Source organism: Talpa occidentalis, unplaced genomic scaffold (assembly GCF_014898055.3).
Source record: "Talpa occidentalis isolate TD23 unplaced genomic scaffold, MPIMG_talOcc4v2.1 talOcc4.7, whole genome shotgun sequence".
Classification (NCBI taxonomy): Eukaryota; Metazoa; Chordata; class Mammalia; order Eulipotyphla; family Talpidae; genus Talpa; species Talpa occidentalis.
In genome coordinates, this window is record NW_023605083.1 from 77940824 (window position 1) to 78229181 (window position 288358).

A 288358-nucleotide genomic window follows, 5' to 3' on the forward strand; every position below is an offset into this window, starting at 1 on the left:
TGTTTAGTTACATAAAATATAAAAAACATAAACCTGGCCTTTTTCCTAGTAATGTACAGCAAATAAGATCCAATATGGATAATTTCGTTAAGGTATCTTATGCCCGTTGACATGAAAACAATACATATTTTTGCAGAACTACAGTAGAAAGTGACCTGCTATTCCTTTGAGCACTTTTCTCTACCATGTTCCAAGTAGGAATAAAGTGGCTTATCAGGCATATGGAAAATACAGTAAGATGTGCAAAAGCCTTTAAGAATTGTGAGACCTGGTTTGCAAATAATGTAACACATCCATGGTCATGGGATGCAGTGTTGCAGGTAATTATATTTTTTTTTTTTTTATAGAGGCATGCTTTATTTATTTATTTATTTATTTTGTTTGTTTGTTTGTTTTGTTTATACATGCACTGGGTACAGTCAGAAGCGCGGGAGGGTGAGAGAATTCACCAGAGCCAGAGCGGGGAGCAGAGCAGGCAGAAGGACCGAAGTACACTGCTGAGGGGAGCAGCGGGCGGCAGGAGAGGTCTGCGCGCCATGTGGGACCCTCCTCCGGAGGCTGGGAGCAGCCGGGGATCGAACCGGTACCGCAGAGGTTGCGGGCAGCTTCGCAACCGAGTGCTCAACCGCTGCGCCACCGGGGAGGCCCGCAGGTAATTATATTTTATGTGCAGGTTTTCAAAATGTTGATTTCATTTCTTGTTTTTCTTTTGAATTCACTCTTAATTTCCTGCTTACCATGTAAGTTCAGAAGGAATTCTAATACACTGGATAATCAGATCTTTCTCAAAAACTTCCAAGTTACAGGAAGGATCTGTTCTTACAGTCAAGGTAAGGAGGGAGTGCATATTACTGGCTTCTATTTACTTTGCTGGGGTCAACAGCATTCTTACAAAAAGATGTTAGATGGACATCATGGGCAGTTCCTGGATTCTGAATGCCCACATGCAGCATTCCCTGAGTTCCTTGAGAAAGAAAAGCTGTTTTGAAGCCTAACCAAAGTTTTCTCTGTGGTCTTCATAAAAGTAATTCCGAGTTGGAAGGCCTTGTCACCGTCCCACCCCTAATGGAATGTTGATGTGTTGTGCAAGGTAGGGATCTAGCTTAGATCCTGCGAGGTGAACCATTAGGAAATAAGAATGTTGAGAAGAATTGTGACCTTCATGGAGTCCCTTAGTATGGGGCACTAAGGTAACTGATGGAAAAGAAACTATTTTTTCCTTTCACATTAGGAGTACTGGTCACTACCCTGGGGAGGTAGGGGAAGAGCAGATTTGACTACAGCATTGCTTCTGTCCATTGCATTGTTTACAGCCCACCACCCCCACATAGCCTTGTGCCAGAATTCTTAGGAGATGGGAACTGTGAGGAAAGTTTTCCAAAACAAATTTCTAAAACTTTGGCTGCCAAGGCAGCATTGACTAGGGTGCAAAGATGGAGCACTGGGTTTCTCATTATTCCTGGAGCCCTCACAGAAGAAAGTGGGAGAGAAGCAGAATTCCAGGGAGGGAAAAGTTGCCACGTTTTGACATTATTAGAAATGTTGCTTCCGTGATTTCACTGACTCACCTCTACTGTCCTTATGTTAGGGGGAAAGGATGTCCTAAAGCTAATTCCATACAGGCTTTGTGGACTCCACCCCCACCCCAAGCCAAAGCCAAAGACACTGGGAACTCCAAATCCCATCACCACCAAAGGGAAGGTGGCTGGGACCTGAGGGTGGGGTTAAGCAGCCAGGTTGATATAAAGTCAGACACGTGGGCTTTGGAGTGGGTCCCCCATTTTGGCTCTCAGCCAGCTAGCAGTGTCCGGCCAGCTCTGAGAGTGACTTTGGGTTTACAGGTCCGCAGATCGGGTAGGATGCATTAAAGACTTTATTTCCCTATTTTCTCCCTGAGTTGTACATTTTCCTTATTTCCTTTTCCCTTGTAAATAAACCTTTTATTAACCTTTTGTGTGTGCCTGTAGTGGAGTATTAATAAGCCCCTTTTAAGCGCGTGGGTGAGGACCCACAGCCAGGTGACCCATTCAATATCGGGGCTGTCCTATAACTGCTGGCGCCCAACATGGTTTCCAAGCTTTACCCGTGGTTGACCAGCCCAAAGTAATTTTTCTTGCGTTGGTCACCATAAAGCACAGGACTCGCAGTGAAAATCTTTGTTTCACATCTTGAAAAGTCTTTTTTTTTTTCCCATGCATACGGCTCTTGTGGGTGTGGTTTTGATCCAAACGTGGCCTCAACCATGAACTTCAGCAATTTTATCCCTAACTTGAGTTCTTTCAGTTTTTTTCCGGCCTTGAATTTAAGTAGCCTTTTTCGCTAAATATTACCACCAGTTTGATAAGTGTAAATAATTGGATTAAACTTAGTGTATGGCACATGATTTTACTTCTGTATACATATGGCTGTCCTATAACACTTAGTGTTAATATGAGTTATGAGAGACAGAACCAACATGGCGGTGGGGAAACACCGCGAGTAAGACCTCCCATAAAAAAAGTGAATAGGGAGGAGAAGCAGCAGGTCCTTGCAAGAACGGGGACATGGGAGATAAAAGGGCAACTCTGGCAAACTGCCTGAAGAAGAAAGTTGCCATAAAAGAGGGCTAGAAGGGAGGAAAGCCAAGAACTCTGCTACCCTCCCACTCCCACAGATTCGGCACTCTCCGACCAACAGAAAGAAGGAAAGCAACAACAACAACAACAAAACAAATAAAACAACCAACAAGAACAAACTACACAACAAGCAGGACTGTGAGTGGAAAGGAACCATTTCAGACACCGCACCCTGTGAACTGGAACTGTGGAGAACTGGTCAGGAATCGCCGTGGAGGTGAGCGAATGGCTCCAGGTGCCATTAGAGGAGAACAAAGACTCCTGGAGACCTACAAATAGCTCAAGGCCAGCCGGTAAGCTTTTGTGGAAAAGCAGCACGCTAGAACATCATTCACTGATCGTGGACCTGGCTGCCCAGGTCCCCGCACCTGCAACCTAGGCTTGCAGGTAGAAATGCGGGAACTCTCACTGAGGTGAATGTCCCTCACTGAGTAATCAGAAACCAGGGGACTCGGGAGCGGGGTGCAAAAGGTGCCATTTCTGCGGACATTGAACTAGCCTACAGCCCACGTCCTGGATCTGAGGGCTTTGGAACTGAGACCCGGGGCACAAATTTGGGGTGTGGGATCCCCACAACAGTGGGGAACAGAGCAGACACAGCACCCCCACACCGTTGAGGTGCTTCATGCCACTCCCACTCTGTTCCCCCGACCCATGGGGAAAAAAAACAGTTCTGGAAGGACACTAATAAAGACCTCTGGCACTACCCAGTGGTGACCAGGAAAAAAAATCACTAAATCCTGATAGTTGGAAACCAGGGATCCCAAAAACACCCTTAGGCTCTGAGAGATGGTTGGCCACACAAAGGGGGGTAAGGAGGGAAATAAGGCATGGAGCAAGACCCCATCCTGGAACTGAGAGCCAGGCACAGGATCCAGGGTGTGGGACTTGCCATAGCAGCAGGCACTGCACAGGGTGACAGCCAACATTTTGGATCGGATAGCCCTGGAACTGAGACCTAGAGTGCAGAATTCAGGGCGCGAAAACCATACAACTGCGGGCACAGCACCAGGTGAACACGGGGCAGACACAGCACCTAGCTTGAATAACAGCCCCTATGTTGAGGTGCTCCCCTCCACCCCACCTCCGCTACTCAGAGAACTACTGGGAAAAAGCCCAGGTCAGCAAGTACTGGTCTCTGGTGCCACGTTGTGCCAGAACAAAATCACCAACAAGCTGTTGGAACTGAGTACATACAGAGGCAGGGAACTGTAAGGGACAGTGCCCAGCAACACAGCATCAACACCCTGGTGGAGTTTTGGCCTACCAGTGCTGGTCTCAGTCTGGTAAGCATTTTCCGACACCCCTAAAGCAACACTCTGAAGAGATGCCTGCCAACACCAGTGGCACAACGTCCCAACACATAGAACTAATTAGAAAGCAAACAACAGGCAGAAGAAAAAATATAAATAACCAAGCAAGACCGCAGGAGGACACACCACAAAAAGAAATACAGTCACCAGAGCTCAACAATGATGTGGAAGAACTTCTCGGCCTATCAGATAGAGAATTAATAATCATCATGATTAAAAAGCAGAAAAAATGAAAAAGAAAAAATGAATTGAGACAAATAATCACTGAACTGAAGAATGAAATTGAGACCTTAAGAAAGGAAAGAAAAGAAACACACAGGAGATTAAAAGACTACTAGAGGAGATAACTCTGGGGAAAAGCAATGAAAGCAGAATCAATGAAATGGAAGAACGGATCAGTACTATCGAAGATACAGAAATAAAAAGAGCCAAAAGAGAAAAGGAGAGAGAAGTGCAAATGAAGCAGTATGAGGAGACTCTTAGATAATTATCAGACTCCATGAAGAGAGGAAATGTAAGAGTTATAGGCATTCCAGAAGGTGAGGAGAGAGACAAAGGAACTGAGAAATTATTCAATGAGTTAATTGAAGAAAACTTCCCAAGCATGAAAAAGGAGATGAATATAGACATACAAGAAGTGAAAAGAACTCCCAATTACCACAATGAAAAGAAAACTACAGCAAGACACATAATAGTAAAGCTTCCAAGAGTGCAAGACAAGGACAAAATAATGAAACTGGCAAGGGGGAAGAAAAAGATAACTTATAAGGGAAAACCAATCAGGTTAACTACAGACTTCTCCGAAGAAACATTACAGGCAAGGAAATAATGGAATAACATATTCAGCAAACTTCAAGACAACAAATGCCAAACAAGAATACTTTACCCTGCAAAACTCTCCTTCCTCTACGAGGAAAAAATATGGACCTTCTCAGACAAACAGAAACTCCAGAAATTCTTACAACTAAACCCCCACTCCAAAAAATTCTACAAGAAGTCCTAAAGCCAAAACCAACAGAGGAATGAACAAGAAGAGCAGAATAAAGCAAGGAATAAAATCACAAAAAAGACAAACAAAATGGCAAACACAGATGCCAACATATCAATATTAACTCAAAATATAAATGGATTAACCTCATCAATAAAAAGACACAGAGTAGCAGGCTGGATTAAAAAAACAAAATCCAACCTTCTCCTGTCTCCAGGAAACACATTTAACCACAAAGGATAAGCACAGACCAAAAGTAAAAGGTTGGAAAACACTCCTACAAGCAAATGGACCAAAAAAGAAGGCAGAAACAGCCATACTTCTATCAGATGAAATAGACTTCAAATAGAAAAAGGTAAAAAGAGACATAGACAGATACTACATTATGATCAAGGGGAAATACATCAGAAAGAGATAACACTCATCAACATATATTCACCAAATGAAGGAGCACCAAAATATATTAGACAATTATTATCAGCTCTGAAAACAGACATTAAAGAAAATACATATAGAGTGGGAGACTTCAACACCCCACTCTCACCAATGGACAGATCAACAAGACAAAAAATAAACAGACACTAGAGCCCTAAATAAAGACATAGAATTCATGGACTTAACAGATATCTATAGGACACTGCACCCAAAAAAATCCGAGTATACATTTTTCTCAAGTGCGCATGGATTATTCTCCAGAACTGATCACATACTGGGCCACAAGACAAACATTAACAGATACATGAAGACTGAAATCATTCCAACTATCTTCTCTGATCATAAAGGCATCAAGATAGAAATAAATCATGAAAAGAAAAGAAGGAACCCTCCCACTTCATGGAGATTGAAATCCACACTACTGGAAGACCACTGGATTAATGAGGGGATCAAAGAAAAAATTAAAAAAAATACTTTGAGTTGAACAGCAAAGAAGACACCACTTTCTGGAATGTATGGGATGCAGCAAAAGCAATAATAAAAGGAAAATATGTAGCAATACAGGCTCACATCAACAAACAAGAAAGAAGTCAAAGAAACAACCTAATCTCACATCTCAAAGAGTTAGAAAAAGAACAATAAAAAAACCCTAAGCCAGTAGAAGAAAGGAAATAATAAAAATCAAAGCAGAAATTAATGAATTGGAAATTAAAAAAAAAATCCAAAAGATCAATGAAACCAAAAGCTGGTTCTTTGAAAAAAATAAACAAAATAGACAAACCTCTAGTCAGGCTCACAAAGAAAAAAAGAGAGAAAACACAGAGAAACAGGATTATAAATGAAAGAGGACAATCACAACAGACTCAGTAGAAATCAAGAGAATAATCAAAGATTACTATGAACAAATTCTATGAAATTTGTTACTATGAAACAAATTCAACAACCTAGAAGAGATGGACAAATTCCTAGAACTATATAATCATCCAAAGCTGGAAAAAGAAGAAATAGAACAACTAAACAGACCAATTACAAGCAGTGAAATTGAGGCAGTAATCAAAGCACTCCCCAAAAACAAAGCCCAGGCCCAGACAGCTTCACAAATGAATTCTACCAAACATTCAGCAGTGACTTAGTGCCTATCCTACACAAACTCTTTCAAAAAATTGAAAAAGAAGGAATACTACCAAATACGTTCTATGAAGCCAACATTACATTACTACCAAAACCAAACAAAGACAGCACAAAAAAAAAAAAAAAGAAAATTACAGGCCAATCCCCCTAATGAACACTGATGCAAAAATCCTCAACAAAATCCTTGGCAACAGAATCCAACAATGCATCAAAGGGATAGTACACCACGATCAAGTGGGATTCATCCCAGGGGCACAAGGATGGTTCAACATATGAAAATTGATAAGCATAATCCAACACATCAACAAAAAGAAAAACAAAAACCATATGATCATATAAATAGATGCCGAGAAAGTATTCAACAAAGTCCAATATCCATTTATGATGAAGGCCCTTGAAATTCTCAGGATAGAAGGAACATACTTTAACATGATAAAAACAATATACAACAAACACACTGCCAACATTATTCTCAATGGTGAAAAGCTGAAGGCCTTTCCTTTAAGATCAGGAACAAGACAAGGATGCCCTCTCTCACCACTGCTTTTCAATATAATACTGGAGGTCCTAGCTAGGGCAATATGACAAGAGAAAGACATACAAGGAATCCAGATAGGGAAAGAAGTAAAACTATCACTATTTGCAGATGATATGATAATATACATAGAGAACCCCAAAAACTCCACAGAAAAACTACTCAAAATAATCAACCAGTTCAGTAAAGTAGCAGGATATGAAATCAATGCACAAAAATCAGTAGGCTTCCTGTACAAATCTGAAGAAGAAGAAATCAAGAAAACCATCCCTTTTATAATTCAAACAAAAAAAAATAAAATACTTGGGAATAAACCTAACAAAAGAGGTGAAAGACCTATACAAAGAAAATTATAAAACACTGTTAAAAGAAATTGAAGAAGACACAAAGAAATGGAAAGCCATCCCCTGCTCATGGATTGGAAGAATCAACATTATTAAAATGGTCATCCTCCCAAAAGCAATATACAGATTCAATGTTATTCCAATGAAAATCCCAATAACATTCTTCAAAGAAATAGAACAAATACTGATGACATTCATATGGAACCACAAAAAACCATGAATAGCTAAAGCCCTACTGATGAAAACAAAGGAGAAAGGAGGTATCACACTTCCAAACTTCAAGCTATACTACAAAGCCATAATAGTTAAAACATTTTGGTATTGGAACAAAAACAGACACACAGACCAATGGTACTGAATAGAGAGCCCAGAAATTAAGCTGCATGTATATGAACAACCAATCTTTGACAAAGGAGCAAAGAATATGCCATGGAACATGGACAGTTTGTTCAATAAATGGTGTTATGAAAACTGACCTCCACATGCCAAAAAAAAAAAAAGAAACTAGACTGTCCCGACCCGCGGGATTCGTAGGCACGAAAAGAGAAGGGCTGAGGATTGAAATGAGGGGCTTGAGACAACTTGACGCTAGCGTTTACTTCTTTATTTTTCCTTTTCCTTTCTTTTACTTTTCCCTGTCTTTCTACCTTCCCTGACCTTCTCTCTGCTCCTCTCGCAATAACCTCTCTCGCAATAACCTCCTGACCTTCTCGTGGTTCTCTTCTTATATCCTGGTAGCTCCTCCCATCGTACCTCCCAGTCTCATTTGATTAATAGGAAACACCTGTGGTTTCTCAGCAGGCAAAACGGTAAAGCGAAAACTAATTAATAGCACGTGTGTTGCGCAACACGGCGCATGCTCCAGGTGGCTCCGGACACTAGACCACTACCTCTCACCATGCACAAAAATTAACTCAAAATACATAAAAGAACTGGACATATGACTTGGAACCATAAAACATATAGAAGAAAGTACAGGTAAAACACTACAAGACATACATCTCAAATACATCTTTAAAGACTCATCACCCAAAGCAGTAATAAGAAAGACAAAGATAAACACCTGGGATTACATCAAACTGAAATGCTTCTGTACAGCAAAGGAGACATTACCCAAAACAGAGAGACACCTCACAGGTTGGGAAAAAAATCTTTGCACTCCATCCAACTGATAAGGGACTGATCACAATGATATACAAAGAACTCACACGGCTCAACAAAAACAAAATAAACAATCCAGTCAAGAAATGGGCAGAAGAACTCAAAAGACAATTCTCCAAAAAGGAAATGCAAATGGCCAACAGGCATATGAAAAAATGTTCAACATCCCTTATAAACAGGGAAATGCAAATCAAAACCACACTGAGATTCCACCTTACACCAGTAAGAATGGCACATATCAAAAACACAACAACAACAAATGTTGGCGAGGATGCAGTGAAAAAGGAACTCTCCTACATTGTTGGTGGGAGTGCAAACTGGTCCCACCACTATTGAAAGCTGTCTGGATGTTCCTCAGTCTACTAAAAATGGAGCTACCATACAATCCGGCAATTCCACTCCTAGGGATCTGTCCAAAGGACACAAAAACAGTGATTCAAAAGAGCACCTGTGCATCTATGTTTATTGCAGCACTATTTACAATAGGTAAAACCTGGAAACAACCGAAATGCCCAAAAATAGATGACTGGATCAATAAGATTTGGTATATATACACAATGGAATATTATTTAGCAATCAAAAAAGATAAACTCATGTCATTTGCAGCAACATGGATGGAGCTAGAAAGAATTATGCTCAGTGAAATAGGCCAGAAGGAAAAAGAAAAATTGGATGGTTTCACTTATAACAGGAATATAGGGGAACCAAATAAAACATCAGTGTAAAAAAATAATAACAGTACAAAACACAACAAAGCAAAAACAGACAATTATAAACCAAGAGACATACTGTAGAGGAGTGGGGTGAGAGAGAGGGAGGGAGGAGCACAGGGGACTGTGGTGATGGTGCATGGGTGCCTTGGGGAAGGAGATTCAATGGGGACTCAGTCTGAGGGGGTGGGGGTAAGCGAATATTGTCTAAAAGTAAAAAATGATGAATGTTAAAATAAAAAAAAAGAAAAAAAAATATGAGTTATGAGATGGTTAAGCAGGGTCCCCTAGGGCACCTGCAACAGATGGTTCCAAAGGCAGTTATGTTTTGGAAAGGTGGGTATAGGTGAGTAAAGTGATATCATATTGCAGGTTGTCTTTTTTTTTAAGATTTTTTTAAAGATTTATTTATTTATACAAGAACCGGGGTACAGGCCAGATGCACAGGAGGGTGAGAGGATTCACTGGAGACAGCGGGGAACAGAACAGGTGGCTTTACTGAAATACACAGCTAAGGGGAGTAGCAGGTGAGACAAGAGAGGTCTGCTGTGTCATATGTGTTAGCATCCTGTCTGGGATTGAACTGAGACCATAGCAGAGAGAGGGTGATTGCACTGAGACTTAACCCATAAGCCACAGGGAGGCCTAAGAAATTTCCTTACAGAGTCCCTTTATGGTAACTATTAGAAGAGAATATTTTCTGTATTTTAGCTCTTTCTGAATTCTGGCTGATCAGTGTCTTATAGAAACAGTGCTCAGTGCTCTGCTTGACCCCTTCCCACGAGGGTCACATCTATGTGCAGTGACATGACTGGAATAGAGACTGAGCCAATTTAAAGTCATTCTACTCAACATGGTCTTGTAGAGTTTTTATTTTACCATCAGTAGCAGTTTTATTTTTCCTTCCACACTGAAAAGTCCTGAGCATAGATGTGAACTTTCCTGGTCACCCAAAAAACTCCATGGAAAAATAGCCCTTAGCCATTGTGATGAGGAAAGAGGTGAGGGACTCAGTGCTTGAAACCCAGTAGTGAGTCTCTTTCTATTTTCATCACAACAGCTAGACCTCAATTCCTAGATGTCTGCTCATTGTGTGGGCTCCAATACAACAAGCCACTTAGATGCTGCTGGAGTTGCTGTCTGGTGAGTAACACTGTGCTGTGTTTGAACTCATTGTCTCCTGTAGGAAAAGGAAGAATTGATTGAAGTGTGTGTAGTAGGAGTTGGCAGGCAGGGGCACCTGTGGCAAATCAGAGCTCACATCAGCATCTGGCAAAGTAGTCGCTTGCCCAGTGTGAGCCGTGAGAAACTCCCACCCTCAAAGCCCACCTGCTCCACTGTTCCCTGACTCACTATAGGAAAGCCTGGAAGTGTAGCCAGCTGCAATCAGCCATCTGGCAGAATCACACCCAGGTGGGAACTGCAGAAATCCCTACCCTTCAATTCCTGTGCCCCCAATGCCTTGGGAGTAGCGACTAGAATTCCTGCCTGTCATCTGATATCATGAGGAAAGGAAATAAAAGAATCATAAAAATCTCAGATGGTGAAGAGAGAGACAGAGGAACTGAGAGACTCAAGGAAATAAAATGGAAGAGAACTCCCCAAATACGAAGAAAGAAATGAAAATACACATATAGGAAGCTAAAAGTACACCAGATTACCATGATGAAAGGGAAGCCACAGCAAGACACACAATAGCAAAGCTCCAAAAGTCCAAGATAAAAAAGAAGAAACAGAAATAGAAACAAGATAACTTAAAAAGGAAAACCAATTAGGTTGACGGACTTCCCTGAAGAAACACTATGGTCAAGAAGAGACTGGATTGATGTATTCAACAAATCCTAAGACAAAAAAAATGTTAACCAAGAATACTTTATCCACCAAAGTTCTCCTTCCTCTATGAGAGAATAATAAAGAATTTAATGGACAAACAACACCTTCAGAAACTTGCTGCTATTAAACCCACACTCCCAGAAATATTACAAGAAGCCTTAAAATCTAAATAATGCAGGATTGAACAGGAAGAACAAAGCAAGGTAATGAACAAAACCACAAAATGATGAAAAAATGGCCATTGCAGACTAAATGTAAATGGACTCCACTCACCACTAAAAAGACAGAATAGCAGGCTGGACCAGAAGAGGAGAATCCAACCTTCTGCTGTTTCCAGGAATCATACCTAGGCTCTAATGATGAACACAGATTGAAAGTAAAGCATTGGGGAAATATTCTACATGTAAATGGCACCCAAATGAAGATAAGGATAGCCATTCTTATATCAGATAAAATAGACTTCAAAGTGAAAAAAGTGGGACACATATCTGGTCACTATATAATGATCAAGGGAAAGCACACCAAGAAGACTTAACATTCATCAATATATACTTACTAAATGATGGTAAAACAAAATACATTAGACTATTAACTGTCATTTCTGAAAACAGACATTTGAGAAAATACATATGTGACAGGAAACTTCAACACCTGACTCTCACCACGGGACAGATAAATGAGACAAAATATATACAAGGACACAATAGCCCTAAATAAAGATCTGGACCACAGGGGCCAAACAGACATTATAGTACACTGGATCCACAAAAATATGAATACACCTTTTTCTCAAGCAACACCTGGATCTTTCTCCAGGATCAACCACTTATTGGGCAGAAGACAAACAACAAATGCATGAAGACTGAAATCATACCAAGGATCTTCTCTGACCATAAAGACATCAAACTACAAATTAACCATGAAAAGAAAGCAAGGAATGCTCCCATTTCATGGAGATTGAATCCCACATTGCTGGAAGATCAGTGGATTAATGAGAAAATCAAAGAAGAAATTAAAAAATACCTTGAGATTAGTGACAATGAGAACACAACTTTCAAGAATGTGTGGGACACAGCAAAACCAGTAATAAGGGGGAAAGGGATATCAATACAAACCCATATCAAGTAACAAAAATGAACACAATGAAATAACTTTATCTAACATCTCAAAGAACTAGAAAAAGTACAACAACAAGCCAGTAGAAGAATGGAAATAGCAAAAATCAAGCAGAAATAAATAGAAATTAAAACACAATCTAAAAGAACAATGAGGGCCTCCCCTGGTGGAGCAGGCAGTTGAGCGCCGTTCTGTGAATCTGTCCACAGCCTCTGCAGCGCCAGTTCGATCCCGGCCAGCTGGCGAGGGTTCCACATGGCCAGCAGACCTCTCCTGTTGTACACGCTGCTCCCCTGAGCAGTGTATTTTGTCAGTCTGCCTCTTCTGTTCCCCACTCTGTTTCTGGTGAATCCTCTCACCCTCCTGCGCATCTGGCCTGCACCCCAGTTCTTGTATAAAATAAAAAATAAAAAAAAAACTTAAAAAAAATCAGTGAAACAAAAAGCTTATTCTTTGAAAAAAGTAAATGAAGTAGACAAACCTGTATTCAGACTCAGAAAGAAGTAAAGGGAGAAAATTCAAATAAATAGTAACATAAATGAAAGAGGGCAAGTTACAACAAACACAGCAGAAATCCAGAGGGTAATCAGATATTGCTCTGAAAATTTATATGCAACAGGTTCCACAATCTAGAAGAAATGGACAAATTCCTACAACTAACAGTCATCCAAAGCTGGATAAAGAAGAAATAGGAAAGCTAAACAAACCAGTTACAAGCAGCAAAATCAACAGCAATACAAACCCTCCTCAAAGACAAAAATAGCCAAGGCCAGATGGTTTGACAAATGAGTTCTAACAAACTTTTTTTTTTAATTTATTTATTCATGCATACAAGAACTGGGGCACAGGCCACATGTGAGGGTGTGTGATAGGATTCAGCAGAGACAGAGCAGGGAATAGAACAGGAAGACTGTTTGACATACACTGCTGAGGGGAGCAGCAAGCAACAGGAGAGGTTTACCAGGTCATGTGGCCAGCCAGGATTGAACCTGTACTGCAGAGGCTTGCAGACATCTCCACAGTGCTATGCTCAACTGCATAGCAGTAGGGCCAAGGAGGCCCTACTAAATTTTCAAAGATGAACTTATCCCTGCCTTACAAAAAGTCTTTCAAAATATTGAAAAAGAAAAAATAATACCAAATAAATTTTATGGTCAACATTACACCAAACTGAAATCAAACCAAGATAATAACAATAACAAAAAGGACACTGCAGAACAATCTCCCCAATGAACAAAGATGGAAAAATGTTCAATAAAATCCTAGCAAATTGAATCCAACAGTGAATCAGAAGGATAAAACACCATGACCAAGTGGAATTTATCCCAGGATCACAAGGATAATTCAACATCTGAAAATCAGGGCCTCCTTGGTGGCATAAGGGGTTAAGTGTAGTGCTGTGAAGCTGTCTGCAGCTTCTGCAGCACAAGATCGATATCCAGCAGGCCAGGGAGCAGACCTCTCCTGACCGGCCTGCTGCTCCCCTCAGCAGTGTACTTCAGTCTGTCTGCCTGTTCTGTTCCCCGCTCTATCTCTAGCGACTCCTCTCACCTCCCACAACTCTGGGCTGTACCCCAGTTCTTCTTTGCATAAATAAATGAATCTTAAAAAAATAAAAATAAGAAAAAAATCTGAAAATTAAATAATGTAATTCACCACATCAAAAAAAATAAAAATAAAAATCATATGCTCCCCTCAGTAGACACATGAGAAGCTCACTATTTGCAGGTCATATGATAATGATAATTTATAGAGAGAACCTTAAAATCTCTACAGAAAAACTTAAAAGCAGTTTAGTAAAGTAGCAGGTTACAAAATCAACACAAAGATCTTATGTACAATGAGTCTGAAGAAGAAAAATTTAAAAAAACCATCCCTTTTAAAATTATACCCCAACATATCAAAAATACCTGGGAATAAACTTAAAAAAGAAAGTGAACCACCTTTACAAACAAAATTATAAAACCTTGTTGAAAGAAATAGAAGACACAAAGAAATGGAATATTCCCTGTTGGGTTTGAAGAATTCACATTATCAAAATGGCCATCTACCAAAGGCAATTTACAGATTCAACACAATTGCAATGACATTCTTCCAAGAAATAGAGCAAATATTCCTAAATTCATATGCAATCACAAAAAATTCCAATAGCAAAAGCTCTTTTGATTAAGAAATAGGGGGAGTGTAGGTATTGCACTCCCAGACTTCAATCTATATTACAAAGCTATAATAATTAAAACTGCATGGTACAGACTGAAAAATGGAAATGAATTGACAATGCAGAGGTAAAGACACAGATCTACGGTTAAAAATCTATGACTAAGCAACAAAGAATATGCAATGAAACAAAGACAGTCTCTTCAATAAATGATGCTGGGAAAACTACTACATGCAAAAGAATGAAACTAGTTGACTACCTCACACCATACACAAACAACTCAAAATGGATAAGAGATTTGAACATAAGATCAGAACCATAAAATGTGTAGAAAAAACATGGGTAAATTCTCCATTACATACATCTCAGAAACATCTTTGAGGACTCATCTCCAGAAGTAAAGAAAATGAAGGAAAGATAAGCAGCTGGGAATACATCAAACTAAAAAGCTTCTGTCCAGCAAAAGAGACAATAACCAAAACATAGAGACACCCTACTGATTGGGAGAAAATATGTGCACTCCATACAAGTATGATTTGGAATGTCCTGTTGACCTTTGTCCTGGGTTGTCTGATTAGCCCCCTTTGGAATTTGTTGCCCTTATCTCTGGAGCCTTCCTTAACTCTCCTGAAGTCCCTGTACTGTCCTAGAGGCTGCCTAATTATCCTTAACTTGCCCTAGGAGTCAATACCAAACAGGAATAGTCTAATTTTGGATAGCAGATGAAACCTATACCCCCCACCCCTAAATTCTCTTCATCTATTTCCATTTGATAAGAAAAATCAAAAGGTGGGTTTCTCTAGGATACTGTAGTCCACATTCTTTTTATTGTTTGGAAGTCCTAACACTCACCACAGTCAAATGATTTTTTCCTCTTTGGGGAAAAAAGGGAAGTAACATGCCTATAATTAAATGTTTTCAATTAAGTTCAAGATGTGACTATCTTTTTCAGAATTCCTGAGGAATTCTTTGGCCAAAATGTGTACTGACTGATTGTTTTTGTTCAAAAAAACAGGAACATTAATTGTACCTTGTTGAATTCCACTCAAATGATAGCAAAGAATGATGGCTAAATGCTATAATTGGAAATCATCTCTGCTTCTGGAGAGGTTGAAAAGGGCTTCTATTTCTCATTTTTCCAAACAGTGTGGATGTGAGCAAAACCCTTTGTATCTTAACCAATCCAAAGTTTGTTGGGTGATGGAAGTCCAAATTTGCTCTGATATACTATGAAAAATAATCTCATGAGAAAAGAAGAAAAAAACCAGTGTTGTCATATATTAATTATGTCTAACATTACTTTAAATAAAAAATTTAACTGAAAAAATACATATTTTTATTGATTAGTGTGTCACTTGGTTCTAAAGTTTCTGCATGTCATATAGCTAACACACAAAAGCCCTGAGAGAGAAAAACACTGGACATAACCCAAAGAAAGTAGGTTATTTTTTGAAAAAAAGATAGGTAGGTTATAGAAATTCTGGCCTACACACAGCTTTACTTTCTTTCTTGCCTTTCTGTGCCCTGAACATGTCTCCTCTCTTGGGCATAAGGTTCTCTAGGGTTGCATTTAGGTGCTAAAAACATGTAGTGCACACCAGCTTGCATGCATCTAGCAAACAAACTGTGTTAGATTATTTTAATCTAATATTTTTCTCCATTATTTATTTATAGTAAATGATGTATTAGCTTTTTAGGCAGGAATACCTAGAAATACGTGGAAAACCAGAGAAACTGACCTGTAATCAATATGGTCTAATGCATTTGGTGAATTGCTGTCATGATAGCCCACCACTTATCTAGAATATAATCTTTACATATTTAACCTTTCCATACTGGACCAAAATGAGCCTGCTAGGCTCAATTAGAGAAATGTGGATTGGTGTTACATTGACAATTGTGGGGTTTTTTTAAAGATTAATTTATTTATGCATACAAGAACTGGGGTACAGGCCAGAGGTGTGGAGGGTGAGAGGATTCACCAGAGACAGAGTGGGGAGCCGAACAGGCAGACTGACAGCCCCAGCAAATGTTATGGGTCTAGGTTCTCCTGCAGTAGCCCAGCCATCTGTTGGCAACCCAAAGAAACAGGACTCTATGGGTTTGACATTGTCAGATTCCACAGCTGGCTCCAAGCTGTGTAAACGCCAAGCAGACTTTGATTACCAATCCAAGTGTCTCCACTGGCACAGCCACTATCACTAATTCTGGAATCGCCACTAGTGTTTCTAACACTGGAGACAATAGCTTACACTATGCCACCATGAGCCCAGACCCACTTGGGGTGATGGGACATGTGACCCCTGTGCCCAGTGGAGCTCTGGGGATAGTATATCCAACACATGCCCCACTCCTTCTCCGACATCGAGAATGCCCAACGGTAGAGGAAGAAAAAGAAGGGCCTCCAGCCCTCCTCCCACTCCTCCTCGTATTGCTCAGGATCCATCTCACTTGAGTCCAACACCTGTGGTAGGACAACACAGAGATGTGTCTGCATTGGCTTTGGGGCCTCCTTAAATCCGAGCATCTGGGGTCCAACTGTGATGCAAAACACAAGTATCATGACAGGAAATAACAACCCCGTTCCTATAGCTGGAAAAAACATTACCACAGACTTGTCTGCTTCTACTTATGATTGGTACGTGGAACTGTATTTACCTAAATATGAGTGGCACACAAGGAAATAACAGGACTATGCCCATATTTGGACACCTCAGTGATCCCAATTTCCATAAGAACATCTTGGGCCCTGCTGGACAAAGAATATTTCCTGTACCTGGAGCAACTCTCACCACAAAGAAAACATAGGGGACAAGAGGCAAGTCTGCTAATAACTCTGATGATCACAACTGGGGCTCACCTAGCCATACTGCACCCACTGTGGTCTCAAATGCCAGCCCCACTCCAAAGCGTAAACACGCTGCTACTTGCACCTATGTCCCCCACACATGGAACCCATCTTTCCAATGCTCTGTTGGGGACATAGTACTCCCACAATTGCAGGGCCTGGTGTTCCTAATTTCCATTAGTGGGGCCCACCTGGACCAACCACAGTTAGCACAACTGGAGGCGATAATATCTTAGCTGTTGTGGGTGTGCCCTATGTCACCACCTCTCATCAGAATACTGGGTACCCACCTACCCAAGCCATAGGTAATACTGTGGGGGATAGCTCCACATCTGCTGCAACTGGATATGCTTATGGCTCACCATTCGTACAAAGCCCCTGGGACCCTGCAGGTCAAGGGACAAGTGGTGGGACAGGGTGAAGTGGCAGGGGATTTTAGGAAAAATACTCTCAAAACACTTGGACCACTTGTGACCATGGCGAGGCCACCAGTGTTTGGAGGTACCTGCTCAGAGCAACTCTGCCGGTTTTCTGAATGTAACCAATGGCATCCTTGCCTGTCAATCACTCCCTTAACCTTCCTTCCTGAGGGTTCACCTCACAGGGCCTGAGCTGGATCCCTCACCATATAGGACACATCAACATTAGGGGTGGGGTGGGGACAAGGCTTTCCAACTCAGAATTTCTTTTATGAAGACCACAGGGAAAACTTTCGATTGAGCTTCAATACAGCCCTTCTTTCCCTAGAAACTCAGGAAATCCTACAAGTGGGCATTCAGAATCCAGGAACTGTCCATGGTGTCCCTCTAACATCTCTTTGTAAGAATGCTGTTCACCCCCAGCAAAGTAAGTAGAAGCAAAAAATATGCACTTTCCCCTCACCTTGACTGTAAGAGCAGATCCTTCCTGTAACTTGGAAGTTTTCGAGAAAGATCTGATTATCCAGAGTATTAGAATTCCTTCTGAAATTACATGGTAAGCAGGAACTTAAGAGTGAATTAAAAGAAAAACAAGAAATGAAATCAACATTTTGAAAACTTGCACATAAAATGTATTTACCTGCAATACTGCTTCCCATGACCATGCATGAGTGACATTATTTGCAAACCAGGTCTCACAATTCTTAAAGGTTTTTGCAAATTTTACTGCATTTTCTGTATGGCTGATAAGCCACTTTAATCCTTCTTGGAACATGGTAGAGAAAAGCGCTCAAAGGAATAGCAGGTCACTTCTACTGTAGTTCCCCTTAGTGCCTTCCTGGGCACATGCAAGCCTAGCGTGTGTGCATAGTTGGGTCGGATATCTGCAATGTAACTTGGCTAATATTGTTATACAGCTTGCTTTTTTCCTATTATTTCTGTTTTGGGGTTTTGGTGCTCTAAATCTTATAATTTTAATAACTATAATGATATTTCTTGCAATAATTTGTTTTATGTATGCATATATATATATATATATATATTTCTTGTTCCATTTCATTTAAATATATTGCTAATGGTGAACACACTTTTCTCCACTGAGCTGCTATAAGCATCCTGTGTGCATGTCTCTCTCTGCACATTGGAGCACTCCCACAAGTCTTCTCACAGTGGAATTTTAGTGAGGGAAGATTCATGTTAATGTTCCAGTTGCTGCCATAATGCTCTCCAGTATGGTGCCAGGATTTGGGAAGGTTTTAAAGTACACCACACTTTAGCTTGTAGTGGAGCTTATTCAAATTTTAAAACTTTTTTACCAATTTAATGGCAGTAATGTGATAGCTCACCGAGTTATTGTTTTCAGGTTGCTGGTTATTCATGAGTTTGAGCAGCCTTTTATGTTTATTGGTATTTGTTATCCTGATTCACCAGTTCATATTTTTTTTTCCATCTTCCTCTTGGTTATTTCACATTTTCTTGTGGATTTATTGGAAGTTTTTACAGGTTCTTATATATTTTCCTGTTTCCTAGATGACTCCTTGTTTCCCAGTTTTGGTCTAGATTTCTGTGTTAGCTTTTCTCAAACCTACCTATTGAATTTTATATAACGTATCATTCTGCCCTTAGTGCCTCTAGGTTTGTATTCTGCTTAGAAAATCCCAGCTGTGTGTTCTTCCCATAGTTTAGTTTGTCACTGAAAGTTAGCTTTTTTTCTTTTTTTTAAGATTTATTTATTTATACAAGCACTGGGTACAGTCAGAAGTGCGGGAGGGTGAGAGAATTCACCAGAGCTAGAGCAGGGAGCAGAGCAGGCAGAAGGACCGAAGTACACTGCTAAGGGGAGCAGCGGTCGGCAGGAGAGGTCTGTGTGCCATGTGGGACCCTCACCTGGCGGCCGGGGATTGAACCAGCACTGCAAGGCTGTGGGCAGCTTCGCAACCCAGCACTCAACCGCTGCACCACAGGGGAAGTCCGAAAGTTAGCATTTTAACGGCTCTGAAAAGTGTATTTTTGTGTGATAAGAGAAGGGCCTTAATTATTCTAAAGTGAAAAAGATTTTTCCAATGCCCTTTTTTTTTTAGTAATCTTGACATTCCCCAGACCAGTGAGTCCTCCCTCACCACCATAGGCTTAGGAAACAGCAACATTTAAAGAAAGGACCGATAATGAAAGCTTTTCCCAGGTTATTTTATTATCAATATATAAGGTTGGATGTTGAACACAATGATGTTACAAGAGGACCTGCATTATTGTGAAATTCACCAGCACTGGGCATTTTATTTCTGCATGGAGTTGATGTCATGTACCCAATGGGGTCAGTGCTCTGCCCACAGCCCCTGGGATTCAGTGCTGTGCTTGTGCACACTGCCTCTCCTGGTGCTTTCCTTCCAAACAGCCAACACCAGGTTTTTCAGTGGACGTCCTTCAGGCTGCCAGAACCCATGATTTCTGTTCCTGTGGAGAATTGGAAGGGTTTAAGGAATTATGCTTTCCCTGGCAACCCTTGAGTGGGCTGATTGAGTTTTGCAAAGGTTATGAGGTTGAAGAATTGTCAGAACCTTTCTGAAAATGAGGCAGGAGAAGAGTGAGCAGAGAGAGGGGAGCAGCACGAGAGGTTAGGTGGAAGGGAACCAGTCTGATGGGATGTGGGACACCATGAGGACTGTGAATATAGCTAGTGGGCTGTTGGAGAGTTAAGTGCTAGACCTCATCCAAATAGTTTAGCAACATCTTGGATTTCTTTTGGTCCCTGTGCATCCACTTACATCCTCTCCTTAAGATAATACATGAGTCACCAAATAAAATATTCCATGAAGATTCTAGGACTAGCAATCATCTCCAACATTTACTGTTCTTGACAGTGTTGCGTTTCTATTACTCCTTCATTACTGGTTTTGCCTATTTCTAAAATATATGTGCCCTGAGGAATGGACTTTGACTTACTTGCATTACTGTTTGATTCCCAGATCCTAAAACAGTGTTCTGATATACCAGGTGCTCAGTAACTGTGTATCAAATAAATGAATGGCTGACTTGCTCATCCCTCTTCATTCATTATCACCCCAGAGGGTCAGTTCAACACACACACACACACACACACACACACACACACACAGCTTCCTATATTTATTTATGTCCAGTTTTACTCATTTCTTGCCAAAATTCCTTGGGCATCTTTTGTCCCTGAAAAGGCAGCTAAGCTAATGCTCTGATGTACAGACACTAAAGAAGACATTTTTATATTTTTTTTAATTAATAAATTTTATTTTTATATTCCCCATACAATTGCAATCCCCCCATTCTGACCCCAATCCCTCCCCTCCCACCCCCCACCCCCCCAAAGTGTCTCTGGTTCATAGTTTTTGTTGATTTTGATTTTCACTTTCTTATAGTTATTCATTTTCCTGGTCCCTTATTTAAGTTTTCTAGATTCCTGCTATGAGTGAGACCATCCGGTATTTTTCTTTTTCTTTTTGGCTTATTTCACTGAGCATGATCCCTTCCAGCGCCATCCATGTTGCTGCAAATTGCATGTGTTTATCTTTTTTGAATGCTGAGTAATATTCCATGGTGTATATGTGCCACATCTTCTTGATCCAGTCATCTATTTTTGGGCATTTGGGCTGTTTCCAAAGCTTAGCTATTGTAAATAGTGCTGCTATAAACATAGGGGTGCAGGTGTTCTTTGGAATTGATGTTTCTGTGTCCTTTGGGTAAATACCTAGGAGTGGAATTGCTGGATCCTGTGGAAGCTCTATGTTTAGTAGGTCCAGAAATCTCCACACAGCTCTCCATAGTGGTTGGACCAGTTTGCACTCCCACCAACAGTGCAGAAGAGTTCCTTTTTCTCCACAACCTCGCCAACATTTGTTGTTGCTAGTTTTTTTAATATGTGCCATTCTCACTGGTGTAAGATGGTATCTCATGGTAGTTTTGATTTGCATTTCCCTGATTGCAAGTGATGTTGAACATTTTTTCATATGCCTGTTGGCCATTCGCATTTCCTCTTCAGAGAAGTTTCTTTTTAGCTCCTCTGTCCATTTTTTGACTGGATTATTTTCTTTGTTGTTGTTGAGTCTCATCAGCTCTTTGCAGATTTTTGTGATCAGTCCTTTATCATTAGTGTTGTGTGCAAAAATTTTCTCCCAGTTGGTGGGGTTTCTCTTTGTTTTTGTTATTGTCTCTTTTGTCCCAGCATATCGTCCTCCCACCTTGCCCCACATCCTCTGCTACATCCACACTTGTCCTCTCGCAGTTCCCTAAAAGGCATTCGCATAATATGCAGTTCTCTCCAACTGGATCAATCTTCTCTCTGTTCCTTGATAGCACCTACCAGGGCTAAGGCCTTAGGAGTATCAGTGCGATCTAAGATTTGAGATCTATCTCCAGCCCAAGAGAATTTTCTGAGGACTGGGGTTTGTTTTCTTACCATTTTATCTTCCCCTTTTTCCCTGGCACATATTTTAAATGAATGAATAAGGAAATGAATGCTACAAAAGGAAATTTTATAAGATAGGGTGAGTGTATTCATAAATATGAATGTAGATGCTTTGAAAAAATGTAGAAATTTACGTAGCAAGTTTTACATTATCACTTCTCATGGGAAGTGAAGTGAAAACAGGGATATAGGTAAACAAAGACTTTTGTATTTTGTCTTTCTCTGTTTAAATATTCCGTGATACTTTTACAAAACGAATGCATCAGATATTATTTATAGAACAGACACATAACCAGACTTCTTGTTCCTGACCCAGCATGTAAGGAGATTAGGAGCCACTGTTCCACCAAAAGGACATACGTAACAAATTGAGAAATCAGCCACTCTCCTTGGGTCCCTCAGGTAAGTGAGGTCACAGGACAAAACACTGCCCCATAACTAGAGACAGACAGACTGCTGAGAATCACAGCTGAGAATCACAGCAGCTAGAACAAGGAAAATCCTTCTATGGAACCAGTGCTGGGCTTGGAAAGCCTGTCATTGATGAATTACGACATGCAGCATGGATGAGTGTGAAGGTCAAAAACTCTAGGGCGACCTAGTAACTGGGTGTCCCCATGTTTCGTGAATTTCATCTCCATGGAATCCACCAGGATTTCCCAGTAAAGACTGGACAAAGTTCCTTGTGCTTCTGGCAGGAGGAGGGGGAAAGAACTGACTTTGAAATACCAGGGTACTCTGTTCCTCTTATCAAGTCCTACACTCAGGGAAACTCATTAACCAGAGCTTCGTCCACTAGAGGTCAATCGAAACCTAACCCAGCTGGGGAAGTGAAGTATTCATCTGCAGCCCCTGTGGCCATCCTGCCCCACCTGAGGGTGGGGGCTGAGCAGCACTGGTAAAGTTCACAGTGCATGAGCTCAGGCTCACAGGAATACAGGATGCCGCCCCTCTCCCACACCTCACCAAGACATTACCAAGGGCTTCTTTCCTGGGCCCTTTACCCTGTGTGTCCTGTCTGCCTACCGAGCAAGACTACCTACCAAGAGAAAAGACTCCCTAGAAGACAATATAACACAGCTTGAAGAGACAGTGTTAGCATCAGAACCAGCCTCAGATCTGTCAGAAATGCTACAATTATGAAATCCTGGAATTTAAAACAACTCAGATCCCTGAGCTTGAAAACATGACAATGGGAAACTTTAAAACTGAAACACAAAGAGAAAGAGAGATTGGAAAACAGAAACAGAAAAGTAGATTGGCTTGCAATGACTGGGGGACAAACACCAGCATGTATCATTCACGATGGCATTCTCCGATGGAGAATAAAGAAAGAACAACAACAACAACAACAAAAAAAAAAAAAATGATTGAAGCAATAATGACTGAAAACTTCCTCCAAATTAGTGTCAGACACCAAGCCACAGACCCAATCAACTCAGAGAACATCACCCAGGATAAAAAACAAAACAAAAATAAAACCAAAGAAACAAAAATCCTATGCTTACACAACTGGCAGATATACTTTCAATCTTCAGAAAATCAAAGATGAAATTTTGAAAGAAATCAGAAGAAAAAACAACTTCCTTCCTTACTCACAGAAGAACAAAGACAAGAATTTTATCTGATGTCCCTAAAAACTATGAAAGGAAGAAGAGAATGGCATGACATGTTTCAAGTGGTAAGAGAAAAATGCTCTGAGCAATTCTTCTCAAGGTAAAGGAGAAATAAAAGGTTTTCTCAGACAACCAAAAATGGAGGGAAATTGTTGTGCATCTATCTGCCACCCACAAAATGTTCAAAGAAATTCTTCAAGGAGAAGGATAAAGACACAGTTCTGAAACCCATGTCTCCTCCAATAACGACAGGAATTCACAGAGGATGAGAAGTTGAAAGTGGAAATAAAAGCTCTTTGAACTGACTAGCAGGTAACAGTTTGTTGAAAATAATAGCATCATCTCTCTAGTGTTCTCTCTGGGCTTCTCCCTCACTCCCCTGCCATGTCCTCGTCTTCTCGGAGTGGTGTGTATGTTGTAGAGACTATGTATGCATGGATATATACATGTGTGTATAGACTAAACTCAAGTATGGATGTATGTATTATACAGGTTTATGTTTGCATATGGACTAAACAGGCTCTTAACCATACAGTCCAGCTATTGTGCTCCTTGATGTTCACTCAATGAATGGAAAAGTTACCACCACACAAAATCTGCTCGTGGATGATTTTAGCAGCTTCCTTCATAACTGCCCAAACTTGGAAGCAACCCAGTTGGTGACGGAGAAACCAACTGTGCTACATCCACACAGCAATTCAGTATTCAGCACAAAAAGATATGCACCAACCAGTCATCAAAAACGTGACAGAATCCTAAGTGCATATTACTATGTGAAAGCCAATCTCAAATGCTACTGTTGAAAACAAATCCCTGCAATAGGTGGAGAGTTCAGATTTCAGAAGAAAGCACAGTGTTACTTAGGGAGAAACAAGTTATAGTCAAGATATATATTTTTCTTTTGGGTAGAAAAATAGCAGTTTCTTCACATGATGATTATCTTTGTGATGTTATCAAGCCAATAATTCAGTTGCTTTCCTTTGAGGGAACTTGCTGGAAATAGACACAGTCACTAGATTGAACTGAGTATGCCCTGAAGGGGATATGAAATTCGGTTTTTTTCCACCCTTCCCCCCCCCACCTCTAGCCTGTATGACTATGACCGCCACCTGTGGTCTTGCACTCCTCCTAGGTTTTGTGGATGCTCTGGCTGAGGGGACATATTGGCCCATGATTATGGACACCGTGGTTCAGACAGCACAGGGCATGTGCCTGTGTATATGGGAATGCCTGGGCCTACAAGGGAGTATATAAGGGCAGCTCCCTCTGAGGTTTGATGTGAGTCCAGTCTACTACTGTGAGAACACTGGGAGGTGACAGGACACTGAGAAGGAGAATGCCAGAGAGAGGCCAGAAAGAAAGAGAGACTTATGTTGGGTAGTGGTATGACAGAAAGATTCGTGGGGTGGGGTGACTGGGGGCTTGGTTGTCTCTTGGCGCCTCTGCTTTCCTATCCCCGCTGCATTGGCAGGCCCTCATTTTCCCTACCTGGACCCCCAGCCTCCTCACACCATCTGCCTTGCCCCCTGGGCCTGGTTTGCCCAACACTCCCACCCCCAATTTCATGTTGAAGTCCTAGCCTCTCGGGTGTCAGAATGTGGGTGTATTTGCAGATGGTCTTTCAGAAGTGATTAAGTTAATTTGGAGTCACAAGGTGAGTCCTCATCTAACTTGAAGGGTGTATAAAGAACTGACTTCTAAGGATATAAGAACGGGCGATGAGGACACACACACACACACCATATGAGGACTGAGAGAGATGGCTGTGTACAACCAGCAGGAAGACCTCAATGCAAGCCAGTCCTGCTTGATCCCAGACTCACACCCTCCAGAACTGGGAGAAAATGTAGTTCTGTGTCTAGGCGGCCCCGTCTGTGATCCCTGTGTGGCAGCACAAGCTGTGGGAAAGAATAAGGAAACCCAGGATATTGTCAGGCTTCAGGCTGTGCTGCATCCCTGGGTAGGTGAGCCCACTCACACTGCATCAGAAACTCCAGGAGCCCACGGCAGCATGTGTGCTGGAACAGCTGCTGGGGTTCTGATGCTCAAGTTAGGGATCCACCATGGCCTCAGGGCCACCCTGCCCATTGTCTAACACCAGGGGAGGACTTGGGGTATGTGAGGGAGGGGCGTGTGGGTCTCCAGAATCGGAACAACTGAAGGACTCTGGGTTGAATGCTGCTGGCATCTTGGCCAACGTGTGAACACCTGTGGGACCTGTGTGTAGCTCTTGTCTCTGACCTGAGAACCCGGTGCTGTGGCCAAGACTGGCTGAGTCATACCCCACCCCACGTCACACCCACACTGAGTCTTCGTGGGTCTAATACTGGAGACATGACCTGTCTCTGGGGATCTGATTGGGGTTCCAGATTATTACAGAGGTGGGGTGTCATGTTGCTTAGTGTTCATTTATAAAACTGCTCTAACACACTTTTGCTCTTCATTCCTTCTGTTTTCCTCCCTGTTCACCCTTTCTTGGTTTCTTTTCGAGTGTTTGAATTGTTTTTATACCTCCATTCCAGGTTATCTTTCAAGTTTTATTTTCACAGTATCTCATTTTTTTTTGATTATTCTTGTTATTATAACATATATTTAGCATTTATATGTATTTAAAATTTAATAATTTATCACTACAAAGTGAATGTAGTCTATCACCATGTAAGACCATTCAATTCTTCTGAGCAACACTGTCCTCTATATTACCTCTCCATTCTTTCAAAACCTGTAAGACAATGTTATAAGCTTGATTTTAATTGTCTAATGTGACAAACTCTTAGTTTTCTTTCATCTGAGATTATGTCTATATTGCCTCATTCCTGCAGGATGTGTTAACTGATAGGGATTTCTGTGTGGAAATATGAACTTCTTTTTTCCAGCATAAAATATATTCCAGTCTTCTGAGAGCTTTGATTGTTAATGAGATACATGTTTATATTCAAATCACTGTTCCTCTATCAAAATGCCTTATTCCCCTTACATCTGTTTTTTTTTTTTTTCCCATGGAGGTAACATTTCCTTGGTTTACATCATTGTTTGTATATGAGAACTCTAGCATCTTCCCCTGCAGGTGCTGGTATAGAAATATCTTTCTGAGGTATGTCATGGAGTGTTTTGCCTAAGTTTTTCTTCATGCATTTCATGGCTTCAGGTGTGTGGCTATTCATGGTCTCGGTTTGGGACTGTCATGGGTCCATGACTGATGATGCCATGGTTCTCAATTTGGATCACTGCCAGGTCCAGGAACGGTATCTCAACCTCTGAGGTCTGTACTGTACCTTGGGAACAGACATTGTGATGGTAAAACAACTTTAATATATTCATATGCTCACATGAGTAGAAACCATTCTCTGTGTGGCATGCATTTATTCTGGGAAGAATGCTGTGCCATTGAAAAAGCTGGGAGAAGCAAGCTTTTTAAGGATATAGTTCCTTGGACAGTGCGGGTGTTGGCCCAAAGCCCCAGGCACACTGGACCTGTGCTGGCAGGGTATGACTGGGACTGGGGCTTCCTGGGTGGCACTACCCTATTTTTGCTCCAACCCCTCCTGTTAGGGCAGCTGTGACCCTGAGACAATGAATGTGAGAAAGGAGGCACATGTAGTGTTCCCTTGGCCATGCAGGCTGTGTTCTGTCTGCCCAGTGGATCCCAGAGTCCTGTCCAAGAGCAGCATGGGTCCAAGTTCATAGGGACGAGAGTAAAAGCAAGATGTGCAATAAGTTTCTCATAAAACCAAATTTGTCTGTTTAAAACCAAATTTGTCTGTCCTAAGTGTTGAGGTTATGCCCTTATGTTTTGCATTAAAATTCTCTTTGTTTTAAGAAATCAAAGTTAAAAAGACAGTTTAAATTTTCATTTTCATTTTCTTTTAAATATGTTTATGTCTTTATTTGAGCAACCCTTCTACCCACTCCTGAAACAGCACAACCTAATTTTTGGTGTATCAAGTGTTCTGCATGTCCACTGGTCCAATCAACATTAAGTGTAGGTCATTGCTCTAGTTACATCCAACCCCCTTGTGCTGGCAGTAAAGCTGATTTGGGTGGAGGCTGAGAGCTTCGGGCTTGTATCTGGGTGTTGAACAGAGGAGATGCCCTGGATCCCTCCGTATTCATGGGTGGAATGACAGTGATCTCCTCTGGACTTCAGCAGAGCAGTTCTGGGAGGCTCTGCAGGGTTTCTTGGGAAGAGGGGCAGTGGGGCTCCTCTGTTTAGTTCTCGTGTGTGGCGCTGACTCTGGGTACCCACCTGTGCACTTACATGACCAAAGGGTCCTCACGGAATGGAAAAGGGTTTGAGGTTTCTTCCAACCACTGAGACTGAGGAGAGCACCGGTGCAGCCAGGGGAGTGCCCAGGTGGTGGTGGTGGCAATGCTGGCACCTGCACTAAGGCTTTAGGAAAAGGTGCTGGTAAGACCAGTGACATGCTGAGACCAGTAAACGCCACATATTTCCAAGAAAACACAGAATACAGAATTACAAACCCTCCAGAAATGATGAGCCTTGACCCGAGGTTTTTTGTATATGGAGGTACCTGGCAGCAATAATTAGCAAAAGAGGTTTTATAAGCATCTAAGGCTCAGCATTTCCCGAGGTACATTGTACCCTGGTTTACATCATAGAAACATAAAATCTTATACAAATGAAAGTGTCTTTTGTTTCTTACAAGCTGAGCACTCAATGTTTTTTTCAGTGTATTTCTGGAGAGTAAAGACCACAGATGATTACTCCTTTGCTTCCAGATAAATTCCCTCTACAACCCCTTTCCATAGGGACTTTATGTTGGGGGACTTTTGGGGGAAAAGCAGGGAACCCTCCCCTTTCTGCCTTTCTGCCTAAATTGTGGGCATGAAGACGTCTCTTCACATCAGGGCCTGGAGCACCCCTGCATCCATCACAGAGGAGACAATTCTGAAGCCGACACAAGAGACATTTTAGGAGCTTGTGCTCAGCAGAACACACCTCAGGGGTCTGACACACATGTCATGGGCAGCAATTCACTGATAACAAATAGGGGTTGAGGCCAAAACCAGGGATCACCTTTACTAAAGAGCCAGACATCATGCTGAGCATCTCACACGAATGAGGTGAATTATGCGTGTCCTCGGCATATAATGTGGAAAGCATCAGAGAGGTAGGGTGAGAAGGAGTCAAGATTCAAACCTGTGTGGTCCTTGGCTCTGATTTTCTTGATTTGTGCACCTTGGGGTGTGGGTGTCCTGCAAACAAGCCCTCAACCCCTGTCACGACAGTGAGTACCTGCCTGCACATAGATGGCCTGCACGGTTCAGCGTGTTGTTCATACACAGCACAGCTCATTGTGTCCCTGTGCCCTTCCCCAGCTGGGCTGGCTTCACACACTGGGCTTGTCAGGGAAGTGCCGCAGGAGCTGGCGGATTGTGGTTGGCAGTCCCCAAGTGTCCCCAAGTGTTCAAAGAGGGTATAAGAAGGGATTCCTATTTGACTGGGGGAAGGTTGAAATATTCCTTCTTGGGGAGGAAAATGAAATGCTTTTCAATAAAGCTGGAATTTGTGTTTCTTCTTAAAAAGAGAGGAAAGTGCAAAGCATACTTTCCTCACAGGTGTTCTTGTGGTTAAACCTCAGTCAAGGATATTGCCATGATCCCTGCCTCAGAAGCTACAGTACCACATTTCTCAGGCTATGGTGATGGGCTGCTTAGTGTTTAATAAATATTTCTGTTCCCTCTGAGGTGCTGAAGCATCAGTGCCTGACAAACTTTCAGATGCAGTGTATTTCAGTAAATCTGCTTGTTCTGTTTCCACTCTGTCTCTGGGGAATCCCCTTACCTCTGTATCTCTGGCCTACACCCCAGTTCTTCTGCACAAAACATAAAATAATAATAAACAATTTCATATAGGGAAACTTGGACTTGTATGTCATCTCAGAATGATCGTTCCTCCACCCTTTCTACTCCTCCCTTCCTTATACCTGCCCACCAGCCCCTAGGATCAAAGTTGGAATGGATTTTTATTTCCTAATAAGAATATTTCAGCTTTCACATGGTGAAATATTTTTCATTGCATCCATTGAACTGACTTGAGATGCACACTAGGCTAGGATATCTTGAGAACATACATTTGCAAAATGAAGAATTAAGGCACAATCTACTCATGTGTTCACATATCATGTATTTATGTATATCCAAACCAGAAGTTACTTTATTGCACAGTTATGTTTGTTTCATTAATTTTATTTCCTTTGGTTACAGTTCATTTTAGTGAATAGCCACTATTTTTCCATAGAGAAAAATTAAGGAAAGTAATTAGGTTTAAAAAGTAAGGCATTTTATTTTAGTGCCAATTAAAATAACAAGCGTATAAAGGAATTAGAATATTACCCTGGCATCCAAAAGATTAGATTCTATCTAGAGATTGTGGAACATGAATTTCATAGCCAATCCTAAATGAGTCATATAGGTTCACATTTCATGACAATATATTTATTGTCACCCTTAATATTCAACTAAAAATATTTTTATTATTTGATTTTCATATATTTTTTAAAGATTTATTGTATTTATACAAGAACCGGGGTACAGGCCAGATGCGCAGAAGGGTGAGAAGAGTCACTAGAGACAGAGCGGGGAACAGAACAGGCAGACTGACTGAAATACACTGCTGAGTGGAGCAGCAGGCGAGACAGGGGAGGGCTGCTTGCCATGTGGGTTGCTCCAAGGTGGGTGGGGATCGAACAGGCACTGCAAAGGCCGCAGACAGTTTCACAGCACTGCGCTCAACCACCTGTGCCATGAGGGAGGCCCTGATTTTTATAATTATTAAAAGATGTCTTAGTAAAAAGCTATCTAAGAACTCAACTTATAACAGAGACTTCGAATAGCTGATGCATTATTATAATCATTTTCATTTCAATTTATTGTCTCTTTTGCATGTACAGGTTTCCCTGCTATCTGCAAATGAAGTTTCTATTGGATTTGGTTTAGAAAATTATTTCTGGGGTCTGGGAATATTGAAAAACCACTCCCTACAGATACTACCAAATACATTTTATGAAGCCAACATTACACTTATAACAAAACCAAACAAGGACAACACAAAAAAAGAAAACTACAGGCTAATCTCTCTAATGAACACTGATTCAAAAATCCTCAATAAAATCTTAGCCAACAGAATCCAACAATGCATCAAAAGATAATTTATCGGGCCTCCCCGGTGGCGCAGCGATTGAGCGCTGGGTTGCTAAGCTGCCCGCGGCCTCAGCGGCGCCGGTTCGATCCCCGGCTGCTCCCCGGCCACCGGAGGAGGTCCCGCATGGCGCGCAGACCTCTCCTGCCACCCGCTGCTCCCCTCAGCAGTGTACTTCGGTCCTTCTGACTGCTCTGCTCCCCGCTCTGGCTCTGGTGAATTCTCTCACCCTCCCGCGCTTCTGACTGTACCCACTGCTTGTATAAACAAAACAAACAAACAAACAAACAAATAAAACATGCCTCTATAAAAAAAATTAAAAATTAAAAAAATTTTAAAAAATTAAAAAAAAAGATAATTTATCATGCCCATGTAAGATTTATTCCAGGGACACAAGGATGGTTAAACATCCAAAAATCAATTAATTTAATCCAACACATCAACAAAAAAAAAAATAAAATGATATGATCATATCAACAGATGCTGAGAAATCATTCGACAAATTTCATCATCCACTTATGATGAATGCCCTCGAAATTCTCAGGATAAAAGGAACATACCTTAACATAGTAAAGGCCATATATGACAAACCCATAGATAATATCATTCTTGGGCCTCCTCGGTGGCACAGCAGTTGAGCGCTGCAAAGCTGGCCACAGCCTCTGTAGTGCCAGTTCAATGCCGGCTGCCGGGTGAGGGTCCCACATGGTGCACAGACCTCTCCTGCCACCCGCTGTTCCCCTCAGCAGTGTACTTCATCAGTCTGCTTGTTCTGCTCTGCCTCTAGTGAATTCTCTCACCCTCCTGCACTTCTGATTGTACCCAGTGCTTGTATAAATAAATAAATCTTTAAATAAATATATAAAAGAGAATGTCTGATGTTGATTATATTTAGAAAAAGATCATTCTCAATGGTGAAAAACTGAAAGTCTTTCCCTTTAAATGGAACAAAACAAGAATGTCCACTCTCACCAATGATTTTTAATATAATACTGGAAATTCTAGAAGGAGAAATAAGAGAAAGACTTACAAGGAATCCAAATAGGGAAAGAAGAAGTAAAACTATCACTACTGTGGGTGATAAAATACATAGAGAACCCCAAAAACTCCACGAAAAAATAATCAAAATAATTTAGTAAAGTAGCAGGATACTAAATCTACACAGAAAAATCAGTAGTTTTCCTATATGCAAACATTCAATCTGAAGAAGAAATTTTAAAATATTCCCTTTTAAAAGGAATGCAAAAAAAAAATCAAATACTTGGGAATAAGCCTAACAAAATAGGTAAAGGACCTACACAAAGAAAACTATAAAACACTGTTAAAAGAAATAGAAGAAGACACAAAGAAATGGAAAGACATCCCCTGCTCATGGACTGGAAGAATAATCATTATTAAAATGGCCATCCTACCAACAGCAATATACAGATTCAATGCTATTCCAGTAAAAATTTCAATGTCATTCTTCAAAGAAATAGAACAATTATTGATGAAATTCATATGGAATCACCAAAAACCCCAAATAGCCAAAGCTTCCATATGATCCAGCAATTCCACTCCTAGGTATTTACTCAAAGGACATGGAAACATCAATTCCAAAGAGCACCTGCACCCCTATGTTTATAGCAGCACTATTTACAATAGCTAAGCTTTGGAAACAACCCAAATGCCCAAAAATAGATGACTGGATCAAGAAGATGTGGTACATATACACCATGGAATATTACTCAGCAATCAAAAAAGATAAACACATGCAATTTGCTGCAACATGGATGGCACTGGAAGGGATCATGCTCAGTGAAATAAGCCAGAAAGAAAAAGAAAAATACCAGATGGTCTCACTCAAAGCAGGAATCTAGAAAACTTAAATAAGGGACCAGGAAAATGAATAACTATAAGAAAGTGAAAATCAAAATCAACAAAAAACTATGAACCAGAGACACTCTATGTGGGGTGGAGGCGGGAGGGGAGGTATTGGGGTCAAAATAAGGGGATTGCAATTTTATGGGGAATATAAAAATAAAATTTATTAAAAAAAATATTAGAAGAAGACACAAAGAAATGGAAAGATATCCCCTGCTCATGGATTGGAAGAATTAACATTATCAAAATGGCCAACCTACCAACAGCAATCTACAGATTCAGTGCTATTCCAATAGAAATTTCAATGACATCTTCAAAGAAATAGAACAAATATTGATGAAATTCATATGGCGATACAAAAAAAAACCTCCTCCAAAAGCCAAAGCTCTCCTGACTGAAATAAGGCAAATGGAGGTATCACAATCCTGGACTTCAAACTTTACTACAAAGCAGAATAACTAAAACTGCATGGTAATGGAACAAAAACAGGCACACAGACCAATGGAATCATATAGAAAATCTAGAAATAAACCCACAGATGGACAAGTAATCTTTGACAAAGAAGCAAAAATTATCAATGGAAGAAAGATAGTTTGTTCAATAATGGTGCTGGGAAAACTGGACTGCCACATGCAAAATTATGAAGCTAGACTACTACCTCATACTAGTCACAAAAACCAACTCAAAGTAAATGAAAGAATTAGACATAAGACCTAAACCATAAAGTATGTAGAAGAAAATATAGGCTAAATACATTACATACATCCCAGTAACATCTGTAAAGACACATCACCTAAAGCAAAGAAAGTCAAGGAAAACATAAACAGCTGGGACTGTATCAAATTAAAGAGCTCTGTTCAGCAAAAGAGACATTAACCAAAACAAAGAGACCCCCTGCTGATTGGGAGAAAATTTTTGCACTTCAAACAACTAAGAAGAGACTGATCACGGAAGATCTACAAAAACTCACATGACTCAACAAAAACAAAGTAAACAATCCAGTCAAAAAATTGACGGAAGAACTTAAAAGACACTTCTCCAAAGAGGAACTGCAAATGGTCAACAGGCATATGAAAAATTGTTCAACATCCTTCATCATCAGGGAAATGCAAATTAAAACCACAAAGAGACACCACCTTACACCAGTAGGAATGGCACATATTAATAAAACTAGCAACTGCAAATGCTGGCGAGGATGGTGTGAAAAAAAAGAACGCTTCTACATTGCTGGTGGGAATACCATCTGGTCCAACCACTATGGAAAGCTGTATGGAGGTTCCTCAGACTATTGAAAATGGAGCTACCATAGGACCCAGCAATTCCACTCCTAGGGATCTACCCCTATTGCACCACCATTTATAATAGGTAAGACTTGGAATCAACCCAAATGCCCCAAAATAGACGACTGGATCAAGAAGAAGATATATATATATATATATATATACACACACACACACACAATGGACTACAATTCAGCAATTTAAAAAGTATAAACAAATGCCATTCACAGCAACATGGATGGTGCTTGAAGGGATTATGCTCAATGAAATAAGTCCGAAGAAAAAAGAAAAATGCTGGATGATTTCACTTATAGGAGGAATATATGGAATCAAGGGGAAAAAATAACAACAACAAAAACCCCATAACACAACAAAACAAAAATAAACAGACAAATATAAATCAGAGACATTCTTCAGGGGAGGGGGAAGGAAAGTATTCAAAATGAGGGTGGGATGAGCACAAGTGACTATAAAGATGGTGCACGGGTGAATTGGTGGTGGAAATTCTATGGGGACTACACCTGTGAAAAGAAAGCAACATTGTAAAAAAAATAATAAATAAATAAACAGGTTAATAAAAAATAAAGAAAGAAAAAAGAAAAAATAACTTTCCCTACAAAATAGCCTTGTCAGATTCCCAAAATAACCTACCAAATCCTTGCAACTAGAACCTGTCCACTGCCGAGGGCCAGCCTTCAGCAAAATGTCGTGTCAGGGGTTCCCGAAAGGATGAGATGGCCTCGGTGACACGAAAAGGGAAGGGGATGAGGTAGTGAGGAGACACTAACACTCAGTAAGGTGCAAGTATCTTCTGCCTAGGGATTCAGCAGGTTCTTTATTTATACATTTTTAGCAAGCAGTGAGATTACATTATCATATGCATAGAAACAAAGCAGAAACAATCAGTGCATCCCTTAGACTTTTTGTTGCTATGTGCCTTCTGCAAGAAAGCAACCTTCAAGGTAAATGGATAAAAAACTAAGCCTTACACTAAAACTCATTGTTTCAGTTAGATAGAAAACTCATTGTTTCAGATAGACATTTACCTAAAACAGCTGATAGCCGCCAGTACACCTCTATCAGCTAAAGTCTAAGCATCAAAAGACTCTTCTATTCATATGGCCTTTAGCCAGAAACTAGTTGCTTTCTGGTTATTAGCTAACAGGATGTTCTACCTAGAAACTTCTTAACACAATTAACTTCATTTAAAAACTTTCCTAAGAAACTCCTAAAAAGCAAAGGAAGGACTTACTAAAATTATTGTGATGTATTGCTTGTCAGGCATGTACAATAAATTGTCTTCCATTGTCAAGTGGGCCAAATTGTTTAATAACTAATTTCTAAACAGATAATTTTCCGTGCCATTTACTTACAGTATGCTAATATGTATAATTTATTGCCTAATGTACTTTCTGATAAATTTTTCTCTTTTTATGACCAAGAACAAAAAACAAAGGGATGTTAGATCTTCATCCCCACAGTGTGAGGCCCTTTAGCTTCAGCCCCATGGTGTGAGGCCCTTTTTCTTAGCCGCTTGCCAGTATCTTATCTGGCTAGGGCAACAAGGCCCCCTGCAGCAGTCCACTATCACGTAGTTGGGTAATCAGCATAAAAGTAATAAGAGACTAATGGTGCAGTGGAGGGCAGAAATGCCTGATTTTTTTTTAAATGTTTATTTATTTATTTATACAAGCACCAGGTACAGTCAGAGGTGCAGGAGGGTGAGAGAATTCACCAGAGCCAGAGCGGGGAGTAGAACAGGCAGAGTGAGGAAGTACACTGCTGAGGGGAGCAGAGGGCGCGGCAAGAGAGGTCAGCACACCATGTGGGAGCCTCGCCCCTGGTGGCCGAAGATCGAACTGGTGCTGCAGAGGCTGCGGGCAGCTTCACAACACAGCGCTCAACCGCTGCGTCACTGGGGAGGCCCAGAAATGCCTGATTTTTTAAACTCATTTGCCCTACATGAACTCATTTGCCCTACATAAACTCATTTGCCCTACATCTGGTATTTGTCTGTCTCCTCTGCCTTATTTAACTTAGCATAATCCTGTCAGCTCCCTGTGTGCTGCTGCAAATGGTAGGATTTTATCTTATTTGGTTGCTGAGTAGTGTTCTGTTGTGTACATATATCACATCTAGATGGATTCATTTGGTCTTGGGCAAGTAGGCTGTTTCCGTAGGTTGGCTATTGTAAGCAGTGCTACAATCAGCATGGGAGAGCCATTTCCCTTAACATTAGTGTGTTTGAATTCTTCAGATTGATAACTAGGAGTTGAATGACTGGGCCTTATGGCAAATCCATTTTTAATTGTTGGAGAAACCAGCATACTACCTTTCATGGGGGCTGGACAGTCTATCTTCCAGCACTGGTATAGGAGGGTTCCCTTTCCTGCACACTCACACCAGCACTTATTTCTGCTCTTTTCAATCCAGGCCATACACCTAGGCAAGACATGGTACCTTGTTGTGGTCTTGATTTGAATTTTCTTAATGATAAATAATGATGAACATTTTATCATATGTCCATTTGCTGTTTTTAAGACATTTTTGGAGAAATCACTAACTCTTCTGCCCATTTTTGATTGGGTTATGGTTTTCTCTACATTGTTTTTATGTATATGAGTTCTTTGTAGATCCTTGATCTCAGCCCCCTGTCAGATATGTGCTGTGCAGCATTTCCTCCTACTCAGTAGGGTGTTTTTTGTGTTAGTAATAGTTACTTTTGCAGTACAGAAACTTTTTAGTGTCATGTTCTCCCTGTTGTTTATATTCTCTTGTTTTCCTTGCTGTTGGATTCAAATCCACAAAAACTTCACTGAAGTGTATGTTATAAGTGTTTTGCCTGTTTTTCTTCCATGTATTTAATGGTTTCGGGTCCTACATCCAAGTCTTTTATCCATTTTGAATTTATTTTTGTGTATGATATGAGAGAATAGTCTAGTTTCATTCATTTGCACATGACAGTTCAGTTTTCCCAGCCCCATACGCTGAAGACACTTCCCTTGTTGTGGTCTAATGTGACTGGACATCTGGAATGTCTGTCCATGGGGTGGTGGACTCCTCTGGTTACTACAAGTGTGGACACCAGTGCCTCGGAGGCCTCAGGAAGACAACTTACACCTGTGCAGGAGATGCAACACCTCAGGGACATGGTTAGACAGACTGATCCTCCTGTTCCAGGAATGACTGTGACTCCACCCTCTTGAGAGGTGCTGCAGCCATTATGAAATCCCGGATCACCTGGATCTGGATTATCTCCAGTGGGGTGAGCATGACAAAGTGTTGCTATAGCTATCAGGTGTACTTTCAGAATTGTCTTTCTGTGGGAGGTTGTTACAAAGTAAAAGTGTAAAAAACTGGCAAGAATATGATTCTCTGTGTAGGGTAACAGCCCTTAAGGATTCGCCTGTATGTTGAACAATAATTCCCCTCTCATTTTCCTTTGCATTTTTTCTTAACTGGGAAAGATCCTAATCCCTCGGAATAGTACAGGGTCAGCACATGATTGTCACCCTTCAGACTGTGTTCTAGAATGCCGGGTTTATGGAAATCAGCGTGAGCACTACTTTATTTTTTTTTAATTAATAATAAATTTTATTTTTATATTCCCAAACAATTTCAACCCCCCATTCTGACCCCAGTCCCTCCCCTCCCGCCCCCCACCCCCAAAAAGTGTCTCTGGTTCATAGTTTTTTGTTGATTTTGATTTTCACTTTCTTACAGTTATTCATTTTCCTGGTCCCTTATTTAAGTTTTCTAGATTCCTGCTATGAGTGAGACCATCCGGTATTTTTCTTTTTCTTTCTGGCTTATTTCGCTGAGCATGATCCCTTCCAGCGCCATCCATGTTGCTGCAAATTGCATGTGTTTATCTTTTTTGAATGCTGAGTAATACTCCATGGTGTATGTGTACCACATCTTCTTGATCCAGTCATCTATTTTTGGGCATTTGGGTTGTTTCCAAAGCTTAGCTATTGTAAATAGTGCTGCTATAAACATAGGGGTGCAGGTGCTCTTTGGAATTGATGTTTCTGTGTCCTTTGGGTAAATACCTAGGAGTGGAATTGCTGGATCATATGGAAGCTCTATGTTTAGTAGGTCCAGAAATCTCCACACAGCTCTCCATAGTGTTTGGACCAGTAAATTAAATCATTCTCAAACCAGAACTGGAACATATGCGGAATGTCATGTAGGGAGCTTTTACCTACAAGTTAAAAGTCACTTCATTTTCAGATGTTATAAGGTGAAAAATGTAAAAAAAAATCTGCTTTTAATTATTTTCTCCACTATCTTGCTTTTGACATCCATTTCTATTAGGTTAATATGAATGATAAAGTATTTATGCAATTTCAGTAACAAATCTCAGCAATTTAATAAGGTGGCTATAAAATCTGGAAATATTAACAATGTGTTTTGCATAAATTGGATTTCCTCATTTGTTTCTCCTGGGGTGAAGGAGCAATTTATTTTTTATTATTTTGTTTAAGATTTTTTTAAAGATTTATTTATTTATTTATTTATTTATTTATTTTTATTTTTTTTTATTTATACAAGCACTGGGTATTGTCAGAAGCGCGGGAGGATGAGAGAATTCACCAGAGCCAGAGTAGGGAGCAGAACAGGCAGAAGGACCGAAGCACACTGCTGAGGGGAGCAGCGGGCGGCAGGAGAGGTCTGCGCACCATGTGGGACCCTCCTCCTGTGGCAGGGGAGCAGCCGGGGATCGAACCAGTGCTACAGAGGCTGCGGGCAGCTTCGCAACCCAGCGCTCAACCGCTGCGCCACCGGGGAGGCCCAGCAATTTATTTTTAATGGTCATGTGTTTTGTTTGTTTTTTTTCTTTCTTTTTTTAAATTTTATTTTATATGTTTTTACATCATTTCTCATTTTTCACAATATGTGTCTTTTCATATTGGTTATATTCCCCATAAAATTCCCACCTCCCTTACTTTGACCCTAATCCCTCTTACCCCTCATCCCCATAGTATATCTCTGGTTTAGAGTTGCTTGTTGCTTGTTGATTTTGATTTTTACTTTATTATAATTAGTCTTTTTCCTGGTCCCTCATTTAGGTTTTCTAAATTCTTGCTATGAGTGAGACCATCCAGTGTTTTTCCTTTTCTTTCTGGCTTATTTCGCTGAGCTTGATCTCATCCAGCTCCATCCATGTTGCTGCAAATTGCATGACTATGTTTTTTGATAGCTCAGTAACATTTCATTGTGTATATGTACCACATCTTCTTGATCCTGTCATCTATTTTTGGCTATTTTGGTTGTTTCCATAGCTTAGCTATTGTAAATAGTGCTGCTATAAATATAGGGGTACAGGTTCCCTTTTGATTTAATATTTCTGTGTCCGTTGGGTAAATACCTAGGAGTGGAATTGCTGGATCATATGGAAGTTCTATCTTTAGCAGGCTGAGGAATCTCCACACAGCTCTCCATAGTGGTTGGACCAGTTTGCACTCCCACCAGCAGTGCAGGAGAGTTCCTTTTTCTCCGCAACCTCGCCAACATTTGTTGTAGCTAGTTTTTTAATATGTGCCAATCTCACTGGTGTAAGATGGTATCTCATGGTAGTTTTGATTTGCATTTCCCTGATTACAAGTGATGCTGAACATTTTTTCATATGCCTGTTGGCCATTTGCTTTTCCTCTTTGGAGAAGTTCCTTTGTAGCTCTTCTGCCCATTTTTTGACTGGATTATTTTCTTTGTTTTAGTTGAGTCTCTTCAGCTCTTTTTAGATTTTTGGGACTACATCAAATTAAAGAGCTTCTGTTCAGCAAAAGAGACAGTAACCCAAACAAAGAGACACCCCACCAACTGGGAGAAAATTTTTGCACACAACACTAATGATAAAGGACTGATCACAAAAAAACTACGAAGGAGCAATTTTTTGTCTTGGAAACCGGACACACAAATTGTCTGGGGCACATGTGATGTGCATCCATAATGGCTGATGGCGACCTGGGTTCAAATTGCAGGTTTGTTGCAGTTCTGCAGGGCTGACTGAACTGGAGGGGTGAGTGAGGGGGCACTTTCACACATCATGACAACAAATAACACCCAACATTTGTCTGGTTTTGGACTTTAGGGCACACTGAAGACCTTTATTTCAAAAGATTAAATAAGGATCATTTCCTTTAATCCCAATAAAATAGTCAACTTGACTAATACATCCCACTCTTTGTACAGCATTTTCCTTTGTGGTTGAATTAACCTTATTTATAACATTGTATGGGTTTCAGGTGTGCGGATGTGTATATCAACATCACATATACTGTAAATCATTTCCTCGAGGAAACTTTTCCCTAATTGCTTCTATTTTGTCCTCTTCAAAACTTAAGGTGATCAGAGGAGGCTTGCTCTCAAGATGTTCAGAGCTAGCCTCCCAAAAAGACCACGTTTTTAAGCAGATGGTTGCCAAATAAGGTCAATGGAGACCTAAAAGCATAAGTGAACAAGGTACCACCTCATTGACTACCAAGAAGAATGAAAATTTGGGGTGTTACCCAGGCTAAAGGTTCACTCCAGAAATAACATTTCTATCAGAGAAATCTTTCTCCATATCAGGGCAAAGTGTAATCAGAGAGCACAGGTTGATGTCAGATGTCAGATGTGTTCACCCTCTCGTTCCATGAAGTCCTGGGTTCCCACCCCTTTCCTTAGCTCAGGATGTCTACCCTCCAATTCCACAATGAAAACAGAGTCCTTTTCTCTGTGTAGATCACCCAAATGTATACAATTAAATGGATCCTTTCCTTAGCTCATTGGTCCGATGTTGTTTTCATGACTTGTTCAGCCCAAAAAGAACCTAGAAAAGAAAAGGAAATCACCCCCACTTCACAAAACGTATCTGCATGGGTCGCAGTGTAAAATAATGCAATGCACTAGACTACTGGAGGATGCCCATGACCATCGTCCATCATTTATGATTCAATGGCATCAGAAGGGAGTAGGCAGAGAAATAGTCACAAATTTGCATATCATGAGAATCAAGGAAGGGAGTTTTGTGTGGAGCAAATAGGCCAAAAGTACCCTCACGTCAGCTCTGTTCCTGCTAGAGAAAGGACAGTTGCCTGCCTTCCCAGTGGATAATCTGAGAGACCTACCCTAGACACGTGCTTGATAGGTGCTGTTCAAATGATTTTAGCAAGGCAAGGAAAAGGAATTGCTTATAAGCAGGAGAGACTCCAGATGCCTTTTGCTGCTCATTTTATTCCTAGAGCTTATTTCCTGCAACAGGCATTACGTTATCATCTAAAGAAAGGGGTGAGCTCCCTTGAGGTTAAATCTGGGCCCCCTTGAAAAAAATATGACTTTGACCCCATTTGGATGATAGTGAAAACTGGACAAATGCATTATTTTCTCTACTTAGTGTTGGCAGAATTTGACTCATGTTGAAATATGTGATTCTCTAAAGTGTGGGTCAAGATCAGCCTAATGAGAAACTGTGGAAGAAAAGGTTTTCACAAGAATACACATTGGATACATAATGCTTAGGCTCAGACACAATGCATGACAAAAGGACAACAACTGGTGTACCCCAAGCAGGGAGTGCCAGGTGGAGCAACACTTATGCGGTCTAAGTGTCTTGAGGTCTCTGGGCAGGGGACACGGGGTCCCTGATCCTCCTCCTGAGCTGGCAGCTGGCTGAGTCCACCCTCTGTGAAGGACCTGCCAATGGAGGATGCTCAGGCACCCAGAGAAGGTTCATGAGGTTGCGCCAGGTCTGTGAGCAGGCTCTGGGTGGAGGGCTGCATGTGGGAGCCTCTGCCTGGGGTCTCCGTGCAGGCCTGGGACAGGGCTTGGTGTATGTCTGCAAGGGTCTGTGTGTGGGTGTCTGCCCAGGAGGGGCCCAGCACAGGCTTCAGGGAGAGACTGGCCAGAGCTGGTCTGTGTCCTATCTGCCCAGTACCGTGGGTCCAGATCCCACTTGAGGGTCACTGACAGGTGCTGGGGGCAGGCTGATCCCCCTAATGGGATGAGGAAACTCTTGGAGGGGACCCCAAGTGAGGAGTGATGCCCACGCTGGGCCTACTGCCCCATGCATGTGACACTGCAGGAATGTTCTATGTGTTTTTAGCATCCAGGCTCAGGGGCAGTTAGGAGGCAGCTGGGCCAGTGTAGCAGCAGCTCAGAGTCACCCTCACCAGCGCCCATTTGGACAGGTGCCTCAGGCCTGTTGTGACAGGTCCTGTCCGAGGGTCTCTTTCTACATGAGTCCCAGAGAGACATGCCATGAAAGGCCATCCCCTCAGCCACTGAGGCCTCTCCTGTCCTCTGGGAGCCGTCCTTGGTGGGGAGTGAGACCCGTGAGTCCTTCCTGAGCTCCCCAGTCCCTTTCAGATTTCCTAGATGTCCTTGAGAGGGTGTGACCCTTCCCTGCTTGAGCGCTCTGATCCTCTGGGAACCTCACCTCCTCTGAGGAGCTGCAGGTGGCTCGTCGGATCTGGGCTCTGGTGTTGGGCTGTCTGGGGAACCTGGGGGGCCATGCTGGTTGCTGACCCCTAATGACTCTTTCTAACTCTGCTTGTAGCAGGCAGTGGGATGACAACTGGGTCTTGCAACAAGTTCTCTCTCTTCCCATTGTTTTTATCAGTAGGATGATGTGAAATCCTAGGGTGCACCGAGGGCCCAAGATGAGGACAGGCAAGCCCCACAGTGGTCAGGTTCCCTCCACGGTGCCATCCCACCCAAGTCAGAGCAGACACTAAGAAGAGGGAACACTGCATCTCAGGGGTCCAAAAGTGTATTGTGATAAATTTTGGGATGTTAAAACAACTTTAATATACAGATGTGCTCACATGTGTAACCACTGTACTTCTGGGGGAAGCATTTTCATTGGGAAAGCTGGGAGAAATGTGATGTTGATGGACATAGTGCCTTGGGCAGTGGGGGTGGTGGCACAAGGCCCTGGCACCCTGGAGCTGTGCTGGCAGCGTCTGCTGGGGGCCTGGGTCCCTGCATGGTACCTCCATTTTCTGCTCCACTCACCAATCTTAGGGCATCTGTGGCCTGAGTGTTGTCCACTGTTGCCATGCTCTGGGAGGAGTCAGGTGAGGTGCGACCCTCACTCTCCTCCCTGGGTCCTCTGTGGCCATTACTGAACTCGGGCTTGCCTCTCGGCAGCCTCCCTCAACCCCTAGGTCATTCCGTCTGCGCCAGAGCCTGCCCACCCCGGTATGTGAAGGCCTGAGAAAGGACCATTCTTTCCTGCCCAGTAGCAGGGGCCGCTGAGACCCCGTGGCCACCACCAAGGGTCCCTGCCCGAGCCTTCTGGGAGGCCTCACCGGCAGGTGACGGGGCTGGGAGGGAGCCACCCAGGTGGGGGTGAGGACTGACATGTATTATCAAGTTCTCCCTCGGTGGGTGGGACTCCCAAGGGCCTGACCAACTTGCCTTTCGAGCCAGCCCCCAATACACAGGAGTCTGGCAGGGAAAAGCCAGATTGCGGAAAGGGTGAGGGTCGAAAACTTTCCACCTGAAAAGACTGAGGAACTTGAGTATTTTGAGGGCAAATACCACCCGTGCCTCACCCAAAGCCTGCTGGTATGTTCTTACAGGAGAGTTCGGGTGAGTGGGCAAATCACAGACCAACCCTGGAGGCGTTCTTGTTACATACCTCCCCAGTGAGGAGACCAAGGTCCGCCCAAGCCCCTTGCTCCTTACAAGCCCCGGACTCTCTGGGCAGGTACAAGGCATGGCTGGTCCCCAGCTTGGAGAGATGACCACCCCGGGGGACCTGACCTTCTGGAATCTGCCTGAACTTCCTGACCAAACGGGCTTGGAGGGGTCTTCTGGGGGCACCTGGGCAAGGGCCTCATTACCCTTCTTTTGACAATGACCGTCAGGCTTGGGATTCCCAAAAGTCCTGGGAGCTTTAGGGGGTTACTTTGCTGGTGGATTCTATGATGTTTTTATGCACAGGAGCTGAAGTCCCGATTTCTAGCTGCTTCTGCAAGTGGTGACATTGCACGTTTGAATTGCCATTGGTATGAAGAAGGGTGAAATATTACGGGCAGCAAGGCTAGATACCCCACAGTAGCCACTCTGGGCTGGTTGTGAAGTTGGTAGGATTGGAGAGGAGGGTGTGGGGAGGGCCTGGGTCTCCACATGAGCCTGAGGTGCAGCCTATGATTGGGTTCCAGAAAGAGTTAAGTGTTGGGGTTAGAACACAGGGAACAGGAGCAAGGGCGGGGGCAGTGAAATATCTGAAGCTCCTCCTGTTTCTTCTTTAATTTGCACAGGTAAAACATTAGGGTGTTGTCCCACCAGGACAGAGGAAAGGTACTCTGGGGATCCAGAGACCCTGACAGGGGATTTGAGGGACTCATGGTGTAGATCCAGGAGATGCCAAAGGAGCTGACCACATTTCCTCTGTAAGGGCCCCCAAAATCTCAGGACACGACTTTCTAGCACCCAGCAGCTGCTCTGATCTCTCTTTCATGCTCCAGAATGGTGGGCCACTTATGACATCCTTTATGTCATCCAGTGACTGGAATATATTCCCCCCAAAATTTAGGTGACTGTCTGACTCCTCTGCCTCTTTTCTCACCTTCCAAACTTTCACCTGCACTCTCTTGTGAATTAGCACCTCCAACTTCTGAAGGTCAGGGCTGATGAATGTGGCACTACCAGCCTCCACCTGGTGGTTTCTAGTGTCTCCCCAGAATGTGGCCCCTGGTGGGGGGCTGTGAAGGCACCCTCTCAGGGACTCAGGATGTGATGAGTCTGAAAGTCTCAAGGCTTTGACAGCCCTCGAATCCCACCAGGACAGGGATAAATGAGGACGGGTTGAGCGTCCTAAGCCTGTGATGGTTCGCACGGGAGAAGGTGGCCAAGGGGCGTGTGGACAAATGTATGGGGCAGTGCCCATTGGCAGTGCCACTGAGTCACAAGGAGGAAGAGTCAGGCTGGAGTCTGGAGATGGGCAGCCATCAGAGGCCATCAGAGATGGAGGCCAAGCCTCTGAACCAGGGGACACTGAGGAGTGAGGTGAAGAAGCAGGTGGATGGGGCCAAAGGCTCTCCAGGGTAAGGGGAGTGTCTGATGGCTCTGAGGCAGTCAGGTATGACTCTGAACTATCAGAGACTGATGAAAACATGGATCCTGGTGAGTGGGTGGAGGCCAGAGGTAAGGAGTGCTTGGTCGGAGAAGCAGGCAGGGATACAGCAGGAGTAGCATCTTCCACACACTTCCCTCGAGGATTGTGGGTTCTGGCAGGTCCTGCATTCCACACATCACCCAAGGGGTCTTCACATAAGGGGTGATGGCTGCTGCCATTTTCAGGATGAATCCTGAGGTGGCTGCACAAGACAGGAGGCACAAGCTGTGGCCAAGAGCAGAGGGACCGCGAGGCCCAGACAGGATAGGCAGGTAGGCAGCCCCAACTAAGGCTCCCCCTGCTGCCCCTGGATGACCTCACAATGCCACTGCTCTGGCATCCCTGGGTTTTAACTGTACTCTTTCCCCAGAGTTCACTGTTTCATATTAACCCCAGAAGGCTGTCACCCTGGGTCCCACCCAGGCCTCTGGGAGAAAGCAGGAGAGAAGGAAGGATTCTTTACCGTTGCAGAAGTAAAATAGGCTCTCGAGCCTCTTCCAGTTCTTGTAGGAAATCTTGGCAAGCTGGAAATCAGGACAACAGGTCCCATGGTGAAGGCAAGCACCCAGAGACCTGACAGGAAGCTGAGGATCTATCCCACTAGGAGATCTTGGGGGGATTTGAGTCTAGAGTCCAAGGCCACCTGATGCCTGACACTCAAGTCACGTTTCAGGTTGGGGCGCCCTGTCATTTACAAGGTCATTGCAACCCTGAGGCCTCCCAGAGGAATCTGAGCAGGTTAAACTACTTGTCTCCAGCTGGACCTGGAGGACCTGCGTCCCTGGGCACCCATTGCTGGTCCACTCCTGCCATGTGTCCCTGCCTGCAGCACACATTTCCTAGCCTGTCTCGGCCTGGAACCTGGGATCTATCAGGGCTCCATCTCATCCCAGGAGCCTCCCTCATGGTTCTTTACTTAACGGATGATCTCTAGCATCCTTGGAACTGCGAGCCAGGACTCGGAGTCAGGAGAAATGGGGTGACACTCAGTCAGGCTGACCTACAGCCACTCACCTTTCAAAACTCGATGTTTCTTTCTGCTTCTATCCCTCCCTTTCAGCTCCTTTTGATGCTGAGAAATGAGAATAAAAGAGAGATGGGATCCATCTCTCACCGTCCTCTCTAGCTGCAGACAGTCAGTACACATGAACGTGACTTTCCACATTGCTTCTCCCTCTCCTCATTTCTAAAGTGTTCCTTCGTGAAAGATAAAAGGATCTTCTGTGTCAGACCCACCGTAGGTCTCTCCTGCTCTACCCAAGAAACACAAATCCTCAGACCTCCAGGTGCTGAGCTCCCTCAGGTCAGGTAGGACCTACTTCCTCAGACCAGTGCTCTACTCTGGCCTGCTCAGAGGCTCTAGGGTCTCTGCATGCCCCCTACCCCCATCAACCTCAGCTGAGGAGAAGCTGGCCCCACATACTGGCCACAACAAGGCACCTGGGGGACAGTGCTCGGGAGCCTGACCACCCCCAGAGGTCACTCCACTGAGGCACCCCATCCCTGGGCGCCATTTGGGACTTTGCCCCGGAATCTCTACTGACCTGGTCCCATGGTCTGACATCTTCAGAGAGAAATCCTAGTGCCCACTCACACCCCTTCTGGCCTGGCTTGTCACCAGGATCACGAGGATCTGTTCTTTCCTGAGAAAAGATGATCAGTTCTCTCCCTTCCCAGGAGTCTCTCACATGACTGTGGACAGAAAAGAGAATCCTGTGGCACTGGGTCGGACCCAAGGGCTTCTTACCTTCCTGGAGTTTCTGTCCCTCTGAGGTGGTGGTAAGGATGGAGTACGGCGGAGGCAGGCAAGTAGCAGGAAGTAGAGCCCCCACCCACACAGGAAGATGAAGATGGTATCCGTCACCCAGCCACTGCAGCTGGAGCTCAGCCCACAAGCCACAGCGCTCTTCAGAGACAAGAGATAATTCTCCATGTTCTGAATTGCACAGCTGCTCTTGAGCAACTGAGCCCTGGGGGTGCACTTGGGGACTAAAAACCCAGGCCCTCATCACAGAGCTGGGACCTTGTCACAAAGGCTCCTGAGGACAAGGGGCTGAGAGTCAGAGGAGGAGGTGAAATCCCAGCCCCTCCCTTGGTTTGCTCCACCCTCTGCTGACCCTTCAGTGCAGCCCCTCACCCTGTTGAGAGTCCGTGGTCACCTCACTAGTAATTCCACCTGGAGCTCAGTTGTTCCTGGATCCTTTGCCATCGCTGCTTGAGCTTCAGCAATTTTATGTCTTTGGAAAATCTGGGGTTGCTCCTGGAAGTTTTACTTATGTCTCAGGGATTATACTCTCAGGATACTGTCTTAACTTTCCCCCATAATACATTTCATTGTCCCTCATAATGTCCTTTAATTGACACAAACACAGAATATACATTTCCTTTTTATTTATTTGTGAAATTTGAGAAAAAAATGTAAACTTTTATTATAGTGACTCTCCACTCTCTTTAACTAGAGAATAATTGAATAATTGCCCAAAACTTAGAAAGCTAAATACATAAAAAATTGAAATATTCAAACCTTTTCTCTCTCTCTCTCTCTCTCTCTATATATATATATATATATATTCATAATTTTCTAGAATTTTTGCTTCTGAAATTAATAAAAGTTAAACTGAAAATATTTCCAACACTCTGTACTCATAGACATATGTGGTTCCCCACCACACACACTCAAATACACATAATCCTCTAAAACATCCTGCATTTTCAAATAAGAATCAAGCATTTCAGTTCAAAAGGCCTCCACTTGTAAGTGGGACTGCAAGCAGCTCTTTGAATATCTCATCCTTCCCACCAAAGTTCCTGATTAGAAGTTTGATCATTTTTATTGTGGTCCCTCTGGATATGAAGAACTGTTTTACTCTTGCTATTTAAAAACTAACCCTTTGTTTTCCCACAGTTTGACTCTGAGACAAAAGGTAGATTTCTTTGTTTTTATCTTGCTAGAGGTAAACATTGTCTGTGGATTAATCATTTTCATCACATTTGTTAAGTTTCCAGCCAGTAATTCTATAGGTTTTGTTCTTTCTTTTCCTTCCTTTCTTTCTAACACTCTCATTCATATGCGTGGTGTGCCTAAGGCTGTCTCACAGGACAGTTTTCTTCAAACTCTTTTCTCTTTGTTCTTCAGAATGCTTAATTTCTATTACTCCACCTTCAAATCTGATGATTCTTTTTTCTGCATCTCAATGTGCTGTTGAACCCCTCCAACCAGTTTTTCATCTCTGTTGTTGTCATGTTCATTTCCAGATTCCCCCGCCACCCCTTCAATTCACACATGCCCACACCTTACCTCTCCAATTCTCCCATACCCTCCTCTCTCTCTCCTGCTCACTCAGGTAACCATTAGCTTCATCTTGATAAGTTCAAGATTTGTTCCAACTCTTCAGTACAAAACAAGTGTTTTGTGTATTTATATTCCACAGATAAGTGAAAGTATTTGATATCTGCCTTTCACTGTTTAACTTGTTTTACTCAACATAATCCCCTCAAGGTCCACTGATTTTTTTATCTTCAAATGCAAACATTTCATACTTTAAAGAAGATCTAACCTCAACCCTTCAAAAAATCATTGAACAATAAGGAAATTTCCATATCACATTTTATAAGGCCAACATTAGCTTGGTCTCAAAACCAAACAATGACAGTACAAATGGAAAACAGGTCAATATCTCTGATGAACACAGATGCAAAAGTCCCCGAGAGAATCTTGGGGGATTAATCCAGCAAAACATTAATTGAATCATTCATCATGACCAAGTAGATTTAACTTGGTTAAATCTTGATTAACAGAGATACAAAGTTGTTTCACATACATTATGCAAGCAATGACATTCACCACATCAACAAGAAAGAAAATTCAGATGGTCATTTCAATAGACACTAGAAAGCATTTCACAATTTCCACACCCATTTGTCAGTAAGTTTCTAATAAATTAAGAAGAAAAGGGGCATATCTCATCATAATAAATGCCATATAGAGAAACACACAACTTAGTGTTAAAAAACTGAAAGATTTGGGGTCTCCCTGGTGGTTCAGGGGTTAAAGACACAGCATATCAAGCTATCTCAGCCACTGAAACATGAGATTGATCCCAGGCTAGGGAACTAACCCACATGGTGCAGCAGACCTTTCCTATCTTGCCTGCTGCAACCCTCAGCAGTGTATTTTATTTTATTTTTTTTTAGAAAAATCACTTTATTTTTATTTTATATATTTTTACATCATTTTTCATTTTTGTACAATGTATGCATTTTCATCTTGGTTATAGTTTCTGTAAAATTTGCACCACCCTTGTTTTGATCCTACTCCCTTCTTCCCTGCCCCCACAGTGTGTCTCTGGTTTATAGTTGCTTGTTGATTTTGATTTTAACTTTATTATAATTAGTCTTTTTCCTGATCCCTTATTTGGGTTTTTTAAATTCCTGCTATGAGTGAGATCATCTGGTATTTCTCTTTTCTTTCTAGCTTATTTCACTGAGCATGTTCCCTTCCAGCTCAATCCATGTTGCTGCAAATGGCATGAGTTTATCTTTTTGATTACTCAGAAGTGTATTTTAGTAGATTGACCTGTTCTTCTCCCCACTCAGTCTCTGGTGAATCATCTCACCCACCACTCCACAGGCCTACAACCAGATCTTGTACGCATAAATAAATTTAAAAATACTGAAAGGTTTTCCCTAAGAATAGGAACAGGACAGGTATGCCGGGATATCTTCAGTGATATTCAACAAAGCATTGGCAGTCCAAGTCAGCGCAGTCAATCAATGGTTGGAAATAAAAGGAATCCAAATGAGAAAAGAAGTGAAACCAACAATATTTGCAGTCCTAAGATGCTCAGCATGTCCTTTTAGTCCCTGACTGCTTGGCATTCAAGGATTGCCAAAGCCTTGAGCTTGTCAGCATGGTCACATCCTGGGTCCCTTTGACAGCCCCTTCCCAGCCCCCCACCAGGTACACCATTCTGAGTAGACACTAGAAAACAACGACAGGTGGAGGCTGGTAGCCCCAGGTCAGCCAAAGGCAATGGAAGGAGACTGGGATGATACCGGTGCCCACCTGCCTGGCCTGCTTGGGCCTCCTGATCCCTCTGCTCTTGGCCATTGCTTGGGCCTCCTGTCTTGTGCAGCCACCTGAGGATGCTCCCTGAAAAGGGAAGCTGCCATCAGCCCTTAAGTCACGACCCCCTGAGCAACGTGTGGAAAGCAGCATCTGCCAGAGCCCACCAGCCTCCAGGGAAGTGTGTGGAAGTTGCTACTCCTGCCATGTCCCTGTCAACTTCTCCAACCAAGCACCCCTTATCTCTCGCCTCCACCCACTCACCAGGACCCATGTTTTCCTCAATTTCTGTTAGTGCAGAGTCATACCTGACTGCCTCTGAGCCATCAGACACTCCTCTTCCCCTGGAGAGCCTTTGCCCCCATTCACCTGCTCCTTCACCTCACTCCTCAGTATCCCCCAGTTCAGAGGACTAGCCTCCATGTCTGATGGCCTCTGCTGGCCACCCATCTCCAGGCTCCAAGCTGACTCTTCCTCAGTGTGACTTGCTGTCACTGCAAATGGGCACTGCCCTATACTCTTCTCCCCATATCCCTTGGACACAGTCTCCCATCTAAACCATCTCAGGCCCAGGATGCTCAACCCGTCCTTTTACATCCGTGTCCTGGTGGGATTCCAGAGTTTCCAAGGCCTTGAGCCTCTCAGAGTGGTCACATTCTGAGTCCCGGAGAGGGGACTTTCCAAGCACCCAACCAGTGGCCCCATTATGGGACAATACTAGAAACCACCAGGTGGAGGCTGGTAGCCCGACTTTCATCAGCCCTGACCCCCGGAAGCTACTGGACATGCTAATCCACATGAGAGTACAGCTGAAAGGAGAGAGAAGAAGCAGAAGGGTCAGACAGTCACCTAAATTCTTTGGGGAATATGCTCAAGTCGCTGGATGACACAGAGGATATCATGGGTGGCCCACCATTCTGGAGCATGAAAGACAGATCAGAGCAGCTGCTGGGTGCTAGAAAGCTGCCATGTTTTGAGATTTTGGGGGGCCACTTACAGAAAACCTTGGGATCTATGAATCTGCACAGTGAGTCCCTAATGGATTCGTCATGGTCTCTGGATCCCCAGAACAACTTCCCTCCATCCTGTTGGGACAAGTGTTTAATGTCTTACCTGGGCAAATTCATGAAGTAGAAGTAGCTTCACATCACTCTCTGGCCCAGCCCTTAGTCCAGTCCCCTGTGGCCCAACCCCAACACTAAACTCCTTCTGGAGCCCAATAATGGGCTGGATATAAGGCTCAGGTTGAAACTCAGCCCCACTTCTAATGCTCCTTTCCATTCCCACCAACTTCACGACCAATCTAGAGGGGCTGCTGTAGGGTATCTAGCCCTGTGGCTCAGAACAGATCATGATCCTTCATGCCAATGACAATACAAAACCTGCACTGTCACCTCTAGCAGAAGCTGCTAGGAAGCAGGAATTCAGCCTCTGTGCATAAATAATTGCAAGAAGCCACCAGCAAAGTAACCCCCAACATCTCCCAGCATTTTGGGGACTCCCAAGCTTGAAGGTCATTGTTAAAAAGAAAGATGAGTGCCTCCCCGGTGGTGCAGCAGTTGAGTGCTGGGTTGTGACGCTGCCCGCAGCCTCCACGGCGCCGGTTCGATCCCCGGCCACCTGGCGAGGGTCCCACATGGCGCACAGACTTCTCCTGCAGCCCACTACTCCCCTCAGCAGTGTACTTCGTCAGTCTGCCTGCTCTGCTCCGAGTGCCAGAGTCACTCTGGCTCTGGTGAATTCTCTAGGCCTCTCATGCTTCTGACTGTACCCAGTGCTTGTATAAATAAATAAATAAATCTTTAAAAAAAAAAAAAAAAAAAAAGAATGAGGCCCTTAAACAGTTGCCTGCAGATAACGCAAAAATCATCCTGCGAGCCCATTTCGTCAGGAAATTCTGGCAGTTTCAAAAGGGTCAGATCCCCCTCAATGGTCATTTCTCCAGGCTGGTGACCAACATGCCTTTTACCTTCCCAGACAGTCCACCCTCCCAAGGAGCCTGGACATGAGTCTCCTCCACCAGCGAGTTACACAACTGCCTGCCTGCAGCTGTCTGTGCACGGCCGGCTCACTGATATGAGCAGGAAGCACATACAAGAAGGGTTTGTGTGAGGCCCAGGAGGCACTGGCCCCTCAAAACTGAAGTTGCTAATCTCTTCAAGTTGAAAAAGTTTCCAGCCTCACCCCATCCACAGTCTGTCTTTTCTAGCTTAGCCTTCTGTGTATCAGGATGGGCTCCAAAGGCAAGTTAATCAAGCCCTGGTATTGAACCCCACACCATTTGGAGCAGAGCTTGATAATAAAATATCAGTTCCAACCTCGCTGAGGTGCCTTTCTTCCCAGTCTCCTTTCCTGCCAAGGAGGACTCCCAGAAAGCCCAGGCAGGGACCCCATGTGGTGATGACCACGGCACCTCAGAGACCTCATGTTATCATATGCAGCAGAGGGTCTGGCCTTCTTGGGCAGTGGAGCAGGGATGATCCTAAGTGCAGTCCCATCTGACTGTGGAACACAGCAAACAGAGTGGGAGGTGGGTGATGGAAGCAAAGTGGTTCTGAGTTGTTCATAGTTAGTGCAGTGAGGGAGGCGGCTGGCACATCATTGCATTCTACAAGCAGAGAAGGGGAGAGACATTGGGGGCCCATAACACCACAGACCCTTTAAGGTCCCCACAGACTACCACCAGCATCCAGAGCAGACTTGCCTCCTACAGCTCTCAAAATAGGTCAAGTTCCCAGAGAAGCAGAGCCCTAAAGCAGGGAAGTTTGATGTCCCTCTCAACAGACCTCTGGAAAATCTGAAGGGGGACAGGGGAGCACAGAAGGTACTCACAGCCTCATGCTTTCACTTAACACCAAAGACAGCTCCCTGGAGACAAGTTGAGACCTCATGTGTTGAGTTAATTTCTCAGAAAGTGGCAGAGGCCCAAATAGCACCATGACAGATTCCCACAGTGACCACCAACAGACTCAAAGGGAATCCTGCCAGAGATCTCTGACTCAGGTGTGCAGGTGCCTCTGACACAGTCCAACACTGAGACCCCTAAAGGCTCACACAGAGAACTCCCAAACAGAGCTTGCATGCAGAGACCTCACGGGTCACCGCTAAGTGCCTGAGTGTCCTCCATGTCTGGTCCTACACAGAGGTTGGACTTAGACAGCAAGCACAAGAAGAAGAGTATCAGTGACTGTGCACCCCTGAGACTCAGAACATGGCAACAATGGACCTGACATTAGGGCCCCAATGTGCAGAGCTCAGAGAACATGGGGGGGATGTGGACATCAAAGAGGTCCCTGCCTAGGAGGTCACCATTAAATCCAGTCACTTCAGAAATAACCCGGGGAGTCACATCCATAGCATGAATATGGACCTTAAGAGATCAAAACCTCCATGATCCAGGAAGAGCCCCACACCAGTCTATTACAGCAGATGCAGGAGAATGACACTCAGAACCTGTCTTGGGAAGGTTGAGCACCAGACGCTGACAGTGTCCCAGAGCCAGTCTCCAGGATGCCTTCTTGCTGTGCTCCTTCAAGACTGTGACGTGCTTCTTGAATTACACCAAGCTGATGTGTTCAGTGCAACAGACCCTTTGCCTTCCTCAGGATCAACCAACGTCCAGAGGGCGACCAGTGGAGACAGGCCAGCTTCTCAGGGGATCGATGACTTCTCATCCAAAGGAGACAGAAGCCAGGGGCGGCTTGAGCCCCAGTGCCTGTGGTAGCAGAAAAGGAGCCGAGGTCAGACATGTGCCCCTACTCATGAGGGGATAAGTTGCAAGAGGTCCAAACACAGACAACAAAATGAAAAAAAAAATTGCAGGACAGAAACCTTCTAAAGCAGTGAGATGAGTCATTCTTCACTGGGAAAGAATCAGAGTCCCCAGCAAGCAAGCCCTTCCATCTCCTGCAGATGAAAGGCAGACACCTCAAGAACATCAGGAAAAAAAAGAAGAAATTTTCTTCAGTGGATTTTCCTTCGCCAAAACAAAGGTCCAGAAAATGCCCAGCAATATCATAAGCATCAAACCACCACTGCCTAGAGCAGAGACCAGTGAGAAGCAGCTGCTTTATGGGTGACAGGGACATTGATGCTCAGGCACTCATCAGGCTTCTTGGGCATATCCTAGAGGGGAAAATGGCCCTTCACCAAGGTCATCCTGATTCTGGCAAAGGGAGACTCCAGGACACAGGGGGTGGACATTCTCACTACCACATGTTTCTGTTGTTTCAAGAGCAAAGGAGAATTATGAGTAACAGCCCCTAAGGTTACCGAGTCAGATCTCAAGGCCAGAGTACTTGTAACAAATGGGAAGACCCAGAAAAAGAGTCTTGCCACTGAGGCAGTCCAGGCCTCCAGTCAGAACCTTCCAGACAGGTCTAGGGTCCTATGGGACTCAGGCCACCACCCTCAGTGTTCATGGCACTATCTTCTTCATAATCACGCTTCTCCCACCTTTCCTTGGAGGACCACTTCCCTTTTCAGCCTGCAGAAACTATGATTTGGGCCTCCCTGGTGGCACAGCGGTTGAGCGCTGGGTTGCGAAGCTGCCCGCAGCCTCTGCCCGCTACTCCCCTCAGCAGTGTACTTCGGTCCTTCTGCCTGCTCTGCTCCCCGCTCTGGCTCTGGTGAATTCTCTCACCCTCCCACGCTTCTGACTGTACCCAGTGCTTGTATAAATAAATAAATCAATCTAAAAAAAAATTTAAAAAAAAAGAAACTATGATTTTTTGTCATGTGAGCATATCTTCTAATATCAATGTCATTTTTCTGTCACATAATTGATTTTCAAAGGAAATTTTTTTCTCATGTTAAGTGGTAGTGTCTTCTGTTACTGGGGAGGGGAAGTAGTTACGGTTCACTCTTCTGGTGGCTTGCGCTGACATCAAGACAGAACTTGCCAGGATGAGCAAGACTTCTTAAGAAACACGCCAGAGAATGTGTCCTCCATGTTTTCCTTCTTTCTGCTTGAACTAGTGCTGCTGTATGGGAGGAGTATGCAGAAGTTGAAATTCCTCATACCTCAACAGCTGTGGGAGATGTTTTCTCTGTGTCAGCAAATGTGACATCTCTGACCCATATCTCTGTGGAAATAGATGACACCTGAATGGGGTCCCTTCTCTCCTGATGAAATGGACAGAGGTTATGAGCGTGGGTGTAATGGGAGTGATGAGAGGTGCTGAGGACCGTGTCCATCTGCCCCAGAGGAGAGACAGGCCCTCCTGGTCAATGGAGCAGAGGTGAGACTATGTACAGTCCCCAGAAGACTGTGGAAAACTGTGAACAGAGTGGGAGGCAGTGGAAGGAAGCAAGGTTGCTCAGGTTTGCCAGGAAGTAGTCCAATGACCCAATCTGGGTATCTCACTGCATTCTACTAGCAAAGTGTGGTGGAGACATTAAGTGACCAGCAACTCCACATGGCCCCCTATAGTCACCACACAGGTATCCACCAGCATCCAGAGCAGACTTGCCAACTGCAGCTCCTCAGAGAAGGTTAAGTTCCCCAAGAAACAAAGCCCTCAAACAGGGAAGCTTGATGACCCTCTCAAAGGATCTCGAAAAAGGCGGAATGGGACTTTGCAACTCATAGGGACTCTCAGCCTCCTGGTTTTCACTTGCAACCAAGGACAGATCCCAGGCAACCAGGTGAGAATTCTGAAGTTGAGAAACTTGCTTGATCTGAATTCATCCCACCACGAGGGTAGTTTCTTGTTTGTGTCTTCTTTTATTTTATTTAACAGGTTTAAATACATTTCAATATGCAATTCCATTTCTTCCTTCATTAAGTTTATTCCCAGGCATTTCATTTGTTTTGTTGTGAATGTAAATGCAACTGCATTCCTTATTTCCCTTTCCTCTGATACATTTTTTGCTTACTGAAATACAACTGATTTTTGTTTGGTTTTGTATCCTGCAACTTTAATATACTCATTCATCTGAAAATCTTGTGTAGAGCTTTTTTTCCAAAGTATATTAGCATATCTTGAATTTTGAAAGTTACACTTCTTTTCCTATATGGTTCTCTTTATGTCTTTTTCTTGTCTATTATTTCAGCTAGAACTTCCAAACCCTTGAATAACAAGGATTCTAGTGGACACCCTCTTTATCCTATCTTGGTGGCAATGGATTTTATTTAATGACCACGAGGACAATTCATCACTGTGTGAAAACTGTTATCAGTAGTTGTGCACCAAACAGAGATTCACCCAAATTTATAAAGCAACATGAATAGATCTAAACAACACATTGACAGTAACACAATACAGAGCATCTCAACCTACCAATTCACACCAATGACTTCATAACCAAGACAGAAAATGAACAAAGGAACAACAGCCTTCATCAAGTAATGGATCTGATGCACATAACAGACATGTACAGTTTTCATTCCAAAAAAAATGGAACACATATACTTCTCAAGTGCACACGGGACATTCTCAGGGATTGATCATATGTTTGGACACAAAATTTATCTCACAAACATATGGAACTTAAACTTACATCATGGGGCCTCCCCGGTGGCGCAGCGGTTTAGCGTTGGGTTGCAAAGATGCCCACAGCCTCAGCAGCACCGGTTCAATCCCCGGCCACTGGATGAGGGTCCCACATGGCGCGCAGACCTCTCCTGCCACCCGCTGCTCCCCTCAGCAGTGTACTTTGTACTTCGTCAGTCTGCTTGCTTTGCTCTCCACTCTGACTCTGGTGAATTCTCTCACCCTCCCACGCTTCTGACTGTACCCAGTGCTTGTATAAATAAATAAATAAATCTTAAAAAAAAAAAAACTTACATCATGTATCCTTTTGATCACACAAGGATAAAGAACCACAATAGGAAACAACTACTTAGTGAAATATGGAAATACCCAAACATGGAGGGGTAAAACAAAATGCTTTTGAGTAATGTTTGGGTCAATGATGAAATCAAAGAACTTAACAATTATTTTGAGACCAATGAATATGGAAAAACAAGTTCTAGGTCCTCCTAATCAATAAAAAACATCTCGAATAAAAAACTTCATTTGAGGTCCTCCCCAGTGGCACACCGATTGAGCGCTGGGTTGCGAAGCTGCCCGCAGCCTCTGCAGCACCGGTTCGACGCCCGGCCGGCCGCCCAGTGAGGGTTCCACATGGCCCACAGACCTCTCCTGCCACCCACTGCTCCCCTCTGGTGAATTCTCTCACCCTCCCACGCTTCTGACTGTATCCAGTGCTTGTACAAATTAATGAATAAATCTTTAAAAAAATAAAAGTTAAATAAAAAAATGAAAAAAACAAACAAACAACAACAACAACAACAACAAAAAGCCCTCAGTTGATGAAGGAACTAGGATGACAATCAAATGAAAGTAAAAATCAGTGGAAATGAGTAAATAACAAAAATTAGAGCAGAATTAAATGAGATAGAAACCAAAATAGTATTGCAAATTATCTATGAAATGAAAAACTGGTACTTTGAAAGTATAAGCAAAATGATTAAACTCTTGATACACTATAAAACAAGAGTATAAACCAAATAAAAGAATAAGATAGGAAAGAGGGCAAACAATAACACAAAGTATCTTAAGAGGTAATTCGAAATTGCCCATGCAAGCAAATTGGATCGATGTTTAGAAAAACAACTTTCAAAACTCAACTAAAATAAAACACAGCTTGAAAAGAATATGTGCAAGCCAAGAAATCAAAGAGTAATCAAAAGTCTCCTCAAGAATAAAAGCCCATTAGAGAGGGCATCACTTGATAAGTCTCTCAATCTCTTAAAGAAAACCCAATACATACCCTCAAACTCTTCTAAAAGAATTGAAGAGTGAGTTATATGCCATATTATAAGACCAAAATTAGCTTAATCTCACAACCAAACAAGGTTAGTGCAAGAAAGGTAGACTGTGGAACAACATCTCTCATAAACACAGATGCAAAAATACACAAGAAAATCTTGGGAGATCAAATTCAGCAATATAATGTATATAAATTGTATAAAATACATAAACTTAATATATGTAGTAAGAGATTCATCCACCATACCAAGCAGGTTTAACTCCTGAGATGTGAAGTTGTTTGAAAATACACCAATCAATGCCATTCATCACCACAACAAAAAGAGAGATAAAAATCATATGGTCAAGATTCCACACCCACTTATGATAACAACTTTCAATATGTTGGGGATAACAGGAGCATATCTCATCAAAGTCCATACAGACAAATCCACAGATAACATCAGATCAATGGTGAAAAACTGAAAGGGTAGCCCCTCAGATCAGGAGCAGGACAAAGATGTTCACTCTCATCCCTGCTGCTCACCAAAGTATTGGCCGTCCTAGCCAGAGCAACTAGGCAAGAGAAAGACACAAAAGGAATACAAATTGCGAAAGAATAGAAACTATCACTATTTACAGATGACATGATGATATCCATAGAAAATTCAGACTCCACCAAGAGGTATTGGAAATAGTGCAGTAACATTAATGTACTATTTTCCATATGGAGTAACATTGATGTGCTATTTTTTTATGTGCAAGCTATTTTCTACATGCACTTTTCATATATGCAAACATTAATGTGCTATTTTTTAATATTCTATATAGAGAATAGGGAAATGAAAAAAATAATCCCATTTCCAATCCTCATCTGTTTCTACCAGTGCCTGCATGGGAGACCCCACAGCCCAGAGGAGCCCAAAGTAGGTGCCAAGCACACTGTGCACTTGCTACTGTGAGACAGATGTCAGCGTCTACTCAGTATCCTCAGGTATTCAAGGACAACAGATCTGTGAAAGCAAAAAGAGAGCTGCCTCCACACCGCTATGTGTTAAGCTTTAAAAACTGTCAACAGATTTTTATGTTCCAAACTTTTCAAGTAAGGGCAGGTGACAACTGACATTTGCTCTATGTCTGCTGACACAGAATTATTATAAAATTATGTTCAGATATTATGCTTGCAGATGCATATATGTGAGGATCAATATTTTTAAAACTAAAATATTAGGAATGATCAGCACATTAAATAACTGGGTTACATATCTGCTTCAAGGCAAATAATCTTCTCAAAAGATTCTGAAATACCAAGGAGAAAAACAGAGATGGCACAGTCTTATGGCACTGCTGCCAGAAGAGTCCTACGGTATGCTCATTACACATGGTATTTATTTTTAAAATGGTGGTGGCAAAGAACTGATGGTCCAATTTAGGGCATCCCCAATCAGGGTTCAAGTATCCATTGGCATATAAAAGAAACCAGTAAGACATCCCTTTACTTGGCTCTACCCAGATTTCCAAAACTTAACTGCCCTAAGATCCATCTGCTGCAGGTGCCCTAGGGGCCCCTCTTAACCACCTCATCACTGATATTAACATAAGGACAGCAGCTGCCAGTCAGTGAAACCAGGGAAGCAACTGCCAAGTTTCTCTGGAATTCTGCTCCTCTCCCACTTTCTCCTGTGAATGCTCCAGGAGCAACAAGAAACCCAGTGCTCCATCTTTGCACCCAGTCTATGTTGCCTTGGCAGCCAAAGTTTTACAAGTTTGATTTGGAAAACGTCCCTCCCAGTCGCCATCTCCTAAGCATTCTGGCCCTGGTCATAGGGGCTGGACTATAAACAACCCAATGGGCAGAAGCAACTCTGCAGTCAAACCTGCTCTTCCCCTCTCTCCCAGGCTACAGTGACTAGTGCTCCCAGAGTGAGTGGAAGGAAAGTGACCCCTGTTAAGACACTCCACCTTCACAGTTCCTATGCCAATCAATGCCATCACCATCACAACAAAAAGAGGGCCTGAGCTGCATCTCTCACCATACAGGACACATCAGCATCCCATTAGGGGTGGGGGAAGGGACAAGGTTTTCCAACTCTGAATTTTCTTTATGAAGCCCGAAGGGAAAATATCATTTGGGCTTCAGAAACAGCTGTGCTTGACCCCAAGCAACTCAGGGAATCCTGCATGTGGCTAATCAGAATCCAGCAGTCTCCATGCTTTTGTGAGAATGCTTTTCACACCTAGCAGTAGGTAGAGGCCAGTAATAAGCTTTATCTCTGGGTACTGACTTAATCCCTGGCTTCCCCTATTTTACCTTCCCTGATAATTCAGTCCCTTGAGATTACACAAAATATTTTAGCTTATATATTTAAGACACCACATGCTATTTTTGAAAGATATAGAAAACATAATCATACACTGAATAATAATTTTTAGAAATATTTCAATTTTTAATTTCTTACCTATATTTAACCTTTATTTTGCATAGAAGAACTGGGGTGTAGACCAGAGGTGCGGGGTGGGGAGGCGCTGGTGAGAAGATTCACCAGAGACAAGGTCGGAAGCAGAACAGATTTGCCAAAATATACTTGCAAGGGGAGCCTCGGGTGAGACAGAGAGGTCTGTGACCATACGTTGTTTAGCTCCCTGTCCGGGCATGGAAATCAAGCCATATCAGTGATAGTGCTGAGACTGAACCACTCACTGGGCCACCAGTGAGGACCCAATTTCTCACCTGGACTGTAAGGTCTGATGGCTCCTGTAACTTGTTAGTTTTAGAGAAGTTTGATTATCCAGAGTATTTAAAAAATCTTCCAAAATAAGACGGGTAAGCAGGAGCCTAAAGTGAGTTTGAAAGAAAAACCAAGAAATGAAATCAACATTCTGAATATCTGAATATAAAATGTAATGACCTGCAACAATGCCTCCCAGGACCTTTAACCTATTTATGAATTCTTAACCTTTCTTTGAAGGACTATAGTTTTTGCTCATTCCTTTTTTCCATTTCTAAGAGTAAATTTATCCTACACATGAAGAATCTCCAGTAAGGCAGTTTAAAAATCCTTAGTAATTTTTTTTTTAATCTGGTGAATAATTGGTTAGACAACAGCAACTATCAGATCGTTTATGTAACTTCAATAAATGTGTATTGGTGGGAAATAGCTGTAAATAACATTTCACAGCTTCACAAGCCTTCTACTACCCCAATCTACCATGATGATGTGCATAGCTGTAAAGCAGTTCCCACAACGCTTGAAGACTTTTGCACATCATACTGTATTTTCTATATCCCTGACAAGTCACTTGAAATCCTTCATGGAACATGGTAGAGAAAAGTGCTCAAAAGTACAGCAGATTTCTTTCCTACCAGAGTTCCCCAAAAGTATGGAGTGTTTGCCTGCCAACAGGCATAAGGTAACTTAATGAAAATAACCATGTTAGATCTTCTCAGCCGAACATTTGCAGGATAAAGACCAGGCTGACTTTTGTTTTATATTTTGTATAACTAACCACACTGAGTGTATGTGGAAGCTTCCAGATATCAACTAACTCAGACAGCTGATTAACAGGGTGATGTAGAGGAAGAGTTTATTATTGCCAATTATTTAAAAGATGTATTTAGAAACATAAATATGAATTTTTAAACATTAGAAAGTGATGATGTTTTACCAGTTTGTTTTTTTATTCAATGATGTCATTTTACTTATTTTTATACCTGCTAGTTAAGTACAGTATGACAAAGGACAGAACTTTAATATCTTTTTTTCTTTTTTTTTAAATAATAAATTTTATTTTTATATTCCCCATACAATTTCAACCTCCCATTCTGAACCCAATCCCTCCCCTCCCACCCCCCACCCCCCAAAAAGTGTCTCTGGTTCATAGTTTTTTGTTGATTTTGATTTTCAATTTCTTATAGTTATTCATTTTCCTGGTCCCTTATTTAAGTTTTCTAGATTCCTGCTATGAGTGAGAACATCCGGTATTTTTCTTTTTCTTTCTGGCTTACTTCGCTGAGCAAGATCCCTTCCAGCGCCATCCATGTTGCTGCAAATTGCATGTGTTTATCTTTTTTGAATGCTGAGTAATATTCCATGGTGTATATGTACCACATCTTCTTGATCCAGTCATCTATTTTTGGGCATTAAACAGCTGGGACTACATCAAATTAAAGAGCTTCTGCACAGCAAAAGAGACAATAACAAAAACAAAGAGAAACCCCACCAACTGGGGGAACATTTTTGCACACAACACTAATGATAAAGGACTGATCACAAAAATCTGCAAAGAGCCGATGAGACTCAACAACAACAAAGAAAATAATCCAGTCAAAAAATGGGCAGAAGAGCTAAAAAGAAACTTCTCTGAAGAGGAAATGCAAATGGCCAACAGGCATATGAAAAAATGTTCACCATCACTTGTAATCAGGGAAATGCAAATCAAAACTACCATGAGATCCCATCTTACACCAGTGAGAATGGCACATATTAAAAAAACTAGCAACAACAAATGTTGGCGAGGGTGTGGAGAAAAAGGAACTCTTCTGCACTGCTGGTGGGAGTGCAAACTGGTCCAACCACTATGGAGAGCTGTGTGGAGATTTCTGGACCTACTAAACATAGAGTTTCCATATGATCCAGCAATTCCACTCCTAGGTATTTACCCAAAGGACACAGAAACTAATTCCAAAGAATATCTGCACCCCTATGTTTATAGCAGCACTGTTTACAATAGAACTTTAATTCCTTTACAGTAAAAGCTGTCAAGATTCCCCTCTATTTCTTACTTCCTTTACTTCCATTTTAAAATGTTTCATTATACCTTAAATTGTAATATATAGTTGTTGAATTATCAAACACATAATGTACAAAATATCTAAGATTATAGCAAACGTGAGAACAGTCTCTCCACACACACTTCTTTCACAGACCTCCTAAGACTACAGTTTATATCCTAAGAGTTCTGTGAGGAACTCGGCAAAGCTTTCATCTGTGTTAACAAAAATGGAAATAAAGTTGATTCACTGTAGTCTAAAAAAAATTGGTAATGTTTAACAAGGAAACTGCTGACAAATCTGTATGTAAACTTTCAAGGCAATGCACTAATAAGTTTAAACCACATATATATTAATTATATAGACACATTTCTTTCCTTTTTGGGTATACAACATGAGTACTCAAATTATAAACACAAGGTGAATAAGGAAGACACCATAAATCTCTTTAAAATGACTTACAATATGCTGACCCCTCCTAAATATAATTTATTTTAAAAATGAGGAGTCTGGTCTAAATATCATTTTGGTACACTCAATAATTACACCGCAGTGCGCAAACATCCATTGCACAAAACATTACCCTAAAAGTTAAGATGCTGTCTAATGAAATAACAAAAATCACAACTGTCACTTCTGTTCCCCCTGGGAAATATTACAAATACAAGAACGTTTCTCAAGTCTCCCTCATGGTCATTTTTAAGGTATGAGAAGTCACATAATCAAATGTACTCTTCAGAGAGGCAACGAGTGACAATAGAAACTGTTACTTTCCAAAGAAGACTTCAATTTGAGTAGCTCTTGTCTTAGTCACTACAATTACCCTAAGACTGGAAGTGCACCGCACATTTGTTTCCCACACCAGTTTTCAAGAAGACCTAATGCATCTGGCATTGGAAGACACCATTCTCACGCCAGCCACAAACAGCAATTTTTAATTTGTAAAAAGCTATTGAAAGAAAACAGAAATTCACTTGCAATTTAAGTAAGCTCTATCTGCATGCGGTGTTCTGCCTGTTCTCTTCACCATCCCTACTATCTAACCTGTGCTCTCCAGTACCATGACCACCAGTTATCAAGTGGTCTGTTTAGGTAAACATGAAATTGAGTTTATTTAATTTAGACTTGTGTCATTCCAAGTGTCTGATAGTCACATATGATTAGTGGGTAGAGTACTGATCAGAGAAAATGCAGACACTTAGATTAGGACAGGGAAGCACAGCCAGCAGTCAAATGATGAACATTCCTGAAGACTGACACTTGACTGCACAACATCTTACATATCTGAAATAGAGAGCTTTTCAAAAAAAACCTCCTACCTCCTCTTCCTAAAAAATCTCAAACAGTCGTACCTCTACAATTTAGAAAATGGGTCCTACAGAGAAGAATGCCAATTTCATAGTCCTTACATCCTAAACCATTACCACACCTGAGAAGAGGCAAACTGCAGCGTAGTGTAACTCTTTCCCCTATTACCTCCCGCACAGACCCATGGACCAGAGTCCCTAGAAAGTCCCTGGACTGACCTGTCCCGTCTATTCCCACCACCGTTTGACCTTCAGCTCCAACTCTGGAGTCCGATGACCAAGCTCCTTCCCCTGCGCCCTCCCAGGGTCCCTCCCCGCGCCCAGACAGCACCCGGGGGCTCAGCTCCCCAGAGCTCAAACTGCCGCCCTAGGGTCTGGCTCCTGCCCCGCCCCCTACACTGGGCCACTGGGACCGTTGAAAGGGGCGGGGGGGCAGAGCCTCCCAGAGAAGGTCGCCAAGGGTGGGCAGAAGCCTGCCCCGCCCCAGCCTCAAACCCTCACAGCCCATCCCACCTTCCCAGCGCTGGGAGTTTACTCAGACCCACCAGCTCACCTCTTAGTGCTGGCCCCATCCCCAGGAGCACCAGATACCCCGCCGCCTTAGCTAAAATCTTAGGAGTATCAGTGCGATTCATGCAATAAGGTCTGTCCCAGCGCAACACAACCTCCTGAGGCCTGGGCTGGTGTTCTTACTGTTTTAAATTCCTCGTTGTTCCTGTAACTTATTTTTGAATGAATGAAAAACTAAAGGAATGTTCACATAAACGGAATTTTTATGAGATGAGATTGTGTGCGTGTGCATAAAAGTGAATGTAAATGTTTTGAAAAAAGTCTAGAAATACACCGAGTTTTACATGTTCATGTCCAATGGGAAGGGAAGTGTAAACAGGGATGTGGGTAAAAACAGACTTTTTTATATTTTCTCTCTCTGTTCAACTATCCTTGACTCTATTACAAAACGAATGCATTCAGATATTATTTATGCAACAGACACATAACCAGACTTCTCATTTCTGGCCCAGCATGTGAGGAGCTTAGAAGTCACTCTTCCAGCATAACGACAAGCTGAACGAAATGAGACATCAGCCACTCTCCTTGGGTCCATCAGGTAAGTGAGGTCACAGGACAAACCACTGCCCGAAACTTGGGACAGACAGGCCTCTGGAGAGAATCCCAGCTACTAGAACAGAAACTCATGAGCAGTGCCAGGGCAGAAAGCCTATCACTGATGAATTACAGGACGTGCAGCGTGGTTGAGCGTGAAGGTCAAAAACTCCAGCACACAGAGTCACTGGGCACCCCTGTTTTTTGTGAATATCATCTCCATGGACTCCACCAGGACTTCACAGTAAAGATTGGAGAATAGTTCCCTGTGCTTCTGGCAGTGGGGGTAGAAAAAGAACTGACTTTGAAATACCAGGGTACTCTGATCTTCTTATCAAAACCTACAATCAATGGAAACTAGTTGACCAGAGCTTCACCTGCTAGAGGTAACCGAACCTAACCCAGCTGGGGAAGTGAACTATTCATCTCTACCACGTATGGCCATCCTGCCCACCTGAGGGTGGGGGCTGAGCAGCACTGGTAAAGTTCACAGTGCACAGTCTCAGGCTCACAGGAATATGGATGCCTCCCCTCTCCCACACCTCACCACGACATTACCAAGGGCTTCTTTCCTATGTGTCCTGTCTGCCTACCGAGCCTAAAGGCCCTTTACCCTGTGTGTCCTGTCTGCCTACCGAGCAAAACTACCTACCAAGAGAAAAGACTTACCAGAAGACAACATAACATATCTTAATGAGACAGTGTAATCATCAGCACCAGGCTCAGATTTGTCAGAAATGTTAGAGTTATGAAATCCTGGAATTTAAAGCAACTAAAAGTAATATGCTGAGAAATTAATGGAAAAAATGGAAAATATGCAAGCACAGCTGGGCTTTGTAAACAGAGAAATGGAAATTCTCACAATCAAAGGGAAATGCCAGTGTGCTCCTATCCATGCAGGCTGTGTTCGCTCTACCCAGTGGATTCCATATGTGTGCTATGAGCAGCAAAGGTCTATTTACATAGGGACAAAAAAATGCATGACATGCAATAAGTTTCTCATAAACCAGAATTGGTCTGTTAGAAAGGTCTGTCCTCATGGCCTCTGTGGTGGGGTAAAGGGTTAAGTCTCAGCACAATGAAGCTATGGGCAGCCACTGAAGCAGGAGTTCGATCCCTGGCCAGGGAGCTAACCCACATGGCACAGAAGAACTCTCCTGTCTCGCCCACTGCTCCCCTCAACAGTGTATTTCAGTCAACATATGGGTTCGGCTCCCCACTCTGTCTCTGGTGAATCCCCTCATCACCCACACCTCTGGCCAATACCCCAGTTCATGGATACAAAGAGACCCCAATGGTCACTACATTATGATCAAGGGGAAATACTTCAAGAAGAAATAACACTCATTAACATATACTCACCAAACGAAGGAGCACCAAAATATATCAGACAACTGTTGTCCTCTCTGAAAACAGACATCAGAGAAAAAACATACATAGTGGGAGACTTCAACACACCACTATCAACAATGGATACATCAACAAGACAAAAAATAAGTAAAGAAACTAAAGCTCTAAATAAGGACCTAGAGCATTTGGGCTTAACAGACATCTATAGAACACTAAACCCAAAAAAAACACAGTACACATTTTTCTCAAGTGCACACTGATCATTCTCCAGGATCGATCACATACTGGGGCACAAGGCAAACATCAACAGATACACCAAGATTGAAATCATACCAGCCATCTTTTCTGACCATGAAGGCATCAAACTAGAAATAAACCATAAAAAGAAGGCAAGGAACTTTCGTACCTCATGGAGATTAAAAACCACACTACTGGACTAATAAGGAGATCAAAGAAGAAATTAAAAAATTCTTTGAATTGAATGACAAGGACGACACCAATATCCTAAATGTATGGGATGCAGCAAAAGCAGTAATAAGAGGAAAATATATAGCAATAGAAGCTCACATCAAGAAACAAGAAAGAACTCAAAGAAACAACCTAATCTCGAAGCTCAAAGATATAGAAAAAGAACAACAAAAAAACCCCAAAACCAGTAGAACAAAAGAAATAATAAAAACCAAAGCAGAAATAAATGAAATTGAAACTAAAAAAACAATCCAAAAGATCAATGAAACCAAGAGCTGGTTTTTTGAAAAAATAAATAAAATAGACAAACCCCTAGCCAGGCTCACAAAGGAAAAAAGGGAGAAAGCACAAATAAACAGGATCACAAATGAAAGAGGAGAAATCACAACGGACACAGCAGAAATCAAAAGAATAATCAGTAACTACTATGAACAGTTATATGGAAACAAGTTCAACAATCTAGAGGAGATGGACAAATTCCTACAACTCTACAATCACTAAAAGCTAGATAAAGAAGAAATAGAACACCTAAACAGACCAATTACAAGCAGCAAAATTGAAATGGTAATCAAAAACCTCCCCAAAAACAAAAGCCCAGGACCTGATGGATTTACAAATGAATTCTACCAAACATTCAGAGACGAATTAGTGCCTATCCTTCACAAACTCTTCCAAAAAATTGAGAAGGAAGGGACAATACCAAACACGTTCTATGAAGCCAACATTACACTAATACCAAAACCGAACAAGGACAACACAAAAAAGGAAAACTACAGGCCAATCTCCCTAATGAACACTAATGCAAAAATCCTCAATAAAATTTTAGCTATCAGAATCCAACAATGTATCTATAAGATAATTCACCACGACCAAGTAGGATTCATTCCAGGGACACAAGGATGATTTAACATCCGAAAATCAATCAACGTTATCCAACACATCAACAAAAAGAAATACAGAAACCATATTATAATATCAATAGATGCTGAGATAGCTTTTGACAAAGTGCAACACCCATTCATGATAAAAGCCCTTGAAATTCTTGGGATACAAGGAACATACCTCAACATCATAAAGGCCATCTATGACAAGCCAACAGCCAGTATCATTCTCAATGGTGAAAAGCTGAAAGCAATTCCATTAAGATCTGGAACAAGACAAGGATGTCCACTCTTACCACTGCTTTTCAATATAATACTGGAAGTCCTAGCCAGAGCAATAAGACAAGAGAAAGACATCCAAGGAATCCAAATAGGAAAAGAAGAAGTCAAACTATCACTATTTGCAGATGATATGATAATATACATAGAGAACCCCAAAAACTCCACAGAAAAACTAACTCAACTAATCAATCAGTTCAGTAAAGTGGCAGGATACAAAATCAACACGCAAAAGTCAGTAGCCTTCCTATACACAAACAATAAATCTGAAGAAGATGAAATTAAAAAAAAAATCCCTTTTATTATTGAAACAAAAAAAATCAAATATTTGGGAATAAATCTAACAAAAGAGGTAAAGGACCTATACAAAGAAAACTATAAAACACTGTTAAAAGAAATAGAAGAAGACAAAAAGAAATGGAAAGACATCCCCTGCTCATGGATTGGAAGAATAAACATTATTAAAATGGCCATCTTACCAAAAGCAATATACAGTTTCAATGCTATTCCAATCAAAATTTCAATGTTATTCTTCAAAGAAATAGAACAATTATTGATGAAATTCATATGGAATCACAAAAAACCCCGAATAGCCAAAGCTCTCCTAAAAAAAAAAAAAGAGAATGGAGGCATCATACTCCCAGACTTCAAACTATACTACAAAGCCATAATCATCAAAACTGCATGGTATTGGAACAAGAACAGACATACAGACCAATGGAATCAAATAGAAAATCCAGAAATAAACCCACAGATTTATGGTCAACTAATCTTTGACAAAGGAGCAAAGACTATGCATTGGAGCAAAGAAAGTTTGTTCAATAAATGGTGCTGGGAAAACTGGGTTGCTACATGCAAAAGAATGAAGCTTGACCACTACCTCACACCATACACAAAAATCAACTCAAAATGGATTAAAGAACTAGACATAAGACCTGAAACCATAAAATACATAGAAGGAAATATAGGCGAAACACTACGTGATTTGCACATCAAAGACATCTTTACAGACACATCACCCAAAGCAGTGATAGTGAAGGCAAAGATAAACAGCTGGGACTACATCAAATTAAAGAGCTTCTGCACAGCAAAAGAGACAATAACAAAAACAAAGAGAAACCCCACCAACTGGGAGAACATTTTTGCACACAACTCTAATGATAAAGGACTGATCACAAAAATCTGCAAAGAGCTGATGAGACTCGACAACAGCAAAGAAAATAATCCAGTCAAAAAATGGGCAGAAGAGCTAAAAAGAAACTTCTCTGAAGAGGAAATGCAAATGGCCAACAGGCATATGAAAAAATGTTCACCATCACTTGTCATCAGGGAAATGCAAATCAAAACTACCATGAGATACCATCTTACACCAGTGAGAATGGCACATATTAAAAAAACTAGCAACAACAAATGTTGGTGAGGGTGTGGAGAAAAAGGAATTCTCCTGCACTGTTGGTGGGAATGCAAACTGTTCCAACCACTATGGAGAGCTGTGTGGAGATTTCTGGACCTACTAAACATAGAGCTTCCACAGGATCCAGCAACTCCACTCCTAGGTATTTACCCAAAGGACACAGAAACATCAATTCCACCTGCACCCCTATGTTTATAGCAGCACTGTTTACAATAGTGAAGCTTTGGAAACAACCCAAATGCCCAAAAATAGATGACTGGATCAAGAAGATGTGGTACATATACACCATGGAATATTACTCAGCATTCAAAAAAGATAAACACATGCAATTTGCAGCAACATGGATGGAGCTGGAAGGGATCATGCTCAGCGAAATAAGCCAAAAAGAAAAAGAAAAATATGGGATGGTCTCACTCATAGCAGGAATATAGAAAACTTAAATAAGGGACCAGGAAAATGAATAACTATAAGAAAGTGAAAATCAAAATCAACAAAAAACTATGAACCAGAGACACTTTTTGGGGGGTGAGGGGCAGGAGGGGAAGGATTGGGGTTAGAATGGGGGGATTGCAATTGTATGGGGGAATATAAAAATAAAATTTATTATTTATTTTTTTTTTATATTCCCCCATACAATTGCAAACCCAATCACAAAAAAATAAATAAAATAAATATTTAAAAACAAACAAAATTCTGTCCTAAATTTTGAGATTATGCCCTTAAACTTTGCCTTAAAATTCTCTTTCTTTTAAGGAATCAAGGTTATAAAGACACTTTAAAATTTAATTGTCCTTTTATTTTAAATACTTTTATGTATTTGATTGACCTCTCTTTCCTTGAAATCCCAGGCTCCCACCCCATTCCTTAGCTCAAGATGTCTAGCCTCGTTTCCATACTTAAAACAGACTCCTTCTCTCTGTGAAGATCAGCCAAATGTATGCAAATAAATGAATCCTTTTCTCCTGCTCATCTATCTGATGTTGTTTTCACTACACTGTTTAGCCCAAGAAGAACCTATAAAGTAAATGGGAAATCCCCCCCACCTACAAAACTTACCTGCATGTGTTGCAGTGTAAAATAAATAATACAATGCACTAGACTACTAGGGGACATTCTGCAGGGGTCCGGGGAGGGAAGGGATTATGGTGATGGTGCAAGTGTGAACTGGTGGTGGAAATTCTATGGGGACTACACCTGAGAAAAGAAAGCAAACATTGTAAAAAAATAAATAAATAAATAAATATTTTTTTTTTAAAAGAGAGGGGTGCCCCTCTGCCCCCCCAACCCTTCTGGCATTTTATTGTGGTCTCTTCTTCTCATAGCTGTCCTGCTGCTGTCCACCACTGTAACGTCAGGAAGGGCACACAGCACGTTTTCTATGATTGGAGCAGATGGGTAAGGAGAGTCCTGGAGCCCTTGATGGCTTTTTCAGGGTTTTATTGGGATTTTGCTAGGTACATGACAGGTAGGCATGCTGGGGCCTCCCGGCCCCCCAGCGGGCCTCCTGGCCCCAGGCAATTCTTTTCTTTTGCCAGGCTCTCTGGCACTCAAGCTCTCTTCTCTCTTTCTGTTTCTCTCTTCTCTGCTTCTCTTGGCGAATATAAATATTGCAGCCATGGCCCACAAGAGTAAACAATACAACTGAAAATAACAATGTAACAAAATGCAGGGGTCATCATCAGGCATGCCATCCTAACAGCCTGAGGGCAGAAAAGCCTGAAAATCATTTACCCTACAACTGCTCTCTGCCACACTGATGTGCTCAGGCTCAAGTGTGCCACTTACGCATGCCCACCCCATATTCCAGGTGTCTACCATCTGACGTACCCCACAAACAATAAAAAAAAAAGAAAGAAAAATGAAAGGTATGGAGTGAAGATAACTTAAGATGAGCAATATGTGCACTGTTAAGAAACACAGAAAAGGATTTGAGATAGAAAAAAAAAAAAAAAGCAGAAAATTTATTCAAAAGATAGAGCTTGGAAATGTTCCTGACCTGGGGAGAGGAACAAACTTCGGTACCCAGTAAGCTCTGAATGTTCAAATGAGGGTGAATCCAAAGAGACACACAGCAAGACACATTACAATAAAAATTTCAAAAGATTAATGAAAATTTGGTGTAAGGTAAGGTAAACAGGCTTTTCCACCCTCCCGCCATTAGGCATAATGATAGAGCCTTGCGGTCCTGAAAGCATGCCTAATAGCAGGCACCTGGGTAGGGTGTGGGCCTAGGTAGATGGGATTCACCTGGGCCAAGGCCAGGGATTATAAGGGTGGCACAGAGGAGTGCAGTGTGGTGGTGCAGTGCAGAGGACGGAGGAGTGCAGTGGAGTGGACGGAGGCGCGTGGAGGAGAGTGGTGGAGCACGACAGAGTACGGCAAAGACGAACAGCAGAGAGCCTGAAGACAACATGGCTGCTAGAACCGGGAAAGAACCTACCCAGTATGGGTTGGTTGCGTTACATTTGGCGTAGACGGCAGGACGGCAGGTTCAAAGCAGGACGGCTCTATGCAGACGGAAATGGAATCCTTTGGAACCTGGGGAGGGATTGCCGGGTGGCCAGCCACGAGCAGATGGTACTCAGTGGCCAGCCTCCTCTCCCGGTGGGCAGCTCCCCAGGAATGGCCAGAGGTAGCTGGATCCCCGGGGCAGTTGGAACAGGCCCTGTATGAAATAGAAGAGACCCTGCATGGATACAGTGTCCGTGAGGCGGCAGGGGCCATGGGATGGGTGTTTCTTACAGCTCGGCGAGAGTCTAGGCAGAAAGAGCGATCCAGAATCCAGCAAGTATGTGATGAGATGCGGGAAGAGATGCGGATACTGCAACAATGCTTGAGGATTCTGGAGGAAGAAGTTTGGAGAAACCAACCCAGCATTCCAGAGATGCCAGACTCCTTAACAGGAGAGGGAGACTGGCCCTTTGCCCGAGTCATAGCCAGTGGTGACAAACCACCAACCTGCGACTCTGGAGATGCCAGACTCCTCTGGAGAGGAGGAGAAAGCTGGTCCCATGCTCTGGGGCCCGCCCAGTGGTGACTCAGAAAATGAAGTGACAGCGACCCATGGACCCAGGGGGTCAGGCTGCTGGACCACCACAAATAACAGAATTTACTACCTACTGACCACACATCCAGGCAGAACTGGTGGACTTAGGCAAACAGTTCTGCCAGAAACCAGGGGAACCCTTGGCAGCCTGGCTGCTACGTTTGTGGGACCTGGGGGTGGATGGGATTATTTGCACAGCACGAGAGAGGGAAAGACTGGCCTCCATGACTTTATACCCATCCTTGAGGCAGAGGTTGCAGAACAGCTGGCGGTATGGCCAGGGCGATCACACCCTCCTGGAATGGATAATGATTGTCATACAGACAGTATGGGCTGATGCAGGAGATGTGCCAGAGACTGTGAGCAGATGGCAGAGGTACGCCGAGCTGGTACAGGTACTTCGGGAATTGGGAATGTGGCAGGCCATGTTTAATGTGAACACTCGAGGTCCTGACGAGCATTTCACAGCAGGGATGAGAGACTTGGTATTAAAGAGTGCCGCCTCATCCTCATTTGGATCCCTCGTGGCAGTTCTAGCACACTACGTGAGACATCAAATACACGACATCACAACAAAGATAGCCAGCTTGGACGAAGTTGAGAGCTGGCACTCTCAAACTCAGAAAGGAATACAGGTAGTTGTTGAACAGTCAAAAGGAATGCCAAGGAGGGCAAGGAAGCCTCTTGGTATCAAAGAACCTGTTAAAGTTACCCGTAACCAAATGTGGACAGATTCAGTGAGAGCAGGTGTAGATCGCACTAAAATACACGGGAAGCCCAATGCATATTTGTTAGAATTATGGAAGCAGCTACAAAAGGACCAGAGGTTCACGCCCATGAGAAGGACTGCTGCTCAGGGGAAGCCTGGAAGCTCCAGGCCTCAGGCCCAAGCCCTGTGCGTGGAAGACCACTTGCTGCCAACCCCATCCTAGGGCAATGGCTTGATCGCTTCAAATAAGAAGAATTAAACTTAGTTATATTGTGTTATATACTGTTTGCTTTTGTGGGCTATGGCTGCAGTGTTCATATTGCCAAGAGAAACAGAGACTTGTATATAGACTGTATATGTACATGTAGACTTGTATATGGACTGATATAGACTGTATGGCAGAAAACCCTGAGGGGGTGGATTGTAAGGTAAGGTATAAAGTATCAGGCTTTTATACCCTCTTGCCATTAGGCATAATGATAGAGTCTTGTGGTCCTGAATGCATGCCTAATGGCGGGCACCTGGAGTAGGGTGTGGGCATATGTAGATAGGATTCACCTGGGCCAAAGCCAGGGCCAAGGCCAGGGTGGCACAGCAGAGTGCAGTGTGGTGGTGTGGTGCGGAGGAAAGAGGAATGCACCAGAGAGTGGTGGAGTGCAGTGGAGTAAGAAACGATGAACAGCGGAGAACATGAAGACAACATGGCTGCTAGAACCGGTAAAGAATCTACCCGGTATGGGCTAGTTGCATTACAGGAGGCAATCTTAAGAGCAGCATGCAGTAAAGCAGCAAGAATAAAGAAACATATTAAATTAAGGGAAAACCACGTATTATCAGTACATTCTTTTTAGCTGAAACTTTAGAGATGAGAAGAGAGTGATGCATTCAAAAGAAAAACAATAGCAAGCAAGAATTCTGTACCCAGAAAAGTTGCTTTTCGGAATTAAAGGAGTGATAAAAAATTTTGAAGGAAATGTTGACAGAGTTCATCACCTTTTCACTACGTTTATAAGAAATATTAAAGGGTGTTAGTTCTTTAAGTGAAAAGGGAAAGACACTAATTAGTAATAGGAAAACATATTGAATAAAACTTATTGGTATAGATAAATGTGCACCTAAAGTTAGGATACTCTAATGTTGTAGTAGATAAATCACTTATTATTCCAGTATGAAGGTAAAAACGTGACCATAATAAAAATAAATAACTACAACTCTTTAAAAATAAGAAATAAAGAAAACCATATTTGTTAATAAATGTATGATTATAGTAACTCAACAAAAAAACTAAAGCACTAAATTATAAAAGGGAACCAATGGAAATTCTGGAACTGAAAATTCCAAACCTGAAATGAAAAACTGGTTAGAGGGGTTCAACAGCACATTTGAGATGCAAAAGAAGGAATCAGTAGACTTGAAGATGGATTAATAGATGGAGAGTTTGAATAAAATTGACCTCTGAAACATCATTCAGCACACCAACCCATGTTGAATGAGTATCTCAGAAAGGAAAGGAAAGAAAAATATGTATAGAAATAATGGCTGAAACTTGACTTGATGAAAAGTATTAGTCTACAGAGAAAATAGTAACCTCCAATAAAACAGATCAATACTTTGATTCCTATTCAAACAGTGGGAATACCAAGGGGAAGTCCTGAAAGTCGCAAGAGAAATAGTGTTCTTATGCACAAGGGAACCACAATAAATATAGACAATCTTCTAATTAGAAACTTGACTGGGGGCTGTGGGATGGTATTTTCAAAGAGCTGATAGAGGAAAATTGTCAACCAAGGATTCCAAGTCTGGCATATCTCTCCTTCAAAAATGAAGGCAAAATATATCCCCAGATAAACACTAAATTACCTGACTGAAGACCAACAAAAATAATACAAAGAAGCATTTTGAACTGAAATACCTGATTCTTAGATTTGAAAATACTAGATTTGTTAAAAGATGTGTGTGTGTGTTTGGGTGTGTGTTAACGCACAATGTTCCATGTTTTCAGGAAAACTTTTAAATATATCAAAAACAAAAATTCTAGAAGTACATGAAAAACACATTTTGAATATTTAATTATTTCAATTTGATTTATATGCACTTTGCTTTATAACTTTTGAATAATTATTAATTTTTGTATAAACCTTTCTAGCTAAAGGTAATGGATATTAATTATAATGAAGTTAATTATTTTTCAAAATTAAAAAGTGAAATAAGTATAGAAGAAACTTTTTCTATGTTTGTGTTGATGCAAAGTAAAACACAGTATGTGGGGAAATAGAGTTGCAGAGAGAGAGCCTCTTAAGAATAAAGTAGCCTGAGAATTAAGTGAAAATTCCAGGAACAAACCCAGACTATGAAAAAGCATGAAATTGATAGAACTCAAGTAGAAATCTCCAAGCAACAAGGAAACAACTGAGCTCCAGGTGGAATTACTAATGAGGTGACCTAGGACTCTCAACAAGGTGAGGGGCGGCACTGAAGGGTCAGCAGAGGGTGGAGCAAACTAAGGGAGGGGCTGGGATTTTGCCTCTGACTCTCAGTCCCTTGCCCTCAGGAGCCTTTGTGACAAGGTCCCAGCTCTATGATGAGGGCCTGGGTTTAGGCCCCAAGTGCACTCCTAGGCTCAGTTGCTCAAGAGCAGCTGTGCGATTCAGACCATGGAGAATTATCTCTTGTCTCTGAAGAGTGCTGTAGCTTGTGGGCTGAGCTCCAGCTGCAGTGGCTGGGTGACGGATACCATCTTGGCCTTTCTGTGTGGGCTGTGCCTCTTCTTCCTGCTAGTTCCCTTCCTCCAGTGTCCACTATCCTTACCACCACCTCGGAGGGACAGAAACTCCAGGAAGGTAGGATGCCCTTGGGCCCAACCTAGTGCCACAGGATTCTCTCTTCTCTTATTTCTGCTTCTTTAAATCATATGAGTGTCTTGGGGGAGAGGGGAGGGAATAGATCATCTATTGTCAAGAAAAAATAGAAACTCATGATCCTGGAGACAAGCCAGGCCAAGCAGGGGATGAGTGGGCACTAGGATTTCTATCTGAAGATCTCAGACCAGGGGTAAAGTCAGTAGAGGCTCCAGGGCAAAGTCCCAAATGGAGCCCAAGGACCAGTTGCCTGACGGGTGACCTCTGGCGGAGGCCAGGCTCCTGAGCACTGTTCCCCAGGTGCCTTGTGGCCAATGACTTGGGCCAACTTTTCCTCTGTTGAGGAGATGGGATGTGCTGAGGCCCTGGGAACCTCTGGGAAGCCCTCAGGAAGCAGGTACTACCTGGCCTGATAGAGCCAAGCAGGAGGGGTGAGGATTTGTTTCTTGAAGACCAAGAAAGAAATCCGTGGTGGGTCACACACAGAGATCCTCTCTTGTGATCTCCAAGGAAGGAAGACAGAAAGTATTTCTATCCATTTTGGAAATGAGTAGAAGGAAATGAAACCAGATCTCCACTGGTTTAAAGGCAGAAAGTCGTGTGTGAGCACTGAACGTCTGCAGCTGGTCTAGAGGGAGGACAGGGAGAAATGAGTCCCGGCCTCTGTTTTATTTTGTCTTTCAGCGTCATAAGCAGCTGAAGGGGAGTGACAGAAGCAGAAAGAAACACAGAGCTTTGAAAGGTGAGCTGCTGTAGGTCAGCCTGACCAAGTGTCACCCCGTTTCTCTTGTCCCTGCGTTCCAGCGCCCGGTTCTCAGATAATCAGGGCTCACCATCAGGAAACAGAGCTATGCGGGAGGCTCCTGGAAAGGAGATAGAGCCGGGTCATAGCCCAGAATCCAGGCTGAGAGGAGGCCAAGGGAGCCTGGAAATGGTTGTTGATTGTGGGCCAACTGGCAGGAGTGGACCAGCAGGGCCTGGCCTGGGAGGTGGGTCCCCCAGGTTCAGCTGGATTCAATTTGTTGAACCTGCTCAGATTCCCCTTGGAGGCCCCGCCCATTCTCCCCCACAGAGCAGTGAGGAGGCCTCAAGATTGAAAATACTTGTAAATGATAAGGGCCCCCATCTTGAGTCTTGCCATCATGGTCAGGCATCAGGTGGCCTTGGACTGAAAACTCAAACCCCCAAAGGTCTCCTAGAGGGACAGGTCCTCAGCCTCCTGTCAGGACCCTGGGTCCTGCCTTTCCCATATGACTTGGTGTCCTGATTTCCAGCTTGCAGAGATTGTCTGCAAGTACTGCAAGAGGTTCGAGAACTGATTTCACTTCTGTATAGGTAAGGAATCTTTCCTATTCTCCTGTATTCACCGAATCCTCAGAAGTAACACCAGACTGCAGGCAATGTAGTTACCCCAGGAGGGAGAGCCCTGGGCACAGAGTATGGTTAAAACCCTGGGGTGCCAGATCAGGGGCATTGTGAGGTCAGCCTGGGGGCAGTGGAGGGATCCTGCGATGGGGATGCCTACCTTACCTGGCCCTCCCAGTCCCTCTGCTCTTGACTGTAGCTTGTGCCTCCTGTCTTCTGCAGTCACCTGAGGAGGTACCCTGAAAAATGCAGCTCCCATCAGTCCTTAGGTCAAGACCCCCCAGGCAAGGTGTGGGAAGATGCACCTGCTGGAGTTCTGCAGCATCCCAGGAAGTGTGTGGAAGATGCGACTCCTGCTGTATCCCTGTCAGCTTCCCCCATTTCTCTCACCTCCACAAAGGCACCAGGACCTATGTTTTCCTCGCCTACTATTACTTCACTGTCATCTCTAAGTGTGTCTGAGACTCCAGAACCTTCTCCTCCCCTGGAGTGCCCTTCTCTCCAAACACCAACATTTTCACCTCAACCCTCAGCTTCCCCTGAATCAGAGGCCTGGCCTCCTTCTCTGAAGGCTGCTTCTGGCTGCCCTCATCCAGACACTACCCTGACTTGTCCTCAGTGTGGCTCAAAAGCACTCCCAATGGGCACTGCCCGGTACTCTCCTCCACATACCCCTTGGCCGCCTTCTGTCCGAACCCTCTCAGGTGTAGGACGCTCAACCCATCCTATTTCATCTGAGTCCTGGGGGCAGACAACTGCCAAAGACTTGAGACTTTCAGCCTCATCACAACCTAAGTCATGGCCAGAGCCCCTTTCTAACCCTTCCCAAAAGGACTCATTCCGGGGGGACACTAGAAACCCACAGGTGGAGACTGGTAGCCCTCCCTTCATCAACCCTGATATTCAAGAGCTTCTGAAGATTCTAATCAACAAGCAAGTGGAGCTGAAATTGCGGAAGAAGAAAGAAGAGATAAAGGTGCCAGATAGTCACCTATCTGGGGGAGTATTTCCAAGTCAATATTCACAAGCAGAAAGTCATGGGTCTCCGATGTTCCTCAATCAAGACAGAGAAATCAGAGCAGCTGCTGGGTCCTAAAAAGCCGCTTTCAGAAGAAGTGAAGTCAGCTCTGTTGGTGTCTCCCCTATCGTCACAGGGAGTCCCTAATGGCTCCTAACAGGGTTTCTGGGTCCCCAAAAGTATATTACTCTGTTTTATTCAAACAATTGTCTATCTTTTTAAATTTTTTTATTAAATTTATTCATTCATATAAGAGCTGGGGTACAGACCAGAGGTGCAGGTAGCAAGAGGATTCACCAGAGACAGAGTGGGGAGCAGAACAGGCAGACTGACTGAAATACACTGTTGAGGCAAGCAGTGAGCAACAGAGAGAGACCTGCTGTGCCATGTGGGTAGCACCCTGGCCAGTTGGGGATCAAACTCTTTCTGTAAAGGTTGCAGATAGCTTCACAGTGCTGTTCCTAACCCCTTGTGCCACCAGGGAGGCCCCAATTGTCTGTCTGATCTGTGCAAATTCAAGCAAAACTAGCTTCTCATCTTTCACTGGTCCAGCCCTTGGTCCTGTCCCTGTGACCCAACTCCATAACTTAACTCCTCCTGGAACCCAATTCTGGGTCCCACCTCAGGCTCAGGACCAGACCCAACCAATGTTCTCATTCTCCTCCCCAATCCCACATCTTTTTCCTGCGTCCCAGATTAACTACTCCAGATTGCCTGTACTCCACATTATCCAAGATAAGATACCCCAGGTATCTAGCCCTGCAGCCAGAATAAGACACAATTTTTCACGCCAACTGTAACTCAAAACCTGGAATGTCACCTATTGCAGAATCAATGAGCAGGTAGGATTTTTCCAGCTGTGGATAGATAATCACAAGAGTCTTGAGCAAAGTGACCCCAAAGCCCCCCAGGACTTTGGGGTCTCCAAGGTCCATCGTCTATCCTTCCAAAGGCTTTGAGCAGCCCTGAGCAATAGGAGAAATTTGAGTTACAATTTCAGAAGAAAATCTCCCAAACATGGGTTGGCTTGTCCCACAAGTTTCAGGCACCTGTGGACCTGAGGCAGACTGGGGGCATGCTCCCAGGGGCTTTTCAGGCACAGAACAGGCAGAAGTGCTTCTGGTTTTCAGTGTTTATAGGTCAAAGCAGCCAGAATACACAGAAGATAGGGTCCAAGTACCCATCAAGTTTTTCACCAGAGAAAGCTATAAGCAGAAAACTGGGGGATTGTGTGGGGGAAATCCTAACAGTTCTCTACATTGGTTCAACAAGCTTCCCAGTGAATGTTCTTGAAAGAAATTATGTGGAGTCAAAAACAGAGATGTGAGGCCCTCTACCAGGGGCACAGAAGCATGGAGAAAATATCCTGAGAACCCATTTGATCAGGAAAGTGGGGCAGAGCAACGAGGGTAGATCTCCCTGGGTGGTCATTGGTCCAGGCTGGCCACCAGCCATACCTTGTAGCTTCTGACAGTCCAGAGCTCACAAGGAACCTGCACATCCATCTCCATGGTCCAGGTACTCAACAATAATGCCTCCCTGGAGTTTCTGTGCTTGGCCTACATACTCATAACTTGCTGGAAGCACACTTTATAAGCCTTTGGGTGAGGCACAGGTGGAGCTTGCCCCTCAAAATACTCAAGTTCCTCAATCTCTTTAAGCTGAAAAAGGTTCACCCCTCACCCCATCATTGCCTGTCCTTTCCAGCTCAACCACTTGTGTATTGGGGGCTGACTGGAAAGGCAGCTAGTCAAGTCCTTAGGAAACTCCCCCAGACAATTTGGGAGAGAATGTGGTAGCAAAACACTCAGTCCCCTACCCCAACCAGGTGGTCCCCTCCCAGTCCCCTTACCTGTGAGTGAACAACCCATAAACCCCTGGTAGAGACCTCACCTAGTGATGGCCATGGGCCAGCAGAGGCTCCTGTGACTGGTGACTTGACTGCAGAGAAGGCTGCCTTCTCAGATCTTCACTCACACCTAGATGGGCTGACTATGGCAGAGATGGACTCTCCTGGGGGATAGGAGACGTAGCCTAGACACAAGTCCAAGTTCAGTAATGACCACGTATGAGCCAAGGAAGGAGAGTGGGGGTTGCATCTCACTAGACTCCTACCAGAGCAAAGCAATATTGGACCTCAAGTTAGTACCCAACATGCATAGGTCAGAGAATAAGAAGGAAGTAGAGATCACAGAAGTCCCAGCTTGGGAAGTTAACCATTAAATCCACAGGACTGGATCAAGAAGATGTGGTATAGATACACAATGGAATATTACTTAGCAATCAAAAAAGATAAACTCATGCCATTTGCAGCAACATGGATGGAACTGGAAGGGATCATGCTCAGCGAAATAAGCCAGAAAGGAAAAGAAATATACTGGATGGTTGCACTTATAGGAGGAATGTAGAGGATCCAAATAAGGGATCGGGAAAAAACATAATTATAATAAAGTAAAAATCAAAATCAACAGGTGCTGCAGGAGGCCTTGTTGCTCCAGCCAGATAGGATACTGACAAGCAGCAAAGACAAAGGGCCTCACACCATGGGGCTGAAGATCTGGCATCCCTTTGCTTTTTGTTCTTGGTCATAGAGAGAGAAAAATTTATCAAAAAGTATATTAGGCAATAAATTATATGTATCAGCATATTTTAAGTAAATAGCATGAAAAATTGTTTGTTTAGAAATTAGTTGTTGGGCAGTTTGGCCCACTTGACAGTGGGAAATGGTTTATTAAACATGCCTGACAAGCATTACAATACAACTATTATTGTAAGTTCTTTTTTGCCTTCCCTTGAAGTTTCTTGGGAAGGTTTTTAAATGAAGCTATTTGAGTTAAGAAGTTTCTAGGTAGAGAAAGTTCTGATAGCTGAGTAGCAGCCAGCTCTTGCTGTGAAGGCCATGAGAATAAAAAAAAGTTCTTTCTTTGCTTAAGCTTTAGCTGATGGGAATGTTCTGGTGACTATCAATTGTCTTAGGTTATTGTTTAGCTGAAACAATGAATTTTAGTGTAAGACTTAGTTTTTTATTCCCTTCTTGCTGAGAGCACAAAAAAGAGATGCGCTAATTGTTTCTGCTTTGTTTCTATGAACTTGATAATGTAATCTCAATGCTTGCAAAAAACGTATAAATAAAGAATCTGCTGAGCCTTTCGGACAGAAGATACTAGCACCTCACCAAGTGTCACTGTCTCCTCGTTCTACCTCATCCCCTTCCCCTCAGCCCCTAAGTTTCAGATCATTCGTATTCGCAGACGCCGTCTCATCCTTTCAGGAACCCTGACACAACATTTTGCCGGAGGCTGGTCCCCGGCAAACAGGCAACTATTAACCAGAGATATTCTGCAGGGAAGGAGGAGGGAGAGGGATCAAAATGGGAAGGAACTCCAAGGGACTATGGTGATGGTGCATGGCAGCACTGATGGTTGGAATTATACGGGAACTACACCTGAGAGGAGAAATCAAACATTGTCCAAAAATGAAGAATGATGTAAAATATATATTAGTTAATATAAAAAGAATGAGATTTTTTTATGCAGCAGGGAGTCCCTAAAAAAGACAAAGGATTGGAAGAGGCCCAGCAAAAAGACAAGCCTTCAACCATCACCGCCCAGAGCCAGAAACCAGTCAGAAGCAGGTTGCCTGTGGATGATGGAGATGCTGAAGCTCAGGCTCTCTTGAGAGCTGTTGAACACATCCTGGAGGACAAGATGGACCTTCACCAAGGGTGTCCTATCTCTGTGTTAAATTGGCACAAGGAGAGACTCCAGATCCCAACAGGCGGGCCTTTCTGCTGTCAGTGTTTTCTCATTTCAAGAGCCAACTAGAGTGAAGCGAATGGGCCCTAAAGTCACCCGGTCACTCTCAGGCCCAGAGCAGCTGTAACACCAGTGGGTGGACCAGGAACAGGATGTTGCAACTCAGGGAGTCCAGGTCCCCCTCCAGACACTGCCAGCACAGGCCCAGGGTACTAGGGACTCTGCCCCTCTTATCCCTACTGCCCAAGGCAATAGTTCCTTCAAAACCATGCTTCTCCCATCTTTCCCGATGGGACAGTGGGATACTTACCATGCCTATGACAGTGGTTATGCATGTGAGCACATGTGCATATTAAAGTTATTTTAACATCCCAATATTTGTTTGTCAAAATACATGCTTGATTCCCTGAGATGTGGTGGTTGGCCCCATCTGGGGGATGGGCAGGAGTTAGGTTCCCTCTTCTGAGGACCTGCTCTGACTTCATGGGATGGCACCATGGAGGGAGGCTGACCACTGTGGGACTTGCCTGTCCTCATCCTGGGCCCTTGTGCACCCTAGGATTTCACATCACCTTATTGGGAAAAAAAAAAAAACAAACAGAGAAACGCAGGTAGTACTAGCCAAGATGAACAAGACTTTTTAAGACCCAGGCCAGAGCTGACTCAGCCATTGTCTCCTGCGTTCTCTCTGCTTGAACTGGTGCAGTTCTAAGGGACAGGTGTGCACAGGCTGAAATTCCCCTCGGGCCTCAACAAGTGTGGAGACAGCTGCATGGAGTTGGGGTGCCGGCCCTGAGCCAGAACTAGGAGTCACCGGCCCCCACGTCTCTGTGAGAACAGATGGCACTGGGCCAGGGCCTCCTTCTCTCCCTGATGACAAGGATTGAGGGTTTGAGGCAGGGGTGTGGTGGGAGTGTGGGGAGATGCTGAGGACTGAGTCCGCCTGCCCCAGAGGAGGGGCTGACCCTCCTGGGCCATGGAGCAGCGGTGAGACTGTGCCCTGCCCCCTCTAAGTGTGGATCACTGTGAACAGAGTAAGAGGTGGGAGCAGGAAGCAAGGTGGCTCAGGGTGGCCCAAAAACAGTCGGATGACCCAGCCTTCATCCCACTGCCTGCTACAAGAGGAGAGGGAAGGAGACATTCGGGGCACAATGACTTAGCATGTCCCCACCCTGGGTGGCCCCACAGTCGAACAGCAGAGCCCAGACTAGACAAGCCATGGAAGCTCCTCAGAGAAAATCAGTTTTCCACAAGAGAAAAGCCTTAAAGCAGAGAGTGTTGATGTATGGAGGTTGGATTATTCTGTGTCCCAGTTTTTCTTTGTTCTTGCCTGGATTATTCCGTGCCTTGTCTATTCTGTGCCTTTCACCCAGAATACCAACAGGGAAAGCTTGAGATAAAGAAACTCTCAGGGCAAAAGTCCTGGTATAAGAACCTATCTGGGGGCCTCCCCGGTGGCGCAGCGGTTTAGTGCTGGATTGCGGGGCCGCCCGCAGCCTCTGTAGCACCAGTTCGATCCCTGGCCACCGGAGTCCCCGGCCACCGGAGAGGGTCCCACATGGCGCGCAGACCTCTCCTGCTCTCCGCTGCTCCCCTCAGCAGTGTGCTCTGTTGGTCTGCTTGCTCTGCTCTCCCCTCTGGCTCTGGTGGGTTCTCGCACCCTCCCGCGCTTCTGGCTGTGCCCAGTGCTTGTATAAATGAATGGATGAAAACAGCACATGCTGAAAACAGCAATAGAGTACAAAAACACTGAGGCTTCATTTGACTCTCCCTGATTTCCCAGCCATGGCTGGGGCCAGACGGTTGCATGTTCCCCTCACACTTGTACATTCCCCATTTGCCTGCTTGCTGCTTTGATCTCTTTTTATCTTCTGCTTGATTCTAAATAAAAACATGGTGGTGTCCCTCTAGGCTTCTCAACCTCTCCCACCCACTTGACTCTGCAAGGTTTTCTCATCCTGCGATGTGCATCATAACAAGACCTTGATGTCCCTCTAAAAGGACCTCTAAGAAATCTGAATGGGACTGGGGAGTTCAGGAAGGACATAGCTATGGTCTTCGCCCTCCACCATGGATGGCTCTGAGGTGTTCGGGGAGACCTCAAGCACCTCAAAGTCTGAGGACTTTGACACACTGGCCTGGGACCTAGCACAGACCCTAACATAACACAAAGCCAGATCCCTCATAGCCCCATGACACCCGCACAGAGCCCTGGCAGACCTGCACAGAGAGCTCCGACAGAGACCCCCCCGCCTTAGCCCCACACAGAGACCCCTACAGAGACTTTCTCCACAGAGATCTTGCACACAGAACTTGCATGCAGAACTGGCAGAGACCTCATGGGCCTTCCTCAGGTGCCTGAGCATCCTCCATTGCGTGGTCCCTCACAGAGGGTCGACTCAGCCAGCTGGCAGCACAGAAAGCGTATCAGTGACCCCGTGACTCCCTGAAGAGCTGAAGACACTCAGACTTTGTCAGTGCTGCTCCACGGGGCACACCCTGCTTGGGGCCATGCTCATCTATTATTCTTTTGTAATCACATCGCCTCTCTGACAAGACTCCACACATAACAGGGTGGAATAGAGAGGCTGGGATCAACCATTTTCCTAAAATCAACTATAAAAACAGACTGGTACAAGCTCTTAGCAAAACCCAGATGCTTCTAATGAGCTATCAAGCACCAGGACTTCTCTAGGACATTCAAGAACCAAAAAGGAAAAAAAATAAAAAAAGGAGTCCACAATCTAGGGGCACTTGGATGCACCAGGAAGCCCGCCAACTTCCCCCTGAAGTCTGGGACCAGAGCTCCCAGTGCCCCACCCTACATCTTGAGCCCTCAGATATGCACAGATGAGCCAAGTAGCCTTCAGCGCTAGCTGCCAGCTCCTCCCAAGTGGACAGAACTCTGAGCTGCACGCTTTATTTTTCTTTTATTTTCCTTTCTGAGCCACAATCTTGGAAGACTAAGCAATGGCCACGTCCCTCAACAGGCCCATGCCTCCAAGCAGACCAGGCCGCAGCCACAACCTTATGTTGCTGTGCCTTCAGGCATCCTTGGGTATTACCTGACTGGGCCCCACCTCTGCCAACCTCCCTCATTTTCCAGGCTCCAGGCAGATCCAGACACACACTGGTACAGTACCCAGAACCATGCTGAGCAGCACCAGAGATCAGGTGGCACTACACCTAGAGAAAGGCCAAAAACAAACAATGGGGAGACATAAGTGGTCAAACAAAATCTCCTGGGAATAATACACCACAAAAAGAAAAAGAAAAACACTGGATGGTCTCACTTATAGCAGGAATGTAGAGGATCCAATAAGGGATCAGGAAAAAAACTAATTATAATAAAGTGAAAATCAAAATCAACAGGCAACTATAAACCAGAGACATACCACAGGGGTGGAGAAGGGAGTAGGATCAAAACAAGGGTAGGAAGAGCACAAGGGACGATGGTGATGGTTCATGGGTGAGTGGGTGGTAGAAATTTTACAGGGACTATAACCAAGATGAAAATGCATACATTGTACAAAAATGAAAAATGATGTAAAAAATACATAAAATAAATTTATTTTTAAAAAGAGAAAAGAAAATCATCCCCCAGAAAGCAACAACACTGAAATGGAGGTATTTCTCTGCCTGGTAAAGAATTTCATCATACCCACCAAAGGGGACAATGTCAACAACATGGCAAAATAGGCAGTCTGGCATCAATCTACTTCTAAAAACAACTTTTAAAAGGACTGAAAACAAGATTTTAGCAAAACCCTGATTCTTTGGTTTTTTTTTTTTTTTTTTTTTTTTTTTTTTAGCAGAATATATGTTTTTATTTTATTTTTTTTCTTTGTCTGATCTTTTATTTTCTTTTTCTTTTTTTAAAATAAATTTTATTTTTATATTCCCCATACAATTGCAACCCCCTTATTTTAACCCCAATCACTCCCCTCCCCGCCCCCACCCCCCATAGAGTGTCTCTGGTTCATAGTTGTTTGTTGATTTTGATTTTCACTTTCTTATAGTTATTCATTTTCCTGGTCCCTTATTTAAGTTTTCTAGATTCCTGCTATGAGTGAGACCATCCGGTATTTTTCTTTTTCTTTCTGGCTTATTTCGCTGAGCATGATCCCTTCCAGCGCCATCCATGTTGCTGCAAATGGCATGTGTTTATCTTTTTTGAATGCTGAGTAATATTCCATGGTGTATATGTACCACATCTTCTTTTTTTTTTTTTTTTAAATATTAAATTTTATTTTTATATTCCCCCATACAATTGCAAACGCCCCATTCTGACCCCAATCCTTCCCCTCCCGCCACCCCACCCCCCAAAAAGTGTCTCTGGTTCATAGTTTTTTTGTTGATTTTGATTTTCACTTTCTTATATTCATTTTCCTGGTCCCTTATTTAAGTTTTCTAGATTCCTGCTATGAGTGAGACCATCCGGTATTTTTCTTTTTCTTTTTGGCTTATTTCGCTGAGCATGATCCCTTCCAGCGCCATCCATGTTGCTGCAAATTGCATGTGTTTATCTTTTTTGAATGCTGAGTAATATTCCATGGTATATATGTACCACATCTTCTTGATCCAGTCATCTATTTTTGGGCATTTGAAAACCCTGATTCTTTGAACAAGCTATAGAATACAAGCAATTCTCAAGGAAGCCCAAGAACAAAAAAAAAAAAAAGGAAGAATCTATTCTCCATGGTCACCCAGGGGAAGGAGAAGCCCAGCCCATCAAGCCCACACAGTCTCCCAGCCTGGAACCCTCCCAGTATACCACTCTGCTACATCATCTGGAACCCCCCAAAACCACCTGATCAACCCAGACCTCAGTACCAGTCCCAGCGCCAGAGGAGTACTAGAAACTTTGTTTCATTTTCCTGAGATGCAACTCAGGACTATACCCCTGCTGGGAGGTGCATCCCCCTCAGCCCTCTGGTGCAAACAGCCATCAGCACCTGTGAAAAACCTGAATAGATGCCAGACACACACTTCAACCAGCCCAAGCCTCCAACCAGACCAGCCACTCATGGAACCTCTTGGTAGCCATGGCCTGCATCGGGAACCCTCAGTTGTCCCCAACACCACCAGGAAGTGCACTTTGCTCACACTGCTGCACCTGCCAGGGTACAGAACTACAGATGGAGCCTTGTGGTACCAAGTCCTACATCAGGAACCACTGGATACCCCAAGTGTTCTGGTCGAGAGACAGACACCAAAGGTGCCCCCACTTCCGAACAGCTGCCAAAGTGACCCAGACAGTGTGCAGATGCACCACCCACGCAAAGGTGAAGTGTTGGGACATTCCACTTGCAAGCAGCAGGGGTCCAGTTGATGGGTGCCACGGGGTTCCCTGCCCCTGAACCCACCCAGCTGCCACAGCCACCCAGACAGCATTCAGAGCCACTCACTGTTCATCAGAATGTTGTAGAAATTCTGGCCTTTCACCTGACAAGGGAAAACAAGTGGTACTTCAGGCATGGTGAGGTCAGGAAAAGATTTATTACCCACGCACTAGGTCCCAGACCTGGGTAGCCCTGTGAGGTCTGAGCACCCATTTAAAGACAAAAGTTTCCTTTTATACATAACTGTCTTCATATTTGTTACTTTGATAGCACCATATTTCAGAACTTGCTGCCAAGTTCTCAGACAAGGGGTTGGGGGAGGACAGGCAAAGGGGGAAAGAGGCAGACAACCAGGATGGCCTTGGAGATACAGACCAGCTTGCCTGGCTACCCAGCGCTTCGGAAATGCAACTTTGTTTAGATAGCAGTGCTGAGGCCCTGCCACCAATCTTTAAAGGGAAAGAGCTGTAAGTATGCAAGCTTGTTAATCATGCCTGCATTTGTTGGTTACACCTGGGCTGAAAGTTCTGCTGGAATCTTTATTATATTCATTTGCTCAATAATATATTTTCTCATCAAGAAGAGGTTCATAGGTGGGAGCTGAGGGGAGAAAACAGACAAGGAGACCATCACTAATTTTCAGGGAAAGGCTAATCAAAACCACAGTGAGATACCACCTCACACAGTGAGAATGACCCACATTAAAAACAAAAGCAAAACTGGAAACAACAAATGCTGGCAAGGATGTGGAGGTAAAGGGTCCCTCTTACACTATGTTCCCACCAGCAGTGTAAGAGGGACCCTTTACCTCCACATCCTTGCCAGCATTTGTTGTTTGAACTGTGGGGGTTCATGAAAAAATTAAAAAATGGATCTACATGTGATCCAGTGATTCTACACCTAGGAATCTACCCAAAGAACACCAAAACACAAATGTGAAAGGAAACCTACATTGCTATGTTTTTTGCAGCACTATTTACATTAGCCAAGATAAGGAAACAAGCCAAAAATCACAAAACAGATGAGTGTATAAACAGGTGGTTGTATGTATACACAATGGAACGCTACTCAGCAATCAAAAAAGACAAAACTCATGCCATTTGTGGCAACATGGATTGAACTGAAAGGGTTTGTGTTAACTAAAATAAGTCAGATGGAAAAAGAAAATTACTATATGGTTTCATTTATATGCAGAATATAGAGGGGGGAAAAGTCAAGAAAAATACAAAACTTGCAATCTGGGAGTGGGTCAAAAGAATAGATGAAAGAACTAAAGAAAATATAGTTATTGTGCCCAGGTGATATGGTTGTGAGAGAACGCTGGGCACTACACCTGAAGATGAAACTAAATACTCTACAAAAAGTGAACAATGATATAAGAATAAAAAAAATTTAATTGCCTCCAGCAAAAGGATTACATTTTCCACAGACTAGAAAATTCTTTCTTCCACAGTTTTTCATTAATGAGCTCTGTCCCACAGTTTGGAGAATCACAAATTTTCAACATGAGTAAAATGTTTCCAGTGCCCATAAAAAGAAAATATTTGTCCAGGTTTAGTTATCATCCAAATGGAGTCAACAGCTCATTTTTTTTTTCACTAAGTACAAGAGCTGAACTCAAGATAACTGACTTTTTTCATATGGTAATATGGAAACATCTGCTACAGTAAACAAACCCAAGGAATAAAATAGACCAGCAAAAGGAATCTGGAGTTTCTTACCTCCGGTAGAGGTGCAGCTAGCACATTCTTTTGTGCATACCAGATTATGTCAGGTTTGTGGGTTTTCTTTGCTTTTTAAATAAAATAAGCTAACAATTATGTGAGGATTGTTACAAATGTGTGAACTATCTAACAATATTCCACTTTGTCCTTTGGCAAAATTATACTTCTTAATTTTTTGTTCCTTACTATGTGGCAATATCCTCAAATGCTTGCTGGAATTGACAATGTCCTAATGTCCAGCTAACATTTGAAACACATATACTACTTAGAAGAATTCATTTTTTTCTTAAGATTTATCTTTATTTATTTATGCATACAAGAACTGGGGTACAGGCCAGAGGTGCAGGGGTGAGAGGATTCACTAGAAACAGAGTAGGGTGCAGAACAGGCAGACCAAAATACTTTGTTCTGGGGAGCAGCAGGTGAGACAGGAGAGGTCTGCTACACCATGTGGGTCATCTCTCTGGCCATGTATCGAACTTGTGCTGCAGTGGCTGGTGATAGCTTCATAGTGCTGACACTTAACCCCTTGTGCCACCACAGAGACCCAGGAGAATTCATTTCTAAAATGATTCTTAAAAATGCAACTTTTCTACAAATTCAGGCATCCAAGCTCCCTTTCAACTTTCTTCATAGAATGCTTTGCTTCAAATGGCTTGAAATCCGAACAAAAATTTATGATTTAATCTATGGTTGAAGAAGAAATATGAGAATAAAATTACCAGAAGGGACATTTTAATATCTGAATTGGATAAAGTACACAGTAAAGTACACAGCATGTTAAGGAACAAAAAATTAAGTAGTATAATTTTTCCAAAGGACAAAGTGGAATATTGTTAGATAGCTCACACATTTGTAACAATCCTCACATAATTGTTACAATCCTGACAGTAATCATCCAAGTGTACATTCCTATACAAGAGCTGTCTATTAGTTCTCACAGATCTTCACATAGCCTATCCAGCACTTTCCAAAGGGTACACTAAATGAGATTAAAATCATTTAAATGGCACCTATCAAGCACATGTCTAGGGGAGGTCTCTCAGATTATCGCAGGCAACTGTCCTTTCTCTAGCAGGAGCAGAGCTGACATGAGGGTACTCTTGGCCTAGTTCACACCACACAAAACTCCCTTCTTTTATTCACGATTTGCAGATTTGTTATTATTTTTCTGCCCTCTCCCTTCTGATGCCATTGAATCACAAATGATGGACGATGGTCCTGGGCATTCTCTAGTAGTCTAGTGCTTTGTATTATTTATTTCACACTGCAACCCATGCAGATACGTTTTGTGAGATTGGAGGGGGGGGGCGAATTTCCTGTTTTGGTTCTTCTTGGGCTGAACAAGTAATGAAAACAACATCGGACAGATGAGCTGGAGAAAAGGATCCATTTAATTACATACATTTGGGTGATCAACACAGAGAGAAGGACCCCGTTTTCTGCATGGAATTGGAGGGTAGACATGCTGAGCTAAGGAATGGGGTGGGAGCCCTGGGCATAAGGAAGGAGAGGGCAAACACATATGACAGCAACCTGTGCTCTGTAATTACACTTTGCCCGGATATGGAGATAGATTTCTCTGATAGAAATGTTATTTCTGGAGCTAACCTTAAGCCTGGGTAACACCTCCATTTTTCACTCTCTTGGTAATCAAAGAAGCGGTAACAGTTATCTTAGTCCTTTAGGCCTCAGTTGACCTTAACTGACAACCTTCTGCATAACAAAAAAGTACCTGCTGGGGAGGCTTGTTCTGATCATCTTGGGAGGAAGCCTGTTCTGAGCACCTTCAGTTTAAAGATCACAATGAAATAACACTAATTAGGAAAAGTTTCCTCCACGAAATGCTTTCCAGTATGTGTGATGTTGATACACTCTTCTGCACACCTGAAACCCATACAATGTTACGAACAAGGTTAATTCAACCACAAAAGGAAAACTACACCTTTCAAAGAGTGGGATGCATTTGTCAAGTTGACTGTTTTAATGGGATTAAAGGAAATGATTCTTACTTAATCTTTGAAATAAAAGTCTTCAGGGTGCCCTAAAATCCAAAACCAGACAAATGCCCGTGGTATTTGCTGCCATGATGTGTGAAAGTGTCCCCTCACTCGCCCCTGCAGTTCAGTCAGCCATGTAGAACTGCAGCAAACCTGTGCACTGAAGCCCGGCCCCATCAGTCGTTACGCACACACATCTCATATGCCCCAGACAATTCATGTGTCTGGTTTCCATGACAAAAAATTGCTCCCTCACCACAGTAGAAACAAATGAGAGGGTTCAATTTATGCAAAACACATTATCAGAATTTCCAGACTTTGTGGTCACCTTATTAAATTACTAATTCACATACACAAAACAGAAATGGACATCAAAACAAGATAGTGGAGAAAATAATAAAAAAAGGTGTTTTTTCATTTACATTTTTCACATCATAACAAGTGAAAGTGAAATGATATTCAATGTACAGGTAAAAGCTCCCTGACATGATATTCCATATATATTACTGTAACAGGGTGGTCCCAGGAAAGGGGGAGGTTCCCTGCCCCACCCAAGGGAGGGTGGAGCTGAGCAGGAAGAGGAGAAGCTGCAGAAGAGACTGAGAGAGGAAGGAAGCAGGATGGAGCCAGGAGACCTGGAGGAGGCGCATGGAGCCTAGAGACACGTGAAGAAACTGCGCTTGTCTTTTGGTCGTGGACTGGGTGACACAGATGTGGGTGAGACCCATGGGGAGGTGACAATGGCAGCTTTTATCTTGATGTTGATTTTGCTCTTTTCCTTCCGGGCTTGTCCGGTTGTTTGTGACCCTTTTCTGTGGGTCCCCACTGGAAGATGCTTTAGACTTGTGGCAGGCTTTGGGGCCTTGTTCTGGGCCAATCCCATATGGATGGACTTTTACCCACGAGGGGATGGGTAACTTTGGGTGCTTCATTTAGAAACTAGACTCTTTGCCTTACCTGTGTTGTTTCCTAGTTTAATTAAAGTTCCTTCCCATTAAAGTCTCATGTTTTGTGTTGATGCGGCGGATGGCAGAACCCATTTAGAAAAGGCAGGTTTGCGGGGTTTTGGGCTGCCCCTCTCCCTGTCCTATAACATTACAAGTGTGGTTTTGAGTTTGATTTAATTTAAAACAGTGCTCACACTGATTTCCAAAAAGCAGGCATTCTAGAACAAAACATGAAGTGTGACAATTATGTGCTGACTTCATAATACTCCTAGGGAAAACAATCTTCCCCAGTAAAGAAAAAAATAAAGATTAAAAAGGAATCACTGTACAATGTATAAGGTGAACCCTTAAGAGAGAGTATAAAATTCTTAGAGAGACTATAAAACCCCTAGAGAGAGTATAAAATTCTTCCAGTCCAGTACACTTTAACTTTGTAACAAACTCCCACAGAAAGACAATTCTGGAAATACACCTAGATAGAAATAGCAACACTTTCTCATGCTCACACCACCAGATAGTGGAGGAAATCCTGATCCAAGTGATCCAGGGGTGTCATAACTGCTTTACAAAAGAGAAATGACTAAGGAAAATGGCGCATCAGGTCTGAGTAGTAAGGGTCTTCCTCGGCAATGTTGTCAGGGGCTCTCTGGCTGTGTGGCTGTTTTCTCTCTTATTCCTAGGCTGTGCACCTCTTGGTCAGGCACAGGGCTATGGTAGGATAAGTCTTTATCAGGTTTTTCTGCCCTTCTGCCATTAGGATTGATGATGGATCCCTGCGGTCCTGAATGCATGCTTGATGGTGGATACCTGTAGTAGGGTGTGGGCATGCATAGGTAGGTACACGTGGCCTGAGACTGGCTTATAAGGGTGGCATCAATGGGATGCCAGTGGAGAACAAGAATGAAAGAGAAGCAGAAGAGAGAGAACGAGACCATGAGAGAATGCCAGAGATTCAGAAAGAGTGAAGATTCGCCAGGGGCTGGGAGGCCTGCCAGGTCAGAAATTGGGGTTTCACAAAGCAAAATAGTTTATAGTCATTGTGTAGAAATTCATACGGACTTACTATTCTGTTCAGAGATAGAGGACATATGAGGCAGAATATTTTCCAAATCTATCAGACTTTCCACAATGGTCTTTGGTTTTTCATTAAAAATTTCCTGGAACTTTGGGGCCACCATCTAAGAAAAGTTTCTAAGGACTACAATAAATATATACTAAACTGAGAAAGATTTTAGTTTTTACAGTAAGATTTTAGATTTTACAGTTTGTGGTGACATGAATTAGACAAAGGTAAATGTACATTGAATGAGTATAAACTGATTTTTTTTCTCAATAACAAGAGGTAAGTGATTAATCTGTATTTTGGAAAACACAGGAGAAAAAAAGTCATTTCCAGGCCCTAGCATAAGCTTCATCAGCCTCAAGTTTTGATGAAGAAGAAGGTATCTAGTAGCAACTTGAAAATAAATTGTTATTTAAAAGAATATTTTGTAAAACATTTTAGATCATTTTAAGATTCATAGCAAAACTGAAAAGTAGGTGTCCATATACTCCCCGTCCAATATCCCTCTCCCCATACAACCTTCCCTCTGTCAACATACCACACCAGAGTGACACAATTTGTTATAGTTGATGAACCTACATTATATGTCAATATCACCCAAAGTCAATAGCTTACATTATGGTTCAGCATTTCAAGGCAAAGAATGAATATTGTGATGGAAGGAAGAAGTAGCAACCTATAAAGGCACCCGATCTGGCTAACATCAGACTTCTTTGATGAAATTCTGTGGGCAAGGAGAGAATGGATAGATTTTTTTTAAAAGATTTATTTATTTATTCATACAAACACTGGGTACAGTCAGAGGTGTGGGAGGGTGAGAGAATTCACCAGAGCCAGAGCGGAGATTAGAACAGGCAGAGTGACGAAATACACTGCTGAGGGGAGCAGCAGGTGGCAGGAGAGGTCTGCACGCCATGTGGGACCCTCACCAGGCTGCTGGGGATCGAAGAGGTGCTGCAGAGGCTGCAGGCAGCTTTGAAATTCAGCGCTCAACCGCTGCGCCACCGGGGAGGCCCAAGAGAATGGATAGATTTTAGCAGGAAGTGTTATACAGGGAGGCAAGGTATCCTCAATTCCTCCCTGTGGGAGTAAAAGTCATTCTCTACTCTCTGTCTCTTCTGATCTTGAGGAAAGAGGCAGCTCTTCTGTAGTCCCCTATGAGTTTTCAGCCCATTTATTTTCAATTATTTATAGTTAGTGAATAAAACCTCCATTCTGTCTCGAACCCCAAAAAGGAAATAAGAGCTTGTTATGTTATGAATTTTGTTTCTCCCTAAAGTTGTTAAAGCCCTATTCTCAGTAACTGTGAATGTGACCTTATTTGGAGAGAAGGTCTTTGTAGATGTTCAAAGTTAGGATGAGCTCGTTGGGGAGTGTGCTAATAAAAGTGGGAGATTTGGACACAGACACACAGACACACACACACACACACACACACGAGAATTCACATGAAGATGAAGGTAGAGGCTGGGGTAACATGTCTGCAAGCCAGGGAATGCCTCAGATTGTCAGAAAATCTCCAGAAGCTAGAAAAGATGCCTGGGACAGGTTTGCTCTCACTGACCACAGACGGAATGAACCCTGCCACCATCTTCATCTTCACTTCCAGGCTCCAGAACCCAGAAACAATCAATTTCTGCAGGTCAAGTCTCCCAGTCTTTGGTGCTTTGTTGTGACAGCCCTAGCAAACTACTACACCCCTATGCAAAGATTCCATCCGATAAATAAGAAAAAAGAGAGCAATGAATCCATTGTGGCTCTTTTCACATTCCAAATCTGCTAGAGTCTGAAAATAAGAGATGGGAGAAGTTGAAGCAGAGCTGGGAGAAGCAGAGCTACATCTGCTCTGGGGGCACTCACTGAGGCTTGTGCACTACTAGCCTGCAGGGAAGTGAATGAATTTTCACAGTGAGCATTATAAGTGGGGATTGGTTTATTCGGGTGCTCGTGCCCACCCATGCTTAGGTAAATCATGCTGGAAAGTTGAACCAGAGTGTCCCTGAAGTAAATACAACCCTGTTAGGACAAGGTAGAACCACTCTTGGCCACAACTGCAGAGAGGAACTATGTCAACAGCAGAGGCTCCCAGGTCAGATCCTCCCCTTCACATGCTCTGTGACCTTGGCATCAACTAGAGAAAAATTTTCCTAGAAGTAGTTCTACTAAAAAGTGATTTCTTACTTTTCATCTTTTATTTGAAATATATTAATCTAATTGTCTCCAAAAGTAATATATTTAGGGATCCTTCACTATTCAAGGGCTGAAACTGAAATGGTTTAAAAAAAAAAAAGTTTACCCTTTCAAATATTCTTTTGAATGCTAACTTAGAAAACTATTTGCTTCTAATAAATATATAGGAGATAGATAGGCAGACAGACAGACGGATTGATTATCAAGGCATTCTATTTAAATTCTCACCTCAAAATATTATAATTAAAAAAAAATCAATCCAAGGGATGGATTGTGTTATAAATTCATACTGATAAAACGTCAGAAACGTCAGCATTACAGGTTTAAAAAATCTGAACTAACTTCAACAGAAATACATTGTGTTTAACTTTTTTTGTGTGTTTAACTTTTAAAAAGTCATAAATAATAAAAGGTTATCCAGGGACATCTCATCTTCCTTGTGAATTAATTTTATCAAACAGTGAATGTGACTGGCTCACATTTTAGAATAATAGAAATGTGCATCTTAATGTTGGGTTAGTGGATCAGTCCTGACGGAAACCTTTCTACACTGATATTGTTAAAGTGGAGTTAAGTCTCATAGATCATTATGATGCTTCTTGCATTCTACTACTGTATAAGCTCCATTTTGATGACTCATGCTCTTATATTCAACATATCCCAGAATTAAATCATTCTTCAATCTTCAGTGCTTCTTTCTTAACAAAATGGCAATTTTTAAAAATTTTATTTCTTTTAAGTAATTAATAGAAGAGATGCAAATTCTTCATTTTATTGTGAATCTGTGAAATCTTAATCATACCTTTGATCATATACTTTTGTTTAGCCCATCAAATTTTCCTTCACTGGATGTAAAATTAAACTGTAAGTGAAGGGAGGAGGAGATCAACATGGCAGCGGGGAAACACTGCGAGTAAGTCCTCCCATTTAAAATAAAAAAAGTTAATAGGGAGGAAAAACGGCAGGTCGCTGGGAAAACCAGGACACGGAAGATAAAGTGGCGACTCTGGCGAACTGCCCAAAGAGGAAAGTTGCCATAAAAGAGGACAAAAAAAGAGGAAAGCTCAGAACTGCTACCCTCCCGCATCCACAAAACCGACACACTCTTACCAACAGAAAGAAAAACAATAACAACTAGAACAAACTACAGATCAAGCGGACTGTGAGTGGAAAGGAACTACTGCAGGCACTGCTCCCTGTGAACGGGAACTGTGGAGAACCATGCGGAAATCACCACAGAGGTGAGCAAACAACTCCCAGCACCATTAGAGGAGGATAAAGACACTGTGTAGAGACCTACAGATAACTCGAGGGTAGCCAGTAAGCTTGTGGGGAAAAGTGTGTGCACTGAAAAAGCATATGCAGATCATGGCTGCCCAGGGCCCTGCGCTTGCAACCTAGGTTCCGGGGGAGACACGTGGGAACCATCACTGAGGTGAAAGAGCCTCACTGAGTAATCAAAAGCCAGGAGCTCAGGCACTGGAGCAGGGTGCAAAAGGCATCATTTCTGTGGACACTGAGCTGGGCTACTGCCCACATCCCGGATCTGAGGGCTAAGGAACTGGTTCCCCCTCTGGGCTCCGACTTCTTGCCAGGCCGGACCAGGCTTGTGGGGGCCTTCAGTTCACCTCTGACTGTGCAGGGAAACTTCTCCTTGTTTTAAGCAGTCTTTATTGAAGTAAGGTCCCTGTTCTAAAATGGCGAGTCAGAGACGCACTTTCCTGCACATGCAGTCTGCCCTGGCCTTCGATGCCTGCTGCCCCTCTGGGCTCGGACTGCTGGCCAGAAGGGGCCTGTCCTGGGGGAACTTCCCAGCTCACCTCTGGCTCCACAGGGAGCCTTCTGCCAGTTTTAAGCAGTCTTTATTGAAGAAAATTCCCTGTTCTAAAATGGCCAGTCAGAGACGCATGCTCCTGAGCGCCCGGTCTGCCCTGCCGTGGGTGCCCCACTCCCCCACTGGGCTCAAACTGCTCAACAGTGTAACTTCTTGTACCTTAAAAATGACCACGAGTGAGGGGCCTCCCGGGTGGTGCAGGTGGTTGAGCACAGCGCTGCGAAGACGTCCGCAGCCTTTACAGTGCAGGTTCGATCCCCGCAAGTTGGAAGCAACAAACATGGCAAACAGACCTCTCCTGTCTGGCACGCTGTTGCCCTCAGCAGTGTATTTTGTCAGTCTGCCTGTTCTGTTCCTGGCTCTGTCTCTGATGAATCTTCCTACCCTCCTGCACATCTGGCCTGTACCCGGTTCTTGTATAAATAAAATAAATCTTAAAAAAAAAAAAATGACCATGAGTGAGATCAGAAAAAAGTCCTCACACAAGTAATATTTCCTGGGTGAGAAGAATTGACAGTTGTGATTTTTGTTAATTGACTAGACAACATCTTAATATGAGGGGTTTTTTTGTGTGTGTGTGCAATGAGATGTGTGCCTACTGACATCTATTGAGAATAATCAAAAGCGCATTCAGACTAGAGTTCTTATTTTTAAATGAACTATATTTAAGAGGGTTAAGCAAATTTTAAGTCATTTTAAAGAGTTTTGTTTTTGCTCCTGACCCATCTTGTGTTTAGGATTTGTAAAATCTTATTGAGTACCCGTAAAGAAAATAAATATGTGTTGATAACTAATACACACATAGTTTTCATGAAGGTTTGGCTTGAAACTTTATGTGCAGATATGTCAATTTTTTTCTTGCTATCCTATTCTGAATTTGTGTATATGTGTGTTAGTGAAGAGATATTGCTTTTTTTAAAATATAATACTGATTTTTTTGTGTTTTATGTATTTAATAATTTGAGATGTATAATACAATTTAAGATATAATTACATTTTTAATTATTTTTTCACATAGCATATGTGCTTTTATTTATTTATTTATTTATTTATTTTATATATTTTTTACATTTTTCATTTTTGCACAATGTATGCATTTTCATTTTGGTTATATTTCCTCTACAATTCCCACCCCCCCTTATTTTGACCCTGATCCCTCCACCTCTGCCCCTGCCCCAAGAAGTGTGCCTCTGGTTTATATAGTTGCTTGTATAGTTGCTTGTTGATTTTCATTTTTACTTTATTATAATTAGTCTTATTCCTGGGCCCTTATTTAGGCTTTCTAAATTCCTGCTATGAGTGAGACCATCTGGTATTTTCCTTTTCCTTTCTGGCTTATTTTGCTGAGCATGATCCCTTCCAGCTCCATCCATGTTGCGGCAAATGGCATGAGTTCAGCCTTTCTGATTGCTGAGTAACATTCCTTTGTGTATAAGTACCACATCTTCTTGACCTAGTCATCAATTTTTGGGCATTTGTGTTGTTTCCATAGCTTAGCTATTGTAAATAGTGCTACTATAAAAATAGGGGTGCAGGTGCCCTTTTGAATGAATGATTCTGTGTCCTTTGGGTAAATACCTAGGAATGGAATTGCTGGATCATAGGGAAGATCCATCTTTAGCAGGCTGAGGAATCCCCACACAGCTTTCCATAGTGCTTGGACCAGTTTGCACTCCCATCAGCAGTGCAGGAGAGTTCCTTTTTTTCCACATCCTTGCCAACATTTGTTGTTGCTAGTTTTTTTTAATATGTGCCATTCTCACTGGTGTAAGATGGTATCTCATTGTAGTTTTGATTTGTATTTCCCTGATTACAAGTGATGCAGAAAATTTCTTCATATGCCTGTTGGCCATTTGCATATCCTCTTTGGAGAAGTTCCTTTGTAGCTCTTCTCGCCATTTTTTGACTGGATTATTTACTTTGTTTTTATTGAGTCTCTTCAGCTCTTTGTAGATATTTGTGATCAGTCCTTTATCATTAGTGTTGTGTGCCAAAATTTTCTCCCATTAGGTGGGGTGTCTCTTTGTTTTGGTTACTGTCTCTTTTGCCATACACAAGCTCTTTTATTTGATGTAGTCCCATCTGTTTATCTTTGCCTTTGCTATCACTGCTTTGGGTGATGAGTCTTTAAAGATGTTGCTGAAAAATCAACAAGCAACTATAAACCAGAGACACACTACGGAGGGGGGGTTTAGGGAGGGACAGGGAGAGGAAGAACTAGAGTCAAAATAAGGGGGGGTGTGCAATTATATGGGGAATATAACCAAAATGAAAATGCATACATTGTACAAAGACAAAAAATGATGGAAGAATTATATAAAATAAAATATTTAAAAAAAATAAAGATGTTGCTGAGGTGTATGTCATGTAGTTTTTCACCTATATTTCCTTCTATATATTTTATGGTTTCAGGTCTTATGTCTAGTTCTTTAATCCATTTTGAGTTGGTTTTTGTGCATGGTGTGAGATAGTTGTCAAACTTCATTCTTTTGCATGTTAATTACATTTTTAAATGGGATAAAGGAGGCAAGAAATATAGGGGATCTTTTTCAGCTTATACATTAGAGAAATTGAAGTTCAGTATTTTGCCATACCATGCATAACTAAGGGGTGTAAAATAAATGAAATAAGATCAATGAATAAAAAAGTAACTGGTGTAGAATCATCACTTTCTGTCTAATGTTTCAAAAGAACTTTATTGTGTTTCGGGCCTCCCCAGTGGCACAGCGGTTGAGCGCTGGGTTGCGAGGCCGCCCACAGCCTCTGCAGCGCCAGTTCGATTCCCGGCTGCTCCCAGGCCACTGGAGGAGGGTCCCACATGGCGCGCAGACCTCTCCTGCCACCGGCTGCTCCCCTCAGCAGTGTACTTCAGTCCTTCTGCCTGCTCTGCTCCCCGCTCTGGCTCTGGTGAGTTCTCTCACCCTCCTGCACTTCTGACTGTACCCAGTGCTTGTAGAAATAAATAAATTAATTTAAAAAGAAAGTGGAAAGAAAAATAGAAATTTAATAAAATTTGTTTTTAAAAAAAAGAACTTTATTGTGTTTCTAAATACCTCTTGGAAATACTTTGCAATAATAATCTATTTATAATCTATTCCAGTAGAATTCCTTGTTAACCAGCTGACGAGTTAGTTGATATCTGAAATCTTTCATGTATACTTAGTGTGTTTAGTTATAAAATGTAAAAACATCACCCTGGCCTTTGTTCTGGTAATGTACAGCTGGTAAGATCCAACATGGATAACTTCTTTAAGGTATCTTATGCCTGTTGACAGGAAAACAATACATACTTTTGAGGAACTACAGTAGAAAGATACCTGCTATTCCTCTGAGCACTTTTTTCTACCATGTTCCAATAAGCATTAAAGTGGCTTATCAGCCATTCAGAAAATACAATAAGATGTGCAAAAACCTTTAAGAATTGTGAGACCTGGTTTGCAAATAATGTCACTCATCCATGGTCATGGGATGCAGTATTGCAGGTAATTACATTTTATGTGCAGGTTTTCAAAATGTTGATTTCATTTCTTGTTTTTTTTTTTTTTTAATTCACTCTTAAGTTCCTGCTTACCATGTAATTTCAGAAGGAATTCCAATACTCTGGATAATCAGATCTTTCTCAAAAACTTACAGTTTACAGGATGGATCTGCTCTTACAGTCAAGGTTAAGAGGGAGTGCATATTACTGGCTTCTATTTACTTTGTTGGGGGTCAACAGCGTTCTTACAAAGAGATGTTAGTGGGACACCATGGACAGCTCCTGGGCACTGAATGCCCATATGTAGTATTCCCTGAGTTTCTTGGGAAAGAAGGGTTGTTTTGAAGCCTAATCGAAAGTTTTCCCTGTGGTCTTCATAAAAGATATTACATGTTGGAAAGTCTTGTCCCCACCCCACCCCTAGTGTTGATGTGTCCTGTATGGTGAGGGATCCAGCTCAGGCCCTGCGAGGTGAACACTTAGGAAGGAAGAATGTTGAGTGGAACTATGACCTTCATGGAATCCCTTAGTATGGGGCACTAAGGTGATTGATGGGAAAGAAACACTTCCTTCCTCTCACATCAGGAGTACTTAGTCACTACCCTGGGGGGAGAGGGGAAGAACAGGTTTGACGGCAGAGTTGCTTCTGTCCTTTGGGTTGTTTACTGCCCACCCCTATAGCCTTGTGCCAGAATGCTTAGGAGATGGGAACTGTGGGGAATGTTTTCCAAAACAAAAATCTTACACTTTGGCTGCCAGTGCAGCATTGACAAGGGTGCAATGATAGAGCACTGGGTTTCTCGTTACTCCTGGAGCACTCATAGGAGAAAGTGGGCCTCCCTGGTGGCACAAGGGCTTAAGCACATCACTGTGACGCTATCCGAAGCCTTTTCAGCATGAGTTTGATCACAGGCCGGCCAGGAAAATATCCATATGGAGCAGCAGACCTCTCCTGTCTCGCCTACTGCTCCCCTTAGCTGTGTATCTCAGTCAATCTGCCTGTTCTGTTCCCCACTCTGTCTCTGGTGAACCTTCTCACCGCCCCCCCCCCGACCCCGGTACCTCTGACCTATACCCCAGTTCTTGTATGCATAAGTAAATCTTTAAAGAATATATTGTGGAAATGTTCACAGCATTTTTTAAAACTAAGATCCAAAAACTTATAGTAAAATCCTGACTTGAACAAATTTATAAACATATCAATGTTTATAAATTGGTACTTTTAAAAAGCTCAAGATTCTTACACTTAACATTTAAACTTGTGAGAAAAGTACTACATTTTGGGATAGGAAAGGCAGAAGACCACCACACCCTCCTCCCCAACCCCTATCAGATACATAGATAGGCTTCCCCCACCCCAGGACTTTCAGGTTGAAATTAATGACAGAGAGAAGGGGACCAAGCAATCTCAGTGATGGGTACTTGTACACATCTCAGCAGACTCTTTCTGAGCTTCACAGGGGTGGATTCTAAAATGTCCCCTTAAGGCTGAGCTGTGAACTTAAGTTCCTATAATCCCATAAGAAAAACTCAGAGTTAAGAATCTTTGAGTGGGAGATGCTGCAGACTCTCTCTGTGGGTCCAGCTAGCACACCTGAAGCATTACAGATTTCTTAGGGAATGAGTGGTGTGTTAGTGATGGGCCCTCAGTGGGTGTGGAGACGTGTGTGGTGTTTGAACAAGTCCCTCCACCACCTTCCAACATCTCTGGTAAGAATATGGATGTGTTTTACTTGACCATATAGTGAGGATGAAAAGAGGAAAAGGGTTTTATCTGAGTTTTGACAGAGGAGGTAGTGCAGGGGTTTGTCTGTTATTTAACTTTTATTCTAGAAAATTGCCAGCACAGTCTATGGAAACCCGATATATAATGAATCCCAGTGTTCTTCACCTGGCCTTGTCGTTTGCATCTGCCATTCTGGTATGGTCTGCACCTCGCCTGACTCCCCACTCCATCACTGTGTGATGGTATTGTCATCACCATTATAGTTCCTTTTATCATAGACAAAATTTTCAGGTGCTGAAAGGCAGAAACCATAGCCATATGTTGAACCAATTACTATGCACTTAAATCAGGTATCTTGATCCCCATTATGACATTAAACACTCCTATCTCCCCCCAAAATATCCTTACCCTCCTCCCATCACCCTGGGTTTGGCAGGTTTTAATGTTCTCTCCTGATGCCCAGTGTGTGTGTGTGGTTCCCTGGTTGATTGTGCGAACTGAAAATTATGACCAACAGAAGAAAACACACTGCTCTTAATCTCATGATAGCAGGATCTCAAAGTCTAGGCTTTCAATTGATCCATACTTTATTTTGATGACTAAATATTGTCAGGTGAATATACTAAGGACATATTTTGTGTTTGGAGTTACAGAAACTAAGATGTGACTTTTTATTCTTTAAATAATCCTGGCAATCCTGGTGTAACATCGTGTACCATTGCATTGGAAGGATTGTATGTGACTACTGGAACTCTCTGTCCTCCTCCAGAATTGGCAAGCAACCTTGTTCATCATTAATTCAGCATTGGGAACATTTTGCAGTTGCGCTTTTTGTTTATGACCACTTTTAATGTCTAGTATCTGCATTACTTTCTATAATTGGTATAGGAGCAGATTCTGGTCATACCAAGGAAGCAGATTTGGAATAAATATCTATGCTAACCTTTAAAGTGTAATCCAGACTCAACTTTTTAAACCAGCTTTATTTATTTTTTTATTATAAATTGTATTTTAATATTGCCCATACAATTGCGACCCCCTTAATTTGACCCCAATACCTCCCCTCCCCGCGCCCCACCCCCCACAGAGTGTCTCTGGTTCATGGTTGTTTGTTGACTTTGATTTTTACTTTCTTATAGTTATTCTTTTTCCTGGTCCCTTATTTAAGTATTCTAGATTCCTGCTATGAGTGAGACCATCCGGTATTTTTCTTTTTCTTTCTGGCTTATTTCGCTGAGCATGATCCCTTCCAGCACCATCCATGTGGCTGCAAATTGCATGTGTTTATCTTTTTTGAATGCTGAGTAATATTCCATGGTGTATATGTACCACATCTTCTTGATCCAGTCATCTATTTTTGGGCATTTGGGCTGTTTCCAAAGCTTAGCTATTGTAAATAGTGCTGCTATAAATATAGGGGTGCAGGTGCTCTTTGGAATTGATGTTTCTGTGTCCTTTGAGTAAATACCTAGAAGTGCAATTGCTGGATCATTTGGAAGCTCTATGTTTAGTAGGTAAAGAAATCTCCACACAGCTCTCCATAGTGGTTGGACCAGTTTGCACTCCCACCACCAGTGCAGGAGAGTTCCTTTTTTTCCACAACCTCGCCAACATTTGTTGTTGCTAGTTTTCTCAATATGTGCCATTCTCACTGGTGTAAGATGGTATCTCATGGTAGTTTTGATTTGCATTTCCCTGATTGCAAGTGATGTTGAACATTTTTCATATGCCTGTTGGCCATTTGCATTTCCTCTTTGGAGAAGTTTCTTTTTAGCTCTTCTGCCCATTTTTTGACAGGATTATTTTCTTTGTTGTTGTTGAGTCTCATCAGCTCTTTGTAGATTTTTGTGATCAATCCTTTATCATTAGTGTTGTGTACAAAAATGTTCTCCCAGTAGGTGGGGTTTCTCTTTGTTCTGGTTATTGTCTCTTTTGCTGTGCAGAAGCTCTTTAATTTGATGTAGTCCCAGCTGTTTAACTTTGCCTTCACTATCACTGCTTTGGGTGATGTGTCTGTAAAGATATCTTTGATGTGCATATCACGTAGTGTTTTGCCTACATTTCCTTCTATGTATTTTATGGTTTCAGGTCTTATGTCTAGTTCTTTAATCCATTTTGAGTAGGTTTTTGTGTATAGTGTGAGGTAGTAGTCAAGCTTCATTCTTTTGCATATGGTAACCCAGTTTTCCCAGCACCATTTATTGAACAAACTTCCTTTTCTCCAATGCATATTCTTTGCTCCTTTGTCAAAAATTAGTTGACCATAAATCTGTGGGTTTATTTCTGGATTTTCTATTCGATTCCATTGGTCTGTGTGTCTGTTCTTGTTCCAATACCATGCAGATTTGATGATTATGGCTTTGTAGTATAGTCTGAAATCTGGGAGTGTGATGCCTCCATTCCCTTCTTTTTTTTTCAGGAGAGCTTTGGCTATTCAGGGTTTTTTGTGATTCCATATGAATTTCATCAATAATTGTTCTATTTTTTTGAAGAATGACATTGAAATTTTGATTGGAATAGCATTGAATCTGTATATTGCTTTTGGTAGGATGGCCATTTTAATAATGTTTATTCTTCCAATCCATGAGCAGGGGATGTCTTTCCATTTCTTTATGTCTTCTTCTATTTCTTTTGACTGTGTTTTATAGTTTTCTTTGTATAGGTCCTTTACCTCTTTTGTTAGATTTATGCCCAAATATTTGATTTTTTTTGTTTCGATAATAAAAGGGATTTTTTTTTATTTCTTCTTCTTCAGATTTATTGTCTGTGTATAGGAAGGCTACTGACTTTTGCGTGTTGATTTTGTATCCTGCCACTTTACTGAACTGATTGATGAGGTGATTTAGTTTTTCTGTGGAGTTTTTGGGGTTCTCTATGTATATTGTCATGTCATCTGCAAATAGTGATAGTTTGACTTATTCTTTTCCTATTTGGATTCCTTGGATGTCTTTCTCTTGTCTTATTGCTCTGGCTAGGACTTCCAGTATTATATTGAAAAGCAGTGGTGAGAGTGGACATCCTTTTCTTGTTCCAGATCTTAATGGAAATGCTTTCAGCTTTTCACCATTGAGTATGATACTGGCTGTTTGGTTGTCATATACGGCCTTTGTGTTGTTGAGGTACGTTCCTTGTATCCCAAGAATTTCAAGGGCTTTTATCATGAATGGGTGTTGCACTTTGTCAAAAGCTTTCTCAGCATCTATTGATATTATCATATGGTTTTTATATTTCTTTTTGTTGATGTGTTGGATACCGTTGATTGATTTTCAGATGTTGAACCATCCTTGTGTCCCTGGAATGAATTGTACTTGGTCATGGTGAATTATCTTAAGGATACAGTTGGATTCTGATAGCTAAAATTTTATTGAGGATTTTTGCATCACTGTTCATTAGGGAGATTGGCCTGTAGTTTTCTTTTTTTGTGTTGTCCTAGTTCTGTTTTGGTATTAGTGTTATGTTGACTTAATAGAACGTGTTTGGTATTATCCCTTCCTTCTCAATTTTTTGGAAGAGTTTGTGAAGTATAGGCAATAATTTGTCTCTGAATGTTTGGTAGAATTCATTTGTAAATCCATCAGGTCCTGGGCTTTTGTTTTGGGGGAGGTTTTTGATTACCATTTCAATTTTGCTGCTTGTAATTGGTCTGTTTAGGTGTTCTATTTCTTCTTTATCCAGCTTTGGGTGATTGTAGAGTTGTAGGAATTTGTCCATCTCCTCTAGATTGTTGAACTTGTTTCCATATAACTGTTCGTAGTAGTTACTGATTATTCTTTTGATTTCTGCCGTGTCCGTTGTGATTTCTCCTTTTTCATTTATGATCCTGTTTATTTGTGCTTTTCCTTTTTTTCCTTTGTTAGCCTGGCTAGGGGTTTGTTTATTTTATTTATTTTTTTCTAAGAACCAGCTCTTGGTTTCATTGATCTTTTGGATTGTTTTTTTAGTTTCAATTTCATTTATTTCTGCTTTGGTTTTTATTATTTCTTTTCTTCTACTGGTTTTGTTTTTTTTTGTTGTTGTTGTTGTCTTTTTCTAGATCTTTGAGCTTTGAGATTAGGTTGTTTCTTTGAGTTCTTTCTTGTTTCTTGATGTGAGCCTCTATTGCTATATATTTCCTCTTATTATTGCTTTTGCTGCATCCCATACATTTAAGAAATTGGTGTCCTCCTTGTCATTCAATTCGAAGAATTTTTTCATTTCTTCTTTGATCTCCTTGTTAGTCCAGTGGTCTTCCAGAAGTGTGGTTTTCAATCTCCATGAGGTAGGAGAGTTCCTTTCCTTCTTTTTATGGTTTATTTCTAGTTTGATGCCTTCATGGTCAGAAAAGAAGGCTGGTATGATTTCAGTCTTGATGTATCTGTTGATGTTTGTCTTGTGTCCCAGTATGTGATCAATCCTGGAGAATGATCCATGTGTGCTTGAGAAAAATGTGTACTCCATGTTTTTGGGGTTTAGTGTTCTATAGATGTCTGTTAAGCCCAAGCGCTCTTGGTCCTTGTTTAGAGCTTTAGTGTCTTTACTTATTTTTTGTCTCGTTGGTCTATCCATTGTTGATAGTGGTGTGTTGAAGTCTCCCACTACGTATGTGTTTTCTCTGATGTCGGTTTTCAAAGATGACAATAGTTGTCTGATACATTTTGGTGCTCCTTTGTTTGGTGAATATATGTTAATGAGTGTTATTTCTTCTTGAAGTATTATCCCCTTAATCATAATGTAGTGACCGTTGGGGTCTCTTTTTATCTTTTTGAGTTTGAAATCTATTTTATCTGATATAAGTATAGCTTTTCCTGCTTTCTTTTTTGGTCCATTTGCTTATAGAATTGTATTCCATCCTTTAACTTTGAGTCTATTTTTATCTTTTGTAGCTAAATGTCTTTCCTGGAGACAGCAAAAGGTTGGGTTTTGTTTCTTAATCCAGCCTGCGACTCTGTGTCGTTTTATTGAAGAGTTTAGTCCATTTACATTTAGAGTTAATATTTATATGTTAGCATTTGCATTTGCCATTGTGTTTGTCTTTCCTTTGATTTTATTTATTTATTCTTTTAATAACTTTTTTTTTTTTGGCCTTCTTTCGTTGTTATTTGTCCCTCTGAGGTTCTGGCTTTAGGACTCCTTGTAGTATTTTTTGGAGTTAGGGTTTAGTCGTAAAGAAATTCCAGAGTTTCTGTTTGTCTGGGAAGGTCCTTATTCTTTCTTCATAGAGAAAGGAGAGCTTTGCGGGATAGAGTATTCCTGGTTGGCATCTGTTTTCTTGGAGTCTGTTGACTATGTCCCTCCACTCTCTCTTTGCCCGTAGTGTTTCTTTGGAGAAGTCTGATATCAGTCTGATTGGTTTTCCTTTGAATGTTATCTGTTTCTTCCCTCTTGTCAGCTTCATTATTTTTTCCTTGTCCTGGATTCTTGGGAGATTTACTATTATGTGTCTTGCTGTATTTTTCCTTTCGTCGTGGAAGTTTGGTGTTCTTCTTGCTTCTTGCATATCAATTTTCAGCTCCTTTTTCACGTTTGGGATGTTCTCTTCAGTTATCTCCTTGAATATTTTCTCTGTTCCTACATCTCTCTCCTCTACTTCTGGGATTCCTGTAACTCTTATATTTCCTTTCCTCATGGAGTCAGATAATTCCCGAAGTCTTTCTTTGGTCTTTTTCCTTCGTACTTCTCTTTCCTTTTCTGTTTTGGTTCTTTTTATTTCTGTGTCTTCAAGAGTACTTATTCGTTCTTCCATTTCATCAATTCTGCTTTCATTGCTTTTCCCAGAGTTCTTTAGCGCCTCCATTAATTCTTTGATCTCTTGTATTTCTTTTACTTCCCTCTTTAGGACTCAATTTCATTTTTCTGATCATGTTTATTTTTCCCTTTTCATTGTTTTCCTTTATGATTTCTGTCAGTTTTTCAATCACGGCAATTTTAAATTCTCTTTCTGGAAGGCTCAGAATTTCTTCCAAGTTAGTGTCATTGCAATCTGGGGGGTGGTTTTCTTTTTGTGGTCTGCTTTTTTCCTGAGGAGTTGTTGGGTTGCGTGTGGTTTTTCTACTCCCTACTGTCTGTTTTCTATTTTGCCGTATGCATTGGGACACTGTGTTGCTGGTACTGGCTGGCATCTTGGGCGAACTTCCAGCTCACCGCTGCCTCCTCCAGGAGCCATCTGCCAGTTTCAAGCAGGCTTTACTGAAGAAAGTTCCCTGTTATAAAAAAAAAAAAAAGCGATGCGTGTTCGCACTCCTCTGCATTCCCAGTGTGCCCTGGTCTTGGGTACCTGCTCCCATTCTGGGCTCGGACTGCAGGCCAGAAGGGGCATGGCATGGGCAAACTTCCCAGCTCACTTCTGGCTCCTCTGGGAGCCTTCTGCCGGTTTCAAGTAGTCTTTACTGAAGAAATGTCCCTGTTCTAAAATGGCGATGCTGGATGCACTCCCTGCATGCCTGGTCTGCCCCAGTGGTGGGTTCCTGCTCCCCCTCTGGGCTTGGACTGCAGGCCAGAAAGGGCCTGGTGTGGGTGAACTTCCCAGCTCACCTCTGGCTCCTCCAGGAGCCTTCTGCCATAAACCAGCTTTATTAAGGTATAATTGGCATTTGATAAAATGTTTGAACACTTTTGGACCAATGGACACATACACCCCACCACCACCACCACAGGTCAAGCTATAAAACATCTCCATCACTCCAGAGTGTTCTATAATGCCCCTTTGGAGTCAATACCATGCTCCAGGCCACCATTCACTGAGTAGTATATTATTGCCTTTTGTAGAATTTCATATAAATGAAATCATACAATATTTTTTTTGTAAATCCCAACCTTTTAGCTGGTAGAGAAAGAGCCTTTTGAAGCCATGACTATTGAGTTGTGTGTGTGTGTGTGTGTGTGTGTGTGTGTGTAGGGGGTGGTTTGAGGCAAAATTCACAGAACATGAAATTAACCATTTTCTGGGGTACAATTAATTAATATTTAACACATTCACTTATGCAACAATCAGTTGCCTGATTCAAAAATCTTAGAAGACCATAAACCCAAAGCAATCATTCCCCATTTTCCCTACCACCTCCTCCCTGGCACTCACTATTCTATTTTCTAGGCATATAGATGTACATATTGTGGATATTTCCCATAAATAGAATCATATAATGAATGACCTTCTGAGTCCAGCTTCATTGACTTAGCACGTTTACATTGTTTTTCCAATTCGTAGCCCCTCTCAGAACTTCATTCCTTTATTTCTACTTAATGCTAAGCATGTTCTGTTCTCTGGGTACACCACATTTTCTTTTTTTTTTTTTTCTTTTCTTTCTTTATTTTTTAAAAGATTTTATTTTTATTTACCAAGAACCAGGGTAAGGCCAGACTCGCAGGAGGGTGAAAGGATTCACCAGAGACAGAGTGGGGAACAGAACAGGCAGACTGACGAAATACACTGCTGAGGGAGCAGCAGGCGCGACAGGAGAGGTCTGCTGCACCATGTAGGACCCTCGCCCGCCAGCCTGGAACCAACCAGCGCTGCAGAGGCTGCGGACAGCTTCACAGCACTGCGCTCAACCACCTGTGCCACCAGGGGAGGCCCATACACTACATTTTCTTTCTCTGTTTTCTCTGGGCTATTGTGAGTAGTGCTGCTATGAATATTCATTTATGAGAATCCCTGCTTCCAGTTCTTTTGTACATATACCTAGCAGTATAGTTGCTGCATCATATGATAAGTCTGTGTTTAACTGATTGAGGAACTTCCATACTGTTGCCCACATTGGCTACACACTTAATATTCCTGCCAGCAATCGAGGGGCCTTAGAGTTTCTCCACACCCTCACCAACTTTTATTTGGTTTCTAAATTTTTTTTTCCTAGTAGGTGTGAAGTACGTGGTAATGATTTCATTTCCCAAATGATAGAGATGTTGAGCCTCTTGTGTTTCTTCACCATTTGTACATCATGTTTGGAACAGTATCTATAGATGTCCTTTGCCCATTTTTAACTTGTATTTATTGAAAAAGAAGAGAGTTCTTTATTCTAGAACCAAACCCTTATCAGATGAGTGATTTACAAATACTTTCTTTCAATTTAAAGGTTCTTATCATTCTTTAATATTGTCCTCTCATGGGGTTGAAAATGGGATGGATTTTCATTAGTTCTATATTCTCTAGTTCATCACTTGCATATGGAAACATAGCACATTAATGTGTGTTGATTTTTAAGTAGTCATTTTACTGCACTATTTTAATACCTTCTGGTGGAGTCTTTTGGATTTTCTGTGCACACCATCACATCATCTGCAAATAGTGGTAATTTCACTTTTCCAATTTGAATTCTGTTTGTCTTTCTCTTCAATAATTGCTGTGGCTAGGACTGCCAATATTTGTTGAACAGCAGGGATGAGAGTGGACATCCTTGTCCTGCTCACAATCTGAGGGGCTATCCTTTCAGTTTTCACCACTGAGTCTGATGTTAGCTGTGGGTATGTCATCCATGGACTTTGTTGAGATATGTTCCTATTATTTCCAACTTATTGAAAGCTGTTATCATGGATGGTGGTGGAATCTTGTGAAATGATTTTTCAGTCTGTTAAAATGACCACGTGATTTTTATCTCTCTTTTTGGTGATGTGGTGAATGGCATTGATTGGTATATGTTGAAACAACTATGCATCTCTGGAGTTAAATTACCCTCTTGGTCAGATGGATGATTCTTTTACTAAATATATAAAGTATATGCATTTTATACAAATTATATACATTAAATATTTCTGGATTTGATCTTGCAACATTTCCTTGAGGATTTTTGCATCTATGTTCATCAGGGATGTTGTTCTTTGGCTTACCTTTTTTGAACTGCCCGTGTTTGGGTTGTGAGACCAAGCTAATTTTGGCCTTATAAATTGTGTCATGGAACATTCCTAACTCTTCCATTCTTTTTCTTTAGTTTGAGGGTATGTATTAGATTTCTTTAAGAGTTTGGTAGAATTCTCTAGTGATACCAAATGTTGTAGGTTTTTGCTCTTAGGAGACTTTATTTTTTCTAAAATTTATATAGGGCCTCCCCGGTGGCGCAGCAGTTGAGCGCTGGGTTGCAAAGCTGCCTGCAACCTCTGCAGTGCCGGTTCAATCTCAGGCTGCTCCCCGGCCAACCGAGGAGGGTCCTGCATGGCGCGCAGACCTCTCCTGCCACCCGCTGCTCCCCTCAGCAGTGTGCTTTGGTCCTTCTGCCTGTTCTTCTCCCCGCTCTGGCTCTGGTGAATTCTCTCACCCTCCCGTGCTTCTGACTGTACCCAGTGATTGTATAAATAAATAAAAACAAAAAAATCTTAAAAAAATAAATATATAAAATTTATTTATGTACATATTATATCATTGTTCACTTTTGTACAATGTTTGATTCCTCCTCTCAAGTGTAGTCCCCATACAATTCCCACCACCAATTCACTTGTGCACCACCACCGTAGTCCCTTCTGCTCTTCCCTCCTGTTTTGTTTCCTCTCCCCCCACCCCTTCCTTGAAGGATGTCCCTGATTTATAGTTGCCGGTTAATGTTGTTTATTTAATTATTATTATTTTCCTGGTCCCTTATTTAGTTCCCCTATATTCCTTCTGTAAAGAAAACCATCTGATATTTTTTTTTCTGACTTATTTCACTGAGCATAATCCCTTCCAGATCCATCCATGTTGCTTTGAATGGATTGGGTTTATCTTTTTAGATTGCTGAATAGTATTCCATTGTGTATATATAACACATCTTCTTGATCCAGTCATCTATTTTGGGGCATTCAAGTTGTTTCTATAACTTACCTATTGTAAATTGTGCTGCAATAAACATAGTGGTGCAGGTAGATTCCTAAGGTATATTCCTAGTAGTGGTTGCTGGGACATATGGTAGCTCCATTTTTAGTATTTTCAGAGTCCTCCACATAGCTTTCTATAGTGGTTGGACCAGTTTGCATTCCCAGCAGCACTATATGAGTTATAAGGAAACTTTTGATTACTCTTTCAATTTCTTGGCTTGAACATATTCTTTTCAAGCTACTATTTCATTTCAGTTGAGTTTTAAAAGTTGTATGATTTTAAACATTAGTCCATCTTGCTTCCATGTGCACTTTTACAGTTACCTCTTAGGATCCTTTGCATTATTGTTTTTCCTCTTTCCTTTCTTATTCGTTTATTTTGTTCACACTCTTGTTATTGTAGCTAAGGGTTTAACCATTTTGCTTGTACTTTCAAAGAAATAACTCTTGGTTTCATGGATATTTTGTATAATTTCTTGGTTTCTATATTATTTAATTATGCTCAATTTTTTGTTTTTTACTCATTTCTACTGATTTTTGCTTTCATCTGCTGTTATTCTAGCTCCTTCAATTGTCAAGTTATGTTGTTTATTCATAACTATTTTAACTTATTGGTGTGGACCTGTATTATTATGTACTTCCCGCTTAATACTGCTTTTACTGTATTCATGGGATCCAGTAACTTGTCTCTCTTTATTCACTGGCCTCAGATAATTTTTATTTCTTTGATTTATTATTTACCCAAGCATGATTCAAAAATACTTTGTTTAATCTCTCCATGTTTGGGATATTTCCATATTTATGTAAGTGATTCCTTTCTATTGTGTCTCTTTATTCTACTGTGATCAAAAGGATACATGATGTAATAAATGATGTAAGTTCAAATTCCATATATTAATGAGATTTGTTTTGTGTGATAACCTATGTATCCATGGGAAGTTCCGTGTGTACCTGAGAAGCATAGTATTCCATTTCTTTTGGAATGAAAAACTGTACATGCCTGTGATGTGCATCTAATCCATTACTTAATGAAGGCCGGTGTTTCCCTGTATATTTTCTGTCTGGATTATGAAGTCATAGATGTAAGTGGAGTGTAGAGTTGCCCTGTTACTGTGTTACTGTCAAGTCAATGTGTTGCTTTAGGTCTTTTAATGTTGCTTGATATATTTGGGTGTATCTCTGTTTGGTGCACCAATTCTGAGAACAGATTTAACTTAGTGAAGAATTGTTCTCTTGATCATTACATAATATCCATTTTTGTTATCTTTTTGAGGGGAATTTCTAATTTATGAGATATGAGAGTAAGAGTTCCTGAGATTTTTTTTCTGTCTCATCAGCTTGAAATACCCATCTCTGATGTTTTACTTTAAGTCTGTGTTTGTAATTAGATCTTATGTGAGATTCTTGAATGCAAAATATCGCTGGTTTATACTTTTTTAAATAGCCTGTCATTCTCTGTGTGTGTGTTTTAAAAAGATTTATTTATTTATGTACACAAGAACAGGGGCACAGGGCAGAGGTTCAGGTGAGAGTATTCACCAGAGACAGAGTGGGGAACAGAACAGGCAGATTGACTGAAATACACTGTTGAGGTGAGCAGTGGGGGAGTCAGGAGAGGTCTGCTGCACATGAGGGTAGCTCCCTGGCCGGGAAAGGAACTCATGCTGCAGTGGCTGCCGATAGATTCATAGGTTGTGTCTTAACCCCTTACACCACCAGGGAGGCCCTCATTCTGTGTTCTGTTCAGACTGCTCACATTGAAGAGTATCACTGATAATCTAGTGCCATTCTATTTGTTTTTCATGTGTTTTACAGTATGTTTCTTCTCCCACATCTTCCATCTACCTTTTCATTTGCATGGCTTTCCCTGGTGTTTATCTCAGTCTTTTCATTTCTCAAACTAAATGTCTCTTCTGGTAATAGTATTCCCATGTGTCTCTCTGACGCATAGGTTAGATGACGCATTTTCTTCAGATTTCAAACTAATTGAAGCAATGAATCTGTCAATGAAAACCAAAAGGGAACCTGGCTGCCTAAGTCTTAGAAAAGAGACATGTTTAGAATTATTTAAAAAAATGAATTCTCCAAAGAGCCAATCATTTTAAAAATGTTTGCAGAACATTATACTGTTTATATCCAGAAAAACTTTCAGGGAATTGTCATTTGTTAAGAAACAAAAAGTGATTAGTATAATTTTGCCAGAGTATAAAATGAATCATATATAGATAGCTGATTCATTTGTAAAAATCTTTACATGATTGTTAGCCTATTCCATGTAAAAATAAAACAAAACCCACAAAGCTGATATAATCTATTACTTGCCGAAGAATGTGCTAGTTGCAGAGAGACCTGGGAAGTGAGAAAGTCCTCGGATGTTGTTTGCTGGCTTATTTTATTCCCAGGGTTTATTTGCTACACAGACGTTAACAGAATTCCAAATTAAAGAAGTCAGCTGTCTTGAGGTTAATTCTGGTCCCCAATGAAATAAAAAATATGGCATAGATGCCATCTGGATGCTAAGTAAAACTGGACAAAGAAGGTATTTTTTGCACATTTTACTCATGTTGAAAATTTGTTATTCTCTGTGGGACAGAGCTCAAGTTCACGAAAAATTGGAAAACTGCAAGACGTGTTGAATAAACCTTTTGTTCAGACACAATGTATTGTAAAAGGACAATAATAGATGAGCATGGCCCCAAGCAGGGTGTTCCATGTGGAGCAACAGTGACAAAGTCTGAGTGTCTTGAGGTCTTCAGCGGGGCACGGTCACTGATGCTCTCCCTGCGCTGCCAGCTGGCCTAGTCTACCCTCTGTGAGGGACCAGACAATGGAGGATGCTCAAGCACCTAAAAAAAGGCCCATGAGGTCTCTGCCATTTCTGTTTGCAAGTTCTGTGTGGTAGGTCTCTGTCAGAAGCCTCTGTGTCTTATGATTGGGTCTCAGGGGTGGGGGTGTGTCAGAGGCCTCTGTGTAGCTCATCAAAGAACTATTCAGGGTTCACTTTGGGTCTGTCAGTGGTGTCTGTGGGAATCTGTCATGTGCTATTTAGGTCTGTGTCACTTTCCCTGCAGTTGTCTCAATTTCTGAGGTCTCATCTTGTCCCCTGGGAGCTGTCCTTGGTGGCAAGGAAAGACGAAGAGGATATGAGAGTCCCTATTGAGTTCCCCAGTCCCATCAGATTTTTCAGAGGTCCTTCAAGAGGGACATCACACTTCCCTGGTGGAGGGCTTTGCTTCTCTGGGAACTTGACCGTCTCTGAAGAGCTGCAGGTGGAGAGTCTCCTCTGGATGCCAGTGGTAGCCTGTGTGGGGACTATGAGGGGCCATGCTGAGTTGCTGGGCCCCTAGTGTCTCCTTCCTAATGTCTCTGCTTGTAGAAGGCAGTGAGATCCCCAGACTGGGTCACTGGACTATATCTGAGCAACACTTAGCCCCCTTGCTCCCTACACTCTCCACCCACTCTGTTCACTGTGTGCCACAGTCACGTGGGAACTGCACATAGTTTACTCCTGCTCCAACCCCAGGAGGGCCATCCCTCCACTGGGCAGGTGGACATGGTTCACAGCACCTCTCCCGATTACCCATCACACCCCAGCATTTAATCCTCAGTCCTTGACATCAAAGAGAGAGGGGCCATGGGCAGGGGTCATGTATTCTCCCAAAGACATGGGGTCAGAGTTCTACCATTTCCAGGCTCAAGGCCAGCACCCTCCAACCCAACACTCTGCAGCCATCTCCCACACTTTTTGAAGCCTGAGAGGAATTTCCACCTCATCACAACCCTCCCCAAAACAGCACCAGTTCAAGCAGAGAGAAATCAGGTAATGATGCCCAGTTCACCTTCTGGCCAAGGTTTAAGAAACTTGCTCATCTTGGCAACTTCTACCTGTTTTCCTCTGTTCTTTCACAAGGGTAATGTAAAATCCTAGGGTGCATTGAGGGCCCAGGGTAAGGACAGGTTTTCCCCATGGTGGTCAGCCTCCACCCTATGTGCCACCCTATTGAAGTCAAAGCAGGCCCTCAGAAGAGTAGACTCTGAACCCTGCCCTTTCCCCTAAAAAGGTGCAGATCATTTTGTATGAGAACATACATGTATTTGATGAAATAAATGTCATGATAAGTGAGGTCCCTAGCATGCAGAGGATGTGCTGTTATGACAAAGCAGATTTCTGCTGCATGTACTGAGGATTTTCTTGGACCTTGTGTGTCCCCACTAGGATTTTCTCCCTGTGTATTGCACAGTGAACTGTCAGAGGCCAAGGTGTTCACAGCAAGAAGCACATTTATGTGAGAGTCTGGGAGGAGAATGGCAGTGGTATAACCTTGGAGGAGCATACCTGTGCTGTAATCCTGTAAGAGCCCCTCAGTGTAGGAGCCTTTAGGGAGCACTTTGGTGGCATGGCCTTGAGGCTGTTTCTATGTTTCCACTTTCCCTGGGATCTCAAACTGACTGGCAACTTTTGTTTTAAGGTTGGCTCTTTTGGATTTGGGGCAGTAGATGCTGTAGGTGTTAAGAAGCTATCATTGGACCCAGAAGACTGTGAGCTCTTCAGATTCACCTCACCAGTTGGGGCACTGTGTGGCTCACTGGGGCCCAAGATGACTTTCCAAGCGGGGACTTCCTTGGTTTCCATCAACTTCAAGTCTTTTTTGATCATCAAATATTTGGCCTCTAAGTTCCTCTTCAGCATTGCTATCTTCTGGGACAGGTCTGGTGTGATTGGACCCCCAGTCTCCTCATTCACTTTATTTGTGGTCATTTCTGTACTTGGAGTGGCTCTAGGTTGCCCATCTCAACCATTAGCACAGTCTCACTCTGCAAGGTCTCCTCACGGGGCTGGAGACGGACGTCTGAGAAGGTAGCCTGTCCTCTCCAAAAAGAACCTTTGAGGGCCCCTGGCCATGGACTCATGGGGTCCCTCCTGCAGCCTCTTGGTCCCAGATTCAAAGGTGACTAAACAGCATGATACAGGCCTTGGAAGAGACAGTGATTGAACCTCACAATCCTTGATATTTATGTGTTTGGAGGCCTGGGGGTAAAAGCCCCAATTCCGCCTTATCTGAAACCTGATCATTTGTGTTCCCAGCTCCTGTCCAGCACGTGGACTGAGGAAAGGAAGCTCGTGGGAGGGGTTCATGCAACTTGCCCAACCCTTCAAGGGTGCTAGCTGTATGGGTTCCCTCTGAGTGTTGGGTATGGATGAAGCAAGGCTGGTGGCAAGCAAGGATCGACGCACAGTGACGGAACAAACCCTCGCTGATCTGCCCTAACTTCTTGCCCAGCTGGGTGTTCAAGAATTTTTCTAATTGTTTCCCCTCTGGGCCCCTGGACAAGCAACTTCCTGAGTCACTCATTACGGATATCACTGGGTGTCTTTGCAGCTCCTCAGAGCTCACTGGGAAATAACCAAGCCTTTGCTTTGGTCTTTGGGGATCCTCCTCACAGACTGACATAGACCCTTGTCTAAATTCTTTCTTGGTAGGATACTGAGTCAATTCTTCATGTAGGACGTCCTAGGGAACCCGCAGCTTGTCTCCTGCACATCCCAACTATTTTAGTGTGACAACCTGGATGACAATGAGGGCTGCTGCCTCCCCAGTGCATGACTCAACCCTGGGAGTTCTCCCCAAGGCTGCATTGCTTCCACAGCCTGGATTTTGCAGGGCAAGCTGTCCTGATGGTCACCTCTAGGCAGCCAATCCTGCAGATGTGGTGCCTGGAGATTCTCACTAACAAAATCCCTCTGATGGGCACACACTGAATGGTGGGCCTGGAAGGTGAAGCTATCCTGGAAAAGCCTGGCAGGGACTTGTTAACCACTTGGTCAGAGATTTGGACCACAGGAGATAAAGACATCCTTTCTCATGGCCTGTGCCACATGGATCATTCGAGAGATTGAATTTTAATTGAGACAAAGACTTGTGCCTTGTCCATAGGAGTAGACACCCCATAATACCTAATCTGGAGTGGAGAAAAAGGTGGTTGGATTTGGAAATTGGGTGTGTTACAGGCCTGGGTCTGAACCAGAGCCATTAGTGGGGTCTGGGACTGGAGCAAGTTTCCAGCCAAAGATTGTAACTGGACCTAGGGTGAGGCCTGAAAGTGGCCTGGGAACGATTTGAAGGCATGATGAGCTGACTGGGAAGTGGAAAACATTTAGGGTTTCCAATGAGTAAAACAAAGGAAGCCTGTGTTTGAGATGTGATGCCCATGACCAAAGCAGTAACCACAAGGGACTAACTGTGCAGCAAGGGAAGTCCCCAGCAACGCTGACTGCATTTCTGGTGTTAATAGTCCCCCATGGTCTGGAGATAACAGAACTCGCTGATGATTGGACAGTTGCTCCACTTTGTCTTCCTTGTTCTAGATTAGTGGGGAGAATGTAATGCCCTCCTAAAAATTCAGGTAGTAGACTGAACTTGTTTGTTTTGGAAATGACCCATGGTTTCTTTTTCTTCCCAAATATTCAGTTATTTTCTTTTGCTGATTAAAGCCTCCAGCAGCTTCTGAACATCAAGGATGACAAATGAGGGACTGCCAGTCTCTACCTGCCTGTTTGTGGGGCCTCCCCAGAAAGAAGTCCCTGATGGCTGTTGGGGCAGGTGCTGTGGCTGGGGCTTGCACACTGAGGAGGCCGGGAAGAATGAGACCTTGGTAGTTGCCCACCACCAGGAAGACAGCCAAAAGGCCCAATCCTGCCATGGCTGTCACTGGAGAGGCCACACAGGCTTTCCCTGTGTCACCTGGAGGTGAGCTCTTTGGGATGGTGTCCAGTGGGATTCTCTTTGAATTACATTCATCATATTGAGGTTTTACTGACCAGATGGTGGTCATGGCAGAAGCAGGACCTTTCACTCATGAGCTGTGGACCCTGGCAGGTGCTGCTTTGGGGTCTTGATGAAATTTGCCCTTATCAAGGTGTTTCTCCAGGTGACTGCAGGACACAAGAAGCACAAGTTGCAGGTATGAGTAGAGGGATCTGAGGATCAGCCAGGCCAGAGAAACTGTTGCCCCCTGTAGCCTCTACTGCCCCCATGCTGACTCATAATGTACTTGCTGTCCTCACTTACATCCTCCAACCTCCACCTGCCTCAAGTCTTGAGCCACATCCTAGCCCTAGGAACCCTGCCCTCCTCTCCAAATCAATGTTAGGTTGCCTGTGGCATTGTACCCCAGCTCTGAGTGGACACATAAGGGAAGAATCTTTACCTCTGTGGAAGTAAACCCAGGATTTTATCTTCCTCCAGTTCTGTCTGCAATGGTTTACAAGCTGTAAATCAATATGCTGGGTCACATGGTAAAGGGAGGGGCCAGGGAGTCTAATAGGAGGCTGAGGACCACATGCTTTAGGAGACCTTTGGGGGATTTGACCTTAGAGTCAAAGGTCACCTGTTTCCTGACCATGAGGGCAAGACTCAAGATGGGGGCTTGTCATTTGCAAAGCCATTTTGATCCTGAGGCCTTGTCACTGCTCTGTGAGGGAGAATAGGTAGGGCCTCCAAGAGAAATCTGAGCAGGTTAGACAACTTGATTCCAGGTAACCTGGGGGACACACAACCCAGGCCAGGCCCTGCTGGTCCATTCCCCCTGTATGTCTCTGTCGACAACACACATTTCCAGGCCCGTCTTGGCCTCCTCTGAGCCTGGAAAATGGGAGGTGTCAGGGTTTTGTCCTTCTCAGGAGCCTCTGTTAAGACCTGATAACCTTGGAACTGGGAGCTGTGACTCAGGGACAGGAGAAAGGGGGTAAATCTAACCTCCAGCCTCTCACCTTTCCAAGCTCCATGTTTCTTTCTGCTCCTCTTCCTCGCCTTCCACTGCATTTGTGGCTGAGACAGGAGGAAATACAAAAAGGAACTGGCACCCGTTTCTCCCTGTCCTCCCTCTAGATCAGCCCACAGATGTTTAGTGCTCACTTACGACTTTCTGCCTTTAAGCCAATGAAGCCTTTGGTTTCATTTCCTTCTACTCTATTCTCAAGTGGATAGATATATTTTCTGCCTGCCTTCCTTGGAGATCGCAAGAAGGGATCTCTGTGTGAGACCAACCACAGATCTTTCTTGGTCCTCAAGAAACACAAATCCTCAGCCCTCCTGCTGAGCTCCCTCAGGTCAGGTAGGACCTGCTTCCTGAGTCCTGCCCAGAGGCTCCCAGGGTCTCTGCACTGCCCCTCCTCCCCCTCAGCCTCAGCAGAGGAACTACTGCTTGGCCTGGCTTGTCTCTAGCATTCTGAGATTCTGTTCTTTTGAGAAAAGATCATCTGTTCTCTCCCCTCCCAGCAGTCTCTCACATTGATTCTAAAAAGTGGAAACATTAGGACAATCCTGTTGAATTGGATGTGGCCCAAGAGTTTCTTACCTTCCTGATATCTCTGTCCTTCCTAGGAGGTGGTAACAATGGAGTACCCTGGAGAAAGGGAAGTAGCATGATGGAGATGATATTAAACTCCCAAAAATAGAGCTGGAGCTCAGCAGCTAACAGTAATGCTTTTCAGAGAACAGAGAAAATTCTTCATGATCTGAATCGCACAGCTGCTCTTGAGCAGGGGGGAAACTCAGGGACTTAAATCCCAGCTCTGCATCACAGAGGTGACTGTGTCAAAAAGGACTCCTGACTGCAGGGGAGAGCCCAGGAGAGGATCAGGTAGGAATATGGCCCCTCCCCCAGGGCACAGCCCTCCCTACATCTTCCTGGGCCTCCCAGACCTTAATTTTTTCTTCAGTACATCCAGTTTAGATTTATTACTTGGTTCCTAGCAGCTCTTGGAGATCTTGGCTTGAACCCATCAATTTCATAGACTTTAAAATTCTTAGGTTCTTACAGCAATTTTGACTATTTCTGGGAGTTTTACTTTCAGAATCCTATCTGTCTTCAGCTCCATTTTTCATGTCATGTATTTTTTTTTTCATAGAACATTAAAGTTCTACTCTTGTAAAATTAAATTTGTACTATATAGTATTATCACTTATAGATACCATGTTTTACATTATATTCTCAGATTCCCCTTATAACTGAAATTTTTTACACTTCTACTAACCTCTCCCTATTTCCCCCACCTTTTGCCTCTCACAATCATTCCATCAGTCTTATCCTGTGTTTCTATGAGTTCACCTTTATGTGATTCCACATATAAATGATGCCTTGCAGTGTCTGACTTTCTCCTGGCTTCTTTTACTTAGCAAAAATAAATAAGCTTTGCAGACTCATCTGTGCATTGAAAATCTCAACTCCATTATTCTTTTTATTTTTTTTATTTTTATACTTCCCATACAATTGTAACTCCCTGATTTTGACCCCAAACCCTCCTTTCCCCGCCCACCCCAAAGTGTGTCTCTGGTTCATAGTTGTTTGTTGATTTTGATTTTTTTCTTTCCTATATTTATTCTTTTTCCTGGTCCCTTATTTAAGTTTTCTAGATTCCTGCTATGAGTGAGGCCATCCGGCATTTTTCTTTTTCTTTCTGGCTTATTTCGCTGAGCATGATCCCTTCCAGCGCCATCCATGTTGCTGAAAATTGCATGTGTTTATCTTTTTTGAATGCTGACTAATATTCCATGGTGTAGATGTACCACATCTTCTTGATCCAATCATCTAGTTTTGGGCATTTGGGTTGTTTCCAAAGCTTAGCTCTTGTAAATTGTGCTGCTATACACATAGGGGTGCAGGTGCTCTTTGGAATTGATGTTTCTGTGTCCTTTGGGTAAATACCTAGGAGTGGAATTGCTGGATCATATGGAAGCTCTATCTTTAGTTCAACTCCATTATTCTTACATAGATGTTTTACTTTCATCATCCCAGCAATAGAGCTTTATTTTATATTTATTTTTAATTTTTGATATTTGAGTTATTGTTTCCATTTATCTTTCACATCTTCACTCAGAATGTGTGACACAAATTCAAACTAATGACTTATTATTTGAAATTCACAAAAATAAATAAATATCATGGAAGAATAAATAAACCACCCAACGATATTTCATGTTAGTAGCATTTTTTCTTTGGGACATGCTGTACACCTCCCCTTACTCACTCGCCCCCACACACATACCCACACAGACATGGATGCATGTATATACATGAACATACACAGACACAAACACATTTGTATTCAAATCCATGAATTACCATTTCCTCATGTTTTGGCCTTGACCTCATTTTTCTTATTCTTCCCCAAATAGCCTTCATTCTCCAGAATTTAGCAACATCAATGTCACACCAAGAAGCCAGGAATGGATTAGGGTGAGGAAAAGTAGTGATCTTTTTTTCAATTTTTGGAAAGAAAATCACAATTTATTCACCGATTAATCTTTTTTTTAACTTTATACATCTTTTACATCATTATTCCTTTTTGTACAACATATGCTTTCTCCTCTCAGATGTAGTCCTTGTATAATTCCCACCACCAATTCACCCGTGCACCATCACCATAGTCCCTTGTGCTCATCCCTCCCCTGTTTTGATTCCTCTCCCTCCTCCTCCCCTGCAGAATGTCTCTGATTTATAGTTGCCTGTTAACTTGTTCTTGTTATTACTTTCCCCCGATCCCTTGTTTCGTTCTCCTATATTCCTCCTATAAATGAAATGAAACCATACAATGTTGTTTTTTTCTTTCTGGCTTATTTCGCTGAGGATAATCCTTCCAGCTCCATCCATGTTGCTGTGAATGGCATGAGTTTATCTTTTTTGATTGTTCCATTGTGTGTGTGTGTGTGTGTATACCACATCTTCTTGATCAATTCATCTATTTTTGGACATTTTGGTTGTTTCCTATATTAATTATTGTAAACAGTGCTGCAATAAACATAGGGGTGCAGGTATTCTTTGAATTAATGTTTTTGTGTCCTTTAGGTAGATTCCTAGGAATGGAATTGCTGGATCATATGGTGGCTCCATTTTTAGTAGTTTACAGAACCTCCACACAGCTTTCCATATTAGTTGGACCAGTTTGCATTCCTACCTGCAATAAGGGAGAGTTCCTTTTCTCCACATCCTTGCCAATATTTGCCATATTCTGTTGTTGTTGTTGTTGTTGTTGTTTTAATATGTGGCATTCTCACTGGTGTAAAGTAGTATCTCATTGTGGTTCTCTGCATTTCCCTGATTACAAGTAATGTTGAACATTTTTTCATATACCTTTTGGCCATTTTCTTTTCCTCTTTGGAGAAATGTCTTTTTAGCTCTTCTGTCCATTTTTTGACTGGATTGTTTACTTTGTTGAGTTGCTTCAGTTCTTTGTAGATCTTTGTGATCCTTCTCTTATCAGTAGTATTGTTTGCAAAGATTTTCTCCCAATCAGTGGGGTGTCTCTTTGTTTTGGTTAATGTCTCTTTTGCTATGCAGACACTTTTTAGTTTGATGTAGCCTTAGCTGTTCATCTTTTCCCTCACTTTCTTAGCTTTGGGGGATATGTCTTTAAAGATGTTACTGAGATGTACTTATCTTTAAGAGATTATATTGGGGCCAGGAAACCAAGGTCTGGGTTTTAGTATTGTCTTAGGCAGCCTTATGTGATATCTCTTGTGTTCTATACATTTTTCTTTTGGTAGGGAGTGTGTCTCTTGCCCTGTCTCTTCTGTCCCCACTAGACCTATGGAGCCCAAGGCTCTCCTGTACTTCAGGAGAGGGCTTTTTGAGTCTACAAGAAATCCTTTTGTGACATCATTGGATATCCTTTGGGCAGCAGGAATTGGGAATTCATATAGAGATTGTGTTTTTTAATTAATACAACCACAATTTCTTAGTGCTGAAAATGTAGGTTAGAAAATAATGCATAGGGTCTCCCCTGGTGGCACAGTGGTTAAGCGCTGGGCTGCGAAGGTGCTCGCAGCCTCTACAGTGCCGGTTCAATCCCCAACCACCAGCAAGTGTCCCACATGGTGTGACAGACCTCTCCTGCAGTGCCCGCTGCTCCCCTCAGCAGTGTATTTTGTGGGTCTGTCTGTTTTATTCCCTGCTCTGGCTCTGATGAATTCTCTCACCCACCGGCGCTTCTGACTGTACCCAGTGCTTGTATAAATAAATAAAAAAATTTTAAAAAATGTATATTTTCTGTTTGTCACAGAGTTCCAATGTGAATGAGAGCATTTGAGTATATTTGAATGTATGGTCACAAAAGTACTTGTTAAAATACATCTTTGAGGACTCCCTGGTGGCACAAGGGATTAAGACACAACCTATGAAGCTATCCGCAACATATGCAGCACGAGTTCGATCCCCAGCCCACCAGGGAACAACCCACATGGTGCAGCAGACCTCTTCTGACTCGCCCACTATTCCCCTCAGCAGTGTACTTGGGTCGATCTGCCTGTTCTCTTCCCCACTCTGTCTCTGGTGAATCCTCTCACCCTCCACATATCTGGCCTGTAACCTAGCTCTTGTATGCATAAATAAATAAAAATCTAAAAAAAATTAAAAAAATACATCTTTAGCTTCTACTGTTGTTTCTATACGTCTACAAATCTCTTTATCCTTTTTGGATCATCACTGAGACATTATAGTCCCCAATGTGGACAAACAGATTGCCAAAAAATGATAATTGGGGTTCCCTGATGTTGACAATTAGGATGAATAGTGTATAGTTGGGTACCAGTTGCTGTTTCATTTGCAGGGGAACTTAGCACACACAACTCCTGAAACCTTTGTAATTTCCTCAGAGATTAGAGCCTAGGCACATCATTTGTTCTAATATGTGACTTTGACCCCCATTCCTGATAAGGGCTCCAGAAGCTCTTGTAATTTTCTGGGTGACAGGAGTGTCTCTTCTTCTATTGAGGCAACTCTGGGTGGGTTCTTGAGTGGCATCTGAATGGGGACCTCTTCCCCCTTGGATTTGATTAATTTGCTAGAACAGCTCACAGACCTCAAGGAAACATGTTTACCAGCTTATCAGAGGATACGATAAGGATACTCATGAACAGTCAGATGATGAGACACATTGAGTGGGGTCTGGGAGGGCCCCAGGCCTCCCTTTTGTCCCCGTGGGGCTGAGGGTGTCACCTTCCCAGTGTGGATGTTTTCATCAACCTCTAAGCTCTTCCAATTTTCCTTGTGAAGGTTTGCTCAGAGATATGATCAACTATTAACTCTATTTCCAGTCCTTCTCAATAGAATTGGGGTTGAGTCTGAAAATTTCAAATTTATATCATGGTCTGATTTTCCTTGAAACCAGTTTCCATCCATGAGCCCATTCAGAGTCTCATTAGAACAAAATAAGCTCCTATTGCTCTTATCTCTTAGGAATTTGCAAGGATTTTAGGAATTCTGTGTCAGAGACAGAGTCAAAGAAAAATGATAGAATAAGAGATGCTGCTTATATTTAAGAAATTATAATGATTTCAGGAATTCTGTGCCAAGAACTGAGGGTGCAAACTGATATATCTATATCAGGAGCCATCAACATGCTTTCTCCTCCTTTAGATTTCATTAACGTAGAAATCCACTGAGGGAAAAAAGACATAATTTCCTGATTAGAAATAACTGATTTTCATTAAAGACCCCCCAAAAATTTCAGAAAAATGCATTGGATTATTTATTTAAATATGTTATTTCTACCTTAGTATTAAAAGAGGACATAACAATTGAAATTTCCTGCTGCTCAGATTCTAAGGTGAGTTTCAGAAAAATTCTTTTTCCTCTCCTACTGAATCATTATTTTTTCAGTAAGATCTGGTGGAACATTAACATATTGCACCTTTTATTGTTTCTCTTTTGAGTTCTAGTGATTCTGGTATCATCACTTAATGTTGTGCTAACATTCAATTGAGAAACATAAATTCTCGGTTCTTTGACAGAGAAACTTAAATTCTCTGTTCTTTGACAAAGTTACTTATCAAATCAAATGGTCTACAGGTAATCCAGTTTGTTCAGGTAACCTGCTCCATAGGTATGGATATCTTTCTAATTAAGGTTTTCTGGAAAGGAAGATGAAAAGGACTTTAATCCTTTAAAGAGTTTAAATATTTAAAGAGTTTAAATATCATTGGCCTCCTGCCAGAATAAATCTCATAGTGCTTTATCACTCAAGATGGTGCATTTTGACACTACTTCCTCAGTATCAGATGCATTAGGAAATGGATTTTTTCCCTTAAATAACCGTTTAAATCTATGATATGGCATTATCTGGCCCATTTCAAATTTGAAACTTCTTTGAGCCCTAAATGCATGTTACATTACTATCTAAGATCCTGGGAGGCGTGCCCTCTTTAGGAACCTTTATTTTTCATTGCCATGATATTTACTGCTGTACCTCTGTGTGAGGTCTGATGGATGATGCATGAACATCCCTGACTTATTTATTACACTTTACGGGAGTTATGTGAGCCTTTGGTTTTAGATAATTTATGGTATTCTGCAAGAAGGACAAAGCAGACTGTGAGCATATTGCTGTAAGGAAAATAAACAAAACCAAAATAAAACCCGGGCCTCCCTGGTGGCGCAGGCAGTTGAGCGCAGTGCTGTGAAGCTCTCTGTAGCCTCTGAAGTGCCGGTTCAATCCCCGCCGGCCTCAGAGCAACCCACATGGCAAGCAGACCTCTCCTATCTCGCCCGCTGCTCCCCTCAGCAGTGTATTTTGTCAGTCTGCCTGTTCTGTTCCCTTCTCTGGCTCTGGTGAATCCTCTTGCCCTCCCACACATCTGGACTAAATCTTGGCTCTTGTATAAATAAAAAAAAAATCCATGATTGGTATTGGAACAAGAACAGACATACAGACCAATGGAATCGAATAGAAAATCCAGAAATAAACCCACAGATTTATGGTCAACTAATCTTTGACAAAGGAGCAAAGACTATGCGTTGGAGCAAAGAAAGTTTGTTCAATAAATGGTGCTGGGAAAACTGGGTCTATACATGCAAAAGAATGAAGCTTGACCACTACCTCACACCATACACAAAAATCAACTCAAAATGGATTAAAGAACTAGACATAAGACCTGAAACCATAAAATATATAGAAGGAAATATAGGCAAAACTCTACGTGATTTGCACATAAAGACATCTTTACAGACACATCACCCAAAGCAGTGATAGTGAAGGCAAAGATAAACAGCTGGGACTACATCAAATTAAAGAGCTTCTGCACAGCAAAAGAGACAATAACAAAAACAAAGAGAAACCCCACCAACTGGGAGAACATTTTTGCACACAACACTAATGATAAAGGACTGATCACAAAAATCTGCAAAGAGCTGATGAGACTCAACAACAACAAAGAAAATAATCCAGTCAAAAAATGGGCAGAAGAGCTAAAAAGAAACTTCTCTGAAGAGGAAATGCAAATGGCCAACAGGCATATGAAAAAAATGTTCAACATCACTTGTAATCAGGGAAATGCAAATCAAAACTACCATGAGATACCATCTTACACCAGTGAGAATGGCACATATTAAAAAAACTAGCAACAACAAATGTTGGCGAGGGTGTGGAGAAAAAGGAACTCTTCTGCACTGTTGGTGGGAGTGCAAACTGGTCCAACCACTGTGGAGAGCTGTGTGGAGATTTCTGGACCTACTAAACATAGAGCTTCCATATGATCCAGCAATTCCACTCCTAGGTATTTACCCAAAGGACACAGAAACATCAATTCCAAAGAACACCTGCACCCCTATGTTTATAGCAGCACTGTTTACAATAGCTAAGCTTTGGAAACAGCCCAAATGCCCAAAAATAGATGACTGGATCAAGAAGATGTGGTACATATATACCATGGAATATTACTCGGCATTCAAAAAAGATAAACACATGCAATTTGCAGCAACATGGATGGCGCTGGAAGGGATCATGCTCAGCGAAATAAGCCAGAAAGAAAAAGAAAAATACCGGATGGTCTCACTCATAGCAGGAATCTAGAAAACTTAAATAAGGGACCAGGAAAAAGAATAGCTATAAGAAAGTGAAAATCAAAATCAACAAAAAACTACGAACCAGAGACACTTTTAAGGGGGCGGGGGTGGGAGGGGAGAGATTGGGGTCAGAATGGGGGGGCTGCAATTGTATAGGGAATATAAAAATAAAATTTATTATTAAAAAAAAATCCATGATTGATAGAAAAGACATAAACTAAGCTAGAGTCACGGTCCTCATGTGTGTAACAGGTGCTGTCAAGTGAGCTACAAATGAAAATGATGCAAAGAGAGAGCAAGGAGAGAAAGGTAATGATGCTAAGAGATGATTTTTCTATTTTTCTTTCAAGTCATCAGCCTGGATTAAAAGACTTCAGAGCAAATAGAACCAATGAGTTTGAATTACAATGTAATTTTACATCCACTATTCTCATGTGAGCTCTTGGATCATGTTTTATAATTGATTTGTGAGTCATTTTACAGGTAAATGGAAAGGTTTACCAAAAATTACTTCAGAGATATAAAAGGTAGAAAGAATATTGCTGGAAACTAATGACTTTTGTCATGTAACTGAGGTTACAAGACAAACAACCAGTATGAAATCTAGAGAGTGACAGATGCCCACAAAGAGAAACAAACTCTGTGTTTCAAGGAAAGAAACACTGAGTAAGTTACAAGTCAAACAAAGATAAAAGTAGAAAATTATAACAAACTGAGCAACAACAACAAAAAAATGACTGAATATTGGGTTATAACCCAAATAGTAGAATAAATGTCCATGAATTTATACTGATATGAATAAATTACAACAAAAGTGAACTATAGAAAATTACAAGTTGGGTAATAGATAGTGGAGATATTCCTTTCTCCAACAGATTAAATTGTTGCCTTCTAATAGAGAACTGAGAGAGAAATAGCAACTTTACAGAGGAGAAACCTGGCAGACCTCCCTAAGCTACTTAAAACCAAAGGATCAAGTCAAGATCCTCAATGATAAGACACCTTGGTATCATGTATTCTGATATGATATATAAGTGACATTCACTTCTGTGCCCCAATTCCCCAAAATTATAATCCCAGACTACCCATGAGAAAATATCAGAAAAATAAGAAAAAAAAAACCTGAAAAGCCATCACAGATTGAAGATGACTAAACTGATAGGATGACTAAATTCAAAGTGTTATCTGTAGTTGGATCCTGGAACAGAAAAAGTGTGAAAACTCAAGAAATCAGGACAAAGTCTATAGGGTAGTCAATACTATTTTCTTAGTATTAAATGAGATACCCTGGTTATATAAGATGCTATCATCGAGAGAAACAACTTCCAGAAGTCACACTCCTATTCTTACAAAAAGAAAAATCTGTACAACTTGGAAACCAACGACTTTTCTTGGGCTCCTCAGAATCTGGGGTTGCAGGGGTAACTACCACCCTGACTAATGGAAAGAGAGGAACATCCAAGAGATACAAGAACCAAAATGTTTTTACTTGCTCCAGGGCCACTGGGCACATACACTAGTAGAAAGACTTAATGGTAATTTGGACAACTGCTGGAGGCTAAGTTGAACTGAGTGAGGAAATTCTGAGGCCACAATCTTCAGGGTGTCCCTTCCAGGAACAGTTTGTCATAGTGAGGATGGAGAAAACTGTCCCAGTGCCTTTGGAGGAGGCTTGGAGAAAGGGGTATTTAAAGGGGAAATGAACCATTTTGAAACCCAGAGCTTCTCTATTATAGAAAATTACTGTCCATGAGAAAGGACTTGTCAGAGTGCATTTATGAAATCTTATCAAGCAAAGGGAAATAACTTTTTGCATCCTTTCTTTCTCAAGAGAGGTAGAGTGTATGGGGTAGGAGTTAATATCAATAAGAGATAGGGCTTCAAGAAATAGATTGGGTGTGCTGTCATCAGAGAAAGGAGTAAGGTCGGGAGGAGAGGGCCAGATTCCTGGAGGAGGGTGTATAGGCCATAGTCTCTGGTTGCCTGCTACATGTCTTGCATTCAGATTGACACTTGGCATCTACTCCTTCTAAGTGGGAGTTGTTAAGCCGAATTTCAAAGAGGAAAAGAAAAAGAGCAGATGCTCATATTTTGAGTTTTTATAAACTTGGAAGGATGCCTGATCTCATTAGAGTGAGTTTTTCTGGCCCCAGAGCAGGGGAGGAGCTTCTCAGAGAGGATGGTATTGACACCATTCATTTTTCTCTTAAACACAGTGAATGACCTTGAATATAAGTGATTGAGACTTCTGAAGATACAACTTCCCCACACAAGAAAAAGCTTCCACATGCAGGCACAGTATTGAGGCGACGCAGTAAAACTCTCCAAACTCAACATTATTTAAGAAATATTTATAGTACAGGAATGGGGACAAGGGATACTGATGGGTGTGGTATCCCTTAAGTGGGGAGTTCATGGTAATCATTTATTGAGAATGTTGTGTTTGATCAGACTTGAGGAAGAGAATTACTGGGAAAACAGCAGTTCAAGTGCTGTGAGACGAGGTGCCGCACTTGGCATAGTGATTGAAGAGTTATGGCTACTTGTGTTTTCCTGTAAATGGATGGTCATCCTGTCATCACACTTTGCAGGAAGACAAATGTCTGCAACAACTAGACAAGAAAAAGATATAACTTTTGTAACATACTGAGTAGTATATATGCCGGATAGTAGGTTAAGACATCATTTTGTGTTAGAATATTAAAGCAACTTATGAAAGAATTCTGAAGTCCCAGACATGTGGCAAGACAAGCCTGATTAACATGGGCTGCAGAGGAGCCTAATGTGTGGGGAACAGGATCATGATAAATGTTATCACAGCTCGAGTTTGTTCCTCTCCAGTCTGTGGGATTCAAGAGGGGTGTGGGAACATCTGGCTGAGAGCTTCATTGCTGCCTTCAATAACACACACACACACACACACACACACACACAATAACTACATCACCCTTGGCTTTGTTCAGTGTAGGAACAGAGTTCAGATATCTATGAGATGTAGGCAAGAGACTGGCAACACTTTGGTAAAATGTACCATGCTTCTGTTCTTGTTTCAGTCTTTCAAATAATGACATGCTAGTGGCAGTGATTGTAGAGGGGGAAAAAAAACCTGTCATTCTACTTTCCAGTCTATTCTTCAGAAATGAGGTTTCATAGATATGGGCTCACTCAGGCTTTCCCTACTCTCTACTTGATTTCTGGTATTAAACTTAAGCCATGGGTGATGATGGTTTAATTCACTGCAGTGGCTGACCCTCAGCCAAGAGGAATGTATGGATGCATCAGTTTTCTCCCACTGCCCTGCAGCCAGTGGACAAAATGACCAAAATGGCACCTGGTTTATTAATGGCAAACCTAACTCAGTATTCTAGAAAGTCTTTTTATACTTAATTGATTTGATAGAAGAGGCCCTTAGTGATAATATAAAATAGATAATGAGCAAAAAATGACACACAAAAAAAGCCATTGTTTGAAATTCTCAATTCCTGATATGACACTTAGAAGGGGGAAAATCTATATAATTCCAATTAATCTAAGAAAACTCACAGACTACTTTAGTGAGTATAGTAAGTTAATTCTTTCTTAATCCCTCCATTTTTCCTATTCCTAGTTTGTTGAGTGTTCTTATCATGAAATGGCTTTAATATTTTCCAAAATCTTTTGCTGTATCACTTCATATGATCAGATATCCACTTTGCCCTTCATTTGGTTAATTTGGTGTATTACAATGATTAATTTTCGTATGTTGATCATTCTTGAATTCCAGGGAAAATTGCCTCTTGAGCATGGGGCTTAATCCTTTTTATATTTGACTGAATTTGTATTGCTAGTATTTACTGAGGGTTTACACCAATATTCATCAGGGATCTTGGTTTGTAGTTTTCTTTCTTTTTAGTATTTTTGTCCGATGTTGGCATGAACACGGTGCTAAAACAGTGCCGACGACAGTACTAAGGGACAGTTCCAAAGTGGGGGACAGGTCTGTGGACTCTCACCCATATGCTCAGTTGCAAGATACCAGTCATGCTCAGGGTCAAACAAATGGGGTTTATTTAATAAACAGGAGATTGGGAAAAAGAGTTTTTAAGGCCACAAGTGCCCAGCTCTCTCACCACATATAGTGTCTGCAGTGTCCTGTAGTCCCAAACAAAGGCTGCTTGTGCTAGGTGGTGCTGTCCCTTCAATGAAAGCCTGGAGTAGGTGGCACACTGTTCAGCAGTGCACCAGGGTCCAACTAAGTCCAGCAGAAGTTGGAAGTTCTCACAGTTGGAGCTCCTGAGGGGCCAAGACAACAGCTCACAATCTGAAGGCTGAGCTGGACAGGACCAGGTACCCAACTGGCCCTCCACAGACTCAACAGCACCAAGAGATGGTGCTGCAAAACCAGAGATGGTGGGCAGATCTCAAAGGTGGCCAGAGTGCTGATCACTGATCAGTAGTGCTGGTGAGTACTGGCCGTTGGGGATGGCACCACAGACACCAGTGCTATAGCTCTGTGTGAGCTATTAGTGTAAACTAATAGCCAACAGCTCTTTGACACACTGGGCTGAGACCGATGGTGCCCCTTGCTGATGATATCAGAGGCAGGGCCAGAGGTAGAAACAGTGGTTGGGTCCCTGCAAGCATATACAGATGTCTGGAAGGTCGGAATTCTATGGAGGTCTGCTGAATCCCATAGAGGTAGGCTTCTAAATGCTTGTTCTTTCTTTGGAGTCTGGCTGCTGACTCTTTCTCCTCTCTTTGGAAGTTGGCTGCTGATCCAAGCTGGCCTCTGTCCTGCCTTATAGTCTCTTCAAGGGTGCTGACCTTACAAGCTTGATTGGACCTAAGTGTCTTTTTGTAAAAAAAGATTTATTTATTTACACAAGCACTGGGTACAGTCAGAAGCATGGGAGGGTGAGAGAATTCACCAGAGCCAGAGCGGGTAACAGAACAGGCAGACTGATGAAATACACTGCTGAGGGGAGCTGCGAGTGTGGCAGGAGAGGTCTGTGCACCATGTGGGACCCTCGCAGGTGGCCAGGGATTGAACCGGCGCTGCAGAGGCTGCAGGCAGCTTCGCAGCCCAATGCTCAACCGCTGCACCACCGGGGAGGCCCTGGACCTAGGTGTCTTATTGGTCCAGTTAGCACCAATCAGCTTACTTATAATTTCAATCCACACAATCACCTTAAGCCTTTGAATGACAGCTGAAGAGCTCAAACCTAATCAGTTCATTCAGCCTGAACCTTTTAGATCAATTTACTTCAAACCTGATTGGTCCACAGAGCTTGAACTCAACTGGTCCATTTATGATCCTGGTTCAGATCTAAAAGGGAAAATCTCACTCCCTGTCCAGACTGTCTCTGCTGAAGTCAGTCTCATGGGCTGGAGGGCCCAGTTTTAATATCAAGGTTATGCTGGCTTTGTCCTGGTTTCATAGAATGAGTTAGGGAGTATTCCCTCTTTTCTAGTTGTTTGGAAAGTTTGAGTAGGTTTGGTGCTAGTTCTTGCAATGTTTGGTAAAAAGCGCCAATGAAGCCATCAGGTCCAGGACTTTCCTTTGTTGTGGCATTTTTATTACTGATTAAATTTCTCTGCTTACTAGTTGGAGGTCTATTAAGATTCTCTATTTCTTTGTGGTCTTATTAGTTTTTGTGTTTCTAAAAATGTGTCCTTTTCATCTAAGTTGTTGATTTCGTTGGTGTATAATTGTTCAAAATAGTCTCATTATCCTTTTTCTGTTTGTTTGTTTTTATAGAGTTGACAGATATGCCCCCACCTTCATTTCTGATTTTAGTAGTTTAATTCTTCTCTCTTTTTGTCTTAGTAAAACTAACTAAAGATTGGTCAATCGTTGTTGATCTTTTCAAAGAAACAACTTCTGTGTTCATTAATTTTATCTATTTTTCCATTGTATTTTCTACTATTTCTCTTTATTCTTTATTCATATGTAATTTTATTGATTTTCTACATGTCTTACTTTAGTTATCTGAGCATCTTTAGGATGACTGTCTTTAATTGTTACCTAATATATCCACCATCAATTCTTATTTAGGGAAAGTTTCCATTGTTTTAAATGTTTCCCTTTGAATGAGTCAAACTTTGCATGGCTTGTGATTGTCATTGAAAACTGGACATTTGAATCTAACAATGTGACAGTTATGGAAATCAGATCCTGCCCCTTCCTCAAAACAATTCAAACCATATTTGTCATGATAGTGGGCACACTGAGGGGTACCCCAGGACCCCCAAAACTGCCTGCTATATGGGTTCTGCCATCCACTGTAGCAAGACAAAACTACTCTAGTGGGGAAAACTTCAATAGAAAGGAAACTTAGCACAATTAACATACAATAGAGAGAAAATTAGTGTGCAGCAGAGAAAGATTAGAGTTAAAATAGTTTCAAATGAAACAACCAAAGTTACCCACCTCCTTGTGGGCAAATGCCCAGCCTAACAGTCTTCTCCTGTCTCACCCATTGCTCCTCTTACTGTGTATTTCAGTAAATCCCCCCTCCTTTTTTTCACTCTGTCTCTAGTGAATTATTTCACTCCCATACCTCCAGCCTCACTCCAATATGTCTTCCACACAATGAGTACAGGTTAATGCACATGAAGAAATAATGGAAAGGGCTATCTTCCCAGGATAGGGCAATTACTAGTCAAACACCTAAGAGGGAATTGACAGATTACTTTGGTTTTCCTACATATATCAATTAAAATTTTATATTGTTTTCCTAAAAGATTTGAAACAACCTATTTTAAGTGGAACAAGATATGATTTCAAAAATATTGCAACCATTTACCTAAAGAATTCAACTGATAAATAGTGACCATGGGAGCAGGGAAGTGCCCCCACAGCCAGAGGCGAGCTGAAAAGCCCCACAAGTCAGGCCCTGTCAAGCCACCAGTCAGAGTCCAGAGGAGATCCAGCCACCACCAGGGCAGACTTCAGGCACAGGGAAGTGCCTTCCTGACTTACCATTTTAGAACAGGTGTCTTTGCATCGGGAACCCACCTAGACTTCATGGAACTGGGAAAGGGCTGCCCCAACAGCCAGAGGTGAGCTGAAAAGCCCCCACAAGCCAGGCTCCGTCTGGCCGCCAGTCAGAGCCCAGAGGGAGATCCAGCGATTTGGAGGCCAATGGGCAATCCAGCTACAGACAGGGCAGTCTGTGGGACTGCAAGAATTAAACTATACAGAATTTGTTTAAACAAATACAGAATTAAACAAATACAGAAGGAGGATATTTTCTGTGACAGAGACCACGAACATATTCATAGTACCACTGCCCTACTGGACTTCTGGCATAATAGTTTTTGACTCAATTGCACCACCAGTTTCTGACATCCCAGAAAGAGCACACCAAAAAAGATGCTGACCAGTTCCAGTGACAAAGTGTCCCATGCATAGGACAAATTAGAAAACAAGCAGCAGGGAGAAGAAAAACTACAAGCAACCAAGCAAGTCCTTGCCGGGGACCAGCCTCCAGCAAAATGTTGTGTCAGGGGTTCCTGAAAGGATGAGATGGCGTTGGTAAAAATGAAAGGGCTAAGGGGAAGGGGATGAGGTAGTGAGGAGACATTGACACTGGATGAGGTGCAAGTATCTTCTTCCGAGAGACTCAACAGGTCTTTATTTATTTATTTTTAGTAATCAGGGGAAAAAATGCATTATCATGTGTAAAGCAGAGACAATCAGAGTATTCTATTCCCATGGACTACTGGCTTCTACAGGTTTCAGCTAGAAGGTAGCCTTCAAGGTTAATAGATAAAAAACCAAACCTAACACTAACTTACTATTTCAGCTAGACAATTACCTAAGACAGTTGATAGCCACCAGTACATCCCTATCAGCTAAAGTCTAAGCATCAAAAAACTCTTCTATTCATATGGCCTTCAGTCGGAGACCAGCTGCTACTCAATCAGAACTTTTTTCTACCTAGAAACTCCTTAACACAGTTAACTTCATTTAAAAACTTTCCTAAGAAACTTCTAAATAAAAAGGAACTTCTAAAAAAGCAAAAGAAGGATTTACTAAAATAGTAGTGCTGTATTGCTTGTCAGATATGTACAATAAATCATCTCCCATTGTCAAGTGGGCCAAATTGTTTAATTACTAATTTTCTAAACAGATTATTTTCCGTGCCATTTATTTGTAGTATACTGATGCATATAATTTATTCCCTAAATGTACTTTCTGATAAAATTTTGTCTCTCTTTATGACCAAGAACAAAAAATGAAGGAATGTTAGATATTCAGCCCTACAGTGTAAGGCCCGAGGAATCTTCAGCCCCACGGTGTGAGGCTCTTTAGCTTCGGCCCCACGTGTGAGGCCCTTTACCTTTGGCCCCACGGTGTGAGGTCCTTTACCTTCGGCCCCACGATGTGAGGCCCTTTAGCTTTGCTGCTTGCCAGTGTCTTATCTGGCTGGGGCAACAAGACCCCTGCAGCAAGTCCTCCATGAAAAGACACATCACAAAAAAAAAATCACCCACCAGAATGCAACAACCATGACTTGGAAGAACTTCTAAGCCTTCCAGAAAGAGAATTTAAAATTGCCATGATTAAAAAACTGGAAGAAGTCATAAAGGAAAACAATGACAAGGGAAAAGTAATCAATGATCAGAAGAATGAAACTGAGACCCTAAAGAGGGAAGTGAAAGAAATGCAGGAGATCGAAGGATTAGTGGAGGAGCTATAGAACTCTGGGAAATGCCATGAAAGCAGAACAGACGAAATGGAAGAATGAATAAGTACTCTCAAAGTCACAGAAATAAAAAGAACCAAAACAGAAAAGGAAAGAGAAGTATGAAGTAAAAAGAAGGAAGAAAGACTTCGGGAATGAGCTGACTCCATGAGGAAAGGAAATATAAGAGTTATAGGAATCCCAGAAGGAGAGGAGAGAGACATAGGAACAGAGAAAATGTTCAAGGAAATAATTGAAGAGAACTTCCCAGACATGAAGAAGGAGCTGAAAATAGACATACAAGAAGCAAGCAGAACGCCAAACTACCATGATGAAAGGAAACATACAGCACGACACATAATAGTAAAGTTCCCAAAAATCCAAAACAAGGAAAAAATAATGAAGCTGGCAAGAGGCAAGAAACAGATAACATACAAAGGAAAACCAATCAGGCTGACATCAGACTTCTCCAAAGAAACACTATGGGCAAGAAGAGAACGGAGGGACATAGTCAACAAACACCAAGACAACAAAGGTCAACCAAGAATACTCTATCCCTCAAGGCTTTCCTTACTCTATGAAGAAAGAATAAGGACCTTCCCAGACAAACAGAAACTCCGGAATTTCACTACAACTAAACCCCCACTCCAAAAAATACTACAGGGAGTCCTAATGCCAGAACCAACGGAGGGTGGAATAAGAACAAAACAAGACAAAAAAATAATTAAAAATATAAATTAATAAAACCAGAGAAAAGACAAACAAAATGGTGAATACAGATGCTAACATATCAATATTAACTCTAAATGTAAGTGGACTAAACTCTTCACTAAAAAGACACAGAGTCACAGGCCAGATTAAGAAACAAAACCCAAACTTTTGCTTTCTCCAGGAAACACATTTAACCACAAAAGTAAAAGGATGGAAAACAATCCTACAAGCAAATGGACCAAAAAAGAAGGTAAGAACAGCTATCCTTATATTAGATAAAACAGATTTCAGACTCAAAAATGTATAAAGAGACCCAGACGGTTACTACATTATGATCAAGAGGTCAATAACACTTCAGGAAGACATAACACTCATTAACATATACTCACCAAATGAAGGAAAACCAAAATATATCAGACAACTATTATCACCTCTGAAAACAGACATCAGTGATGTCTGTAGTAGGAGACTTCAACATATGTAGTAGGAGAATTCAACACACCACTATCAACAATGGATAGATCAATGAGACAAAAATAAGTTAGGGCACTAAGCCTGTAAATAAAGATCTGGACCTTATGGGCTTAACAGACATCTATAGAGCACTAAATTCAAAAAAATATGAGTACACATTTTTCTCAAGCACACATGGATCATTCTCCAGGATCGATACATAGTGGGACACATGACAAACATCAACAGATACACAAAGATTGAAATTATGCCAACAATCTTCTCTGACCATGAAGGCATCAAACTAGAAATAAACCACAAAAAGAAGGCAAGGAACCCTCCTACCTCATGGAGGTAGGAGGAGATTGAAACCCACACTACTGGAAGAACACTGGACTAAGAGGAGATCAAAGAAGAAATTTAAAAAAAAAATTGAGTTGAATGACAAGGAGGACATCAATTTCCTAAATGTATGGGATGCAGTGAGAGCACTAATAAGAGGAAAATATATAGCAATACAGTTTCACATCAAGAAACAGGAAAGAACTCAAACAACCTAATCTCACAACTCAAAGAACCAGAAAAAGAACAATAAAAAACCAACAACTAAAACCAGTAGAAGGAAAGAAATAATAAAAATCAAAGCATTAATAAATGAAATGGAAACTAAAAAAAATTCCAAAAGATCAATGAAACCAAAAGTTGGTTCCTCAAAAAAATAAATAAAATAGACAAACCCCTAGCCAGGCTAACAAAGGGAAAATGGGAGAAAGCACAAATAAACATGATCACAAATGAAAGAGGAGAAATCACAACAGACACAGCAGAAATCAAAAGAATAATCAGAAACTACTATGAACAGTTATATGCAAACAAGAGCAACAATCTAGAAGAGTTGAACAAATTCCTACAACTCTCAATCACCCAAAGCTAGATAAAGAAGAAATAGAACACCTAAACAGACCAATTACAAGCAGCAAAATTGAAATGGTAATCAAAAACCTCCCCAAAAACAAAAGCCCAGGACCTGATGGATTTACAAATGAATTCTACCAAACATTCAGAGACGAATTAGTGCCTATCCTTCACAAACTCTTCCAAAAAATTGAGAAGGAAGGGATAATACCAAACATGTTCTATGAAGTCAACATTACACTAATATCAAAAACAAACAAGGACAACACAAAAAACTAAAACTATAGGCCAATCTCTCTAATGAACCCTGATGCAAAAATCTTCAATATAATTTTAGCTAACAGAATCCAACAATGTATCCATAAGATAATTCACCATGACCAAGCAGGATTTATTCCAGGGATGCAAGGATGGTTCAGCATCCGAAAATCAATCAATGTAATCCAACACATCAACAAAAAGAAATATAAAAACCATATATACTTTCAATAGATGCAGAGAAAGCTTTTGACAAAGTATAACACCTATTTATGATAAAGGCCCTTGAAATTCTCGGGATACAAGGAACATACCTCAACATCATGGTGAAAAGCTGAAAGCATTTCCATTAAGATCTGGAACAAGACAAATACGTCCTTTCTCACCACTGCTTTTCAATATAATACTGGAAGTCCTAGCCAGAGCAATAAGACAAGAGAAAGACATACAAGAAATCCAAATAGGGAAGGAAGAAGTCAAACTATCAGTATTCGTAGATGATATGATAATATACATAGAGAACCCCCAAAACTCCACAGAAAAACTAATTAAACTAATCAATCAGTTTAGTAAAGTAGCAGGATACAAAATCAACACCCAAAAATCAGTAGCCTTCCTATACACAAACAATAAATCTGAAGAAGAAATCAAAAGAACCATCCCTTTTATTATTAAAACAAACAAACAAAAAAAAACCCAAATACTTGGAAATAAAGCTAACAAAGGAGGTAAAAGACATATACAAAGAAAACTATTGGGGCCTCTCTGGTGGCGTAGGTGGTTGAGCACAGCTCCGTGAAGCTGTCTGCAGCCTCTGCAGTGCCTCTCCACAGGCCTCAGAGCAACCCACATGGTGAGCAGACCTCTCCTGTCTTGCCCACTGCTCCCCTCAGCAGTGTATTTTGTCAGTCTGCCTCTTCTGTTTCCCGCTCTGTCTCTGGTGAATCCTCTCACCCGCCTGCATATCTGGTCTGTACACCGGTTCTTGTATAAATAAATAAATCTTTTAAAAAAACTATTAAACAGTTAAAAGAAATAGAAGAAGACACAAAGAAATGGAAAGACATCCCCTGCTCATGGGTTGGAAGAATAAATATTATCAAAATGTCCGTCCTACCAAAAGCAGTTTTCAGATTCAATGCTATTCCAATAAAATTTTCAATGACATTCTTCAAATAAATAGAACAAATATTGATGAAACTCATATGGAGCCACCAAAAACCTCAAGTAGCCAATGCTCTTCTGAAAAAAAAAAAAAAAAAAAAAAAAAGAACGGAATGGAGGCATCACACTACCAGATTTCAAACTACACTACAAAGCCATAATAATCAAAACTACATGAACATGATATTGGAACAAGAACAGACGCATGGACCAATGGAACCAAATAGAAAGTTTACAAATAAACCCACAGATTTACAGTCAACTAATCTTTGACAAAGGATCAAAGGAGCAAAGAAAGTTTGCTCAATAAAGGGTCCTAGGAAAACTGGGTTTCTACATGCAAAAGAAGCTTGACTACTACCTCACACTGCACAAAATCCAACTCAAAATGGATTAAAGAACTAGACATAAGACCTGAAACCATAAAATATATAGAAGAAATATAGGCAAAACACTACATGACATACACCTCAGCAACATCTTTCATGATTCATCACCCAAAGCAGTGATAGTGAAGGCAAAGATAAACAACTGGGACTACATCAAATTTAAGAGCTTCTGTTGGGCCTCCCTGGTGGCACAGTCGGTTGACCACAGCACTGTGCAGCTGTCTGAAGCCTCTGCATTGTCAGTTCAGTCCCTGCCAGCCTTGTAGCAACCCACATGGTGAGCAAACCTCTCCCGTCTTGCCCTTTGCTCCCCTCAGCAGTGTATTTCGTCGGTTTGCCTGTTCTGTTTCCCGCTCTGTCTCTGGTGACCCCTCTCACCCTCCCACACATCTGGCCTGTATACCTGGTTTTGTATAAATAAAATAAATCTTTCAAAAAAAAAAAAAAGAGCTTTTGTACAGCAAAAGAGACAGTAACCAAAACAAAGAGACACCCCACCAAATGGGAGAAAATTTTTGCACACAACACTAATGATAAAGGACTGATCACAAATATCTACAAAGAGCTGATAAGACTCAACAAAAACAAAGTAAATAATCCAGTCAAAAAATGGGCAAAAGAGCTAAAAAGGAACTTCTCCAAAGAGGAAATGCAAATGGCCAACAGGCATATGAAAAAATGATCATCATCACTTGTAATCAGGGAAATGCAAATCAAAACTACAATGAGATACCATCTTACACCAGCGAGAATGGCACATATTAAAAAAACTAGCTACAACAAATGTTGGCAAGGATGTGGAGAAAAAGGAACGCTCCTGCACTGCTGTTGGGAGTGCAAATTGGTCCAACCACTACGGAAAGCTGTGTGGAGACTCCTCAACCTGCTAAAGACGGAGCTTCCATATGATCTAGCAATTCCACTATTAGGTATTTACCCAAAGGACACAGAATCATTCATTCAAAAGGGCACCTGCACCCCTATGTTTATAGCAGCACTATTTACAATAGCTGAGCTTTGGAATCAACACAAATGCCCAAATATAGATGACTAGATCAAGAAGATGTGGTACATATACACAATGGAGTATTACTCAGCAATCAAAAAAGCTAAACTCATGCCATTTACAGCAACATGGATGGAGCTGGAAGGGATCATAAGCCAGAAAGAAAAAGGAAAATACTGGATGGTCTCACTCATAGCAGGAATTTAGAAAACCTATATAAGGGACCAGGAAAAAGACTAATTATAATAAAGTAAAAATCAAAATCAACAAGCAACTATAGACCAGAAACACACTATGGGGTGGGGGGCTTGGGAGTGGGGGAGGAAGGCAGAATTAGGGTCAAAATAAGGGGTATGGGAATTATATGGGGAATATAATCAAGATGAAAATGCATACATTGTGCAAAAATGAGAAATGATGTAAAATATATATAAAATTAAATTTAAAAATTAAAAACTTAAACAAATTTAAAAAAGAATTCAATTGACTAATAGTTCAGATTCATCTCATTTAGTAGCTGCTGCTAACTGCATTTCTATTTAAAAATACTTCTATAATCCTTGGTCCTCACCTAAAGAAAAGCATTATTCTTTTTCCTGGTCCCTTATTTAAGTTTTCTAGATTCCTGCTATGAGTGAGACCATCCGGTATTTTTCTTTTTCTTTCTGGCTTATTTCGCTGAGCATGATCCCTTCCAGCTCCATCCATGTGGCTGCAAATTGCATGTGTTTATCTTTTTTGAATGCTGAGTAATATTCCATGGTGTATATGTACCACATCTTCTTGATCCACTCATCTATTTTTGGGCATTTCTTGATCCAGTCATCTATTTTTGGGCATAACTATAAGAAAGAAAATATCAAAATCGACAAACAACTATGAATCAGAGACACTCTATTGCGGGTGGGGGGTGGGGAAAGGAGGGATTGGGGTCAAAATAAGGGGGTTGTAATTGTATGGGGAATATGAAAAAATAAAATTTAAATTAAAAAAAAGAGAAATATTTCCCAAAAATGAATAAATAATAAATTGAAACTTAAAGAGAAAAAAAAAAGAAAAGCATTAATGGCCTTTAGCAATTTTCTAAGCATTCTTTTATTTAAGATTGATAATTCTGCTTGCAGTGAGGATCAGCAGGAAGCTATGTGTCTCCATTAATGCAAGATGGTGTGGGGCTGTTGCCTTGAGCCTCATTTCAAAGGGTTAGTGTTTTGAGAGTTTAGCTAAACTAGTCCATATATTGTTGTGTTGGCATCCATTTACTGCGGCTAAGGGGCTTGCAGGAAACTTGAACTAACACTGATGGAGACTTCCACAGTGAGTGCCCTAGATAACAACCCTCAGAGCTATGAGTTCCTGATATGACTTCCCCAAGCTTCTGGTGATAAACAGTCTCTCCTGCCTCCCAGCTCCTTTCCCTAGAGCACCCAGCAAAACTTACAAAAACCTCCACTCTTTTTGGTTTGAATAAACCTTAACTCAGTCCCTACTAAAATTCATGTGCCCCAGGTCCTCCCAGGCTCTCTATCTACCCTGCCTTGACCTCCTTACATTGCCCCCACCCCAGGGGTACAGTACACTCGGTTGTACTGGTTGCCATACAGACAGTATGGGCTGATGCAGGAGTCGTGCCAGAGACAGTGAGCAGATGGCAGACGTACGCCCAGCTGGTACAGGTCCTTCGGGAATTGAGGATGCTTCAGGCCATGTTTAATGTGAATACTCGAGGTCCTGACGACGAGCATTTCACAGCAGGGATGAGAGACTTGGTATTAAAGAGTGCCCCCTCATCCTCATTTGGATCCCTCATGGCAGTTCTAGCACCCTTCGTGGCACGTCAGATACACGTCACAATGATAGCCAGCTTGGGTGAAGTCGAGAGCCAGTACTCTCAAAATCAGAAAGGAATACAGGTAATTGTGGAGCAATCAAAAGGAATGCTGAGGAGGGCAAGGAAGCCTCTTGACATCACAGAACCTGTTAAAGTTACCCGTAAACAAATGTTGACAGATTTAGTGAGAGCAGGTGTAAATTGTACTAAAATACATGTGAAGCCCAATGCATATTTGTTAGAATTATGGAAGCAACTGCAAGAAGCCCAGAGGTCCATGCCTGTGAGAAGGACTGCTGCTCAGGGGAAGCCTGAGGCAACCTCAGGCAAGCCTCAGGCCTCAGGCAACCACTTGCTGCCCTGCCGACCACATCCCTGGGCGATGGCCTGATCACTTTCAAATAGAGTGAGGGCCAAGGAACCCGCCCACAGGGGCTGGGTGGGGACCGAAGGCCACATGGGGATCTTACCATCCACTGGTCCCCGACTAATGTGCAAAGAATATTGGCTTTGTAGACACAGGAGCAGAATGTACTCTGCTCTATGGAAATCCAGAAACATTTCAAGGGTCTGCCTGTTGCATTGATGGTTATGGAATCCAGAGTGTCAAGGTGACAGCAGTGATAATACCCCCTGGGGATTGGGCAATTACCCCCCCAAAAAGTATAAAGTACATGTGTCACTCATCCCGGAGTACATCCTGGGGGTGGATGTACTACATGGCTTATGGCGAGAGACCACAGCTAGAGAGTTTCACCTTAGAGTGCGTGTGGTAAAGGCGGTGGTGCAGAGTACGTGGTGTGCTGTGATGTGGTGAAAGGCTGGAGGAGTACGGAGGAGTGTGGTGGAGTGTGGCAGAGTGCGGCAGCGTTCAGCAGAGTGTATGAAAATGGCTAGAACACCAACACAGCTGCTTGAACCTGTGATGAACCTACCCGGTTTGGGATGGTGGCACTACAACAGTTAAGCTGATAGAAACTGAAGAATCACCCTGTAAATAGAGCAAAGAATCAGAGAAAAAGTGTAACATACTATATCCAGAGTTTTGAGAACCTGTTTACAATATGGCACTGTAACATTTTCCTAACCAAAAACATACTGAGAAATGTGATCTTAAATGAAAAAGCTTCTGCACAAAGAAACTGTCGTGAGAACAAAAAGGCACCTACTACTGAATGGGACAAAGTATATGCACACCCTATATTTGACAGGGGCTGATATCAAAGATCTTTTTTTTTAAAGATTTATTTATTTATTTATACAAGCACTGGGTATGCACGGTCAGAAGCACAGGAGGGTGAGAGAATTCACCAGACCCAGAGCAGAGAGCAGAACAGGCAGAGTGATGAAATACACTGCTGAGGGGAGCAGCGGGCGAGACAAGAGAGGTCTGTGTGCCATGTGGGACTCTTGCTCGGCGGTCGGGGATCGAACCAGTGCTGCAAAGGCTGCGGGCAGCTTTGCAACCCAGTGCTCAACCACTGCGCCACCTGGGAGGCCCATTTCTGATTATTTTTTAAAGACAGAAAAATAGATACAAGTCAACAGGTGCAAATATTTAAGAATCCTGGGATATATGTGCTCATATACCTTCTAGAAAGTTTACAGTTACAGAAGCATCGTTTTTCCCATAAAAATTGATTAGATCTGGTTATTACTATGAAGAAGTTCCTCAGATGGCAAGGATAAAAACTGTGTCTAATTTCTGTTAGGGAAGCCAAATTATTTTTTCAATTGTTCATAATAATTTGTATCTTTTCTTTGAAAAGTACTGCCTGTATTTATTTAAAGTATTAACATGGGACAATAGAATACTACAACAAAAGGGACGAAAAATCATCTTTGAACCACAAAACTTGGGAAAATGATAACAAAATTTGATCCAACTCTAAGCTAAACTGAAATATTTTAATTTACTTTCAAAAGAAAGTTAAGAATTCAAGTAGAAAATTGCAAAAACTTAGCATTATTTGAAAAGGAAATATTTCTAAAACCAAAAATGTACTGAGAAAGTCCAATTTTGATAGGAATGAAAAATGCTATTTTTCATTAAGAATGAAATATGTTTTCCAGGTCCTCCCCTGGTGGTGCAGGCGGTGGAGCGCTGGGCTGCGAGGCTGCCCGCAGCCTCTGCAGCGCCGGCTCGTTCACCGGCCACCGGCAAGGGTCCCACAAAAAAAAAAAAAAAAAAAAAAGAAAGAAAGAAATGTGTTTTCCAAATTTGTGCAACATTAACTTGGCAAAATAGACTCTACAGCAGACTGATTCATTTTTCACACTTTCTAAGGTCGTCTCTAAAATCTGGTAGCATCATATTACTGAATCAGAATAAGGCAGCTCTTTTTGCAATTTGGATAAAGCAACTCCTCAGTAGAATGGATCCCCATTTTAAGAATTTCCCATTAGTTTTCTAAATTGTAGAGCAATGAAACACTGGCCTACACATGTCTTGTGTAAAATAGAGAACATTCATGCATATTGGTCATGAGAATGTGTATTTATAAAGTGCTGCTCTTAGACTTCCACCCAAACAAAGATGACAGAATCCTAGAGGAATCCTGTAAATAGCAGGAAAACTGAAATTTACAGTAAAACAAGGAATGAGATGGGCAGTTTAATCAGTTATTCTAGTAAAGGGTGAGCTGCGCTGGAAAGCCCGCTTGGAAGTGTGGTTTGAGACAAGTGAAGTGGTGACGAGTTTGCTTCCATGGCCCACTCGTAATGACCCATGCTGAGACCAGCGGAACAGAACCACTTTGCACCCAGGATCTCAGGGGTATAGAAGGGATAATTCTGACAATGATACTCTGAATGTGCTTCCCCTGTTATACTTTCCACTCACAACACCAAGGGGCATTTCCATAAGTCCCCTGCTGCCATCCCATGTACCTCCCCCCACAGAATAAGAAGGTGCATTGGGAGAAATGAGAACAGGCTGCAGATGGGAGATACCATGGTGGGACAGTGTTTTCCCACAGGAAGCAGCTGCTCATAACTCTAGGGTAAAAGTGGGGTGGGGAGAAAGAGTCTTTCCTTCTTCATAAATTCATACATTTATCTGATGCCATAGTTTGCTCTAGCTAATTGATACCTGATTTTATCTGATATGAATAGGCCTATTTGCAATTCACAAGGCACCTCTCTTTGAATGCCTAATGAATGTTGGTATGATTCCACAGAGTTGAAAGCATACATCTAGGGGACAATTTTTTTGTTGTTTTTGAACTGATTATTTTCTTATATAATTGTTCTCCATGTTGGATCTTACCAGATGTACATTACCAGAAAAAAGTCCAGGCTGACTTTTTTTATATTTTATAACTAAACACTCTAAGTATACGTGGAAGATTTCAGACATCAACTAACTCGTCAGCTGGTTAACAAGGAATTCTACTGGAATAGTTTATTATTGCAAAGTGTTCCCAAGAGGTATTTAGAAACACACTAAAGTTCTTTTCAAACATTAGACAGAAAGTGATGGTTCTACACCAGTTATTTTTTCATTCATTGATCTTATTTAATTTATTTTTATACCCATTAGTTATGCACAATATGGCAAAAGACTGAACTTAAATTTCTCTAATGTATAAGCTGAACAAGATCCCCTCTATATCTTACCTTCTTAACGCCCATTTAAAAAATGTAATTAACATGCAAAAGAAGGAAGCTTGACTATTACCACACATGATGCACAATAACCAACTAAAAATAGATTAAAGAACTTAGACATAAGACCTGAAACCATAAAATATATAGAAGGAAATAGAGGTAAAACACTACATGACATACACCTCAGCAACATCTTTAAAGACTCATTATCCAAAGCAGTGATAGTGAAAGCAAAGATAAACAGCTGAGACTACGTCAAATTAAAGAGCTCTGTACAGCAAAAGAGAGTAACAAAGGGACACCCCACTGACTGGGAGAAAATTTTTGCACACAACACTCATGATAAAGGACTGATCACAAATATCTACAAAGAGCTAAAGAGACTCAACAAAAACAAAGCAAATAATCCAGTCAAAAAATGGCCAGAAGTGCTAAAAAGAAACTTCTCCAAAGAGGAAATGCAAATGGCCAACAGGTATATGCAAAATGTTCAGCATCACTTGTAATCAGGGAAATGCAAATCAAAATTACAATGAGATACCATCTTACACCAGTGAGAATGGCCCATATTAAAAAAAAAAAACTAGCAACAACAAATGTTGGCGAGGATGTGGAGAAAAAGGAATGCTCCAGCACAGCTGGTGGGAGTGCAAACTGGTCCAAACATATGGAAAGTGTGTGGAGATTCCTCAATCCGCTAAAGATGGAGCTTCCATATGATCCAGCAATTCCACTCCTGGGTATTTACCCAAAGGACACAGAATCATTAATATCCATTGTGAGAATTATGATCTAGTCTAAAATGGGGATTCAGTATGATACAAAGTGAGAGGTTGTGCCCAATTTGAACTATTCAGAACAGTATTTCCAAGTAAAACTCAAATCCCAACTGGTAAGCCCCTTGTCTGAGCACCTGAGCAAAATTTCTGTTTTACTCCTATGTCAACAGTGTACAGAAACCAGGCCTTTTGTAAGTTTTCACGGCAATATAATTGGCCCTACTATTTCATGATTATGTTAGCTAAAGATGTAGGGAGTCACAGAAAGCAATAATATCCTGTCATACCTGCATTTTGTCCCAGTCCCCTCTCCTTTCTACTCTAACATTCCTTAATCCCAATCACCCCCAGAGATTACAATTCCCCTTCATAAAACAGAGGATTTTCCCTCTTCCTCTGCAGCTTTAGCCCTTGTCTTAGATTGGGTTTCCTGAATACAGGATCTGAGACAGAGATTTGCATGCAGGTTTTATAGGGAGTGCCCTTAAGAGATACAAAAACTGAGAAAACAGGATTGGACAAAAGAAGTGGGTTCACAGTGTATCAGCCTCAGAGGATCCCCTGGATTTGGATCAGTCCCTCCTGGTTGTTCCAGATTGTGCAAGGAACTAGGACCTTTTTTTTTTTTCTCATTAAATTGTCCCTGGCTGTGAGGTGTCTCCTGGGGTAGGATATAACTCTAGGCCAAGTAGTTCCCTGAAGCTAAAGTAAATTCTCAGATTAGTAGATGACATTGCTAGCAGCTTCAGGGTGGCAGTATTGAGTCTGAAAAGAGGGGTCCCAAAGGAGAAACACCATATCTATGACAGGCTGATTGACACCTTGACTCAGTAGCCTCTGAAGGCTTGATGTCTATTATCAAAGGATGTTTTCAAGCACCTTCCCAGAAAGGAACATTTTCTCTCACAGTCAAATTATTCTAGCAATTGGTAAGAGAATAAAAATATTCTCTTCATTTTAAAATAAAAAGCATTCATTACTTGAGTGCAAAGGCAGTCACTCTTCAGGGACCTGGACCACTGTCCATCTTCAGTGGAGTGGATACCTCCATGAAAATATTTAATAGCAAAGGTACTAGCTCAGGGAGCTAGTGAAGGGAGTGTCCAAATTCTGGATCACTAAATTAGAGATCATAGAACTGGAAGGCTCCATAATGAAATATCAGGTGCAGCACTACACACTAAGTATTTGAGTCCTGCATCATTCATCCCTCATCACATGACAGGGAAGTTGTCAAGATACAACTAGAACACAAATAACCTATCCATCATAAAGCACTGATGTCTGGAAGCCAGTAATACCTTGCCTGGGAAGCTCATGGACAAAGGTAATGGAACTGAGAATAAGGACAAAAGGTGCCACGTGCATGGGTAGACAATGAGCGGCAGATATGATCAATAATACCCATATCTCCCTCATGACTCTTCCTTCCAAGAGTGTCCAGCTCTGTTTGGAAGACTTTTCCAAAACTACTTTAAAGATATTGTTGGAGACTCAGTTTGCATATGGGGTCTTCAGTGTCTAGATCTGATTAGCAGTGATACTACCTTTGCTTTGAAAGCTTACAGCCCTGTGTAACGCCAGTATCATACTACTTGACTAAGAAGAAGCTTCAACATTTAATTTTACCTACAAATTAAGTCTAACGGCTTAGCATCAATGTATATTTTTTAATCCACACTCATAAAGTAGAGATGCTATAAATTTATATATTATGAATCCGTGTGGTTACAGAATATTGCCTATATACCTAGATATATACATGTACATATATATATGTGTTTTTGATTTATTATTAATAATCAGGAGGGCATTATAAATTTTTTTAAAGGTTTTTTTTATTTTATACATGAACCAGGGTACAAGCCAAGTGCTTAGGAGGGTGAGCAGATTCACCAGAGACAGAGCGGGGAATAGAACAGGCAGACGACCGAAACACACTGCTGAGGGGAGCAGTGGGCGAGACAGGAGAGGTCTGCCGCGCAATGTGGAAGCCTCGCCGGCTGGCTAGGATTGAACCAGCGCTGCAGAGGCTGAAGACAGCTTCACAGCTTGGCATTCAACCGCCTGCACCACCAGGGGAGGCCCGCATTATGAATTTTTAGGAAGAAATAGAATATAGGGTTTTTCCTTGATTTGAGGAAACAGACTGTATAAAAAGTAATATTAACTCATATGCTAAAGTTCTATTAATATCAATAGTTGACAATCACATTAAAATGGATCATTTTTTATTTAAGATTTATTTTTAATTTATACAATAGCTGGAGTACAGACCAGAGGCACAGGAGGGTGATTCACCAGAGGAGACCAGATTCACCAGAGTGGGGAGCAGAACAGAGAGACAAACCAAAAGCACTCCTGAGGGGAGCAGCAGGCCCAACAGGAGAGATCTGCCGCACCCTGTGGGAATCTCCCTGGCTGGCCAGGAATCGAACCTGCACTGCAGAGGCTGCAGACAGCTTCAGTGCTGTGCTCAACTCGCTGCACCACTGGGAAGGCCCTAAAATGTATCATTGATAAATAAGTATGCAATGACAGATGTATAGATATTAATAATTTATTTTAATTCATTAGTGAGATTTATGCCTTTCCAATTAAATTTTAGTCTGTGATATATTTTGATTTTTTTTTATCTACCCTGGAAGCTAGCATATTTATTTGTGCATAAAACTCACAAAGCTCCTGTTGAACAAATGCATAACAAATGGATGTTAATTACAACCAGTGTGCTGCCATGTCCTGCTTTTCTCCTACTAAGCTTTGTAATTGTAGCATTTCTTTTTCTCTCATACACTTTAGAGTTTATCTGAACTAGGTCTTTGTAAGGGGCAGGAAGACCAAAATGCAGGTTTTCTATGATCCAGCAGACCGGATAAAGGAGGAGTCAGAGTCCTGGAGCCCTCAGTGGTTTTTTGCAGGTTTTTATTGGGATTTACCTGGCATATGGCAGGAAGGGGTGCTGGGGGGCTGGCAGTCTTCACTGTATCTGGGCTCTCCGGCCATCTCTCTGCTTCTCTGCTCTTCCGTTCGTTCTGCTGCTTCTTGGCTCTCTTTCAGCTTCTACTGGCGTCCTCTTGACGCCACTCTTAAAAAGCACAGTCTTAGTCCAGGTGAATCCCATCTACCTATTCCAGGTGCCCGCCATCAGGCATGCATTCATGACTGCAAGGAACCATCATCTATTCTGATGGCGGGAGGGCAGAAAAGCCTGACTTTTCCTTCCCCTAAGTCTACCCTCTCAGGTTTTTCTGCCATATAGTCTATCAGTTTCTATATACAAATCATAAACACATGTCTCTTGGCAATATGAACACTGTAGCCAAGGCCCACAAAAGCAAACGAAATACATCACAATGTAACAAAATGCAATAGAACACAAATAAGTCCAGGCAGGGCACCAACCAAGTGGCAAAAGACAATTATTGGTACCAGCAGATGAGCCATCAAATCTGTTGCCGAAGGCACTGCTCATACGAGGGAGGGGAAGCACTCAGACATCTGTCACATGCCAGGAGCCGTCAGGCTTCCTGACCTTCTCTGGCTGTAGTCTCGGCTACAAGCCACACACCACATCCACCCCCAGGATGCACTCACACCTGGATTGGGGATTCTCTACTCTTTGGGGGTAATCGCCCAACCCTCAGGGTTTCTGTCTGCCGTCGCTCCAACACATGGCTTTCAAAGCCACCAATGTGACACGCAGATCCCTGCACTCAGGCCAACCCACTGCACAAGCACATGGGTTGGGGATTCAAACTCTACATGCGGCCTCTCTAGGGTCCCCTCTTTGGTTTGGGCTCCACCCCAAGCCACATTCCCCACCCATCCCCCAACGACAGGTTCCGCAGCTCCTCACCCTCACTCAAGAATGAGCAGGGCATCACCCACAGGTGATTTTACGAGACTCACTGGCCTTCCTTGGTTTACTTAGTGCTTAACAGCCACTCAGGGCTTACCAAACTCAACATCAGTACCAACTTTTGCCTTCTCAGTTGGCTTTTCTCCTCTGCCTAACTGCTGGGCATACACAGGCTGCTTTTGGCCATCAAGGTCTACTGGCCACCCCCAGATTCCCATCTCCTGGTGTGTACAAACAATAGCATCCTCCCCCAGGGTCCCAAAAACTTAACTTGCCAAAAGTTCCTCGGGATTATCAGTCCAAGTCCATTAGGCCCCTCCCTGCATCAGCACTGGCGAGCTCTGAATTGTGGTCCTCTCTTCGTCAATGATTCTTGCTGCCTCAGGGGTCGTTGGCTGGTCCTCTTGGGCGTCGACTCCATGCGAGGTCTTGTCCTATAGCTCCCGGACCTTGTCCACCTCCTGTGCTGCCATGACACCTCCAGCGTTGTCACAGGTAAACAGTCCATTACTCCTTAGTCCCTCCAGGTCTTCGGAGGGCTCCATATCCATCTGCATGGATCATCTTGCCAACTTACGCTAATTGTAAGGGGCAGGACAGGACACAGGGCAGGTTTTCTATGATCCAGCAGACCGGGTAAAGGAGGAGTCAGAGTCCTGGAGCCCTCAGTGTTTTTTTTCAGGTTTTTATTGGGATTTACCCGGCATATGGCAGGAAGGTGTGCTGCCAGCCTCCCAGCCCCCAGCAAGTCTTCACTGTATCTGGGCTCTCTGGCCTTCTCTCTGTTTCTCTGCTCTTCTGTTCATTCTGCTGCTTCTCGGCTTCTCTTTCGGCTTCTACTGGCGTCCTCATGATGCCGCCCTTAAAAGCACAGTCTTAGCCCAGGTGAATCCCATCTACCTATGCCCACACCCTATTCCAGGTGCCCGCCATCAGGCATGCATTCAGGACCGCAAGGATCAATCATCTATCCTGATGGCGGGAGGGCAGAAAAGCCTGACATTTTTTCCTTGCCCTACAGTCTTGTTCTCAGTTCTAGAAACAGGTAGCTATCATGGCAAATGTAGCCCAGCTCATAATCATCGATAGGAAAAGTGACTTTAGGTTGTGTGTCTGAAAAATCACTGGATCTCTGTGGTTTAACAAATAAAATCTACCTTGCTCTCACATGAAGTCCAATGTGGATGCTTTTGATGAATCAACTCCTAGATTCCTTCCATGCTGTGACCATCATCTTCAGCACATCGTTTCCAAGGTTAGAAATGGGCAAAGAACATTAAGAACATTAGAGGGCAAAGAACATTAAGAATTGAGGTTTAGTGGTTTCTTAGACCAGATTTTCAAAGTTCTCATCACTAGCTCACAAAACACTGGCAAACCTGGGCCTGGGTCACCTCTGCCTGCAGGTAGGGCTATTTCTTTTATTAGGAAGAAAAGAGGACACTAAGGGTGAAAAAAATCACATCTCTATCAAATGGGATATAAAACAGGTGAGAGGAGGATATTATGAAAAAAAAATCTAAATATTGTTTCACCTACAAAAAAAAAAGAAATTGGGCCAACCCCAGATTTTTCTTCACTGTTGAATTCCACAAAATAATAAATCATTAGAGAACTTTGAGGGCACTAAAATATGCCCTTCCCTGCCAAACTGCCATTTCCATGTGAAGAGAATAGATACTCAACAACATTGGGAGTGTGTGGCCTAGGTTCTCATCCTTAAAAATCAACTGTAGATTGGAGAGGAAATGCCTCCCTCACCCCTCTGGGTTCTCCTTGGACTGGTAGATCAAATAAGTTAACATCAGACATGTAATTAAGAGGAAAAGAACAAATTTAATTACCACATATGGAGACTCTACTTGGCTGTAAGTAGCACAAATGAGGGTTTTTATTCTGACTTAAGGAATGGGATAGGAGTCTGGGTCTTAAGGGAGAGACGAGAAGGCTTCACAAAACAGAATTCAAGTGCTCTGTTACTAGAGGTTTGCCATGTAGATAGGTTTCTTCAACAGAAAGATTCATCTAGAGATGATCCCAAATCTGGATAATGCCCGCAACTGCCATTCTTCTATTGGTAGTTAAGGACGGTAATAGCAATAGTTTCTAAAACACACCAGGCCAACTTAAATAGTACATGTGCCAAGGTGTCTGGTGAAAGGCCTGTTCTGGGCAGTTTGGAGAGACCTATCCCTCACTACTCAGGAAAGTAAAGAGCCAGGAGGAGCTGAATTATTTGAAGCTGAGAAATAGCATAGTAATGGTGTACAATAGATAGTTGCTAGTGGAGACTGAGTTCATATACATATGAATACATATTAGGGTCTATATATATGTATTTGTATCTAAATACTTGTGGTATTGTTGCTATCAAAAACATACAGATAATAAAATTGAGAGATGAGAACAGAGAATGTAAAAGTAGCGATAATAGAGTAAGGCAAAAATTTCTAAAAGCCTAGAGGTAGGACAGAGGGAGGACATCAGGGGAGGTTGAAAGAAAGAAAAGGTGCTAAGTTCCTCTTCAGTAACTGTACATTAGTGAAGCTAAAATTTCAGGAAATCCAGGCTTCAGCATAATCTTTAAAGATTAGTTGTGACTACCAATGAAAATAGACAGTGTATCTTCCAAGTGACTCAAGGGACAGCAAATTAAAGCTCATACACATGATATCTGGTAGGCTGGTGTTGGCCCCCAGGAAGCCATGGCCACAGCTGGCCTTGCTGGGGGTAGAGGGGACATACACAGTGGTGGGCTGAGGCTGGCGTTCTTCAGCCCCAAAAAGCTGTCTTCCCCCGTGGCCTCTGGGAGCCATTCGTGTGGTAAATCATCCACCAATAGGCAAAACGTAGGGGGAAAGAGATTCTGTTGATAGCTGAATTCTTCAGTTTAATACCATTTGTTTGGGCTTGATATATAAACAATAAATATCAGTCCAAAAATATTTAATTTCTTAAAATATATGTGTAATTTCTTTTATTCCCTCGTTAGCACATTTTCATTTTCTTTGTCCAAGTTTTGGGGAAAAGCTAAGCCTCTATTTAAAAAGAACTGAAAAACATGATGGCAAGGAAACGCTGCGAGTAAGATCTCCCATTAAAAAAAATTTAATAGGGAGGAAAAGTGGCAGGTCCCAGTGAGAACTGGGACACGGAAGATAAACGGACGGACGACTCCAACAAACTACCCGAAGACGAAAGTTGCCATAAAAGAGTACTAGAAGGGAGGGAAGCTCAGAACCCTGCTACCCTCCCCCACCCACAAAGTCGGCACTCTCCACCAACAGAAAGGAGGAAAAAACAAAAAAAAAACCTAAAACAACCAACAAGAACAAACTACACATCAAGCGGGACTGTGAGTGGAAAGGAACTATTTCAGCTACCACACCCCGTGAACTGGAGCTGTGGAGAACCCTGCAGGATTCGCAGTGGAGGTGAGGAATGGCTCCAGGCACCATTAGAGAAAAACAAAGACTCCCAGAGACCTACACACAGCCCCAGGCCAGGCGGTAAGCTTGCGGCGAAAAGTGGCGCACTTGAAAAGCAAACACGGATTGGGGCTACCCAGGTCCCTGTGCCTGCGACCTAGGCTTGCGGGGAGACACGCAGGGGTCCTCACTGAGGTGAATGTCCCTCACTGAGTAATCAGACCAGGCACCTGGACATGGGAGCGGGGTGCAAAAGGCGCCATTTCTGCGGACACTGAACTGGGCTACAGCCCATGTCCTAATCTCGAAGCTCAAAGATCTAGAAAAAGAACAACAAAAAAACCCAAAGCCAGTAGAAGAAAAGAAATAATAAAAACTAAAGCAGAAATAAATGAAATTGAAACTAAAAAAAACAATCCAAAAGATCAATGAAACCAAGAGCTGGTTCTTCGAAAAAAATCAATAAAATAGACAAACCCCTAGCCAGGCTCACAAAGGAAAAAAGGGAGAAAGCACAAATAAACAGGATCATAAATGAAAGAGGAGAAATCACAAAGGACACTGCAGAAATCAAAAGAATAAACAAAGAGAAACCCCACCAACTGGGAGAACATTTTTGCACACAACACTAATGATAAAGGACTGATCACAAAAATCTGCAAAGAGCTGATGAGACTCAGCAACAACAAAGAAAATAATCCAGTCAAAAAATGGGCAGAAGAGCTAAAAAGAAACTTCTCTGAAGAGGAAATGCAAATGGCCAAAAGGCATATGATAAAATGTTCAACATCACTTGTAATCAGGGAAATGCAAATCAAAACTACCATGAGATACCATCTCACACCAGTGAGAATGGCATATATTAAAAAAACTAGCAACAACAAATGTTGGGGAGGATGTGGAGAAAAAGGAACTCTTCTGCACTGTTGTTGGGAGTGCAAACTGGTCCAACAACTATGGAGAGTTGTGTGGAGATTTCTGGACCTACCTAACATAGAACTTCCATATGATCCAGCAATTCCACTCCTAGTTATTTACCTAAAGGACACAGAAACATCAATTCCAAAGACCACCTGCACCCCTATGTTTATAGCAGCACTATTTACAATTGCTAAGCTTTGGAAACAACCCAAATGCCCAAAAATAGATGACTGGATCAAACAGATGTGGTACATATATACCATGGAATATTATTCAGCATTCAAAAAAGATAAACACATGCAATTTGCAGCAACATGGATGGCACTGGAAGGGATCATGCTCAGCGAAATAAGCCAGAAAGAAAAAGAAAAACACCGGATGGTCTCACTCATAGCAGGAATCTAGAAAACTTAAATAAGGGACCAGGAAAATGAATAACTATAAGAAAGTGAAAATCAAAATCAACAGCAACTATGAACCAGAGACACTCTATGGGGTGTGGGAGATGGAGAGGGAAGGGATTGGGGTCAAAATCAGGGGGTTGCAATTGTATGGGGAATATAAAAATAAAATTTATATGAAAAAAAAGAAACCCAAGTGGACTAATAGATTTAAGAACATGGAATATATTGTTTTAAGGTGTCTTGAGTGGAAATAATTTCTCCCAAATCAGGACTCATTAGAATTGTATTTCTTATAAGTAAAGGAAGAATATTCGCCACTCATGTACACTGTGGGAAAACCAAAATCTCTATCTCCTAGTAAACCGACCAATGTTCATGTTGCCTATCTGGAAAGTCTTATATGGAAATATGATCAGGATAGGGATTTTGAGAGCTAGGCTTAGAAGCAAAAGAAAGAGGTGAGGAGGTAAAAGTCAACTTGAGCAACGAAATGTAACAGGGTGGTCACCAGGAAAGGGGGAGGTTCCAGGCTTCCTGCCCCCACCCAAAAGGAGGGTGTTGCTGAGCAGGGAGAGAAGCTGCAGAGGAGACTGAGGAAGGAAGGAAGCAGAATGGAGAGCCAGAAGGAGACCTGGAGGAGGCACATGGAGTGGAGAGACGCGAAGAAACTGTGCTTGCCTTTGGGTCATGGACTGGTTGAAACAGATGTGGGTGAGACTCATGGGGAGGTGACAGTGGCGGTTTTTGTCTTGATTTTGATTTTGCTCTTCTCCCAGCCTTGTCTGGTTGTTTCTAATCCTTTTCTGTGGGTCCCCACTGAAAGGTGCTTTAGACTTGTAGCAGGTCCTTGCTCTGGACCAATCCCATTTGGGTGGACTTTTACCCATGAGGGGACGGGTAACTTTGGGTGCTTGATTTAGAAACTATATTCTCTGTCTTTCCTGTAGTGTTTACTAATTGTGTTAAAGTTCCTTTTCATTAAAGTCTCATATGTTTTGTGTTGATGCGGCATATGGCAGAACCTATTTAGAGCAGGCAGGTTTGTGGGGTCTGGGATGCCCCTCTCCCTGCCCTGTAACAGACTAACGACTACTGATCAGTGTCTTCAAGGCCCTAAGCTAGTCCTGCTATCATCTTCCACCCACAGACCCTTTCTAGGTAGAAAACAGGGTGAAGAAAGCTAGGTTGAAAGCTCCCACCTGAGATGCAGCATCCTGGGGCTGGGAAACAGTTTCCTTCATTGCTCTTTCAAACCAGTTGTTTCCAAATGTCTTTGGAATAACCCCAGACACTGTTTCTAGGAATCTGATAAATCCCTTGAAACTACAAAATCTGAGGTTAGTTGGAAGGTTGCTGGGACAAAGGAGGAAACGTGTGGTCCTTGTGTTTTTGTTGTCATACAAAATTCAAGAGGATTGAGTAGGCAAGTAGCATCATTGCTTAGCCCCACCAACAAAGTTTGTTTTAAAGACAGACATCTCTATGGCACCTTTCTGAATACAGATAGAGTTTGAGATGTGTGGGTGGTTAAATTTTGCTAATACATACACAATACAATACAAATTAAAACAAAAGATGACAGGATGCGTAGGATAGTTATAGAAACTTGAGTCTATCTGTAAAGTTTTACTTATAAAACATCAAAGCAGATGATACATTTCTCAAATATCAGCCATAGTTATGTTGTGGTTTTTGGAGTCTGCGGGTTTGGAGTGCAGGTCCTTGGGTTCACTCTGGGAAAGGTTTCACCAGAAATCCCATTTCAGCAACACGCAGCTGGTTTCCCAGGCAAGTTTCTCCACAAGACAAAGGACACTTGCATAGACACAAGTGGGCAGGAAGAGGTGCCCTTAAGGAACAGGTTTACTGAGAGATGCCTGCATGGTTGCTGGTGGGCAGCCTTGAGGAGAGCGGCCTCCAATGAGGGAGGTCAGTGAGGAGAAGCCCTGGCAGGTCACGGGCAGGCAGAAAGCTGCTGCCCTGCAGAGGAGAGAGTTGGTGAAAAGAAGCACTTGCAAAGTCACAGGTGGGCAGAGGAACAGTGCAGAGACTGTGCTGATATAGTCTTCTGTTTGGGGAGGGCTCACTTCATGAGAGCTTTCAGTTGGTTGCTGATTTTAGATAACTATGCAGAATCTGAAAGGGACCAGGAGATTCTACAATGGGCTCAATCTCCATATCTTTACCTTTGGGGTCTGTTGGGCTCAATCTCCATATCTTTACCCTTGGGCCTGTGCTCTAGACAGCAGTCTGATACTTGGTTGGATGTTATGCTTTGTTATCTAGGCGTCCATGCCGAAGGATACTAGTCTGCGCCTGAGGATACTAGTTTCTGTGCCTAAGGATCTTAGTTTCCATAACTGTGTCCTCTTTGCCTAAACATCTGGTTTCCTTTTGAGACAGGGCAAGCTAGGGTTATTAGGCAGTTTCAGGGACAGTGCAGGAGGGGACCTCTGAAGAATTTAGGGAGACTTCAGAGATAAGGACAAGCAAGGAAATGAAACCAATTCCACTGGGAAAAACAAACATCCTAGCACCACAGATAATCTTGTTAAGGATGGTCCTGGTTTTCTTCAGATGATAAGATAAAGTGTAAAGATGCTCACCGGGAGGGCTAGACCATAAAGATAAAGATATAACAAATGGGGAAAGACAGATCTGTTAGATAAGGAATGTGAAGATCTCCCACTCAGTAGCAAATTAAGTGAGACAGCTGAAAACTGACCAATCACAAAGAGACTGGTGAAGTTTTAGAATAATGAGGGAAAAAGGTATATATTCCCTGAAACACAACTCCACTTTGGCTTCCTTGCCCCTCCCAGGCCTGGTTCCCTGGCCTGGGAGTCCCACTTTATTTCTGCTCTTTTTCTCCTCAATAAACTTTTTCTTCTAAACGAAACTGCGCTTCTCGCTTGCTTGCCTGAGTGTCTGCGAAGTTCCTGCTGCGGCTTCTTGAGACCCCAACCCTTGGGGGTCTAGCGGCTGGGGCTCAGCGCTGCCCTGCAGCCTGAAATCCGTTCCTGGCTGGGAGACTAGGCCTGACCATTCCGGTATCACTTTTGAATCAATTTTTTTGTGTCATTTGGGTAGATCCCTAGTAGTGGAATTTTCAAAAGAATACCTGTACACCCATGTTTATTGCAGCACTACTGCTGCCAGAGTCTGGTGAAGTGGAACTCATTGATTGGTCATCTGAAGACTTTTTGCCCTGTATCTCCTTCTCTGATAGCAATGTGATTGGCGAGCTAGGCAGGTGGTCTTCAGCCAACTCTTCCTCTGTTGATGTCTGCAGTGACAGGAAGCCACCTAAGGTTGGGCTAGAGAATATGGCTGCAACCTTTTCAGGCTTCTTGGGAGGCAGATCATCCCCAGCAAGGTCTCTGGGGGAGCTGGTGGGAGACATCTGGGAGTTCTCACTCGAGCTTTCTTCTGGGGGTGTGGGAAGAAGAGCCAGAGATCCAGGGTTACATTTTCCAGAAGTGAGGACTCCGTTGGTCAAGGATGAAGGTGCCAAAGGCATAGCCCCGATATGATGATCTTCCTCTGCGGTCTCTCTGGAAATAACTTCCTCCATGGTCTCTGCGGAGATCTCTTCCTCCATGGTCTTTCTGGATACCTCCTCCTCCTTTGTCTTCTTAGGTTTTATTTGGGCCCTCACCTCCATATCCTCTAGGGAAGGACTTGGGGAGAGGATTCTGCTTTCTTAGGCTTGGGTTCTTGCTTAAGTGGCAAAGAGGAGAGATTAAGTTTACCTCGTAGTGGTGGTATACTTCTGGCTCTGCAGTGTCCAGACATCATAGAATTACGAGCAGGCTTCTTGGGAGGGTTCCCAAGTGATGCCGGTGGGAGACTCCCCAAACAGGAACATAAGGCTGGTGGGATGGGATAGTACCTTGGGGGTACTCTGTGAAAGCCAGTTGATAAAGGAGAATTCTGCCAGTTGAAGTGCCTGAGAGGTGGTGGGCTGGCAGGTGCTGGAATGGCTGTGTGGACCCTTCTACCTGGACCCTTATTTCTGCTGTCCAGCCCACCACTCCTATGGCTGCCCCTTCCACCATGACAGCCCAGGAATCTGCCCTTCCATCTGCACAACCCATTTTACATGCAGATGATGTCACTGCCATGGATACTGCTTCCCCTTCACTGGCTGTTATTTTCAGAGCTCACCCACAGTCAAGTGAGAATTTTTCATTTTCCCAAGTTCATTGCAATGTGCAGCAGCAGCACGCTGCCAAAATGCCAGTCCCCAAAAGCCTACCCACGCTGGGGGCCCCCCAATATGGCCCCCATATATTTGAATTATCCCCCATACCTCCCCTCCCAAATCTGGGACAAACAGCAGAAATCCTCTCCCCCCAAGCCTCCTATTTACCCCAGCTCACCCATCATGGGGTCCACAGCTACTCACAGTATAGCAGGCACCACCTCAGGGCCTGCCATTGAAACCGATGCTGTAGATATGGACACCACTCCTCAAAACCAAGAAGTCACCTTTTCACCTCCCCTTGCCTCTGAGAGCCATATCCCACATTGCACAGTGCCTCCACCTGGTGACAACATTTCATCAAGCAATATTTCTACCAGTTTACCTACAAAATCAGACAGAAAACTGACTGTGACTTCCAACCTCTCAGGCCCAGTAGCCTTTACTCTGCCTAAGGTGTGGACCAAAGATATGAATGGGTATGATAGCTCTTCTCAACTGGGAAAGCTAGTAGTAGCCCCCCAAATGTTATGGGCCATTGTAGAGGAATAAAAATGAGGGCATTCAGCCCGCCTTCTGCTCCTGCTTGTATTGATCAGGATCCATCTAACTCAAGTACAACTGTGGCAGGACAACACAGAGATATGTCTGCATTTGCACACACTTATGGATCCACTGTAAATCCAAGCACCCAGAGGTGATGACCTATGATGCAAAACAGAAATAACAAGACTGGAAATGACAACCCCAGTCCCATAGCTGGAAAAACTATGGCCTCCTTAAATCTGAGCATCTGGGGTCCAACTGTGATGCAAAACACAAGTACCATGACAGGAAGTAACAACCCTGTTCCTATAGCTGGAAAAAAACATCACCACAGACATGTCTGCTTCTACTTATGATTGGTACACGTGGAATTCTATTTACTGTGGCATGAGTGGCACAACACCACCGTTCCCATGTTTGGAGACCCCAGTGATCCCAATTTCCATAAGAACATCTTGGGCCCTGCTGGACAAAGAATGTCTCCTACACCTGGAGCAACTCTCACCACAAACAAAACATATGGGACAAGAGGCAAGTCTGCTAACAACTCTGATTATTACAACTGGGGCTCACCCAGCCATACTGTATCTACTGTGGTCTCAGATGCCAGCCCCACTCCAAAGTATAAACACGCTGCTACTTGCACATATATCCCCCACACATGGAACCCATCTTTCCAATGCTCTGTTGGGAACAATAGTACTCCCACAATTGCAGGAGCTGGTGATCCTAATTTCCATCAGTGGGGCCCACCTGGGCCAATCACAGCCAGTACAACTGGAGGAAATAACATCTCAGCTGTCGTGGGTGGCCCCTATGTCACCACCTCTCATCATAATACTGGGTACCCACCTACCCAAGCCACAGGTAATACTGTGGGGGATAGCTCCACATCTGTTGTGACTGGATATGTTTATGGTTCACCATTCGTACAAAGCCCCTGGGACCCTGCAGGTCAAGGGACAAGTGGCGGGATGGGGTGGCGTGGCAGGGGATTTTAGGAAAAATCCTCTCAAAACAATTGGACCACTTGTGACCATGGCGAGGCCACCAGTGTTTGGTGGTACCTGCTCAGAGCAACTCTGCCGGTTTTCTGAATGTAACCAATGACATCCCTGCCTGTGAATCACTCCCTTAAGCTCCCTATAACTTCGTAGAAACTACCCAACAAGTATATAATGATCTCAGCAAGTAAGGAGTAAATCATCCTCTGCAAACTGTCGAGATATGAATGGACTGCTCAGTCCCTTGAGAAAATCTACTCTCTTCCTACAAGCAAGCCAGAGGAAAAACCAACCACATGCCAGGAGTATGTGTCAAACATCTCTGCCTTGACTGATCCAAGCTATGGACCTTTTCTTTCTAGTCTTGCAACTAGCATCTCTATTTATAGACGCTTCCTTTCCTCCTGCTACTTCCTTTCCTTATCAATGCATACATCGATATATACAAATACATATTGAAACTTGTTCTTATTAATCTGCCTCTACTCATAGGTCTTAACACTTCAATTCAGCTACAGAGGGACATTTGACATACATGAGTGGTGACATGTTGAGCCAGACTCAACTATGCAAAATGTCTTGTGCTCCAGTGACTGGGATGTGGAAATAGCCACAATCTAGGACTACATTGGCTGAGTTCTGAGATCTCTGTGTTTTGCAGGAAAGGGATGCCAGCCCAGGAGGAAGTGAGAGCCATGGAAGGGAGAGAATGGGTGGCTCATCCTTGCCCCTTCCCTCTGGGTTTCCATTTTCTCTCCTACCACTTTGATAGCACTGGTGGCTAGATGATCCCTAATGTGTGATAGGAAGCCTCACTTTGTGATTTTAGTTTCTAAAAAAGTATAATGTCTTTTTTTGCATCTTTAAATCTTAAACCATCCTCACACATTGCCCCCCAGCCAGAGAGGAAGGATTTGGCATCAAGTTTCTTCTATCTGGAGGAACAAAGAAGAAAGAGATCATGCCTGCTGTATTACTGGAAATTTAAGATGACTTAGAATTTATCATTTTGCTTAAAAATTTCAGAAAACATCCTCTTTAATAATCTAGTCCTAGTCTGAACCACTAAAACATCAAATCACAAGAGTTGCAATTGCACCTAGTGCAGGCTGACCTCAGAGTTCTATTTGGTCCCCACTAGACCTCATAAAGACACTGTGGAGCTTGCATTCTCATTGCAGGAGAGAAAAGAAGCAGCAAGCACATATAAATTATCTGACAGTTTAGCCAGAAACAAGTGAATCAAATGCTACAGAGAATAAAGCAGTATGTGGAGGATTGAGACTGTGGGCAAAGAAACAAGGGTTTCAATTTAAACAGAGAGTAAAAGTCCCACTGGGGAGATGGGATTTGAACAGTCTAAAGAGAGGTAATTTGATCAGACATCTGAGGGGAAAGCATTCTTTAAAATGGGAATAATCTCTGCAAAGGCCCAAATGTAATAGGCCTGGGATCTTCAGGGGGCAGTTAGTATAAATTAATGTGGCTGGACTAGAGTCAACAGTTGGCAAGAGGGAAGAGGTGGGGAGAAGACACCATTTACTGGTTATGGTTACAAACAGTTGATTCAACACTCAAGTCTCTCAGTGAACTCAGTGTGAGAGAGGACAATCTTGTCTTGTTCCTGATGTTAAAGGAAAGGGCTTCAACTTTTCGCCATTGAGAATAATGTTGGCAGTGGGTTTGTTGTACATGACTTTTATGTTAAGGTATGTTCCTTCTACCCCAAGAATTTCAAGGGCCTTTATCATAAAAGGATGTTGGATTTTGTCGAATGCTTTCTCAGCATCTATTGGTATGATCATATGGTTTTTATTTTTCTTTTTGTTGATGTGTTGGATTACACTTACCGATTTTCGTATGTTGAACCATCCTTTTGCTCCTGGGATGAATCCCACTTGATCATGGTGTACTATCCCTTTGATGCATTGTTGGATTCTGTTGGCAAGGATTTGTTGAGGATTTTTGCATCAGTTTTCATTAGGGAGATTGGCCTGTAATTTTCTTTTTTTTGTGCTCTCTTTGGTTTTGGGATGAGTGTAATGTTGGTTTCATGGAATGTATTTGGTTATGTTCCTTCTTTTTTAATTTTTGGAAAAAGCTTGTGTAGGATAGGCACTAATTCACTGCTGAATGTTTGGTAGAATTCATTTGTGAAGCTGTCTGGTCCTGGGCTTTTGTTTTTGGGGAGTGCTTTGATTACTGCCTTGATTTCACTGCTTGCAATTGGTCTGTTTAGGTGTTCTATTTCCTCTTTGTCCAGCTTTGGATGATTATATTGTTGTAGGAATTTGTCCATCTCTTCTAGGTTGTTGAATTTGTTTGCATATAAGTGTTCATAGTAATCTCTGATTATTCTTTTGATTTCTACTGAGTCTGTTGTGGTTTCTCCTCTTTCGTTTATAATCCTATTTATATGTGCTTTCTCCATTTTTTCCTTTGTGAGCCTGGCTAGAGGTTTGTCTATTTTGTTTATTTTTTCAAAGAACCAACTTTTGGTTTCGTTGATCTTTTGGATTGTATTTTAAATTTCCAATTCATTTATTTGTGCTTTGATTTTTATTATTTCTTTTCTTCTACTGGCTTTAGGGGTTTTTTGTTGTTCTTTTTTCTAGCTCTTTGAGATGTGAGATTAGGTTGTTTCTTTGAGTTCTTTCTTGTTTCTTGATGTGAGCCTGTATTGCTATATATTTTCCTCATATTACTGCTTTTGCTGCATCCCATACATTCTGGAAAGTGGTGTCCTCCTTGTTGTTCAAATCAAAGTATTTTTTAATTTCTTCTTTGATCTCCTCATTAGTCCAGTGGCCTTCCAGTAGTGTGGATTTCTATCTCCATGAGGATTTCAACCCTCCATGGGAGGGTTCTTTATTTTCTTTTCATGATTAATTTTAGCTTGATGCCTTTATGATTGGAGAAGATAGTTGGAATGATTTTGATCTTCATGAATCTGTTCATGTTTGTCTTGTGGCCAGTATGTGATCAATTCAGGAGAATGATCCATGTGCGCTTGAGAAAAATGTGTACTTGGATTTTTTTGGGTGCAGAGTCCTATAGATGTCTATTAAGTCCATGAGTTCTATGTCTTTATTTAGTGCTCTAATGTCTTTGTTTCTTTTTTGTCTCGATCTGTCCATTGGTGAGAGTGGGGTGTTGAAGTCTCCCACTATATATGTATTTTCTTTAGTGTCTGTTTTCAGAGCTGATAATAATTGCCTAATATATTTTGGTGCCCCTTCATTTGGTGAATATATGTTGATGGGTGTTAGATCTTCTGATATATTGTCCCCTTGATCATAATGTAGTGTCCGTCTGTGTCTCTTTTTACCTTTTTTAATTTGAAGTCTATTTCATCTGATAAAAGTATGGCTGTTCCTGCCTTCTGTTTTGGCCCATTTGCCTGTTGGATTGTTTTCTAACCTTTTACTTTCAGTCTATGTTTATTTTTTGTGGTTAAATGTGTTTCCTGGAGACAGCAGAAAGATGGATTTTGTTTTTGAATCCAACCTGCTACTCTATGTTTTTTTATTGATGAGTTTAATCCATTTACATTTAGAGTTAATATTGATATGTTGGCATCTGTGTTTGCCATTTTGTTTGTCTTTTTTGTGATTTTATTCCTTGCTTTATTCTGTTCTTCTTGTTCATTCCTCTGTTGGTTTTGGCTTTAGGACATCTTGTAGAATTTTTTGGAGTGAGGGTTTAGTTTGAGTGAATTTTTAGAGTTTCTGTTTGTCTGAGAAGGTCCATATTTTTTCTTCATAGAGGAAGGGGAGCTTTTTGGGGTAAAGTATTCTTGGTTGGCATTTGTTGTCTTGAAGTTTGCTGAATATGTTACTCCATTCTCTTCTTGCCCATAATGTTTCTTCGGAGAAGTCTGAAGTTAACCTGATTGGTTTTTCCCTTGTAAGTTATCTGTTTCTTCCCCCTTGCCAGTTTCATTATTTTGTATTTCTCTTGCACTCTTGCAAGCTTTACTAGTTTTCTTTTCATTGTGGTAATTGGGAGTTCTTCTCGCTTCTTGTATGTCCATATTTGTCTCCTTTTTCATGCTTGGGAAGTTTTCTTCATTTGTCTCCCTGAATCATTTCTCAGTTCCTTTGTTTCTCTCCTCACCTTCCGGAATGGCTCTAACTCTTACATTTCCTCTCTTCATGGAGTCTGATAATTGTCTACTGCTTCATTTGCACTTCTCTCTCCCTTTCTCTTTTGCCACTTTTTATTTCTGTATCTTTGATAGTACTGATCCATTCTTCCATTTTATCGATTCTGTTTTCATTGCTTTTCCCAGAGTTCTTTATCTCCTCTAGTAATCTTTTAATCTCCTGTGTTTCTTTTCTTTCCTTTCTTAAGGTCTCAATTTCATTCTTCAGTTCAGTGATTATTTGTCTCAATTTTTTTCCTTTTCATTTTCTTTCTGCTTTTTAATCACAATGATCATTAATTCTCTATCTGATAAGCCGAGAAGTTCTTCCTTGTCATTGTTGAGCTCTGGTGACTATACTTTTTGTGGTGTGTCCTCCTGTGGGCTTGCTTGGTTATTTATATTTTTTCTTCTGCCTGTTGTTTGCGTTCTAATTAGTTCTATGCATTGGAACGTTGTGCCACTAGTGTTGGTGGGCATCTCTTTGGAGTGCTCCTTTAGGGGTGTTGGAAACTGTTTACTAGACTGAGACCAGCACTGGTAGGACAAAACTCCACCAGGGTGTTGATGCCGTATTGCTGGGCACTGTCCCTTACAGTTCCCTCCCTCTGTATGTACTCAGTTCCAACAGCTTGTTGGTGATTTTGTTCTGGTCACAACGTGGCACCAGAGACTGTAATTGCTGACCTGTGCTTTTTCCCAGTGGTTCTCTGAGAAATGGAGGGGGGGCGGAGGGGAACACCTCAACACAGGGGCTCTTATTCAAGCTGGGTGCTGTGTCTGCCCCATGTTCACCTGATGCTGTGCCCACAGCTGTATGGATCCCATGCCCTTAATTCTGCACTCTAGGTCTCAGTTCCAGGGTTATCAGATCCAAAATGCTGGCTCTCTTATTTCGCTTCTTACCCCTGTTTGCTTGGCCCACCATCTCTCAGAGCCTGAGGGTATTTTGGGGATCCCTGGTTCCAACTATTGCAACAGGGTGGTCCCCAGGAAAGGGGGAGGTTCCCTGCCCCACCCAAGGGAGGGTGGAGTTGAGCAGGAAGAGAAGAAGCTGCAGGAAGAGACGGAGGAGGGAAGCAGGATGGAGCAAGGAGACCTGGAGGAGGCGCATGGAGCCTAGAGACACGTGAAGAAACTGCGCTTGTCTTTTGGTTGTGGACTGGGTGACACAGATGTGGGTGAGACCCGTGGGGAGGTGACAATGGCAGCTTTTATCTTGATGTTGATTTTGCTCTTTTCCTTCCGGGCTTGTCTGGTTGTTTGTGACCCTTTTCTGTGGGTCCCCACTGGAAGATGCTTTAGACTTGTGGCAGGCTTTGGGGCCTTGTTCTGGGCCAATCCCATATGGATGGAGTTTTACCCACGAGGGGATGGGTAACTTTGGGTGCTTCATTTAGAAACTAGACTCTTTGCCTTACCTGTATTGTTTCCTAGTTTTTATTAAAGTTCCTTTCCATTAAAGTGTCATATGTTTTGTGTTGATGCGGCGGATGGCAGAACCCATTTAGAATAGGCAGGTTTGCGGGGTTTGGGCTGCCCCTCTCCCTGTCCTATAACAGATTTGGCGTCCAACGTGATTTGGCATTGTCACTTGGGAAAATGGTAAAACTTTGGTATGTACAAAATGTTAACAGTAGTATCTGGTATGTATGTAAATTGTCAATGGTGATTGTCACCTTGTAATATTGTATAATTCAATTGTTTCACATCTACAGAAATTGTTTCTGGAAATATAGGGAGAAAAGGTCTCAACAGATTCCTATTGATGGAACTGTTGAGAGGAAAAAACTTTCCTACAAAGGACTGAATACACCTGGAAATACACCTGACATTTACTAAGGTTTCTTTGACATACTGGAAATTTTTTTTTATGCATTCTGTCCTGAATCCACAAAGTTTTTGTTTTGTTTTGTTTTGTTTTGAGTAACCAGGATCTGCAGAAAGGTTGTAATTTTTTTTCCAGCAAAACTAACTTGTCACATTTTCTCTCCCCTTCATAACAACACAGCATACAAATAGTGGTAGTAATTTTTGCTACTTATCTTAGAGTCTGTTTTTGCATAACTTCCATAGGGATTTTGTCTGTTTTAACAAAAAAATTGCACGTGAGTTTTATTGTGTGGCTTTGTGTGGAGTTCTTCCAAAAAGTTGAAAAAGAGCTGAACCAAAAAGAGGACAACCTGTTTGCCTTGTTTGTAGGGTTCCAGAGACCTCCAAAGAAGGTGAGGAAGCTTGCCTCCATTGGCAGGACTGGACAACCCGGCCAACAAAAAGTCCCTGGTACCCTCGAGAAGAGGAAAGCCCAGGTGGAATCTGATGAGACCAACTTTATACCTGAAGCCTACATCGACTGGATGCCACCGGTTCGCTCTTATCCTGTGTGGAGTATTTCAACAAAGCCAGCTAAAAATTGCTGTTATTTTCTGCCCTGTGATTTTATGCAAAAATAGGAAAAATGGTTTAAAAGTACATTTAGTTTGCAAACTTTTGCTTTGCTGTTAAAAGTTTGGGATCAAGGTTGAGAAAATTTGTGTTTTACATCAGTTGAACCATTTTAAGATTTTTTTTTTCCCTGTGATTTTGATATATTTGCTATCTTGTTTTAGCCAATTCTCCAGATTTTTTTTTTCTTTTGGCTTGGATAATGGACTATTTTTAAGTAATGAAACTGTCATACTGGACATTCATGGACAATGCTGCTGACTAATTGTTGCTTCTCTTACACACATTGTAACCCTGAAAAAAAGACTGTCTCCTAAAATTACACCCTGACATCTGTGCCACCATAGATATGGTGGAATAAAAATTAAAAGGGGGGATTGCAACAGGGTGGTCCCCAGGAAAGGGGGAGGTTCCCTGCCCCACCCAAGGGAGGGTGGAGTTGAGCAGGAAGAGAAGAAGCTGCAGGAAGAGACGGAGGAGGGAAGCAGGATGGAGCAAGGAGACCTGGAGGAGGCGCATGGAGCCTAGAGACACGTGAAGAAACTGCGCTTGTCTTTTGGTCGTGGACTGGATGACACAGATGTGGGTGAGACCCGTGGGGAGGTGACAATGGCAGCTTTTATCTTGATGTTGATTTTGCTCTTTTCCTTCCGGGCTTGTCTGGTTGTTTGTGACCCTTTTCTGTGGGTCCCCACTGGAAGATGCTTTAGACTTGTGGCAGGCTTTGGGGCCTTGTTCTGGGCCAATCCCATATGGATGGAGTTTTACCCACGAGGGGATGGGTAACTTTGGGTGCTTCATTTAGAAACTAGACTCTTTGCCTTACCTGTATTGTTTCCTAGTTTTTATTAAAGTTCCTTCCCATTAAAGTGTCATATGTTTTGTGTTGATGCGGCGGATGGCAGAACCCATTTAGAATAGGCAGGTTTGCGGGGTTTGGGCTGCCCCTCTCCTTGTCCTATAACACTATCAGATGTTGGTGATATTTTTCTGGTCACTAGGTGGTGCCAGAGATCTTTTCTATTGTCCTTCCAGAACTGTTTTTCCCTTGTGGGTCACGGGAACAGAGTGGGAGTGACATGGAGTGCCTCAACAGCGTGGGGTTGCTGTGTCTGCCCTGTGCCCCAAAGTTGTGGGGATCCCACACCCCGAATTTCATGCCCCAGGTCTCAGTCCCGAAGCCCTCATATCCAGGATGCAGGCTGTAGCCCAGTTCAGTGTCTGCAGAAATGGCGCCTTTTGCACCCTGCTCCCATGTCCAGGTTCCTGGTTTCTGATTATTCAGTGAGGGACATTCACCTCAATGAGGGCTCCCGAGCATCTCCCTGCAAGCCTAGGTTGCAGGCACCGGGAACTGGCAGCTGCAATCTGCAATCTGCAGATACTTTTCAAGAGCACTGCTTTTCACACAAGCTTACCATCTGGCCTTGGGCTATTTGCAGGTCTCTAGGAGTCTTTGTTTTCCTCTAATGTCGCCCAGAGCCATTTGCTCACCTCCACAGCAATTCCTGCACAGTTCTCCACAGTTCCAGTTCATAGGGTGTGGTGCCTGAAATATTTCCTTTCCACTCACAGTCCTGCTTGATGCATAGTTTGTTCTTGTTGGTTGGTTTTGTTTTCTTTTTTTCCTCCTTTCTGTTGATCGGAGATTGTGACTTTGTGAGTGGAGAAGGGTAGCAGGGTTCTTCTCATGGGCTTTTTATGATACAAATATAGGCATTTTCAGCCTTCAGAGTCCAACACACAGAAGAGCTCAAGAAATAAGAGCTGTTATTATTTGCTTGTGATAATACCTTTCACCCTAATTTCAGGATTTTCTCTGGGGCAAGAAACTCTACTCCCACATTCCCTCTCCCCTTTCTTTTCTTTGTACAGCTCACTTTCTTTCAGTAATATGTTGTTGGAGTACAACCCAGGAGAACCTCCCAGGTAAAATCTGTACCTGGGCCCGGTATGCAGAGAGCAAGGTGAAAACAAAGAAAGAGGCAGGCACTCCAGATTAGGTGGCTCTTTTAATGAACAAGGAAACTTACTTATGAGGCTTTGTCTGGGGCAACCTCAAGACACCACACCACCCCACCCCAAACAAATACCCAAGTTTTATGGAGGTTTTAACTGTATTCCGAGACGTGCAGTCTCTAAAGTCTCAAATGTTACTGGGCAAAGGGTCTAAGAAAACAGACAGCAGGACAGAACCTCTCACCAATTCTGGGTCCTAGACACTAGTGGCCGTGTAATGTAAACAAAAGAGCATTTGGTGAAGCAAAAGAAAAAGATCTATTTTAACTAACAGAGTAGAGGGAAGGAGAAGGCCCAGTCCCAACAGATGGTGTGAGGTGGAGCTGCAGCTGTAGGAGAAAGCAGGGTACAGAGAGCCCTGACCATCACAGCCTGTGGCACCTCTGCACAGTCTCCCCAAGTCCTGCTGCCACCAGACCAAGTAAGACATGCAGATGCCTGCTATTGCTGAGGTGGGGGGCTGGCGATCTGGGGGGCAGTGTCCTACCACCTGCCTGGTCAGCAGAGCACCTGCCTTCCACACACAGTGAACCCACGTGTATGGCTTTCTTTTAAAGATGCCTCAAAATTGGGGCATCCCCAGTGGCACAGAGGGTTGAGTGCCACGCTGGGAAGCTGTCCGCAGCCTCTGCACATGGGTTCAATTCCCGGCTAGCCAGGGAGAAACCCACATGGCGAGCAGACCTCTTCTGTCTTGCCTGCTGCTACCCTCAGCAGTGTCCTTGGTCCATCTGCCTGTTCTACTCCCCACTCTGTTTCTGGTGAATTCTTTCATCCTCCCATACCTGTGACTGCACCCCAGTACTTGTATAAATAAATTTTTAAAAAATCTTAAAAAAAAAATAAAGGCTCCTCAAAATGGCCATTCTGCTCTGCCCCCTTCCCAGCAGCTCCATCTCACAGGAGGCCTGATCTTGGAGCAGAGTTCAGTCTTCCTTGTGGGAAAAGGTGGTTTGCCCTGAGGGGTGCAAGGTTCAGGTGCCCTGGGCCATACCAACACAATAACAAGGAACCATCTCAAGGCTCCAGACTGTGCATTTGTCTCAGAGCAGTTCCTGGGAAGGAACATTCTCAGGGAGGAGAGATGCTAAGCCTCTGATTGCCAGGATCCAACTCCCAGGTCAGATAGGTGGTTACATTCTTTCTGTTGCTTTCCCCAGGCTTGCTTTTGTCTACTCTACTAACATTTACATTTACTCTATTAACATTTACATTTCACAAGGCACCTTGTGCTTTAGTCACAGATTGACTCAAAGATTTTCAACCAATAGATTGTATTGTTTAAATATTGCTCATCTTGAGGAAAACTGTTTGCTGGGATTATGATTTCTCCACAGGAAGAGTGCTACTTCTGTCTTTAACGTCAACTGTTTAATAGTCAGCTATGCTTATTGTCACAACTTCAAATTCCTCTTCAATGCTGCACACTCTTAAGGTCATTTCATATGACTATATATCGGTACTTTGCAAATTGTCACTTTGAAAGCAAGCTCACGGAAAACTATTAAGTGCTGTTATAGTTAAAATATTTTCTCAGCTATTAAATTATATTTTGAAAATATTTTTCTTGACAAATTTTATCTCAACATGTTTGCTTCGTCCAAGCCACATTATCTCAGAATAACCATTTGGCATCTGTGATTTTACCTTACAAGGCTAAGAAAGACAATATTCTATATAGGTTTGTCCTGCTATCCAAAAGGAGAATAGGTAGGTTATTTTTGGAGTCTGGGAACACTATTACCATTAATAAGTGTGGAATTTTTCTCCATTCCCAGCACCTCCAAAATAACCTACCAAATCATACTGATACTGGAATTGCAGGTTTTCAGGCCTAGTCTCCCAGCAAGGAAGGGATCCCAGGCTGCAGGCACAGCACAGAGTCCCAGTCACTGGACCACCGTGGGTTGGTGTCTCACGAAGCTGCAGCAGGAACTTCACACTCAGGCAAGCAAGCTAGAAGAGGCGGATTTGCTCAGAGAAAGAAAAAGTTTATTGAGGAGAAAAGGAACAGAAATAAAGTGGGACTCCCAGGCCTTGGAACCAGGCCAGGGAGGGGCAGGGAAGCCAAGGGGAGTTGGGCCTCAGGGAATATAGACCTTCTTCCCTGATTTTTTGAAAGCCCCACCAGTCTCTTTGTGATTGGTCAGTTCTCGTTGGTCTCGCTCACTGTCTGAATGTCTCTGTGCCCAGAACTAAGCCTCTGTGCCCCAGAACTCTTTTTCCCTTTACTGTTGTCAATTTGGAATGCCCTGTCCAGGGGTGTCTGATTGGTCCCCTTTGGAATTTGTTGCCCTTATCTCTGGAGTCATCCTTAGCTCTCCTGAAATCCTGCACTGTCCTTGAGGCTGCCTGTTATCCCCAACTTGCCCTAGGACTCAGTGGTGCCTATTAATGGCACCTGCCCTTACTCATCACAACCTTCTTTCTCTCACCCTTTACTTTGGTCCCTAATCAAGATTTTAAAAGCCACCTTTAAAAGCTGGTGTGGCTGAGTTTGGGGTCCCATGGCGAGTTTTGAGTTTTTTGCCATATATCTGATGCAGACCGGCTAATAAAAGGAGCTCCCAGTATCACCTCGCCCTCTTGTGCTAGGACCAAGGTTGTGCACATGTGAGTGGCTTTCACTGGTCACCCCTGGTTTAGTCTCCGGAGCCTGCACCCGACATCAGAGCAAGACCTGAGACATGTCCTTTTCTGGGCTTAGAGTAGTGCACTTTTGTATGGCCTTGGCACATCCAGCCTGTAATGGTGTGGGACTTTGGGCTTTTGAGTAACTTTTTTAGCCCTTTTATAATTGACTGGCTTATTAGGTTTTAAGAAGTCTTATGTATTTCAGAACAATCTCATTAGCTTACGTTTATGTTAAAAAGGAGTAACTATCTTATGAGAATACTTTTTATGAGGTATCAATATTCCCAAATTGACTGTATTTCACAATGAAAAACAATTTTATTAGGTGTCTTAAGAGCTCTCTTAAGACAAAACTTTTACTAGTGTAGAATGAAATTGTTATAGAACTTCCTGATCTTTACAAAATAATTCTTTACTCAGGGTGACAAGGATTTTAAGAGTAGATCTATTTCTTTGACAAGGCTCAGAAATGCTGGCATGATAAGGTTTTTCCAGGTAACCTGAGGGCAAAAGCACCAAGGTTTTAGATTACCTGAACAGTCTTTAATTTGTTGTAAGAAACTAGTGAAAGCAGTTTTTTGAATACCTCAATTTTTATATATATATATAAAAGAACTAAACCTGGTGTTACATGGGTGTACACTACCAATGCCCAAGTGAACCAAAACATCCCATAGTAAGTCACCTGAGCACACAAAATTTCTCACCAAAATCTCTCAGACCTTCAATACTTTCCTTTGTCTTCTTTCTTTTTAATACCATTTCATTTACCCATCCTACTTTAAATTATCTTAAGGACCTTTAGAATATCCACCTTCAATACATTTTTTTTCCAAACACACACACCTGACCTCACTTGCATTTAGAGTTATTACATCCTAGTTTTCACCCTCTACATTGTAAAACGTTGTAAGAGTTGTTATACTATCATCTCTTTAGACTAGACAACTTACACAAACACATCCTTTAATTTTTGTTTGAGATGACATTAAACTTTAGCTCCCTTACAATAAGGAGCAAAAAGGAGACCTGAAAGTTTAGTTTCCTTACAGTAAGGAGCAAAATGTAAACCTCAAAGTTCAGTTTCCTTACAATGAGGAAAGTCATTTTAGATATTTAACAAGTTATCATTAGTTTTTTTCAGCAGATGATGAAAAGGGCAGATTTAAGATTGAGTAATCAGTTGTAGTTTTTTTTTTAGGAGAAAAGGAACAGAAATAAAGTGGGACTCCCAGGCCATGGAACCAGGCCAGGGAAAGGCAGGGAAGCCAAGGGGAGTCGGGCCTCAGGGAATATAGACCTTCTTTCCCTGATTATTTTAAAGCCCCACCAGTCTCTTTGTGATTGGTCAGTTCTCGGTGGTCTCACTCACTGCCTCCAGTCCTACTCACTGTGCCCAGAACTAAGTCTAGGCGTTGCAGACTGCATCTTTTTTCTTTGTTGCCCTCAATTTGGAATGCCCTTTTGACCTTTGTCCTGGCTGGTGATGGGACTCATGTTGCAGTGTGGACAGAAACTCCAAGTTTTCATAAGAAACCAAAACTCACCTTTTTCGTCCCAGGTCTCTGTGTCCTTAAAGGCAGAGTTCCCAAGAAGAACACAACAATTCTGCTCTTTGCAGTTGCCGTGGAGGGCCTCTGTGATTCTGTGGTTTCAGTGAAGCCTTTTCCTTGTTATCATTGGACAGTCTGTAATCCTCAGGTGGACACAAGATCCACAGCAGGGTTAGACCATGCTTGAGAGCCTCCCACGTGGCAGGAGTTGGTCAGTCTCAGACCTAGAGACCCAACTAAGCCACCATTCATCCTACACCTGATTTGAGAGAATAGAAAAGCACCCACCTACTAGAGAGACAGGGGCCTGTGTGGAAGGGCCTACCTGCTGGCTTGGAAACCAGGTGTGAAGGTGGGAATCTGGTGGAGTTGGTGGCAGAGAGTCTGGGCCGGCATCTTCTGAAGAAGCTCCTTAGCAGCCCACACTTCAGAGACTCTACCAGTGTGGTCTTCCCAGACCCTGAGTGGCCAAACAGCTTTAGTTTGATTCTCGGCTGGAGGTTCTGCATAGTTCGCAGTTGCTGGATAAAGAGACCTCGGTGTGTATCCTGTACGCAGATGAAAGATGGTCTGTTAGTCACAGGAAAGAGAAGCCAGTTGCAAATGCTGATTCAAAAGGTTCGGAGTCCCTAGGCTGCTTCCTTCCAATCTGCCAGTTTTTCCCTTTTGTCCTTAAAAAAAATTGAGGCATAATTGACATATTAGTTTCAGGTGCACAACACAATGATTCCATATTGGACACAGTGAAATGACTGTGTACAGTACAATATGCTCCATACATCACTGGGATGACATTTTTTTCTTGTGACAAGAATGTTTTTCTCTAAGCTATTTTCAAATATTCAATACAGTATTACTAACTATAGTCACCGAACTATACATTGTATCCCTATACATTTAATTTTGCAACAGGAGTCTGGTATGCAATGTTTACACATGTTGCTGATGCATCTTGTTCAGTCCCTACTACACTTAAAGTAAATTCATGTAAGTTGCATATAAAATACAATTCACCATTTTAACCATTCTACAGTGTGTCACTCAGAGAGTTTACCACGTTTACAATGTTGGCCCACCACCACATGCTTATCACATCAAAAGCAAACACCACACCCATTAGCATCCCTTCCTGCTTTCCTCTCTGCTTAGGCCCTAATCTGCTGTTTCCATGATTTGCTGATTTCCATTGCATTTCAATACATAATAAATTGGGTGGAATGATTCCTATGAAAAGATAAATTTGAAAGTGAAACAGTGGTTTATTCTCTTTCCATAGGGGTTGACACGCTAAAGACATCTTTATCATGGATGATATGAAATGTATGGCCAATGTTTTCTTCCATGTGTTTTATTGCTGCAGGTCATATATCTAAGTCTTTAATCCATTTAGAATTTGGTTTTGTGCATGGAGTTTGAGTGACCCATCTTTACTCTCTCACCAGTAGCCATCCAATTTTCCCAGCATCATGTGTTGAAGAGGCTCTCCTTTCTCCCATGTATGGTTATGGCTCTTCTATCATAGAGTAAATATTGACAGATGCTTGGATTTATCTCTGGGCTTTTGGAGTTTATTCTGTCCCACTGATCTACGTGTCTCTTTTTCTCCAATACTATTGTTTATTACTTTTACTTTATGCTATATGGTTTAAAAGTCAGGTAACATGATACCTCTGTTTCTTTCCCTTTTTTTCCTTAGGATTTGCTTTAGCTATTTGAGATCTTTATTGGTTCCATATAAATTTTAATAATTTTTGTTCCATCTCTTTGACAAATATCATTGGTATTTTAATAGGGATTACATTAAATCTATATATGGTGTTTGGCAGAAGAGTCAAATTGATGATATTGATTGTTCCCATGAGCATGTGATGTCTTTCCATTTCCTTATGTCATGCTCTAAAATGTATAATGTCATCTTGTAGCTTTTATTTTGTAAATAATAAACCTCCTTGGTTAGGTTAATTCCTGGCTGTTTCATTCTTTTTGATGCGATTATGAATGGAATTATTTTCTTCTTGTACACTCAATTTATGTTTCTTCTTGAATGATTTTTATATGTTGATTTTTGTAACTGTCACATTGTTGTATTCATTTATTATTTCTATGGCCTTCTGGTGTTGTCTTTCTATTTATAGCATCAAATTGTCTGTGAATAACAGTATTTCACTTGTTTTTTAAAAAATATTCATTTATCTATGTATACAAGAACTGAGGTGTAAGCCAGAGGTGTGGGGATGAGAGGAATCCCCAGAGACAGAGTGGGGAGCAGAACAGGTGGATCTACTGAAATACACCACTGAGGGGAGCAGATGTTGAGACAGGAGAGGTCTGCTGCACCATATGGGTTATCACTTTGGCTAGGGATGGGACTCATGTTGCAGTGGCTGGCCATAGCTTGATAGTGCTGTGTCTTTAACCCCTTGTGCCACCAGGGAGGCCCTATTTTCACTTCTTCTTATCCAACATGTATTCCTTTCATTTTCATCATTGCCTAACTACTCCAGCTAATACATCTAATATTAAATTAAGACACCCAGATCAACATGGAGGTGGGGAAACGCTGTAAGTCCTCCAAAAAAAAAAATAAATAAATAAATAATAAAGTTAATAGGGAGGAAAAACAGCAGGTCCCTGCTAGAAGAGGGACAAGGAAGATAAAAGGCGACTCTGGCAAACTGCCAAAAGAGGAAAGTTGCCATAAAAGAGGATGAAAAGAGAGTAAAGCTCAGAACCCTGCTACCCTTCCCCCACCCACAAAGCCGGCACACTCAGACCAACAGAAAGAAAACAATAACAACAACAAAGACAAACTACAGATCAAACGAGACTGTGATTGGAAAGGAGCTACTGAAGGCACTGCACCCCCAAATGGGAACTGTGGAGAACTGTGCAGGAATCACCATGGAGGTGAGCAATTGGCTCTGGGCGCCACTGGAGGAAGATTAGGACTCCTCAAATAGCTGAAGTCCAGCCTGTAAGCTTGTGCGGAAAAGCGCGGGCGCTCTCAAAAAGCATACGTGGATCGTGGCTGCCCAGGTCCCTGCTCCAGACCTAGGTTCCTGATGAGACACATGGGAATCATCACTGAGGTGAATGACCCTCACTGAGTAATCAAAAACCAGGCGCTGGGGCAGGGAGCGGGGTGCAAAAGGTGCCATTTCTGAGGACACTGAGCTGGGCTCCTGCCCCCGTCCTGGATCTGAGGGCTTCAGAAGTGAGATCCTGGGTACAAAATTGACACAGCACCCCACACCACTGAGCCATTTCACGCTTCCCCCACTCTGTTCCCCAGAGACCCACGGGAAAAAGCACAGTTCTGGAAGGATACTAGGAAAGATGTCTGGCGCCACCTAGTGATCAGAACAAAATCACCAAAATCCTGATAGTTGGAAGCCAGGGATCCCAAAACTGTCCTCAGGCTCTGAGTGGGGAAGACGGCCACACAAATGGGGTAACAAAGGAAACAAGTCATGGAGCAAGACACCATTCTGGAACTGAGAGCCAGGCACAGGATTCGGGGCATCGACGCGCCATAAGAGTGGGCACTGCACAGGGTGACAGCCATCATTTTGGATCTGAGATTCTGAGATTGAGAACTAGAGTGCAGAATTCAGGGCACCGGATCCACACAGCTGCCGGCCAGCACTGGGTGAACATGGGGTAGACACAGCACCCAGCATGAGCAATAGCCCATGCGTCCAGGTGCTCCCCTCCCCCTCCTTTTCTCAGAGAACTACAGGGGAAAACAGGTTGGCAAGTACAGGTCTCTAGCGCCACCTAGTGGCAAGAGCAAAATCACCACAAACTGATTTCCTGCTGGAACTGGATAAATACAGAGGGAGGGAACTGTAAGAGACAGTGCTCAGCAATACAGTCACAGCATCAACACCCTGATGGAGTTTTGGCCAACCAGTGCTGGTATCAGTCTGGTAAACTGTTTCTGACACCGCTGAAGGAGCAATCCAAAGAGATGATTGCCAACACCAGTGGCACAACGTCCCAACGCATAGAACAAATTAGAAAGCAAACAGCTGGGAAAAGGAAAAATACAAATAATCAAGCAAGCCCACAGAAGAAGGACACACCAAAAAAAAAAAAAGAAAATCAGTCACCAGAGCTCAACAATGACATGAAAGAAATTATCTGCTGTCAGATAGAGAATTAATAATAATCATGATTAAAACGTATAATGAAATGAGACAAATATTCAACAAACCGAAGAATGAAAATGAGACCTTAAGAAAAGAAATAAAAGGAGGAGACTAAAAGATTACTGGAGGAGACAAAGAGCTCTTAGAAAAGCATTGAAAACCGAACCGAGGAAATGGAAGAATGGATCAGTATTCTTGAAAATACAGAAATAGAAAGAACCTAAAGGGAAAAAAGAGAGAGAAGTGCAAAGGAAGAATAAGAATACACTTAGACAATTATAGACTCCATGAAGAGAGAAAATATAAGCGCTATAAGTATTCCAGAAGGTGAGGAGAGAGACAAAGGGTTTGAGAAATTATTCAAGGAGATAATTGAAGAAAACATCCCAAGCAAGAAAAAGGAGAAAAATATAGACATACAAGAAGCGAAAAGAACACCAAATTAGAACAATGAAAATAAAACTATAGCAAGACACATTTTAGTAAAGCTTGTAAGAGTCCAAGACAAAATAAAAACAATGAAACCGGCAAGGGCAAGGGGGAAAAAACAGATAACTTATAAGGGAAAATCAATCAGGTTAACCTCAGACTTCTCTGAAGAACACTACGGCCAAGAAGATAATGGAGCAACATATTCAACAAACTTTAAGACAGCAAATGCCAACCAAGAATACTTTACCCTACAAAGCTCTCCTTCCTCTACAAAGAAAACATATGGACCTCCTCAGACAAACAGAAACTTTAGAAATTCATTACAAATAAATCCCCAATCCCAAAATTTCTACAAGAAGTCCTAAAGCCAAAACCAACAGAGGAAGGATCAAGAAGAACAGAACAAAGCGAGGAATAAAATCACAAAAAAGACAAACAAAATGGCAAATACAGATGCCAACATATCAATATATTTTTTAAATTTATTTATACAAGAAATGGGGTACAGGCTAGATGTGTGGGAGGGTGAGAGAATTCACCAGACACAGAGCAGGGAACAGAACAGGCAGACTGACGAGATACACTGCTGAGGGGATCAGCAGGTGAGACAGGAGAGGTCTGCTGCACCATGTGGATTCTCGCTGGCCGGTAGGATCAAACCCATGCTGCAGAGGCTGCGGACAGCTTAACAGTGCAGCGATCAATTGCCTACGCCACCAGGGAAGCCCAACAACATATCAATATTAACTCTAAATGTAAATGGATTAAACTCATCAATAAAAAGACAGAGAGTAGCAAGCTGGATTAAAAAACAAAATCCATCCTTCTGCTGTCTCCAGGAAACACACTTAACCACAAAAGATAAACACAGACTGCAAGTAAAAGGTTGGAAAATAATCCCACAAGTAAATGGACCAAAACAGAAGGCAGGAACAGCCATACTTATATCAGATGAAATAAACTCCAAATTAAAAAAAAAGTAAAAAGAGACATTTACGGGTACTACAGTATGATCAAGGGGACAATACATCAAGAAGACATAACACTCACTTACATATACTCACCAAATGAAGGAGCACCAAAATACATTAGACAGTTATTATCAACTCTGAAAACAGACATTAAAGAAAATACATATAGAGTGGAAGACTTCAACACTCCACTCTCACCACTGGACAGGTCAGTGAGACAAAAAATAAATAGACATAGAACCAATGGACTTAACAGACTTCTATAGGACACTGCACCCAAAAAAGTCTGAGCACACATTTTTCTCAAGTGCTCACAGATCATTCTCCAAAATCTATCACATACTGGGCCACAAGACAAACACCAACAGATACATGAAGATCAAAATCATTCCAACTATCATCTCCAATCATAAAGGAATCAAACTAGAAATAAATCATGAAAAGAAAACACGGAACCCTCCCACTTCATGGAGATTGAAATCCACACTACTGGAAGAACACTGGAACAATGATGAAATCAAAGAAGAAACTAAAATATACTTTGAGTTGAATGACAAGGAGGACACCACTTTCCAGAATGTATGGGATGCAGCAAAAGCAGTAATAAGAGGAAAATATATAGCAATACAGGGCCACATCAAGAAACAACACTCTACAAGAAACAGCTCAAAGAAACAACCTAATCACACATCTCAAAGAGCTAGAAAAAGAGCAATAAAAAAACCCCTAAAGCCAGAAGAAGAAAGGAAATAATAAAAATCAAAGCACAAATAAATGAAATAGAAATTAAAAAAACAATCCAAAGATCAATGAAACCAAAAGTTGATTCTTTTAAAAAATAAACAAAATAGACAAACCTCTAGCCAGGCTCACAAAGAAAAAATGGGGGAAAACACATATAAATAGGAATATAAATAAAAGAGGATAAATCACAACAGACTCAGTAGAAATCAAAAGAGTAATCAGAGATTACTCTGAACACTTATATGCAACCAAATTCAACAAACTAAGAAGAGATGGACAAATTCCTAGAATGATATAATCATCCAAAGCTGGACAAAGAAGAAATAGAACACCTAAACAGACCAATTACAGGGCAACGAAATTGAGGCAGTAATCAAAGCACTCCCACAAAACAAAAACCCAGGCCCAGACAGCTTCACAAATGAATTCTACCAAACGTTCAGCAGTGAATCAATGCCTGTCCTACTCAACTTTTCAAAAAATTGAAAAAGAAGTAATACTACCAAATATGTTCTATGAAGCCAACATTACACCAATACCAAAACTAAACAAAGACAGTACAGAAAAAGAAAATTATAGGCCAATCTCCCTAAAAATCCTCAACAAAATCCTTGCTAACAGAATCCTACAATGCATCAAAGGGATAATATACCACAGTCAAGTGAAATTCATGCCAGGGGCACAAAGATGGTTCAACATATGAAAATCCATCAGTGTAATACAACACATCAACAAAAAGAAAAATAAAAACCATATGATCATATCAATAGATGCTGAGAAAGCATTCGACAAAGTCCAAAATCCATTTATGATGAAGGCCCTTGAAATTCTCGGGATAGAAGGAACATACCGTAATATGATAAAAGCCACACACAACAAACCCACTGTCAATATTATTCTCAATGGCAAATAACTGAAAACCTTTCCTTTAAGATCAGGAACAAGACAAGGATGTCCTCTCTCACCACTGCTCTTCAATATAATACTGGAGGTCCTAGCCAGGGCAATAAGACAAGAGAAAGACATACAATGAATCCAGATAGGGAACAAAGAAGTAAAACTATCATTGTTTGCAGACGATATGATAATATACATAGAGAACCCTAAAAACTCCACAGAAAAACTATTCAAAATAATGAACCAGGGCCTCCCTGGTGGTACAGTGGTTGAGTGCTGGGCTGAGAAGCTGCCCGCAGCCTCTGCAGGAGCGGTTCGATCCTTGGCTGCAGGAGAGGGTCCCACATGGCGCTCAGACCTCTCCTGCTGCACCACTGCTCCCCTCAGTAGAGTACTTCGTCAGTCTGCCTGTTCGGCTCCCTGCTCTGGCTCTGGTGAATTCTCTCACCCTCCCAAGCTTCTGACTGTACCTAGTGCTTGTATAAATAAATAAATAAATCTTAAAAAAAAATAATCAACCAGCTCAGTAAATTAGCAGGATACAAAATCAACACACAAAAATCAGTAGCCTTCTGATACACAATCAATCTGAAGAAGAAGAAATCAAGAAAAACATCCCTTCCATAATTGAAACAAAAAAAAATCAAAAACTTGGAATAAACCTAACAAAAGAGGTGAAAGACCTACACAAATAGGATTATAAGGGCCTTCCCAGTGGCACAGTGGGTTGAGTGCAGCACTGAGAAGCTGTCTGCAGCCTCTGCAGCACCAGTTTGATTCCCGGCTGGCCACGGATATTTCCACATGGCAAGGCAGACCTCTAATATCTCGCCCAGTGCTCCCCTCAGCAATGCACTTCAGGTCTTCTGCCTGTTCTGCTCCCTGCTCTGACTCTGGTGAATTCTCTTACCCTCCCATGCCTCTGGCCTGTACCCCAGTGCTTGTATAAATAAATAAATCTTTAAAAAAAAAGAAAATTTTAAAACACTGTTAAAAGAAATAGAAGAAGATACAAAGAAATGGAAAGACATCCCCTGCTCATGGATTGGAAGAATTAACATTATTAAAATGGCCATCCTACCAAAAGCAACGTACAGATTCAATGCTATTCCAATAAAAATCTCAATGACATTCTTCAAAGAAATAGAACAAATATTGATGACATTCATATGGAACCACAAAAAAAAACACGAATAGCCAAAGCCCCACTGATGAAACAAAGGAGAAAGGAGGTATCACACTTCCAAACTTCAAGCTATATTACAAAGCCATAATAATTAAAACAGTTTGGTACTGGAACAAAAACAGACACACAGACCAATGGAATTGAATAGAGAGCCCAGAAATAAAACCACACTTATATGGACAACTGATCTTTGACAAAGGAGCAAAGAACATGCAATGGAACATGGACAGTCTGTTCAATAAATGGTGCTGGGAAAACTGGACCACATGCAAAAAAATATAACTAGACCACTACCTCTCACCATGCACAAAAATCAACTCAAAATGGATAAAAGAACTGGACATAAGCCCTGAAACCATAAAATATATAGAAGAAAATATAGGTAAAACATTACAAGACATACATTGCAATAACATCTTTATAGACCCATTGCCCAAAGCAGTGATAGTGAAAGCAAAGGTAAATACCTGGGGTTACATCAAACTGAAAAGCATCTGCACAATAAAAGAGACATTACCCAAAACAGAGAGGCACCCCACTGATTTGGAACAAAATCTTTGCTCTCCATTCAACTGATAAGGGACTGATCACAAAGATCTACAAAGAACACACAGGACTCAACAAAATAAAATAAACAATCCAGTCAAGAAATGGGCAGAAGAACTCAAAAGACATTTCTCCAAAGAGGAAATGCAAATGGCCAACAGGCATATGAAAAAATGTTCAACATCCCTTATCCTCAGGGAAATGCAAATTTAAACCACACTGAGATACCACCTTACACCAGTAAGAATGGCACATATCAAAAAGCAAGCAATAACGAATGTTGATGAGGATGTAGTGAAAAAAGAAACTCTCCCACATTGTTGGTGTGAGTGCAAATTGGTTCAACCACTATGGAAAGCTGTCTGGAGGTTCCTCAGTCTACTAAAAATGGAGCTACCATACGACCCGTCAATTCTACTCCTAGGGATCTACACAAAGGACACAAAAATATTTATTCAAAAGAACACCTGCACACCTATGATTATTGCAGCACTATTTACAATAAGTTTAACCTGGAAACAACCCAAATGCCCAAAAATAGATGACTGGATCAAGATGATCTGACATATATACACAATGGATTATTCAGCAATCAAAAAAGATAAACTTGAGCCTCCCCTGGTGGCGCAGGCGGTTGAGTGCCATGCTGCGAAGCTGTTCACAGCCTCTGCAACACTGGTTCAATCCTGGCCGGCCAGCAAGGGTCCCACATGGTGCAGTACACCTCTCCAGTCGCGCCCACTGCTCCCCCCAGCAGTGTATTTCGTTAGTCTGCCTGTTTTGTTCTCCACTCTGTCTTTGGTGAATTCTCTCACCCTCCCACACATCTGGCCTGTACCCGGGTCTTGTGTAAAATAAATAAATAAATCTTTTTTTTTTTTTAAAGATAAATGCATGCCATTCACAGCAACATGGATGGAGCTAGAAGGAATTATGCTCAGTGAAATAAGCCAGAAGGAAAAAGAAAAATATCAAATGGTTTCACTTATAGCAGGAATGTAGGGGAACCCAATAAGACATCAGTGTAAAAAAATAATAACAGTACAAAACACAGCAAAGCAAAAATGGAGAATTATGAATCAGAGAGGAATTATGAATGCAGGGGAGGAGGAGGGAGAGGTATCAGAGGGAGGGTGGGAGGAGCAGAGGGGGACTGAGGTGATGGTGCATGAGTGCACTGGTGAAAGAAACTATGGAGACTACACCTGAGGGGGTGGGGTGAATCAGATATTATTTAAAAATGAACAATACTATAAAAAATTAAAAAACTTAATATAAAAATAAAACATAATTGAAGGGAAAAAATTTTAAAATGTGGCAACATTTCCCTCCCTGGAATTCTTCTCTCCCACTTCCTCCTGTGAGTGCTCCAGGAGTAACAAGAAACCCAGTGCTCCATCTTTGCACCCTAGTCAACACTGCATTGGCAGACAAAGTTTAGGAAATTTGTGTTGGAAAGCGTTCCTCACAGTTTCCACCTCTGAAGCATTCTGGCACAAGGCTATAGGGGTGGGCTGTAAACAACCCGATGGACAGAAGCAACGCTGCAGTCAAACCTGCTCTTCGCCTCTCTCCCCAGGGTAGTGACTAAGTGCTCCTAATGTGAAAGGAAAGAAGTGTTTCTTTCCCATCAGTCACCTTAGTGCCCCATACAAAGGGACTCCATGAAGGTCACAGTTTCTCTTGACATTCTTCCTTCCTAAGGGTTCACCTTGCAGGGCCTGAGCTGGATCCCTCATCATACAGACACATCTACATTAGGGGTAGGGTGGGGACAAGGGGGCTTCAAAACAGCCCTTCTTTCCCAAGAAACTCAGGGAATCCTACAAGTGGGCATTCAGTGCCCAGGAGCTGTCCATGTTGTCCCTCTTGCTACCGCTCTAACATCTCTTTGTAAGAATGCTATTGACCCCAGCAATGTAAACAGAAGCCAGTAATATGCACTCCCCCTTAACCTTGACTATAAGAGCAGATCCTTCCTGTAACTTGGAAGTGTTCGAGAAAGATCTGATTATCCAGAGTATTAGAATTCCTTCTGAAATTACATGGTAAGCAGGAACTTAAGAGTGAATTCAAAAGAAAAACAAGAAATGAAATCAACATTTTGAAAACCTGCACATAAAATGTAATTGCCTGCAATACTGCATCCCATGACCATGGATGAGTGACATTATTTGCAAACCAGGTCTCACAATTCTTAAAGACCTTTGCACATCTCATTGCATTTTCTGTACGGCTGATAAACCACTTTAATCATTCTTGGAACATGGTAGAGAAATGTGCTCAAAGAAATAGCAGGTCTCTTCTACTAGTTCCACAAAATTATGTATTGTTTTCCTGTCAACAGGGATAAGATACCTTAATGAAGTTATCCATGTTGGATCTTACCAGCTGTACATTACCAGAACAAAGGCCAGGCTGACGTTTTTATATTTTATAACTAAACACACTAAGTATACGTGGAAGATTTCAGATATCAACCAACTTGTCAGCTGGTTAACAAGGAATTCTACTGGAATAGTTTATTATTGCAAAGTATTTCCAAGAGGTATGTAGAAACACACAAAAGTTCTTTTTAAACATTAGAAAGTGATGATCCTACACAAGTTATTTTTTTTATTCACTGATCTTATTTCATTCATTTTTATACCAATTAGTTATGCACAATATGCCAAAAGACTGAACTTCAGTTTCTCTAATGCTTAAGCTGAACAAGATCCCCTCTATTTCTTACTCCCTATACTATACTCCTATACTCCCATTTAAAAATGTAATTACATCTTAAATTGTATTATATACATCTCAAATTATTAAATACATGAAATCCAAAAAACAGTAATATATGAAAAAATAATATCTCTTCACTAACACACATACACACAAATTCAGAATGGGGTAACAAGAAAAAATGACAAATCTGTACGTAAACTTTCAAGCCAATGTACTAATAACTTGAAAACTACATATGTATTAATCACCAACACACATTTATTTTCTTTTGGGGTACTCAACAAGATTTTGCAAATCCTAAAACCTAGATGAGTCAGAAGAAAAACCTAACTCTTTAAAATGACTTAAAATTTGCTTACCCCTCTTAAATATAGTTCATTTAAAACTAAGAACTCTAGCCTGAATTCACTTTTGATTGTTCTCAATAGATTCCAGTAGGCACACATCTTATTGCACAAAAACCCCTAAAAAATTAAGATTTTTTCTAGTCAATTAACAAAAATCACAAATGTCACTCTTCCCCACCCTAGGAAATATTCATGTATGAGAATTTTTCTCTGCTCTCACTCATGGTCATTTTTATGTACAAGAAGTTACACTGTCAAACAGACTATTCAAAAAGGAAACAATATGCAATAGAAAATTATTAAATTCTGAAAGAATTCAATTTTAGTAGTTCTTATCTTAGTCACTACAATTAACCTGATATTGAATAACACACCACATTTGTTTCTTCCACCAATTTTCAAAAAGATCTAATACATCTAATACATGGTAGACAACATTATCGCCCCAGCCAGTAATCAACAATATTAATTTCTAAAAGCTGTTGAAAGAAAACTGAAAATCACTTCACAGGGAGTTTGCTGTTTGTTCACTACACTATCCGTGTCATTAGTCTGAGCTGTCCAGACCAGACCACCAGTCATCACGTAACTATTTAAATAAATCCCTAAATTAAATGAAAGGAAAAGCTGCACTAATCACATTTCAACTGCCTAATACTCACATGTGATTTCTGGTTACAGTACTGAACAGAGAAAACGCAGAAACTTCTATTACTACAGGGAAGACCAGTCAATAGTCAAATGATGAACATTCTCCAAGACTGACACTTGGTTGCATATCATCTTACCTACCTGGAGTGGCCAGTTTTTCCAAAAAAACTCCTATACAAGTGAGAAAAGGGTGGTAGACCAAGGAATGACGATTTCACAGTCCTTAAATCCGCAGTCATCACCGCCTGAGAAGGACAGACAATCTCCAACGCAGTGTAACTCTTTCCCCTATTACCTCCCGCACAGACCCATGGACCAGAGTCCCTAGAAAGTCCCTGGACTGACCTGTCCCGTCTATTCCCACCACCGTTTGACCTTCAGCTCCAACTCTGGAGTCCGATGACCAAGCTCCTTCCCCTGCGCCCTCCCGGGGTCCCTCCCCGCGCCCAGACAGCACCCGGGGGCTCAGCTCCCCAGAGCTCAAACTGCCGCCCCAGGGTCTGGCTCCCGCCCCGCCCCCTACACTGGCCACCGGGACCGTTGAAAGGGGGGGGCCCGGAGCCCCCAGAGAAGGTCGCCAAGGGTGGGCAGAAGCCAGCCCCGCCCCAGCCTCAGCCCAAACCCACGCAGCCCATCCCACCTTCCCAGCGCCCGGGGTTTCAGCTCAGACCAGCTCCCAGGTACCATCCCCACCAGAACCGGCCGCTCCACCGCCTTCCCCGGGTCAGCGCCTAGGGCCCCTCCCTAAAGATGGGTGGGGAGGGGGGACTGGGGGGCACGTCCTTTCCGAGCGGCGCGTGACGTCATGGAGCCTGCAGCGGGCGGGGCAGCCTCCGCCCTGTGCAGCCCCTGAGGTCTCTAACCTGAGCATCTGCAGGTTGAGAGAGAAGGCAGGGACCTGAGCTGGGGTGTGGGGGCTGCAGGAACTTACCTCTGGGACTGAGAAGGGTGAGAGGGTCCTTTGATAGATGGTCCTGCGCGCCCTTTTGGTGTGAGGCTGCTCTGGGCCCTCTGACAGAGGGATGAGTAGTTGGCCTTGTTCTGGGCAGGCAGTTGGGTGCAGGGAGTATACATTGCAGTAGCAACCGAATTCTTTACTTCTAGGTTGCATAAGTCATCAGGGGTGCATTATCAGAAGAAAATATACAGATATGTAAATAAAAATAGCCTACTCGTAGATAGCACTTACATGTCACGCACAGACTGTCTAAGGCTTTGCAGGTATTTTCATGTCACAATTTGCGTGGGGAACCTTAGTGCCTTCCTGGGCACATGCAAGCCTAGTGTGCGTGCATAGCTGGGTCTGATGTCTGCAGTGTATCTTGGCTAATGTTATTATACAACGTGCTTTTTCTGTTTTAGGTTTGTTTGTTTTTTTTTTTTGGTACTCTTAATCTTATAATTTTGATAACTGTAATGATATTTCTTGCAATAATTTGTTATGTATAATTCTTGTTCCATTTCATTTAAATATGTTCCTATTGGTGAACACACTTTTCTCCACTGAGCTGCTATAAGCATCCTGTGTGCATGTCCCTCTCTGCACATTGGAGCACTCCCACAAGTCTTCTCACAGTGGAATTTTAGTGAGGGACGATTCATGTTAATGTTCCAGTCGCTGCCATAATGCTCTCCAGTATGGTGCCAGTACTTGGGAAGGTTTGAAAGTACACCCACACTTTAGCTTGTGGTGGAGCTTATTCAAATTTTAAAACTTTTTTGCTGATTTAATGGCAGTAATGTGATAGCTCACTGAGTTATTGTTTTCAGGTTGCTGGTTAGTCATGAGGTTGAGCAGCCTTTTATGTTTATTGGTATTTGTTATCCTGATTCACCAGTTCATATTTTTTTCCATCTTCCTCTTGGTTATTTCACATTTTCTTACGGATTTATTGGAAGATTTTACAGGTTCTTATATATTTTCCTATTTCCTAGATGACTCCTTGTTTCCCAGTTTTGGTCTAGATTTCTGTGTTATCTTTTCTCAAACCTACCTATTGAATTTTATATAAAGTGTCATCCTTCCCTTAGTGCCTCTAGGTTTGTATTCTGCTTAGAAAGTCCCAGCTGTGTGTTCCTCCCATTTTTGCTTTAGTTTCTCATTGAAAGTTAGCTTTTTAATGGCTATGAAAAGTGTATTTTTGTGTGATGAGAGAGATGGGCCTTAATTATTCTAAAGTGAAAAAGATTTCCCCTATGCCATTTTTTTTTTAGTAATCTTGACTTTCCCCAGACCAGTGAGTGTTCCCTCACCACCATAGGCTTAGGAAACGGTAACTTTTAAAGAAAAGACCAATAATGAAAGCTGTTCCAGGTTATTTTATTATCTTATCAACATATAATGCTGGGCGTTGAACACAATGATGTTACGTGAGGACCTGCATTATAGTGAAATTCACCAGCTCTGGGCATTATATTTCTGCACAGAGTAGATGCCTTGTACCCGATGGGGTCAGTGCACTTCCCACAGCCCCTGGGATCCAGTGCTGTGCTTGTGCATACTGCCTCCACCGGTGCTTTCCTTCCAAACAGCCAACACCAGGTTTTTCAGTGGACGTCCTTCAGGCTGCCAGAACCCATGATTTCTGTTCCTGTGGAGAATTGGAAGGGTTTAGGAATTACGTTTTCCCTGGCAACCCTTGAGTGGGCTGACTGAGTTTTGCAAAGGTCATGAGGTTGGAGAATTGTCAGAATCTTTCTGACAATGAGGCTGGATAGGAGTGAATCAGAGAGAGGGGAGCAGCAGGTGAGGTTAGGAGGAAGGGTATGATGGGATGTGGGATACCATGAGGACTGTGAATGGAGCTAGTGGGCTGCTGGAGAGTTACATGCTAGACCTCATCCAAATAGCTTAGTAACATCTTGGATTTCTTTTGGTCCCTGTACATCCACTTACATCCTCTCCTTAAGATAATATGTGAGTCGCCAAATAAAATATTCCATAAAGATTCTGGGACTAGCAATCATCTCCAATACTTACATTCTTGACAGTGTTGTGTTTCTATTACCCCTTCATTACTGGTGTTGCCTAATTCTAAAATGTAAGTTCCCTGAGGAATGGACTTTGACTTACTTGCATTACTGTTATATTCCCAGGTCCTAAAACAGTGTTCTGATATACCAGGTGCTCAGTAACTGTGTATCAAATAAATGAATGGCAGACAGACTTGCTCATCCCCCTTCATTCATTATCACCCCAGAAGGTCAGTTCAATGCGCGCACAGACACACACACACACACACACACACACACACACACACACACACAGAGAGACAGAGAGAGAGAGAGAGAGCTTCCTATATTTATGTCCAATCTAACTCATTTCCTGCCAAAATTCCTTGGGCAGCTTTTGTCCCTGCAAAGGCAGCTAAGCTACTGCTCTGATGTACAGACACTAAAGAAGACATTTTTATACTTTTAAAGGATGTCCCAGCATATCGTCCTCCCACCTTGCCCCACATCCTCTGCTACATGCACACTTGTCCTCTCGCAGTTCCCTAAAAGGCATTCGCATAATATGCAGTTCTCTCCAACTGGATCAATCTTCTCTCTGTTCCTTGATAGAACCTACCAGGGCTAAGGCCTTAGGAGTATCAGTGCGATCTAAGATATGAGATCTATCTCCAGCCCAAGAGAATTTTATGAGGACTGTGGCTAGTTTTCTTACCATTTTATCTTCCCATTTTTTCCTGTCACATATTTTAAATGAATAAATAAGGAAATGAATGCTACAAAAGGAAATTTTATAAGATAGGGTGAGTGAATGTAGATGCTTTCAAAAAATGTAGAAATTCACGTAGCAAGTTTTATATTATCACTTCTCATGGGAAGCAAAGTGAAAACAGGGATATAGGTAAACAAAGACTTTTGTATTTTGTCTTTCTCTGTTTAAATATTCTGTGATACTTTTACAAAACGAATGCATCAGATATTATTTATACAATAGACACATAACCAAACTTCCCGTTCCTGCCCAGCATGTAAGGAGCTTAGAAGTCACTGTTGCACCATAAGGACATAAGGAACAAACTGAGAAATCAGCCACTCTCCTGGGTCCCTCAGGTAAGTGAGGTCACAGGACAAAACACTGCCCCATAACTAGAGACATACAGGCTGCTGAGAATCACAGCAGCTAGAACAAGGAAACTCCTTCTACGGAACCAGTGCTGGGCTTGGAAAGCCTGTCATTGATGGATTACGACATGCAGCATGGATGAGTATGAAGGTCAAAAACTCTAGGGCGACCTAGTAACTGGGTGTCCCCATGTTTCGTGAATTTCATCTCCATGGAATCCACCAGGACTTCCCAGTAAAGACTGGACAGAGTTCCTTGTGCTTCTGGCAGGAGGAGGGGGAAAGAACTGACTTTGAAATACCAGGGTACTCTGTTCCTCTTTGAATATCTGATGCATTATTATAATCATTTTCATTTCAGTTTATTGTTTCTTTCGCATGTACAGGGTTCCCTGCTATCTGAAAGTAAAGTTTCTATTGGGTTTGGTTTGGAAAATTATTTCTGCGGTTTGGGAATATTGAGAAAACACTCCCTACAGATACTACCAAATACATTTTATGAAGCCAACATTACACTTATAACAAAACCAAACAAGAACAACACAAAAAAAGAAAACTACAGGCTAATCTCTCTAATGAAAACTGATTCAAAAATCCTCAATAAAATCTTAGCCAACGGAATCCAACAACGCATCAAAAGATAATTCACCATGCCCATGTAGGATTTATTCCAGGGACACAAGGATGGTTAAACATCCAAAAATCAATTAATTTAATCCAACACATAAACAAAAAATAATAAAAACGATATGATCATATCTACAAATGCTGAGAAAGCATTCGACAAATTTCATCATCCATTTATGATAAATGCTCTTGAAATTCTCAGGAAAAAGGAGCATACCTCAACATAGTAAAGGCCATATATGACAAACCCATAGATAATATCATTCTCAATGGTGAAAAACTGAAAGTCTTTCCCTTTAGATGGAACAAAACAGGAATGTCCACTCTCACCAATGCTTTTTAATATAATACTGGAAGTTCTAGCAGGAGAAGTAAGAGAAAGACTTACAAGGAATCCAAATAGGGAAAGAAGAAGTAAAATATCACTATTTGTGGGTGATATGATAATATACATAGAGAACCCCAAAAACTCCACAGAAAAAATAATCAAAATAATCAACCAGTTTAGTAAAGTAGCAGGATACAAAATCAACATGCAAAAATCAGTAGTTTTCCTATATGCAAACAATCAATCTGAAGAAGAAATAAAAAAAAATCCTTTTAAAAGGAAAACAAAAAAAAATCAAATACTTGGGAATAAGCCTAACAAATAGGTAAAGCCTAACAAAGAAAACTATGAAACATTGTTAAAAGATTAGAAGAAGACACAAAGAAATGGAAATATATACCCTGCTCTTTGATTGGAACAATTAACATTATTAAAATGGCCACCCTACCAAGGGCAATCTATAGATTCAATGCTATTTCAATAAAAATTTCAATGACATTTTCAAAGAAGTAGAACAAATATTGATGAAATTCATATGGAGAAACAAAAAAACCTCCAAAAGCCAAAGCTCACCTGACTGAAAAGAAGGGGAATGGAGGTATCACAATCCTGGACTTCAAACTATACTACAAGCAGAATGTTAAAACTGCATGGTAGTGGAACAAAAACAGACACACAGACCAATGGAATCATATAGAAAACCTGGAAATAAACCCACAGATGGACAATTAATCTTTGACAAAGAAGCAAAAATTATCAATGGAAGAAAGACAGTTTGTTCAATAATGGTGCTGGGAAAACTGGGTTGCTACATGCAAAAGAATGAAGCTAGACTACTAACTCATACCATTCACAAAAAACAACTCAAAGTAGATGAAAGAATTATACATAAGACCTAAACCATAAAATATGTAGAAGAAAATATAGGCTAAATACTACATTACATACATCCCAGTAACATCTGTAAAGACACATCACCTAAAGCAAAGAAAGTCAAGGAAAACATGAACAGCTGGGACTGTATCAAATTAAAGAGCTTCTGTGCAGCAAAAGAGACATTCATCCAAACAAGGAGAAACCCCACTGACTGGGAGAAAAGTTTTGCACTTCATAAACTGAGAAGAGACTGATCATAAAGATCTACAAAGACCTCACACGACTCAACAAAAACAAAGTAAACAATCCAGTCAAAAAATGGACAGAAGGACTTAAAAGACATTTCTCCAAAGAGGAAATACAAATGGTCAACAGGCATATGAAAATTCATTCAACATCCTTCATAATCAGGGAAATGCAAATTAAAACCACAATGAGATACCACCTTACACCAGTAGGAATTGCACATATTAAAAAAAACAAAACAAAACAAAATTAGCAACTGCAAATGCTGGTGAGGATGGTGTGAAAAAAAGAATGCTTCTACATTGCTGGTGGGAGAGCAAACTGGTCCAACCACTATGGAAAGCTGTATGGAGTTTACTCAGACTACTGAAAATGGAGCTACCATAGGATCCAGCAATTCCACTCCTAGGAATCTACCCCAAGGACACAAAAACATTAATACAAAAGAATACATGCACCCTTATATTTTTTGCACCACCATTTATAATAGGTAAGACTTGGAATCAACCCAAATGCTCAAAAATAGATGACTGGATCAAGAAGAAGTGTATATATACACAATGGACTACAATTCAGCAATCAAAAGGATAAACTAATGCCATTCGCAGCACCAAGGATGGTGCTTGAAGGGATTATGCTCAATGAAATAAGTCTGAAGGAGAAAGAAAAATGCCAAACAATTTCACTTATAGGAGGAATATACGGGAATCAAGGAAAACAACAACAACAGAAACACAACACAAAAAAAATAAATAAATAAACATACAGCATAAATTAGAGACATTCTGCAGGGGAGGGGTAGGGAAAGTAATCAAAATGTGGGTGGGATGATCCAAGTGACTACAGAGATGGTGCATGGATGAATTGGTAGTGAAAATTCTAAGGGGACTACACATGAGAAAAGTAAACAACATTGTAAGAAAAAATAAATAACAAAGCAGGTTAATAAAAAATAAAGAAAAAATAACTTTCCCTATAAATTAGTGATAATAGCCTTGTCAGATTCCCAAAATAACCTACCAAATCCTAACAACTAGGAACTTTCCACTATCAAATAGCTGGGTAATCAGTATAAAAGTAGTAAGACGCTAATGGTGCAGTTGAGGGCAGAAATGCCTGACTTTTTAACTCATTTGCCCTACGTACAAACAAAAAATTTATAATAAATACTATTTTGAAGATATGTTTTTAAGATTATTGTTTCAGGATTTTTGAAATTTGTAATTTTGTAGGGGATTCTTAAAAATATATCTGTAGTAAATTGGAGCTGAGAGTAAAACCCCACTGATATTTATAGGAAAATATTAATAAAATGCAATTACAATATTTTCATTTTGATTGTCTAAATTATATTTTATAAGCTAAACAAGAAAGATTTGAGGATTTCTACTTTGCCTATTCTCATGGTTAGTAACAGTGCCCATAAAATTATAGAAATTTAATAAATACTATTTTGGTTAATGAGGGTAAAATCATTAGGTTTTACTCATTGTGAATGGCTAGATACAAGAACTTGCGCTCTTAAAATACCATGAAAATTATTAAAAAAATGTCCCTGATTAGTTAAGTTTGGTTTTTCAGGCAAGTCAGTTCTTGGCTGAATGTGTAAACTTCATCACACTTGCTAGTGATTCTGTGCACACTGACTTGACACTCCTCACAGTAGAAATGACAATGAGTAGGAAATAAGGAGCAGCACAGCATTTCTGAAATGAACTATAAAGATGGTGCACATGTCTTTAGCTGGTTATGATTATTTGTCATACTGGACACCGGTAAAGCAGTTGGACTAGTTATTTATTTTGATGTTTTTTTTTTTTAATATATATCATTTATTTATTTATTTATTCATTTATTTATTTATTTATACAAGCACTGGGTACAGTCAGAAGCGCGGGAGGGTGAGAGAATTCACCAGAGCCAGAGCTGGGAGCAGAGCAGGCAGAAGGACTGAAGTACACTGCTGAGGGGAGCAGCGGGTGGCAGGAGAGGGAGCAGCCAGGAAATGAACCAGCGCTTCAGAGTCTGCGGGCAGCCTCGCAACCCAGCGCTCAACCGCTGCGCCACTGGGGAGGCCCTATTTTTATGTTTTTAATAGACACAATGTTGCTTGTACTGCTGGTGGTATTTTGGAAGCACAGGACCCTCCCCAGCCCCTGTAAGGTGCAGCTACTATGGCGCACAAGCTACCAAGTCACCCAGGGCCCAGCACCATGGTCCATTTGGCTCCATCCCCACTCTGCTCTCACCCTCTCCCTCTCCTCTGGGTGCTTCAGGTCTATAGTCAGTTTGCAAGGGTTAGTGTTTAAGCCTAGTCTGTCTCTGGCGCTTTGTTCGGGTTCTCTATATGCCACATATCAGTGATGCCAGCTGGTATTTTTCTGTCTCCTCTGCCTTATTTAACTTAGCATAATCCCGTCAGCACCCTGTGTGCTGCTGCAAATGGTAGGATTTCATCTTATTTGGTTGCTGAGTACTGTTCTATTGTGTACATATATCACATCTAGATGGATTCATTTGGTCTTGGGCACTTAGGCTGTTTCCATAGCTTGGTTATTGTAAACAGTGCTACAATCAGCATGGGAGAGCCATTTCCCTTAAAATTAGTGTGGGGCCTCCCCTTGTGGCGAGGTGGTTGACCACAGCACTGTGAACTGTCCCCAGCCTCTGCAGCACAGGATCTATCCTGGCCTGCTGGCGAGATACCAGTATGGCATGTCAGACCTTTCCTGACTCGCCCACTGCTCAGCAGTGTATTTCGGTCAATCGGCCTGTTCTGTTCCCCGCTCTGCCTCTGGTGAATCCTCTCACCCTCCCGCACATCTGGTCTGTGCCCGGTTCTTATGTGCATGAATAAATAAATCTTTTTAAAAAAATAAAAAGGACCTCCCCTGTGGTGCAGGGGTTGACAGCTGTGAGCTGTCCACAACCTCTGCAGCGCTGGTTTGATTCCCAGCTTGCCAAGGAGAAACCTACATGGTGTGGCAGACCTCTCCTACCTCGCCCCCTGCTCCCCTTAGCAGTGTCTTCAGTCTGTCTGCCTGTTCTGCTCCCCACTCTGTCTCTGGTGAATTCTCTCACCCTCCCGCGCTATACCCCAGTTCTTGTATAAATTAATAAATCTTTTAAAAAATAAAATAAAATAAAATAAAATAAAATAAGCGTGTTTGAATTCTTCAGATTGATAACTAGGAGTTGAATGACTGGGCCTTATGGCAAATCCATTTTTAATCATAGGAGACACCTGCATACTACCTTGCATGGGGGCTGGACAACATATCATCCAGCACTAGTTGGGAGGGTTCCCTTTCCTGCACACTCACAGCGGTATTTGTTTCTGTTCTTTTCAATCCGGGCCATACACAGGTGAGACATGGTATCTCATAGTGGTCTTGATTTGCATTTCCCTAATGATAAATAATGATGAACATTTATCATATGTCTGTTTGCTGTTTTTAAGGCTTTTTTTGAGAAATCACTGTTTAGCACTTCTGCCCATTTTTGATTGGGTTATGGTTTTCTTCCATTGTTTTTATGTATAGGAGTTCTTTGTAGATCCTTGATCTCAGTCCCCTGTCAGATAGGTGCTGTGCAGCATTTCCTCCCACTCAGTAGTGTGTCTTTTCGTTTTAGCAATAGTTTCTTTTGCAGTACAGAAACTTTTTAGTGTCATGAAGTCCCAGTTGTTTATATTCTCGTTTTCCTTGCAGTTGGATTCAAATCCACAAAAACTTCACTGAAGTGCATGTCATGAAGTGTTTTGCCTGTTTTTTGTCCATGTGTTTAATGGTTTTGGGTCCTATATCCTAGTCTTTTTTCCATTTTGAATTTATTTTTGCATATGATATGAGAGAATAGTCTAGCTTCATTCATATTCAGTTTTTCCAGCCCCATTCACTGAAGACACTTTCCTTGTTGTGGTCTGATGTGACTGGACATCTGGTGTGTCTGTCCACTTGGAGGTGGACTCCTCTGGTCACTACAAGTGTGGACGCCAGTGCCTCTTAGGCCTCAGGAAGACAACTTGCACCTGTGCAGGAGATGCACCACCCCATGGACATGGGACAGTTAGAAAGACTGATCCTCCTGTTCCAGGAATGACTGAGTCCACCCTTGTGAGAGGTGCAGCAGCCATTATGAAACCCTGAATCACCTGGATCTGGGTTATCCCCAGTGGGGTGAGCAAGACAAAGTGTTGCTATTCTATCTGGGTGTACTTCCAGAAATGTCTTTCTGTGGGAGTTTGTTACAAAGTAAAAGTGTATCAAACTGGCAAGAATATGATTCTCTACATAGGGTAATAGCTCTTAAGGGTTCACCTGTATGTTGTACAATGATTCCCCTTTCATTTTCCTTTGCATTTTCTCTTAACTAGGAAACATCCTTATCCCTCGGAGTAGTACAGGGTCAGCACATAATTGTCACCCTCCAGACTGTGTTCTAGAATGCTGGGTTTATGGAAATCAGTGTGAGCACTGCTTTAAATTAAATCATTCTCAAACCAGAATTGGAAAATATGTGGAATGTCATGTAGGGAGCTTTTACCTATAAGTTAAGTCACTTCATTTTCAGATGTTATGAGGTGAAAAATGTAAAAAAAAATCTGCTTTTAATTATTTTCTCCATTATCTTGCTTTTGACAACCATTTCTATTAGGTTAATATAAATGATAAATTTTTTATGAGATTTCAGTAACAAATCTCAGCAATTTAATAAGGTGACAATAAAATCTGGAAATATTGACAATGTGTTTTGCATAAATTGGATGCCCTCATTTGTTTCTCCTGGGGTGAAGGAGCAATTTTTTTTTAATGGTCGTGTGTTTTGTTTGTTTTTTCTTTTCTTTTTAAATTTAATTTTATTTGTTTTTAATCATTTTTAATTTTTGCACAATGTATGCATTTTATTCTTGGTTATATTCCCCATACAATTCCCACTCCACTTATTTTGACCCTAATCCCTCCAATCCTCCCTTCCCCATAGTGTGTCTGTGGTTTACAGTTGCTTGTTGATTTTGTTTTTACTTATTATAATTAGTCTTTTTCCTTTTCCCTATTTAGGTTTTCTGAATTCCTGCTATGAGTGAGACCATCCAGTATTTTTCTTTATCTTTCTGCCTTATTTCGCTGAGCATGATCTCTTCCAGCTGCAAATTGCATGAGTTTATGTTTTTGATAGCTGAATAAGATTCCATTGTGTATATGTACCACATCTTCTTGATTCAGTCATCTGTAATGGGGTGTTTGGGTTGTTTTTTTTAAGTATTTTTTTAAATTTATTTATTTATACAAGCACTGGTTATAGTCAGAAGTGCGGGAGAGGGAGAGAATTCACCAGAGACAGAGTGGGGAACAAAACAGGCAGACTGATGAAGTGCACTGCTGAGGGGAGCAGCAGGTGCAGCAGGAGAGGTCTGCGCACCATGTGGGACCCTCACCGGCGGTTGGGGATGTAACTGGCACTGCAGAGGCTGCAGCCAGCTTCGAAGCCCAGAGCTCAACTGCTGGGCCACCAGGGAAGGCCCTGTTTTTTTTTTTTTTTTAAAGATTTATTTATTTATACAAGAATCAGGGTACAGGCCAGATGCCCAGGAGAGTGAGAGGATTCACCAGAGACAGAGCGGGGAACAGAACAGGCAGACTGACAAAATACACTGCTGAGGGGATCAGGAGGCACTACAGGAGAGGTCGCCTGCACCAGGTGGGACACTCGCAGGTTGGCCAGGATCAAACCGGTGCTGCAGAGGCTGTGGGCAGCTTCTCAGCATTGTGCTCAACTGCCTGCCCCACCATGGGAGGCCCGCATTTGGGTTGTTTCCATAGCTTAGCTATTGTAAATAGTGCTTCTATAAACACAGGGGTGCAGTTGCCCTTTTGATTTAATGTTTCTGTGTCCTTTGGGTAAATACCTAGGAGTGGAATTGCTGGATCATATGGACACTCCATCTTTAGCAGGTTGCGGAATCTCCACACAGCTTTCCATAGTGGTTGGACCAGTTTGCACTCCCACCAGCAGTGCAGTAGATTTCCTTTTTTTCCACATCCTCACCAACATTTGTTGTAGCTAATTTTTTAACATGTGTCAGTCTCAATGCTTAAGATGGTATCTCATTGTAGTTTTATTTTGCATTTCCCTGATTACAAGTGATGCTGAACATTTTTTCATATGCCTGTTGGTCATTTTCATTTCCTCTTTGGAGAGGTTTCTTTTTAGCTCTTCTGTCCGTTTTTTGACTGGGTTGTTTATTTTGTTTTTGTTGAGTCTCTTCAGCTTTTTGTAGATTTTAGGGACTACAGCAAATTAAAGAGCTTCTGTTCAGCAAAAGAGACAGTAACCAAAACAAAGAGACACCCCAGGGACTGGGAGAAAACTTTTGCACACAACACTAACGATAAAGAACTGATCACAAAAATCTACAAAGGAGCAATTTTTTGTCGTAGAAACTAGATACACAAATTGTCTGGGGCACATGTGATGTGCGTCCATAATGTCTGATGGCAACCTGGGTTCAAACTGCAGGTTTGTTGCAGTTCTGCAGGACTGACTGAACTGGAGGGGTGAGTGAGGGGGCATTTTAACACATCATGGCAACAAGTAACACCCAACATTTGTCTGGTTTTGGACTTTAGGGCACACTGAAGACCTTTATTTCAAAAGATTAAATAAGGATCATTTCCTTTCTCCCAATAAAATAGTCAACTTGACTAATACATCCCACTCTTTGTACAGCATTTTCCTTTGTGGTTGAATTAACCTTATTTATAACATTGTATGGGTTTCAGGTGTGCAGACGTGTATATCAACATCACATATACTGTAAAGCATTTCCTCAAGGAAACTTTTCCCTAATTGCTTCTATTTTATCCTCTTCATTAAACTTAAGGTGATCAAAATAGGCTTGCTCTCAAGATGTTCAGAGCTAGCCTCCCCCAAAAGACCCTGTTTTTATGCAGATGTTGACAAATAAGTTCAACGGAGACCTAAAAGCATAAGTGAACAAGGTACCACCTCACTGACTACCAAGAAGAATTAAAATTGGGGGTGTTACCCAGGCTAACGGTTAGCATTTCTATCAGAGAAATCTGTCTCCATACCAGGGCAAAGTGTAATTACAGAGCACAGGTTGCTGCCAGATGTGTTCACCCTCTCTTTCCGTGAAGTCTCGGGCTCCCACCCCATTCCTTAGGATGTCTACCCTCCAATTCCACACTGAAAACGGAGTCCTTTTCTTTGTGTAGATCACCCAAATGTATGTAATTAAATGGATCCTTTCCTTAGCTCATTGGTCTGATGTTGTTTTCATGACTTGTTCAGCCCAAAAAGAACCTAGGAAAAAAAAGGAAATCCTGCCCCCCCCCCAAAAAAGTTATCTGCATGGGTCGCAGTGTAAAATAAACAATGCAATGCACTAGACAACTCGAGGACGCCCATGACAGTAGTCCATCATTTGTGATTCAATGACATCTAAAGGGAGTAGGAAGAGAAATATTAAAAAATCTGCATATCATGAGAATCAAAGAAGGGAGTTTCATGTGGAGCAAATAGGCCAAAAGAACCCTCATGTCAGCTCTGTTCCTGCTAGAGAAAGGACAGTTGCCTGCCTTCCCAGTGGATAATTTGAGAGACCTACCCTAGACACGTGCTTGACAGGTGCTGTTCAAATGATTTTAACAAGGCAAGGAAAAGGAATTGCTTATAAGCAAGGGCGACTCCAGATGCCCTTTGCTGCTTATTTTATCCTAGAGCTTATTTCCTGCAGCAGGCATTACTTTATCATCAAAAGAAAGGGGTGAGCTCCCTTGAGGTTATCTGGGCCCCCTTGAATTGAAAAATATGACGTTGACCCCATTTGGATGATAGTGAAAACTGGACAAATGCATTATTTTCTCTTACTGGGTGTTGGCAGAATTTGATTCATGTTGAAATATGTGATTCTCTAAAGTGTGGGACAGAGATCAGCCTAATGAGAAACTGTGGAAGAAAAGGTTTTCACAAGAATATACTTTGGATACATAATGCTTAGGCTCAGACACAATGCATGACAAAAGGACAACAATTGGTGTGCCCCAAGCAGGGAGTGCCAGGTGGAGGAACACCTATGGGGTCTGAGTGTCTTGAGGTCTCTGGGCGAGGACATGGGGTCACTGTTCCTCCTCCTTGCTGGCAGCTGGCTGAGTCCACCCTCTGTGAAGGACCTGCCAGTGGAGGATGCTCAGGCACCCAGAGAAGGCCCGTGAGGTTGTGCCAGGTCTGTGAGCAGGCTCTGGGCCGAAGGCTGCGTGTGGGAGCCTCTGCCTGGGGTCTCTGTGCAGGCCTGGGACAGGGCTTGGTGTGTGTCTGCAGAGGTCTCTGTGTGGGTGTCTGCCCAGTAGGGGGCCATTACAGGCTTCAGGGAGAAACTGGCCAGAGCTGTTCTGTGTCCCCTCTGCCCGGTATCCTGGGTCCAGGTCCCACGTGAGGGTCACTGACAGGTGCTGGGGGCAGGCTGATCCCCCTCATGGGATGAGTAAACTCCTGGAGGGTACCCCAACTGGGGAGGGATGCCCCGAGCTCGACCTACTTCCCCATGCACATGACACTGTAGGAATGTTCTATGTGTTTCCATAATCCAGGCTCACAGGCAGTTATGATGCAGCTGGGCCAGTGTAGGAGCAGCTCAGGGTCACCCTCACCTGCGCCCATTTGGACAGGTGCCTCAGGCCTGTTGTGACAGGTCCTGTCTGAGGGTCTCTTTCTACATGAGTCCCAGAGAGACATGCCATGAAAGGCCATCCCCGCAGCCATTGAGGCCTCTCCTGTACTCTGGAGGCTGTCCATGGTGGGGAGTGAGACCTGTGAGTCCTTCCTGAGATCCCCAGTGCCTTTCAGACTTCTTAAAGGTCCTTTGAGAGGGGTGTGACCCTTCCCTGCTTGAGCGCTCTGCTCCTCTGGGAACCTGACCTCCTCTGAGGAGCTGCAGGTGGCTTGTCGGATCTGGGCTCTGGTGTTGGGCTGTCTGGGGATACGGGGGGGCCATGCTGGTTGCTGACACCTAATATCTCCTTCTCACTCTGTTTGTTGCAGGCATGAGATGAGAACTGGGTCTTGCAACTGTTTCTGGGCCACCCTAGGCCACCTTGTACCTGCCCATACCACCCACTCTGTTCACAGTGATCCACACTCATAGGGGGAAGGGCACAGTCTCACCGCTGCTCCATTGCCCAGGAGGGTCAGCCCCTCCTCTGGGGCAAGTGGACATGGTCCTCAGCACCTCCCTGCACTCCCACCACACCCCTGCTTCAAGCCCTCAATCCTTGTCATCATGGAGAGAAGGAATCCCCAGGCAGGTGCCACCTATTATCATAGAGACAAGGGGCAGGTGTCTCCTGATTCTGGCTCAGGCCAGCACCCCAACTCCATGAAGCCATCTCCCACACTTGTTGAGGCCTGAGGGGAATTTCAGTCTATGCACTCCTGACCCTTAGACCTGCACCAGTTCAAGCAGAGAGAAAGCAGGAGACAACAGCTGAGTCAGCTCCTGGCCTGGGTCTTAAGGAGTCTTGTTCATCTTGGCAATTTCTCTCTCTTCCCGTTGTTTTTATCAGTAGGGTGATGTGAAACCCTAGGGTGCACGAGGGCCTAGGATGAGGACAGGCAAGCCCCACAGCGGTCAGCCTCCCTCCACGGTGCCATCCCACTGAAGTCAGAGCAGACACTAAGAAGAGGGAACCTGACCCTGCCCGTCCACACAGACAGGGGCCACCACCGCATCTCAGGGCTCAAAAAATGTATTTTGACGAATATTGGGATGTTAAAACAACTGTAATATACAGATGTGCTCACACATGTATCCACTGTACTTCTGTGCATGGTGTGCATCTGACCCTGGAGGAAGGGGTGTCACTGGGAAAGCTGGGATTCTGCTCCACTCACTAATCTTAGGGCATCTGTGGCCTGAGTGTTGTCCACTGTTGCCACGCTCTGGGAGGAGTCAGGTGAGGTGCGACCCTCACTCTCCTCCCTGGGTCCTCTGCGGCCATTACTGAACTCGGGCTTGCCTCTCGGCAGCCTCCCTCAACCCCTAGGTCATTCCATCTGCGCCAGAGCCTGCCCACCCCGGTATGTGAAGGCCTGAGAAAGGACCATTCTTTCCTGCCCAGTAGCAGGGGCCGCTGAGGCCCCGTGGCCACCACCAAGGGTCCCTGCCCGAGCCTTCTGGGAGGCCTCACTGGCAGGTGAGGGGGCTGGGAGGGAGCCACCCTGGTGGGGGTGGGGACTGACATGTATTATCAAGTTCTCCCTCGGTGGGTGGGACTCCCAAGGGCCTGACCAACTTGCCTTTCGAGCCAGCCCCCAATACACAGGAGTCTGGCAGGGAAAAGACAGATTGCGGAAAGGGTGAGGGTCGAACACTTTCCACCTGAAAAGACTGAGGAACTTGAGTATTTTCAGGGCAAATACCACCCGTGCCTCACCCAAAGCCTGCTGGTATGTTCTTACAGGAGAGTTCGGGTGAGTGGGCAAAGCACAGACCACCCCAGGGAGGCGTTCTTGTTACATACCTCCCCAGTGAGGAGACCAAGGTCCGCCCAAGCCCCTTGCTCCTTACAAGCCCCGGACTCTCTGGGCAGGTACAAGGCATGGCTGGTCCCCAGCTTGGAGAGATGACCACCCCGGGGGACCTGACCTTCTGGAATCTGCCTGAACTTCCTGACCAAACGGGCTTGGAGGGGTCTTCTGGGGGCACCTGGGCGAGGGCCTCATTACCCTTCTTTTGACAATGACCGTCAGGCTTGGGATTCCCAAAAGTCCTGGGAGCTTTAGGGCGTTACTTTGCTGGTGGATTCTATGAGGTTTTTATGCACAGGAGCTGAAGTCCCGATTTCTAGCTGCTTCTGCAAGTGGTGACATTGCACGTTTGAATTGCCATTGGTATGAAGAAGGGTGAAATATTACGGGCAGCAAGGCTAGATACCCCACAGTATCCACTCTGGGCTGGTTGTAAAGTTGGTAGGATTGGAGTGGAGGGTGTGGGGAGGGCCTGGGTCTCCACATGAGCCTGAGGTGCAGACTATGATTGGGTTCCAGAAAGAGTTAAGTGTTGGGGTTGGAACACAGGCAATAGGACCAAGGTCAGGGGCAGTAAAAGATCTGAAGCTCCTCCTGTTTCTTCTTTAATTTGCACAGTTAAAACATTAGGGTGTTGTCCCAGCAGGACAGAGGAAAGGTACTCTGGGGACCCAGAGACCCTGACAGGGGATTTGAGGGACTCATGGTGTAGATCCAGGAGACCCTGAAGAAGCTGACCACACTTCCTCTGTAAGGGCCCCCAAAATCTCAGGACATAATGACTTTCTAGAACCCAGCAGTTTCTCTGATTTGTCTTTCATGCTCCAGAATGGTGGGCCACCTATGACATCCCCTGTATCATCCAGTGACTGGAATATATTTCCCCCCAAATTTGGGTGACTGTCTGACTCCTCTGCCTCTTTTCTCACCTTCCAAATTTTCACCTGCAATCTCTTGTAAATTAGCATCTCCAGTACCTTCCGGAGGTCAGGGCTGATATTGTACTACCAGCCTCCACCTGCTGGTTTCTAGTGTCTCCCCAGAATGTGGCCCCTGGTGGGGGGCTGTGAAGGCACCCTCTCAGGGACTCAGGATGTGATGAGTTTGAAGTCTCAAGGCTTTGGCAGCCCTCGAATCCCACCAGGACAGGGATAAATGAGGAAGGGTTGAGCATCCTAAGCTTGTGATGGTTTGCATGGGAGAAGATGACCAAGGGGCGTGTGGACAAGTGTATGGGGCAGTGCCACTGAGTCACACTGAGGAAAAGTCAGGCTGGAGTCTGGAGATGGGCGGCCAGCAGAGGCCATCAGAGATGGAGGCCAAGCCTCTGAACCAGGGGACACTGAGGAGTGAGGTGAAGAAGCAGGTGGATGGGGCCAAAGGCTCTCCAGGGTAAGGGGAGTGTCTGATGGCTCAGGGGCAGTGAGGTATGACTCTGAACTATCAGAGACTGATGAAAACATGGGTCCTGGTGAGTGGGTGGAGGCCAGAGGTAAGGAGTGCTTGGTTGGAGAAGCTGACAGGGAAACAGCAGGAGTAACATCTTCCACACACTTCCTTGGAGGTTGGTGAGTTCTGGCAGGTCCTGCATTCCACACATCGCCAGGGGGGTCTTAACATAAGGGGTGATGGCAGCCGCCATTTTCAGGATGAATCCTGAGGTGGCTGCACAAAACAGAAGGCACTAGCTATGGCCAAGAGCAGAGGGACCGGGAGGCCCAGGCAGGCCAGGCAGGGTAGGCAGCCCCATCCGAGACTCCCTCTACAGCCCCTGGCTGACCTCACAATGCAACTACTCTGGCACCCCTGGGTTTTAACCATACTCTCTCCCCAGATTTCACTGTCCCAGCTTAAACCCAGAAGGCTGCTCCCCTGAGATCCCACCCAGGCCTCTGGATGATAGCAGGAGAGAAGCAAAGATTCTTTACCATTGCAGAAGTAAAATAGTCTCTTGAGCCTCTTCCAGTACTTGTAGGAAATCTTGGCAAGCTGGAAATCAGGACACCAGGTCCCATGGTGAAGGCAGGAACCCAGAGACCTGACAGGAAGCTGAGGACCTGTCCCACTAGGAGACCTTTGGGGGCTTTGAGTCTAGAGTCCAAGGCCACCTGATGCCTGACACTCAAGGCAAGTCTCAGGTTGGGGCGCCCTGTCATTTACAAGGCCATTTCAACCCTGAGGGCTCCTAGAGGAATCTGAGCAGGTTAAACTACTTGTCTCCAGCTGGACCTGGAGGACCCACGTCCCTGGCCACCCACTGGTGGTCCACTCCTGCCGTCCATCCCTGCCCGCAGCACACATTTCCTAGCCTGTCTCTGGGCCTGGAATCTGGGAGGTGTCAGGGCTCCATCTCATCCCAGGAGCCTCCCCCATGGTTCTGTGCCTGAGGGATGAGCCCTGGCATCCTTGGAACTGGGAGCAGGGACTCGGAGTCAGGAGAAATGGGGTGACACTCAGCCAGGCTGACCTACAGCCACTCACCTTTCAAAACTCAATGTTTCTTTCAGCTTCTATCCCTCCCTTTCAGCTCCTTTTGATGCTGAGAAATTAGAAAAAAAGAGAGATGGGATCCATTTCTCACTGTCCTCTCTAGCTGCAGACAGCCGGTGCACATGAACATGACTTTCCACATTTATTCTCCCTCTCCTCATTTCTAAAGTGTTCTTTCATGGAAGATCACAAAAAGGATCTTCTGTGTCAGACCCATCAAGGTCTCTCCCGCTCTATCCAAGAAACACAAATCCTCGGACCTCTGGGTGCTGAGTTCCATCAGGTCAGATAGGACCTGCATCCTGGGACCAGCACTCTACTCTGTCCTGCTCAAAGGCTCCAGGGTCTCTGCAAGGCCCCTCCATGAACCTCAGCTGAGGAGAAGCTGGCCCCACACACCGGCCACAACAAGGCACCTGGGGGACAGTGCTCAGGAGCCTAGCCTCCGTCAGAGGTCACCCCACTGAGGCACCCTGTCCCTGGGCGCCAGTTGGGACTTTGCCCTGGAGCCTCTACTGACCGAGACCCTTGGTCTGAGATCTTCAGATAGAAATTCTAGTGCCCACTCACACCCCTGCTGGCCTGGCTTGTCACCAGCATGATGAGGATCTGTTCTTTCCTGAGAAAAGATGATCTGTTCTTTCCCTTCCCAGGAGTCTCTCACATGACTGTGGACAGAAGAGAGAATCCTGTGGCACTGGGTCAGGCCCAAGGGCTTCTTACCTTCCTGAAGTTTTTGTTCCTCCAATGTGGTGGTAAGGATGGAGTACTCTGGAGGCAGAGAACTAGCAGCAAGGAGAGCCACAGCCCACACAGAAAGGCCAAGATGGGATCCGTCACCCAGCCACTGCAGCTGGAGCTCAGCCCACAAGCCACAGCGCTCTTCAGAGACAAGAGATAATTCTCCATGGTCTGAATTGCACAGCTGCTCTTGAGCAACTGAGCCCTGGGGGTGCACTTGGGGCCTAAACCCAGGCCCTCATCATAGAGCTGGGACCTTGTCACAAAGGCTCCTGAGGACAAAGGGCTGAGAGTCAGAGGAGGAGGCGAAATCCCAGCCCCTCCCTTAGTTTGCTCCACCCTCTGCTGACCCTTCAGTGCCGCCCCTCACCCTGTTGAGAGTCCGTGGTCACCTCACTAGTAATTCCACCTGGAGCTCAGTTGTTCCTGGATCCTTTGCCATCACTGCTTGAGCTTCAGCAATTTCATATCATTGGAAAATCTGGGGTTGTTCCTGGAAGTTTTACTTATGTCTCAGGGACTATACTCTCAGGAAACTGTTTGTCTTAAAGGTCAACTTTCCCCCATAATGCGTTTCATTGTCCCTCATAATGTCCTTTCATCGACGCAAACACAGAATATAAATAAATATATTTGTGAATTTTGAGGAAAAAAAATTCAAAGTTTTATTGTAGTGAATCTCCACTCTTTAACTAGAGAATAATTGAATAATTGCCCAAAACTTAGAAAGCTAAAGACATAAAAAATTGAAATATTCAAACCTTCTGTTGCTCTCTCTCTTTTTATATATTCATAAGTTTCTAGAATTTTTGCTTCTGAAATTAATAAAAATTAAGCTGAAAATATTTGCAACACTCTGTACTCATAGACATATGCACATGCGCACACACACACACACACACACACAGTCCTCTAAAACATCCTGAATTTTCAAATAAGAATCAGGCATTTCAGTTCAAAAGGCCTCCTGCAGTTACTCTTGTAAGTAGGACTGCAAGCAGCTTTTTTTTTTTTTTTTGAAAAAAAAAAAAAATAATTCTGCTCATTCAGCTACTGCTGTAACTTCTTTTGTGAGGGATATTTTTAAAGGTTTCAAGACACCTACGTTTTATGATTCTAAGATGAGTCAGTTCAGTACTGTTACAAGCTCCTGAACACACACAAAATAATCCCAACATTTCTTTTTGACATATGGGTCTGAGTTCTACTTGCTTCCGTGTTTTACCCCCTTCCCCTCCCCCTTCTCCCTGAGGGCATGATTCTATCCCTCAATTTTTTTTTTTTTTTCAATTTTATATATCTCATCCTTCCCACCAAATTCCTGATTAGAAGTTTGATCATTCTTATTGTGGACCCTCTGGATATGAAGAACTGTTTTACTCTTGCTATTTAAAAATTAACCCTTTGTTTTCCCATAGTTTGACTATGAGACAAAAGGTGGATTTCTTTGTTTTTATCTTGCTAGAGGTAAACATTGTCTGTGGATTAATCATTTTCATCACATTTGTTAAATTTCCAACCAGTAATTCTACATGTTTTATTCTTCCTTTTCCTTCCTTTCTTTCTAGCACTCTCATTCACATGCGTGGTGTGCCTAAGGATGTCTCACAGGACAGTTTTCTTCAAACTCTTTTCTCTTTGTTCTTCAGAATGCTTAATTTCTATTACTCCACCTTCAAATCTGATGATTCTTTTTTCTGCATCTCAATGTGCTGTTGAACCCCTCCAACCAGTTTTTCATCTCTGTTGTTGTCATGTTCATTTCCAGATTCCCCCACCCCTTCAATTCACACATGCCCACACCTTACCTCTCCAATTCTCCCATACCCTCCTCTCTCTCCCCTGCTCACTCAGGTAACCATTAGCTTCATCTTGATAAGTTCAAGATTTGTTCCAACACTTCAATACAAAACAAGTGTTTTGTGTATTTATATTCCACAGATAAGTGAAAGTATTTGATATCTGCCTTTCCCTGTTTAACTTGTTTTACTCAACATAATCCCCTCAAGGTCCACTGATTTTTTTTTAATCCCCAAATGCAAACATTTCATACTTTAAAGAAGATCTAACCTCAACCCTTCAAAAAATCATTGAATAGTAAGGAAAGTTCCGTATCACATTTTATAAGGCCAACATTAGCTTGGTCTCAAAACCAAACAATGACAGTACAAATGGAAAACATTGGTCAATATATCTGATGAACATAGATACAAAAGTCCCCAAGAGAATCTTGGGGGATCAATCCAGCAAAACATTAATTGAATCATTCATCATGACTAAGTAGATTGAACTGCAGAGATACAAAGTTGTTTCCTATACATTATGCAAGCAATGACATTCACCACATCAACAAGGGAGAAAATTCACATGGTCATTTCAATAGACACGGAGAAAGCATTTCACAATTTCCACACCCATTTATCAGTGAAGTTTCTCATAAATTGTGAAGAAAGGGGACATAGCTCATCATAATAAATGCCATATAGAGAAACACACAACTCAGTGTTAAAAAACCGAAAGATTTGGGGCCACCCCTGGTGGCGCAGGCTGTTGAGCGGCACCACACCGTGAAGCTGTCTGCAGCCTCTGCAGCACTGGTTCGCTACTGGCTGGCCGGTGATGTCCCACATGCCGTGGCAGGCCTCTCCTGTCTTGCCTGCTGCTTCCCTCAGCAGTGTATTTCATCAGTCTGCCTGTTCTGTTCCCCGCTCTGTCTCTGGTGAATCCTCTCACCCTCCCACGCCTCTGGACTGTACCTGGCTCTTGTATAAATAAATAAATCTTAAAAAAAAAAAAAAACTGAGAGATTTGGGGCCTCCTTGGTGGTGCAGGGGTTAAAGACACAGCTTATCAAGCTATCTCAGCCACTGCAACATGAGTTCAATCCCAGGCCAGGGAATTAACCCACATGGTGCAGCAGACCTTTCCTATCTTGCCTGCTGCAACCCTCAGCAGTGTATTTTATTATTTTTTTTTAGAAAAATCATTTTATTTTTATTTTATATATTTTTACATCATTTTTCATTTTTGTACAATGTGTGCATCTTCATCTTAGTTATAGTTCCTGTAAAATGCCCACCATCTTTATTTTGATCCTACTCCCTTCTCCCCCGCCCCACAATGTGCCTCTGGTTTATAGTTGCCTGTTGATTTTGACTTTTACTTTATTATAATTAGTCTTATTATGGATCACTTGTTTGGGTTTACTAAATTCCTGCTGTGAGACCATCTGGCATTTTTCTTTTTCTTTTTGGCTTATTTCACTGAGCATGATCCCTTCCAGCTCCATCCATGTTGCTGCAAATGGCCTGAGTTTATCTTTTTTGATTGCTCAGCAGTGTATTTTAGTAGATCTACCTGTTCTTCTCCCCACTCTGTCTCCTGTGAATCATCTCACCCACCACACCGTAGGCCTGCACCCCAGATCTTGTATGCATAAGTAAATTTAAAAATACTAAAAGGTTTCCCCTAAGAATAAGTACAGGACAGGTATGTCAGGATCTCTTCAGTGATATTCAACAAAGTATTGGCAGCCCAAGTCAGCGCAGTCAGTTAAGCAATGGATAGACATAAAAGGAATCCAAATCAGAAAAGAAGTGAAACCAACAATATTTGCAGTCCTATGACGCCCAACCTGTCCTTTTAGTCCCTGCCTGCCTGGGATTCAAGGATTGCCAAAGCCTTGAACTTCTCAGCATGGTCACATCCTGGGTCCCTTTGACAGCCCCTTTCCAGCCCCCCATCAGGTGCACCATTCTGAGTAGACACTAGAAAACGACAGGTGGAGGCTGATAGCCCAGGTCAGCCAAAGGCAATGGAAGGAGACTGCGATACCGGTGCCCACCTGCCTGGACTACCTGGGACTCCCGGAACCCTCTGCTTTTGGTCATAGCTTGGACCTCCTTTCTTGTGCAGCCACCTGAGGATGCACCCTAAAAAGGTCAGCTGCCATCAGCCCTTAGGTCATGACCCCGTGGGCAATGTGTGGAAAGTAGCACCTGCCAGAGCCCACCAGCCTCCAGGGAAGTGCGTGGAAGTTGCTACTCCTGCCATGTCCCTGTCAGCTTCTCCAACCAAGCACTCCTTACCTCTGGCCTCCACCCACTCAACAGGACCCATGTTTTCCTTACTTTCTGTTAGTGCAGAGTCATACCCGACCGCCTCTGAGCCATCAGACACTCCTCTTTCCCTGGAGAGCCTTTGCCCCCATTCACCTGCTTCTTCACCTTGCCCCTCAGCACCCCCTGGTTTAGAGGCCTGGCCTCCATGTCTGATGGCCTCCCATCTCCAGGCTCCAGCCTGACTCTTTCTCAGTGTGACTCATTGTTACTGCCAATGGGCACTGCCCCTGCCAATGGGCACTGCCCCATACTCTTCTCCCCATATCCCTTGGACACATTCTCCCATCTTAACCATCTCAGGCCTAGGATGCTCAACCCGTCCTTTTACGTCCATGTCCTGGTGGGATTCCAGAGGGGCCAAAGCCATGAGCCTCTCAGCATGGTCACATCCTGAGTCCCGGAAAGGGGAACTTCCAAGCCCCCCACCAGGGGCCCCATTCTGGGACAACACTAGAAACCACCAGGTAGAGGCTGGTAGCCCAACTTTCATCAGCCCTGACCACCGGAAGCTACTGGACATCTAATCCACATGAGGGTACAGCTGAAAGGAGAGAGAAGCAGCAGAAGAGTCAGACATTCACCTAAATTCTTTGGGGAATATGCTCAAGTCGCTGGATGACACAGAGGATATCATGGGTGGCCCACCATTCTGGAGCATGAAAGACAGATCAGAGCAGCTGCTGGGTGCTAGAGCTACCTTGTACTGAGATTTTGGGGGGCCACTTACAGAAGACATTGGGATCTATGAATCTGCACAGTGAGTCCCTAATGGATTCGTCATAGTCTCTGGATCCCCAGAACAACTTCCCTCCACCCTGTTGGGACAACTGTTTAATGTCTTACCTGGGCAAATTCATGAAGTGGAAGTAGCTTCACATCACTCTCTGGCCCAGCCCATGGTTCAGTCCCCTGTGGCCCAAACCCAACACTAAACTCCTTCTGGAGCCCAATCATGGATGGGATATAAGGCTCAGGTTGAGACCCAGCCCCACTTCTAACCCTCATTTCCATTCCCACCAACTTCACGACCACCCCAGAGTGGCTGCTGTAGGGTATCTAGCCCTGTGGCTTAGAATAGGTCATGATTCTTCATGCCAATGGCAATACAAAACCTGTAATGTCACCTCTTGCAGAAGCTGCTAGGAAGCAGTAATTCATCCTCTGTGCATAAATAATTGCAAGAAGCCACCAGCAAAGTAACCCCCAACATCTCCCAGGATTTTGGGGACTCCCGGGCTTGAAGGTCATTGTTAAAAGGAAAGATAATGAGGCCCTTAAACAGTTGCCTGCAGATAACACAGAAATCATCCTGGGAGCCCATTTCGTCAGGAAATTCTGGCAGTTTCAAAAGAGTCAGATCCCCCTGGATGGTCATTGCTCCAGGCTGGTGACCAACATGCCTTTTCCCTTCCCAGGCAGTCCACCCTCCCAAGGAGCCTGGACATGAGTCTCCTCCACCAGCGAGTTACACAACTGCCTGCCTGTAGCTGTCTGTGCTCAGCCGGCTCACGGAAATGAGCAGGAAGCACATACAAGAAGGGTTTGTGTGAGACCCAGGAGGCACTAGACCTTCAGAATACTGAAGTTGCTAATCTCTTCAAGTTGAAAAAAGTTCCAGCCTCAGCCCATCTGCAGTCTTTCTTTTCTAGCTTAGCCTTCTGTGTATCAGGGATGGGCTCCAAAGGCAAGTTAATTAAGCCCTGGTATAGAACCCCACATCATTTGGAGCAGAGCTTGATAATAAAATATCAATTCCAACCTCACCCAGGTGCCTTCCTTCCCAGCCCCCTTTCCTGCCAATGAGGACTCCCAGAAGGCCCAGGCAGGGACCCCATGTGGTGATGACCACGGCATCTCATAGACCCCTGTTACTGGACAGGAAAGAAGGCCCATTCCCAACCTTAACATACCCCTTGGTGGGCAGGCTCTGGAGCAGATGGAATGTCCTGGGGGTTGAGGGAGGCAGCCTAGAGCCAATCCCAAGTTCAGTAATGGCCACTTGGGACAAGAGTGACCAAGGGAGGAGAGTGAGGGTCTCTCATCACCAGACTCCTACCAGAGTGTGGCAACAGTGGACCTCACATTAGGACCACAATGTGCAGAGGTCAGAGAACAACTTGAATGTGAAGGGATCAAAGATGTCCCTGCTAGTAAGGAACCACGAAATCAAGTCACGCCAGCAGTCACCTGAGTACCCACATCCAACCCAGGGATCCAGAAAGAGGCCCACAACACCCCAAAAATCTATGGAAGCAGATGGGGAAAAGTCACATTTAGAGGTGTAGTTCGGGAAGGGTCAATATCAGAGGTTTACAGCGTCCCAGAACTAGTCTCCAGGCTGCGTCCCTGCTGTGCTCCTTCAGGACTGTGCCACTGACAGGCATCCCCAAGACTGCCAGGCTGATGAGTTCCATGCTGCAGATACCTTGGCTTCTCAGGAATCAGCCATTTTCCAGACCTTAACCAGTGGAGACTGGCCAGCATCTTGGGGGCAGGATGAGTCTCATCCAAATGAGAGAGTTGCCAGAGGCAGCACAAGCCCCAGCACCTGTGGAAAAGTAGCAGGGTTCAGATGCACGCACCCACTCATGAGCAAAAACGCTCCAAGAGGTCCCAAGAAGAAGAACGAAAGTTGGCAGGACAGAGGGCTCTGAATCCAGAGAGATGAGATACCCTCTTCCGGGTGAGGGCAGAGACCCCAAGAAGCAAGCCCTGCCATCTCCTGCAGAGAGACGGGCACCTCAAGAAAGTCCCATCGGGAAACAATGAGCAACTTTCTGTAGTGGGTCTAACCTGGCAAAGACAAAATGCTGGAAGACACCCAGCAAATTGACAAGCCTGTGGCCAACACTGCCCAGCTCCTCAGACCACCCAGAAATAGGTCACTGAGGGACGATGAGGGTGCTAATGCCCTAGAAAAGAAAATGGACCTTCACTAAGGTTGTAATCCCTGTGAGTGACTCCAGGCTCCAGAGAGTGGGCATTTGTCCTGCCACGGAGCTCTCTCCTATCAGAGCAAAGGAGAGGGATGAGCAACAGCCCCTATGCTCACCAAGGCAGGTCTCAGGGCCACAGCTGCCCCAACAGGTGGGGTGGAGCAGAAATAGGGAGGTGCCACCCAGGGACCCAAGATACCAGCCAGACCCCAGACCCTGACAGCACAAGCCCCCAGGGGCCTCAAGCCACCACCCCCACACCCTAAGGCACTCTTTCCATCAAAATCACGCTTCTCCCAGCTTTCCCAATGGGACAGCATCCTTCAGGGACAGATGCGCACCATGCACAGAATGGTGGTGACACATGTGAGCAGGTCTGCAGAGTAAAGTTGTTTTACATGCCAATATTTCTCAAAATACTTGTTTGGTCCCCTGAGATATGGTGGTAGCCACTCTCTACGGGATGGGCAGTGGTAAGGTTCTCTTCTGAGGGCCCGCTCTGACTTCATGGGATGGCACGTGGAGGGAGGCTGACCGCTATGGGGCATGCCTATCCTCACCACGGGCCCTTGGTGCACCCTAGGATTTCACAGCACCCTACTGAAAGAATTGAGGTAAGCAGGTAGAAGTTGACAATATGAGCAAGTTTCTTAAGACCCAGGCCAAGAGAGGGACTGGCATCATCTCCTGCTTTTTCTCTGCCTGAACCGGGGCTATTTCGGGGAGGATTGAGTAGAAACTCAAATTCCTCTCAGGTTTCAACAAGTGTGGGAGATGTCTGTATGGAGCTAGGGTGAAGGGTGCTGTCCTCAAGCCCAGATGTAGGCGTACTCTGCCCTCATGCCTTTGGGAGAATAGTGGACCCCTTCCCGGGGCCTCTTCTCTCCTGATGACAAGGATTGAGGGTATGAGGCAAGGTCTGTTGGGATTGCAGGGAGGTGCTGAGGATCATGTCATCATACCAGCAGAGGGACTGGCCTTCTTGGGCAGTGGAGCAGGGATGATCCTATGTGCAGTCCTGTCTGACTGTGGAACACAGCAAACAGAGTGGGAAGTGGGGGATGGAAGCAAGGTGGCTCTGGGTTGCTCAGAGATTGTGCAGTGAGGGAGGCTGGTACATCACTGCATTCTACAGGCAGAGAGGGAGGAGACATTGGGGGCCCAGCAACACCACATGGCCCCCTGAGGCCCCCACACAGGCTACCACCAGCATCCAGAGCAGACTTGCCTCCTACAACTCTCAGAATAGTTCAAGTTCCCAGAGAAGCAGAGCCCTAAAGCAGGGAAGTTTGATGTCCCTCTAAATGGAACTCTGAAAAATCTGAAGGGGGACAGGGGAGCACAGTAGGTACAGCCTCATGCTTTCACTTAACACCAAGGGTAGCTCCCTGGAGACAAGATGACACCTCATATGTTGAGTCAATTGCCTGGAAAGTGGCAGAGGCCCAAATAGCACCATGACAGATTCCCACAGTGACCACCGACAGACTCAAAAATAATCCTGCCAGAGATCTCTGACTCAGCTGCGCAGGTGCCTCTGACACAGTCCAACACTGAGATCCCTAAAGGCTCACACAGAGAACTCCCAAAGAGAGCTTGCATGCAGAGACCTCATAGGCCACCACTAAGTGTCTGAGTGTCCTCCATTGTCTGGTCCTACACAGGGGTTGGACTTAGACAGCGAGCACAAGAAGAAGAGTATCAGTGACTGTGCACCCCTGAGACTTGGAACATGGTAACAATGGACCTGAAATTAGGGCACTGATGTGCAGAGCTCAGAGAGCATGGGGGGATGTAGACATCAAAGAGGTCCCTGCATAGGAGGTCACCATTAAATCCAGTCACCTCAGAAATAACCTGGGAAGTCACATTCATAGTATGATATGACCTTAAGAGTTTAAGCCTCCTGGATCCAGGAAGAGCCCCACACCACCCAAACAGTCTATTATAGAAGATGCAGGAGAATGACACTCAGAACCTGTCTTGGGAAGGTTGAGCATCAGACGCTGACAGTGTCCCAGAGCCAGTCTCCAGGATACCTTCTTGCTGTGCTCCTTCAAGACTGTGACGTGCTTCTTGAAGTCCACCAGGCTGATGAGTTCAGTGCAAAATACCCTTGGCCTTTTCCAGGATCAACCAATGTCCAGAGAGTGACCAGTGGAGACTGGCCAGCTTCTCAGGGGATCAATGACTTCTCATCCAAAGGAGACAGAAGCTGGGGTGGCTTGAGCCCCAGTGCCTGTGGTAGCAGAAAAGGAGCCGAGGTCAGACATGTGCCCCTACTCATGAGGGGAAAAGTTGCAAGAGGTCCAAACACAGACAACAAAATGAAAAAAAAAATTGCAGGACAGAAACCTTCTGAAGCAGTGAGATGAGTCATTCTTCACTGGGTAAGGAATCAGAGTCCCCAACAAGCAAGCCCTTCCATCTCCTGCAGATGAAAGGCCAGACACTCAAGAACATCAGGAAAAAAAAGAAGAAATTTTCTTCAGTGGATTTTCCTTGGCCAAAACAAAGGTCCGGAAAATGCCCAGCAATATCATAAGCATCAAACCACTACTGCCTAGAGCAGAGACCAGTGAGAAGCAGCTCCTTTACGGGTGACAGGGACATTGATGCTCAGGCACTCATCAAGCTTCTTGGGCATATTCTAGAGGGGAAAATGGCCCTTCACCAAGGTCATCTTGATTCTGGCAAAGGGAGACTCCAGGACACAGGTGGTGGACATTCTCACTACCACATGTTTCTGTTGTTTCAAGAGCAAAGGAGAATTATGAGTAACAGCCCCTTATGGTTACCAAGACAGATCTCAAGGCCAGAGTATTTGTAATAAATGGGAAGAACCAGAAAGAGTCTTGGCACTGAGGCAGCCCAGACCTCCAGTCAGAACCTTCCAGACAGGTCTAGGGTCCTATGGGACTCAGGCCACCACCCTCAGTGTTCATGGCACTATCTCCTTCATAATCATGGCTCTCCCACCTTTCCTTGGAGGACCACTTCCCTTTTCAGCCTGCAGAAACTATGATTTTTTTTTTGTCATGTGAGCACATCTTCTAATATTAATGTCATTTTTCTGTCACATAATTGATTTTCAAAGGAAATTTTTTTCTCATGTGAAGTGGTAGTGTCATCTGTCACTGGGGAGGGGAATGATTTAGGGTTCACTCTTCTGGGGGCCTGCGCTGACATCAATAGGGATGCCACCATAGGGGGAGGCTTTCCATAGGGAGCCAAACCTGTCTTCACCAAATACAACATTTGCTGGTAGGATTTCATATTCCCCTACTAAATAAACAAAGGAAAGCAGACAGAACTTGCCAAGAAGAGAAGACTTCTTAAGAAACACGCCAGAGAATGGGTCCTCCATGATCTCCTTCATTCTGGTTGAACTACAGCTGCTGCGTGGGAGGAGTGTGCAGAAGCTGATATTTCTCATGCCACAACAGATGTGGGAGATGTTTTCTCTGTGTCAGCAAATGTGACATCTCTGACCCATATCTCTGTGGAAATAGATGACACCTGAACAGGGTCCCTTCTCTCCTGATGAAATGGATAGAGGGTATGAGCTTGGGTGTTGGGGGAGTGATGAGAGGTGCTGAGGACCGTGTCATGTCCACCTGCCCCAGAGGAGAGACTTGCTGTCTTGGCCAGTGGAGCAGAGGTGAGACTTTGTGCAGTCACCAGACGACTGTGGAAAACTGTGAACAGAGTGGGAGGCAGTGGAAGGAAGCAAGGTTGCTCAGGTTTGCCAGGTAGTAGTCCAATGACCCAATCTGGGTATCTGACGGCATTCTACTAGCAGAGAGGGGTGGAGACATTAAGGGACCAGCACCTCCACATGGCCCCCTATAGTCCCCACACAGGTATCCACCAGCATCCAGAGCACACTTGCCACCTGCAGCTCCTCAGAGAAAGTTAAGTTCCCAGATAAACAAAGCCTTCAAGCAGGGAAGCTTGATGACCCTCTCAAAGGATCTCAAAAAAGGCTGAATGGAAGTGTGCAACTCACAGGGACTCTCAGCCTCCTGATTTTTCACTTGCAACCAAGGACAGATCCCAGTCAACCAGGTGAGAATTCAGAAGTTGAGACACTTGCCTGTTCTGAATTCATCCCACTATGAGTGTTGATTATTTCTTTCTTTGTGTCTTCTTTTATTTTCTTTAACAGATTAAAATACATGTCAATATGCAATTCCTTTTCTTCCTTCATTATGTTTATTCCCAGGTATTTCATTTGTTTTGTAAATGCAACTGCTTTCCTTATTTCCCTTTCTTCTGATGCAATTTTTGCTTACTGAAATAGGATTGATTTTGGTTTTGTGTCCTGCAACTTTAATATACTCATTCACCTGAAAATCTTCTGTAGAGCTTTTTTTGGTCTCTGAGTATATTAACATAACATCTTGAATTTTGAAAGTTACACTTCCTTTCCTATATGGTTTTCTTTATGTCTTTTTCTTGGCTAATTATTTCAGCTAGAACTTCCAAACCTTTAATAACAAGTGGACACCCTGTCTTGATCCTGATCTTAGTGGCAATGAATGTTATGTAATGACCACGAGGACAATTCATCACTGTGTGAAAACTGTTACTAGTAGTTGTACACCAGAGATTCACCCAAATTTACAAAGCAACATGAATAGACCTAAACAACACATTGACAGTAAAACAATACAGAGCATCTCAACCTACCAATTCACACCAATGACTTCATAACCAAGACAGAAAATGAACAAAGGGACAACAGCCTTCATAAGGTAATGGATCAGATACATATAACAGACATGTACACTTTTCATTACAAAAGAAATGGAACACATATGCTTCTCAAGTGCACATGGGACATTCTCAGGGATTGATCATATGTTAGTACACAAAACATATCTCACAAATATATGCAACTTAAACTTACATCATGTATCCTTTTGATCACACAAGGATAAAGAACCACAATAGGAAAGAACCACTTAGTGAAATATGGAAATATCCAAACGTGGAGGGGTTAAACAAAATGCTTTTGAGTAATTTTTGGGTCAATAATGAAAACAAAGAAATTAACAATTATTTTGAGATCAATGGATATAGAAAAACAAGTTATAGGTCCTCCTAATATAGCAAAAATAATTTTAAGATGGAAATACATGATAATAGAGGCCCACATCAATAAATAAAAAAGTCTCAAATACAAAACCTCACTTGACAACTGAAGGAACTAGGATAAGAAAATCAAAAGAAAGTAAAAATCAGTGTAAATTAGTAAATAACAAAAACTAGAGCAGAATTAAATGAGATAGAAACCAAAATCATGTTAAAAATGATCAATGAAATGAAGAACTGGTTCTTCGAAAGTATAAGTAAAATGATTAAGCTCTTGATATACTACAAAACAAGAGTATAAAACAAATAAAAGAATAAGAAAGGAGAGAGGGCAAACAATAATGCAAAATATCTTAAGAGGTAATTCGAAAATGTACATGTAAGCAAATTGGACCAATGTTTAGAATCACAACTTTAAAAACTCAACTGAAATAAAACAGCTTGAAAAGAACACTTGCAAGCCAAGAAATCAAAGAGTAATCAAAAGTCTCAAGAACAAAAGCCCAGAAGAGATGGCCTCACTAGATAAGTCTCTCAAACTCTTAAAGAAAACCCAATACAAACCCTCAAACTCTTCTAAAAGAATTGAAGAGTGAGTTATATGCCAGTTATATGCCATTTTATAAGGCCAAGATTAGCTTAATCTCACAACCAAACAAGGGCAGTGCAAGAAAGGTAGACTGTGGAACATCTCTGATGAACACAGATGCAAGAAAATCTTGGGAGATCAAATTCAGCAATATAATGTATTTAAATTGTATAAAAAATATATATTTAACATATGTAGTAAGAGACTCATCCACCATACTAAGCAGGTTTAACTTCTGAGATGTGAAGTTGTTTGAAAATACACCAATCAATGCCATTCACCACCACAACAAAAAGAGAGATAAAAATCATATGGTCATCACAATAGACTTGAAAAAGCTTTCCACAAGATTCCACACCCACTTATGATAACAACTTTCAATACGCTGGGGATAACAGGAGCATATCTTAGCAAAGTCTATAGCTGACCAACCCAGAGCAAACATCAGATGAATGGTGAAAAACTGAAAGGATAGCCCCTCAGATCAGGAACAGGACAAAGATGTCCACTCTCATCCCTGCTGCTCACCACAGTATTGGCAGTCCTAGCCAGAGCTCTAGGCAAGAGAAAGACACAAAAGGAATACAAATTGCAAAAGAATAGAAATGATCACTATTTGCAGATGAAGTGATGATATCCATAGAGAATCCAAAAGACTCCACCAAGGGGTACTGGAAATAGTGCAGTAAAATTAATGTGATATTTTCCATATGTAGTAACACTGATGTGTTATTTTCTACGTGCAAGCTATTTTCTATATGAACTTTGTTCTATATGTATGCAAACATTAATGTGCTATTTTTTATATATTCTATATGGAGAATAGAGAAATGAAAAAATAATCCCATTTCCAATCCCCATCTGTTTCTACTAGTGTCTGCACAGGAGACCCCACAGCCCAGAGGAGCCCAGAATAGGTGCTACGCACGCTTGCACTTGCTACTGTCAGCGTCAGAGTTAGGATTTAAAAACCATCAACAGATTTTTATGTTCCAAATTTTCCAAGTAAGGTGTCAGTGACTACTGACATTTGCTCTATATAATATAAAATTATGTTCAGTTATCATGCTTGCAGATGTGTATATGTGAAGATCAATATTTTTAAAACTAAAATATTAGGAATGATCAGCTCATTAAATAACTGGGTTACATATCTGCTTCAAGGCAAATAATCTTCTCAAAAAGATTCTGAAATACCAAGTAGAAAAACAAAGATGGCACAGTCTTATGACACTACTACCAGAAAAGTCCTACGGTATATTAATTACACATGTATTTATTTAAAAAATGGTGGTGGCGCCGGGGCAGACTGGGCGCGCAGGGAGTGCGTCCCGCAATGCCATTTTAGAACATGGACATATCTTCAGTAAAGACTGCCTGAAACCAGCAGAAGTCTCCCGGAGGAGCCAGAAGTGAGCTGGGAAGTTTGCCCATGCCAGGCCCCTTCTGGCCTGCAGTTCAAGCCCAGAGAGAGAGCGGGACCCACCGCCGGGGCAGAGCAGGCACGCAGGGGAGTGTGTCCCCGCATCGGCATTTTAGAACAGGGTCCTTCCTTCAGTAAAGATGGCTTGAAACTGAAAGATGGCTCCTGGAGGAGCCAGAGGGGAGTGGAGAAGTTCACCCAAGATGCCAGCCAGCCCCAACAACATAGTGTCCCAATGCATACGGCAAATTAGAAAACAGACACTAGGGAGTAGAAGAACATCACGCAACCTAGCAACTCCTCAAAAAAAGTACACCACAAAAAGAAAACCACCCCCCAGATTGCCACAACAGTAACTTGGAAGAACTTCTGAGCGTTCCAGAAAAAGAATTTAAAATTGCCATGATTAAAAAACTGACAGAAGTCTTAAAGGAAAACAATGATAAGGGAAAAATAATCAACGATCAGAAGAATGAAATTGAGTCCCTAAAGAGGGAAGTAAAAGAAATGCAGGAGATCAAAGAATTAATGGAGGCACTAAAGAACTCTGGGAAAAGCAATGAAAGCAGAATAGATGAAATGGAAGAATGAATAAGTACTCTGGAAGACACAGAAATAAAAAGAACCAAAACAGAAAAGGAAAGAGAAGTACGAAGGAAAAAGACCGAAGAAAGACTTTGGGAACTATCTGACTCCATGAGGAAAGGAAATATAAGAGTTATAGGAATCCCAGAAGGAGAGGTGAGAGATGTAGGAACAGAGAAAAATTCAAGGAAATAATTGAAGAGAACTTCCCAAACATGAAGAAGGAGCTGAAAATTGATATACAAGAAGCAAGAAGAACACCAAACTTCCCGATGAAAGGAAAAATACAGCAAGACACATAATAGTAAAGCTCCCAAGAATCCAGGACAAGGGAAAAATAATGAAGCTGACAAGAGGGAAGAAACAGATAACATTCAAAGGAAAACCAATCAGGCTGACATCAGACTTCTCCGAAGAAACACTATGGGCAAGGTGAGAGTGGAGGGACATAGTCAACAGACTCCAAGAAAACAGATGCCAACCAAGAATACTCTATCCCGCAAAGCTCTCCTTCCTCTATGAAGAAAGAATAAGGACCTTCCCAGACAAACAGAAACTCTGGAATTTAATTACGACTAAACCCCCACTCCAAAAAATACTACAAGGAGTCCTAAAGCCAGAACCTCAGAGGGACGAATAACAACAAAAGAAGGCCAAAAAAAAGTTATTAAAAGAATAAATAAATAAAATAAAAGGAAAGACAAACACAATGGCAAATACAGATGCTAACATATCAATATTAACTCTAAATGTAAATGGACTAAACTCTTCAATAAAAAGGCACAGAGTTGCAGCCTTGATTAAGAAACAAAACCCAACCTTTTGCTGTCTCCAGGAAAGACATTTAGCTACAAAAGATAAAAACAGACTCAAAGTTAAAGGATGGAAAAGAATCCTACAAGCAAATGGACCAAAAAAGAAAGCAGGAACAGCTATACTTATATCAGATAAAACAGATTTCAAACTCAAAAAGATAAAAAGAGACCCCAACGGTCACTGCATTATGATCAAGGGGACAACACTTCAAGAAGAAATAACACTCATTAACATATATTCACCAAACGAAGGAGCACCGAAACATATCAGACAACTATTGTCATCTCTGAAAACAGACATCAGAGAAAACACATACATAGTGGGGGACTTCAACACACCACTATCAACAATGGATAGATCAATGAGACAAAAAATAAGCAAAGACACTAAAGCTCTAAATAAGGACCTAGAGCTCTTGGGCTTAAGAGACATCTATAGAACACTAAACCCTCCAAAATTGGAGTACACATTTTTCTCAAGCACACACGGATCATTCTGTAGGATCAATCACATACTGGGACACAAAACAAACATCAACAGATACACCAAGATTGAAACCAACCATCTTTTCTGACCATGAAGGCATCAAACTAGAAATAAACCATAAAAAGAAGGCAAGGAACTTTCCTACCTCATGGAGATTGAAAAACCACACTTCTGGAAGACCACTGGACTAATGAGGAGATCAAAGAAGAAATTAAAAAATTCTTTGAATTGAATGACAAGGAGGACACCAATTTCCTAAATGTATGGGATGCAGCAAAAGCAGTAATAAGAGGAAAATATATAGCAATAGAGGCTCACATCAAGAAACAAGAACTCAAAGAAACAACCTAATCTTGAAGCTCAAAGATCTAGAAAAAGAACAACAAAAAAACACCAAAAGCAGTAGAAGAAATAATAAAAACCAAACCAGAAATAAATGAAATTGAAACTAAAAAAACAACCCAAAAGATCAATGAAACCAAGAGCTGGTTCTTTGAAAAAATCAACAAAATAGACAAACCCCTAGCCAGGTTCACAAAGGAAAAAAGAGAGAAAGCACAAATAAACAGGATCATAAACGAAAGAGGAGAAATCACAACGGACACAGCAGAAATCAAAAGAATAATCAGTAATTACTATGAACAGTTATATGGAAACAAGTTCAACAATCTAGAGGAGATGGACAAATTCCTACAACTCTACAATCACCCAGAGCTATATAAAGAAGAAATAGAGGGCTTCCCCGGTGGCGCAGTGGTTGAGCGCTGGGTTGTGAAGCTGCCTGCGGCCTCTGCAGCGCCCATTAGATCCCCAGCTGCTCCCCGGCCACCGGAGGAGAGTCCCACATGGCGCGCAGACCTCTCCTGCCGCCCGCTGCTCCCCTCAGCAGTGTACTTCGGTCCTTCTGCCTGCTCTGCTCCCCGCTCTGGCTCTGGCGAATTCTCTCACCCTCCCACGCTTCTGACTGTACCCAGTGCATGTATAAACAAAACAAAACAAAAAACAAACAAACAAATAAATAAATAAAACATGCCTCTATAAAAAAAAAAAAAAGAAGAAGAAATAGAACACCTAAACAGACCAATTACAAGCAGTGAAATTGAAATGGTAATCAAAAACCTCCCCAAAAACAAAAGCCCAGGACCTGATGGATTTACAAATGAATTCTACCAAACATTCAGAGACGAATTAGTGCCTATCCTTCACAAACTCATCCAAACAATTGAGAAGGAAGGGACAATACCAAACACATTCTATGAAGCCAACATTACACTAATACCAAAACCAAACTAGGACAACACCAAAAAGGAAAACTACAGGCCAATCTCCCTAATGAACAGTGATACAAAAATCCTCAATAAAATTTTAGCTATCAGAATCTAACAATGTATCCATAAGATAATTCACCACGACCAAGTAGGATTCAAGCCAGGGACACAAGGATGGTTCAACATCCGAAAATCAATCAACGTTATCCAACACATCAACAAAAAGAAATATAAAAACCATATGATAATTTCAATAGATGCTGAGAAAGGTTTCGACAAAGTGCAACACCCATTCATGATAAAAGCCCTTGAAATTCTTGGGATACAAGGAACATACCACAACAACATAAAGGCCATATATGACAAGCCAAAGGCCAGTATCATTCACAATGGTGAAAAGCTGAAAGCATTTCCATTAAGATCTGGAACAAGACAAGGGTGTCCACTCTCACCACTGCTTTTCAATATAATACTGCAAGTCCTAGCCAGAGCAATAAGACAAGAGAAAGACATACAAGGAATCCAAATAGGAAAAGAAGAAGTCAAACTATCACTATTTGCAGATGATATGATAATATACATAGAGAACCCCAAAAACTGCACAGAAAAACTAATTCAACTCATCAATCAGTTCAGTAAAGTGGCAGGATACAAAATCAACACGCAAAAGTCAGTAGCCTTCCTATACACAAACAATAAATCTGAAGAAGAAGAAGAAATCAAAAAAACCCATCCCTTTTATTATCGAAACAAAAAGAAAATCAAATACTTGGGAATAAATCTAACAAAAGAGGTAAAGGACCAATACAAAGAAAACTATAAAACACTGTTGAAAGAAATAGAAGAAGACACAAAGAAATGGAAAGACATCCCCTGCTCATGGATTGGAAGAATAAACATTATTAAAATGGCCATCCTACCAAAAGCAATATACAGATTCAATGCTATTCCAATCAAAATTTCAATGTCATTCTTCAAAGAAATAGAACAATTATTGATGAAATTCATATGGAATCACCAAAAACCCCGAATAGCCAAAGCTCTCCTGAAAAAAAAAAAAAAAAGAAGGGAATGGAGGCATCACACTCCCAGATTTCAAACTATACTACAAAGCCATAACCATCAAAACTGTGCAGTATTGGAACAAGAACCGACACACAGACCAATGGAATCAAATAGAAAATCCAGAAATAAACCCACAGATTTATGGTCAACTAATCTTTGACAAAGGAGCAAAGACTATGCATTGGAGCAAAGAAAGTTTGTTCAATAAATGGTGCTGGGGAAACTGGGTCGCTACGTGCAAAAGAATGAAGCTTGACCACTACCTCACACCATACACAAAAATCAACTCAAAATGGATTAAAGAACTAGACATAAGACCTGAAACCATAAAATACATAGAAGGAAATATAGGCGAAACACTACGTGATATGCACATCAAAGACATCTTTACAGACACATCACCCAAAGCAGTGATAGTGAAGGCAAAGATAAACAGCTGGGACTACATCAAATTAAAGAGCTTCTGCACAGCAAAAGAGACAATAACAAAAACAAAGAGAAACCCCACCAACTGGGAGAACACTTTTGCACACAACACTAATGATAAAGGACTGATCACAAAAATCTGCAAGAGCTGATGAGACTCAACAACAACAAAGAAAATAATCCTGTCAAAAAATGGGCAGAAGTGCTAAAAAGAAACTTCTCTGAAGAGGAAATACAAATGCCCGCCAGGCATATAAAAAAATGTTCAACATCACTTGTAATCAGGGAAATGCAAATCAAAACTACCATGAGATACATCTCACACCAGTGAGAATGGCACATATTAAAAAAACTAGCAACAACAAATGTTGGCAAGGATGTGGAGAAAAAGGAACTCTCCTGCACTGTTGGTGGGAGTGCAAACTAGTCCAACCACTATGGAGAGCTGTGTGGAGATTTCTGGACCTACTAAACATAGAGTTTCCATATGATCCAGCAATTCCACTCCTAGGTATTTACCCAAAGGACACAGAAACATCAATTCCAAAGAGCACCTGCACCCCTATGTTTATAGCAGCACTGTTTACAATAGCTAAGCTTTGGAAACAACCCAAATGCCCAAAAATAGATGACTGGATCAAGAAGATGTGGTACATATACACCATGGAATATTACACAGCATTCAAAAAAGATAAACACATGCAATTTTCAGCAACATGGATGGCGCTGGAAGGGATCATGCTCAGCGAAATAAGCCAGAAAGAAAAAGAAAAATACCAGGTGGTCTCACTCATAGCAGGAATCTAGAAAACTTAAATAAGGGACCAGGAAAATGAATAACTCTAAGAAAGTGAAAATCAAAATCAACAAAAAACTATGAACCAGAGACACTCTGTGGGGGATGGGGGACGGGGAGGGGAGGGTTGTGGTCAAAATAAGGGGGTTGCAATTTTATGGGGAATATAAAAATAAAATTTATTTAAAAAAATAAAATTTGCTTCTCAAAAAAAAATAATTATAATAAAAAAAAATGGTGGTGGAAAAGGACTGATGGTCCAATTTATGGCATCCCCAATCAGCATTAAAGTATCCACTGGCATATGAAAGAAACCAGTAAGACATCCCTTTACTTGGATCTACCCAGGTTTCCAAAACTTAACTGCCCTACGAAATACATGCTTCAGGTGCCCGAGGGGCCCCGCTTAACCACCTCATCACTGGGGAGCTGGTGAGAAGATTCACCCGAGACAAGGTGGGAAGCAGAACAGGCTGATTTACCAAAATATACTTCTAAGGGGAGCCTCGGGTGAGACAGAGAGGTCTGCAACCGTATGTCATTTAGCTCCCTGTCTGGGCATTGAAATCAAGCTGTATCAGTGATAGTGCTGAGACTGAACCACTAACTGGGCCACCAGTGAGAACCCAATGTCTTACCTGGACTGTAAGGTCTGATGGTTCCTGTAACTTGATAGTTTTAGAGAAGTTTGATTATCCAGAGTATTTAAAAAATCTTCCAAAATAAGACGGTAAGCAAGAGTCTAAAGTGAGTTCAAAAGAAAAACCAAGAAATGAAATCAACATTTTGAATATCTGAACATAAAATGTAATGACCTGCAACAATGCCTCCCATGACCTTTAACCTATTTATGAATTCTTAACCTTTCTTTTGAAGGATTATTGTCTCTGCTTTCTCCATTTCTAAGAGTAAATTTCTCCTACACATGAAGAATCTCCAGTAAGGCATTTTAAAAATCCTTAGTAATTTTTTTTTTTTAAATCTGGTGAAGAATTGGTTAGACAGTATCAACTATCAGATCATTTATGTAACTTCAATGAATATGTATTGGCGGGAAATAGCTGTAAATAACATTTCACAGATTCACAAGCCTTCTACTACCCCAATCTACCATGATGATGTTCATAGCTGTAAAGCAGTTCCCACAACGCTTGAAGACTTTTGCACATTGTACTGTATTTTCCATATCCCTGTCAAGCCACTTGAAATCCTTCATGGAACATGGTAGAGAAAAGTGCTCAAAAGTACAGCAGATTTCTTTCCTACCAGAGTTCCCCAAAAGTATGGAGTGTTTGCCTGCCAACAGGCATAAGGTAACTTAATGAAAATAACCATGTTAGATCTTCTCAGCTGAACATTTGCAGGATAAAGACCAGGCTGACTTTTGTTTTATATTTGGTATAACTATCGACACTGAGTGTATGTGGAAGCTTCCAGATATCAACTAACTCAGACAGCTGGTTAACAGGGTGATGTAGAGGAAGAGTTTATTTAAATTATTTAAAAGATGTGTTCAGAAACATAAATAAAATTTTTCAAACATTAGAAAGTGATGATGTTTCACCAGTTTGTCTTCTAATTCATTGATGTCATTTTATTTATTTTTATACCTGTTAGTTACAGACAGTATGACAAAGGACTGAACTTTAATTTCTTTACAGTAAAAGCTGTCAAGATTCCCCTCTATTTCTTATTTCCTTTACTTTCATTTAAAAATGTTTCATTATACCTTAAATTGTACTATAGTTCTCAAATTATCAAATACATAATGTACAAAATATCTAGGATTATAGGCAAAAGTGAGAACAGACTTTCCACACACACTTCTTTCACAGACCTCCTAAGACTACAGTTTATATCCTAAGAGTTCTGTGAGGAACTCGGCAAAGCTTTCATCTGTATTAACAAATACAGAAATTAAGTTGATTCACTGTAGCATAAAAGAATTTGGTAATGTTTAACAAGGAAACTGCTGACAAATCTGTATCTAAACTTTCAAGACAATGCACTAATAAGTTTAAAACTACATATAAATTAATTATATGCACACATTTCTTTCCTTTTTGGGTATACAACAAGAGTTCTCAAACTGTAAACGCAAGGTGAATAAGGAAGCCCCCAAAAATCTCTTTAAAACGACTTACAATATGCTGACCCCTCCTAAATATAATTAATTTTATTTTATTTTTAAAACATTTATTTATCTATTTATACAAGAACTGGGGTACAGGCCAGATTCCCGGGAGGGTGAGAGGATTCACCAGAGACAGAGCGGGGAACAGAATAGGCAGCGGGTGAGACAGGAGTGGTCGGCCGCGCCATGTGGGACTCTTGCCAGCAGGCCAGCACTGAAACGGTGCTGCAGAGGTTGCGGACAGCTTCACAGTGCTGCACTCAAAGGCCTGCACCAACAGGGAGGACCCAATATATTCGTTTTAAAAAGAAGGAGGAGTCTGGTCTAAATATCATTTTGGTACACTCAATAATTACACCGCAGTGGGCAAACATCCATTGCACAAAACATCACCCTAAATAGTTAAGACGCTATCTAATGAATTAACAAAAATCACAGCTGTCACGTCTTTCCCCCTGGGAAATATTACAAATACAAGAACATTTCTCAAGTCTCCCTCATGGTCATTTTTAAGGTATGAGAAGTCACATAATCAAATGTACTCTTTAGAGAGGAAACAACTGACAATAGAAACTGTTACTTTCCAAAGAAGACTTCAATTTGAGTAGCTCTTGTCTTAGTCACTAGAATTAACCTAAGACTGGAAGTGCGCCCCACATTTGTTTCCCACACCAGTTTTCAAGAAGACCTAATGCATCTGGCATTGGAAGACACCATTCTCACGCCAGCCAGTAAACAGCAATTTTTAATTTGTAAAAAGCTATTGAAAGAAAACGGAAATTCACTTGCAATTTAAGTAAGCTCTATCTGCATGCGGTGTTCTGCCTGTTCTCTTCACCATCCCTACTATCTAACCTGTGCTCTCCAGTACCATGACCACCAGTTATCAAGTGGTCTGTTTAGGTAAACATGAAATTGAGTTTATTTAATTTAGACTTGTGTCATTCCAAGTGTCTGATAGTCACATATGATTAGTGGGTAGAGTACTGATCAGAGAAAATGCAGACACTTAGATTAGGACAGGGAAGCACAGCCAGCAGTCAAATGATGAACATTCCCGAAGACTGACACTTGACTTCACATCATCTTACATATCTGAAATAGTGAGCTTTTCAAAAAAAACCTCCTACCTCCTCTTCCTAAAAAATCTCAAACAGTCGTACCTCTACAATTTAGAAAATGGGTCCTACAGAGAAGAATGCCAATTTCATAGTCCTTAAATCCTAAACCATTACCACACCTGAGAAGAGGCAAACCGCAGCGTAGTGTAACTCTTTCCCCTATTACCTCCCGCACAGACCCATGGACCAGAGTCCCTAGAAAGTCCCTGGACTGACCTGTCCCGTCTATTCCCACCACCGTTTGACCTTCAGCTCCAACTCTGGAGTCCGAGGACCAGGCTCCTTCCCCTGCGCCCTCCCAGGGTCCCTCCCCGCGCCCAGACAGCACCCGGGGGCTCAGCTCCCCAGAGCTCAAACTGCTGCCCTAGGGTCTGGCTCCCGCCCCGCCCCCTACACTGGGCCACTGGGACCGTTAAAAGGGGCGGGGGGGGGGGCCCGGAGCCTCCCAGAGAAGGTCGCCAAGGGTGGGCAGAAGCCAGCCCCGCCCCAGCCTCAGCCCCAAACCCACGCAGCCCATCCCACCTTCCCAGCGCTGGGAGTTTACTCAGACCCACCAGCTCACCTCCTAGTGCCCCCCCATCCCCAGGAGCACCAGATACCCCGCCGCCTTAGCTAAGATCTTAGGAGTATCAGTGCGATGCATGCAATAAGGTCTGTCCCAGCGCAACACAACCTCCTGAGGCCTGGGCTGGTGTTCTTACTGTTTTAAATTCCTCGTTGTTCCTGTAACTTATTTTTTAATGAATGAAAAACTAAAGGAATGTTCACATAAATGGAATTTTTATGAGATTGTGTGCGTGTGTGCATAAAAGTGAATGTAAATGTTTGTTGTTGTTTTTTTAAAGATTATTTATTTATACAAGGACTGGGTACAGTCAGAAGTGCAGGAGGGTGAGAGAATTCACCAGAGAGAGAGGGGGTGGTGGGGGACAGAACAGGCCAACTGACTAAAATACACTGCTGAGTGGGCGCAGGAAGGGTCTGCGTGCCATGTGGGACCCTCACCAGTGGCTGAGCATCTAACCCATGCTACAGAGGCTGCGGGCAGCATCGCAGCCCAGCGTTCATCCACTGTGCCTCTAGGGGAGGCCCTGAATGTAAATGTTTTGCAAAAAGTCTAGAAATACACCAAGTTTTACATGTTCATGTCCAAGGGGATGGGAAGTATAAACAGGGATGTGGGTAAAAACAGCCTTTTTTTTTCTCTCTCTCTCTGTTCAACTATTCCTTGACTCTATTACAAAACGAATGCATTCAGATATTATTTATGCAACAGACACATAACCAGACTTCTCATTTCTGGCCCAGCATGTGAGGAGCTTAGAAGTCACTCTTCCACCATAATGACAAGCTGAACAAAGTGAGACATCAGCCACTCTCCTTGGGTCCATCAGGTAAGTGAGGTCACAGGACAAATCACTGCCTGAAACGTGGGACAGACAGGCCTCTGGAGAGAATCCCAGCTACTAGAACAGAAACTCATGAGCAGTGCCAGGGTAGAGAGCCTGTCATTGATGAATTACAGGATATGCAGCGTAGTTGAGCGTGAAGGTCAAAAACTCCAGCACACAGAGGCACTGGGCACCCGTGTTTTTTGTGAATTTCATCTCCATGGACTCCACCAGGACTTCACAGTAAAGACTGGAGAATAGTTCCCTGTGCTTCTGGCAGGGCAGGGTGGAAAAAGAACTGACTTTGAAATACCAGGGTACTCTGATCTTCTTATCAAAACCTACAATCAATGGAAACTAATTGACCAGAGCTTCACCTGCTAGAGGTCACCGAACCTAACCCAGCTGGGGAAGTGAACTATTCATCTCTACCACCTGTGGCCATCCTGGCCCACCTGAGGGTGGGGGCTGAGCAGCACTGGTAAAGTCCACAGTACACGGGCTCAGGCTCACAGGAATACAGGATGCCTCCCCTCTCCCACATCTCACCACGACATTACCAAGGGCTTCTTTCCTGGCCCTTTACCCTGTGTGTCCTGTCTGCCTACTGAGCAAAACTACCTACCAAGAGAAAAGACTTACCAGAAGACAACATAACACAGCTTAACGAGACAGTGTAATCATCAGCACCAGGCTCAGATTTGTCAGAAATGTTAGAGTTATGAAATCCTGGAATTTAAAGCAACTAAAAGTAATATGCTGAGAAATAAATGGAAAAATTTGGAAAATATGCAAGAACAGCTGGGCTTTGTAAACAGAGAAATGGAAATTATCACAATCAAAAAGAAATGCCAGTGTGCTCCTGTCCATGCAGACTGTGTTCTCTCTACCAGTGTATCCCATATGTGTACTATGAGTAGCAAAGGTCCATTTACACGGGGACAAAAAAATGCATGACATGCAATAAGTTTCTCATAAATAGAATTGGTCTGTTAAAAAGGTCTGTCCTCATGGCCTCTGTGGTGGGGCAAAGGGTTAAGTCTCAGCACAATGAAGCTATGGGCAGCCACTGAAGCAGGAGCTCGATCCCTGATCAGGGAGCTAACCCACATGGCACAGAAGAACTCTCCCGTCTCGCCCTCTGCTCCCCTCAGCAGTGTATTTCAGTCAACACGTGGGTTCTGCTCCCCAATCTGTCTCTGGTGAATCCCCTCATTCCCCACACCTCTGGCCAATACCCCAGTTCGTGAATACATAAATAAAATAAATATTTAAAAACAAACAAAATTCTGTCCTAAATTTTGAGATTATGCCCTTAAACTTTGCCTTAAAATTCTCTTTCTTTTAAGGAATCAAGGTTATAAAGACACTTTAAAATTTAATTGTCCTTTTATTTTAAATACTTTTATGTATTTGATTGACCTCTCTTTCCTTGAAATCCCAGGCTCCCACCCCATTCCTTAGCTCAAGATGTCTAGCCTCATTTCCATGCTTAAAACAGACTCCTTCTCTCTGTGAAGATCACCCAAATACACGCAAATGAATGGATCCTTTTCTCCTGCTCATCTATCTGATGTTGTTTTCACTACATTGTTCAGCCCAAGAAGAACCTAGAAGTAAAAGGGAAATCCCCCCCAACCTCACAAAACTTATCTGTATGTGTTGCAGTGTAAAATAAATAATACAATGCACTAGACTACTAGGGGACATTCTGCAGGGGTGGCGAGAGGGAAGGGACTATGGTGATGGTGCATGGGTGAACTGCATTGGTAATGGAAATTCTATGGGAACTAAACCTGAGAAAAGAAAGCAAACATTGTAAAAAAATGTTAAATAAATCTATTTTTAAAAGAGAGGGGTGCCCCTCTGCCCCCCCACCACCTCTGACATAGTCTTGTGATCGCTTCTCATAGCTGTCCTGCTGCTGTCCACCACTGTAATGCCAGGAAGGGCACACAGCACGTTTTCTATGATTGGGACGGATATGTAAGGAGAGTGCTGGACCCTTTGGTAGCTTTTTCAGTGTTTTATTGGGATTTTTGCCAGGTACATGGCAGGCAGGCCTGCTGGGGCCCCTGGAGGCCCCAGCAGGCCTCTCCACCCCAGGCAAGTCTTTTCTATTTCCAGGCTCTCTCTCTCTCATTTCTTTTTCTCTCTTCTCTGCTTCTCTTGGTGTATATAAATACTGCAGCCATGGCCCACAAGAGTAAATAATACAACTGAAAATATCAATGTAACAAAATGCAGGGGCCTTCATCAGGCATGCCATCCTAACAGCCTGAGGGCAGAAAAGCCTGAAAATCATTTACCCTACAACCACTCTCTGCCATACTGATGTGCTCAGCCTCCAGGCTCAAGTGTGCCACTTACGCATGCCCACCCCACACTCCAGGTGTCCACCATCTGGCAAACCCCACAAACAATAAAAAAAGAAAGAAAAACGAAAAGCATGGAGTGAAGATAACTTAAGATGAGCAATATGTGCACTGTTAAGAATCACAGAAAAGGATTTGAGATAGAAAAAAAAAAAAAAGCAGAAAATTTATTCAAAAGATAGAGCTTAGAATGTTCCTGACCTGGGGAGAGGAACAAACTTCAGTACCCAGTAAGCTTTATTTTTTTTTAATATTTTATTTTATATAATTCTTACATCATTTTTCATCTTTGTACAATGTATGAGTTTTCATTTTGGTTATATTCCCCATACAATTGCACCCCCCTTTATTTTGACTCTAGTCCTTCCTCTCCATGCCCCTATAATCCCCCCCACCCCCCGTAGTGTGTCTCTGGTTTATATTTGCTTGTTGATTTTGATTATTACTTTGCATTGATTACTCTTTTTCCTGGTCTCTTATTTAGGTTTTCTAAATTCCTGCTATGAGTGAGACCATCCCATATTTTTCTTTTTCTTTCTGACTTATTTCGCTGAGCATGTAAGCTTTGAATGTTCAAATGAGGGTGAATCCAAAGAGACACACAGCAAGACACATTATAATAAAAATTTCAAAAGATTAGTGAACATTTGGTGTAAGGTAAGGTAAACAGTATCAGGCTTTTCCGCCCTCCTGCCATTAGGCATAATGATAGAGCCTTGCGGTCCTGAAAGCATGACTAATGGCGGGCACCTGGAGTAGGGTGTGGGCCTAGGTAGATGGGATTCACCTGGGCCAAGGCCAGGGATTATAAGGGTGGCACAGAGGCGTGCAGTGTGGTGGTGCGGTGCAGAGGACAGAGGAGTGCAGTGGAGTGGACGGAGGTGCGCGGAGGAGAGTGGTGGAGCACGACAGAGTACGGCAAAGACGAACAGCAGAGAGCCTGAAGACAACATGGCTGCTAGAACCGGGAAAGAACCTACCCAGTATGGGTTGGTTGTGCTACATTTGGCGTAGACGGCAGGACAGTTCAAAGCAGGACGGCTCTATGCAGACGGAAATGGAATCCTTTGGAACCTGGGGAGGGATTGCCAAGTGGCCAGCCATGAGCAGATGGTACTCAGTGGCCAGCCTCCTCTCCCGGTGGGCACCTCCCCAGGAATGGCCAGAGGTAGCTGGATCCTCAGGGCAGTTGGAACAGGCCCTGTATGAAATAGAGGAGACCCTGGATGGATACAGTGTCCGTGAGGCGGCAGGGACAGTGGGGTGGGTGTTTCTCACAGCTTGGCGAGAGTCTAGGCAGAAAGAGCGATCCAGAATCCAGCAAGTATGTGATGAGATGCGGGAAGAGATGCGGATACTGCAACATTTGAGGATTCTGGAGGAAGAAGTTTGGAGAAACCAACCCACCATTCCAGAGATGCCAGACTCCTTAACAGGGGAGAAGGAGAGGAAAGAAGTGGGAGGCTGGCCCTTTGCCCAAGTTGCAGCCGGTGGTGACAAACCAACCTTTGACTCTGGAGATGCCAGACCCCTCCTCAGGAGAGGAGGAGAGGGAGGCTGGCCCTTTGCCCGAGTCGCAACCAGTGGTGGCAAACCAACCTGCGACTCCAGAGATGCCAGACTCTTCTGGAGAGAAGAAGACTGGTCCCGTGCTCCAGACCCGAAAATGAAGCGACTCAGAAAATGAAGTGACAGCGACCCATGGCCCCAGGGGGCCAGGCTGCTGGACCACCACAAATGACAGAAATTATTACCTACCGACTACACACCCAGGCAGAACTGGTGGACTTGGGCAAATAGTTCCACCAGAAACCAGGGGAACCCTTGTAGCCTGGCTGCTACATTGTGGGACGTGGGGGTGGATGGGATTATTTGCAACAGCAAAAGAAATGGAGAGACTGGCCTCAGTGACTTTACATCCTTCCTTGAGGCAGAGGCTGCGGAGCACCTGGCGGTATGGCCAGGGTCATCACACACTCCTGGAATGGATAATGGTTGCCATACAGACAGTATGGGCTGATGCAGGAGTCGTGCCAGAGACAGTGAGAAGATGGCAGAGGTACACCGAGCTGGTACAGGTCCTTCGGGAATTGGGGATGCTGCAGGCCATGTTTAATGTGAACACTCGAGGTCCTGACGACGAGCATTTCACAGCAGGGATGAGAGACTTGGTATTAAAGAGTGCTGCCTCATCCTCATTTGGATCATGGCTGTTCTAGAACCCTACATGGAACGTCAAATACACGACGTCACAACAATGATCGTCAGCTTGGATGAAGTTGAGCGCCGGTGCTCTCAAACTTACAAAGGAATACGGGTAGTTGTTGAACAGTCAAAAGGAATGCCAAGGAGGGCAAGGAAGCCTCTTGGCATCACAGAACCTGTTAAAGTTACCCGTAACCAAATGTGGACAGATTTAGTGAGAGCAGGTGTAGATCACACTAAAATACATACGAAGCCCAATGCATATTTGTTAGAATTATGGAAGCAGCTATAAGAAGACCAGAGGTTCACACCCATGAGAAGAACTATTGCGCAGGGGAAGCCTGGAAGCTCCAGACCACAGGCACAAACCCTGCTCCTGGAAGACCATTTGCTGCCAACCCCGTCCTCAGCCAATGGCTTGATTGCTTTCAAATAGGGAGAATTGAACTTAGTTATATTGTGATATATACTGTTTGCTTTTGTGGGCCATGGCTGCAGTGTTCATATTGCCAAGAGAAACATAGACTTGTATATAGACTGTATATGTACATAAAGACTTGTATATGGACTGATATAGACTGTATGGCAGAAAACCCTGAGGGGGTGGATTGTAAGGTAAGGTAAAAAGTATCAGGCTTTTCTGCCCTCCTGCCATTAGGCATAATGATATGTCCTGAAAGCATGACTAATGGCGGGCACCTGGAGTGGGGTGTGGGCAGATGTAGATGGGACTCACCTGGGCCAAGGCCAGGGCTTATAAGGGTGGCACAGCGGAGTGCAGTGGGGTGGTGCAGTGCAGAGGACGGAGGAGTGCGGCTGAGAGCAGTGGAGCACCACGCAGTACAGCAACGATGAACAGCAGAGAACATGAAGACAACATGGCTGCTAGAACTGGTAAAGAACCTACCCAGTATGGGTTGCATTACAGGAGGCAATCTTAAGAGCAGAATGCAGTAAAGCAACAAGAATCAAGAAACTTTAAATCAAGGGAAAACCACGTATTGTCAGTAGAGTCTTTTTAGCTGAAACTTTAGAGATGAGAAGAGAGTGATGTATTCAAAAGAGAAACAATAACAAGCAAGAATTCTGTACCCAGAAAAGTTCCTTTTAAGAATTAAAGGAGAGATAAAGAATTTTGAAGATAAGAAAACGTGGACAGAGTTCATCACCTTTTTACTACATTCATTCGAAATATTAAAGGGAGTTAGTTCTTTAAGTGAAAAGGGAAAGACACTAATTAGTAACAGGAAAACATATTGAATAACACTCAAAGATAATTGTGCACTAAAAGTTAGGATTCTCTAATGTTGTAGTAGATAAATCACTTATTCCAGTATGAAGGTAAAAATGTGACCATAATAAAAATAACTACAACTTTAAAAATAAGAACTTAAGAAAACCATGTTTGTTAATAAATTTATGATTATAGTAACTCAACAAAAAAAGTAAATCACTGAATTATAAAAGGGAACAAATGGAAATTCTGGAACTGAAAATTACAAAAACTGAAATGAAAAACTGGTTAGAGGGGTTCACAGCACATTTGAGATGCAAAAGAAGGAATCAGTAGACTTGAAGATGGATTAATAGATGGAGAGTTTGAATAAAATTGACCTCTGAAACATCATTCAGCACACCAACCCATGTTGAATGAGTATCTCAGAAAGGAAAGGAAGGAAAACTATGTAGAGAAATAATGGCTGAAACTTGACTTGATGATAAGCATTAGTCCACAGAGAAAATGGTAACCTCCAATAAAACAGATCAACACTTTGGTTCCTATTCAAACAGTGGGAATACCAAGGGGAAGTCCTGAAAGTCGCAAGAGAAATAGTGTTCTTATGCACAAGGGAACCACAATAAATATAGACAATCTTCTAATTAGAAACTTGGCAGGGAGGCTGTGGGATGGTATTTTCGAAGAGCTCATAGAGGAAAATTGTCAACCAAGGATTCCAAGTCTGGCATATCTCTCCTTCAAAAATGAAGGCAAAATATATCCCCAGATAAATGCTAAATTACCTGACTGAAGACCAACAAAAATAATAGAAAGAAGCATTTTGAACTGAAATATCTGATTCTTAGATTTGAAAATACTGGATTTGTTAAAAGATGTGTATGTGTGTTTGGGTGTCTGTGTTAACACACAATCTTCCATGTTTTCAAGAAAACTTTTAAATATATCAAAAACAAAAATTCTAGAAGTACATGAAAAATACATTTTGAATAATTATTTCAATTTGATTTACATGCATTTTGCTTTATAACTTTTGAATAATTATTAATTTTTGTATAAACCTTTCTAGCTAAAGGTAACGGATATTAATTACAATGAAGTTACTTACTGTTCAAAATTAAAAAGTGAAATAAATACAGAAGAAACTTTATTCTATGTTTGTGTTGATGCAAAGTAAAACACAGTATGTGGGGAAATAGAGTTGCAGAGAGAGAGCCTCTTAAGAATAAAGTAGCCTAAGAATTAAGTGAAAATTCCAGGAACAAACCCAGACTTTGAAAAAGCATGAAATTGATGGAACTCAAGTAGAAATCTCCAAGCAACAAGGAAACAACTGAGCTCCAGGTGGAATGACCAGTGACGTGACCGTGGACTCTCAACAGGGTGAGGGGAGGCATTGAAAGGTCAGCAGAGGGTGGAGCAAACTAAGGGATTGGCTGGGATTTCACCTCCTCCTCTGACTCTCACCCCCTTGTCATCAAGAGCCTTTGTGACACGGTCCCAGCTCTATGATGAGGGCCTGGGTTTTCAGGTTCCAATTGTACCCCCAGGGCTCAGTTGCTCAAGAGCAGCTGTGCGATTCAGACCATGGAGAATTATCTCCTGTCTCTGAAGAGCGTTGTGGCTTGTGGGCTGTGCTCCTACTACAGTGGCTGGGTGACGGATACCATCATGGCCATTGTGTATGGAGTGTGGCTCTTCTTCCTACTAGTTCCCTGCCCCCAGTGTATGCTAGCCAAACCACCACCTCCGAGGAAGAGAAACTCCAGGAAGGTAGGATGCCCTTGGGCCCAACCCAGTGTCACAGGATTCTCTCTTCTGTTATTTCTGCTTTTTTCAAATCAATGAGAGTCTTGAGGGGCAGGCGGTGAGGGGAGGGAATAGATCATCTATTTTCAAGAAAGAATAGAAACTCATAATCCTGGAGACAAGCCAGGCCAAACAAGGGTGTGAGTGGGCACTACGATTTCTATCTGAAGATCTCAGACCAGGGGTACAGGTCAGTAGAGGCTCCAGGGCAAAGTCCCAAATGGCGCCCAAGGACCAGTTGCCTGAAAGGGGTGACCTTGGCGGACGGCCAGGCTCCTGAGCGCTGTTCCCCAGGTGCCTTGTGGCCAACGACTTGAGCCAACTTTATCTCTGTTGAGGAGATGGGATGTGCTGAGACCATGGGAGCCTCTGGGTAGGCCTCAGGAAGCAGGTCCAACCTGGCCTGATGGAGCTCAGCAGGAGGGCTGAGGATTTGTGTTTCTTGAAAACGAAGAAAGAGATCTGTGGTGGGTCTTACACAAAGATCCTTTCTTGTGATCTCCAAAGAAGGAAGACAGAAAGTATTTCTATCCATTTTGGAAATGAGTAGAAGGAAATGAAACCAAATCTCCATTGGTTTAAAGGCAGAAAGTCGTGCGTGAGCACTGAACGTCTGCAGCTGGTCTAGAGGGAGGACAGGGAGAAATGAGTCCCGGCCTCTGTTTTATTTTGTCTTTCAGTGTCATAAGCAGCTGAAGAGGAGTGACAGAAGCAGAAAGAAACACAGAGCTTTGAAAGGTGAGCTGCTGTAGGTCAGCCTGACCAAGTGTCACCCCGTTTCTCTTGTCCCTGAGTTCCAGCGCCCGGTTCTCAGATAATCAGGGCTCACCATCAGGAAACAGAGCTATGCGGGAGGCTCCTGGAAAGGAGACAGAGCCGGGTCATAGTCCAGAGTACAGGCTGAGAGGAGGCCAAGGGAGCCTGGAAATGGTTGTTGATTGTGGGCCAACTGGCAGGAGTGGACCAGCAGGGCCTGGCCTGGGAGGTGGGTCCCCCAGGTTCAGCTGGATTCAAGTTGTTTAACCTGCTCAGATTCCCCTTGGAGGCCCCGCCCATTCTCCCCCACAGAGCAGTGAGGAGGCCTCAGGATCAAAATGACTTGTAAATGATAAAGGCCCCCCGTCTTGAGCCTTGCTATCACGTTCAGGCATCAGGTAGCCTTGGACTGAAAAGTCAAACCCCCAAAGGTCTCCTAGAGGGACAGGTCCTCAGCCTCCTGTCAGGACGCTGGGTTCCTGCCTTTCCCATATGACTTGGTGTCCTGATTTCCAGCTTGCAGAGATTGTCTGCAAGTACTGCAAGAGGTTCGAGTACTGATTTCACTTCTGTATAGGTAAGGAATCTTTCCTATTCGCCTGTATTCACCAAATCCCGAAAGGTGACACCGGAACTGCAGGCAATGTAGTTACCCCAGGAGGGAGAGCCCTGGGCACAGAGTATGGTTAAAACCCTGGGGTGCCAGAGCAGGGGCATTGTGAGGTCAGCCTGGGGGCAGTGGAGGGATCCTGGGATGGGGATGCCTACCTTACCTGGCCCTCCCAGTCCCTCTGCTCTTGACTGTAGCTTGTGCCTCCTGTCTTCTGCAGTCACCTGAGGAGGCACCCTGAAAAATGCAGCTCCCATCAGTCTTTAGGTCAAGACCCCCCAGGCAAGGTGTGGGAAGATGCACCTGCTGGAGTTCTGCAGCATCCCAGGAAGTGTGTGGAAGATGCGACTCCTGCTGTATCCCTGTCAGCTTCCCCCATTTCTCTCACCTCCACAAACGCACCAGGACCTATGTTTTCCTCGCCTACTATTACTTCATTGTCATCTCTAAGTGTGTCTGAGACTCCAGAACCTTCTCCCCTTGAGTGCCCTTCCCTCCAACCACCAACATTTTTACCTCAACCCTCAGTTCCCCCTGAATTAGAGGCCTGGCCTCCATCTCTGAAGGCTGCTTCTGGCTGCCCTCATCCAGACACTACCCTGACTTGTCCTCAGTGTGACTCAAAAGCACTCCCAATGGGCACTGCCCGGTACTCTCCTCCACGTACCCCTTGGCTGCCTTCTGTCCGAACCCTCTCAGGCGTAGGACGCTCAACCCATCCCATTTCATCTGAGTCCTGGGGGCAGACAACTGCCAAAGACTTGAGACTTTCAGCCTCATCACAACCTAAGTCACGGCCCGAGCCCCTTTCTAACCCTTCCCAAAAGGACTCATTCCAGGGGGACACTAGAAACCCATGGGTGGAGACTGGTAGTCCTCCTTTCAGCCCTGATATTCAAGAGCTTCTGAAGATTCTAATCAACAAGCAAGTTGAACTGAAATTGCGGAAGGAGAAAGAAGAGATAAAGGTGTCAAGACAGTCACCTATTTGGGGGAGTACTCCCAATCCAATATTCACAAGCAGAAAGTCATGGTCTCCGATGTTCCTCAATCAAGACAGAGAAATCAGAGCAGCTGCTGGGTCCTAAAAAGCCGCTTTCAGAAGTGAAGTCAGCTCTATTGGTGTCTCCCCTATCGTCACGGGAGTCCCTAATGGCTCCTATGAGGGTTTCTGGGTCCCCAAAAATATATTACTCTATCTTATTCAAACAATTGCCTATCTTTTTAATTTTTTTTATTCATGCATATAAGAGCTGGGTACAGGCCAGAGGTGCAGGAAGTGAGAGGATTCACCGGAGACAGAGTGGGGAACAGAAGAGGCAGACTGACTGAAATATACTGTTGAGAGGAGCAGCTGGCAAGATAGAGAGGTCTGCTGTGCCATGTCGGTAGCAACCTGGCTGGCTGGGATTCAAACTCATCCTGTAGGGGCTGTGGATATCTTCACAGTGCTGTGCCTAACCCCTTGTGCCACCAGGGAGGCCCCAATTGTCTGTTTTATCTGTGCAAATTCAAGCAAAAATAGCTTCTCATCTTTCACTGGTCCAGCCCTTGGACCTATCCCTGTAACCCAACCCCAATACTTAACTCCTCCTGGAACCCAATTATGGGCCCCTCCTCAGGCTGAGGACCAGACCCAAGCACAGTTCTCATCCTCCTCCCCAATCCCACATCTTTTTCCTGCATCCCAGATTAGCTACCCCAGATTGCCTGTACTCCAGATTACTCAAGATAAGATACCCCAGGTATCTTGCCCTGCAGCCCAGAATAAGACACAATTTTTCATGCCAACTGTAACTCAAAACCTGGAATGTCACCTGTTGCAGAATCAATGGGGAAGTAGGACTTTTCCAGCTGTGGATAGAAAAATCACAATAAGTCCTGAACAAAGTGCCCCCCAAAGCCCCCCTAGGATTTTGGGGAATCCAAGGTCCATTTTCTGTCTTTCCAAAAGTTTTGAGCAGCCCTGAGCAATAGGAGAAATTGGAGTTACCACTTCAGAAGAAAATCTCCCCAAGACAGGTTGGCTTGTCCCACAAGGTTCAGGCACCTGTGGACCTGAGGCAGACTGGGGGCATGCTCCCAGGGGCTTTTCAGGCACAGAGCAGGCAGAGGTGCTCATGGTCCTCAGTGTTTATAGGCCAAAGCAGCCAGAATACACAGAATATGGGGTCCAAGTGCCCATCAAGTATTTCTCCAGAGAAGGCTATGAGCAGAAACCTGGGGGATTGTGTGGGGGAAATCCTAACAGTTCTCTACATTGGTTCAACAAGCTTCCCAGTGAATGTTCTCGAAAGAAATTATGGGGAGTCAAAAAGAGAGATGTGAGGCCTTGTACCAGGGGCACAGAAGCATGGAGAAAATATCCTGAGAACCCATTTGATCAGGAAAGTGGGGCAGAGCAACGAGGGTAGATCTCCCTGGGTGGTCATTGGTCCAGGCTGGCGACCAGCCATGCCTTGTAGCTTCCCAGACAGTGCAGGGCTCACAAGGAACCTGGATGCCTGGAGCCAGCCTCAGCAAACTGGGTGTCAGGGGTTCCTGAAGGATGGGACTATGTCAGAGCAATTGAGGAATGAGGCAGACACACACAATGTCTTGTGTTAATATCTCCTGCTGAGGGTCTCAGCAGGTCTTTATTTATACACTAAGGCAAGCAGTGAGATGACATCATCATATGCATGGAAGCAAAGCAGAAGTAATCAGTGTATTCTTTTCCATAGATTTTGGCAGCTACATGCTCTCAGCAAGAAGGCAACCTTCAAGGTTAACAGATAAAAAGCTAAACCTTACACTAAAACTCATTATTTCAGTTAGACAATTACCTAAGACAGTTGATAGCCGTCGGTACACTCCTATCAGCTCAAGCCTAAGCATCAAAAGATTCTTCTTATTCACATGGCCTTCAGCGGGAGACAAGCTGCTTTTCTGGTTATCAGCTAACAGGGTTTTCTACCTAGAAACTTCTTAACACAATTAACTTCATTTAAAAACTATCCTAAGAAACTTCTAAAGGCAAAAGGACTTACTATAATTGCCCTGGATTGCTTGTCAGGCATGTTCATGTATAACAAATTCTTTCCCATTGTCAGGCAGGACAAATTTACAGTGTTTCATTTTTAAGCAGGTATTTTTGTGTGCCAATTACAGTATTCTTACACGTGTAATTAATTGTGCAATGTACTTTTCGGAGAAGTTTTTTCTTATATGACAAGAACAAAAAACAAGGGGATGTTTGTGGGTTGCAGATTAATCTTCTGCCCCATGGTTTGGGGTGTAGGGAATCTTCTGCCCCACAGTGTGAGGCTCTTTGGAAGTCTTCAGCCCTCAGTGTGAGGCCCTTTCTTTGTTTACCAGCATCTTAGCTGGTTGCAGCAGCAAGGCACCCCCGCACCTGGACATCCATCTCCTCCATGGTCCAGGTACCCAACAATAATGCCTCCCTGGAGTTGCTGTGCTTGGCCTACACACTCATAACTTGCTGGAAGCACACATTATAAGGCTTTGGGTGAGGTACAAGTGGAGGTTGCCCCTCAAAATACTCAAGTTCCTCAATCTCTTCAAGCTGAAAAAGGTTCAACCCCCACCTTGTACACAGACTGTCCTTTCCAGCTCAACCACCTGTGTGTTGGGGGCTGGCTGGAAAGGCAGCTAGTCAAGTCCTTGGGAAACTCTCCCCCAGACAATTTGGGAGAGAACGTGGTAGCAAAAGACTCAGTCCCCTGTCCCAACCAGGTGAGTCCCCTCCCAGTCCCCTTACCTGTGAGTAAAGAACTCATAAGCCCCTGGTAGAGACCCCACCTGGTGATGGCCATGGGATCTGGTGATCACAATGGAGTACACAGTGGCCGGTACAGGCTCCTGTGACTGGTGACTGTACTGGACGGAAGGCTGCCTTCTCAGATCTTCACTCATAACTTGGTGGACTGAATCTGGCAGAGATGGACTCTCCCGGGGGATAGAAGATGTAGCCTAGACACAAGCCCAAGTTCAGTAATGACCGCAGAGGAGCCATGGAAGGAGAGTGGGGGTTGCATCTCACTAGACTCCTACCAGAGCAAAGCAATATTGGACCTCAGGTTAGTGCCCCAACATGCATAGGTCCAAGAGAATAAGAAGGAAGTAGACATCAAAGAAGTCCCAGCTTGGGAAGTAACCATTAAATCCAGAGGACTGGATCAAGAAGATGTGGTATAGATACACAATGGAATATTACTCAGCAATCAAAAAGATAAAACTCATGCCATTTGCAGCAACATGGGTGGAGCTGGAAGGGATCATGCCTAGTGAAATAAGCCAGAAAGGAAAAGAAATATACTGGATGGTTGCACCTATAGGAGGAATGTAGAGGATCCAAATAAGGGATCGGGGAAAAAAACGCAACTATAATAAAGTAAAAATCAAAATCAACAGGCAACTATTAACCAGAGATATGCTGCAGGGAAGGAGGAGGGAGAGGGATCAAAATGGGAAGGAAGAGCCCAAGGGACTATGGTGATGATGCATGGCAGCACTGGTGGTGGGAATTAGACGGGAACTACACCTGAGAGGAGAAATCAAACATTGTCCAAAAATGAAGAATGATGTAAAATATATATTAATTAGTTAATATAAAAAGAATGAGAAATTTTATGCAGCAGGTAGTCCCTAAAAAAGACAAAGGATTGGAAGAGGCCCAGCAAAAAGACAAGCCTTCAACCATCACTGTCCAGAGCCAGAAACCAGTCAGAAGCAGGTTGCCTGTGGATGATGGAGATGCTAAAGCTCAGGCTCTCTTGAGAGCTGTTGAACACATCCTGAAGGACAAGATGGACCTTCACCAAGGTCGTCCTATCTCTGTGTTAAATTGCCACAAGGAGAGACTCCAGATCCCAACAGGAGGGATTTTCTGCTGTCATTGTTTTCTCATTTCAAGAGGCAACTAGAGTGAGGCGAATGGGCCCTACAGTCACCCGGTCACTCTCAGGCCCAGAGCAGCTGTAACACCAGTGGGTGGACCAGGAACAGGATGTTACAACTCAGGGAGTCCAGGTCCCCCTCCAGACACTGCCAGCACAGGCCCAGGGTACTAGGGACCCTGCCCCTCTTATCCCTACTGCCCAAGGCACTAGCTCCTTCAAAACCATGCTTCTCCCACCTTTCCCGATGGGACAGCTTCCTCCCAGAACAGATACTTACCATGCCTATGACAGTGGTTACGCGTGTGAGCACATGTGCATATTAAAGATATTTTAATATCCCAATATTTCTCAAAATGCATGTTTGATTCCCTGAGATGCGGTGGTTGGCCCCATCTGGGGGATGGGCAGGAGTTAGGTTCCCTCTTCTGAGGACCTGCTCTGACTTCATGGGATGACACCATGGAGCGAGGCTGACCACTGTGGGGCTTGCCTGTCCTCATGGTGGGCCGTTGTGCACCCTAGGATTTCACATCACCTTATTGAGGAAAAAAAAACCAACAGCAGAGGAACGCAGGTAGTACTAGCCAAGATGAACAAGACTTTTTAAGACCCAGGCCAGAGCTGACTCAGCCATTGTCTCCTGCTTTCTCTCTGCTTGAACTGGTGCGGTTCTAAGGGACAGGTGTGCACAGGCTGAAATTCCCCTCGGGCCTCAACAAGTGTGGAGACAGCTGCATGGAGTTGGGGTGCTGGCCCTGAGCCAGAACTAGGAGTCACTGGCCCCCACATCTCTGTGAGAACAGATGGCACCGGGCCAGGGCCTCCTTCTCTCCCTGATGACAAGGACTGAGGGTTTGAGGCGGGGGTGAGGTGGGAGTGCAGGGATATGCTGAGGACCGGACTGAGTCCACCTGCCCCAGAGGAGGGGCTGACCCTCCTGGGCCATGGAGCAGCGGTGAGACTGTGCCCTGCCCCCTCTGAGTGTGGGTCACTGTGAACAGAGTAGGAGGTGGGAGCAGGAAGCAAGGTGGCTCAGGGTGGCCCAAAAACAGTCGGATGGCCCAGCCTTCATCCCACTGCCTGCTACAAGAGGAGAGGGAAGGAGACATTCGGGGCACAATGACTTAGCATGCCCCCACCCTGGGTGGCCCCACAGTCGAACAGCAGAGCCCAGACTAGACAAGCCATGGAAGTTCCTCAGAGAAAATCAGTTTTCCACAAGAGAAAAGCCTTAAAGCAGAGAGTGTTGATGTGTGGAGGTTGGATTATTTTGTGCCCCAGTTTTTCTTTGTCCTTGCCTGGATTTTTTCGTGCCTTGTCTATTCTGTGCCTTTCACCCAGAATACCAACAGGGAAAGCTTGAGATAAGGAAACTCTCAGGGCTAAAGTCCTGTTATAAGAACCTATCTGGGCTGAAAACAGCACATGCCGAAAACAGCAATGGAGTACACAAACACTGAGGCTTCACTTGACTCCCTGATTTCCCAGCCTTGGCTGGGGCCAGATGGATGCAAGTTCCCTCACACTTGTCCATCCCCATTTGCCTGCTTGCTGCTTTGATCTCTTTTTTTTTTAAAAAAAAACCTTTTCTTTTTCTATTTTTGTTTTTTTTAATAGAGGCATGTTTATTTATTTGTTTGTTTTGTTTATACAAGCACTGGATACAGTCAGAAGCGCTGGAGGGTGAGAGAATTCACCAGAGCCAGAGCGGGGAGCAGAGCAGGCAGAAGGACCGAAGTACACTGCTGAGGGGAGCAGCGGGCGGCAGGAAAGGTCTGCGCGCCAAGTCGGACCCTCCTCTGGTTGTCGGGGAGCAGCCGGGGATTGAACCTTGCCACAGAGGCTGCGGGCAGCTTCGCAACCCAGCTCAACCGCTGCGCCACCGGGGAGGCCCTGCTTTGATCTCTTTTTATCTTCTGCTTGATTCTAAATAAAAATGAGGCTGCTTGTGGAGCTAGGTTGCACCATGGACTCCTTGTGGTGGAGTCCTTCTAGGCTTCTCACCACTCCCACCCACTTGACTCTGAGTAAGGTTTTTTTAAAGGACCTCTAAGAAGTCTGAATGGGACTGGGGGGTTCAGGAAGGGCACAGTTGTTGTCTTCGCTCTCCGCCAAGGATGGCTCCGAGGTGCTTGGGGAGAGCTCAAGCACCTCAAAGTCTGAGGATTTTGACACATGGGCCTGGGACCTAGCACAGACCCTAACATAACACAAAGCCAGAGTCCCTCATAGCCCCATGACACCCACACAGAGACCCTGGCAGACCTGCACAGAGAGGTCTGACAGAGACTCCCCCTCAGACCCACACAGAAACCCCTACAGAGACTTTCTCCACAGAGATCTTGCACACAGAACTTGCATGCAGAACTGGCAGAGACCTCATGGGCCTTCCTCAGGTGCCTGAGCATCCTCCATCGCGTGGTTCCTCACAGAGTGTCGACTCAGCCAGCTGGCAGCACAGAAAGCGTATCAGTGACCCCGTGACTCCCTGAAGAGCTCAAGACACTCAGACTTTGTCAGTGCTGCTCCACGCGGCACACCCTGCTTGGGGTCATGCTCATCTATTATTCTTTTGTAATCACATCACCTCTGACAAGATTCCACACATAACAGGGTGGAATAGAGAGGCTGGGATCAACCATTCTCCTAAAATCAACTATAAAAATGGACTGGTACAAGCTCTTAGCAAAACCCAGATGCTTCCGAGTAGCTATAAAGCACCAGGACTTCTCCAGGACATTCAAGAACCAAAAAGGAAAAAAAAATTAAAAAAGGAGTCCACAATCTAGGGGCACCTGGATGCACCAGGAAGCCTGCCAACTTCCTCCTGAAGTCTGGGACCTAGCCCAGAGCAACCAGTGCCCCACCCTACATCTGAAACCTTCAGATATGCATAGATGAGCAAGGCAGACTTCAGTGCCACCCACCACCTCCTCTGGAGTGGACAGAACTCTGAGCTGCACACTTTATTTTTCTTTTATCTTCCTTTCTTTTTTCTTTCTGAGCCACAATCTTGGAAGACTAAGCAATAGCCACGTCCCTCAATAGGCCCATGCCTCCAAGCAGACCAGGCCACAGCCGCAACCTCATGTTGCTGTGCCTTCAGGCATCCTTGGGTATTCCCTCTGGACCCAGCCTGGGCCTTGTTGTGCTGGGCCCTGCATCAGGCACCTTTACATACTCCAAGCTGTCTGATCAGTGAGAGTGCCCAGAAGTCCCACCTGCCAACATCAGTGGTCTGATCCCCAGGAGCCACAGCAGCCCCCAACCCTGCTCACCAGACACAGTGGCTCAGGCAGTATGTAGATCCATCCACACCATGTAAGAGCATCTGGAAATCAGCCTGCCATCAGCAGAGGTCTGGTCGATAGGAGTTGAGGGAGGGCCCATGTGAATCCCTGCCCCCACCTCTGCCACCCTCCCTCAGTTTTTCAGGCATTAGCTAGATCCAGATGCACACTGGCACAGTACCGAGAAACCATGCTGAGCAGTACCAGCAGTCAGGTGGCACTGCACCTAGTGAAAGGACAAAAACAAACAATGGGGAGACAAAAGTGGTCAAACAAGATCTCCTGGGAATAATACACCACAAAAAGAAAAAGAAAAGCACTGGATGGTCTCACTTATAGCAGGAATGTAGAGGATCCAAATAAGGGATCAGAAAGAAAAATTAATTCTAATAAGGTAAAAATCAAAATCAACAGGCAACTATAAACCAGAGACATACTGTAGGGGTTGAGAAGGGAGTAGGATCAAAACAAGTGTGGAAAGAGCACAAGGGACCATGGTGATGGCTCATGGGTGAGTGAGTGGTGGAAATTTTACAGGTACTATAACCAAGATGAAAATGCATATTGTACAAAAATGAAAAATGATGTAAAAAATATTTAAAATAAATTTAAGAAAAAAGAAAAGAAAATCATCCCCCAGAAATCAACAACACTGACATGGAAGAATTTCTCTGCCTGATAAAGAATTTCATCATACACACCATTGGGCATGATGTCAACAACATGGCAAAATAGGGAACCTGGCATCAATCTACTCCTAAAGACAACTTTTTTGTCCTTTTTTTAATTTTTATATTCCCCATACAATTGCAGCCCCAATTTTGACCCCAATCCCTCCTTTCCCCCCATCCCCTGCAAAGAGTGTCTCTGGTTCATAGTTGTTTGTTGACTTTGATTTTTTTCTTTCTTATAGTTACTCTTTTTCCTGGTCCATATTTAGGTTTTCTAGATTCCTGCTATGAGTGAGACCATCCAGTATTTTTCTTTTTCTTTCTGGCTTATTTTGCTGAGCATGATCCCTTCCAGCTCCATCCATGCTGCTGCAAATTGCATGTGTTTATCTTTTTTGATTGCTGAGCAATATTCCATGGTGTACATGTACCACATCTTCTTGATCCAGTCATCTATTTTTGGGCATTTGGGCTGTTTCCAAAGCTTAGCTCTTGTAAATTGTGCTGCTATAAACATAGGGGTTCAGGTGCTCTTTGGAATTAATGTTTCTGTGTCCTTTGGGTAAATACCCAGGAGTGGAATTGCTGGATCATATGGAAGCTCTATCTTTAGTTCAACGATGTAAGAAAAAATAAATTTTAATTGCCTCCAGCAAAAGGATTACATTTTCCACAAACAGAGGAGAAAATTCTTTCTTCTACAGTTTTTCTTTTTCTTTTTCTTTTTTAAAGATTTATTTATTTGTTTATACAAGCACTGGATACAGTCAGAACGGGAGGGTGACAGAATTCACCAGAGCCAGAGCAGGGAACAGAACAGGCAGACTGACAAAACACCCTGCTGAGGGGAGCAACGGGCACAGCAGGAGAGGTCTGCGTGCCATGCGGGACCCTCGCCAGTGGCTGGGGATTGAACCCGCGCTGCAGAGTCTGCAGGCAGCTTCTTAGCCCAGTGTTCAACCACTGCGCCAACCGGGGAGGCCCTACAGTTTTTCATTAATGAGCTCTATCCCACAGTTTGGAGTATCACAAATTTTCAACAAGAGTTAAATATTCCCAATGCCCATGAAAAGAAAATATTTGTCCAGTTTTAGTTATCATCCAAATGAAGTCAACAGCTCATTTATTTTTTCATTAAGTACAAGATCTGAACTCAAGATAATTGACTTTTTCATATGGTAATATGGAAACATCTGCTATAGCAAACAAATGCAAGGAATAAAATAAACCAGAAAAAGGAATCAGGGGTTTCTTACCTCCCCAGTAGCTGTGCAGCTAGCACATTCTTTTGTGCATATCAGCTTATGTCAGGTTTGTGGGTTTTCTTTGCTTTCTAAATAAAATAAGCTAACAATTATGTGAGGATTTTTACAAATGTGTGAACTATCTAATAATATTCCACTTTGTCCTTTGGCAAAATTATACTACTTAATTTTTTGTTCCTTAACATAGGGCAGTCTCCTCAAATGTTTGCTGGATGTGACAATATCCTAAAGTCCAGCTAACATAGTTGAAAGATATACTACTTTGGAGAATTCATTTTTTTCTTAAGATTTATCTTAATTTATTTATGCATACAAGAACTGGGGTACAGGCCAGAGGTACAAGGGTGAGAGGATTCATCAGAGACAGAGTGGGGTGCAGAACAGGAAGATCAAAATACTTTGCTGAGGGGAGCAGCAGATTAGACAGGAGAGGTCTGCTACACCATGTGGGTCATCTCCCTGGCCAGGTATCAAACTTGTGCTGCAGTGGCTGGTGATACCTTCATAGTGCTGACACTTAACCCCTTGTGCCACCAGGGAGACCCAGGAGAAATCATTTTTTAAATAATTCTTAAAAATGCAACTTTTCTACAAATTCAGGCATACAAGCTCCCTTTCAGTTTTCATTATGGAATGCTTAGCTTCAAATAGTTTGAAATCTGAAGAAAAATGTATCATGCTCAGCAAAATAAGCCAGAAAGAAAAGAAAATACCAGATGGTCTCACTCATAGCAGGAGTTTAGAAAACCTAGATAATGGATCAGGAAAAAGACTAACTATAATAAAGAAAAAAATCAAAATCAACAAGCAACTATAAACCAGAGACACAATACGGGGAGGAGGGAGAGGAGAAGCTGCAGAAGAGACTGAGGAAGGAAGGAGCAGGATGGAGCCAGGAGACCTGGAGGAGGCGCATGGAGCCTAGAGACACGTGAAGAAACAGCTGGTCTTTTTGGTCGTGGACTGGGTGACACAGATGTGGGTGAGACCCGTGGGGAGGTGACAATGGCAGCTTTTATCTTGATGTTGATTTTGCTCTTTTCCTTCTGGGCTTGTCTGGTTGTTTCTGACCCTTTTCTGTGGGTCCCCACTGGAAGATGCTTTAGACTTGTGGCAGGCTTTGGGGCCTTGTTCTGGGCCGATCCCATTTGGATGGAGTTTTACCCACAAGGGCATGGGTAACTTTGGGTGCTTGATTTAGAAACTAGATTCTTTGCCTTTCCTGTATTGTTTCCAAATTGTATTACAGTTCCTTCCCATTAAAGTCTCATATGTTTTGTGTTGATGCGGCGGATGGCAGAACCCATTTAGAACAGGCAGGTTTGCGGGGTTTGGGCTGCCCCTCTCCCTGTCCTATAACAGACCCACAGCCAGGAACCCGTTTAATATCGGGGTTGCTCTATAACAACCTTATTAAATTACTGCTGAGATCCATGACTGAAATCGCGAAAAGATTTTATCGTTCATATACACAAAACAGAAATAGATATCTAAAACAAGATAGTGGAGAAAATAATAAAAAACAGGTGCTTTTTTCATTTACATTTTTCGCATCATAACAAGTAAAAGTGAAATGATATTTAACGTACAGGTAAAAGCTCCCTGACATGATATTCGTATGCATTACTAGTCTGGTTTTGAGTTTGATTTAATTTAAAGCAGTGCTCACACTGATTTCCAAAAAGCAGGCATTCTAGAACAACACATGAAGGGTGACAATTATGTGCTAACTTCATAATACTCCTAGGAATAACAATCTTTCCCAGTAAAGAAAAAAATAAAAAGGAATCACTATACAATGTATTAGGTGAATGCTTAAGAGCTGGTCCCCTAGAGAGAGTATAAAATTCTTCCAGTCCAGTACACTTTAACTTTGTAACAAACTCCTACAGAAAGACAATTCTGGAAATACACCTAGATAGAAATAGCAACACTTTCTCATGCTCACACCACCAGATAGTGGAGGAAATCCAGATCCAGGTGATCCAGGGGTGTCATAACTTCTTTACAAAAGAGAAATGACTAAGGAAAATGATGCATCAGGGCCTCCATGATGGCTCAGCGGTTGAGCGCTGGGTTGCGAAGCTGCCTGCAGTCTCTGCAGCACCAGATTGAACCCTGGCTGCTCCCGGGCCACAGGAGGAGGGTGCCACATGGCCCGCAGAACTCTCCTGCCACCCACTGCTCCCCTCAGCAGTGTACTTCGGTCCTTCTGCCTGCTCTGCTTCCCGCTCTGGCCCTGGTGAATTCTCTCACCCTCCTGTGCTTCTGACTGTACCCAGTGCTTGTATAAATAAATAAATCTTTAAAAAAAAAAAATGATGCATCAGGTCTGAGTAGTAAGGGTCTTCCTCAGAAATGTTGTCAGGGGCTCTCAGGCTGTGTGGCTGTTTTCTCTCTTATTCCTAGGCTGTGCACCTCTTGGTCAGGCACAGCACAACTGTAGGGTAAGTGATTATCAGGCTTTTCTGCCCTCCCACCATTAGGATTGATGATGGATCCCTGTGGTCCTGAAAGCATGCCTGATGGCGGACACTTGGAGTAGGGTGTGGGCATGCATAGGTAGGTACACGTGGCCTGAGATTGGCTTATAAGGCTAGTGTCATGGGGACGCCAGGGAAAACAAGAATGAAAGAGAATCAGAAGAGAGAGAACGAGACCATGAGAGAATGCCAGAGAGTCCAGGAAGAGTGAAGATTTGCCAGGGGCTGGGAGGCCTGCCAGGTCAGAAATTGGGGTTCCACAAGCACAATAGTTTATGTGCAAGTGTAGAAATTCAAATGGACTCACTATGCTGTTCAGAGATAGAGGACATATGAGGCAGAATATTTTCCAAATCTATCAGACTTTCCACACTGGTCTTTGGTCTTTCATTAAAAATTTCCTGGATCTTTGGGGCCACCATTTAAGAAAAGTTTCTAAGGACGACAATAAATATATACTAAACTGAGAAAGATTTTAGTTTTTACAGTAAGATTTCAGATTTTACAGTTTGTGGTGACATGAATTAGACAAAGATAAATGTACATTGAATGAGTATAAACCGGTTTTTTCCTCAATAATAAGATGTAAGCGATTAATCTGTATTTTGGAAAACACAGGGGAGAAAGAGTCATTTCCAGACCCTAGCATCAGTCTCATCAGCCTCAAGTTTTGATGAAGAAGAAGGTATCTAGTAGCAACTTGAAAATAAATTGTTATTTAAAAGAATATTTTGTATAACATTTTAGATCATGTTAAGATTCATAGCAAAACTGAAGAGTAGGTGTCCATACACTCCCCGTCCAATATCCCTCTCCCAGATACATCCTTCCCTCCATCAACATCCCACACCAGAGAGGCACAATTTGTTACAGTTGGTGAACCTACATTATATGTCAATATCACCCAAAGTCAATAGCTTACATTATGGTTCAGTATTTCAAGGCAAAGAAAGAATATTGAGATGGAGGGAAGAAGTATCAACCTATAAAGGCACCCGATCTGGCTAACATCAGACTTCTCTGATGAAATTCTGTGGGCAAGGAGAGCATGGATAGACTTAATTGAAATCTTAAAGATAAAAGCTCCAAACCAAGAATATCCATCCTGCAAGGCTCTCCTTCATATTTGAGGGAGAAACAAAGGTCTCAGACAAACAGAAACTGAAAGAGTTTGCAAATACTAGTTCCACCTCTATGAAATATTGGGAACAAATTCTTGAATCTGCACGAAATAGAGGAACACACACAAAGAACTAAACAAGGCAATAGGTAGACGGACAAAAAGAAAACAGAAGGGCAGCAACAAATTATCCCATATCAATACTCACTCTAAATGGACTGCACTCACCAGTTAAAAGTCACAGATGACTTGCTGGATAAAGAAACAGTCCAACTTTCTGCAGTCTCCAGAAGCACACCTGAGCTCAAAAGATAAACATAAACTCACAAAATGGGTTGAGAAACAATCCTACAAGCAAATGAGACTCAAAGGAAGGCAGGAACAGCCATACTTATATAATGCTCAAAAACGTGTACTCACCAAATGAAGGAGCACTAAAATATATTACATGACTATATTCACTTTGAAAACAAATATTGGAAAAAACCACATTTATTTCAGGGAACTTCAACACTCCACTCTCACCAGTGGGCACATAAATTAGGCTGAAAATAAACAGGGACACATCAGCCTTAAAGAAAAAATTAGAACACATGAGTGTAATCAACATTTAGGCTGCATACACTCCAAAAAAGTAGACTACTCATTTTCTCAAGAGTACGTGGAACATTCTTCAAGATAAACCACATATTGGGTCACAAGACAAATACCAACAAATTCACAAAGACTGAAGGATTCACCAGAGACAGAGCAGGGAACAGAACAGGCAGAGTGACTGAAATACACTGCTGAGGGGCGCAGCGGGTAAGACAGGAGAGGTCTGCTGCAACATGTGGGTTATCTCCATGGCCGGCGGGGATCAAACCGACACTGAAGAGGCTGCGGACAGCTTCATAGTACTGCACTCAACTGCCTGCACCACCAGGGAGGCCCCCACATTTCTTTCCTTGTGCCCCTTTAACAGGCAAAGTAAGCAGTGCAAAGTTGAGTCCTTTTCTCATAAATTTTTCTGACCCCCTCTGTCTCCCTATTCCATTTTTAAGACCACTTTGATAACATTGGGTTCACCTGTTTGGCTGATTGATTAGCAATCTTAATTCCCTTATGCCATTTAAGGTAATATATTCACAGGCTCCAGGAATGAGGACATGGGCATCTTTGGGGTCTATATAACATGAGGTCATTAGATAAATACAGATTACAGCCACACTAAGATACCCTGAAGACTACAAACCCATTAGAATGGATAAAAGTTAAAAAGACTGACGAGCATGTGTAGGAATTGGAATTCTCACAGACAAGTATGAGAAAACATGAATTGACTCTTTCTATGAAATTTAAATGTACATCTATCATAGAATACAGCTATTCTACTTCTAGCTATTTCCTCAAAATAAATGAAATTATATCTGTGCAAAAAGTTGTACACACATGTTCATAGCAGCATTCTTTATAATAACCTGAAAACAACAATGGTCATCAGCAGGTGAACAGATGAACAAAACAAGGTATATACACATGAAGGAACACTACCAAACCACAAAAAAAAGATGAAATCCTACCATTTGCCACAACATAACTAGCCTTATAGAGTATTATGTTTAGTGAAATAATACCATTGTCTCATTTTGTCATCAGACAAGGGAGGGGACCATATGTCCTGTATCACCCTTCAACAGTGCAAGTGGATAAGCCCAGGGAGAGCCAGGAACTCCTCACTGCTCTACCTGCTGTGGGTTGGAGGGATGGACCAAAGGCAAGGCCTAGAGAGCCTCTGGCCCTGGTGAACAGAGGACTGGCAAGGGCAGGCACAGGTCAGACTTTTTAGTGACCGAGAGAGCAAGGAAAGAGACCTCTCTGGGCATGAGTGAGTCCCCGAGTTGTATTCAGAATTGATGGATACAACTTGTGAATTTTTTAAAAAGATTTTTAAAAATGTCTTCTTGAATTGTTTTGTAATGACCTTCATTGCTTTCCAAAATTTTATTCTCTTCCTTAAGGGAAAACATTGCTTGTATTTTTTGACCTAATATATTTATTGGTGGCATTGGTTCATGAGGAATAATGGTGAAGTTGACAATACAGAGATTTGTTTTGGCAAAAATTTAGTGTTGTCCATGAAATACTGTTCAGCAATAATAAATGATAAACTCATGTCTGTTGCAGCAACATGGACAAAGCTAGAAGGGATTGTGCTCAGTGAAATAAGTCAGAAGGAAAAAGAAAAATATCAGATGGTTTCACTTGTAGGAGGAATATAGGGGAGACAAATAAAGGATCAGGAAAAAATAATAATAATAATAAATAAAAGCAAACAAACAAATGAGCAGGCAAACATAACCGGAGACATTCTGCAAGGAAGGGGGAGGAGGAGGGATCAAAACGGGAAAGAAAAGCACAAGGGATTATGTGATGGTTCCCCGGGTGAATTGGTGGTAGGATTTTCTAAAAGGAGAAGCCATACAAGCATAAATTGTACAAAAATGAACAATGATGTAAAATGTATAGAAATAAATAAGAAAATAAAAGCATGATTCCATGCTAAGAATAAATAAACAGAGTAACAAAGATGTAAAAAAAAAAATAGTGTTGTAAGTGGAATATGTAAAAGATCTTTGGCAGGCTTTTATAACTGAGGTAGGAATTGGTTGTTACAATTTCCACTTCAATTCTTTACTTAAACCTATATGCTTGTTTGCAGTAGGTCTATGAGTACTTAATCTCTTTAGAATTTTGGCATAATGCTAAGCATATCCATGCAGTATTTTATTTTTGTGTATTCGTTAGATGCACAGTGTTGGTTAGGTTAGCACTTGCTCATGCTGTTATGTACCTGAAGGTATTACAAGCTGCCCATAGAAATCAATATTTTTGTTTCCTCTGAGTGCGATTAAATAGAACAAGGCCTGGGGGCGGAATGTGATAAATAGGATTTCTCGATTTCAAAACTCCATTAAGAAGACACGACTTGGGCCTCCCTGGTGGCGCAGAGGGTTGAGCGCTGCACTGTGAAGCTGTCTGCAGCCTCTGCAGTGTGGGTTTGATTCCCAGCCGGCCAAGAAGAAATGCATATGTGTCAGTACCAGGCTTACACCAGCAGGGGGACCTGGGGTGGTGGTCGCTTCCACCCAAGGATGAGTCGCTTCCGCCCAAAGCGGAGGCTGATGCAACAGTAACCGGATGTTGCAAATCCACGTAAAGCGCATGCGCAGGCTTTCCAAGATATAGCCCCTCCCCTCGAATAAAGAGAGTTCCTGCTTCCAGCCAAGAGAGTGCACGCGTCTTTTCATCCCCAGCCCCTCCGCCGTGTTCCTGAACCCCATCGGCCTGCAGGCAGGACCGGCACATATGGCATGGCAGACCTCTCCTGCCTCACCCACTGCTCCCCTCAGCAGTGGCTTTGGTCCGTCTGCCTGTTCTGCTCCCCGCTCTGTCTCTGGTGAATTCTCTCACCCTCCCACGTGCCTCTGACCTGTACCCCAGTTCTTGTATAAATAAATAAATATTTTAAAAAAAAAAGACACGACTTGGGCCTCCCCGGTGGTGCAGTGGGTTGAGCGGTTGAGCGCAGCACTGTGAAGCTGTTGACAGCCTCTGCAGCATGGGTTCGATTCCCGTCCTGCAAGGGAGAGCCCCACATGGCTCAGAAGACCTCTCCTGTATCACCCACTACTCCCCTCAACATTGCCTTTGGTCTCTCTGCCTCTTCTGCTCCCTGCTCTGTCTCTGGTGAATTCTCTCACCCTCCCCTGCCTCTGGCCTGTACCCCCGTGCATGTATAAATAAATAAATCTTAAAAAAGAAGAAGACATGACTTTTTTAGAACAATACTGTTACCCCTGTAAAGGATTCCACATGAACATTTTCAAGAGGTACTTGAAATGGGGTTCTTAAGCTGCAAGGCCAGTGTAAGGGACTCTCTGAGCTTGTAATCTTTAAATAGAATTATCTTTTCAAAATAAGGAAAAAAAGGAATGAAACAAAGCACAGGATAATAATTGTTCCAGAATCACAGCTGTCCTATGTAAGTGATAAGGTAAATAAGTTTGTTAGGAAAGAACTATGTGTTATGAGACCATTTAAATTCTCATTGTATGGAGACTTCTTAATCTTAAAAATACATATTGGAAAATATCTTCAAAGACTTAAATTGTGGTCCTGTGTCATAATATTAAAACTGTTCTAAAGGGAAAGCATTTACACTATTACTACACTCAGCAGCTTCATCACCTGGACATGCTCCAAACAGACAAGACTCAAGTTTTCTCAAAGAAAGAGTATTTTATTATCTACAGATAATGGAGACAATGAGCATGGATTTCTTCACAGATTATCTCTTTGGGTAAAGGCTGAAGGGGTTTAAAGGAAAAGGATAGCAAGAGGGACACAAAGGAGGTTTTGGTGATTAGGTTTTGAAAGCAGTGGGTATTGCTGGTCACCTGCCTGGCATGTGAACATGGTCAGATGAGGTTCATGATTTCACAGTCATTGCATGTTCAGAAAAAGCAGCTCAACTCCTCCCCTAGAAGGAGATTTTAGTGTGATAAAGAGGCTGATGTGAATTTCAGATCACAAACAGCGAGAGTAGGCATTCTCCATATATTTTATTTTTTATTTTTTTAAAGAAAATTCCTTTTTTTTTTTAAAGATTTATTTATTTATACAAGCACCGGGTACAGTCAGAAGTGCAGGAGGGTGAGAGAATTCACCAGAGCCAGAGCAGGAAACAGAACAGGCAGAGCGACGAAATACACTGCTGAGGGGAGCAGTGGGCGGCAGGAGAGGTCTGAGCGCCATGTGCCCAGGGATCGAACCAGTGCTGCAGAGGCTGCAGGCTGCTTCGCAACCCAGCGCTCAACCACTGCGACACCGGGGAGGCCCCTCCATATATTTTATAGCCCCATGGATTTTTTAAGCTAGATAGGGGTGGTTGAACTGACATACATAATTTAGTTAGACTAAGTTACTGTTGAATAAATCAATTGAGAATTTGAAGCTCCCTGCTGGAGTCAGTGAGGGCCACTTTATTTAACCATTTGTTTGCTGGTATTTTGAGATCCTTGTATTAATTGACTTAATCATTTATTTCCCTGTTGTGCTAGTTTGGCAGCAACAGTGTGAGAAGAGATGCCACAATGAAAAAAAAAAAACAGAAGAGAAGACTCCTTCAGTTGGCAGTGGACATTCCATGGTAGACTGCATAGCAAGTCAGGGCTCAGGGATGAAGGAGGGAGATGAGGCTCAAATCCTCAAAGGACAGGTGGGAGCTTCCACTGGACAAATGGGCCTGGGTGGATGATGAGTCAGGTAGAGACCTGGAAGCCAAAACCATGCCTCAGGATTCTGGAAAATGGGCTAACCCAATATATTTCTAAATAATGAGAAAGTGACTTAAAATATGAATATATACGTACTGCTGACCAAGTAGGACATATGTATGGATTGAATTTGGACAGGGAACAATGATTGGATAGCTTGAAGAATAAAGTTCCAGATTGGTCCAACCTACAAAGGACTCATATAAGTCAACAGAAAGAAATCAGAACCCAAATCAGAAAGGGGTAGAAAAGCTAAATAGGCACTTCTCTAAAGAAGACATATAGTTTGCCAATAGACACATGACAAAATGTTCATCACTTATCAGAGAAATATAAATTCAACTACAATGAGACACAACTTCACTCCCATGAAATTGATCCATATAATAAAACCCAGAAACAACAAGTTTTGGTGAGGGTGTGGAGGAAAAGGAACCCTCGTATCCTGTTGGTGGGAATGTAGACTGGTCCAGTCCTTATAGGAAATATTATGGACAATCCTCAAACTATTACAAATATATGCACCATATGACTCAGCAAATTCACTCCTAGGAATCTACCTGAAATATGCAAAAACACTAATAGGAAGGGACATGTGCACCCCTGTGTTCATTACAGCACTGTTTACAATGGTCAAGTTGTGGAAACAACCTGTGTGCCCAACCAGAGGACTGGATTAAGAAGCTGTGGTATATATACATGATGGAAGCTTATTTAACTATAAAAATGATGATTTGCAGAATGAAGCTTGACCACTACCTCACACCATACACAAAAATCAACTCAAAATGGATTAAAGAACTAGACATAAGACCTGAAACCATAAAATATATAGAAGGAAATATAGGCGAAACACTACGTGATTTGCACATCAAAGATATCTTTACAGAAACATCACCCAAAGCAGTGATAGTGAAGGCAGATAAACAGCTGGGACTACATCAAATTAAAGAGGTTCTGCACAGCAAAAAAGACAATAACAAAAACAAAGAGAAACCCCACCAACTGGGAGAACATTTTTGCACACAACACTAATGATAAAGGACTGATCACAAAAATCTGCAAGAGCTGATGAGACTCAACAACAACAAAGAAAAGAATCCAGTCAAAAAATGGGCAGAAGAGCTAAAAAGAAACTTCTCTGAAGAGGAAATGCAAATGGCCAACAGGCATATGAAAAAATGTTCAACATCACTTGTAATCAGGGAAATGCAAATCAAAACTACCATGAGATACCATCCAACACCAGTGAGAATGGCACATATTAAAAAAACTAGCAACAACAAATGTTGGCGAGGGTGTGGAGAAAAAGGAACTCTTCTGCACTGTTGGTGGGAGTGCAAACTGGTCCAACCACTATGGAGAGCTGTGTGGAGATTTCTGGACCTACTAAACATAGAGCTTCCATATGATCCAGCAATTCCACTCCTAGGTATTTACCCAAAGGACACAGAAACATCAATCCCAAAGAACACCTGCACCCCAATGTTTATAGCAGCACTGTTTACAATAGCTAAGCTTTGGAAACAACCCAAATGCCCAAAAATAGATGACTGGATCAAGAAGATGTGGTACATATATACCATGGAATATTACTCAGCATTCAAAAAAGATAAACACATGCAATTTTCAGCAACATGGATGGCGCTGGAAGGGATCATGCTCAGTGAAATAAGCCAAAAAGAAAAAGAAAAATACCGGATGGTCTCACTCATAGCAGGAATCTAGAAAACTTAAATAAGGGACCAGGAAAATGAATAACTATAAGAAAGTGAAAATCAGAATCAACAAAAAACTATGAAACAGAGACACTTTTGGGGGGGGGGGGGGGCGGGAGGGGAGGGACTGGGATCAGAATGGGGGGGGTTGCAATTGTATGGGGAATATAAAAATAAAATTTATTATTTAAAAAAAAATTAAAAAAATGATGATTTGTGACAGCATGGATGGAACAGGCTGAGATTATGTTAAATGAAATGAATCAGAAGGAGAAAGATGAAAACTCAATCATTTTATTCATGTGTGGAATACAGAGGAGCAAAACAAAGAAACTGACAAAACTAGACCAAAACAAACCCTAGAAATATGACTTCAGAATTGACACTACTGTAAGGGTAATGTGGGGCCGGGAGCAAAGTGGGGAGGGGATCCCAGTGTCCTATATGAAGGTGGTGAGTGTGGGGTGGGGCCATACATCTGGCGAAGTGTGAAGCTATTCCCTAAATCATACACAGTGTTATAAACCAGTGTTACCTCAATTTAAAAACAGGAAAAAAATCTTGAATCAAATTAAAGGGTGAAGAAATTAAAATAAATAAACAAGACCCAGATCGGAAAGTTTAAGGCTGTACAATGGGGTTGCAGTCACTCCTTAGTGGAGGAGAACCGAAGAGAAACTGTGTATGAGCAGCTGGACTGTGGACACCCAGATAAGGGCCTGGGGCAGCCGCTGTCACAGTCTGGTGAGGTGGGACTGGAGGGGGCCTGAGGCCAGAGATGACAGCTTTAACAGAGAAGACTGCTGAGGGGAGCAGGTGGGCGATGGACAGCAGAGCCTTTGCAGCCTCCACGGACCACCAGTATCACCAGATGACCTGATGGTCCCAGCAAATCCTGGGACCAACCCAGCCCGCGATGCTCTAGATTCATCTTGTCTGGACATGTGTCTCTGACTGTATTGGCATCATTATTCAAATCATATCAGAAGAAAATCACTGAAATTATCTTAATTGCTTCTTTAGAAGACATCTATTTCATTTGTACGGAGGAGAAGCAGTTGTCCATTTTCCAGTAGTGCAGTGTTTGTCACAGGTTTTCGGGACCTCACCCTTTGAGAGTTTTGGTGGAAGGCCAGGCACACAACACAGTGCCCAATGGGAACTGCAGAGGAAATGCCTCTGCATTTCCTTCCTACTGGCCTAGGAGCCTGGGTCCTGGACTTTGTCGGTCCCAAATAGGTGACCACGAACACTAGGGAAACGTGTAGCAGGGCAGCAACTCACACGTTCTGGGTCATGTGGTGGATATATGGCTATTGGCTGAGAAAAACACAGTGAGGACTAGTCCATCCACCCATCACATTAGAAGCTGATCTTTAGGGCCTCCTGTGACATTTCATCTACTAATTCAAGTTCTGTTTCTTACAATTACTACCCTTGATAAAAAATGCTATTTTAAATTATTGTCTACCCCATTTATTTATTAATGTTTTTATCTTGAAGACCTGAGTCTAAATTTTATGGAAGGGTTAGGTCAATTAACTTCAAAACTGTGACTGGATTTGGAGCTGACTTGTTCTTTTTTTTTTTTTTTAAGATTCATTTTATTTATTTATACAAGCACTGGGTACAGTCAGAAGCGCGGGAGGGTGAGAGAATTCCCCAGAGCCAGAGCAGGGAACAGAGCAGGCAGAAGGACCGAAGTACACTGCTGAGGGGAGCAGTGGGCGGCAGGAGAGGTCTGTGCACCATGTGGGTCCCTCGCCAGTGGCCGGGGATCAAACCGGCTCTGCAGAGGCTGCGGGCAGCTTCGCAGCCCAGCGCTTAACCGCTGAGCCACCAGGGGAGGCCCCGGAGCTGACTTGTTTTCCTCCGTGTCCTTTAATTCTCACCAAGACTCCTAGTACTTGGTGTTATACATTTCTCTATATGTGCAGATTCACTTATAGTCACATTTCCAAAATGAAAAGATCTGAAGAAGATTTCAACTGATACTTTAGTTCTTTAATTAAAACAATGGAAGCAAATATTACAAAATAGCATTCTTTTCCTTCTGGATAAAAAGTACATTACAATTAAGCTCCACTTTCATGAATACTAATTTTTTTCATGTAAGGATTCTTAGAATCCTATTTTATTTCTCAAAGTGATTTTAAAAGTAATTAGACACGAGTCTCTTGAGTGTTCAATGTGGAACTTCAGTACATGGAGTTCCGATATTGAGACAAGTGGAAATCAAGACTTAATAGCCAAGTGGGAAAGAAAGGCAGACCCCACCAGGACAGCACCCCAGGGACAGGATTAATGAGCATATTTATCTGTACTGTGGCAGGTTTCTAAGGGTGTTAGCAATCCAAGAGAATCCATTGCTGGAAATTACTTAAAGGAATTTTCTTGGAGGTCAGAGATCTCATTCTCTGGTGAAGAAAAAGTTTTAAGGAAAAAATAACTAAATATGCATTAAGCAAAGAATAAAAAAGGTTAAAATTAGAGATTTTTAAATGGTAAATAACAAGACCTGTTATAGTGCCCACCCCCACCCCACTTCCACAGGCAGTATATCAGAACATAAAAAAGAAAGTAGAATAATCTTTCTTCTTCTCACTATTGAATGGATTTATTTCCTATAGAATGGGCTTTGATTTGCCCAGTTGTTCTGGGGCCTGTGATGGAATAGATGAGGTGAAAGTTGTTTCAAGGACAATCATCATGAGGAAATGTGTGAAGGATGATCGGGTAGGGCGTGTCCTGAGGCATCCTGTGGATGGACTTGGTGCAGGAGGAGATGGGCAGGCATGGAAACCACTGAGGAGTTTTGTCTTCATGCTGGGAAGATAGAACGCAATATTTGGGGCTGAGACAGTTTCATCTCCAATCCTTCATTCCTACTTATACTTCAGGTCACTCCCATCTGTCCTCTGTTACTTTTTCACAGAAACTGCTACGATTAATGGCTGCCTGAAGATTAATCCAGTGGGTAATTTAAGTTGCTTTATGACCTCCAGGCCATAGCTGATAACAGAGACCATGACCGTCTAGGCATTCTCTCTTCCTTTAAGCCTCCGTGATTCCACACCCCACTGGTGTACTGAGAGCTGTGGCCACCGCATTGGCATCCTTCTCAGACTCCCCTTCTTTGATCTGCCCTTAAATGTTTGTGTCCAATAAAAGTCCACCATATGCTGTCTTACTATATACACTCTTCACAGTATATCTAGGTCATTTTACCAAGTCCTTTATCACAAATACCAGGGTGTTTCCTAGGGATCTGTCCTAAGCCTGATCAGCCCTGCCGACCACGTGCTTGCCATGCTCATGTTAATATTTAATAAGGGAAGACTGACCTGAAGAATTAGTGAGATATATAATACCAAAAGACTTAATCAACAAGAGAAGATATATCAAAACTTTAAGCATTAAACAGTGGAGTAACCAAATATAGAAAGCAAATAGAATTGAGAAGATTAAATTATTTATACAAATTTACAGAAACTGGAAAAGCAAGCAATCCAGGATTCAAAGTATTTAATCAAGTCATATTAATGAATATAGAGTACATGGTCCCCTTTAATAGAAAATGCACTTTATTTCTTTATGTTCTTAAGGGATTTATAAAAATGGAAAATTATGAGTAATTTAGTGTTTTGTAAAGATCAGGAAGTTCTGTAACAATTTCATTCTAAAATAGTAAAGTTTTTGTCTAAGGGAGCTCTTAAGACACCTATTAAATTGTTTTTTATTGTGAAATACAGTCAATTTGGGAATATTGATACCTCACAAAAAAATATTCTCATAGGATAGTTACTCCTTTTCAACATAAACATAAGCTAATGAGATTGTTCTAAAATACATAAGACTTCTTAAAACCTAATAAGCCAGTCAATTATAAAAGGGCTAAAAAAGTTACTCAAAAGCCCAAAAGTCCCACACCATTACAGGCTGGATGTGCCGAGGCCATACAAAAGTGCACTACTCTAAGCCCAAAAAAGGACATGTCAACGTCTCCAGGAGCCGGTCTTGCTCTGATGTCAGATGCAGGCTCCGGAGAGTAAACCAGGGGTGACCAGTGAAAGCCACTGACATGTGCACAACCTTGGTCCTAAAACAAGAGGGCGAGGTGATATTGGGGCCTCCTTTTATTAACCAGTCTGCATCAGATATATGGCAGGAAACTCAAAACTTGCCATGGGACCCCAAACTCAGCCACACCAACTTTTAAAGGTGGCTTTTCAAATCTTGATTAGGGACCAAAGTAAAGGGTTAGAGAAAGAAGGCTGTGATGAGTAAGGGAAGGCGCCATTAATAGGTACCGCTGAGTCCTACGGCAAGTTGGGGATAATTAGGCAGCCTCAAGGACTGTGCAGGGACTTCAGGAGAGCTAAGGAAGGCACAAGACATAAGGGCAACAAATTCCAAAGGGGATAATCAGACACCCCGGGACAGGGCATTCCAAACTGAGGACAATAAAGGAAAAAAGATGAGGTCTGGGACACAGAGACTTAGTTCTGGGCACAGAGACATTTAGGCAGTGAGCAAGACCACCAAGAACTGAGCATTCACAAAGAGACTGGTGGGGCTTTAAAATAATCAGGGAAAGAAGGTCTATATTCCCTGAGGTCCAACTCCCCTTGGCTTCCCTGCTGCTCCCTGACCTGGTTCCAAGGCCTGGGAGTCCCACTTTATTTCTGTTCCTTTTCTCCTCAGTAAAGTTTTTCTTTCTCTGAGCAAATCTGCCTCCTCTCGCTTGCTTGCCTGAGTGTCTGTGAAGTTCCTGCTGAGGCTTCGTGAGACACCAACCCATGGTGGTCTGTGGCTGGGACTCTGTGCTGCGCCTGCAGCCTGGGATCCCTTCCTGGCTGGAGACTAGGTCTGAAAACCTGCAATTCCAGTATCAGTATGATTTGGTAGGTTATTTTGGAGGTTCTGGAAATGGAGAAATTTTCCACATATATCAATGGTAATAGTGTTCCCACTCCAAAAATATCCAAAATATTCTTTTGGATAGCAGGGCAAACCTATATAGAATATTCTCGTTCTTAGCCTTGTAAGGTAAAATCACAGGTGCCAAATGGTTATTCTGAGATAATTTGGCTTGGATGAAGCAAACATGTTGAGATAAAATTTGTCAAGAAAAATATTTTCAAAATATAATTTAATAGTTAAGAAAATATTTTAACTATAACAGCACTTAATAGTTTTCCGTGAGCTTGCTTTCAAAGTGACGATTTGTAAAGTACCAATATATAGTCATCTGAAATGAACCTAAGAGTGTGCAGCATTGAAGAGGAATTTGAAGTTGTGACAATAAGCATAGCTGACTACTAAACAGTTGGCATTCAAGGCAGAAGTAGCACTATCCCTGTGGAGAAATCATAATCTCACCAAACAATTTTCCTCAGGATTGAGCAGTATTTAAACAACACAATCCATTGGTTGAAAATCTTTAAGTCAGTCTATGACTAAAACACAAAGTACCTTATGCAAGGCATAGCACAATGTAAATGTTAATAGAGTAGACAAAAGCAAGCCTGGGGAAAGCAATGGAAAGAATGTGACCACCCATCTGACTTGGGAGTTGGATCCTGGCAATCATTCTCTCCCCCCTGAGAATGTTCATTCCCAGGAACTGCTCTGAGACAATGCTCAGCCTGGAGCTTGAAGAGTGTTCCTTGTTATTGTATTGGTATGGCCCAGGGCACTTGAACGCTACACCCCTAATGGCAAACCACCTTTTCCCACAAGGAAGACTGAACTCTGCTCCGAGATCAGGCCTCCTGTGAGATGGGATTGTTGGGAAGGGGGCAGAGCCGAATGGCCATTTTGAGGCGTCTTTAAAAGGAAGCCATACACGTGGATTCACTGTGTGTGGAAGGCAGGTGCTCTGCTGACCAGGCAGGTGGTAGGACACTGCCCCCCAGATCGCCCGCCCCCCATCTCAGCAGTAGCAGGCCTCTGCATGTCTTACTTGGTCCGCTGGCAGCAGGACTTGGGGAGACTGTGTGGAGGCGCCACAGGCTCTGATGGTCATGGCTTTCTGCACCCTGCTTTCTACTACAGCTGCAGCTCCACCTCACACCATCTGTTGGGACTGGCCTTCTCCTTCCCTCTACCCTGTTAGTTAAAATAGATCTTTTTCTTTTGCTTCACCAAATGCTCTTTTGTTTGCATTATGTGGCCACTAGTGTCTAGGACCCAGAATTGGTGAGAGGTTGAGACCTGTGTCCGTTTTCTTAGACCCTTTGCCCAGTAACAATTGAGACTTTAGAGACTGCACATTTTGCTGAATACAGTTAAAGCCTCCATAAAACTTGGGTATTTTCTTGGGGTGGTGTGTTTTGAGGTTGCCCAGGACAAAGCCTCGTAAGTAAGTTTCCTTGTTCATTGAAAGAGCCACCTAATCTGTAGTGCCTGCCTCTTTCTTTGTTTTCACCTTGCTCTCTGCATACCGGGCCCAAGTACAGATTATACCTGGCAGGTTCTCCTGGGTTGTACTCCAATAACATATTACTGAAAGAAAGTAAGCTGTACAAAGAAAAGAAAGGGGAGAGGGAATGTGGGAGTATAGTTTCCTGCCCAGAGAAAATCCTGAAATTAGGGTGAAAGGTATTATCACAAGCAAATGATAACAGCTCATATTTCTTGAGCTTTTCTGTGTGCTGGACTCTAAAATGCCGAATTATTTGTATCATAATAAGCCCATGAGCAGTTATTGTGTTTCCACCTGTTTACAGGTGTGGAAACAGACTGAAGTGCAGCAATCTCATTCCAAGGGGGTCCCTCTCCAGAAACTTTGTTGTTAGCCTTTATGTAAAGCAAGCAAAGCTACATAGTGACAAGGAGAAGCTGCAAAATTAATGAAATGAAGATGATGTTTTGTAATGAAGGAGGGAGGAGGGTTGGGAGTTTTTCTCCCTCCCTCTTGTTAGGGTGTAACACTATTGTTTAACTTGGATGTGGGAGTGGTGTGATGGCATATATATTTTCAGGTGTGAGCCTCTATCTATCCTTACCAATGAAATACAGGAAGTGTTGTAAATTGTTACATCAATAAGCATAATTTTTTAAATTGGTAAAAATAAATAAAATGGAGATGTAATTAAGACAGCAGGAAAGTATGTTGAGATTTATGGGCGATAGCATCGAAGTAGCACAAAGCTATCTCTGGAGAGGGTGGAATTTCAGCATTCTTTAAAATTGTTATCATGTTTGTGTATTATTTTCACAAAAGAATATTTAGAAATAGTTTCAACTGTGTCAGTGCATGAAAACATGGAATTCAAAATGCTGTTTACATCTCTCACAAACTTGTTCAACATTTACCTTATCAGAATTAGTCTTTTTAACTTAAAGAACTTTTTTTTTTAAAAAAAGGTCAAGTAGTATGAATTAAAAAAATTGGTGCCAGGGCCTCCCTGGTGGCACCAGGGGTTAAGACACAACCTAGGAAGCTATTCGCAGCCAAGACAGCGCGAGTTTGATCCCTAGCTAGGGAGATACCCACATGGCACAGCAGAACCCTCCTGACTCGCCCACTGTTCCCCTCAGCAGTGTATTTCAGTCGATCCGCCTGTTCTGTTTCCCACTCTGTCTCTGGTGAATCCTCTCACCCCCCACACCTCTGGCCTGTACCCCAGTTCTTGTATGTTTAAATAAGTAAATCTTGAAAAAAATTGTAAAAAAAATCGGTTCCAGGTGATATTGTCAGATATGGCAGGTCCGGGACAATTAGAAGCAAACTGGATTCCATCCCTGCTACTGAGAAGTGAAAAGAGCCGGCGATTCTGTGCAGCCAGAGAACAGCAACTTTGATCCTCTGGAACTATAAAAACAACTTTGAATGAACCAAGTGGCAGGTTGCCTGAGGAGTCCAGGCTGAGGTGTCCTCTTTGTGATGGCTCTTTCTTTTCACAGGACTAATCTCATAAATGTTGCACTAGGCACAGTGCTGTGCATTTTCAGCCTTAGTTATCATATTTTTCCACGTATTTACTTCATAAAAGTAAGCACTTTCATGTTCTCTTTAAAATGGGGTTCCCTATTTAAATTGTCTGGTGAAAGTCATCAAAGCACATTGCCTAAAGAACTTATCAAGCATATGTATTTGTGTATATGTTTTATCTCCACCCACCATGCATCTCTCTCTCTCTCTCTCTCTCTCTCTCTCTCTCTCTCTCTCTTAATTTCTCTCTCTCTATCATCCGTGAATCCACCCATCCATCCTGCACCCATCCCCATCTGTCCATCCTTCCATACAATCTATCCATCTAGCACTATATGTAGTACAACAATCATTTATAATTCACTTGTCTATGTTATATTAGTTTATCCTTCCAAATATCTTGAGCTAAATGGGTCATGGAAAAAGCACTGAGTTCACTGAGAGACTTGAGGGTTGAATCAACTGTTTGTAATCACGACCAATAAATGGTGTGCAGGGGACTCAACACCTTTCCTCAATCTTCTCCCCTCCTCTTCCCTCTTGCCAACTGTTGACTCTAGTCCAGCCACATTAATTTATACTAACTGCCCCCTGAAGATCCCAGGCCTATTACTTTTGGGGCCTTTGCAGAGATTATTTCCATTATAAAGAATGCTTGCTTTCCCCTCAGATGTCTAATTAAATTGCCTCTCTTTAGAATGTTCAAATCCCACCTCCCAGTCAACTTTTACTGTCTGTTTAAACTGAAACCCTTACTTCTTTGCCCACAATCTCAATACTCCATATACTGCTTTATTCTCCATAGCATTTGTTTCTGGATAAACTGTCAGATAATTTATATGTGCTTGCTGCTTCTATTCTCTCCTGCAACGAGAATGAAAGCTCCACAGTGTCTTTATGAAATCTAGTGGGGACCCAATAGATCTCTGAGGTCAGCCTGCACTAAGTGCAATTGTAACTCTTGTGATTTGATGTTTTAGTGGTTCAGACTAGGACTAGGTTATTAAAGAGGATGTTTTCTGATATTTTTAAGCAAAATGATAAATTCTAAGTCATCTTAAATTTCCATTAATACAGCAGGCATGATCTCTTTCTTCTTTGTTCCTCCAGATAGAAGAAACTTGATGCCAAATCCTTCCTCTCTGGCTGGAGGGCAATGTGTGAGGATGGTCTAAGATTTAAAGACTCAAAAAAGACATTATACTTTCGTAAAAACTAAAATCACAAAGTGAGGCTTCCTGTCACACATTAGGGATTATCTAGCCACCAGTGCCATCAGAGTGGTAGAGAGAAAACAGAAACTCAGAGGGAAGGGGCAAGGATGAGCCACCCATTCTCTCCTTTCCGTGGCTCTCACTTCCTCCTGGGCTGGCATCCCTTTCCTGCAAAACACAGAGATCTCAGAACTCAGCCAAGGTAGTCCTAGAGTGTGGCTATTTCCACATCCCAGTCACTGGAGCACAAGACATTTTGCATAGTTGAGTCTGGCTCAACATGTCACCACTCATATGTGTCAAATGTCCCTCTGTAGCTGAATTGAAGTGTTAAGACCTATGAGTAGAGGCAGATTAATAAAACAAATTTTAATATGTATTTGTATATATCGATATCTGCATTGATAAGGAAAGGAAGTAGCAGGAGGAAAGGAAGCATCTATAAATAGAGATGCCAGTTTCAAGACTAGAAATGAAAGGTCCATAGCTTGGATCAGTCAAGGAAGAGATGTTTGACATGTACTCCTGATATGTGATTGGTTTTTCCTCTGGCTTGCTTGTAGGAAGACAGTAGATTTTTCTCTTAAGGAACTGAGCAGTCCATTCATATCTCAAAAGTTTGCAGAGGATGATTTACTCCTTACTTGCTGAGATCATTATATACTTGTTGGGTAGTTTCTACAAAGTTATAGGGGGCTTAAGGGAGTGATTCACAGGCAAGGATGCCATCAGTTACATTCAGAAAACCGGCAGAGTTGCTCTGAGCAGGTACCTCCAAACACTGGTGGCCTCGCCATGGTCACAAGTGGTCCAAGTGTTTTGGGAGGATTTTTCCTAAAATCCCCTGCCACCACACCCTGTCCCACCACTTGTCCCTTGACCTGCAGGGTCCCAGGGGCTTTGTACAAATGGTGAGCCATAAGCATATCCAGTCACAACAGATGTGGAGCTATGCCCCACAGTATTACCTGTGGCTTGGATAGGTTGGTACCCAGTATTCTGATGACAGGTGGTGACATAGGGGCCACCCACGACAGCTGAGATGTTATTTCCTCCAGTTGTATTAGCTGTATTTGGTTCAGGTGGGCCCCACTGATGGAAATTAGGAACACCTAATTTGCAATTGTGGGAGTACTGTTGTCCCCAATCAGAGAATTGGAAAGATGGGTTCCATGTGTGGGGGACATACGTGCAAGTATCAGTGTGTTTATGCTTTGGAGTGGGGCTGGCATTTGAGACCACAGTGGGTACAGTAAAGCTAGGTAAGCCCCAGTTGTAATAATCAGAGTTGTTAGCAGATTTGCCTCTTGTCCCATATGTTTTGTTTGTGGTGAGAGTTGCTCCAGGTGTAGGAGACATTCTTTGTCCAGCAGGGCCCAAGATGTTCTTATGGAAATTGGGATCACTTGGGTCTCCAAACATGGGAAAAGTGCTGTCATTTCCTGGTGTGCCACTCATGTTTAGGTAAATAGAATTCCACGTGTACCAATCATAAGTAGAAGCAGACATGTCTGTGGTGATGTTTTTCCAGCTATAGGAACGGGGTTGTTATTTCCTGTCATGATACTTGTGTTTTGCATCACAGTTGGACCCCAGATGCTCGGATTTAAGGAGGCCCCAAAGCCAATGCAGACACATCTCTGTGTTGTCCTACCACAGGTGTTGGACTCAAGTGAGATGGATCCTGAGCAATACGAGAAGGAGCTGGAGGCGGGCTGGAGGCCCTTCTTTTTCTTTCTCTACAGTTGGGCATTCTCGATGTCGGAGAAGGAGTGGGGCATGTGTTGGATATACTATCCCCAGAGCTCCCACTGGGCACAGGGGTCACATGTCCCATCACCCCAAGTGGGTCTGGGCTCATGGTGGCATAGTGTAAGCTATTGTCTCCAGTGTTAGAAACACTAGTAGCGATTCCAGAATTAGTGATAGTGGCTGTGCCAGTGGAGACAATTAGATTGGTAATCAAAGTCTGCTTGGCGTTTACACAGCTTGGAGCCAGCTGTGGAATCTGACAATGTCAAACCCATAGAGTCCTGTTTCTTTGGGTAGCCAACGGATGGCTGGGCTACTGCAGGAGAGTCTAGGCCCATAACATTTGCTGGGGCTGTCAGTCTGCCTGTTCGGCTCCCCATTCTGTCTCTGGTGAATCCTCTCACCCTCCACACCTCTGGCCTGTACCTCAGTTCTTGTATGCAAAAATAAATTAATCTTAAAATAAAAAAAAAAAACCACGATTGTCAATGTTACACCATTCCATATTTCTCTAATTGAGCCTAGCAGGCTCATTTTGGTCCAGTTTGAAAAGCTTAAATATGAAAAGATTATATTCTAGATAAGTGGTGGGCTATCATGACAGCAATTCACCAAATGCATTGGACCATATTGATTACAGGCCAGTTTCTCTGATTTTCCATGTATTTCTAGGTATTCCTGCCTAGAAAGCTAATACATCATTTACTATAAATAGATAATGGAGCAAAATATTAGATTAAAATAATCTAACACAGTTTGTTTGCTAGAATCACACAAGCTGGTGTGCACTACATGTTTTTGGCACCTAAATGTGACCTTAGAGAACCTTATGTCCAAGAGAGGAGACAGGTTCAGGGCACAGAAAGACAAGAAAGAAAGCAAAGCTATGTGTAGGCCAGAATTTCTATAACCTACCTATCTTTTTTCCCCCAAAATAACATACTTTCTTTGGGTTATGTCCAGTGTTTTTCTCTCTCAGGGATGTCGTGTGTTAGCCATATGATATGCAGAAACTTTAGAACCAAGTGTCACACTATTTCAATAAAAATATTTATATATATTTTCAGTTAAATTTTTTTATTTAAAGTAATGTTGGACATAATATATTACAACATTGGTTTTATTCTTTTCACATGAGATTATTTTTCATAGTATATCAGAACAAATTTGGGCTTCCATCACCCAACAAACTTTGGATTGGTTATGATACAAAAGGTTTTGCTCACATCCACACTATTTGGAAAAATGAGAAATAGAAGCTCTTTTCAACCTCTCGAGAAGCAGAAATGATTTCCAATTGTAGCATTTAGCCATCATTCTTTGCTATCATTTCAGTGGAATTCAACGAGGTACAATCGATGTTCCTGTTTGAACAAAAACAGTCAGTCAGTACACATTTTGGTCAAAGAATTCCTCAGGAATTCTGAAAAAGACAGTCACATCTTGAACTTAACTGAAAACATTTAATTATAGGCATGTTACTTCCTTTTTTTCCCCAAAGAGGAAAAAAATCATTTGACTGTGGTGAGTGTTAGGACTTCCAAACAATAAAAAGAATTTGGACTACAGTATCCTAGAGAAACCCACCTCTTGATTTTCCTTATCTAATAGAAATAGATGAAGAGAATTTAGGGGTGGGGGTGTATAGATTTCCCCTGCTATCCAAAAGTAGATTATTCCTGTTTGGTATTGACTCCTAGGGCAAGTTAGGGATAAATAGGCAGCCTCAAGGACAGTGCTGGGACTTCAGGAGAGTTAAGGAAGGCTCCAGAGATAAGGGCAACAAATTCCAAAGGGGACTAATCAGACAACCCGGGACAAAGGTCAACAGGACATTCCAAATCATACTTGTATGGAGTGCACATATTTTCTCCCAATCAGTAAGGTGTCTCTGTGTTTTGGTTATTGTCTCTTTTGCTGTACAGAAGCTTTTTAGTTTGATGTATTCCCAGCTGTTTATCTTTCCTTCATTTTCTTTACTTCTGGAGATGAGTCCTCAGAGATGTTTCTGATATGTATGTCATGGAGAATTTTATCTGTGTTTTTTCTACACATTTTGTGGTTCTGGTCTTATATTCAAGTCGTTTATCCATTTTGAGTTGTTTTTTGTGTATGGTGTGAGGTAGTCAACTAGTTTCATTCTTTTGCATGTAGTAATTTTCCCAGCATCATTTATTGAAGAGACTGTCTTTGTTTCATTGCATATTCTTTGTTGCTTAGTCATAGATTTTTAACCATAGATCTGTGGCTTTGCTTCCTCATTTTCTTTTTTTAAAGATTTATTTATTTATTTATTTATTTATTTATTTATTTATGTATTTATTTATTTATTTATTTATTTATTTATGCAAGCACTAGGTACAGTCAAAAGCACGGGAGGGTGAGAGAATTCACCAGAGCCAGAGCAGGGAGCAGAATAGGCAGACTGACGAAGTACACTGCTGAGAGGAGCAGCTGGCGCAGCAGGAGAGGTCTGCGCGACATGTGGGACCCTTGCTGGTGGCCGGGGATTGAACCAGCATTGCAGAGGCTGTGGGCAGCTTCGCAGCCCAGAGCTCAACCGCTGCGCCACAGGCGAGGCCCTACTTCCTCATATTCAATTCATTTCCATTGTTCAGTCTGTACCATGCATTTTTAATTATTATAGCTTCGTAATACAGATTGAAGTCTGGGAGTGTGATACCTACATTCCCCTATTTTTTAATCAGAAGAGCTTTTGCTATTTTGACGTTTTTGTGATTGCATATGAATTCCAGGAATATTTGCTCTATTTCTTGGAAGAATGTCATTGCAATTGTGTTGAATCTGTAAATTGCTTTCAGTAGATGGCCATTTTGATAATGTGAATTCTTCAAACCCAACAGGGAATATTCCATTCATTGTGTATTCTGTTTCTTTCAACAAAGTTTTATAATTTTGTTTGTATAGGTGGTTCACTTTCTTTTTTAAGTTTATTCTCTTTTAAATTTATTAATATTTTAATTAATATTTTAATTAATATTAAAAATATCAATATTTTTAATATTTCGGGGTACAATTTTGAATGGGATGGTTTTCTTAATTTCTTCTTCTTCAGACTCATTGTGTGTGTCTATTGAGAGAAGCATATAGTTTTTATTTTTATTTTTGTTGATATGGTGAATTACATGGTGTTTTATCCTTCTTTTTAGGTTGTTTTTTTTTTTAAGATTTATTTATACAAGCACTGGGTACAGTCAGAAGCCCGGGAGGGTGGGAGAATTCACCAGAGCCAGAGCGGAGAGCAGAGCAGGCAGAAGGACCGAAGTACACAGCTGAGGGAAGCAGCGGGCAGCAGGAGAGGTCTGTGCGCCATGCGGGACCCTCCTCTGGTGGCCGGAGAGCAGCGGGGATTGAACCGGCGCTGCAGAGGCTGTGGGCAGCTTCGCAACCCAGCGCTCAACCGCTGCGCCACCTTCTGATGCACTGTTGGATTCAGTTCACTAGGATTTTATAGAGCATTTTTCCATCTTTGCTCAGTGGGGAGATTGTTCTACAGTTTTCTTTTTGTTATTGTTATTATCTTTGTTTGATTTCAGTTTGGTGTAATGTTGACTTCATAAAATTTATTTAGTATTATTATTTCTTTGTCAATTTTTTTTTGAAAGAGGAAGAGGGTTTTTTTTTAAGATTAATTAATTTATTTATTTATACAACAACTGGGTACAAAGTTTTATAATTTTGTTTGTATACATGGTTCACTTTTTTAAGTTTATTCTTTTTTAAGTTTATTAATATTAAAAATATTAATTTTTTAATATTTTGGGGTACAATTTTGAATGGGATGGTTTTCTTAATTTCTTCTTCTTCAGACTCATTGTACACAAGAAGGCTACTGACCTTTGTGTTGATTTTGTAATCTGCTACTTTGTATATTAGAAGGCTACTGATTTTTCTGTTGATTTTGTAACCCGCTACTTTACTAAACTGTTTTAAGTTTTTCTGTAGAGATTTTAGGGTTCTCTCTCTATATTATCTTTATCATATCACCTGCAAATAGTGATAGTTTTACCTCTTTCCCTATTTGGATTCTTGTATGTCTTTCTCTTGAATAATTGCTCTAGCTAGGAATTCAGCATTATATTAAAATGTGATGGTGACAGTGGACATCCTGTCTTATTCAAAACCTTAAAGGAAAATGTTTTCCATTTTCAATATAGAGAATACCCTCTGGTGTTGTATTGTCATATATGGCTTTTACTATGTTAAAATATGTTGCTTTTATCCCAAGAATTTCAATGGTCTTCATCATAAATGAATGTTGAACTTCGCCAAATGCTTTTTGTGTGTCTACTGAGAGAAGCATACAGTTTTTATTTTTATTTTTGTTGATATGGTGAATTACATGTTTTATCCTTCTGATGCACTGCTGAATTCAGTTTACTAGGATTTTATTGAGCATTTTTCCATCTTTGCTCAGTGGGGAGATTGTTCTACAGTTTTCTTTTTGTTATTGTTATTATCTTTGTTTGATTTCAGTTTGGTGTAATGTTGACTTCATAAAATTAATTTAGTATTATTTTTTCTTTGTCAATTTTTTTGAAAGAGGAAGAGGTTTTTTTTTTTTTCCCAAAGATTTATTTATTTATTTATTTATACAAGAACTGGGTACAAGCCAGACGTGCAGGAGGGTGAGAGGATTCACCAGAGACAGAGTGGGGAGCAGAACAGGCAGACTGATGAAATACACTGCTGAGGGGAGCAGCGGGTGCGACAGGAGAGGTCTGCTGCGCCATGTGGGGCCCTCGCTGGCCGGCCAGGATCAAACCCGTGCTGCACAGGCTGTGGATGGTTTCACAGCATGGCGCTCAACTGCCTGCGCCACCAGGGGAGGCCCTTCTTTGTCAATATTTTGAAAGACTTTTTGTAGGGCAGGGATAAGTTCATCTTTGAAAATTTAGTAGGGCCTCCTTGGTGGTGCAGGCAGTTGAGCATAGCACTGTGGAGCTGTCTGCAAGCCTCTGCAGTGCGGTTCAATCCTGGCCAGCTGGCCAGGAAATAGCCACATTGCAAGGTAGACCTCTCCTGTTGCCTGCTGCTCCCCTTAGTAGTGTATGTCAGTTAGTTTGCCTGTTCTATTCCCTGCTCTGTCTCTGCTGAATCCTATCACACACCCACACATCTGGCCTGTACCCCAGTTCTTGTATGCATGAATAAATCTTAAAAAAAAGAAAAGAAAGTTTGTTAGAACTCATTTGTCAAACCATCTGGTCCTGGTTTTTTTTGTTTTTGAGGAGGAGGGTTTGTATTGCTGTTGATTTTGCTGCTTGTAACTGGTTTGTTTAGTTTTCCTATTTCTTCTTTATCCAGCTTTGGATGATTGTATAGTTCTAGGAATTTGTCCATTTCTTCTAGATTGTGGAACTTGTTGCATATAAATTTTCATATCAATTTCTGATTATCTTCTGGATTTCTGCTGCGTTTGTTGTAATTTACCCTCTTTCATTTATGATCCTATTTATTTGAATTTTCTCCCTTTACTTCTTTCTGAATCTGAATACAGGTTTGTCTGCTTCATTTACTTTTTCCAAAAAACAATCTTTTTGTTTCATTGATATTTTAGATTGTGTTTTCATTTCTATTTATTTCTGCTTGATTTTTGCTATTTCCATTCTTCTACTGACTTCTTCTTGTACTTTTTCTAGTTCTTTGAGATGGGAGATTAGGTTATTTCATTGTGTTCATTTTTGTTACTTGGTATGGGGTTGTATTGATATCCCTTTCCCCCTTATTACTGGTTTTGCTGTGTCCCATACATTCTTTTTTTTTAAAGATTTATTTAATTATTTATGCAAGCACTGGGTACAGTCAGAAGTGCAGGAGGGTGAGAGAATTCACCAGAGTCAGAGCTGGGAGCAGAGCAGGCAGAAGGACCAAAGTACACTGCTGAGGGGAGCAGCAGGCAGCAGGAGAGGTCTGTGTGCCATGTGGGACCCTCCTCCGGTGTCCAGGGAGCAGCCGAGGATCAAACCGGCGCTTCAGAGGCTGCAGCAGCTTCGCAACCCAGCGCTCAACTGCTGCGCCACTGGGGAGGCCCTTGTGTCCCATACATTCTTGAAAGTTGTGTTCTCATTGTCATTCATCTCAAGGTATTTTTTAATTTCTTCTTTGATTTCCTAATTAATCCACTGATTTTCCAGGAATGTGGGATTCAATCTCCATGAAATGGGAGTGTTCTTTCTTTCTTTTCATGGTTAATTTGTAGTTTGATGCCTTTATGGCATCCTTGTTATGCCATAAAGAGAATATCCTTGGTATGAGTTTGGTCTCCATCACTTGTTGTCTTCTGCCCAATAAGTGGTTGATCCTGGAGAGTGTTCCAGGTGTTGCTTGAGAAAAAGGTGTATTCATATTTTTGTGGATCCAGTGTACTATAATGTCTGTTTGGCCCCTGTGGTTCAGATCTTTATTTAGGGCTATTGTGTCCTTGTTTATATTTTGTCTCATTTATCTGTCCCATGGTGAGAGTCAGGTGTTAAAGTATCCTATCACATATGTAATATGTGAATGTCTGTTTTCAGAGATGATAGTTAATAGTCTAATGTATTTTGTTTTTCCATCATTTAGTAAGTATATATTGATGAACATTAAGTCTTCTTGGTGTACTGACCCTTGACCATTATCTAGTGACCAGATATGTCTCCTACCTTTTCACTTTGAAGTCTATTTTATCTGATATAAGAATGGCGGTCCTTATCTTCATTTGGGTGCCATTTGCTTGTAGAATTGTTTTCCAATGCTTTACTTTCAATCTATGTTCATCATTAAGCTTAGTATGATTCCTGGAAATAGCAGAAGTTTGGATTCTCCTTTTCTTGTCCAGTCTGCTATTCTGTCTTTTTAGTGGTGAGTGAAGTCCATTTACATTTAGTCTGCAATGGCCATTTTTTCATTATTTTGTGGTTTTGTTCATTACCTTGCTTTGTTTTTCCTGCTGAATCCTCCATTATTTAGATTTTAAGGCTTCTTGTAATATTTCTGGGAGTGCGGTTTAGTAGCAGCAAGTTTCTGAAGGTTTTGTTTATCCATTAAATTCCTTATTATTCCCTAATAGAGGAAGGAAGGAGAGCTTTGGAGGATAAAGTATTCTTGGTTAACATTTTTTTTTTGTCTTAGGGTTTGTTGAATACATCAATCCAGTCTCTTCTTGCCCATAGTGTTTCTTCAGAGAAGTCTGCCAGCCTAATTGGTTTTCCTTTTTAAGTTATTGTATTTGTCCCCAGGTTCTTCTTTTTTGTCTTGGACTCTTGGAGCTTTGCTATTGTGTGTCTTGCTGTAGCTTTCCTTTCATTATCATAATCTGGTGTACTTTAACTTCCTGTATGTGTATTTTCATTTCCTTCTTCATATTTGGGAAGTTCTCTTCCATTTTATTTCCTTGAGTAGTCTCTCAGTTCCTCTGTCTCTCTCTCCACTGTTTGAGATTTTTATGATTCTTATATTTCCCTTCCTCAGGATATCAGACGGCAGTCAGGACTTCTAGTCACTACTCCCATGGCATTGGGGGCACAGGAATTGAAGGGGAGGGATTTCTGCAGTTCCCACCTGGCTACACTTCCAGGCTCTCCTACAGCGTGTCAGTGAACACTGGAGCAGGTGGGGTTTGAGGGTGGGAGTTTCTCACAGCTCCCACTGAGCAAGTGACTACTCTGCCAGATGCTGATGTAAGCTGTGATTTGCCACAGGTGCCCCTGCCTGCCAATCCCCACTACATACAGTGAGAAACAAAGCATCAGCCTGGGGTAGCCATCGGTCCTCTGTGAAGTGCTGTATTGCCAGGTACAAGCTTTGGCCCAATCTGCTGGGCAGTGCCTGCAGGTTGAGTACGTTGAGTAGGATGTACTTCTGCACTGAACTGCTAGGTCTCTCTAGTTTGTCACTCAAAAAAGCAAATTAAGGAAAAAAAGGGGAGAAAAAAGAAAGAAAAAAAGAATGAATAAAAAATAGAGAAGAGGAAAAGGTGGACAGAAAGAGAGGAAAAAAATTGAAAATGAGAGGAAAAAAAAGAGGAAAAAAAAGATTGCGCCCAATACTGTCGGCACCAAGAAGTAAGTGGCGGCTATTTTAGCCTGATCCACTGTGGGGTGCTGTAGGCTGAGTGTAATGTTCTTTCCAGAGTCTGCGCTCTCATGAGGTGGTGCCTCAGAAAAAAAAGGGGAAAAACAAATGTGAGAGGAGAGAGGGTAAAGGAAACGGGGAAAAAAATAGAACAGTATTTTTGCCCCAGGGTTCTGTGCTCTGTGAGGAGCTGTGGCCAGGGTTGTAGTCCTACTGCAAGGTGCTGGGGGGCTGAGTGCTATGCAGTTACAACTTAAACTGTTTCTGTCTCTCCAAGATGTGGCCCATGGGAGAGAAAATAAAGTGGCTTGTTGTTGTGGAGCCCACACAGTAAGCAACATCTAGGAATTGAGGTCTAGCTGTTGTAATGAAAATAGAAAGAGATTCACTACTGGGTTTTGAGCATCAAGTCCCTCACCTATTTCCTCATCACAATGGCTAAAGGCTAATTTTCCATGGAGTTTTGTGGGTGACCAGGAAAGTTCACATCTATGCTCAGGACTTTTCAGTGTGGAAGGAAAAGTAAAACTGCTACTGATGGTAAAATAAAAACTCTACAAGACCATGTTCAGTAGAATGATTTTAAATTGGCTCAGTCTCTATCCCAGTCATGTCACTGCACATAGATGTGACCCTTATGGGAAGGGGTCCAGTTAAGCAATAAGCTCTGTTTCTATAAGACACTGATCAGCCAGAATTCAGAAATAGCTGAAATACTTAAAAGATTATTTTCTAATAGTCACCATAAAGGGACTTTGTAAGGAAATTTCTTAGGCCTCCCTGTGGCCTATGGGTTAAATCTCAGTGCAATCACCCTTTCTCTGCTATGGTCTCATTTCAATTCCAGACAGGGAGCATGACGCAGCAGACCTCTCTTACCTCGCTTGCTGCTCCCCTTAGCTGTGTATTTCAGTAAAGCTGCCTGTTCTGTTACCTGCTCTTTCTCTGGTGAATCCTCTCACCCTCCTGTGCATCTGGCCTGTACCCTGGTTCTTGTATAAATAAAAAAAACCTTTAAAAAAATCAAAAATGAAGAAAAACTTGCAATATAATGACACTTTACTCATCTGCACCCAGATTTCCAAAACTTAACTGCATTAAGAACCATCTGTTGCACCTCCCCTGGTGGCACAGAGGTTGAGCGCTGGGCTGCCCATAGTCTCTGCAGCGCAGGTTCGATCCCCGGTCACTGGTAAGGGTCCCACATGGTGCGAAAGACCTCTCCTGCCGCACTTGCTGCTCCCCTCAGCAGTGTATTTCATCAGTCTCTGCCTGTTCTGTTCCCCGCTCTGGCTCTGGTGAATTTTCTCACCCTCCCATGCTTCTGACTGTACCCAGTGCTTGTATAAATAAATAAATATTTTTTTTAAAAGACCATCTGTTCCAGGTGCCCTAGGGGACCGCGCTTAACCATCTCATAACTCATATTAACTCTAAGGACAATAGTGGCGAGTCAGTAAAATCACGGAAACAACATTTCTAATAAATGTCAAAATGTGGCAACATTTCCTTCCCTGGAATTCTGCTTCTCTCCCACTTTCTTCTGTGAGGGTTCCAGGAATAATGAAAAACCCAGTGTTCCATCTTTACACCCTAGTCAATGCTGCCTTGGCAGCCAAAGTTTAAGAAATTTGTTTTGGAAAGCGTTCCTCACAGTTCCCATCTCCTAAGAATTCTGGCACAAGGCTATGGGGGCGGGGGGGAGGGGGCTGTAAACAACCTGATGGACAGAAGCAACGCTGCAGTCAAATCTGCTCTTCCCCTCTCTCCCCTGGGTAGTGACTAAGTACTCCTAATGTGAGAGGAAAAAAGAGTTTCTTTTCCATCATTTACCTTAGTGTCCCATACTAAGGAACTCCATGAAGGTCACAATTCATCTCGACATTCTTCTTTCCTAAGGGTTCACCTAGCAGGATCTGAGTTGGATCCCTAAATTGCGCGACACATCAACACCCCATTAGGGGTGGGAGGGCAAGGCTTTCCAACTCAGAATTACTTTTATGATGACCACAGAGAAAACTTTTGATTAGGCTTCAAAACAGCTCTTCTTTCTCAAGAAACTCAAGGAATGCTGCATGTGACATTCAGAATCCAGGAGCTGTCCATGGTGCCTCTCCAATATCTTTGTAAGAATGCTGTTGAACCCAGCAAAGTAAATAGAAGCCAGTAATATGCACTCCCACCTTACCTTGACTGTAAGAGCAGATCCCTCCTGTAACTTGGAAGTTTTCGAGAAATATCTGATTATCCAGAGTATTAGAATTCCTTCTGAAATTACATGGTAAGCAGGAACTTCAGGCTGAATTCAAAAGAAAACAAGAAATGAAATCAACATTTTGAAAACCTGCACATAAAATGTAATTACCTGCAATACTGCTTCCCATGACCATGAATGAGTGACATTATTTGCAAACCAGGTCTCACAATCTTAAAGACTTTTGCACATCTCACTGCATTTTCTGTATGGCTGATAAGCCACTTTAATCCTTCTTGGAACATGGCAAAGAAAAGTGCTCAATGGAATAGTAGGTCGCTTTCTACTGTAGTTCCACAAAAGTATGTATTGTTTTCTTGTCAATAGGCATAAGATACCTTAACGAAATTATCCATGTCGGATCTTATCTGCTGTACATTACTAGGACAAAGCTTTTATATTTATGTAACTAAACACACTAAGCATTCATGGAAGATTTCAGATATCAACTAACTTGTCAGCTGGTTAAGAGGCAATTCTTTTGGAATAGTTTATTATTGCAAAGTATTTCCAAGAGGTATTTAGAAACACAATAAAGTTATTTTCAAACATTAGACAGAAGGTGATGATCCTTCACCAGTCTATATATTTCATTCATTGATCTTATTTCATTCATTTTTATACTAATTAGTTACGCACAGTATGCCAAAAGACTGAACTGCAATTTCTCTAATGTGTAAGCTGAACAAGATCCCCTCTATTTCTTACCTCCTTTACTCCCATTGAAAAATATATTATGTCTTAAATTGTATTATACATCTCAAATTATTAAATACATGAAATACAAAAAAATCCAGTATCATTGGAAAAAAGCAATATCTCTTCACTAATACATATACATACAAATTCAGAATGGGGTAACAAGAAAAAATGACAAATCTGTATGTAAACTTTCAAGCCAATGCACTAATAACTTGAAAACTACATATGTATTAATCACCAACACACATTTATTTTCTTTCTGGGGTACTCAACAAGATTTTGCAAATCTTAAACGTAAGATGACTCAGGAGCAAAAACAAACTCTTTAAAATGATTGAAAATTTGCTTACCTCTCTTAAATATAGTTCATTTAAAACTAAGAACTCTAGTCTGAATTCACTGTTGATTGTTCTCAATAGATTCCAGTAGGCACACATCTTATTGCACAAAAAACCCCTAAAAAATTAAGATGTTTTCTAGTCAATTAACAAAAATCACAAATGTCACTCTTTCCCACCTTAGGAAATATTACATGGATGAGAACATTTCTCTGCTCTCACTCATGGTCATTTTATGTACAAGAAGTTACACTGTCAAACAGACTTTTCAAAAAGGAAACAATATGCAATAGAAAATTATTAAATAATTCAATTTTAGTAGTTCTTATCTTAGTCACTACAATTAACCTGATATTGAACAGTAACACATATTTGTTTCTTCCACCAGTTTTCAAAAAGACCTAACACATCTAGCAATGGTCGACACCATTCTCACCCCAGCCAGTAATCAACAATATTAATTTCTAAAAGCTACTGGAAGAAAACAGAAAATCACTTCACAGGGAGTTTGCTGTTTGTTCACTACACTATCCGTGTCATTAGTCTGAGCTGTCCAGACCAGACCACCAGTCTGGTTAATAAATCCCTAAATTAAATGAAAGGAAAAGCTGCACTAATCACTTTTCAACTGCCTAATACTCACATGTGATTTCTGGTTACAGTACTGAACAGAGAAAACGCAGAAACTTCTATTACTACAGGGAAGACCAGTCAATAGTCAAATGATGAACATTCTCCAAGACTGACACTTGGTTGCATATCATCTTACCTACCTGGAGTGGCCAGTTTTTCCAAAAAAACTCCTCTACAAGTGAGAAAAGGGTGGTAGACAAAGGAATGACGATTTCACCGCCTGAGAACAGTCATAGCCGCCTGAGAAGAACAGACAATCTCCAACGCAGTGTAACTCTTTCCCCTATTACCTCCCGCACAGACCCATGGACCAGAGTCCCTAGAAAGTCCCTGGACTGACCTGTCCCGTCTATTCCCACCACCGTTTGACCTTCAGCTCCAACTCTGGAGTCCGATGACCAAGCTCCTTCCCCTGCGCCCTCCCGGGGTCCCTCCCCGCGCCCAGACAGCACCCGGGGGCTCAGCTCCCCAGAGCTCAAACTGCCGCCCCAGGGTCTGGCTCCCGCCCCGCCCCCTACACTGGGCCACTGGGACCGTTGAAAGGGGGGGGCCCGGAGCCCCCAGAGAAGGTCGCCAAGGGTGGGCAGAAGCCAGCCCCGCCCCAGCCTCAGCCCAAACCCACGCAGCCCATCCCACCTTCCCACCTTCCCAGCGCCCGGGGTTTCAGCTCAGACCAGCTCCCCGGTACCATCCCCACCAGAACCGGCCGCTCCACCGCCTTCCCCGGGTCAGCGCCTAGGGCCCCTCCCTAAAGATGGGTGGGGAGGGGGGACTGGGGGGCACGTCCTTTCCGAGCGGCGCGTGATGTCATGGAGCCTGCAGCAGGCGGGGCAGCCTCCGCTGTGCAGCCCCTGAGGTCTCTAACCTGAGCATCTGCAGGTTGAGAGAGAAGGCAGGGACCTGAGCTTGGGGTGTGGGGGCTGCAGGAACTTACCTCTGGGACTGAGAAGGGTGAGAGGGTCCTTTGATAGATGGTCCTGCGCGCCCTTTTGGTGTGAGGCTGCTCTGGGCCCTCTGACAGAGGGATGAATAGTTGGCCTTGTTCTGGGTGGGCAGTTGGGTGCAGGGAGTATACATTGCAGTAGCAACCAAATTCTTTACTTCTAGGTTGCATAAGTCAGCAGGGGTGCATTATCAGAAGAAAATATACAGATATGTAAATAAAAATAGTCTACTCGTAGATAGCACTTACATGTCACGCAGACTGTCTAAGGCTTTGCAGGTATTTTCATGTCACCATTTGCATGGGGAACCTTAGTGCCTTCCTGGGCACATGCAAGCCTAGTGTGCGTGCATAGCTGGGTCTGATGTCTGCAGTGTATCTTGGCTAATGTTATTATACAACGTGCTTTTTTCTGTTTTAGGTTGGTTTTTTTTTTTTGGTACTCTTAATCTTATAATTTTGATAACTGTAATGATATTTCTTGCAATAATTTGTTATATATAATTCTTGTTCCATTTCATTTAAATATGTTCCTATTGGTGAACACACTTTTCTCCACTGAGCTGCTATAAGCATCCTGTGTGTATGTCTCTCTCTGCACATTGGAGCACTCCCACAAGTCTTCTCAGAGTGGAATTTTAGTGAGGGACGATTCATGTTAATGTTCCAGTCGCTGCCATAATGCTCTCCAGTATGGTGCCAGGACTTGGGAAGGTTTGAAAGTACACCCACACTTTAGCTTGTTGTGGAGCTTATTCAAATTTTAAAACTTTTTTGCTGATTTAATGGCAGTAATGTGATAGCTCACTGAGTTATTGTTTTCAGGTTGCTGATTATTCATGAGGTTGAGAAGCCTTTTATATTTATATACAGACACTAAAGAAGACATTTTTATACTTTTAAAGGATGTCCCAGCATGTCTTCCTCCCACCTTGCCCCACACCTCTGCTACATGCACACTTGTCCTCTCTCATTTCCCTGAAAGGCCTTCACATTATATGCTGTTCCCTTCATCTGGATCAGTCTTCTCTCTGTTCCTTAATAGCCCCTACCACAGCACCTCTTTAAACAGGGAAAGACAAAATACAAAAGGGAAGGGAAGTGAAAACAGGGATGTGGGTAAAAGAAGATTTTTGTATTTTATCTTCCTCTGTGTAAATATTCCTTGAGTCTTTTACAAAATGAATGCATTCAGATATTATTTATACAGTAGACACATAACCAGATTTCTCGTTTCTGGCCTAGCATATAAGGAGCTTAGAAGACACTGTTCCACCATAATGAGAACCTGAACAAACTGAGGAATCAGCCACTCTCCTTGGGTCCACCAGGTAAGTGAGGTCACAGGATAAACCACTGCCCCATAACTAGAGGAAAACAGGCTGCTGGAGAGAATGACAGCTACTAGAACAGTAACTCACAAGCAAAATCCTCCGAAGGAACCAGTGCTGGGTTTGCAAAACCTGTCATTGATGAATTACAGGACATGCAGCATGGATGAGTGTGTAGGTCAAAAACTCTAGAGTAACCCAGTCACTGGGTGCTCCATGTTTTGTGAATTTCATCTCAAAGGACTCCACCAGGACTTCACATTAAAGAGTGGAGAATGGTTGCTTGTGCTTCTGGCAAGAGGAGGGGGAAAGAACTGACTTTGAAATACCAGGGTACTCTGTTCCTCTTACCAAGTCCTACACTCAGGGAAACTAGTTAACCAGAACTTCACCCACTGGAGGTCAATCAAAACCTAACCCAGGGGACTCCCCAGTGGCGCAGCAGTTGAGCGCCGCACTGAGAAGCCATCCGCAGCCTTTGCAGCGCTGGTTCAATTCCCACTGGCCAGGGAGACCCCCACGTGGCGCAGCAGACCTCTCTTGCCTAGCCTGCTGCTCCCCTTAGCTGTGTCTTGGGTCCGCCTGCCTGTTCTGTTCCCTGCTCTGGCTCTGGTGAATTCTCTCACCCTCCTATGCTTCTGACCTATACCTCAGTTCTTGTATAAAATAAATAAATCTTTAAAAAAAAAAACAAAACCTAACCCAGCTGGGGAAGTGAAGTATACATCTCCAGCCCCTGTAGCCATCCTGCCCCACCTGAGGGTGGGGGCTGAGCAGCTCTGGTAAAGTCCACAGTGCACAGGCCCAGGCTCACAGGAATACAGGATGCCTCCCCTCACCCACACCTCACCACGACACTATCAAGGGCTTCTTTTCTGGGCCCTTTACCCTGTGTGTCCTGTCTGACTACCGAGAAAAACTACCTACCAAGTAAAAAGACTCCCTAGAAGGCAATATAACGCAGCTTGATGAGACAGTGTAAGCATCAGAACCAGCCTCAGATGTCTCAGAAATGCTACAATTATGAAACCCTGGAATTTAAAACAACTCGGATCCCTGAGCTTGAAAACATGACAATGGGAAATTTTAAAACTGAAACACAAAGAGAAAGAGAGAATTGGAAAACAGAAAAGTAGATTGGCTTGCAATGACTGGGGGGCAAACACCAGCATGTATCATTCACGATGGCATTCTCCGATGGAGAATAAAGAAAGAACAAAAAAAAAAATGATTGAAGCTATAATGACTGAAAACTTCCTCCAAATTATTGTCAGACACCAAGCCACAGACCCAATCAACTCAGAGAACATCGCCCAGGATAAAAAACAAAACAAAAATGAAACCAAAGAAACAAAAATCCTATGCTTACACAACTGGCAGATATACTTTCAATCTTTAGAAAATCAGAGATGAACTTTTGAAAGAAATCAGAAGAAAAAGCAACTTACTTCCTTACAGAAGAACAAAGACAAGAATTTTATCTGATGTCCCTAAAAACTATGAAAGGAAGAA

The 288358-nt window shown here is 42.5% G+C and overlaps 4 protein-coding genes and 4 long non-coding RNA genes across 16 annotated transcripts; 2 read left to right on the forward strand and 6 right to left on the reverse strand.

The window, feature by feature from the left end:
- Positions 1 to 43619: 43619 nt before the first annotated feature.
- Positions 43620 to 47071, reverse strand: LOC119232601 (spermatogenesis-associated protein 31E1-like). Its single transcript, XM_037494701.2, has 5 exons — positions 46820 to 47071; positions 46617 to 46715; positions 46087 to 46144; positions 45536 to 45596; positions 43620 to 45274 (listed from the first exon to the last, which is right to left on the reverse strand). The coding sequence occupies exons 1-5, from the start codon at positions 47003 to 47005 to the stop codon at positions 44299 to 44301; spliced, it is 1380 nt and encodes a 459-aa protein (XP_037350598.1). The 5' UTR covers positions 47006 to 47071; the 3' UTR covers positions 43620 to 44298.
- Positions 47072 to 47674: 603 nt separating this feature from the next.
- LOC119232610 (uncharacterized) lies at positions 47675 to 64314 on the reverse strand. Its single transcript, XR_005122167.2, has 3 exons — positions 64189 to 64314; positions 60623 to 60727; positions 47675 to 53852 (listed from the first exon to the last, which is right to left on the reverse strand). It is a non-coding gene; the product is annotated as an uncharacterized LOC119232610 (long non-coding RNA).
- A 719-nt stretch (positions 64315 to 65033) lies between these two features.
- On the forward strand, positions 65034 to 78635 carry LOC119232604 (spermatogenesis-associated protein 31E1-like). The gene is made up of 5 exons (XM_037494704.1): positions 65034 to 65077; positions 70788 to 70860; positions 76763 to 76820; positions 77353 to 77413; positions 77666 to 78635. Exon 5 carries the CDS (start codon positions 77856 to 77858, stop codon positions 78537 to 78539), a length of 684 nt encoding a protein of 227 aa, XP_037350601.1. The 5' UTR covers positions 65034 to 65077; positions 70788 to 70860; positions 76763 to 76820; positions 77353 to 77413; positions 77666 to 77855; the 3' UTR covers positions 78540 to 78635.
- Positions 78636 to 106269: 27634 nt separating this feature from the next.
- Positions 106270 to 188489, reverse strand: LOC119232606 (uncharacterized). 6 transcript variants are annotated; one of them, XR_008549660.1, is made up of 7 exons: positions 188363 to 188489; positions 187864 to 187967; positions 175393 to 175738; positions 120638 to 120685; positions 120051 to 120108; positions 119100 to 119213; positions 106270 to 108699 (listed from the first exon to the last, which is right to left on the reverse strand). It is a non-coding gene; the product is annotated as an uncharacterized LOC119232606 (long non-coding RNA). The 6 variants fall into 6 exon arrangements; XR_008549662.1 differs by lacking the exon at positions 106270 to 108699 and adding an exon at positions 119489 to 119532 and having other exon boundaries at positions 112491 to 119213; XR_008549663.1 differs by lacking the exon at positions 106270 to 108699 and adding an exon at positions 175062 to 175202 and having other exon boundaries at positions 112491 to 119213.
- A 1544-nt stretch (positions 188490 to 190033) lies between these two features.
- LOC119232607 (uncharacterized) lies at positions 190034 to 207922 on the reverse strand. 3 transcript variants are annotated; one of them, XR_008549664.1, is made up of 4 exons: positions 207635 to 207922; positions 206903 to 206960; positions 206350 to 206410; positions 190034 to 190313 (listed from the first exon to the last, which is right to left on the reverse strand). It is a non-coding gene; the product is annotated as an uncharacterized LOC119232607 (long non-coding RNA). The 3 variants fall into 3 exon arrangements; XR_005122162.2 differs by lacking the exon at positions 190034 to 190313 and adding an exon at positions 204444 to 206086; XR_005122163.2 differs by lacking the exon at positions 206350 to 206410.
- A 2764-nt stretch (positions 207923 to 210686) lies between these two features.
- On the reverse strand, positions 210687 to 230871 carry LOC119232608 (uncharacterized). Of its 2 annotated transcripts, XR_005122165.2 has the most exons (4): positions 230732 to 230871; positions 227899 to 228002; positions 216749 to 216948; positions 210687 to 214321 (listed from the first exon to the last, which is right to left on the reverse strand). It is a non-coding gene; the product is annotated as an uncharacterized LOC119232608 (long non-coding RNA). The 2 variants fall into 2 exon arrangements; XR_005122164.2 differs by lacking the exon at positions 210687 to 214321 and having other exon boundaries at positions 216251 to 216948.
- An 8392-nt stretch (positions 230872 to 239263) lies between these two features.
- LOC119232603 (spermatogenesis-associated protein 31E1-like) lies at positions 239264 to 242093 on the forward strand. Its single transcript, XM_037494703.2, has 4 exons — positions 239264 to 239496; positions 240213 to 240270; positions 240805 to 240865; positions 241119 to 242093. The coding sequence occupies exons 1-4, from the start codon at positions 239311 to 239313 to the stop codon at positions 241984 to 241986; spliced, it is 1173 nt and encodes a 390-aa protein (XP_037350600.1). The 5' UTR covers positions 239264 to 239310; the 3' UTR covers positions 241987 to 242093.
- Positions 242094 to 273641: 31548 nt separating this feature from the next.
- Positions 273642 to 285310, reverse strand: LOC119232605 (serine palmitoyltransferase 1-like). The gene is made up of 6 exons (XM_054689331.1): positions 285270 to 285310; positions 284713 to 284744; positions 283952 to 284057; positions 282834 to 282944; positions 281580 to 281637; positions 273642 to 273933 (listed from the first exon to the last, which is right to left on the reverse strand). The coding sequence occupies exons 3-6, from the start codon at positions 284036 to 284038 to the stop codon at positions 273911 to 273913; spliced, it is 279 nt and encodes a 92-aa protein (XP_054545306.1). The 5' UTR covers positions 284039 to 284057; positions 284713 to 284744; positions 285270 to 285310; the 3' UTR covers positions 273642 to 273910.
- Between the last annotated feature and the right edge of the window lie 3048 nt (positions 285311 to 288358).

Excerpts from the sequence above, each read along its gene's own strand:
- LOC119232601 (XM_037494701.2), bottom strand. The coding sequence starts at position 47,005 with ATGGAGAATTATCTCTTGTCTCTGAAGAGCGCTGTGGCTTGTGGGCTG. Across the intron at positions 46,716-46,819 it reads GGGACAGAAACTCCAGGAAG|GAAAGAACAGATCCTCGTGA; the intron begins GTAAGAAGCCCT and ends ATCTTTTCTCAG. Across the intron at positions 45,597-46,086 it reads GAAACATCGAGTTTTGAAAG|CTTGCCAAGATTTCCTACAA; the intron begins GTGAGTGGCTGT and ends CCTGATTTCCAG.
- LOC119232605 (XM_054689331.1), bottom strand. The coding sequence starts at position 284,038 with ATGTGTGCCTACTGGAATCTATTGAGAACAATCAACAGTGAATTCAGA. Across the intron at positions 282,945-283,951 it reads ATGAACTATATTTAAGAGAG|CCTGAAGTTCCTGCTTACCA; the intron begins GTAAGCAAATTT and ends TTTTGAATTCAG. Across the intron at positions 281,638-282,833 it reads GATCTGCTCTTACAGTCAAG|AACCAGGGTACAGGCCAGAT; the intron begins GTAAGGTGGGAG and ends TATTTATACAAG.
- LOC119232604 (XM_037494704.1), top strand. The coding sequence starts at position 77,856 with ATGTTTTCCTCGCCTACTATTACTTCACTGTCATCTCTAAGTGTGTCT.
- LOC119232603 (XM_037494703.2), top strand. The coding sequence starts at position 239,311 with ATGGAGAATTATCTCCTGTCTCTGAAGAGCGTTGTGGCTTGTGGGCTG. Across the intron at positions 240,271-240,804 it reads GAAACACAGAGCTTTGAAAG|CTTGCAGAGATTGTCTGCAA; the intron begins GTGAGCTGCTGT and ends CCTGATTTCCAG. Across the intron at positions 240,866-241,118 it reads CTGATTTCACTTCTGTATAG|TCACCTGAGGAGGCACCCTG; the intron begins GTAAGGAATCTT and ends TGTCTTCTGCAG.